Source organism: Callospermophilus lateralis, chromosome 9 (genome assembly GCF_048772815.1).
Source record: "Callospermophilus lateralis isolate mCalLat2 chromosome 9, mCalLat2.hap1, whole genome shotgun sequence".
Lineage (NCBI taxonomy): Eukaryota > Metazoa > Chordata > Mammalia > Rodentia > Sciuridae > Callospermophilus > Callospermophilus lateralis.
In genome coordinates this window covers 103,218,878-103,507,235 of record NC_135313.1, presented here as the reverse complement: position 1 = coordinate 103,507,235, position 288,358 = coordinate 103,218,878, and the positions used below count along the sequence as shown (strand labels likewise).

The window sequence follows — 288,358 nt, the reverse complement described above, 5'->3', positions numbered from 1 at the left end:
GCCCCCTGGTTGTCCGTCCCTCACACTCTGAGATGATCGTGTGCTTCTCTCCATCATGGAAACAAACATAATGGCCATTGTCTTTCTGACCCACTATCATCTTATCAGGAAAAACAATGTTTGTCATGCATGGTTTCCCTGAGTTTCTTGAAAAGAAAGTAGGGATTTAATAAGTGCATAATTAATGTGATTGATAATCTGATAAAAGAATAAATAAATGGAAAGAAAGAAGAGAGTTGGAAAAGAAATGAAAGGAAGTCCAGAACAGAAGAGGAAAGGAGATCAGGGAAAGGAAGGAGAGGAGGGAAAGAAGAAATACTGGAATAAAATGAAGCAAATTATGTTATATGACTTCATGAATATGTAAAAATGAACCTTACTTATGTATAACTATAATACTCTCTCTCTCTCTCTCTCTCTCTCTCTCTCTCACACACACACACACACACACACACACACACACACACATGGGAATAGAGGTGAAATGACCCCAAACTACTATCTATATAATAACTACTACTGTTACGAGCCCAAAGTCAAGGAGTCCAGAATAGTCCAACTTTGCAGTATTCAATCACAAAGGGCAGGTCTCCAGCAATTTGCAAAAGGGAAAACTTGATTACTGCAGCTTGAAACTGCCCAAGGCACTAGTTCCTCACCAGCAGAGCCAGCATGGATCTCAAACAAGACTTTCCCCAGCCCAGGTGAAGACCAAGGCTTTCCTGGTGTTCTGTCCACCTAAATAACAGAGAAAGAGTTCTCTTAAGGAATCCTGGATTTCTTCAGGTAACAGAGGATTATAATCTGGAATATGTGTGCAACAGGGTCCATGGCATAGCCGAGGAGTTAAGGCAACAGGAATCTCTTCCAAGCAAAAGACAGAGACACGTGTCATTTGTTCTGAAACAGTGAACATAGATTATGGGGCTTATTGAAAGAGTTGATGTCAGTGCACTAGTAGCAACAGAGGGTCAGGCAAGTGTTCTCATGCACCTGGCCAGCTATCTTTGTAACTCACATAGCAAGCTAGTTTGCAAAGTCCTTGATAAAAGCTTCTGTTGCAGGTTTAAGTGTGTAAGAAAAAGTCTTCAGAGAGTTTTTGTAATAGATATTATCATAGGTGTGTGTGCATGAAGGCCCTCCCTTCCTAACGTCCTGCCTCTGTTTTGTTTGGGTTTAATACAAGTGATTGCATCTAGTAGACATTGACAATTTTCCTTTCTTTCTTTTCATACACACACACACACACACACACACAATTTTTCTAGTTGCCAGCAGCTTCCTGGAAACTTTTTCTTTATCCTTGAGGACATGGACACTCAAACTTTAAATCTGCCACTGAGACTGAGCTCTCCTGGAACTAATTCTCAATTATCCATGACAAGAGGCAGTCCAAAAAAACTCAGTCAAAGACGTAAACACTTTGTTTTAGCCAATGCTTTCTACTTCATCACTATCAGTGATTTTCAATGAGACCAGCAGTATGTGTCCCAGGTCTTAGAAAAGCATACAATCACATAAGGGAAATATGTATTTTATAATTATGACAGTCAGGAGGTTGATATACTTAATATTTATTTGGGATTTTTTTATTTAAGAAAAAAACAATAAGACCTTGTTTATGTAAAGGAAGCAGACACTTCCATTTCTGGGAAGATGGGTTACATGCACTGTTCCTAATCCTCCTGCTAAGAACAATGTGCCAGAATTTGGATCAAGAATGCCCCCTAATGCTCATGTGCTAAAGACTTGGTTCCCAGGTTGGTGTTATGGGAGGTAATGACAACTTTAAGAGGTGGGGACTATGGGGAGTTCTTTAGATCATTGGGGGCATGCCCTCAAGGGGATTGTAGGACTCCAGTTGCTTCCTCCCTCTCTTTTGCTTCCTGGCCATGTAGGGCTTTGTCCTGCCATGTGCTCCCACCATGATGTACTGCCTCACTACAGGTTCAAACTAATCCAGAGCCAACTAATCATAGAATGAAACCTCCAATACGCTGAACGAAAATAAACCTTAGTTGTATCAGGTTTTTTTATTACTGGGACTGGAAACTAACAAACACACAAGTAAAAATCCTGGAACTTATGTACAAAATAAGCAAAACTAGGAAGACTCTGAAAGGTGAAGAGAAGGCAGACAAACTAGGGAACTCAGGGTCCAAGGTGTGACATTGTGTTGAGAGGTGCCTGGGTTTTCATTCTGCTTCTTGTATCCCAGACATGGTGCTGAAGAAGCAGGCAACCTGAAATGTCAATGAGGGTGGACCAAACACAAAAGCCACCTCCAAATCCTCCCTTCCTTAGTAAAGGGACAGGGGCAGCCTGACGGAAGACTAGTAACTTTCAGACAAGAAATCATTCAGCTCCAGTCAAACACAAGAGGGGGAAAAAAATGTGATCCCTCCCACACTAACAAAGACCAGTGGGAGCTTTGATCTCCTCCATCCTCAGACTGTTAACAGGGTTCCTGGCTCACCCATGGCGATGGTGTCAGAGACGCCTGAGTTGGAAGCCAGACTTTCACCCCATCTGAGCAGTAACAAATACCTCCACACCAACATTGTGATTGGGGACCAATTGGGAAGCCTGGAAATAGAATCAGTGACAAGTCACCCCACTCAGGAATGACAAAGTTCCCAGACCCTCCATGCCAGGAGGGGTCATAGGAGGCCTAGGGAAGAGTCAGCACTTTCACCACCCCCCAGGGGTAATGAGAACACGCCTACCCCTGTGGGGCCAGTGAAGGCCATGTATGAGCAGAAAGCACCCCATCTCCCTGCAAGGCATGCAGCGAAGGCCTCATGGGGAGCCAGAACTCCCAACCCCACCCAGCAGTAACAAGCAGCCTTGTTACTCAGGTGTCAATAAGGGGAAAGTGAGAAATAGGGATTCCTACCTTACCTAGTGAAAAGAAGTGATGGGCCCCTTTCCTAGTTAGGACAATGTTACAAAAGACTGCTAAATGGAAGACCTAGATAAGATCCAGAATACCATAACACCAAATGTGTCATATAAAATAATACAAATACAGTATGCAAAGAACTGGAAAATCTCAACTGAAACGGGGGGAGGGTGGGGGAGAATAGACACCAAGGCAGTACTATATCAGGATTGTATAAACCATTGCTTAGTTCTTCAATGAGCAATAAGAATGCATTTAAAACAAATAAAAATGTAGAAAGATTCAGCAATGAAAGAGCACCCCAGTAACAAAAAAAGAAGATATAAAGGAAAAACAAGCTTCATTTAAAAAGCAGAGAGCGAGAGAAGTCTTGAATGACAACTCATCAAAGAGTAAATGAGCACAGCAAATAAAGTTGAAAGAAAACATTTAACGAATGTTACGAATCAAGGTAGTCAAGACAGATTTTTTTTTTAAGCAAGAAATAAATTTCTAGCAGTTTCTCCAAAAGATGGAGAAACATCCATTTTGTGGTAATAGGACTTTGCAGTTTTATATAACATTAAATGTTTGTGCCCAATTCTTTGAGTATCTTTGGACCAAGAACTATAACATACAATATGCTTCCCATGCATTATTTAATTGAATCTTCACCAGAACCCTATCACAAGACACTAGCATACCCTCTTTTCTACATAAGGAAATTGGGATCTAAAAAGATTAAGCAAATCACCCAAGATGACCCGGTTGAGAAATAGATTAAAGATCAAGGAGAAAATCAGGCAGTCTGAGCCAGGAACACAAACCTACCCCTAATACCTTAACAAAGGCTTCTTCTCCCTGTAGGCACATCACCCTGGAAGGGACGGATCTGTTAACATGTGGAGCTCCTGGTCCTTTTTGGGCTCTCAGATTCTAAATGGGTATCTTGGCTGGACCAGGTGTTCCTGACCTTAAATCTGCTGAGAGAAAAGAAAATCCAGGACCAGAAAGACCTCACCAGGAGGGAGAAGGTATCTCATGGCCCAAGCACAGCCAGGAGCCCCAAGTTCACAGGCTAGATCTGAAGTGCTATGGATGATGCTACGATCATGCTCCTTACCCTTCACTCAACCATCCTGGCACAACTGCTGAATTTGAAAACAAAGGTGCACATGTGTGGGGGCCAGAGATAAGGAGTCACACTGCACAACTGCAAGTTCTAGCACAGTCTCTGGCAGAAAGTGTTGCCCAGTCTCTCCGATATCCCATTCCCAAACACTGGAAGTCAGACCCACTCCATCTCATGGATTCTCTGATGAGGCAGAGATGGGGTGTGTCTGGGAGACCTCAAGAGAAACATATAGAAATTACTGAAAATAGTGACTATAAATGCTTAAATAATCCTTTGGGGAAATCAGAGCAATATGATCACGTTGGTACCATGAGTAAATAAAGCAAGCCCTGTAAACGGATTTTATAGTCAAAGAAATGCATATTAAAATAGCAATAAAATGCCGTATTTTAAGTTTCAAAGATAGGAATCCCAACTTCTGCAGGACCAGCGAAGACCTCTGGGGGAAGATGCTCATGCGACATTATCTGTGCCAGAGAAAAATTAGAAATATCCATAAAGTCGGAGGTGATGAATTAGTAAAGATGTCAAGAACATGTTTATTAGCATAAGGAAATGCATATGACGTCACACAAAATAAAACAAGGCAAAAATAAATACATAGTATGCCTTCAACTATGTGCGTACCTGTGTACGAATGCTTGTGTCCAAAATAAAAATCAAGATGGAAATATAAGAAACATAAGTAATATCTCCCAGAGGCGGGATTTCAGAATAGCATGTTATTTTACTTGTTTTCCAGTTTGTCAAAATACCAAATTTCTAAAATTGGCGTATTACTTTCTTAATAAGGATAACAATGAAAAGAAAAGGAGATAAATCCTGTGATCTCTGAGAGGTTAGTGATGAAGGAGAGAAACAGAGCGAGTAGAATAAAAGCTGAAGCAGATAGATGAGCGAGGAGAAAGGTGATTCAGGTATTTAAGTGCACACATATGCCTTTCTGGCTGTTCGAAAGCTGCTGGCCAGAGGAAAATGGATGGTTTACATTTACTATTTATCATTGTCACTGTCTGAGAAATAACACCCAAAGGGAAAAGCCAGATGGCACCCTGGCTGGGGAAGGACAGAGAAAAGAGAAGAGTCTACTAATCTGTAAACCAGAGAGCACCTGGATAGGCAAAACCCATGTACAGGGCTGTGTTGCTGGCATTTGTGTTTTCGCTCTTCTTTTACCTCTACCCTCCTCCTACAGAACCCAGACCAAAATAGCAGAATCCCCAAGAGGAGAAGAAATACAAGCAAACAAGCAACTGCTTCCTTTTAGTAACTCCAGCTCCTCCCCATGCAAACCACCAGCCCTGAGGATGCTCAGAGCTCTCAGCCTGTCCCTGAATTGCAGCCAATTCGAAGCCAGTTCCAAAGAATGTCCAATTATGCAAGTAACAGCCACAGATATAAACCTAAGATCAGTGTGTTCAGTAGAGAATAAGCTGCAGTTGGATCCTTTTGGAACTTTGCAGTCTTCCCGTTAGGGTAATATAAACACTGAACCTCTCTGCAAGGAGTTATCCCCACTTATCTTTGCATGCAAGTGAGAGATTTGTAAATGTATCTCCATATCTAGAAACAGGTATCTATATGGAGCAATGAGTTCATGTTCAGAGAAGTGGTCCCGTGCCTTTTTCAGGTAACTCAAATACAGCTCAAGTACCAACAGCACAGAGTCTCAGGGTCTATCAGCAAAGTCATGGGGGAACAGTATCCTCTGCATGAGCCAAGCAGACCACGAAGAACAAAGACCTGTGCACATTCTGCTGACTCTTAATGCACGAAGCATTTTGCATATATTGTTTCAGAAGGAATGATTAACTAAATAATTAACTCTTTCCTAAATTTTAAAGGGCAATATCAAGCCTGTGATGGTTACAAAACTATTTGAAGAGGAGGGGAAAAAACTGAGTGTTTTGAGACTGCAACGTATTTCCACTTTAGCACAAAAATAATTGCAGAGATTTTACATTGTTTCATCATTGTCTCTTCACAGCCAATTATCATTTTTTTATTTATAGAATATTAATTTCTGTTATCAAATCCACATAGATAAGTCCTTACATATTTAACACAGTGCGAAACCCCATACAAATAAAAAAACATAAGTTTAATATTTCTAGACCAATATGGCCATTAATTTCTGTACAATGCCAACTCAACACAGTAAACTGAGATGCTTTTCCAATTATCATTTTATCCTTTTAATGACATCTGTTCTTTTATCCTTCTGGTTGGTATCATTGCATCATCCTTCTAAAATTACTCTGCTTATTTTATTGGTCTCTGGTCTCATTTACCTGGCACTGTGTTCATGCTTTATACACATTATTACATTTAACCTTCAGAGTAGCCATTGGCAGGCAAGGATAAGATTATTATTAGGCAGAAGCAAGCCAAACTTTAAGTAAGCTAAGCGACTGGCCTGAGATTGAATTTATTAGGTAGAGAGTAGGGCTTGTGTTGGGGCTGTCATCCCCAAAGCCCCTACCTCTGCCCTGCATCGAGTGCCACCTCCCACTGGTTTGCACTAAAGAGCAGACGACATACCGAGATCCTCAGAAAATTCATCACCAAGAACACTTAACCCAGTATGATGACCTCAGATAATAACACTACCCGTTGACTCCAACCACGCAAACCTTCCAGACCCTACCGTGTCCGTAATTATGGAGCTTATCGCTGCTCTATTTGCTGCTCTTACCCGAAACAGTAGATAAGGCAAAACATTTTAGAGGTGGATAAAACACAACCATCTAAAAAAGGCAAAGGCAGGAAGTGCAGTTGATAAAAATGTAATTACCTGTTTCTTCGTGGAACATGTTTGCAGAGTAAATTCTCTAGTTTTGCTGTTTGTATTGCTTCTGACGATAAAAAGCATTTAGGAAACTTATTGTTGAATTTTTCTCTGCGCTCTATAATGCAATTTTACATTACAATTAATTGATTTCTTAGAGAATGTTTTAAGTGTACAGAAGGCTCATGAGCCTGTGGCTCAGTATCTTATTCTATATCAATTAGGAGAAAGAATATGTTACTCTCAGTTTCATATTCTGTGACACAGTTGAAGAAAAGGTGTCTTCACTAAAAATTTCAGGTTACAGTTCTGTGTTGTGTGTTTTGTTATTAATGCAACCAATAGTATGATTATGGAATGTTTGTAAATCGTTATTTTTGAGAGAGGGAATGCCTGGGGAAAAAAAAACACACACACACATCATTTTCTGGCCTTTTAAATCTGCTTGTTGTTTTTGTTTGTTTATTTATGTTTCATCATACAGTATTTTTTGAAGTTTTTGCATTTTTCTCTTCACTCCAGTCATTTAAAAAATAAAAAATAAACCTCTACTTTTAGATTTCAGATCTTTTTTTTCCCCAGACCTGTTTTCCTAATAAAACTGTTCAGTCTGAAGCTAGCATCTAAATTTTCAAATGCATTTAAAATTTAATAGAAGGAGGCTGGGGTTGTGGCTCAATGGTAGAGCGCTCGCCTAGCACGGGCAAGGCCCTGGGTTTAATCCTTAGTACCACATAAAAATAAAATAAATAAAATAAAGGTATTGTGTCCAACTACAGCTAAATATAAATAAATAAAAATTTTAAAAAAATTTAGTAGAAGAACTTCTCCCTCATGCAGGGGAGGAGTCAAGGCCACGTTCTCCATTTGTCCACCTAGTGCATCTGTCTCTTTCCACAACTCAGGAAGATGCCTCTACCTTCTCCGGAAGTTGAGGGCAAGAAAGGAATGCATATGGGCGGCTCTTTCTCTCTGGGGCCCTTTCTTTCACAGGTTTTGCAGAGGCCAATCATAGGTGCTGCTCTTCCAACAGGCTGGCGTTGATTCCTCCTGAACCCTGACTCTCAGCCCACCAGGCACAGCTGGCACTGTGGAGTCCTAAAGTCCCTACAAATGGCTGTCTTAGACAGGTTGCCCCCAAGGCACCTCCTGATCAGCTCTCTTCCTCTTGTTGGGGGCCTTATCTCATCCATTCTAGTCCCCCAAGTCTAGAAGCAGAAGTACAGCTATTCCCAAAGCAGCTGGTCCTTCAGCCAGCCACAGTCCCTCATCTTTGGCCTTGCACTCTGTGTCCCATAGCATCTGTTCCTCTGTTCCTCATGGTCCCCAGATGAACAGGTCAAGCTCTCACACTTTCTCTCTTTCCTAAAGTCCAATTCAATGCCCCAAAAATGTACTCTTGTGGGGTGGCCCACCAATCCACTGCAGGAAATGTAGACATGATTGCATTTAAGTGACTTGCTCTTCTACTCCGGACTTGTGAGTTCTTTACTGAACTGGATCTTCGTGGCTACCCCAATCGAAATGACTTTCTCATTGAATTCAGAATCCAGGCATTTGCTTCATTCAGCAGGCCCATTTTGAACACCAGTCATCTGCCAGGATGTGTGTTAGCTACCAGAAACAAAAATGAATGTGACACTGTCTTTAACTTAAAGACTACCCTGTACTATGGGAGGCAGAAGAGACAAAACGAGGAAACACGTGGCAGGGAGTTATTTCTTAATCCTTTAGAACTACCAGTCTGGAGAGGATTTTGACCTCTAGAAGAAAACAAAGGTCACCGTGTGGGCAGTGGATTAGGAACCTGGGGAGGAGGCAAGTGGGCAAAGAATCTGGAGAGAAGAATGTGGGAAGAAGGACAGACATAGCACACCATCAACCCCCAGGCCTTCCTCCATCTTCCTGCTAAATTTGCAGAGACTCCTTTACAGAGAAGGAAATAAGAATTCCACCTCCAGGGCAGGAACTATGATCGTGATAAGTCAATGAGGAAACCATTCCTCTTAGCCAGAGGCTGGTGATGGTGCAGGCACAGTTCTGGCCAATGACCCATAAGGAAAAGTCCATGGGAAGCCTTCATGTGTAGAATGAAAATTCAGTCTTTCCAAGAAAGCTCTTTGGCATCACCCTTCTGTGGCAACCCTGGATCCGGGCAGCCATCTTGTAACCATGGGTAAAGCTGAGGCTACGGAGTCTGCACAAGATACCAAAGCGGAAGGGTACAGAGTCTGGGCCCCAGGGGAAATAGCTGATCCACTGAAGAAGCCTGGAACTGCTTACCTCTTAACTGCTTTGCAAGTTAACAGTGAACATCTTCATACATCAGGCCGAGGTTCATTGAGGGTTCTGTCACCTACAGCCAAAAGCATCCTGATGCAGGTAGGGTAGAAAAAGTCAAGCAGCTCCCATGATGGACCAAGGATTCCACTCGTGGCCTGAGATGCTAAGATTATTATGTCCCCAGATGTGTTCTCATGAACATGAGATGTGAGTTCAGGGCCCGGGGACAGGGCATCATGATGAGGACTTGCAGGGGAAGGGCTGAGCAGAGGCTGAAGGCTGAGGGAATTGGGCGAGGTGGATAAAGAGTGGAGCAAAATACTACACCCTGCCCCCCCACCTGCTTTCGGCCTGGGTCAGGGCACTCGCCACTGCCACCAACCCCTCCAAAGCCTCCAGAAAGCCCAATCCTGGAAATTTAACTCACGAGGTCTCGCCATCAGGGTCTTCTCTCCAGGGATTGTGGACTTGATAGATAGCCAAAAAGCCAAAAGTGACACTCTAAGAAACTCACCTTTAAGATGCAAAAATCCTCCCTGGGGTATAAAAGGAGACACTCAGAGAAGCCCCTTTAGCCAGCAGATGACACTGCTGCATTCTGCCCTTCCAGAGGCTTCTCTCTCTGACTCATCTTCCTGCATTCTGAACAAGAACAGCTGCCATAGAGAGCCCCAACCAGAGGAAAAAGAAAATTATACAGGACAATCCATTATATCTGAGCCCTGGATATGACTCCCCTGGATCAATCAGTGTCTCCCCTAGAGCGTAAGTCATCCTCCCAACTAGTTGATAAGGTAAGAATATTATTCCCATTTTACAGATGAGTCAACTGAGACTCGGGTCATTTAAATAATTGTCTTAAGACCGTAAAGCTTGTAAATAACTGCCCAAGTGGAGATTGATCATGATCCAAGTCCAAAGCTTGTGCTCTTACCACTATGAAATCTTGTTCTCTCTCAAAATACAAAAAATAAAATAAAATAAAAAATTCATTAGCATGATGATATTGTGCATCCAGGAGCCAAGAAAATGAGTGTGAAATTGTTAAGAAGCAGCTTGAATCTATTACCTTTTAAATTCAACAGAAATGTACCAAGAGTCTACTCTGGGAAAGGCACTGAGTTACAGGAATGCGCTCTACCAGGCTCAAGGTTTCAAAGAGCAAACAACCTCACGTTCCAAAACAGCCTGACCTGAACCAATGTGATGTCAGATGTGGGCTGACAACCAAGTGAGTCACAGTCATTCATCCAGAGGGAAAACATAGGGAAAATGGGAAACGGATTCTTCCTGAGTGATGCTGGACTGACGGGAGTGGGAGGAAGTCGATGTGTCACTCAGGTGGTGGGTGCTCCACATTCATGAGCCCAGCACTGGAGCAAGCCGCGACGTCCGTCCTTTGCCTCCTTTCAGCTGCTGTTGAGGTGACTGTCATGCTGTTACATGATGGGGCCTCCCGGGAACCTGAGGCAGTGTGGAGACTCCCCCCTCCCCCCGTCAAGCCCCCATTCTTGTGATGGAGTCAGAAAGAACTCAGACATGTCAAAGTGACAGGCAGGAGTGTATTATAGGAGGGAGAGGAGACACTCTCAAGGGAGAGAGTGGGTTCTCTCAGAAAGGAGAGGGATGTGCACCTCTCCTGCCTTCAAGTTTTATTGGGAGTCCCAGGAAATTTCGAGAGTCCCGCCCCAGTCCACCTTCTGACTTTTGACTGACAGCAGAGGGACTGCGTGGATAGCCTCCAAGAGAGGACGGGGTGGCCCTCCTAGAGTAGAAGTTTGGGAGGGAAAAAAAAAAAAATGTCACAAGTATGTCACTCTGTTTTTACCTCAATTTCCTGTCCCCTTAATTGGTTCATTACTCTTTGAATAGCGCCCATCAAGTTTTGTAAGTCTTGCCTATCGGGGTCATTAGGTGTTTGACGTATAGTTAGGTGGTGAAGGAAGACCCTGGAGACATGGTTGCAAGAGATGATTTTTTTAAATGAAGGCCAGGTGAGGTTTTATTATACCAAGCCCCCATCTTCCAGGTGCTGATTGTCAGATAAGGCTCACTGTGGTTTTCTGTCACCCTTCCTGGTCTTTTCCCTGCTCACCATTCATGGCTGGCTCCTACCCAGCACTACCTGATCACTCCTTCCCAGGAAGAAGCACTGTGATAAACTCATCCTCAGCTTCTCCACTCCCCACCCTCTGCAGCCCTTCTCCCGGCTGCTTAAACTGCTCCAAGGACTTCTGGAGGCGTTTGTGCTGCTTCCAGCCTCTCTTGTAGTCAAGGTGCCGGGGAAATGGATGCTGCCTTGATTACAGGCTTGCAATCTAGCTAAGCCACCAGGGATTCAGCTCTTTAATCTCATCATCAGGGGAACAGATTTTCCAGTATGAAACAGCAAGAGCCCTGTGCATAGCTCCAGGTGTAGTCTAGGAGAGATGCTAAAAATATGTAGAATAACGCTAGCATTTACAGATATTTGGTCTTATGTTAATTGTACATTTTTTTCAAGATATCAGTCTTCAGAAAAAGCGTCTGTCTTATGTCATTCCCCAAAGCACGGCTTTGTCTTTTTTTTTAAATATGGATTTTATTTTTTTTTGTCATTTATTTACAAAATATTTGCTGAGCATCTATTATGTGCAAATATACCAAGTAGGTTTGATCTTCTTCATCCTCTCCTTTCCCCCTTCTCCTCCTCTCCCCCTTCTCCTCCTCTCCCTTCTGTTCCTCTCATGTGAATAAAAATATTGATTTGGTTTCAGAGTAGAGGAGAACTTTAGTAGAACTTCAGCAACTGGCCTGAGGCCTGGCCTGTTCAACATGTTTATTATTGACTTAAACATTAACCTCGAACTTATGTTAACCAAATGTTCAATAGAAGCAAAGCATTTTTAAAAACACGTTTTGATAGTGATGCCTGAGTTTCAAAAAGTGTTGTTCAAAATAGTCTAATGGCAATAAGATTTTGCTGCCAGCTTTAAATATCTGTTTCCCAAAGGTAAAATGGGAATCTGACTAAATGGATAGATTTTATTGTTGTTTTATGTGTCTTTGGCTTTTTTTTTTTATTTCATGAGTTAAAAGAGAACTTCAATGTCATCAACTCTTTACAGAATATCCATAAGGTTCTGCTCACTGCCCTTCTGTGGTAGGCGGAAAATTAACACCCCCAAGAGGTCGACATCCTAATCCCAGAGCCTGTGGTGTGTTAAAAGGCACGGAGTCATCAAGGCATTTGGAATTAAGTTTGCCAGTGAACCAACCTGAAAATGAGAAGCGTGCCCTGGATTCTCTGGATAAGCGTAAGGTATCCTTTAACGGTGGAAGAAGAACATAGAGGCTCAGAATCTGAAAGAGATTCAAAGCTGTTACACTGCTGATTTGAAGTTGGAGGAAAGGAAGATGCCATTGGTCAAGTAATGCAGGTGGCCTCTTGTGGGGGGAGAAAAGGCAAGGGAACATTCTCCCCCCGTGGCTCTGAAAGGAGGACAGTCCTGCTGATACCTTGATCTTAGCCCAGCAAGACTCACTTTGGGCTACTGACGACCAGAACTGTAAGATAACAAGTCTATGTTGCTTTAAGCCTCAATTCTGTGGTAATTTGTTACAGCAGCAAGACAAACAACCAGTTTCATCTACAGGCATTCACCTTCTTATTTGATCTTTACTATGATCCAGGCCTTATCTTCATTTAACAAATATGACACTTGGTTTTCTAACAGGTTCAGTGACTTGCCAGGGCCACTTGTGTCAATGCCAGAGTAGAATCCAAACCCAAGTCTGCCTGACCACAAATTTCAAGATCTTTACAACACACTGAGCTCAACCTCAGACATTTCCACACTGCAGGCTGCAACCCACTCTTTTTAAAATGAATATAGGAAGAGGAGATCTTTTTTTTTTTCCCATGGAAGGAAAAGAGGAGGAGGGAAGAGGAGGGCCAAGGAGGAGAAAGAACAGATAAAAGAGCACTAAAAATACTACAGGTGAGCATTTTATAAAAATTTTGTTTCAGGCATATTTTAGATGTTATATGTTTGCATTATATAAAGTTTGTTTCTGTGAATTAAAGTTAAAAAAAATTTTTTTGAAACACTGCTGTACAATATACCCACTGGGAAAAATAAGGGATGATATAATTCAGTTATTTTCTTCAAAAATGCCCACAGAACAGGAGGTGCAGCTCAGTGGTAGAGCCCTTGCCTAGCATGTGCAAGCACCTGGGTTCCATTCCCAGCACCACAACAAAATTAAAGTAATAAAGAATATCCATAGTGTAAAGGGAGATTCACAAACAAACCACTGAATGCAATGCGTCAAGGACTGGTCAGTTACCATGCACCACAGAACAATGGACAAATGGGCTCACGTCATCTTGGTGGCCCCCAGAGGTCCATGGAAGCCCCTTAGGATCAAGCACAATACACACAAAGCAGGATTCATGGCTTCACCACAATTCTGACTCATCTGGAGCCTGCAGTTGTAGTTAACTACTAGTGTCACTACTAGTTCTTCGCTCAATATAGAAGCATCATAATCTCCTGTCCTTCCCATCTCTTCTGTCACTATGACCAGCGTGTTCTGCCTCCTAAATCCCTACATCCCCCTGATCTCTTCATCCCTAAAGCTGAGGTCTTAGAAGACTCATTCATTCACGTGGACAACTGCAGCATCCTCCCGGAGCCCACTCCTGCCCCTGGTCCTTCTCGTCCCAGGCCACACTGCACTCTGTGGCCACAGATCCAATGGTGTCTCTCCTCTCCTCACAGCCTTTCCTGGCTACTCTCTTGCCATACATGCAAGTTTAATGTCCTGATTCCAAAGGTCCCTGTTTCCAACCTATGATACACAGTCTCTGCCATCTCCCCATACCAAACTACCTGAGAGTCTCTGCATGGACCAATTGTTTTCAAACCTTATGAAGTTCATGTACTGCTTTCCCTCCCAAGGATGGTGGTCTTCCTACTTTTCCTCTAGGAAAGAGCAAAGCTGGACTTTTCTGACTCCCTAACACAAAAGAAAACATGTTCCACTGAGCCCCATGGCTGTGTGATCCTATTTCTTTTACAACACTAATCCAGATGTCTCTTACTCCCTACGTCAATGCTCCTAGTTAAGGGGTCACATTCCAGATAGATTTTTGCCCAACTCCAAGCTTAGGGGTAACAGCATGTTGAGCCTTTCCTAAGAACAAGTAACCAATGGTTACTCCAGGCCTGGATCTCGCTGCCTCCTTGACATTTTCTTCTGGATGTTTCCCTGTACCATCTAATTTGTCCAGAAGTGGATTGTGCTTTCTCTTCCTACACCCGATCTTCCTGTAGATCCATGAATGCAGTTGCTTTAGTCCCAAACTTGGTGTGTCTCCCTGACACTGTCAACTCAGCCCGCCACACACTGGCATTCATTTGCCTCCAGCACAACCTGCAAGGCATTTGCTTGTCTATTTTCACCTGCACCTCCTTGACCTAGCCTCCTTACCCGGCCCACACTGCCGAAGCAACTTTTCCACCACCGGTTCCCTCCACATCCGAAATTGCCCACCCACAAATGTGCTACATTCATTCTGCATTCAGCAGATGGTCAGAGAAAGAGAGTGGATTCCATCATGCCTCTCCCTTACTCAAAACCTTTCTGTAGTTTCAACTCTTGAGATGAAGTCTAAATGAGTTTTTTGTTGTTGTTGTTATTGTTCTTTGTTTGTTGGTTTTTGTTTTTGTTTTTGTTTTTGTTTTTGTTTTTTATGGCACACATAAATTGGCCCTGTTTCATCTAACCGCTGACCACATTTCCAGGACCTCCTTGTTGTCCAGCCACATGTGTTTCTCATGGTTCTTCCCAGGCGTCTTCCACCTCAGGGCTTTCTGGAAGTTTCCCTCAACTTGGAAATGAGTGACAAGTAGCATTTGCCTCAAAAAATGACACCAAGCTCGCCTCAGTTTTGCCAACTCTATCTCCTGAAACACCATGGAATTTCCCTACTGGATGCAAGGCAAAGCTTTGATTTTTATGTATTTTAGTCATCCCTCAGTCTCTGTGGAGATTGATGGAGGTTGGTTCCAGCACCCCCACAGATACCAACGTCCCTGGATGTTCAAGTCCCTTAAATAAAATGGCATACTATGTGCAGATAAGCTATTAACATCTTCCTGCATCATCTATATTACTTATAATACCTACTGGGACAAGGTAAATGCTATGTTCATAATCATTAGACTACAACTACATTTAGGGAATAATGACCGGAAAAAGTCTGTACATATTCAGTACAGATATTAGTCAGGATTCTCTAGAGGAACAGAACCAACAGGATGTATATATGTATGACTACAAAAGGGGATTTATTAGATTGGTTTATAGGATCAGAAGTCCCACAATGGCTGTCAGTAGGCAGGAGAGGCAAAGGAACCAGCAGTTACTCAGTCTAAGAAGCTGGAGCCTCAGAAAAAGAGGGACCAATGATGCAGCCAGAGTCTGCAACTAAGGGTCTGGGAATGCCCTAGAGAATCACTGGTGAGAGTCCAGGTTGGAAGAGTCAAGAAGCTGGAGTGGAATGTCCACAGGTGCTGGCAGCAGCAATAGACACACCTGCTCAGGAAAGATCAAGCTTGCATCTACTCTAGCTTCCTCCTGCTTCAGCTTTGTGCTCCATCCAGGACCCCAGCCTAATAGACAATACCATCCACATTCAGGGTGCTGTCCCACATGCCAGTGCTCCCTGGAAACACTCTTATAGACACACCTGGAAGTGTCCTAAGCCTAGGCACCTCTCAGTCCAATCAAGTTCTAAATATTTCCCATCTGACAGAAGTAATATTGTCAAAATGGCCATATCACCAAAAGCACTGTACAAATTCAACACAATACCCATCAAAATACCAATGACATGCTTCACAGAACTAGAAAAAAAGTCACAAGATTTATTTGGAAATATAGGTGACCCAGAATAGTCAAAGCAATCCTGAACAAGAAGAACCATGTAGGAAGCATCACAATACCCATCTCAGATTATACTACAGAGCTATAGCAATAAAAACAGCATGATATTGGCATCAAAATAGTCATGAAGACCAAGGACATATAATAGAAGAAACAGAGACAAAGAGACTCACACTTACAGCCATCTGATATTTGACAAAAGTGCCAAAAATCGATGTTAAAGGAAAGATAGACTTTTTAACAAATAGTGCTGGGGGGAAAATGGATATCCTTATGTAAAAGAATGAGACTAGATCCCTATCTCTGATCCTGAACAAAAATTATTCTAAAGTGAATCAGAGACTTAGAATTTAGACCAGAAACCTTGTACCTGCCAAAAGAAGACAGAGGGTCAACACTCCATCAAATAGGTGCAGGCACTATCTACTTTAACAAGATTCCCAAAGCTCAAGATATAAAACCAATAAGTGGAATTCCGTCAAGTTAAAAGGCTTCTACACAGTAAAGGAAATGATTGAGATATTAATAGAGAACCTGCAGAATGGGAGAGAATCTTTGCCAACACTCTTCTGACAGGGGATTAATATCCAGAATATATAAAGAACTCAAAAAGCTCAACACCAAAAAACAAAAAAAAAGAAACTAATTAATAAATGGGCAAAATACACAGACGTTTCTCAAAAGAAACACATATGGCCAACAAATACACAAAAAAAAAATTAAACATTTTTAGCAAGCAGGGAAATGCATATCAAAACCACACTAAGATTTCATCTCTCTCTAGTCAGAATGGCAATTATCAAGAATTCAAGAGACTGGGGTTATGGCTCAGAGGTAAAGTGCTTGCCTAGCACATTCAAAGACCTGGGTTTGATCCTCAGCATCACATGAGAATAAATAAAATAAAGGTATTGTGTCCAACTGCAACTAAAAAATAAATATTTTTTAAAAAAGAATTCAAACAATAAATGCTGGTGATAATGTGGGGGGCGGGGGAAATACCTCAAACATTGTTGGTAAGATAGCAAATTAGTACAACCACTTTGGAAAGCAACATAAAATCCTCAAAAGACTAGAAATGGATCCACTATGTGATCCATTCTTTAGTATTCGTCCAAAAGAATGAAAATTAGTATACTATAGCAATACAGCCAGTTCAATGTTTACAGCAGCACAATTCACAATAGCCAAGTTATGGAACCAGTCCCGATGCCTATCAATACATGAACAGATTAAGAAATTGTGGTATATATGCACAATGGAGTTTTATTCAGTCATAAAGAAGTAGGAAATTATGGCTTTTGCAGCAAAATAGATGAACCTGGAGAACATCCTGCTAAGTGAAATAAGCCACACTCAGAAAATTAAGGCTCAAATGTTTTCTCTCATATGTGAAAGCTAGAGTAAAATAAGGGGAAAGAGGGAGGAAATAGAATATCATAAAAATATAGGGAAAATAAGTGGAATAGAAGAAGGAGATCTAGAGGGAGGGAGGAGGGACAGGAAAGGGGAAGAAATGCAGAATAAATTTTTAAAAAATTATACTATGTGCATGTATAAATATACCATAGTGAATTCTACTTTTATGTGTATGTATAAAGCACCAATCAAAATTAAATAAATAATTGAGTGAGAGGAAGATGAGCAGAAAATAGAGAATAGTGAATAAAGGAAGGGAGGGAAAGTAGGCACATGAAGGACTGAAGTGGAGTACATCAAATTCCATGCATGTATGATGTCAAAGTGAACCCAACTATTATGTACAACTATAAGGCACTAATAAAAGAGAAAAATAATGAGCTGGACACAGTGGTGCACACCTATAATCCCAGCAGCTCAGGAGGCTGAGGCAGAAGGATTGTGAGTTCAAAGCCAGACTTAGCAACTTAGGGAGGCCCTAAGCAATTTCGTGAGACCCTCTCTGTAAATAAGATTTAAAAGGGAGGGAAGCTGAGGATGTGGCTCAGTGGTTAAGCACCGCTGGGTTCAATCCCTGAGACCAAAAAACAAAAATGGAAAAGAAAATTTCCATCTGAGGTTGATTGAACTTGTAGATGTAGGACCTATGGATACAGGAGACCAACAGAGTTTGTACACACATTGGATTCATGTCTGTACCAGTCTCAAAGCTCAACAAAGTCAGGAGCCATGTCTACCTAGTTCGTTTCTCTCTCCACAACTACTAGCTTTGCCAACTCACCAAACATGGAATGCACTGTGGCATTGAATCAACAGTGTTGCCTGTTCTACAGGTCCCCCCAGAATCCCCAAGGCCCTGACTGGAGTTAGCAGGAGGCAGAACAGATGGACTTGGGACTCTATGCCCCACTTTGTCCAGAGAAGCTCTAAGTGAGTCCACTTTAGATGCTGGGTCTCTACAAAAGAATTTACTTTAAAAATAAACATTCTACAAAAAAAGAAACTTTTTGTTTTAAAATTTAATTAGTAAATGGGCAAAATACACAGACGTTTCTCAAAAGAGGTCAGTTGTACAGAAACCACAATTAAAACTGTAAAATGTGTAAAGATTACATTTAAAAAAACAGAGACATGGAGGAAAGGAGTTGATTACAAAGGAGCAGTAGAGAGAATTTGGGGGAAAGAGCAAGCATGTTTTTGATCTTGATGAGGTGGTGGTGTATGTATTTGTCAAAACCTACAAGATACACTGAATTTTACAATTTGCTATTTGTGTAAACAAATAAAAGTATGAAGTTGGAAGTTTCCTTTGGAAGTGGTTTCCAGATCCATAAGATAGAAGGAATTTCATATCATAAACAAGAAATTTATATGATGACCAAATACAGACACAAAGATTTTCAAACCCTATAATTAGAATTTTTCCATAAAAGTCCAAGTAAAAGCTAACCAGAATGTAAGGCACATGGTCATTTTCTAAATGAGAATATCAGAAAGTTGCTTATGGGGCTGGGGGTGCAGCTCAATGGTAGACTGCTTGCCTAGCATGTGTGAGGCTCTGGATTTCACCCCCAGCACCAGGGGGAAAAGTTTCTAACCCACCTCAGCATATCAACTTTTAGAGTAGCTACCATTGCCAAATGGCTTTATTCGATTTATTTATTAGTTATGAACACTTAACATCATGTTTCATATACAATGACATATTGATTCACAAACACTGGTTTTCTCCCTCACTCGTTTTACGAAACAACATTCTTGGAACTCTCTGCGTTGCTGACAGAATGTCTGTTTCCACCAAAGCCATTTTTTGAGCCACATAAAACAAAACTTTCTTCTTCAAAACACATCATCCCCACTCCCTTAACAGTTACTTGAGGTCTGGCATTTTTACAAATCCATGCTATGTTGTCATTGGGACAATTTTTATTAGTCTTGCGATTACATTCATGATCTCCATAAAGAAAGGCTTTTAAACTCTGGCCCTATCAATATTTGGATTCAAGCGTTCTTTGTTGCGGTGCTCTCCTGTGTGTCCTAGAATGTTTAGCAACATCCCTGGCCTCTACCCACTGGATGCCAGGAGCAACCCCACCTCCCTCAGTCAGCACAAACAAAAAGTATCTCCAGAAACTTCCAAATGACCTCTACGGAGCAAAATTACCCCCCCTATAAAAACCACTGCCATAAAGCAACCACTTATTATATTGACTAAACTTAAAATTATTTATTTATAACAACATTAATATCTTGAATTGGGAGGTCAGTGGCACAGAAACCACGATTAAAACTGTGAAATCCCTTCCTCTCAATTTTATGGATGCTATTATCTGAATCTACAATGCATTTCGAATAGCATCAGTTGAAGTATTTTCAAGCTTGTGAATGTTCCCTAAATAGAGATTTGTGATTTATCTGTGTAAGAATTCAAATACCAGAAAATCTCTGATCTTTTCAGGTCTAAATCTGGGAGAAACCTCACCTAAGATGTAAACACACAGGGCCACCCAAGCTAATCTGACCTACAACGTTCTTACAGGTGAGCATCCTGCCTTTGTTTGAATACTACAAGAAACAGAGGGCCCACTTCTTCACCAGGCAGTTCCCATGGAAGGCTCTCCCTAAAATAAATTCAGCTCTCCCCACCCAGAACTCCTAAACATTAGGCCAAGATCTACATCAACACAGCAATGTCCTAAACGCTTCAAGACAGACAACAGGCAGATTCTCACTTCATCATTCCCTTTCCAGGCTGCAGATCCCCTCTTCCTTCAGCTTCTGCTCACAAGAAATGTTTCTTCAACATACTTTGTCCTAGACCTTCCCAATGGCTAACCCTAGGAGTCTGTTCTTGAGACAAGGTGAAAGGAACCCCTTATCATGGAAACTCTGGACACTCTTCAGGCTAGAACTGGTCAGCTTCTTGAATAGATAGATGGGTTCTACCATTTAAAATATTTAACATAGGAATTTATTTATTTATTTATTTATTTATTTATTTATTGTGCTGGGGATTGAACCCAGGCCCTTGTGTATGCGAGGCAGGCACTCTACCAGCTGAGCTATATCCCCAGCCTGAGGGGTTTTTTTTTTTAAGTCACATAAACTGCACATAAATGACAGCTTTAGCTTTCATTAACGAAGTTATGGAAGTGGTAAATACTGCTCTGAACTTAATTTTGCCCCAAAAAGAGAGATACTTTAAGTGAAATGAAAGGGTCATGTCTGAAGGTGGCCGTGTGTTATGACTTGGATATGAGGTGCCCCCAAAAGCTCCTGTGTTAATATTCAAGGTGAAATTATTACATTGTGAGAGTTATAACCTACCTAATCAGTGGATTAATTTACATGATGGATTAAGATTTTGTAAGAACTACTATACTGGATGGTAGGGTGTGGCTAGAGGTAGTAGATCACTGGGGATGTGCCTCTGAGGGTTATGTTTTGTCCCTGGTTCTCTATCCATCTCTCTACCTCCATCTCTATCTCTGTCTCTATGTCTATCTCTATCTCTCTCTCCTCTGTCTCTCTGCTGCCAAGAGCTGAGCAGCTCACCTCCACCATGTCCTTCTGCCATGATTTCCTGCCTCATCTCAGAACAATGTAGTTGACTAACCATGAACTGAAACCTCTGAGATAGTGAGCCCAAGATTAAACTTTTCCTCCTCTAAGCTGTTTTTGTTGGTATTTTTGTCACTGCAGAAGAAGAAGAAGAAGAAGAAGAAGAAGAAGAAGAAGAAGAAGAAGAAGAAGAAAGAAGAAGAAGCAGCAGCAGCTAACTAAAACACCACACAGTATCTAGGAAGCCTCTTCCTTCTATAAACAAAGGAGAGGTAGAAGACAGAGACAGAGAAAGATATTATGAAAGAGCTAGAGATTAGTAAATGGAGAAAAACACTAGCATCTTATTATTATTGTTTTTACAGTCTTATTTCGGTTTTATCTAGTGTTCCTCTGTGACTCTCAGATTCTGTGCAATTGCACAAAACCAGTCCTGCTCCAATCATTTTTTAAGAAGTCACACTGTTATGAGAATTAGATGCAATAATACTAAGTATTTTTCAACCAATAAATAAATAATAATAATAAAGCTTGATTTTCAGTAAGTCTTAGGGGAAGGAATAGGTTCATCTATTTTCCCTAATACTTTGTCCTAAACTGTGCAGAACTATATGATTTGAGGTTAACAGTCACCCCATAAGAGGATTAGCGACCCAGAGGAGCAGGTATAGGAAAAGTGCATTTTATAATGATGCCCTACTCTAAAGCAAATGAAGTCAGAAGACTCAAGTTTTCTATCTGATCTTCCAATTCTCATTCCCCCAAAACATTAAAGTATCCAGAAATTGAAGGTTAATTAATAACCTTTTATAAGGATGCTTAGGAGGGGTCGTTGCTGGCTAACCTGGGCAACACTGAGAAGTAAGATGACTGTGTTTTTGAGGATCTTTTCCTCCTAATCATAGATTTCTCTTTTGGGGGAAATCAGCCAATGCTCTCATTTTTTTCCCACAATTAGGTCAGAGAAAACAGAGCTTCAGCAACATCTCTTGACCTCTGGACCTGGCCAGCCACCTTTCTCCTTGAAGATTTACCTAGACTGTGGTCCAGCAGCTCCAGCCCAGCCTGATGAAAGTTATGTTAATTCAAGCCAACAGCAGAGGGCCACTGGTTGGCCTGTAGCTCCCTGTGAGGTGACAGCTCACAGGCATGACTAGGTTAGCAGCAGTTCAGAGGAAGGCAGGCCCTATGGAACAGATAATTTTGATACCGTCCTCGGCTTGATTCCCTAGGTGACCCTTTGCTCTGTGAAATGTTTGGCTTTTGTTTGTGTTATGGTTGTGGATCGATTTCTCTCTCTCTCTCTCTCTCTCTCTCTCACACACACACACACACACACACATACACACACACATACACACACATACACACACTCACACATTACAAGCCCTTTAGTTTAAGGATCTCATTACCTCAGCTATTTCTTCGAGTGTTCAAATTATTGACCTCCTCACCTGAACCGGTAGATAAGCCTAATTCCCACATCTGCAGCAGCAGGCGAGGGACAGAGGCTTGGAACCACCTAATCTGACCATCAGAGTTTTAATTTCTTCCATTGAGCAGAAGAAAATGAAGCAGTGAGCAAGCATGCAGCCCGTAAGTGGCCACCCTCCCTGCTCCCAAGCTGAGATCCAATACCAATTTAGTCTTATCTGTCTGGAAAATCATTATTTGAAGACTTGAAAAGGTCAAGAGAGTTCCAGTTTTCACTTCTTATACTTTCATCTGCAGCACAAAGAGAGGGAGGAAGCTGACAAGCATGGGGCTAATTTGGTTCACTCAAGCACCCACAGGGAAAATATTCAGATTGTCTCGACGAGGATCAGATGGAATCCATAATTCATGGCACACTCTGTCCCTGGTAAAACATCAGCCTTCAAGCTAAAATAGGGTTGGAGAGGGCTGGATGGAGAACAGAAAATGTAAAAAAAAAAAAAAAAAAAAAGCCAACTGGGCCTCTTTTTTTTATTCAATTAGACTCAAAACAGCTCTTGAGCACCTGCTGTATACCAAATACTGCAAGTCACTGGCTCAAGGGGCTTACAGCCTAGGGAGAGTCAGGTAAGTCATAAGGCTTGTAGAATTGACTGAGCCTCGAAGCAGTAAGAGGCAGACAAGACAATCATGGAGATGGAAGGGGTGTGCCAATATAGGGGATGTATGGGTAAAAGAATTGAATTGTGAAGCAGTAAGTCATGCAGAAAAACTCCTTCTCGGTTTGTACAGGAGGAAAAGAAGCACACCGTTAAGAGACTTATGGCAGAAATGAACCATGGGCACATGGCATAAGCAGTTACACCAAGAAGTGATCCCCACCCAAAACATGAGATCCAGTTCTAAAAGTTAATACACATATAACAACTAGGATTAGATTACTGATCTAAGCCCGAAAGTAGAGTCAATGCAGGCCAGTAAAATCAGAGAAGGGAATACAAAAACAGGGCTTTGAGGGTTAAGCATAAAAGGAAAGACAAAGGAGTGAGGATCAGCAAGGCAGAGAGGATAGCAAGAAAACAGTTATAGAGAAGGAAATTAACAAGACAATTAACAAAGACTTGTTGTTCTGCTTTGGGTGACTCTACTGAGAAATATCAAGCATTAATATTATGTATACCCACCATGAATGACCACAGGGACTAATAAACAAGTTGTCTATCCCTTCTCCAAAATACTTGGCACTAGAGGGAGTTCAGATTTCTGATTGTCTTTTCAAACTCTGCAATGTACATAATGAGATATCCTGGGGATGGGACCTAAGACTCAACAGAAAATTCATTTATGTTTCATGTATACCTTATACACATAGCCTGAAGCTGATATTTTACCATAGTCTAATATATTTGTGTTTTGACTGCTACCTGTCACATGAGGTCATATATGGAATTTTCCTCTTGTGGCATCTTGTTGACACTCAAAAAGTAGCACATTTTGGAGGATTTCGGGTTTGGGAATTTCATATTGTGGCACGGCACGGAGAGTAGAGCTGAGTTCTTTGTCTCATGAATTTGAAGAATAAAATCCACAGACACAGGGTGAGAATAAAGTGACAGTATTTATTAGAGTAATAGAAAGAAATCAGACCTCCCAAAGAGGGAGGGGTCCCAAGAGAGGAATATTGAAGAGTGGCTATAATATATATATATATATATATGGAAGTTAGCCCCCTGCCCAATCCTGAGTAAGGCACAAAATGTCCACAAGGTATTCTTGCAGATTTTTGTCCAATCAAAATATCAATCAAAGCCAGGCATGGTGGTGCATGCCTGTAATCCCAGAGGCTTGGAAGCCTGAGGCAGGAGGATGAGGAGTTCAAAGCCAGCCTCAGCAATGGTGAGGCACTAAGCAACTCAATGAGACTCTGTCTCTAAATAAAATACAAAATAGGGCTGGGGATGTGGCTTAGTGACTAGAAAGTTACCCAGAGGCACATCTCCCTATGTCCACCACCTCATTTCTTCCTCTTGATGTCAGTGCTCAGCCTGGGTGGGCAGAATTAGGGTGCTATGTACTCAACTGGATAGCAATGAGTTGTGAAACCTGTTCTCTCCCCTTCCTTCTCTGTCTGACACAGAGATGTTCCATTTTCCCTCCTCTGTTCTCCAAGGAAAACACTTTCATGATGGAGATTATCCTCCATTCCTTGTCTTAGGAAGAGGTCCCTTTGCAAGGGCTGATTATAGACTCTGAGAAGAAAGGTATAAACTAGAGGGAAGAGGAAGCCCCCATCCCACTTTGTAGTCAAGAAAGCAGAGGTCCAGAGAGAAACACCAGCTCAGCCCAGTCCATATGCCTATCCTTGGTGGTAAGGGACTCTAATTAAAACCCCGAGAGTGCACATGGTCAGCACTAGAATGGACAGCTGTAAAGAAGAGAAGCAGTCGGCTTACACCTGAACTTTAGGAGAAAGCACAAACTGACAGCAAGAGCAACTGACAGCAGATGGAGTCATAAAGAGAGTTAGAAAGAGAACCAAGAACACCATGCGGGGCTGTATGAATCATGTTTTCTGTTTTCTCTACCTTATGATGTTGTGACATCTTAAAAACCTTGCTGGCCAGAGAGATTGCCCCTCCCAGGGCTTGTTATCTCTAGCCAATTCTTCGAGATAACAAAGGACTCAGCCAGGAACCTGTTTTGTATATGCAAACTAAACAAACCAGGGTCCTTAGTCCAAAGCACTTCTCCATCTGGCTCCTCATGCATTTCAATCAGCAATGTATCTCTCTGTGCCTTAATCATGCCACAGCACCAGGTACTAGACAGCTAGGAACAGCTCTAGGGCTATCTTGTCCTAAACTCTTTGCCCTGATTTCTTGTAGCTTTCACAGAGAAGTCACAATAGGCCATGCCTTCCTGCAACAGTGGTCCACTTTTTTTTTTTTTTTTTTTTTTGCGTGGGGGTGGGAGGTGTTCTGCTAGGGATTGAACCCAGGGCCTTGTGCACAGGAGGTAAGCACTCTACCAACTGAGCTATATTTTTTTAAAAGAGGGTTTTTTTCTCTCTCTTCTTCCCTCTCCTCCTCCCTAACAAGATTAGAGAGACAGTGTTATCTTTTCTTCCCCCAGTTAATTGTCTTTGAATACACCCATCACAGGAAGGAGACGCCTGCCAGAGGATCTAAGAAGTGAATATCTAACACACCATCAGGGTGCCCTGAGACCCCCAACCAGAGCACACCTGGAATGCTACCCTTGAAGAGTTCCTTTAAAATCCCTGTGTTCCTCCTGATGAGCAGAATCACAGCCTTGGGGACAGGAGTCCCCTGTCTTTCTCCTTTGCTAGCAAAGCAATAAAACTTTTTTCCTTTTTCTGAAAACAGTGTCCTCATTACTAAATTGGCATAAATTGGCATTGGGGACAAGGACCGAGCTATCGGTGGTAACATTCCCTTCACTCCCCACATAACCCTGCAAGGTATGGCAAGGCCCCTTTTCTTGGGAAACCTCTAAGTAATAAAAGTTCTTTCAATGGCATTGGCCTCTCTACATCTTAAGTTTGTTATCTTTATAAATTAAGACCCAAGCACAGATCATAACCCCAGCTAATTTTTCATCTTGAAATGGAAATGTACCTGCAAAGCATTCCTTCTGGTTTGAGATTACCAGTAATCTCTTAGATCTGAATAGCTCAGCCAAATTGAAACAGAACAGGCTTTCTGTTTCCTGAGACCAATAATGTATTCCTAATCAATATACAGACTTTTAAATAACAACATTAATGGAGCATCTAAAAAGATTATACGCAGTTACTTTTTTTTAATTAAGTCAAGTTCAAAGGATTCAAAAGAGTAAGAGGTAGGCAGAAGAGTAATTTTCTGTTATTTATTAGACACAATCAATAACTTCAGTGGGATAACTTCAGCTTCAAAGGAATCAAGTGTGATAAATGATGGAGGCAGGGGAACTATTTGTTGACAGAAATACAAAGAAAAATGAGCACATCTAACTTAATACCAAAAAACAAGAATGCAGTTTGGCAGTGGGGGAGAAGTTTCAGCCTTGGAAAGGAGGAGGGATCTGGTTTCCTTGACTAGAAGTATAAAGGCAGAGAGCGCCTGGCTGCACACAGGTATCATGAAGTGGTATGGTGGACCACCAGTTGTTCTTGCCTTCTTGCTTAGAAATATAAGCCTTGATATTTTAGTTGGACACATGGCAGTCCAGAGCAGATTGCATTGGACATGGGACTAACTCCTGGGTGAAGCATCAGGTGATGTGTTGTATGTGCCCCAGGAGTGTGTCCTTAGAAGGATATGCCCCTTTTCTCCTTTTTTTGCATCCTACTTCCTGGGATGTAAATGTGATAGCTAGATCTGAAGCAGTCACTGTAGATCATTAGGACAGAGACCACACTCAATGTTCAGGAGGGTATCTATGCTCCTGAACATGTGAGCAGGAGCCAACATAGAGCTCTGAACCTCCCACTTCCTGACTAGCCATGGGAGAAAATTAATTTTATCCTGCTTGAGCTATTGCCATCTTGAAGGATATTTCCCAGCCAACTAAGGACCAAGCAAGTTATTTGGTTATTTGAAAAAGCTCTACCTAAGCAAATAAGAAGGTAAGAATGTTACAGAGCTGGGACCTTCTGAGAAACTGAAGCAGTGCAAAGACCCCCCTCTTCAAACACTGATTCTTGCAACCAAGTCAGAAAGATTTCAGACATGTCACTCAGAGCAACAGGAATGAGTTTATTGAGGGGATAAGAAAAGGGAAAGGGGACACTCTCGAGGGATAGGGTGGCTCCTCCCAGAAAGGAGAGGGACAGTGTGCTTTTCCTGCACTTCAGTTTTTTATTTATTTATTTTTATATATGTATTTTTATTTGTTTTAATCCGTTATACTTGACAGTAGGATGCACTTATATACTTTGATGTATCATACATAGATGGGATGTAATTTCTCATATTTCTGAGTATACGCACTTCAGTTTTATTGGGGATCCCAGAGAAGTTTCCAGAGAGTCCCACCCAGTTCTATCTCTTAACTTTTGACTGATGGCAAGATGACATCAGACTTTTAAGTCCCCATCACCATGGCAACTCTAGGTCACTTTGGCCCATATTGACCACAGTTCTAATTGTGTTCATAATCATACATTCTTACAGATTTTATGGTTAGAAGGAACTATCCTTATCTCCCAGAATTTCAGGATCTGGCCACAAGAGTCTCCTGGGTTTCTCCCATCAAAATTTATCTTGGGCCTGCATTTCTCCTGTAGTCAACAGGTAGTTTGCTGAGGAATGTGAAACATCCTGTCAACTTAGACCAGGCAGGGCTACAGGTAAATTGCTTCTGGGAAAAGAAAGCATGTGGGGGTCAGCACAGTAGGCCCATTTTATAAAATTATTTTAACTTTGTATTCCCACCATCCTCATCTGTCTGTCCCCCAACAAGATTACAAAATTAGAGGAAATTTCTTTTTTTTTTTAAGTTTATATTCCTTTATTCATCGACATGTTTTATTTTTCCATAGAATCTATTTTTTTCATTTTTTAAAAAATTTTTATTGTTGGTTGTTCAAAACATTACATAGTTCTTGATATATCATATTTCACACTTTGATTCAAGTGGGTTATGAACTCCCATTTTTACCCCGTATACAGATTGCAGAATCACATCAGTTGCACATCCATTGATTTACATATTGCCATACTAGTGTCTGTTGTATTCTGCTGCCTTTCCTATCCTCTACTATCCCCCCTCCCCTCCCCTCCCCTCCCCTCTTCTCTCTCTACCCCCTCTACTTAATTCATTTCTCCCCTTTGTATTATTTTACCCTTTCCCCTCACTTCCTCTTGTATGTAATTTTGTATACCCCTGAGGGTCTCCTTCCATTTCCATGCAATTTCCCTTCTCTCTCCCTTTCCCTCCCACCTCTCATCCCTGTTTAATGTTAATCTTCTTCTCATGCTCTTCGTCCCTACTCTGTTCTTAGTTACTCTCCTTATATCAAAGAAGACATTTGGCATTTGTTTTTTAGGGATTGGCTAGCTTCACTTAGCATAATCTGCTCTAATGCCATCCATTTCCCTGCAAATTCTATGATTTTGTCATTTTTTAATGCAGAGTAATACTCCATTGTGTATAAATGCCACATTTTTTTATCCATTTGTCTATTGAAGGGCATCTAGGTTGGTTCCATAGTCTTGTTATTGTGAATTGTGCTGCTATGAGCATCGATGTAGCAGTGTCCCTGTAGCATGCTCTTTTTAGGTCTTTAGGGAATAGACTGAGAAGGGGAATAGCGGGGTCAAATGGTGGTTCCGTTCCCAGCTTTCCAAGAAATCTCCATACTGCTTTCCAAATTGGCCGCACCAATTTGCAGTCCCACCAGCAATGTACAAGTGTACCCTTTTCCCACATCCTCGCCAGCACTTGTTGTTGTTTGACTTCCTAATGGCTGCCAATCTTACTGGAGTGAGATGGTATCATAGGGTGGTTTTGATTTGCATTTCTCTGACTGCTAGAGATGGGTGAGCATTTTTTCATGTACTTGTTGATTGATTGTATGTCCTCTGAGAAGTGTCTGTTCAGGTCCTTGGCCCATTTGTTGATTGGGTTATTTGTTATCTTATTGTCTAATTTTTTGAGTTCTTTGTATACTCTGGATATTAGGGCTCTTGCTGGGAGCCATCAGCCAAGTAGGTATGACAATTTTCTTGCCAGCGTACCCCCATGTTTCTTTAGTGGAAGGACTCATGGAAATAGGACATTTTGCAGGACATTGCATGTAAGGTGACCTTGCTCAAGGACCAGGGCGGATCCGTGTTTAGGGTGTTCCTGGTTTAGCATAATAGGAGATTAGGGTGTTCCCCCTTTAGAATAGGGCGGTTTAGCATAATAGTTAGGGTGTTCCCCCTTTAGAATAGGGCGTATCCTGCTGCTGAGTTCCTCTTGAGTTCTTAGGGTCAGACAGTATATTTTGGGAGACAGAAGCCCAGTGGAGTGGATTTGGGCAGAGTGTGGATTTGGGCAGAGAATGTGGATTCCCCCAGAACGTGTTTGTAGACTGCCGGTGTGAGATCGGGAATAAAGAATTGCTGTTTGAATCTACAAGCTGTGTGGAGGCTCATGATTTGTGCCCAGCCAGAGACTGCGGCAGGCTCTATCTGAAGTGTGAGGAGTAAAGATTTGTTCCCAGGATGTAGGCTCCCTATTTACCTCTCTTATTGTTTCTTTTGCTGAGAAATAACTTTTTAGTTTGAGTAAGTCCCATTTGTTGATTCTAGTTATTAACTCTTGTGCTATGGGTGTCCTATTGAGGAATTTGGAGCCCGACCCCACAGTATGTAGATCATAGCCAACTTTTTCTTCTATCAGACGCCATGTCTCTGATTTGATATCAAGCTCCTTGATCCATTTTGAGTTAACTTTTGTGCATGGCGAGAGAAAGGGATTCAGTTTCATTTTGTTGCATATGGATTTCCAGTTTTCCCAGCACCATTTGTTGAAGATACTATCCTTCCTCCATTGCATGCTTTTAGCCCCTTTATCAAATATAAGATAGTTGTAGTTTTGTGTATTGGTTTCTGTGTCCTCTATTCTGTACCATTGGTCCACCCGCCTGTTTTGGTACCAGTACCATGCTGTTTTTGTTACTATTGCTCTGTAGTATAGTTTGAAGTCTGGTATAGCTATACCGCCTGATTCACACTTCCTGCTTAGCATTGTTTTTGCTATTCTGGGTCTTTTATTTTTCTATATGAATTTCATGATTGCTTTCTCTAGTTCTACAAGAAATGCCGTTGGGATTTTGATTGGCATTGCATTAAACCTATAGAGAACTTTTGGTAATATCGCCATTTTGATGATGTTAATTCTGCCTATCCATGAACAGGGTATATTTTTCCATCTTCTAAGATCTTCTTCATTTCTCTCTTTAGGGTTCTGTAGTTTTCATTGTATAAGTCTTTCACCTCTTTTGTTAGGTTGATTCCCAAGTATTTTTTTTTTTTTTTTGAGGATATTGTGAATGGAGTGGTCGTCCTCATTTCCATTTCAGAGGATTTGTCACTGATATACAGGAATGCCTTTGATTTATGCATGTTGATTTTATATCCTGCCACTTTGCTGAATTCATTTATTAGCTCTAATAGTTTCCTTGTAGAATACATGACAGTGGAATGCATTATAAATCTTATTGCACATATAGAGCACAATTTTTCATATCTCTGTTTATATATAAAGTATGTTCACACCAATTCGTGTCTTCATACATGTACTTTGGATAATAATGTCCATCACATTCCACCATCATTGCCCCCTCACTTCCCCTCCAACACCTCTGCCCTATCTAGAGTTTGTCTCTTCCTCCCATGCTCCCCCCCCTACCCCATTATGGGTCAGTCACCTTATATCAGAGAAAACATTCGGCATTTTTTGGGGGGATTAGCTAACTTCACTTAGCATTATTTTCTCCAAAGCCATCCATTTACCTGCAAATGCCATGATTTTATTCCATTGTGTATATAAGACACATTTTTTAATCCACTCATCTCCTGAGGGGCATCTAGGTTGGTGTGGAGGAAATTTGAATATGATCAAATGAATAAAAGGGGACTTAACAGAAAATCAACAGACAGAATGTAAGTCAAAAGATTGTCCTGCAGAAGTGAGGGGGAAGTTGAGAAAGTTAAATTCAGTCTTATCCGATTTTCCTATAACAATGCATAGCTAAAAATTAATGCTGGAAGTAAATATTGAAACTAGAACACAGACATTAGGGTGTTGTGAATGGTTAGGAATTGCCAAGACTGGCAAAATTCAAAGAGTTAAAATAAGAAAACTTTTTTTTTTTTTTTTTGGTACTGAGGTTTGACTCAGGTACACTTGACCGCTGAACCACATCCCCAGCCCTATTTTGTATTTTATTTAGAGATAGGGTCTCACTCAGTTGCTTAGTGCCTCAATTTTTGCTGAGGCTGGCTTTGAACTCACGATTCTGTCTCAGCCTCCCAAGCCACTGGGATTACAGACATAACGCGGCCATGCCCAGCTAGAATAAGAAAACTTTGGGTGCTGGTAACAGTATAATGACATAAACAATTGTGGATTCCTGCATAAAAGAATCCAAACAGCAATAGAAAGAGAATAGAAAAAAGCTAAGGTTCCAACTCAGGATGAAGCTAAAATCAATTTCAAAATAAAGAAGATGAGAAAACCAGGGGTGCTGTTAAGGCATGAACTTCCATAATCAGGCAGATGTAAATCTGAGCCCCAAATTGTTCATTTGCTAATTGGATTCCCTTGGGGAAATCGTTTAGTTTTTCTGAGCTTCCATTTCTCCACTCATAAAATAGGAATAAAAATAACTACATTGTAAGATTAGCACTGAACTATAGCATAGTGCCTGGTGCATAATAATTTTCACAGCTATTGCAATCAAGTGAAGGGTTTGTGTTTAGGGGACAGAAGCTCAGAGTTTGAGCTCTGAGGTGGTGGATAACAAGGAAGAGTAGAGGACAGAGGAGGAAGAAATCACATCATCAGCCATATCTGGAAAGTGCATCCTCTTCCTCTCCAGCATTGAGAACATACTGAAGTATCGACTTTCAAACTAGGTTCCACATAACTTTTGACTGTTCAGAAGAGCCCCCAAAAGATTCACATAGAAAAAACATAGAAACCATATGGATATACTCCGGTACTCCTCACCCACTTTAAGCTGAGTAGATTTCTTTATTGTTTTTATGCATACTTTATATTTGGGGGATCAGCATAAAATTGCACTCAGAAATAATTTTCTAGTCCTAAAATAAGGAGAAAATGGAAAATAAAGAAGTAGTAATTATAGTAATAATATACAACCTTCAAAACCAAAGTAATGCTCTCCACTTGGGCATACATGTACCAGAGAACACCAAAGAAAAACCAGATGGAACTGACTGTCAAGGTTCCAGCAAAAACCAGCTAGCACAGTCATAAGAAGAGACTAAGGACCATTTTCAGTGGTATAAACAGAATTGGGAGAAACTCAAGAAAAGATGGCAAAGTGGTCCAAGACTAGCCACAGCAGGGAGGCTTTGCCATTCCTACACACAAGGAGGCGATTAGGAGAAGATGGCCAACAGGATCTCTGGCCATCAAGGAATGGATTCAGTCACTTATAGTCCCTTGTTAGTCAGCTTCCTGTGGCTGTGACAAAATACCTGATAAAATCAACTTAAAGGAAGAAAGGTTAATTGCGGTTCATGGTCTCAGAGATTTCAGCCCATGGCCAGTAAGCTCCACTCTTATGACCTGTAATGAAGCATAACAACATGGCAGAGAGGCCAGTGGAGCAAAGCTGCTTACTTCATGGCATCTAGGAAGCAGAAATGAGAGAGAATTGGACAGGAGACAAGATATAGTCCCCAAGAGCAGGCCCTGAGGACCTACTCCTTTCAATAAGGTCCCAACTCCTATAGTTTCTACTACCTCCCAATAATCCACTCAGCTATGAGTCCATCAATGGATTAATCCATTGATGAGATCAGAGCCATCCTGATCCAATCACTTCCCCAAAGCCCCACCAATGAATATTGCTGCACTGTGGGGGGGGGGGGACCAGCCTTCAACACATGAGCCTTTGTGAGACATTCCACATACCAAACACATCACCCATTGACAGCAGGGAAGGATCCAGAGGATTAAATTCCCTGGTCCCTTCCCCAACTTCTTTATCTCCTGCTGGTATTACCTGCAGGCCAAATCCGGCAGAAACCAGAGAACAGGAGAGCCCAGCTGAGGCAGTCCATAGAGAACTGGTCTTCTGGGTATGTACATAGTGCAAGGTGGAAAGAGCAGAAAGAGAAGCAAATGGAGGTCATCCAGCTCAGTGGATTTTCATTCCCTCCGACAGGAATGCACTCTCCTTCATGCCCCATGAAGGATTCTCTGTATCTGAAGGCTGAATGGGTAAACAGGAACACAAACCCTCAATGCGTGTTCTAATTTCCTGAACGCCCTCTGTGTTGGTGATCTATTGCTGTGTGAAAACTAACCCCCTGCCACAAACTTAGTGGCTGAAAACAGCATCCAGTTTAACAAAATACTATTTAACTGATTTTAACAGTAGCATGTATTATCTCAGAGTTTCTATGCATCAGGAATGTGGGAGCAGTTTAGCAGGACAGCTCTGGCTCAGAGTCTCTTTCATGAGGTGGTCATCCAGATATCAGCAGGCTCTGGTCATCTGATGGTGAATCCAACTTCCAAAATGGATCATCCACATGGCCATTGGCAGAAGGCAGAGTTTCTTGCTTCACGGTCTCTTCTCCACAGAGCGGCTTGAGTACACTCATGACATATGTCAACTGTCATGTCCCAGAGTGAACAATCTGAGAGGAAAAGAGCAAGTGAGAAAAGCCACAGTACTTTTTAATGACCTTGTCTTTTCAGTCATGCAGTGACCCTATCATTTCTGCTTCATTCGGGTCTTTAATCAGCAAGTTGCCCGAACTAGCCCACACTGGGAGGGAAAGGGGAGAGATAGAGGTATGTTTCCACCTCTTCAAGGGAAGAAGATGAAAAAATCCGTAGACATAAGTTTAAATCACCACACCCGCATCTACCTGTATCCATTAGCTTTAATGCATTACTTCCTGTAGATCCTACCAGGGATCATACTGAAACAGACCTGCAGTACTGAGCAGCAAGAAAAACCAGTATTACTATAGCAAGTACCCTAGAGTTCACCCAATAAAACTCCACAAAGGAAGAGGAATCCAAGGGCCACAGAAAAATATAAAGCCAATTATACATCTGTGTTCTCTTAGTGAAAAAAAAAATTATTATAATAAAAGGTAGATTTGAATTCTGCTGCTCCTCCTTTCTTAAAAAGTAACATGAGGTATGAGTGTGCATGCCTGTAATCCCAGCAACTTGGGAGGCTGAGGCAGGAGGATGGCAAGTTCTAGGCCAACCTGGGCAACTTAGCAAGATCCTGTCTCCAAATAAAAAAATTTAGAAAAGGGTGGGGGATGCAGCTCAGTGGTTAAGCGCCCTGGGATCATCCCCAGTACAGAAACAACAACCACAACAAGAGAGCCAAACAGTGAAACATGACACATTGAAAATGAGTCTACGGAGAAATCCAGATAACTTTGAAGTTGGAGCCAAAACAGCCTACAGAATTCTGAAGCTTGGGGGTGACATTTATTTGCTCATTTGTGCAAGTGTTTATTACAGAAAAGATGATGGAGCAGGCGAGTTGTATGCCAGAAGGAAAAAAATAATAATATTTGGGGAGTAAAATGTCAGAACTTTTTGTGGAGTAAGAATATTTAGAGTTTTATCGATAAAGACCAAAGTCTAAAACATTTCCAAACACAAACATATTTGGTATTTGTTTTTAAATCTCACATTATTTGCAGTTACAACTGAAATGTTGATAACATTCTCAAGCACTAAGAAAATGATTCTCACACATTTACTTACAGCTTCTGGTGGTTTATGAGCTTCTGGTAAATACACTGTCTGCCTTTTTCTCAACTTTTACACATTCATTTGCCAGTCTGAGATAAAGATAATCACAGGCTTTATTCTTCCTTTGTGACAGATGTATAAAACAGAAGTCACACAAACATCACGATGAGATCTATACATTTGTCAACATCCATGTGTTCCTTCCATATGTTCCTGGATTGCTCGCAGTGGTACATAAACAGTTATGATCACACTTGGGTGGAATCTCAATTTTGTTGCAGTGTGATCAAAACTGAGTGACCTTGAAAGGTCATGTCTTTCACATTCCATTTAGGGTGAGAAACCTATGACCCTTCCCCCATATAAGTACTGTAAAAAAAAATCTAAAAAGTGGGGAAGGGGAAAACTTCTGTCTTCTTTCAATAAACCTTGTGTTTTAACCACCTGCACAGTATTATTATTTTTGACATCTTGGACCCTGTGTCCTGAAAAGCCTGTATTTGCCTTTATAGATTCAATAAATGCTTTAGAAACGCGAGCAGGCATGCCATTTAGATTTCTGCATGTCAGATTTTATTAATTAAAGCCACTTATGGTTTGGAAGAGTCAGCTCTCATGCCAAGAACATTCAGAAGCCGGTGGACACTTCTCCGACACCCGACTCGGAAGTCGTAAGTACTAAAGCCATCGTTCATCCTGACTGGCTTCCTGATGACAGGACAGTCCTTCTGCACCTCAGTGTGCCTTGTCTCTCATTGTTACAAAGAAATGGAGAGGCCAATCTTTCATTTCTCCTTGACAGATATCTAAGCAAAGAGAGTTTAAAATGAGGCTAAAGCTAAGAAATGGCACAAGATTAACTATTTCTGCACATCCCTTCCCTGATATTGCCCCCCTTGATTCATGCTTTCAACAGCCAGTGACTGAGTTTCATTTTGGAACAATGCACTTGGTCCTACCAGATAGTCAGTTCTTAGGAGTTTATATTATGCCAGATTCGTGGGACCCCAATAGACCTACAGGAGCCAAATCCGATGCAATCACACAAGAGTCTTTATTGCAAGCTCGAGCCTGGACTCACAACCGTTCCCGACCGTTCCCTGGTCCCAGGGAGTGAGTCCAGGTCCTTTGTTCAATGAGATTTTATAGGTTTGGGGGGGGGATACTCTATGCGTCACAACATCATACAGCAAATCATTCCATACCGTGGGAAAATCAAACAACAACTCTTAACATTGATTAGCACATTCAGTGGCGGGAACAAATTGGATAGGGGTGATTGGCTAGTACAAGAGGGGGATTCGTTTGAACTGATTGGTTTAGGCCATGAGGGGTGTTCGTGCTAAACTACATGGGGTTTCCCAACATGTTATCAACCACCATAAACTACTTGAGGGTCATCTGGCATCCCAGGTATTTTCCCTGTCTCATGCTGATTGGAGGTGGCTAGGGGGTTGCTATGGGTCCTCACCTAGCCTGACTGAGTCAGGGACACCTGGCGCCACAGATCTCTCCTGTTATTTACAGACAAACAACTCAGCAGGGTGCGTATGTGCTTAGGAGTGCTCTGAGGGTTTTTCCAAGGACAAGGGTCACGCCCGCTTCCTTGGGACAGGCCTTGAGGTAGAAGCTGCTGTTATATTTATTTATTTTTAAAAATGGAGTCACATTAGTTTCTCATTTACATCTCCTAAGGAGTTGTCAAGTGAAGGAGCAGAGGGACTAACACCCTCACCTCCAGATGGAAAACCACTGAAATACAGCTCACTTTTCAGAGTTCCCTGAAGGATCCTGCTGAAGACTTAGACAGTCTGAGACCACACCCTGGCTTGGCTTCCTCCCCTTCCCTGTCCAGCTCCTCAACTCCATGCTGGTTCTTCCCTGGAAGCCCTTCTTTAATAAAGCATTTGCACAAAAATCTTCATCTCCAGGACTATTTCTAGAGAGCCTGACCAAACATATACCTAAATCCATTGTTAAAACTCTCTCAGAAGGAGTTATGTCACAGAGTATCATAGTGCATTATCATGGTGCATACCTGTAATCCCAGTGACTCAGGATGCTGAGGCAGGAGGATCTCAAGTTTGAGACCAGGCTCAGCAACTTAGTGATATCCTAAGTAATTTAACAATATACTATCTCAAAATGAAAATTAACAAGAGCTGAGAATGTAGCTCAGTGGTAGAGTGCCCCGGGTTCAATCCCAGTGTCAAAGGGGAAAAAAAGAAGTGACGACATTGTGTCTAATAGGGTCCATCAAGTTTCTAAGTGAAGACATGAACTTTGTCTTTGAAATCTAAAAGAGTGTGGTAGGAAAAAATAATTTAGTACCTGCTGAAGCACCAAGCATCTTCTGAAGACTCATACCTTCACCCCTCACCACTGCCAGTGATTTCCAAATGTTTTCATTAAAAAGAACAATCATTTGATATTTGTACCCATGAAAAGGGTGAGGTTATGCTACATTAGATGTGATGAGCAACCTCTAATGTCAATGATTTGCAATCAAAAATAAACAAAAAAAGGTTTATTTCTGCTGGTTTATTTCTAGGTGGCCCTAGAATCACCCACTAGAATCATCTCACTCTTCTTGCTTATATTTCTCAATAATAACGGGATATGAAGGGAATGCAGCCTCTTGAGATAAGGGGGAGCTGGACAGAAGAGACTGGACTCTGTTCTGGTCCCCCTTAGCAACAGGATGGCCTTTGACCATTTAGGTGAGTGATTCCTAGGGGTCTTTGATGTAAAACCCAGGCAGGGCTGGGTTCTGGGTTCCCCATCAGCAGAGCAAGTGGAGCATGAGCAGATGAGATTCTATCTACTCTGGGAAGCTTTCCCAAGCTTTGAGCAACTAGTTCAGCCTGAATCATAGTCCACTGCTCTTTTGCTGTGCATGTATGAGTAATAATTCTGCTTCACATAAACTTCTTGTATGTGTGGGTGTTCTGTCTTAACAGACCCAAATAAGCTAGTAGTCAGCACACAGTGAACCTGCTTCACAATTTCTCCCTCATGCTACACAGATCACGTGAGTGATTTTGGAGCCCAGTTGCTGAGGTCACACACAGACCCAGGCTGACAAAGACACCATCTTGGCATTTATGTTCACATTCACCATCTCAGGGGTAAGAGAATATTGTGAGAAACACATCATCCCTCAAAGATCCTTCCTGGCAGTGACGTCTATCACTTGGCTCATATTTCATTAGGTGAAGGCAAGTCACATGACCATGAGTTACAGAAAACAATTGGGAAGTGAATTCTCCTACGTGCCTGGAAGCAGGAGAACCCAAATACGTGTGAACATCTCTCACGTTTGCCACATCAACCAGCGTAACCCTGAGAAATTAACTCTTGATCACTTCTAAAACTCAAGCAGCACATATTCAGTGACTTTGAGCTACAAGAATTTCTATGAGATTTATTCATTTAGCAAACATCTGCTAATAGCTTTTCTAAACAAGGTACTATGCTTGGACCTGGGAGGCAGTATGGCATCATGGTTCTGGCTACCTGCTCTGAATCTAGGTTCAAATCCCAGATCTACCACTTCCTGGAAGCACAAACGCATGTAAATCATCATTCTGACTTAGTTTCACTGTGTGAAAAAAAGATGGGAACAGTAATAGAATTTACCTTATGGAATTGAAACAAGCATTCAAAGTGGAACAGATACAAATGATTTAAGAGTATTTGCTATTGTTTCCATTCCAAACATATATGGTACTTGAACTTGAGGAGCTTATTTCAAGTACCAGGTTGTCTTTTCGATTCATATCCATTCGGTTTGAAAGGCACTTGGTTGAAGAACTACTATGGGCTAGAAGTTGGACTGGACATTGTCATACAAGAATAGATAAGAAAGAGTCGCTGCCTTTAGAGAGTGAATAATTTGGTGGGTGAGACAAAAACATAAACAGAGAACTTCAGTATTCCTTCAGTGATAAAATAGAGTCTACAGAAATGCCAAAGAGGGACGTTTATGTAAATGCGAGGGTAAATAGGAAGCATGGTACAGGTGGCCATTTTTTCCTGAGTTGCATTTGCTTTCCTGGGGTGCGTTTGTTTTTCAAGTGTGCAAAGTCCAGTGAAGGAAACTATTAAGAGTGTGAAGAGAGTTTACAGAACGGAGAAAATCTTTACCAGTGATGAGAATCAGGGCCGAGTCCCATTGAACATTTGAGAAACGCTGAGGCAAGAGCAAAAAGTTTCACTTAAAGGATAGAACAGAGGACAGACGGATTCCTCTTCAGAGGCAGAATAGGGCGTCCAAGTTGGAAGTTGGTGCCAGAGGAAGTGGAGGTGTCCTCCTTCTCCTATACACTGTAGGTTTCCTCTGTCTCGTGCCTCCTTTCCCTCTTATCTTGCCTATGTGGCCAGAAGGTGGGAAAGGAGATTTTCAGGGGTACAGACAGGAAGGGAATGGTCCAGAGGGCATCCATTCACTAACAACTCTTTGTAGGGAAGAACAACTCTCTGAAGGCAGGTAACCTAGGCAATGGATTAGAGGAGAGAAAGGGCTCTGGGGGTATTAGCATTTTATTTCCCTTCCTTTGGAACCAGCCCCCATCTTCCTGATCTGACCTGATCGTCCATTACCTACACTGACTGTCCTTTTGCCCCCACCCCCGCCGAGTTCCTCTTCAAACAGAGGATTAACATTCAGAACATAGAAAGAACTGGAAAAACTAAGCACCAAAAAAAAAAAAAAAAAAAGATTAATAATAATAACCCATTCAGAAACAAGAATGCAAATGGACAAAAAATACATGAAAAAATGTCCAGCATCGTTGGTTATGAGGAAAATGCAAATCAAAACCACACTGAGATTTCACCTCACTCTAGTTATAATGGCAATCATCAAGAATACAAATAAATAAATGCTGGTGAGGATGTGGGGGCAAAGAAACACTTTTCCACTGTTGGTGGGATTGTAAATTAGTATAATCACTATGAAAATTAGTATGTAGTTTTCTCAAAAGGAATGGAACCACCAAATAACCCAGTTATATCACTCCTTGGTATTTGTCATAAAGAATAAAAGTCAGCAATATAGCGATATCTGCATACTAGTGTTTTTAGCAGAGCATTTCACAATCACAATAGCCAAGTTATGGAAGCAGGCTAGGTGCCTGTCGACAGAATGAATAAAGAAAACGTGGTATATGAAAGAGAAAGAAAAAGAAACAGAGACAGACCTCAATGGATCAGCGATGCTTAATTAAGCAGCAGAGGGGCGTGTTCCCAACAGGAAAATGGCAACCAGATGCAATAGGTGTCTGAGTTTTATAGGGTTCAGTGAGACTGGTCCTAGCAGAATGTGACGGTTGAGCAGTCAGGGGAACAGTTGTAGATTCGGGGACAAATTGTGAAAGTCCAGAGCCCATAGTTTTCCTTGTCTCCCTGGGACCCATTGTTCTCTCTGGGGGGTTGTGTTTTTCCATTCCCTTCAGGACATGCACACAATGGAGTTTTACTAGGCCATAAAGAAGAACAATAATATACCATTTGCAGGAAAATGGATGAAATTTGAGAGCGTCCTATGAAGCAAAATGAGCCAGATTCAGAAATTCAAGGGTCATATGTTTTCCCGCAGGTGTGAGCACTAGAGAGAAAAGGGGAAAGAAGATGGATTCCATGAAAATAGAAAGGAAACCAGTGAGAAGAGGAGGAGGTTGGGGGGAGAGGGGAAGTTCAGGGAAAGTGAAGGTCCTGGGCAATGATATAGATCAAATTATATTATGTGTACGTGTGAGTGTGTCACACTCAATCTGTGATCATCATGCACCAATAAAAATATTTTAAAATTAAATGAAATAAATGTGTAGAATCAATTATGCTTTATCTCAGCGTTAGTAAAGAAATCTTTCATGTCCTTGAAGTCGCAGAATGCCTCACCGCTACTGTTGGTGTTGGACGGGTGTCTGCTGACAGCAGGAGCCAAGTGCCACGGTCCTGCTGTCCCAGTACTCTGCTCCCTATTGATTCAGGCTCTCTCCCACGTACTAGTCAGCAAAAACTGCCAGTCAAAAATCAAGACTGATAGGCAAAGGGCAGACCACACCTGAAGGCAACTTCTTCTGCTCAGATGAAATATTTGATTCTCCTCTCATTGCAAATTTTGATAGAAAAGAAGTCCCCAAACAGCCATGGCCTTGGTGTCACCGAAGATCTGCAAGAAACCCCACAAAAATCTGTGGCACTGCTGTAGCCAGGAGAAAGAAAGAGGAATTTTTTTTTAAATTTTCTTTCTATGATTCATTTGCTCTTAGGAGCATGAATACTGTGATTCACATGAAAATGAATCTTGGCAGCTTCAAGTTCTTTCCTTTAACCCAGAAAGACTGACTTAGGTTTTCCCAATGACTACAATCAGACATAGAAATTGGAATAAGATCAAAAGACCAGATACCTCAGCATACTTATCCTATTTTCATATTGAAAAGAGAATACACATATAACCTAAACATGAAGCCGGAGGGCCCTGGGTTTTTATTTACAATCCACTTGAAAGAGACGGTTTCTATGGCAGCAGAAAATGGGTGGATCTTTTTTCAAAGGAGGTATTGAATTGGCCAAGACTCACTCACCCCATTAAAAGCCTTTCTCCTTCTTCGATGGTTTGCCAAAACTGATGAATTGGGGGGTGACTTTGCCACCGTGCTTATTGTACAGTGTTTGAGAAGATCCACGGAGAGTGTTTTCGCTTTCTTCGAAGCAGTGTTACTTCCCAAACCCTGTGCCTATGGATTTGTAGGTTTTCATACAGAAGGGAAGGGACAACAGTTAATTACTTCCATTAGATGAAGAAACAGTGGGCGTGTGAGCGACAGAGGGAGGCGGAATCTGCTATTGATGCTTTGAAAGGACACAGTTGAAGAATCCTAGTCAGGAGATCTGCTGATATGCTGATAAAATAAACAGCTACCTAGTTTTTAATTATTCCTTCGATCAAAGGAGGAAACGTTTAATCTATCTCTTCATTCCATGTGGTTTTAGCCTTTAGAGGCTAGAAATGCAAGCTTCTTACTTTTATATGTCAGGAGCCAGCTTCTGTTTCAGCAGACAGGTAGCAATAGTCATTAAGGACTATTACTGGGTGAGGAATGGCAGCTTGGCTCGCCCAATCTCCATTCTAGAATAAAAGCAGCTTTTAAAGAGTGCAAGGAAAAAAAAATAGACATAAAGAAAAGAAGAATCCCAGAAAAATAAATGCAATGGCCAAAAAAAAAAAAAAAAAAAAGTAGAGACTGTGTTTTTTCATTGCCAGTCCTAATTTCTCTCTCCAGAAAAACTCACATGTCACACAATCTAGTGGACGTCTCTGGATTTATCTAGGGCAACTCAAGTTCATGGTCAGACTGGACTCTTCAGCCTTCATGGTGCACCCACTTCTCTTCCTGTACCTACAACTTAAGAAACACTACCATCCACATGCCCATCAAGCCGGAAAGGAAGAAGTCACTTCAGACCTTTCCCTCCTCATCACCAATTCCTACACTCCATCCCCTCTAACACGTCAAAATCTCCATGCCCAAAGTCCCTGCCTCGCTCTATTTCCACCCTCGCAGCATGCTCTTTCTAGGTGAAAATGCAGACATGTTTCAAATCTGCATCAACTTAAAATCCTCAGTGGAGCCCCATAGCTTTTGGAATTGTTTACAACCTAAAGCTGAACAATCATGACCCGCCATGGCCTGGTTGCCATCTCTTCAAACTCACTCCTTGGGCATTCCCTCTGCCCCCCTCTGCATTCTGCATCTCTTCCTTCCACAGTAACAGGTTAACATTTCTCGACTGCTCTGCTCTTTCCCAGCCCCTGCATCCCTAGGAAGCAGCCTGACAGCTGGTACCTGACTAGTCTGTGCTCACCTGTAGTGGAGGGGGCCATTGTCCCAGCATCAAGCATGTTTACATGGCACCAACTGAGAGAGCTGAAAAGTGGAGTCCTGGGGCCTCTGAGATCACAAAAACTATGAACAATGACCATACACACATGGCTTGTTCAGCGGCTGCTCCTCTGACACCTGTCATATTTCATTTTGTAATAGTGAGCTGAATTGAGTGAGGAGCCATCAAATATCCTTGCTAGCAGAATGGCCGTGTGTCTAATGTTTATGGAGCACCTATGTGCTAAGAACTCAGTTCCAATCTCATTTCAGCCTCACAACAACTCCATGGGCCAGTGTTGTAATTCCTATGCCTTGGATGAGAAAAGTGCACTAAAGTATGAGAAGGAAGTAATATTAGTTTTCTCCCTAGAGATCAGCTCACCAGGCCCCAGAGAGAAATTCAACTCTAGACCAATCTTCTTGCCTTCTCTGTCCTCAAATTCTAAAAGTTACAAAACATTGGTTTTTGGAGCGCGCGCGTGTACACACACACACACACACACACACACAGTGCTTCTTGGCAGCCTTATTTGAGAACAAAACTATTAGAAATGACCTAAATATATGTCCATCAAGGACTTATTAATCAACCATTACAAAAAGAAAAAATGAGTCGTATAGTGAAATGTGAAAGCATATTCAAAATACATTTTTTTAAGTTGAAGAAAAGAAAAACAAGTTGCAGTGGAATAAATATATAGTATGTGTTATGGTTTGGGCCTTCAGTGTTCCTCAAAAGTTGATGTGTTGAAGGCTTGGTCCCAGCTGATAATGCTATTGGGGTGGGGGAGGTTGGAACATTTAGGAGGCAAACTTAGTAGAAGGAAAGTTAGGTAATTGAGGTTATGTCCTGTTAGAGTCTGTAAACAAGTCAGGAGGGTGCCTGGCAAAATGCCAGAGGGAGTGGTTTGTGAAGTAACTCCAGCGAGCCATTAAGTGTGGAGATTCCTTATTGGTTGACTGCTGTATCTATTTTATGCTAATTAAGATAAAGCTGTGTGAAATGTATAAATACGGCTCCTGTCCTACAATAAACGGCTCCCACTCCTGCTGTATCAATCTACACAAGTTGTTAGTCACCCCCCGGTTATTTTGCTGCAGTCAGACTGTGGCAATGTCCTTCAAGGGGATACTAGAACCCTGGCCCCTTTCTCTCTCTCTCTCTCTTTTTGCTTCTGCTCACCATGAAGTGAGCAGCTTTGCCATGCCACATGCTCACCACAGATCCATAAACAATGGAACCAGGTGACCATGGACTAAACTTTAAAACCATGAGCCAAAATAAATCTTTTCCCTTTATAAGCTGATTATCTCAGGCATTTTGTCACAGCAACAGAAAGCTAACATTGTATTCTGTCTTTGAGTAAAAGGAGAGAAAAAAAAAAACATGTTGTATTTGCTTGTATATATATTTTAAAAAACTAATAACAATGCATACTTGTAGGACACTGATGAGAACTGGGTGCTTAGGAGACAAGAGTAATGGGAACTTATATTTATGAGTATTTTAAAGTATTTTAAAATGTAAATGTATTATCTATTCAAAAGTTAAATTTTAAAAAAAATCCCCATTTGTCCACTTCTTTACAAAAGTTTAAAGCGCTAATTCACATGTGTCATTTCATTAAATTCTCATAATTCTATAAGCTTGTATTGTTTCCATTTTACAGGTTTAAAAAAAACCTAGATTTTGGAATCATTATGTGATCTGGAATGAGGTTGTATGGTCTGATTGTATCCCCTCAAAATTCGTATGTTGAAATTCCAACCCCCAAGGTGATGATATAAAGGAGGAGGGCCTTTTTGAGGTGATTAGGTCATAAAAGGGAAGTTCTCAGGCATAGGAAGAGTACCCTGACAAAGAGGTCCAAGAGAGACCCTCACCTTTTCATCATGTGAGGACACAGTGGGAAGGCACCATCTATAAACAAGAATACCAAAAGTCCCTCACCAGACATAAAATCTGCTCGTACTTTGATTGGGGGCTTCCCAGCCTCTAGAAATATGAACAAGAGCTTTCCGTTGTTTAGAAGCACTCAGTTTGTGGTATTTTGTTCCAGAAGCCCAAACAAACTACCACAAGAATTACGTGTACCAGGTATGAAGAAGGCCACAACTGGCTGGGGTGTTGGGTCTTCCCATCAGTTCCTTTATCTTCATAGCCCTGGACAATGGCATCAGGCCCAAAGCACAGGAGGGATTTAGTGTATTTCTTTTTGTGAAAGAGCATAAACATTCGTCTCTATAAAGACTCTCCTATTCTTATGTTCTACCATGTAAAGAATGCCAGAAAAGTTATTGTGGAACGTGATGGTCATTATTATCCAGAGTACATGTATGAAGACATGAATTGGTGTGAATATACTGTGTATACAACCAGAGATATGAACAATTGTGCTCTGTATGTGTCATAAGAATTGTAATGCATTCCACTGTCACATATAAATTTAAAAGATCAATTAAAAAAAAGAATGCCAGAAAAATTGAACCTTGATTTTTTAAAAAGTTATTTTGCGTTGTAACGCAAATACTTCCAAGAAACATATACAAGTGTATTGTGTACAGCACTTTGGTTCCAAGTGCCAAAAGTGAACTCTGGTAACTATAGGTAACTGAGGTGGAAGCAGCTTAATAATTGGCAGGATTCAATCAAGAAAAAAAATTTATTCTTTCACTGCTACCCACAAACATCCTCTGTCAAGGCCCCTTCCTGCCCCTGCCCCTGCCCCCTGCAACAATTGGGGACGATCATATAGATTTTCCGTTTTTTTCAGGCACTAGTGAGCAGTGGCATTTTAGACATAAACAGTGTAATCCTATTTGCTGTCATCAAGATTTTCATCTGTCATCCCTACTTGATCTCCTGACCCTACCTGCTGCTCAGCACAGACCCTCAGCTGGTAGACAATGGTAAGGGTCCAGTGAGGTGGGCGTGCTCTGTTCTTCCAGCTTTCTCCATCTTACTTCTGCATACTTCCTCCAGGTCAGCACCGTGAAGAAGGGCAAAAGATAAAGAAGACTTCTAATGATCTCCTACAAGTATCTCTACACAGGCAGATAATGCCCTCTGGCCTGAGCTCTTGGGGCTGCCCCTCAGCAACTGTTTCAACCAGACTTCCCTTAACTCCTGATTTTGCTGACCCAAGCAGACAGCCCTCTTAGGTAGGGCTACCCCAGGATGACCCTAGGCTAGCTTCCCTCCACAAGGTCCAAATGGCCCATTGAAATCATGGTGTGCTGCTTCACACAGCCTGTTCTCCTGACCCTGCTATTAGACACAGCTCCAACCAGCCTCTGTATTTATCTCTTAAACCTAAATTCTGAAAGACATTTGAGGCTCTCCTGATGGCTCTTCTGTGCCTTCAACTCTAGCAGCAGCAAACAGAGGACTTGTGAGGTCCTAGACTTGGACACAGTGAGAGGGGTTTTCTTGTAGTTCACACCCAACTCAGAAAGCAGCAGGTAGAATAAGCACCATATCCACAAAAGCATGTGATCCACAGATCCTTCCCTCCTTCATACCAATATTTTTTTTAAAATGACACCATTAAAAGAATATCACCATCACAACCCCCAATGAGTTGAGGATTCTAGCATTTGAGCAACAACAATGCTGATGTTAAAAAACAGCAAAACAGGCATGATGTGACTCTTGGTGAAAGAACACACCACTCCTCTAGTCTTGTCAAAGGGATCAGAGCTGAATCTGATGGAGCCTCTGCAATTTGCAGGAAGTATAGAGATAAAGGGCATGTTGCATGGTGCCTTCCACATGCAATCCACAGAATCTAGATTGTTGGAAGCTCTACAGGTCCAAGAGTCGAACAGATGAATTTATAAGAAAAATAAAATGATGGAGAGGAACTTGTAAATCAGGCGATTCCAAAGGGCTTTCAAGTTTTTGTATGGGCAAGAGTAAACTATAGTGTCTAGATGCACACTCACTTGGGTGATATAGCCGTAAGAAAACAGTGCAATGGGAGTTCATAACCCACTTGAATCAAATGTATGAAATATGATATGTCAAGAATTATGTAATGTTTTGAACAACCAATAATAAAAGTTAAAAATTAAAAAAAAAAGAAAACAGTGCAAATTCATGGTTACTATAAAGCAAGGCTGTATTTCAAGGAAGGAAGGGATTTGTGTCTGGGACAGCATGCGGAGAGAACTTCCGATGTGGTTTATAAAGTTTTATTTACCTGAGTGGAATTTAAAAAGTATTTGCTTAGCATATTATCCAACTGCATCCATTTACCAGCAAATAGCATAATTTCATTCTTCTTTAAACCTGGGTAATCTTCTATCATATCTATGTGATAGAAGATAAAAAGTTATATATATAACTTTTTCTTTTGGGGGCTCTAGGGAAGAATAGAGTTACCTTATGCCGCAGTCTCTGGCTGGGCACAAATCACGAGTCTCCACACAGCTTGTAGATTCAAATAGCAATTCTTAATTCCCGAACTCACACCGGCCGTCTATAAACACGTTCTGGGGGAATCCACGTTCTCTGCCCAAATCCACACTCTGCCCAAATCCACTACATGGGCTTCTGTCTCCCCAAATATACTGTCTGACCCTAAGAACTCAAGAGGAACTCAGCAGCAGGATACGCCCTATTCTAAAGGGGGAACACCCTAAACACGGATCCGCCCTGGTCCTTGAGCAAGGTCACCTTACTTGCAATGTCCTGCAAAATGTCCTATTTCCATGAGTCCTTCCACTAAAGAAACATGGGGGTACGCTGGCAAGGAAATTGTCATACCTACTTGGCTGATGGCTCCCAGCAACCTTAGATTAGGTAGAGGAGAGTGAATAGAAGGTAGGAGATATGGGTATAAGAAGGATGGTAGAATGAACAGACATCATTACCTTATATACATACATGACTGCATTACCCATGTGATTTTACAACTTGTACAATCAGAAAAATGAGAAATTATACTCCATTTATGTATGCTATATCAAAGTGCATAAATGTATTCAACTGTGATGTTTAACTAATTAGAACAAATAAAAAATATTTAAAAAGTATTTTCTATGTAATAATTCACTAGACTAAAAATTTTAATCTTCTGGAACTTGGTTTTATTTAATAATAAAAATATACCAAAGAAACAGTAGGAAAAAAAGAAAAATTACATAGGAAACAAATCTTTAAAAAAAAAAAAAAAAAAAGTCATCTTCTTATTGTGGTAGACAAAATAACGATCTCCCAAAAGAAGCCCACCTCCTAAATCTCAGGACCTGTGAATACATCAACTTAACATGACAAAAGAAATTTTGCAAGTACAGTTAAGTGAAGGATCTTGCCATGGAGAGATGATGCTGGTTTATCTAGGAGGGAGACGGGAAAGTCAGTGTCAGAGAAGCAGCTGTGATGACAAAAGCAGATGATACAGGCTGCTGGTGTGGAGTCTGGAAGCAGGTGGGAGCTAAGGACAGTAGGTGCCTTCAGACGCTGGAAAGGCATGGATTCTCTCTAGGGCCTCCAGAAGCACCCAGTGAGATTCATGTCAAGCCTCTGACCTCTAGAACTATAAGATCAAAAAAAATCTCTGTTATTTTAAGCCATAAAATTTTTGATCATTGGTTATAGCAGCAACAGGAAACCAAGACAGGCATCTTAATAAAGAAAAGAAGAAACAGAAGGGCTCTACTCACAACACTAGTCGAGTTCTGTGGAAGGTTGGCAAATATCATCTCAACTTTTGTCTTCAAACAAAACTCTTAGATAACAGCAATATTTTGTTTTACCAGGGAAAAGAAAGTCCTTGAAGGGCAGCATCGAAATCTCCAGAGAATCATAGACCAGTTATACAACCAGGCTTGGTTACAGAGAGAATTATAAAATGGCAAAGCTCAAAAAAGCAAGATTCTGCCCTAGTGAGTCCACTAAGTGTCATCGGCTGGAAGAGACAGATGCATGTCTATGTCACCCATGGCCTGAGCCAGATACCTCGAGTCAATAGAAAGAAGACCTAATGGAAGGATATCAAAAACTGAAAAACATTTACTTCCATGTCCATATTAACATCATGTACAAATTTGTTCATGAATTCATCTTAGTCCCTTTCAGGCTGTTGTAGCAATTTAGGGATACCTATAAACAATCAAAATTTATTTCTCACAGTTCAGGAATCTGGGAAATCCAGGATCAAGGCACCAGCAGGCTGGATGTCAAACAAGAGGCTCTTCCTCATAAGATGGCACCATCTCATGTCTTCATGTGGCAGAAATAAGGGCGCTATCCCTCTTTGGGGGCACCCATGAGGTCTCCGGCTTCATGTTCCAATGACCTCTTGGAGGGCCCGTCTCCTAGTTACATTCCCTTGCATGTTAAGATTTCAACATGGGAATTTTAGGGAGACACAAACATTCAGACCACAGCAAAGCTCCTTCCCAAAGCGACCATGGTGGAGACCAACTCCCCCTGCAGACAACGAGGTGCACAGCACCAGGGAGAGGTAGAAAGATTGAGTGAAGGCTTTTCCCAGGAAAGGAGGCCGGAAGTGACCAGAGGGAATGGAGACCAAGAAGGGACACAGGGAAGAGAAGGACAGGTGAGTGGAGGTAGAAGAGGGACAGAAGGTATCTTAGAAGGCACCCCCCCACACACAAACTGCCCTATTCACTGGGGATTAGTAGCTCAGCTTCTGTAGTTTAACTTTTGCAATAATTCAATCCAACAAGGTAGGTTTACATCCATGAAAACAAACAAACAAACAAAAAAGGTGGGTCCTTAATTTATTAATTATATTAATGCAACAAAAATATATGTGACTTCTTCTGTGTCCTCAGCTTAGCTATTAGCTTCCCACTAACTCCTGCAAGTCTCTACTCGAGTCCTAACCCTTCCCATTACCATCTAGAGAAACGAAATGCTGTATTTTAATATTGCTGTAGGCGCAGTTTGACCTTTAAATCGCATTATTTAAATATTAATGACCTAGCAGGGAAGCAGCCTACTGACAGGTGTTATGCAAGTCAGACCAAATAGGATACTAAATCTGTGAGAGGCTTTGAAAGTCCCATTAGAAATAATGAGGAATAGGCAGGTATTTCCACACGTTGTCCAGTACCAGGTTGCTCCACATTCAGTCAGAGTAAATTAACTGAACGTGGTGTTTGAAGGGAAAGAAATCATCATTCTTCCTTCAAACTGCTATTTAATGACTTCCGCAGTGCGCCCCCGCGATGATAGCAGGAAATGGCCTGTTTGCATCTCTGACTTCAAAGTGAATACCGTTGCTTGCAAGGGCTGGATTCCACCCTGACGGACAAGAACCGAAACCTCGCCTCACAAAGGGCCTCAAACTGACCAACTTACCGGCCCACATCTGCCACCTGGCTGACTTGACAGCACCAGGTGCTCCCAAACCACCATATGTAAGGGACACCTCAGGCTGCAGTAGCTTAGAGGGAGGGCATCATCACAGCTCTGCACCCATATGCCCTAGGGTTTCCTCAACCTCAGCACAATTAACATTTGGGGCTGGACAGTTCTTTGTTGTATGGGCTATTCTGTACATTTTAAGCGGTTTTGCAGCATTCTTAGACTCTGTCCATGAGATGCCAGTTCCCAACTGAAATACCCAAAAATGTTTCCAGACATTGTCACTGACTCCTGAAGGCAGAAAAAACAGAGGATCACTGACCCTGGCAAATTTATTTATTATATGCTGCAGTGTCCAAAGGGAGCCAAAATTTCACCTTGATGTTTTTAGGACTTTCCATCTAGGCCTGAGAATAAAATTGACAGAAGACAGATTAACAGAAGTAAAGCATGCGAACTGATTGAACTCCTGCGAGTCTCTCCTCGAGTTTTTATATGGCACAGTGCCTTCCAAAGGAAATGAGGACCCAACAATTAAGTCAGAGATAAATATATATATATACTGAGTAGTAAGTTGTAGAAATGTGACAAGACAGAGGGGCTTGGGTTAGGATAGTTAACTGAGTGGAGAAGAGGCTAGGAGGATAAGGGTTTATCTAACAAGATTTGTTTTACAGATTTCCATCAGTCTCAACTCCCTGATCTTTTTGTCGTTGTTGTTGTTCTAATTAATTATACATGACAGTAGAATGCATTTTGACACATCATACATAATTGGAGTATCACTTCTCATTCTTCTGGTTGCACGTGATGTAGAAGTTACCCAGATCCTGTAATCATATATTCACATAGGGTAATAATGTCCCATTCATTCTACTATTATTCCTACCCTCTTACCACCTCCCCTCCCTTCACTCTCTTCTGTCTAATCCAAAGTACCTCTATTCTTCCCTAGTGCCCACTTATTGTGAATTAGCATCTGCATATCAGAGAAAACATTCAACCTTTGGTTCTTTGTCATTGGTTTATTTCACTTCACATGATATTATCCACTTCTGTCCTTTTCCCAGCAAATGCCATAATTTCATTCTTCATTGAGGCTGAGTAATATTTCATTGTGTGTGTGTGTGTATGTGTATCACAATTTCTTTATCCATTCATGTGTTGAAGGGCACCTAAGTTGGTTCCATACTTTAGCTATTATGAGTTGAGTTGCTACAAACATTGATGTGGTTGTGTCACTGTAATATGCTGATTTTAATTCCTTTGGGTATAAACCTAGGAGTGGGATAACTGGGTCAAATGGTGCTTCCTTTCCAAATTTCCTGAGGAATCTCCATACTGTTTTCCACAGTGGTTGCACCAATTTTCAGTCCCACCAGCAATGTATGAGTATACCTTTTTCTCCACATTTTCACCAACATTTATTGCTGCTTGTATTCTTATAATTGCCATTCTTACCGGAGTGAGATGGAAGCTCAGTGTAGTTTCGATTTGCATTTCTCTTATTGCTAGAGATGTTGAACATTTTTTCATATATTTGTTGATCAATTGTATTTCTTCTTCTTTGAAGTGTCTGTTCAGTTCCTTAGCCCATTTATTGATTGGCAATTCCCCATTCTTGACACTAACATTATTTACTCTTTTCCTGGAGAAGGAGGACATCTTTCACACGAGAATTTGGTCACCTGCTTTTTAGAAACATAATAAAGGTGAAAATGATCTTCTTACAACTGGTATTTTTCAATTCCCTTTAACTCAAAATAGTCACTATGCCAGAGTGGCATATCTTGTAATTATTTTTTTTAATTTTTCATTATAGGGCTGGGGATGTGGCTCAAGCGGTAGCGTGCTCGCCTGGCATGCGCGTGTCACTGGGTTCGATCCTCAGCACCACATACAAATAGAGATGTCGTGTCCGCCGAAAACTAAAAAATAAATATTAAAAAAATCTCTCTCTCTCTCTCTCTCTCTCTCTCTCTCTCTCTCAAAAAATAAAAAATTAAAATTAAAATAAAAAATTTTTTCATTATAATTACACATAATAGAGGGATTCATTGTGACATATTCATACATGCACACAACATAACTTGACCAGTTTCACTCCCTAATACCTTCCCTTTCCTTCTACTACTCCCTCCCTCTGATCCCCTTCCTCTACTCTTCTGGTCTCACTTCTAATTTCATGAGATCCCAGACTGCCATTTTTTTTCCTATTTTTCTGTCTAGTTTTCACATATGAGGGAAAATATATGACTCTTGACTTTCTGAATCTGACTTATTTCACTTAACACGATGATCTCAAGTTTCATCCATTTTCTTGCAGAGTATGATAGTTTTAATTTCTTCTGTATCCTCATGTAGCTTTACAGCTGCTCAAAGCCCTTACTTCAAAATCCAACAGCCTGGACAACTCACCTGCTGATTAAGGTTGACATATTCTTCGTGGTAATGTGGGCCAGAAAAGCAAAATAAAGTTGTGGTATAATGTAAGAGGCCAGGAAATAATTCTGGTTCAGTCCCCTGTGAGTGAACTAAGGGAAGGACTCCATAAATCCTCAGGGCATGTTTTCTCTAGCCATGCTGGATCTTATGTACCATAGTTTTAACACCCAGTCTAGAAATAATATTTATTGATCATAGGGCACCACTCTATGAGCCATGGTACAGACCGTTGAACTGTCATATTCTTATGTTTGAAGTGCTTTGAGTTATTTTGTAATCTTTGTAATTGTGACAGGGTGCTAATAATATGACTTAAAATTAAAAGCTATGCAATGGTCCTATCCTTCAGAAGTGTTTTTCTGAGAAATAACAATAAGCCCAAGAGGAGCTAAAGAGTTGCTGTGAAAAGTGGCAAGCGGAGATTGACTTCAACCTACAAACCAATCAGCAACTGAGGATGTGAGTATCTGCATTGGCACTGGGGTACCCCACAGGACATTATGGCATTGATACTGCCTCCTCATGCAAAATAATTATAATAATATTAACAGCAACAACTTCTTAAGAGTTTACAATCAAGATCCAGTTTACAATTGTTGGATAACTTCAAGCTGATTTTATGTGAGTTTCATCAAACCTCTGGTACCCTTGATGAATGAAAATTTATGTGACTCTCTTGTAACATGTTAGAATGCAGCATATCACAGTGGGACCTCCAGTCAACGGATATCTTTATGTGCTATTTGGCATAATCCAGGCCTTAAGATATCTCAGTGGTTCTCAAAGCGTAGCCCTCAGTCCAAAGCACCAGCCGTATCCAGAAGCTTATTAGAAACAAAGATTTTGAGGTCCTACCAGAGACTTCCTGAATCAGAGACTCTGGGAGGAAGCAAGCAATCTCTGTTTAACAAGCCCACTGGTTTGAAATTGAAGCCAACAAAACTCCAGTGTTTTATAGTGTTAATTTTCTTTCTATCACAGTTTGGATGTTGACTGTCTCTCAAAGGCCCCTGTGTTAAAATTTGGTCCTCAGGGTGGCACTACTGGGAGGTGGTAGAATCTTTTAAGAGGAGGGGCAGTGGGAGGTCATTGAGGGTGTGCTGTTGAATGGAATTGTGGGATCTTGGTCTCTTCCCTCTTTTTCTCTTTGCTTGGTGAGTCATTTTACTCCACCACATTCTCCTTCCATGATGTGCTGACTTGCCACAGGCCCAAAAGCAATGAAACCAACTGATCATAGACTGGAGTCTCCCAAACTATAAGACAAAAGAAACCTTTCCCTTAGCAAATTGATTATCTCAGGCATTTTGTTATAGTGATAAAAAACTGACTAACACAATTTCCTATTACCCAATTTAACTCAATGCTCTTTCCATGTCTATTGCTAACATTATTAACAATGTAGTTTGTAGCTAGATTTAGAAAAACAACAATGTGTAATCAGCAGAATCCTAGACTCCCTTTCTTTCTCAAAAACCCTGAAATACGTAAGATTCTGGCTGACGCCCACCCAACCTGAGAAATTCAGAATAATGAGCATCTTGGCACCTTTCTCTTTATCCCTCGTACATATGCAATTATTAGAGAACATATGTTGTTTAATCAAAAGATAACATTACACTGGGTGATGTTCATGAGCACTGGCAAATATTTTACTTACAAGCTGCCATAGTTAATTATCTGGAAAAATACAATATTCACATTTGGCCAAATTCCGTGTACTTCCTACCCCTGCACATCTCTTTCGCAAACAGCAGTTTCTGTTGGGTATCCCACTGCTCATCCAAACCAAGCTGCTGAAACATGAATCCCACAAGTTAAAACAAAAATGTCTATTTCTAGTCGACATCACATTGCCATGAACTAATAAAGACTATGAGGCCGCAGTATGTAAAGGGAGGCTGACAGATTCTAACAGACAGCCATATAGGAATGCTGGTTTGGCAGCAAAGGTAAACACCCCAGCAAGAACCTGAGGTTCAGTACAGGTGGGCTCTGCAGTCAAACTGCAGTGTCAAACTCTAGCTCTGCCCTCTAGTTCCCTCTTGTAAAATGTAGATAATGACTCCTCATTGAGTTGTTGAGGATTACATGAGATAATCCACAATAAAGCTCTTAGTTTAGAGCCTGGCATGTAAGAAGTGCTCAGTCCATTTTAGCTGTTTCATTTTATTTCTTTATTGTCACCAAACCTTGTCTGGAGTATCTACAATCTCATCATTAGAGATCTATATGACTGAGCATGGGAGGCTCCCTCCCTCTCTAAGAACATGTCTAAACCCTTATCAGGTCTCCTAACAATGATGCTGTTAAAATAAGGCACTGAACTTATTAAGGGTTAATACTTTAAGAGTTAATACTTTAAGGGTTATTAAGGGGATGCTGTTAAAATAAGGCACTGAACTTATTAAGGGTTAATACTTTAAGAGTTAATACTTTAAGGGTTATTAAGGGTTAATACTTTAAGGGTTATTAAGGGTTAAGAGAATCTCACTTCATGTGTAAATGTTGTGTAAGGTCATAAAAACATTGAGACTTCCTCAAAATATGAAGAGATGTCATTTTTATACAATTGCATTTGTGAAATTTCTTGAGATCTTGGCTGCTTGGGACACTGCATGTGTGATTGTGACCCATCACTGTTTTTGAGCAATCTTATCAAAAGAGTTTGTCTGTTTTTCAGATGCCTGAAGTTGTAAAGCCAGGGTTCACACAATTACCAACGATAGGGATATGGATGTATGTTCACACAATTTGCTTTATTAGTTCTTACGAGTAGAGTTTGTCTGCTCATTACCATTACACCCATGTAGTTATCACTAGCATACCTGGGTGTTTATGCTTGCAATAATATGCATATTATCATTGCCTATTTTACTGTGCAGAAATCTATGAAGGGTTCTGTCATGATTTTGAATGTTCAAATAAATCCCCTTTTTAAAGTATAAATAAGTGTCCTTGAAAGAATTTTAATTTTTATTTTCAGGATTTTGATCTTTAAAAATTTCAGACTTAAGGAATTTTGATTTTTTCAGGATTTCAATATTTGGCGTTCAATATTATATTTTTTGGAATTACAGCCTACAAACACCCAGATAATTTGCCACCATAGACTGGCACCCAATATCCATGCTATGCTGCTGGTCTACAAATATGAAAATATTAACTTGAGCAAAAAAAAAAATGGTACTGTGATTGAATGTAAGGGTGCTTAACCACTGAACAACAGCTCCATTCCTCTTTATTTTATTTTATTTTTTTTTTTATTTTGAGGCAAGGTCTCACTAAGTTTCTTGGGGCCTCACGAAATTGCTGAGACTGGCTTTGAACTGAAGATACTCCTGCCTCAGCCTCTCAAGCTGCTGGGATTACAGGCATGCACCACAGTGCCCAGCTTTAGCAAATATTTATTAATTAGGTGAATGTGAATGCCTAAAACACAACATACCTGGGAGAGGTAAAATGAGACATCAACACCTGAGCAGAAAATCTTAACACTAACATCTGAGAACCATGGACTTGGAAAAGAGGAAGCATGATTCAAAAATAAATGGACAGTGGTCTACACCAATTTTGTTGTGTTGTGCATGAAAAAATAGAGTTTTAGGGTATATTAGGAGAAGCAAAGGATTCCAAAGCATACTGAGTTGAACAAGTTAACTGAAATCTCTGAGCCTGAGTATCTTCATTTGTAAATCAAATTTAAGAAAACCTATCTCACAGGCTTGCTGTGAATATCTAATATAATGTACACACAGTAGCCACTCCACTGATGTTGCACACCCCCCAGGGGGGAAAAAATTCTTCCCAAAGAAGGTGACCTAGAATGTGGTGCCACATTGTTGATGAGGTGGACATGGAGTGTCTAATTCCAACATGAACATAACATCGGCTTGCAAAGAAGCAAAAGGAACCAAGACTGCATTTTCCTCAGGGCCAGGCTTCTGGAGCAATTCATTATCTGGATTAATGCGCCCCAAGGGCTAAATTCATGGAAAAAGTGTATCTCACTTTCTCAAACCCAACTGAAAGAAAGGATGTTTTTCTAGAAAAGTAAAGAACTGAATGATGTTATTTGGGGGGTGAATGACTGGAACGGGAAGAATTGTTCTCTAGCCTTCCATGGACATAAGACATAACTCTTCAGCAGTAAAGATTGTCAACAGGAACTTCTCCATAGAAGCCATGAAAATCTATGTCAAGATAGTGGTCTGTTTATGTGCTAGTATAATGGATAGTAGGCCCTGGCAGAAATACGTCTTGTTCTGTACTTTAGATACCAAAACCATGACTATTAAAAAAAAAAATCAGGTAAAAACCACCTAATCAAGGCACCTGAATGTAGTCAGATATAGAATGTCTAGATATCTTCATTGATAAAGATACTAAAAGGCTATAATAGAATTTATATAATGTATGGTCCAATATTTTGGCAAGACAAATACAATTTACTCTAACATGAATATCTAATGGATCACAAAGAAGAATGGCTTCTGAAATCCTTCTTCATTTCATTCAAATCAAGGAGCTAATAATAATATTATTGTTATATTCTAATCATTAACTATTTGCCAAATTATTTATAAAACCAGTATGTCTAATGGAAAAGTTCTGGTGTGGACTATATTTTTCTGGGTTCTGGGTCCTTTTGTGGACCCTAAATTGACCAGTCCACACATTCTGTGTAAAGGCTGACTTCTTGCTTTAGATTCTATGAGAGGAATCATGGGGCACTCTGAGAATTTGTTTTGACCTTTTCAAAATAACCAACTCACATTTCATACACCTGCAAATGTTTGGAAGCAAACTTCCCTTACTTATCTGAGGAGTTGTTGCATAATATTGCATCTTTCTGTCTCTACAAATGACCTGAACAAATTTCTCCTTAGAAGGTGTGTTATATTTGAGGAGTCAGCTTTTCTAAAGGCGGTGGTGATACCATGGGTACTTTCTGTTTGGAACCATCATATTGGTACTCCAGAGCAAGTACCACAATCATTCCAATGTTGTGTCATCTAACATCCCCTCCCTCCTATTCAGAACAGAATCTCAGCAGGTGTCTAAGTCATCACTTTATGCTCACTACTCTGTTTTACATACCCACCAAGGACCAGTGAGTTGTCAGACAGCTTTTACAAAGCCACTCTCACAACTAGAACAGTGTTGTTCCAGGAGAGGCAAACTAAAAAAAATGGAAGCCAACACTCCAGATCTTCATTTGGAAATAAATCCTTCATGCAAGTACTCACATACACATCAGTGAAAAAAAAACTATATAAAAGAACATGCATATATTATTATGTACCCCAAATACTATGCTAGGAGAGATCTGAGCAAAGAATTAACTAGATCAATAATGGAGGGTTCATGGCAAATGCAATCTATAAAAAGGAATTGAAGAACAGGCATTGGAAGAGAGGATTTAGAAGAAAAATAAAGACCAGAAAAAAATGTGGATGCTTGGAGCTGATAAGGTAGATGGTAACATGGTTCTCATTCCATCATTCAGCAAGTTGATAGGGAGACGCAATTACTCTCACTATATCAAAATAACTTCGGCCAAACAAATGCTTAGAGTTTAACCTTCCCCTTAAGAGGGCTCACCTGTTGCTATGAATCTCTCTGGTAAGCAGAAATGAACATTCAGCAATCTCCAAATGGTTGGTCCACCTGTTCCAAACTAACTGGACCTAATTCGTGTTTTATCTCATCCAGCTTCATGAGCAGAAGCTTCAGGATTATAGACCATGCCTTTGCATTATCACAGGCTTGCTCAACTTTTAATGTACATCAAGATATATGAGGTTTAGGAGTAACAACATGGAGTACTAGAAAAGTCAGAAGTTAGGGACTTTCTCTCAATTTGATCAGGGACTGAATAGTTCATTATTGGCAGGTCACTTGATTTCTATAGACCTAGATTTTCTCACTAGGGAGAGAAGAATTCAGTCAGATCAATATTGATAAACTACAGCCCATGGGTTAACCACCTATTTTATTAGAACATGACCATGCTCATTTTTTTGCATATTGTGTATAGCTGGTTTCTTCATATATGGTACAGTTGAATCATTACAATAATGACTATCTGGCACAAAAGGCCTAAAATATTTATGATCTATCCCTTTAAGAAATAGTTTGCTAATATCTGAACTAGATGATCTATTTGTTTCCTTCCAGGTAATAAACTATGATTCTGAAAAGCCAAAACGCATATTAATAAGTAAGGCCAGGATTCGTAATAGTTGCAAATTACAGATAACTTGATCCATCCAATTAAAGTTTAAAAAAAAGGATTTAAAGTCTATAGGTAAATTTTTATTAACTTGGGACCTGTTTCAGAGCCTAAACATTATTGCCAGGAATGATCTCTGAACTCTCCTTGCTCTTCTATAGCTTCATACTCAAGATTCAGTTTATATTCCCGTTGATATAATATTTAATACCCAAGAAGAGAGAGAATCCACTTCCCATAATACCACACCCATAATCCCTATGTAGGACTTTATTAACCTCAACAAACCTGACTTGGGTCCTGGGTCTATTCCTGAGTGAATCACCAAGCTAGGAATGGAACACATGGATAGACTAGCTCACATCATGTGACACACCCTGGAACATAGCTTAAAATGAGGATCACAGCAATTTTTTGAGGGGGTACTGAGTATTGAACTCAGGGGTACTTGTCAATGAGCCACATCCCCAGCCCTATTTTGTATTTTATTTAGAGACAGGGTCTCACTGAGTTGCTTAGTGCTTCATTTTTTGCTGAGGCTGGCTTTGAACTTGCGATTCTGCTGTCTCAACCTCCTTAGCCACCGTGCCTGGCCAATCAGGGCACTTTTGACATGTGAAAAAACATTTATGCTGAGCATAAAAGACACACATTTTTTATAATTGCATAATAATTTTTCAGGCTAGTAGAAAGTTTCTTTGAAACTTTGGGAATTACAAATAATGAACACTGAATGGTCATTGAGAAAAAAATATCTGAATCAGGATTGCTAAAGAAAGTAAAGAATATGGAAAGTTAAAATGATATTTGAGACCACATGCTAAAATTTAAAGTTCATAATGACTTTTCTATGAGAGCCAATGGTAGGCCAATGATATGGTAAATATTTCTTATTATTTTAAGTTCAGCAGAGATTTGCAAGCAAGTTTAGTGAAGGAACTAAAAACTGCATGGTAAATTCATCTCCTTCACACCTTTCTTCTCAACCTCATTTGATGCAACTTGAAAGACCGTGGGCTTCTATATAACTCTCTTCTGTAGGAAGAGCATAGTAGTTTGCACACTGTGATTAGTTACTGATTTGTTGGTGGTCAGTATTTTGTTCCCGAATGTCTGTTAAGCCCATCTGTTAGTTCAGTGGTTTTCAAACTTGAGGGTACTTCAAAATCCCCTTGGAGGTGTTAAATCACAAACTATTGGGCCTCACCCCACCCTAGAGTTTAATTCAATAGGTCAGGGGTACAATTTGAGAATTTGCATCTCTAGCAAGTACCTAGATAGCACTGTTAGTCCAAGAACAACACTTAGACAGCCACCATAATAGATGCATTTTAGAGCAAAAGAAGTCTACTTAGCTCAGTTGCATAAGACCTGGGGTGCAGGGAAACATGAGTAATCAAGACAGAACACCGACCAAACTAAAGTTGATTGTAGAGTTTCTGCCTTCTACAGAAGGGGCCAGATGGAGAGTCATAAACTACATCAGTGATGAACAAAATCTCTCTACTGCTCCTTTTCCCTTTCTGCAGACACCAGGGAGAGGGAGGAAGGCAGAGGCCATGGCTATGGCCCGATGAGCTGCGAACACCTTTGTGAGACTTGAGATGCACAGAGATGTGGCAGTGAGCAGAGTACTGTGGGCTTTTTATTGTTTTTATTATTCCCCAGTGGGAAGTGGATGGGAGCAGAGAGAGGATAAGAAAGAAACAAGATAAGAAGGAACCAGAAAAAGGAGTGAGAAATGCCAAGTGATAGGGTGGGAAGCTGGAGTATGAGGTGGTAAAAAGGGTGAAGAGGTTATAACTTACCTGCGTCTTCATATCAATCCCTTCTATCTTCCTAAATCTACACTAGAGTTAATACTATGGGTTGAATTGTGACCACTCACCCAACTAATGTAATCCCTCGTACTTTAGAATGTGGCTATAGTTGGAAACAGCATCTTTACAGAAGTAATTAAGGTCAAGTGAGGTTTTTCAGTGGTCCTTATGCAACATGACTGGTGACCTTATGATAACAAGACACAGACACACACAGAAGACCATGTGAAGGCACAGGGAAAAGATAAACCCTCTACAAGCCAAAGAGAGAGCTCTCAGGAGAAACCAACCCTGCTGACACATTCATCTTGGGCTTCCAGCCTCTGAAACTAAGAAAATAAATTCCTATTGTTCCTTTGGCATGGCAGGCTGAGCAGATTAATATAGTCAGTTATCACACGAGGGCCTTCGGATGAGGGTCCAGAGAAGAGGCTGTGGAGCAAGAAAAGGGCTGACGTGGCAGCCCCTCCGTAAACTGAATCACCCCAGGAGAACAGAGGCCTGGCACCAAAGGCAGCCAGCTGTTATATAACCTCCCCACTCCAACCAGGGTCAGGCCACGTTTCGATGTGGTTCTGATTTGTATTTCCCTGATGATTAGCAATGATTCACATTTTTTTTTATACACTTGGACATCTGGACATCTTCTTTTAAGCAATATCTATTCGGATTGTCTTGTATCCCATGGATATATGACATTATTATAGCTCGATTGTAAATAATCATAAAATAAAAATGAATTTAAAATTATTCTAATTAAATATTTTTAAATTAATTTATCTATTTATTTTAATTAGGTATATATGAGAGCAGAATGCGTTTTGATTCATTGTACACCACTGCAGCACAATTTTTCATTTCTCTGGTTGGACATGATTTAGCGTCACACCATATGTGCAGTCACATATGTGCAGTTCCATAAAAATGTAAGCCACCCTGCCCAGAATCCCTAGAGAGGCAAGTAGTGAGATGATAGTCCCTGTAACTTGTGGATGGGATCAGAACTAGTTTCATTTAAATCTTAGTGGTCAGGGAATCTCAGGTAAATACAGAAGTGCTCTGAGCACTTTGAAGGAGTGAGGAAAGCTCAGCTCTCTAGGTTAAGAACCTCCAAGCAGCTTTCAGTGTGGCCATGAGTTCCCCCTTCTGTAGCACAGATGGCCAGAGAAACAAGAGAGTGATTGGATGTGAACACTTCCAGCATCGTTCAGATTATGGCTCGTGACTAAGAGGCTGAGAGTGGCCATGCTTCAAGAAGGACTATCATTTAACACCTTCCCAGTATGACTCACGAGCTCTAGGGAGGGGATTGCAAAAGGACAGAGCAAAACACTGGGGAAAGAATATTAATTGATTGGCAGTGATTAAAAAGGAACACATAATTTGTATGGGTTTTCAGTTCCAACTTACACGATAACCTTTTTTCTCCTCCACAATAAAACTCACAAACAACAGAGACATCTGTTTATTGGTCTCCTGTCACCCATTCGCATTCATTAGGCATCTGAGTGGGGGTGGCAAGAACTTCTAATTATTCTGTAACTAAAACCCTCCCGATTCCAGTTCCCCTGTTCCACCCAGAGGGGGCCCCTTACTGAGCTGTAACCAAAACCAGTCTCCTTGGGTGGTGTTCGAGTACTAAGGATACACCCCATTTGCAGATAGAATCATCCTGGTGGTGAAAGAGAAGCCAAGACATCTGGAAAATATCCTCTGATGTCTATCCCTGTCCCCTGCCAAGTGTGCAAGTTAAGACGGCTGGAAAGGGAGCCCTAGGGGAAGGCTTTTATGCTTGGAACCTTAGGATGTCCCATCCCTAAGATGAGAGGGCAGAAAAAGGGATTTTTATAACATGCCACAAAGTACAATAAAGTCCTATCAGATACCCACTTAAAGAGAACATTACCTTTTCTTGGATGGTTGCTGTCATTTCTTCCCACTCCCGAGAGGCTGTTTCAGTGAAATTTCCTACTATCCTATCTTAATGTCAAATTACTGAGGCAATAAGTCCACAAGAGGACTACGGGGAGTCATGTGACTGAGCAGAAAACTTGAGAAGAAAAGCACTCAATTGTATATTAAAGGAGTAAGAGTCTGGGACTTCAGTACTCAACACTACTGCCACTTTATTTTCTTTCAAAAGTCTTAAAACATTTTTATTTAACTTCTGCCTAAGGACATAAGGTATTGGTAGCAGATTCCAGTAGCAAACATACTTAAAAACAGGGTTGCAATAGTCTCCTTGTCCCTTCCAGACTCTAGAGCTTTGTAGGGAACCCCCACCTCCTCCTAGTGACCCTTGGCCACTTTCTCTAACATAATCCCAGCTGAAATTGAAGAATAATGCTGATCCCCAGAATATACAGTTTCTACATGCACAGCTAGAGGCACTCCATTCAACTCAAGCAGGAGGTGTGACTTAGAAGATGCTAATGAAATCCCTTACCCAACTAGACAATGAGGAAATAGTGCAATAAAAAGATCATGGTATTCAGAACCACACCAGCACGGATCTCAGTTCTGACCCTCATGGATGACAGCTGGAGACCCTGGGTCAGTTCAATTTCCACCCCCTTAAAATGGAAATCATTACATGTAATTGATAGTGTCTATGCTTAGTAAGTACTCAGTAAATAGTAGATTTTTTTTTCCCTTATTTTTGTCATTGCTCCTACTGTTGCTATTAAAATAGAACAGAAGGAAGGACAGAATTCCACTGGAGAAATTGCATTCTTGGAAATAAAAAGAACACATTCATGCACAAAGGAAAGAAGCCCTGCCTGGTCTCTGTCAGGCTCAGTTATCCCACTCTGCCCTCAGGACTTAAAATACATCCTAAGATAATCCTGAAAAGGTAGAAAAGATTTTCAAAGTCAGCCTAGGCTGAAAATTCCCCAGTCAGATAAAAAAGGATAATGAACCAATTAAAGACTATGAAGACCAAACATACTCACAGACCAATCAGAAACTCCCTCTAATTGAATACTCACCAATCAGAGACTACCTCAAGACTTCCTCTTTTTTTATTCTAAAACCTTTCAAGGCCTTTCAAATCCCTGCTGAAAACAAAGTGACAGCGGATGGCTTCTTTCCAAGCTGCAGGCTTATAAATATACAGGCTTTGCTAATTTGGTCTCAGACTTGTTTTTTTGTCTTTGAAAGTAAGATAACCTATTAATTCACCATAAGTCATTAATGCATCACCTGGATTTGTAACCAGAATGCAGGTTGAGAAGGGATGTTGCTGGAATCATCCTTGGGTAGGGTTAGGAGTATGGCAGAGAAGAGAACACGAGGTTCCTCCTGTAAGAAGAGGAACCTGGGGCAGCCAGCATGCACCAGAGGGCTGCTGGACCCCAGTAGTAAAAATGTGGATGAAAAAGAATAATAAAGGGTGTTTTTGAAAGAAAATGAAAAGATGCTGAAGACAGATTTTTGTCCAAGTCACACTTGCTTCCAGTGACTGGCACAAGAGACCTGCTTTGGAAATATTGTGATTCTGAGCTAAACACATCATCTGTTCTCAGATATAGAGAAGATATACAGTTGCTCAGCTGGACGTGGATACAAGAAATCTCACATTGCTTTATTCATATGTCAGATGATGTGGTGAGACACTTAGGCACAGGTGTTTGTACAGAGTCCTAGGGAAGAGGGAATGGCTTCCAGGATCCAGGAACTTTGAGGATGCCCTGACATCCCTTTTGGTCCCTGCTAAGATGCTCAGTGTCAAAGTGGCAAGACCTGTTTAGAAAAAGGAATGTTCTCTGACATATGTCAACCTGGGTCTCTCAGAGATCTCCTGCCAAGGTTTCCAAGTAGGTTCCTTCTCCCTTGGCTCGGTGAAGCTACCATTCCACCTGGGTACTGGGGACAGTTCAGGCTTGGGTCTCATTCTCGCGGAGCTCACCCTGCCTCCCCTATCCCTTCCTGGTAATGGAGAAGGCCTCTCCAGTTTCTTGGGGGAGAAAGTAGCCAAGCCAGTGCTGCCTCCTCACCTCCCATTAGAAGCCCCTCTCTCTATAGTCTCCATGATCTTCCACCTCCTGATCACACCTGGGTAGGGCCCTATAAACACTTGCCAGCCTTCATCTATTCATGCAAGGAAAATGCTTCAGTCTCAAGCTTCCTAAAACAGTTTATCTGGGCCATCTGTGCAAATGAGAAAAAAAAAAAATGTACCCCTTCCTCAAGACACATCACTGCCCTCTGTCAGGAAATTTTCATGTTTTTTTAAAACATCCCGCCATCTCCCAGAATTGCTTTGAAAATAAGTGCGTAAAGCCAGAATGTATATAAGGGAGATGATTCCTGACTTTCGATGGAGCTGTGTCCCAATGTATCCATTGTGAGTTGAAAAATACCACAAGTCAAAGATGCCTGTAGTACATCTACCCTACCAAACATCCTAGCTCAGCAACACGGTACGTTGCAGAGTATCAGTTCACGCTCCTCATGATAGAAGGACTAACTGGAAGCTGAGGCTCATGGCTGTACCCAAAATAATTAAAAGGTGTCATTCTGTAAGGCAAGTGTGCTGGCACATACCTACGATGCCAGCTACTCAGGAGGCTGAGGCAGGATGATAGGAAGCTGGAAGCCAGCTAAGCAACGTAGTGAGACCCTGTTTCTAAGTAGGATGGAAATATAGCTCAGTGGTAGAGCACTTGCCTAGCATGTGCAAGGCCCTGGATGGAATCCTCAGTACCACCCCCCCCAAAAAAAAATCATTCTGCATAGTACTAGCTCAGGAAAAACTTCAAAATTCAAAATTTGAAGTACAGTGTTTCTACTGAGTGCATATTACTTTTGCACCATTGTAAAGTAGAAAACATGGTAAGTGAAACTATCATAACTTAGGGTCCACCTTTATAACACAGCCCTTTGAGAGGAGTCACCCTTTTTGCATTTGCACAACCTGAGCACCTTGTGTGCCTCGCTTTACACCTGCACACGGAGGCTCTGAAAACAGAGGGCAAACACCAAAAAGGAAGGTACAAAATAAAACCTAGTCCAACAGGTAAAGACACTCACTATTCTAATCTGTTCCCAAAATGCACGCACCCTCATGGCTTTCCCACATTGATGGTTCCAAATTTGAATTATACATCCAACAGTCTTCAATAAGACATATTTATGTAGAACACAGACCACAGGCCCACAGTGTGAAAATGAAAAATAATTAAAGCCCTCTTCTTTAATCTTTAAAAGTATCCAGGATCTTGCCTTATGGTAAAGGGGGAAAAAAAAAACCTGAAGCCAGTCATCAACCTACAAATGCCAACTTTCTACTGAAGCCAGGGACAAGCTGCCTTTATGGCCCAATGACAAGGAAAACACTCAATACATTGTGCTCAGACAATCGCTCCTACATTAGGAATCAACAGAGCTCGAAAGCCACCGCATTTGGCTTCATTCACTGAGTGATCTTTGGCAGAGGGTTAAGGAGACACACTCTGGACTGGGATGATAAAAAGATCATTTAAATGCCTAGAGGGGGTGGGAGTAAAGCCAAGGTACATGCAAAGGCACCAGCTTCTGCAGAGCTAGAAAAAGAAATCGAGGGAAACAGGAAAGAAGACAGGACAACACATCTGTGTGTGTCAATGAACTGAGACCAACTAGGAAACTCTTTCAGTAGATGTTCCGGGGTAACAATCTACCTGGATGAGGCAGAGTTTACAGTATTGGTGCCATCCTTACTGCAACATGCCTCTCCTGAGCCGGGGCACAGCTCACTCAACATAGCCCTCAAGGGCCCCTTCAGAACAGGACGGCCATGCACGGTTGCCACATGCTTTCTCCACCCCATAACTCTCTAGGTTTATTCTGCAGTGTGTCAACCTTGCTATTCTGCAGTGCCACTCTGTTCTTCAGCCTTGACCCGTGGCCTACTTCTTCAGGTATAGCTTTGCTTCCTCTAGACACTCACCCTCATAATCCATGACAACTTTACTGCCCCCTCCCCAATTCTAGGACCCTCGTTGTTCCCTAGGTCATACTCAAGTCCTGACCCAGCCCAACCTGGAATTGGGCAGCTCTAGGCACATGGCTGAAAACACACCCTTCCAAAATCCTTTTGATGCTTTAGTCTCAAAGACTTGTAGGTGGACCTCAACTTATGCTAAATTTTACTGTGTAGGAAGCAAAGTTTCTTTTTTTTTCTTTCTTTTTCTTTATTATTTTTTTTTAACAGGAAATTTTTATTTCATCTCACAGTTTCAGAGGTTCAGTCCACGATCAGCCAACTGCATAGCTCTGGGCTGAAGGTGAGACAGAAAATCATAACGGAAGGGCATGGCTCAGGAAAACTTCTCAGTTCATGACAGCAGGAAGCAGAGAGAGCGTGGGGAGGAAAGTTTCAATAGCATTTTAGCAAAAAAAAGATCGCAAATTCTGAAGCGGGCCCATTGAGACAGAAGAAATGGTTCTAATGGAAAAACAGTAATGCAGTCAGCACCCCATATGGAATGAGTCATCTTCTAGACCCTGGTCCCCACCTATTTTTAAATAATGTCAAAAAGTAACAACTCGTTTACCAAAATAACATCGCCCTGCCAGCTCAAGGCGCTTTAGCTTTTAGCATTTATACCTTCCCTAATGGAATTAGACAAAGGGTCAGGAGGCTGGATCAGTCAGGATACAGAGTGCACTACAGCGGAGTCAGGACTTGAATGGTCTCTATGACGCCAGACCTAGTGTCTTAGTCATTATGTCTACTGCCTCTACTTTACTTAAGGAAGTCAAGAAAGGGGGGTCCAGTGGGAGGGGAAGAATGTGTCAACATATCCAACTTTAAAGGATCTAAATCCAAGGGATAGCAAAGTTCAGAAGTGATGTTGTGCTGTTTACCACTGGTTAATTGAGATAGTGATGGTGGGGGGGCTTAACTCCGAAGCAAAGAGGGGGCCTGGCTTGAAAAAGACAGTGAACTTTTTGAGAAAAGAAAAAATAAAAGAAGGGGTGAGAAGGAGAGAGAGAAAGAAAGAAAGAAAAAGAGAGAAGGAAGGGAAGGGGACAGAAAAGAAGTTTGGTTTGCTGTGTAACGCCATTTGAAATTTTTTCCACGTAAGTAGCATAAATATCCACCGCTTGCTAGCAAACTCTGAAACAGCTTAGCCATTGTTCATAGCTGAACACAATTTTCTTAATGTTAATACGAATAATAAAAATGGTCATGTTGGGCCAGTTCTAAAAGGGGTCACATCATGAGGTTCCCTTCTTGCTGATCAATTAACATGGGCACACTAGACTTGCCTTTGGACACACAGAACACCCACTTCCTTTGGAGCAAACTCCAGGGCTTGCATCTTTTTTTTTTAATATTTTTTTTTAGTTGTAGTTGGACACAATACCTTTATTTTACTTATTTACTTTTATGTGGTGCTGTGGATCGAACCCAGGGCCTCACATGTGCTAGGCAAGTGCTCTACCACTGAGCTATAACCCCAGCCCCTTGCATCTTTCTTAATGCCTTGCTTTCCTTGTCCTAAACTCTCAGAAACTTCCTAGGGCAACTGAGGAAAAATAAAAATGAATTCCACTAGGTTGTTAGTAGGTGTCAACTAACAACCCAAAATATCCTAAGAAAACTCACTCCTCAAGACAACAAGAGAGTCTGCATGACAATCAAGTATCATGGACAGCACTAGGTTAAATAAGCATAAACAACTTACTCAAGAACATCTCCAACCTTCACTGTACAGATTTATAGTAAGCAATAGGGTACAGTTAATGTCATGTTCCCATGTCCGCTAGGCTTCCCCACCCAATAATAACTTTTTTTTTGGGGGGGGGGCAGTGTTACACAAAATATATTTGAGAATCCCTGACTTGAGCAGTTCTCCTTCCTAAACAGCTTGCATTTCCTGCAACACCCCCCACACACTGCAGGAGACTCCTATGGTAAAAATTTCAGACAATGGGGCAAGAAATAAGGAAGGAAATGATGCTTCCAAAGCCAAGAGGTCAGAATCTAGACTCTCACCCTTCAGCAGCTGCCTGAAGCACTCGTGGGTGTGGAGCTGATCCTTTTTCTGCCATCCCTGTAGACACCTCTTTGGAATAAGTGCTTATTACTCCAAGGACATATGATAAAAAGCCTTTATCTCCATCAACAATAGGAAGTCTACATTTCTAATATTATTAGCAAGAAATAAGGACAAGAAGAAACTGGGGTTTTAAATACCTTCTTTAAATCAACCAAATGCAACAAAACCACACTGTGGGTAGGAAACAAAAGGCATTTAGAAAGCAGTATGTCCCACCTTCCTGGAACACGCAACAGGGAAAGGATTAAGTTAAAAACCAAAATATGTATAAAGAACTAAATGTTTCTTGTCCCACACAGACCCTCATGGAACCACCGTGTACTACCTTGGGAGTGTCTTCCCTGGAGGACAGTGGTCCTGCTACCCCAGAAAAACCTGGCTGTTCTGCAAGAATCTGCGGTCACTGCCTGCCTTTCCCTTTACTGCTTGCTCTCAGGCAAAATTCCTATTGATTTACCAAAGAATCTTCCACACAAGGTGTTCTTCCACACGAAGAACAACTTCAGGAGGAGAACGGCCACAAGAGAATTAAGCCCCAGTATATTCCAGGAATTGAAAAAATTCCTCTTTGTGTTCATCAGGGATGAGATTACAAATGATACCAATGATGTGAGTTCCCCCACAATTTTCACCCCAGGGAAGGCATTAAGTGAACAGGAAGAATTCTGTAAGTAGCGGTGCACCAGAAAAGGGATTCTCTCAACCAAAGTCTCCCCTCTTCTCTCCTGGGCCTCCACTGTCCTCTAGTGTACTCTCAACTTCTATGAGATTAACTGCTTTAGACTCTACTTATGAGTGAATGTGTAAGTCAATTTTTTTCATCACGGTGACCAAAATATCCAACAGGAACAACTTAGAAAAGGGAAAGTTTATTTTGACTCATGTTTCCAGAAGTTTAGTCCATGGGGTTGAGTCCATTGTCTGGGCCCAAGTGAGGCAGAACATCATGGTGGAGGAGTGTGGTGGAGAAGCACAGCTCCATTCATGGAAGTCAGAAAGCAGAGAGAAAGGGAAAGGGAAGGGACCACAGGGAAGAAGAACCATTTTAGTGCACACCCCAGTGACACACTTCCTCCAGCCATGCCCCACCAGCCTACAGCTACCACTCAGTGCATTCAAAGTAGGATGGGTTGATTAGGTGACAGATCTCACAATCCAATCGTTTCACCTCTGACGATTCCTACATTCACAGGAGCTTTGGAGGAATATCTCATACCTGAGATATGAGATGAGACAATGAGATCATACAGTGTTTGTCTTTCTGAACTTATTTCCCTTAACATAATGTTCTCCAGGTCCATATGAGTCGATCAAAAAAATAAATTTAAAAAAAAATCTATCAATAAGACATTTCAAGTGGGTGTCTAACCATGACAAACCCAGGCTAATGCTGAAGCTGACCACAAAGGCAGGATCCCAATTATAAGAACATGAAGAAAGAGGGGTATTTGTTTGTTTATTTTTAGTGAAACCTGTCAATTCTTATCATAATTGAGTGTAACCCTCAAAAGAACTGGATTCAGGTGAGATGGGTGACTCCCCTAATTTAACACAGCCAAGAGGGCAGAGCCAGCCTTTGAGAAGGTTCATCCCCTGCCCCCATGACCTTTCTGCCATTGACCCCTGTTCTCCCAGACCCAGAATCATCACTTGGAGTAGTCACATCTACATGGACTCTCTTAGTACAATCTCCATATAAACAACAACAAAACAAAACAAAAAATTCTTAACTTTCACAGATGGGGACCAAGTCCCATTGGGCCATCGCCTACAATCCTGTCCTCTGCAGAGATAACCACTATTACATTTGTTACCTCTCTCTCCAGAACCTGTCCTTGCATTTACACTTATATATGTACTACCCATAAAGATACACAGTACTGCTTTATGGTAGTAACCTTCACATAAATGGTACTATATATTACTCCACAGCTCACTGTTTTGATTCAACAACACATCAAGAGACCTTTCTCTGATAGAATATCCAGAGCTACCTCATTCATTTTTACCACAGCAACATGTTCAATCGTGTGGCTGTGCTGTAACTTACGCAAACATCTCCCTATGGTCAAGTATTCAAGTTATGACCGTATTATTATTATTTTTTTCATGAATCAGCCTTACTGTGACATGTGGTATGACCCCGGCACACTTAAAGATCTGAGATAGGACAGACCTCAGAGAGTTATCCACAAAAGCATCCCAGACCAGAAATATGCTGAGGCCCTGAAATTTCTGTCTGAAGATGCTTGATCCTTCTTCCCCTGTGGTCACAAATCAAATATGTTGGAAACTGAGAAGTTACTGCTAAACAAAATGTTGACAGTCTTCCAGGGTGTAGAGGAGACTGCAAATGGAAATACACTTCATAGTGGAATCAGATCCCCCTGGTACAGCCAAAGCTATTAGTCCTTGAAGGATGAATACTTCATGCAAACAAAACAAAATCTAACTTGATAGGTTAATGTTGATAAAGGGTGGGAACTCCAGCTCTACAAATTATAGAAAGAGGATTTAAAACACAGTCAATGTTATACATGTCATATGTTTATATTTTTAAACAAAATAAGAAAACAGATTAGTTCTGTCTGATCCATAAAGGTACAAAGAGATGTTAGCTAAAGGAATCCTACTAATATGAACAAATGGAATACACCATACTAGGAAAGAAAATGAATTTTATACACAATCTTTACCAACTCAGTTAATACTGGATTGTGGAAAACTCCAAAGATTATTTTTTTTTAGTCTTGCCAGCTTTCCATCGGCTGTACCTGGGGGACTCCTATTCATTCTGCCCAGCATCAGCTCCTGCAGGACAACCCCTTTCCCCAAAACCAATTTCCTTCAATGCCAGCATATAGGTGCATACATAGCTTCCCATCATAGCATTTCTTGTTTGTTGTTCAAATTAACTATGTGTAAGTTCTTTCAGAGGAAATACTGTGGCTTATATATTTTGTTTTCCCCAACACATTATCTGGCATATAGCAGGTTTTCAGTAAACAGTTATTGACCTGAATATGTATAAGGAAAGAGAGAATCCTCCTCATTTAATAATCTTCAAAGGTCTACAGAACCAACAAGCAGAGAAAGCAGTGAGTCACTAATTCAGTTCCATTGGTGCATCCGGCAACTCCTGAATCCACTGACTCTATGAGAAAGAAAAGCTTTTCCTTTCCTCTTAAATTCATTTCCTAGAATCCCTAGTATCTAAAATTTTGTGTTAAGAATTTCCAGTTCAAAAAACAATTGATTTTAGAATCAAAAAATTCAACACAAAGGTTTATAATTAACTGGAGCAGTGAGATCTAATCCAGCACTCTTGCCTCTTCTCCTGTTTGCTTCCTTTTGACAAACAAAAGCCCTCAGGTCCACTCTTGGAGATTCTGTTGTGCCTACTGGGGGTGAGGAAGTGCCCTGTGCTTATTTCTTGGCCTTTTCCTGGGCTGTGCTGAAGGTCACGAGATTAGAAACCATTTTCGGGGTTTTCATTACAAAAGTTCAGACTGCAGTTGTCTTTATCAACTGTTTATTTATGTCTGTTTCTCCACCTAGAAAAATGAGAATAATAAACATATCCTCCCTATCTAATCCAAAATGTTAGATCCTATCCTTCCTCTAACTCCGCCCAAGCCACAGCTCCCCTGTGAGGTTTCTAGGCTGCTCCTGTGCACACTCTCCTTGAGGAAAGCATTGAGCCCTGCTGCTGCTGCAGCAAACTGCTTTCTAAAAAACGACCACAGCAGTATCTCTGGTCCCATTTGCTGTTACAGTGCCTTGCCATTGCCCTCACCAAGAGGTGGAAGAACCTTTTGATCTCAAGGAGCCTTTGTGACAGCTTCCCTGAGCATAGTGTGTGAAAGACACGCTGCACAAGGTCTGAGGCTCTGTTACAAAACGTGATAACTCAGCTGATGCTTTGTGCCCTCTTTAGAAATTCAGGCTTTAGAGTCCTGGGCCACCATGTGAGAACTCCACAGACCACGAAGCCACCAAGCACAAAAGATTCTGCGGGGAAACCAAATACGATATCCAAAGTTTCCCAAGTGCCCCAGCTGCTCCAGCACCCAACCATGGGCACTTTTTTCCAGCACAGGTACCAGGCATGAGTGAATGCACTTCACCGTGACCCTGGCCACCTCCTGAGGCTGACCTCAGAGGGACCTTGATCCAGGACTGCTCCTGAATTCTTGGCTCATAGGAACCATTAGAGACAATAGATGGCTATTGTCATTTGAAGCCATGAAGTTTGGGAATTAGATTAAACAATTAATGTCTGGAACTCCCTTCTCTGAAAAACCTCCAGATCTATCACTACTACCCAAACCTATAGCTTCATAATAATGGTGTGATTATCTGTTGCCATCTCACTTGATAAGAGAGCCCTCTACATCTAGAGCCACATATACCATGCTACCCAGTTCTAGTATGGAGCCTAGAGTCTACAAGATGTTATAGGATCACAAAAATCGGTGAATGTAAAAATATTTTAATAATATTTTAAGTAAAAATTTCTTTTTTATATATCTTTGTTTATTGATTTATTTTAGGATTGAACCAGTGCCTCACACATGCTAGGCAAGTGCTCTGCACTGAGCTACAGCCCAAGCTCCAGTAAGAATTTCCTTAGATGATATCTCCTATCTACCTTAAACTTGTGGTCTATTTAGAGGTGCTTACAATCACAGACATTTTCTTGATGATGAATTCAGTAACTTTCATTCATTCTACTCTGACCCAGTTAAATGAGGCTACATTTGCTTGATTACTTATCTCTATCCCCATTATTTATAAGTGCTGTGAGAGCTAAGGCTATACTTATTATGTTTAGCACTTATCCTCACAGTCTAGCACAGTCTAGCCTTACAAATTTATTTGTTAGAGGGGAAAAGAGAAGGAGAAAAGAAAAGTATATCAAAATTCAACACAGACCTACCTTCCAGAGTCTATTCATAATCTATCAGGCAGAGTGACGCAGTTGCATATCATTCAGAATTCATCATGCTTCTGCTCAGAACCTTCCAAAGACCCCCAACCCTGTCTACAGAGTAAAACTTAAAAGCCCTTCCTGGTTTGGCCTCCCCTTCCCTCCTCTCAGCTCCTACTGCACTCCCGCTCACTAGATGTTCTACAATTACCCTGACCACTTGTTTATTCTTATACGGGCCACCCTTCCACTGACTTAAACCAAAGGAGATCCTGCTAAGCTGGCTGCAAGATGTAGTCAGTCCCAGGTTTTCTCAGGAGGGTGATGATGTCAGTCAGCCAACTTCAATGCCTGTTAACAGTTTCCTCTTACAGAAAGCTGCCGCAGCTCCAAGTCTTCTCCCCTCCTGTAACAGTATCAGAAAAGAAAGCAAAGAAGATATTTACAAAAGAGGCCTCTTTCCAAGGACCTACTTCTTGTTATGGCGGGAAAACTTTTCCAAAGAGCACCAGCAAAACTCCCCTTATATATTATAGGACAGATCATATCTACTGGCAAAGAGCATAGCCATCACCATCAATCTCCTGCCACCAGGCACCTTATAGAAACAACGCAGCGGACGTTCTGGGAACAAGGAGGAATGGGGCAGCCAGGACCCTCCTAGACACATTGACAGGACACTAGCTTGAAGAAGGGGAGCCCAAAAACCAATGCAGATGGTTCCCCAACTTACAATGATTCAACTTCATGATTTTTCCAACTTTACAGTGGTGCAAAAGTGACATACATTCAGTAGAAACGTCACTTTGAATTTAGAATCTGGATCATTTTCCAAGATAGTGATGCGTGTTAAGAACCCCTGTCTTGATGCTGGGCAGCAGAAGCAAGCCACAGCTTCCACTCAGCCATGGGATCGAGAGGGGAAATAACCCACACGCCACAGCACTCCGTGTTGCTGAGGTCTGAAGTTCAGTAGGTGAGGTGCATTCAGTCTGTTTTCAACTTAGCTATTTCCAGCATACATTGGGTTCATCGGGTCATGCATGACCCCATTGTGTGTCAATGAGCACCTGTACTTTCTCTGTGATTACCCTCAAGACATTGTAAGTAACCCCCCAACCCTGTGCTGGAACACAGAAGCTTCATCTGCAAAATGAAGAGTTTGGGCTAGACACTGCCTTCCAGCTTGAACATGCCCTTACTCTGTGGATTTCTCTGTGTCATGGTAAAGATATGAGTCTTCCTACATGCCATTCCTTGTAAATGTATACATCTCCTCAAATGATGGCAACCCAGGATGTCCTTGATCATCTATTTTAAGAGGAGAAGGGGAATATTTTAACAAGAACATTTTGTACTATTCATTCCCTGCTGGTTCTTGAGAATAAAGGGTTTTTTCCTACCATTACTGACATTTAAAAAACAGCCATTCAGATTCAGTAATTAGGTCTCAAAATCGTTCCCGCATAAAACTTACTTCTCAACCCTTACTCTACTGAGGAAGTTCAAAGGACTCTCTCATATCTGTCTCGCTAACAGCAATTCCTAACTGTTGTTTTATTACTCAATTTAAAAAACAGAGAATGAAAATGATGCTATCTTTGACACCAGCACCTCTGGTATTACCAGAACATAGCACTGAAATTTTTACATGACCATATTAGTAAGGCTGGTTCCCTGCTCTTTGAAGGTCATTGCCGCTGAGAAGCTGGAAAACAAATCGTGAGCTCCAAAACATCTGTGGAAAGCAAAAAGAATATCAGTCTACCTGTGGAAGATGAGAATGAAAAAATAGTGACAATCAAACCATTTGTTTTTTTCTCTTGGCATACCTAGTATGGAGCACAGTGCTTACCACGTGCTAGTGCTCAAAGAATAGGTACCGCATGAATCAGCAGATGAATGGATCAATTGCTTTGTCAGAAAGCTCCATTTAGATGTATCTTAGAATCTGCACAAATCAGCCATCCTACTTTCTCACTCCCTCTGCCTTTAGCGATGACTCACCTTGACTATTATCATTCATCAGCCATCTTCTTTGATGCTCATGTTCCTGCAACAGTAATTGGAAAAATGCTCAGAGGTAGTAAGACATAATTCTAATTCGGTCCTCCGCTTCTACACACCTAGTATTCTCTCTCCTCACCTCCCTGCAGAAGTAGAATGGGTATCAGCTCAGCAAATCTCCCTTTCAGCACCTCAGTTTCCGTAAGCTGAGTCAACTTCACCCCCAGCCATGATCTGTTAAAGCCTTTTTTTCCAAACTTAATTGGAGATGTAACATACACACACTGTAATTATCTGCCAGGAAGTGTAACATTACACATCTTCTGATGTTTGTCAAAAACTCAGTTAGGGGGCTGGGGGTCATAGCTCAGTGGCAGAGTGCTTGCCTCACATATGTGAGGCACTGGGTTCGATCCTCAGCACCACATAAAAATAAATAGAATAAAGGCATTGTGTCCATCCTCAACTAAAAATACTTTTTTAAAAAAATCAATTAAGAGGAGAAAAAAAAGTTTGAATGGGTGCATAAATCTTTTCCTTCCTTTCATCCAGATACCTTAATGTCCATTCCCCGATTACACTATATCAACAGAAATTTGTCAGATAAGACTATCTTTTCACCCTTTCTCCCTTCTTCACTCTTCTTTCATGTAATATTTCACTGCTGTGGGCTGTTGGGGTCACACTTATCGGTCCACCCAGGAAGAAGAGACACCCTAATGGAACCCCATGTATCTGGGATGAGATGGGTGAAGACACTGCTATTATATAGTGTTCTCATCAGGAGACTCCCAAAAAGGAATGTTTAAAAATCAATTGGAATTGGGGGCTGGAGTTGTGGTTCAATGGTAGAGTGCTTGCCTGGCATGTGTGAGGCCCTGGGTTTGATTTTCAGCACCACATATAAATAAATAAAATAAAAGATCCATTGACAACTAAAAAATATGAATTGGAATTATACATCTCTTTAGAATGGATTATGTTTTATTTTAAATTTCCTGAACTCTGAGTAGTAAAATCAATCAAACATCCCTTTTTGTTCTGTTTCTAGAATACATACAAAGCAACTCAAGTCCTGCATATTATAAAAGTGACAGATTATATGTATGGTCTGCATTTTTGTATTGACTTTATTCCTGGCTCCTTTTTATATCTCTACCAGTAATTTTCTTTCATATCCTCTTTTACTTGTATTTATGATGTTTGGAAAAAAAATGAATGCATCATTATGCAGGATTTAAATCCTTTCTGGACAAAGGAAAGGCACAAATTCATTAATCTGTTCAGGCCAATTAAAATGAAAGTCAATCTTAATCAAATTTTAAAATGCATTTTTAATATGGTCCTCTTCCCCAAACCACAGTAACACAAACAAGAAGCTCTGATGATTTTTTCCCAAAAAGTAACAACCAGCAAATTCTCAACCCATGATGGTTTTAAGAACTGTGGGCAAGGCTGTGCTTTAAAACCAAGTAGAGGGACAGCCAATGGCAGAAAGCAATAAATGACTGATTATTGGCCCAGAACCGGGAGGATGAGAACAGAAGGTCACATTGTGTATTTAGTAGTCTTACCAAAGACCAGCCTCATAAAATAATGAGAAAGCTAGGAAAGACTCTGAAAGTGTGACTATAGGAATACTGGTAGCACAAAATTTCAGATAGGCAAGACTAACTGCATGGGACACCCATCACAGTACTATACAAACTTGACCTCCCCTTTGTTTGATTGGATCATGCAATTGTCACTGTGTAGGTTGTAAATCTTTGACTTTGCCCAGAGTGAAAAAAGTTTAAGGTTGAAAATGAAAAATCAAAAGAGTTAATATCATGTTAGTTGCCATAAACGCAAGGATATCCTATAATTTTTTTAAAGGCTAAAATTTCAAATTCTTGAGGCTGAATATTAGAGGTGGAGGGAAAATCTGCACAGACACAATTCAATTTTTGCATTACATGTTTCTAAAATAACATTGCCTGTTCTTATAAAGTGTTCCTATAAAATTTTATATATATATCCTCATGAACAGCATTGAAAATAAAAACCAAGTCCTGAAAAATTCCAATGGCACCTTCCATTCTGATCTCATTTCAAATCAAAATATGTATCTTCTTTATGCACAAAATGATACATATACCTATGAATAAAAGCCCCGAGCTGGGCATTTTAAAATGAGTTATCTAACCTCTGAAAGCAAATAAGATCATTTGTTTTCACATCTCTTCACTCCTAGCAATTATCTGACTGAATTTTAACCTGACTCTGAACAGGGAGGAGCATCTATTTGCCCTGAACGAATATTGCAACAATCCATATGCATGTTTTCTTCCTGTCTAAAAGCCCATCTCTGAATAAGATTTCTTATTAATTTTCTCAAGCAGATTTCCACCATCAGACATGCCGGTCGTGCATCACAAATGACCCACGTTTTAGTAGTTATTGGTCATTATGTAAGTAAAGAGAGGAACATCTCCTTCTGTGTGACTCGATGATTTAATAATTATTAATGAGACATTATGCCTTTGTACATTTCTGACAGATGATTAAGTGCACTATAAATGTTTAACATCACTCTCTGAGGTCTGGAAATGCGATGCCAGACGCCTACTCATGCTTCACACAATCAAAAAAAGACAAATTAGATTATGGCAATATGGCAGCATTATTGATTTTTTTTTAATATTTACAAACTGCAGGTATAATGTAATAAGAGAAAAAGCATGTATGATGATGGCAAGTCTATTTACCTAAAAGTTTTTCCTTTGTGCTCATTTGGAAGCAATTTATCTTGTAGGGTATAGTGTTGGAAAATTCCTGAATTGATTCAATTCCCAACCTAGTTTCCTTCCTACAGGTTCCAGATAGTAGGAGGAGCCTCATTTACTGCCTTAGACTAACGCCCATTTTTATCAACTTTTGGACACAGAAACTTTATCCCAGAGATTGTTTACGTGTCAGAATCACTTAGAATTAAAAAAAGAAGAAGAAGAAGAAAGAAAGAAAGAAAGAAATGCAGATTACTTGGCTTCTCCCAACCCAATTAAATCAGAATCTCTTGAGGTGGTCACAGACATTGATTTTTTTTATTTTTAACTTCAAAATTCTTCTAAAATAGAACCAAGGTTGAGGTACTTCTGGTTTATACCATCTACTGTGCCAGATTTAAAACATGGCCTCAAAGTTATACAGCATACCTCCCATTAGGAAATAGGGTATATTTATCCTGCATACCCTTTCCCTAGAATCTGGACTTCATGACAGCCTGGCCAGAAGACTAAGACAAAAATGAAGATGTGAAAATTTCTGAATCCAGACCTTAATAACTGGCAGCTTCCACTTCCTTACTGACTCTCAAGATCTCACTCTCAGAAAATAGCTACCATGTTGTGAGGAAGCCCAAACCACCTGTGGAGAGACCTGTATGGAGAGGAACTGAGGCCCACATTCTGGCTGAGCTCCCAGAATTGCCAGCCAAGTGAATGCATCCCTTTGGAAGTAGATTCTCCAGCCACCAATAAAGCTGATCTGCTGACATCGCATAGGACAGAAACATGCTGTACCTGCGAAATTCTGTCCGGACTGTAGATTCATGGGTGAAATAAATAATCACTGTTATTTAAAACCATTAAACTATGTGGCAGTTTGTCAAGCAATAAATAGTTGGAATATCTCCTCACCCAAATGGAGCAATGAAAGGGATTTACTCTTTTAAAACCTGAATTATAAGCATTTATAGGTTAGGTGCCTATTATGGTTTTTATGAGGGGTCCCCCAAAAACTCAAGTGTGAGACAATGTAAGAAAGTTCAGAGGTAAAATGGTTGGATTATGAGAGCCTTGATCTAACCAGTTAATCCACATAAATCAATTAACTGGGTGGTAACCATAAGCAGGTAGGCTGTGGCTAAAGAAGGGGGGTCCCCTGGGGTTGTGCCTTTGAGGCTTACATTTTGTCCTTGTTGAGCAGAGCCCTCTCTCTGCTTCCTAATTGTCATGTCCTAAGTTTCTTCCCTCCTCCATACCCTTCCTCCACGATGTGCTGTCTTTTCTTGGGTCTAGAGCAATGGAGCTAGCCATCCATGGACTGAGACTTCTGAAACCATGAGAGCCAAATAAACTTTTCCTCCTTTATTTTGTTCTTGTCAGTTCTTTTGGTCACAGTGACCAAAAAAAAAAAAAAAAAAAAAAAAAAAAAAAAAAAAAAAAAAAAACTGACTAAAACAGTGCCACAAAACAAACATATTTTCTATATTCTCTTTGTCCAAAACAATGAAACTCCTCTCTGTTCTTAACTTGCAATAGCTCCTCCTTGAAGCCTTTCCAATCTGTGTTAAATCTCTGTGATTTTTCTGATTGTCTAAGGCCTTATTTATAACATGAACTAGCCCCTCGAGCACATGGAATTATAAACTTAAAAAAGTTGAACACTAATTTATATTTGGAAGATAGTTGGATTAAAGGCAATCACAGTCTTTGAAGAGCCAAATTCTGGAAAAAGAGAATAAAGGCTCAGATGGCATTGATAGAAAATCAGAGAATGAGTAAGGAATGCAATGGTGGGTGGAGAAATTTTAGGGTGAATGTAGGTGGGGGAGAGTTGGTTACATTGTGTAGAACCAAGCATTGTCATTGGGACTTAAAATGTTTATTAGTATGATCAGGATACTTTGACAGAGGGTCTAGCAAGGGCTCTCCTCCTGGTTTGCAGATGTCCACCTTCTTGCTGAATCCTCACATGACCTTTCCTCTGTACAAGAGAGATTGAGAAAGAGAGGTGTGTCCAATGCTCTTTCTCTTCTAAAGACAACAGTTCTATTGGATTAGGCCCTCACCTTTATGACAGCCTTTAACTTAATTAATTATTCCACAGCATCTGTAGGTTCCTCACTGTGTACTCAACCAGCCACAGATGGAAAATATTTAGGGAAAAAAGAAAAGGTTGCCTCTGTACTGAGCACATACAGAGACTTTTTGCCTAGTAATTATTCCCTAACCCACAAAGTATAACATGTGCTTACCTGACAATTTCATGGTGTTCAGTAGTAAAAGTCCTCTAGAGTTGATTTAAAGTACACAGGAGGATAGGTGTAGGTTATAGGCAAACACCATTTTATATAAGGAACTTGAACATTCATGGACTTGGGTATCCATAGGGATCCTAGAACTGGCCCCCAGAAGATACCAAGGCAGGACTGTATTTCCTTGAAGTCTCTCTCCAGGTATAGTAACCTTGGAGGTTAGGGCTTCAACATACGAATTTTGGAGGAAGAAGTAAATTGGGGGGGGGGGTGCAGACAAGGGGTGGGGTGCATCTGATTAACAGAGAGATTCCAGAAGGAATTATACCTTTCTTACATGCCCCAAGGTAGGGGAATTTTGCCATTATTTTACTAAAGGTTGGGAAATAGGGATTTAGGATAAGGAGAGAGAGGTATGAAATCTTGAAACCTCAAGTGATTGAGATGCAGAAAATACAGTTGTAAACCTTGGGCCCATGCCCTTGTAAAATGAGGGAAACACCTAGCATAGAAAAACTGATGCCAAATTGTACAGCTCCACCCTGGATCCACCTCCAGTCTAGCCCGATACAACTCTTCTATAAACATTGGACCCTCAGCCCAAGTTAGGGCTGCTTCTCACTCTTAACACAGCCCACATTCTCCCTTGAATATGTATCTACCACCAGAAATAAACCTCTGCTTATGCCTTAGTCTGGCTCATGCTGAAATTCTTTTCCATCATGTGTACAAAGAACCCCACTGGTGAGTTGAATTTCCCCCTCTCCTCCTGGAAATCCCTTGGACACCTCTCTGGAGACATCTCTTTATTCATAACAATGATAACTATTTATTGATCAAATACCAAGGGCTTGACACCTTACATCCTTCCATCTGCTTCTCAAGACAACTTTATGGAACAAGCTACACATCGTCACCCTTCTTTACCTCTGAGAAAGTAGAACATAGAAAGATCGAGAGTTTATCTATGATCCCATAGCAGACAGGTTGCTGATCTGGGTCTGTGAGCTTCAAAACCCCTGCTTGCCATGCTCAACTAGGCTACCTATGTCTTTCAATCTTCTATTCCTTTCTCCCTTCAAGATTTATTAACTGAGAACCCACTATGATTCAGTCTCTTATAAGATCCCAAGAATGCAAACTGGAGCCGACCCTTGTCAAAGAACAAAATTATCTGACTATTGCTCCGACACCTATTTAGGCTTTGAAGATTTTATTTGAGGTACCACTGCAATGAGTTTTCCAGTGGGGAAGATAGATTTTGCTGAACTCTGGATACAATAAGGACAAGTGAGCATTTGTTACCAGGGAGGAGGGTAGGGGGGAGTCATTGGATAGACAATTACTAAAGGAAAACATCAAGGCCAGGGAGACTTGGATGCTAAGCCATTGAGAGTGGGCGGTGAGGAATTTGACCAGATATCAATAGTGAGAGTTTGGCTAAATTAATCCAACAGGATTCTTGCTAAAACCGGACTGAGTGGTCCAAGGACAGAGCCTAAGGTTGAGAAGAGGATTAAAAGAAGCCTGACTCAAATTTGGCAAAAGAGAGAATCTTTACAAGAGCATATGGTAAACGAAGTGAGAGATGCCCGCCAGCAGTTGCAAGTTCTATGGCATAAGCTATGGCTTCCTTGCCATGCAAATAAATAGACTCCCCCCAGTTCTCAAAAATAGGTCTTTGTGTGTGTGTGTGTACTCTGGTTTTGAAAGAAGCAAAGAAAAGTGAAAGAGTTGCTTTGGATGCTGTTGTTGAAGGGATGATGTGTTGTAAGGCTGTGTTGCATAGAGCACTGGGAACACCTGGAAACAGTCCAACCACGTGTGGGGTTCTGCTTCTATCAGGCACTCAATAACTTCAAAAAAGCAAATACGTCCTGACCCAGCCTTAGTTGAGCAGGTGCTCCCTATAGGCTTCCTGCATGGGTTCCCACAAAGCAAATCAAACAGGCATTTCTTCATGAGACGGGCTTTGTTTTTCTTTTCATCTGTTTCTTTGGTGCCACTAATCAAATTCCTGATTGTGCTCAGCCAAGCCTAAAACAGAATGCTTCAATTTTTGTTTTTAAAAGCTGTATTCCTTTGAAGTGCAAAAAAAAAATTCCGCATCTAAATTGATCGAAAAACTTCAAGAACTCAGGCAGAATTGATGGCCACAGTTTATCCCCAGTTCCCATTGCAGACCTGGAGATTCTGCTGAGTTGATTGTAAATGACTCAATGCATACTGAAATTGCTTCCAGAGAACAGAGGCATGTGGATATACTCTAGGATGGTTTAAGCATTGTCCTGTGTTTAAACAGAATTTTAAAGATTTTTAAAGCGGACTGTTCTATCCATCTGGAATAAAAGAAAGGGCAAGTCCATAATTACATAATAGAAATATGGCACCCTCTTGCTGTGGAGAGGCTGCTACTGACATCCTCAGGGAGGGAGTCCCCGGAGGTTCCTATTATTTATGCATCACCTTCCCCGTTTTCTCTTCAGTTCATTCTATACTCTCAGACTGTTGCTGATGTCCTAGGTCAGAGACTGTCCCTGCAGGTCCAACAAATCAGGTCCAGCCACTCACTCCAAAATACCAAACAGGCAAGAAAGGACCTTTAATCAGTGTAGCTATACCGAGAAGATAAGGGAACCTATGTCATTATCCCTGTGATCAGGGAGCTGACATGTCTTTGAGGTTTTATAGAAAGGGGGATAAGGACAAGGGTTCAGGGATTGCATAGGTGGAAGGTTTGCATAGCTGCCAAAGCAGGTGACCTTGGTTAGGTGGGGTCCGGTTCATCATGACCTCAGAATTGTCAACAATAAGAAAGTTGCTGTTAGGCAGTTGTGGTGGCACACACCTGTAATCCCAGAGGCTTGGGAGGCTGAGACAGGAGGATCACGAGTTCAAAGCCAGCCTCAGCAATGGTGAGGCATTAAGCAACTCAGTGAGACCCTGTCTCTAAATAAAATACAAAATAGGGCTGGGGATGTGGTTCAGTGGTTGAGTACCCCTGAATTCAACCCCCATATCCTGCCCCCCAAAAAAGAAAGAAAGTTGCTATTTGCTGGGGGCTAATTTCCACTCATCATAGGATGCTTATCAATCAGACCTTTCTTCTTGGAATCCAAGGTGACTCAGAGCAAAAGAGACAGATGCAAAATGAAGGTGAAGACACCATAGGTTTTTTTTTTTCTTTCTGCTTTTAGTTACTCATTGCACATTCACAGGCAAAAGTGAAGAATTTGAATTCTTATTACAAGAGCTCTCCAGGGTTACCCACCCCAGAGGCCACTCCACCACCTCCATCCTAACCCCTCCCCTGCCAGGCAGCAAGAGCACAAAACTGTTTTTTGTTTTTTTAACTTATCATTTTTAGTATTTCAGACTGCTGTTTGCCATATACCTTCCAAAGCACAGCACTGTTGGAAACATTTCAATGTGCCATATAGAAACAAGGAAGTTATAACAATTTGTCAGGAAGATTTTCAGAAAAGAATGTAAAACACTGATATAATTACATTGTCTTTAGCTTAGGGTGTTATATTTCTATTACATAGTTATGGCCCTGCCTTTTCTTTTATTTCTGTTGGATAGAAGAGTTTGTTTTAAAAAAGCTTTTAAGTTCTATTCAAACATCTCAACATCTATGTCTTGACAAACTTGTATTTTCAAACTCCAAATTGTTTTCTGAAGACAGTTTACATCCAGAGAGCCCAGTGGTGTGTGTCCTGGTTGATAAGGGATTTAACTGTCTGGGGATGTCAGGCAAAGTTCCAGCAGGAAAGAACACGAAGTGACCTAAAAAAAATAAAATAAAATAAAAATAAAAGAATCAGGATGAGGAGATGGTTAGTCAGGGAGAAAAACTCTTCCCTGATAAACAAGCAATCAAAACATTCTGAGGTTCACTCTGGCTAAAAGGATAAACCCTAGTTCCATGGATTAATCCACCAGGAAGTAAGTTTTCTTCCCAAAAATAGAGGACTCAGAAGAAACCCTGTAGCTGTGTAGTCAAACTCTGAATTCTTTAGCTGAGTAATATTGCCAATAGGAATTATAAACATATCTTCATTTTTTTCAGTGTTATATATAAATAATATTTAGCTCCACTTTATCAGAAGAGATGAAGAAAAAAGGTCGGGGGGTCATAAATTCAATGACTTGTGCCCAGCCATGACCCCTAAAAGTGGTCAGACAGGTAAAGTGCTGAGTGAAGTTCCCTGGATATAACATATTTGTGAGGGCGGGACACCAATGGCACATACTAAACTTGACCCTTGGGCATCCAGTTTAAGACTCTGTGAACCAGAAGTTCTGGAGTGATGGACATAAGGACTTCCATGGTGTAAAGATTAATTTTATGCCTCAACTTGACAAGATCACTGGTTACCCAGATATGTAGCGTTAAACGTTATTCTGAGCATGTCAAGGGAGGGAGTGGATGAGCTTGGCATTTGAATCAGCACTCAGATTGCCCTCCCCAATACAAGTGGGCCTCCTCCCAACGGTTAGGCCTCAATAGTCAAAAAGGACGAGTGTTGTGGTTTGGACCTGAGCATGTTCGGAAGTGAAATGATTGTGGATTGTAAGAGCCACAACCTGATCAGTCCATTACAATTTGAATGAACTAGTTGGGTGGTAACTATTGGCAGGTGGGGAGGGGCTACAGGATGTGGTTCACTGGGGTTGTGCTCTGGGAGGGTGCATCTTCCCTAGGGTCTTCCCTGCCTCTCCCCAGCTCCTTTCAAGTCCTGCCGTGAGCTGAGCAGCTTTCTTCCACTGGGCTCTTCCCCCCATGATGGGCTGCCTCTCCTTGGGCCAGAGCAACATTGTCTGAGGACTGAGACCTCTGAAACCATGAGCCCCAAATAAATTTTCCCTTATCTATGTTGCTCCTATCAGGTATTTTTGGTCAGAATAATGCAAAAGCTAACTAAAACAATGAGTCAGAAAGCATTCTGTATTCCTGCCTGTTTTTACACTGGGATGTCACTTGTCTGTAGACCCTGACCCAAGTCAGAACTTACACCATCAGCTCTCCTGCATGCCATCTGTGGACCTGGAATGTCTCAGTCTCCATAGTCACTTGAACCAATCCTTTATTTGTTATATTTATGTATACATGTTCCTGGATTTATGATGGGGTCACATCCTAACCTAACCAATAGAAAGTCCTAGCTTAGCCTAGCCTACCTTTAACACACTCTGAACACGGTTGGAAAAAATCATATAACGCAAGACCTATTTTATAAACACAGTGTTGAATACCTCATGTAGTTTACTGAATTCTCTACTAAAAGTGGAAAACAGGAGGTAGGATGAGTATGCTTTCACACTACCATAAAGTGAAAAACTCATTAGCAGAATCATCATAAGTAGGAGACTTGTATATTAAGTTTGTACATGCCCACATATATATACATACACATTTATATTTATATATGCACACATATACACATGCATATGTATACACATACAAACACACACACACACACACACACATAGTTGGTTCTGATTCTCTGGACAAACCTGAATAATACACAAGATTCCTCAGATACATAAATCAGGCCCCACCACGACAAAAGAGAGATTGGCAAATAGAAATAAAATAGATATACAGGAACAGAGCAGACAGGCACAGAGCAGGGGAATACATACACAGAGACAGGTGGAAAGAAACAGAACAGACAGAAACAAAGGTAGAAACAGCTAACACAGATAGAGCAGAGAGGCACACAGTCCTACCTACAAATAGAAGCAAAAACAAAGACAGAGAAAACTTGAGAAAAAAATGTAGAATTTCACTAAGCTCTCTATGATTTGCTCATGGGAATGTGTTTCTGAATTTCAGGAAGCATGTCTAAGAGGAAGAAATACCTTTCATACTTTAACCTCACCTCTGCCCAATCACAATCTGCTGCAAAGATATCTGTCAGCAGCATACCTGGACTGAATACATGCACTAGTGCCCAGGAGGAAATCATCAGCTCTGACATTTCACAGATACTCAAATATGAACCTGCAACCCCACCACAGGTCTGGGACCTGATCTCACCTCTGCAGATGACATCGTGTAAAGATGGCATACCACACACCAGCAGGCATCTCAACACAGCTAGAGTTACCTGGGGACATGGCCCATCCCAGACCAATTAGATACAGATCTTTGGGGCTGGAGCAGTGGCATGTTTTGAAATCTCCTCAGGGGACTTAGGAAGGAAAGATTCTTCTGTTGAAAGCCATATGACTGAATTTCAAGGTTCGAACTTGAAACCAAGGCAAATGGCCACGTTTAATGACATTCTTCACCTGGGCACACAATAGTTACCACTCGGGACTCACGCGGTCTGCTCTCTATGCTATTTTCAAAGCTCCAGAGAGCACAGAATAATCAATAGCACGTCATTACTCGTTGGCATCAGGCTTAGGAGTCTACATTGGCTGCCTCATTTAATCCTCATGACATCCTGTGATGTAGATATTACTTCCATTTTTTAGGTAACAAAATAGAGATTAGAGAGAAAAAATGGTTTACCAAGGCCAAATTGCTAGGATCAGGGTGTGGCAGAGGCAAGATTTGCAAACAGGCCTTGCAAATTATACTCTGGAAATACTTGGGCGCTCTGTCTCCCTTACAGATGACTCTTGACAGAGATAAGCCAGCATTTGCCTTCAGGCAGAGCACAGGGAGACAGCCAGGACACACCTGAGCTTCCATCTGGGCAATATATACATATATGTGTGTTTTGTAAGGTTTTTGGTTTTTGTTTTTTCTTCAGTACCGGGGTTGAAACCCAGGACTCCATACATGCAAGGCAATACTCTACCACTAAGTGACATCTCTGCTTGGGAAACTTTATTTTCGACTCGCCAGCTATACATTAACACTGTCATTTAGCTTAGCCTGGCCTGAGAAAAGACACCATCCGAGCAAGAGCCCACCAAAAGCAAGAGAGGGTGAAGGAGCTTAGGCTTCTTCATTGCCTTTAATTAAGCTCACCAGAGAAGTGGATCACAAGGGATTCTGCTGAACTTTTTTTTTCAGTTTTATTTATATTACTCTTAATCCCAATGTAACAAAAATGTTTTTCCTGAAACCTATTTCACCACCATAGGGATTTTCCTATCTATTGAGAAATAGTGCCATCTACTGATACATTTTTCACCCTGTTTTTTGTAAACCAGGAAAGAATTACCTACTGTTGTTTATGCCTTAATTATGAATGCTTTCCAAGACACGGCCCTCCTTTCCAAATATCTGTTCTGCACTTAAAGCCATATATATTACTTTCTTTTATAGCCACAAATGACAAATGGGTTTGAAATTAGACCAGAGCTTTCAAGCATCTGTCTTGATAAATGGAGCCTACAAATCAGGACTTGATGAGGTGGGGCAGTCAGGTGGCAGACACTGGATGTGCAGCCAAGAGACCAAGGTGCCCCGCATGGCCATGACCATATCTGTTCCCTTAAGCCCATTTGGGAGGTACACAGAAACCCAGAAGGGCATGAAGCCTACATTCTAAACTACCAATTGCCCAGGAATCAACTTAAAAAGAGATGCATGTGACTGCTACACAGAAAATTATTAAAAATACATTATTAAAAGCAATCAAAGGGCATCTAAATAGAGGGAAGGCTATACTAGGTATTGGGACATATATTCATCATGGGGTAGAATTGCCCAAAAGGGGGTAAAACAATGATTTTGTGGAGGATAAAAATATCATATTCTTTTTATATGCAAAGCACTGATACACAACACATCTATGGTATTAAATTTTACAAAGTCTCCTTAGGGAAAAGCATAAGGAAAAAAATTGAGAAGTACTGAATTATGAGATTCAATATTGTAAATGGCAATTCTTCCAACCAATCTATAGAGCCAATACACTTCCAATCAAAGCCCTGAGAGGGTGAATGTCTGCGTGTGCACATGGGGGTATGCAGTGTGGGGTGCGTGTATGTGTATGTGTTTTTGTGTGTGTGTGAATTGATATTCTGGTCATGAACATGTGGGAGGAGAATGAAAGATAGAATTTTTCTTGACCATATTACAAGATTCATGAAAATGTCATAGCTATTCCTACACTTGTCCATCAGTAGACAACAAACAAACAAAACAGAAAAAACTAGAGAGCCCAGAAACAGATTTATGCACATTTAAACACTTGGTTTATGGAATAGTGGGAAAAAAAAAGTCCAGTCAACACATAATGGGATTTCCCTATGATAGCAATAAAAACTGACCCTCACTACATCATTTCTGGTGGATTGAAGATAGAAATGTGAAAGGCTTCTGGGTCAGTGGTTCTTAAAATGTGACCCCAAAACAACAGTATCAGCATCACCTGGGAACCTGGTAGAAATGCAGATTAATTTAATGTTGGTAAGACTATAGAACAGGGGTTGGCCAACTTTCCCTGTAAAAGACAAGATGGTATATTATTTTTAGGCCTTGCACTCAATGACTAGACTCAGGGTATTTGAATTCAGTTGCTTATATAGTAAGAGAAAACTCTTGGCCTGCACGGCCACATTTTACTGGAGTGGACCATCCCAGGCAGTGCATGGGTTTTGCCTCAGTTGCTTTTGGTTGGAAACAAGAGCAACAGGGTCTGGGCAGGGTTGGGATGGAGAAGAGGGGAAGCCACTGTGATCAATTTCCCTGTCTGCCTCAGGGACACTGAGGTCTCAGCTTGCCCCTATGTCCTAGGGAGGTTGGCTGTCTCTGTTTGAGCAGCTGGCCAGAGGAGAGATGGATTTCACTTCTTGGTGCCCTGGCTATTGCCAATAACAGCATCCCCAAGGTGGTGACCCTCTAGGCCCTGGTAGCAGTGAGGTGTGGCTGCCAGCAAAGGATGAACAATGGTGGAAAAAGACAATCAGCCCAGTCTCCATGGTTCACGATGCTGGAGGGGTCATTGCTGTCCTTCCATATTTGGGTGTGGGCCATCGTTTGCTGATTCCTGCTGCAGAACAAAGGGAACACTTGAACACTGCAGGTAAATGCAAAGGTGATACACTGATTTGGAAAACTCTCCATATTATCTATTAAAATACAGATACAAAGCATGGTTGGCAATTCTACTGCTAAATGTAAGCCTAGCAGAAATACACACACACACACACACACGCACAGAAATTAGAACAAGAATGCTCATATCAGAATTATTCATAAAATCTGAAACATGAGAGCCATCAAAGGTCTAATAGCATCAGAATGGGAAAATAAATGTTAACATAGTCACATAGTGAGATTCTTTTCAGTAATGAAAATGGACAAATAACCACTTCATGCAACAGGGATGAATCTGATAAAGTTGTGCAAAAAAAGAATACAAACTATTGATTCCATTGATGAAACTGTGATTGGCTGATAAAAGTATAAATAAAAACAAAAAAATGTATTACCATAAAAGACAGGATTAGAGTTAGAATGTAGCCATGATAATTAGAAAGGTAGACTAAGATGCTTCCGAAATGATGGCGATATTGTATTTCTGGTCCTCCGTGGTAGTAATCCTGGGGTTTGAATTGTAATGAATCAGGGATTAGCAAACCACACCAATGACCTAAACCTAGTGCACCACCTGTTTTTGTAAAGGAAGTTTTATTGAAACAGACACACATCAGTTTTCATATTGTCTGTCTCTGTCATTGCATTAAAAATAGCAGAGTTGGATAGTTTTTACAGAGACCATGAAGCCCACAAAACCTAATGTATTTACCATCTGGCCTTTCATACAAAAAGTTTGATGATCCAAGTAATAAATCATTGACGTGTACACTTCTACTTATATACTTTTCTGTAGGTATGTTGTACTTTACTGTTTTAACAACATATATGTAAACAATTGGATTCCATATTTAGCTCTGCCTCATTTGGCAATAAACACTGTGTGCATAAAATAACAATTATCTTCAAGACAACAAATAACCTTGTCTTTAATTAGATACATTGATTATACAGACAAAACAAACTGGACTTGCCTCTAGAACTGATTTCATCTTCAAAATCAACACATGCAAGAGAATGAGTCACCAACTTTCCCTCCAAATACTTTGATATTTCTTAAAGATGTTATAAAGATTGCACAGTGATACTCGAAGGCACTTATGATAAGTACCTTACCAAATGTTGTCATGTCTCTAAGTTGTCTTTAAAAGGTTGCGCCGTCGTATCTGTAAGCACAATAGAACTCAACAAATGAGCCATGTTCAGCCATGCCTTGCTTATATAGTGATGTAAGGGAATACAACTTATCACAAAGTGTTAAGTCTCTTTCTTTGGATTGAATAAATACAAACAGAATTCACTTAGAATCTATAATGCCAAAGTTTTTATTTTAACCATCTTAATGCAAATATTTCTGAAATAGTTTATACTTTTCCATGCCTTTGCACAAAAAGTGGTGAGAATAATTTATTCTTCTCTTGATGACTTGGTATGATTTTGGAACCAAACTATAGACTAAAATGTTGGTTTTCAAATGTACGTGGTAGCTGAGAAGCCCACATAAAGAAGTCTAACATACGCCACGTATACAAAGAAGAATTGGAGAGATGGGGTGTAGCAAGTCCCGCCCATCTGATCTCCTGGAGAGAATAAAGAACCACTAGATTCCGAAAGCACTGCTGGAAACCACTGGTGGCACATAGTGACACTCATAAGAAGGGCTGAGAGATAAAAGACTGCTCTAGCCTCAAATATCCTAAAGCCCAATCTGAGGTCGCTACAGTCTTTAAAATTTGAGTATGTTTTTAGTGTCCTTCTTAGTGTCAGCAATCATTCTTGCTGCTGTCAGGGTCCTCCCTATCTCCTGGGACTTCTTCACTGGCCCACCTTTAATATCTGTGACTTCTCTAAATTGGGAAATCAGTCATCAGCCTCCCTAGAAGAGTGGATAAATCCATATTAACCGGGATCAAGAGGCTCTTTCTTGAATAAGGGACACAGGTTTTACATTATGAACCTTGAGTGATCCATTTTTGATGGTCAAATACCTATTTTTCTTTCTAATTTCCAATATCAAATATATATTAGGAGCTAAATGACTTCTGAATAAGTAAGGAAATTCTCTACTACCAAGATGAGAATAAATTTCATTGTAGATCATGAGCTTATTTTCTCAAGTGAGAGAAGTCTCTAGAATTTCTCAGTCGAAGGACAATGACCACTAGTGACACTCAGAAGCAAATATTTGGATTGACTCTTATGCATTTAGATTTACTAACATTAAACACATATTCATAACAGTGGTAAAGAAAATATTCCTCCTTTCTCCCCTTCCCTACACACTCGAAATCTTTGCTCCTCACTTAATCCAATAGTCATGGAATTCACTAAATTTCTTTTAAAAGTGAAATAAACTGTTACATTCTCTCTGAGACAATATGTTCACCCCAGGCAGTTTCAGGCCTATTAATGACAGTCATCTCAAAAAATTTTACATAATTTGTGAGATGAGAACATTGGGGAAAGGAATCCATTGAAGGCATTTAAAAGAAGAAAATCTAAAACATGCACACAGATAATGTTATTCAGCTTTCTGTTGCTATGACAAACATCTGAGATAATCAATTTATAAAGAGGAAAGGTTTACTTTGGCTCATGCAGTTTTCAGTCCATGGTAACTTGGTCCTGTAACTTTGGGCCCATGACATAACAGTATATCATGCCAGGAGTGTGTGGCAGGGGACTGTTCACCTTGTGGCAGTCAGAAAGCAAAGACCAGCCTGGTCGAGGGAGAGATCCCAATAGCTCCTTCAAGGCCATGCCCCCAATGACCTAACTTTCTTCCATCAGGCCCCACCTCCTAAGTTTCCTCATCTCCCATTAGTGCCACAGGCCCTGATAAAGCCCTCAACACATGAGCTTTGGGGAGACATCACAGGTCCCGATTTATACAGAGGTAGAGCAAGCAAACCACAAAGGCACAAGACTCAGTTACTTCCAATGGACAGTCATAGGAAACAAAGTCAGTTCAACAACTTAATCCTGATGAGATATTTCTCCAGGGGCCTTAAGCTTCCTGCCAATTAAACTCCAAGCTTATTTCACATCAGGGGGGATAGTGGAGGTACTGAGGAATGAAATTGAACAAATTATGTTATATTTAGGTATAAATATGTAACAACAAAATCCAAACATTGTGTATAATTAAAATGTACCGATAAAAAGAAATGTCTATAAAAATCTGTAGGATTTGAGGAACCAAATTTTTAATGCAACTGAATATAATTTCTGATTTTACATATGTGTAAAGTCTAAAAAGTGGACAATATCTTAAAGGAAATCTCTACGCACCAGATATGTGATACTCGTACTTCTCCTGCCAACTTGCCAAGTGATTATTCTGTTTGACCTTGAATACAAGATCAGGGAACTTTCTGTATTAGCTCAATATTTATCCAATCTTTAATAGAGTATCATCTATTTGTATTTAGTAAAAATTATAAAAATCTTTCCTAATATATGGAAATAATTATACTTCATATAAGAAATGTTAAATCTATAGGAGTCATGAACAGAAAATCTTTTGTTTGTTTTTATTATGAGAGCTTTGTAGTTAGTTACACATAGTAGCTGAGTTCATCCTGACAAACTCAGACATGGACATGCATGGAAATTGATTTCAGTTTAAGATTTCCCCTTTTCCCCTCCCTCTTTGCCTTCTCATCTCCCTTCCCTCTCCCCTTCTCCTTCCTCTACTAGACTTTCGTTCACTTGTCTATTAATTTGTATTTGATTGGTTCTTTATGTTATCTTACCCTTCCCGCCCCTTTCCTTTCTTTTACTCTAGCATCCAAATTCAGCCTTTGTGTTTCTGAGTTTGGCTAATTTCACTTAGCATAAGAGTTTTCATTTCGATCCATTACCAGCAAATTCTATGATTTCCTTCTTTTTATACGGCTGAGTAGAACTCCACTGTATATAAATGCAACAATTTCTTAATCCATTCATCTATTGACGGGCATCTAGATTGATTCCATAATTAAGCTATTGTAAATTGTGCTGCTATAAACACTGAGGTGGCTGTGGCATTATAGTAGGATGATTTTGAGACCTCCAGATAAGATACCAAGGAGTGGGATAGCTGGGTGGTATGGTGGCCATCCCTAATTTTTTGAGGAATCTCCGTAGTGCTTTCCAAAATGGTTGTACTAGTCTGTACTCGTCTGCAGTCCCACCAATAATGTACAAGTGTACCTTTTCCCTCGCAGCCTCACCAGCATTTGTTGTTGTTCATATTCTTGATCATTCCCATGACTGGTGTGAGATGAAATCTCAGTGTAGTTTTGATTTTTATTTCCCTGTTTGCTACACATGTGGAACGTTTCATATACTTATTGGCCATTTGTATTTCTTCTTTAGAGAACTTTCTGTTTCGTTCTTTTGCCCATTTACTAAATGGGTTATTTGGGGGTTTGGTGTTAACAGATAATCTTTTTTTCTCCAAAATAATAGCATCTTAGTACATGTATCTCATTTTAAAGTGTGTGAACTCCTCCTTAACAAAAGATATTATTTCAATGAAAATAAAAATAATCTTAATTAATGATCTATTATCTGACTACTAGCTGAGAAATAGATCTCTAAATATCTAAATGAATTACTCAGATTAATACAAATACCATTATGGCCTAAATGTTCATGGTCTCCCCTCCCAGATTCACATGTAGAAACCTGATCTTAATATTAATGATTTAATATTAAGAGCCAGAGTATTAATAGTTGGAAGATAATTAGGTCATGAGGTGGAGCCCTCATGAATGGGGTCAAATGCCTTGTAAAAGAGGCCCAAGGGAACTTGTGTGCCCCCTTCAATCACAGGAAGATGCTCAGAGAAAAAGCACCATTCATCCATGAACCAAAAAATGGGCCCTCAGCAGACACTGAGTGCCTTGACCTTGGACTTCTTTGTCCCCACAACAGTGAGAAATAATTTTTTTATAAGCCACCCTGTTTATAGAGTTTGCTCGAGCAGCCCAAATGAACCAAGTCACTTACTTTATAATAATACCCACCTTTGAGCAACTAACAGCTGCTGTGTAGGTACCTCGATCAATTATCAATTTGAAAATAATTCGGGATTCTTGAAACAGGATATCTAAAGAAAAATTCAGATTAAGTCTGGCATTAAGAATGAGGTGCTGAGAAAACCCACCACGCAGCACAGACCTCAAAAAATCCCCTGGCTCGGTAACAAGGATGAAAACCAAAGTTAACTTTTTCCTTTGTGCCTTAAAGAAGAAATAACCTTATTTTTCTTACCATAAGGAACAGCAAATTTATATAAAATTTTAACCCGTCAAAAAGAAGCCAAGGCATAAAAGATTATTCAACATGACAGTTTAAAAAAAAAATTGATAAAACTCAGAGCACATTGAAGCCCTTTCAGTAGCCGCTGTGACATTCTGGGTGAAAATGACCATGGAAGAAAAACAGACTTGATACAGGGGCCAGGCCACCCCTCCTGCTTACACTGGGGCTATTTTATCAGGTGTACTCTCCGAAAAGTCTGTGGTCCTTGAAATCACAGAGAAATGCTTCCAGGGCCCTCTGGTGGTGATTTATAGACCTTGGAAGTAAAATCGAAATGACCATGAATCAGAAGAGGGCAGCCAGGGCCAAGACCAAGTTCTATCTAGGAACTCCACCACATGACTCAACATTTTCAACGCACACAGTTTGTCTCTCTCAACCACAGTTGATTCGATCTCTCTTTACATGGTCTCCTACCCAAGAAAAGACTTGTTTTTCTTACTTCTCAATTTGCTGCAACTTTAAAAAGAAAAATATATATATATATATAGTATCCTGACACAAATCATTCTCTTTGTTTCCCTTTAGAAAAATTCAACCAAGAACTGGAGGGGCAGCCCAGTGGTAGACTGTTTGCTTAGTATGCATGAGACTCTGGGTTCAATTCCCAGCACAACAATAATTTTAACCAAAAACAAAGACCTTGTACAACGCTGGTTAGTGTTTCACAGCACAGACTCGTAAATCTGCAGAAATGTATTTATTTACATTTTCTGAGTACTGGCAAGTTACTATTGTAAATCTTTTGAGTGCCAATATTTTGCTAAAAGTAGTGGCTTTATCAAGATAAAAAGTATATAACTGATTTTCAACAGATATTGCAACACCAAAGTGGGAGCTACTCAATAACCTATTATAGTGGAAGCACTCTGCCCAGCCAGGTGAGATTCATCTAATAAACACTACCTTTATAAAAGAGAAATGCTGGAGAATGATATTGATCAAATTATATTGTTATATTCTGTGCATGTATGAATGTGTAACAAAAAATCCCACCATTATGTACAATTAAAATGTGCCAATGAAAAATGTGGGGGAAAAAAAATCCATCTAAATCTACCTTAAAGGTAGCCGGCCCAACTAGTAGAACCTTTATTCACACAAGAACCTGCTCAAGGGTGCTCAACCCTTGGCTGAACATTATAATCAACTGGGGAGTTTTAAAAAATGAGGAAGCCAGCCCACTTCTAGAGATCCTAGTGTAATTGGCTTAGGGCGAAGCCAGGACATCGGGACATAAGGACGCCAAGGTAAGAACCTCCTCATTGAAGATGCCCTTACACCCAGGGGATCCCAGCAAGGCAGGCCAGCCTGCTCCCCTCTCTGCTTGTGGCTGAATCCAGACTACAAACCATCACTTTTTCATCCACTCTCCCCTACCTTTTGCTCTTTCTCTTCTTTTCTGATTTCATGCAAGTTTGCAAGTTTGCCATTAAAAAAAAAAAAATTGACCCTACCCTAACCTGGCATATTTTGTAATATCGGGGTTACAGCCAGTGGCAAAAAATTGAAATCTCATTGCTCATAGAAATTATAAAAACCAAGCCGCACAGAAAACTTGGGAGTTGCTGAGTTATGGGGGTTTTATGTTGCCCAACTTTAAGGTACAGGAGTGAGGGGATACTTCTCAGCAGAATTTTCCTGTAGACTAATACCTTCTTGAGACACCTTTACCCCTGGCTTCTGTGACACCACGCGCTCTTCTTTCCCTGGCCTCCTCTCTGGCAATTCCTTCCCGTTGGTAATATCAACAATGCTTACACTCTAAGGAGATCAGGATCATTGGAAGTCGGACTAAGACAAAGATAGCTCACCCCATCCCCAGGGGCTCAAATTTCGTAGATCTGAGTTGTATTCAAGAACTTGCATTTCTAGCCAGTTCTCAGGTGATGGTGCTGTCACTGGTCTGGGTGCCACACTTACAGAACCACAGTCTTCAGGACATGTTAAAGTTCCTTGTTATGGTTTAGATGTGAGGTGTCCCACAGAAGTTCACATGAGAGACAGTGCAAGAAGGTTCAAGGAGAAATGATTGGGTTGTAAGAGTCTTAACCTGATCCGTGATTTAATCCCAATAAGGTTTAACTGAGTGGTAATTGAAGCAGTAGGGTGTGGCTGGAGGAGGTGGGGATTGGGGTGTGGCTTTGGGTACCTATTTGTTTCTGGAGAGTGGAGTTTCTCTTTCTGTTTTTTGATCACCCGATGTGAGCTCCTTCCCTCTGCCACCCTCTCCTACTATGATGGTCTGCCTCATCTCCAGCCCTGAAGAATAAAGCCGGCCTTCTACGGACTAAGACCTCTGAAACCATGAGCCCTCAAATAAACTTTTCCTCCTCTAAAATTCTGGTCAGGTTCTTTAGTCACAGCAGCAAAAAAAGCTGACTAAAACATTCCCCAAGGCTCAATCCTGGGCTGTCCTCTCATAACACTCCACATTCTCTTTCTATGAATTGCAGCTGAGACTGCCCCTTAAAGCACATGCCCCGTGTTTCTGTCTCTGGCCAGATGTCTTGTAAGTATCTTCTGAGTCCCAACGGCCTATTCAACCCCCTCCACTTCATGATCTCAACAGCAGCTCCAATCAACGTTCCAAGGCCAGACTCGCAATCTTGACCCTCCCTAAGCCTTATCCTCTTCCTTCTCTAGGGTCCCATGACAGTGTCTGCACCACCCAATTGCACAAGCCAAACCTCACGGGCACCGTCATCTCCCTTCTGCCCATGACCAACAAGCAATTCATTTCATCCCCAAATCTATTTACCTCCAAAATATTTTTCAGATAGGTTTTCTTTTGTCATAACGATTACCTCTGCCCTAATCTAGATCACAGTCATCCCTCACCTGGGCTAGATTTTCTTATATTCACCCTGCATCCACCCATCCTCCATTAATTTTTTTTTCTCCACACTATAGGCAGTTATGTTTCAAGATGAAAATTGGATTTTATCACTTTCTGTGCCCTTTATTGGATTTTCATTGATGTAGAATTAATATTAAAATTCAATTTAACTTGGTTTTTAAAGTCCTTGAAGGCACTGGCCTCTGCTTATCTTACCAGCCTCACCTGATCCTCCTTCCCACCTGGTTTTCTGAACACCAACCATAGGAGTCTTCTTTTAATTCCCTGACTCTCCTAGCTCCCTCCTTCGCAAGGATCTCATCTGTGTCGTCTAACACCATATCCCCCAACACACACACTTACCATTTGTCTTGGCCTAGTTATCCTCAGCATTCAGCCCTCAAGTAGAATGTTAACTTGTTCTGGGAAAATTTCAGATCATACACTTGTGCTCCACTGCCTAAGACTCAAGTCTTATAGAAATATTTTAATATTTTGTAATTTCAATTCTACTATCCTAAAATTAAATGTACAGATCCTATAACCTCCCTATATACATAATTTTAAAAACTCTCAATGTAGTATCCAAGTTATAATACAAAGCACAAATAATGGGAAAGCAATTAATGATTTTAAAAGATATATTTCAATATGTAAATGCCTAGTCACTTGAAAGATTTGATCGGGTAATCTTATGCTTGCAGAATCCGTCTACAGAATCACTGTGAATAAAAAAAGCCCCAAAGGCAGATCAATATAGGATTGTCATGTTGTTGACTCAAATGCCATCAGCAACTCTGCCACCAGTGACATGAGTTTCCAAAATGATGAACAACTCTCATTAAAGCTGCAAATAAAATGAGATACAATCTTCCCTTGATTTACACTGAATGAAAAAACTCCCAACAAAACTGTATCAGAAAGAATTAAGAGGATACTTGATTTAAGCCAGGTAAATGATAACATAAAGTCAAAAAGGCCCAAAATTTTAAATTAAGATATAATAATGTGTAAGTGACTTAGAAATATGATGGTAGCTACCAGAACAAAGAGTTTAGAAAGTAAAAGCAAGTTACCATGGAGATGAAGACAGGGGTGGGAGAATTATTTTCTATGTATATTAAAATCATGCCAAATACATGGTATTTATATGTAAAATATAATTGAGTTCCAAGCTCCAGTAATTAAATACATGACTCTTCAGAGAATATTTGGAAGTTATATGTGAAGTAGGACAATTCTTTCTGTCCAGGATTGTCCTAGAAGCTATAGGATGCTTAATACTCTGTTCCTCTCCCACTAAATACCTCCAATCATATGTAGGGGGTCAACCAAAAAATTTGTTCCTGCCAATTTCCAACGTTCCTGGTAAGTGGCAATACTGAATTAGCACTTAATCACCCCAAATGCTCTCACTGAACCCCGCTTTTCCTTTGTTACGATAAGTTCACTAGAAACTACTCCAAAGGTTCACAGATTGAAGACATCCAATATTGCATCTGTATTGGACATGTAAAATGTTTATTCTTGTCATTGGTTCCTAAACAATACAGCATATGACAACTATTTATGGTATTTATGTCATATTTGATATTATAAGTAATCTAGAGATGAGTTAAAGTGTACATGAGGATGTGCATAGGTTATTTTCAAATGCTATGCATTTTATCTAAGGGACTTGAGCATGCAGGGATTTTGGCTTAGCCTGGGACAAGTGACACACGGAAAAAAAAAACAAAAAAAAACACTCTTCAATATTGGATCTTAAAGTCTCCCTCATCACCAGTGATGTATGGTTCAGTCTCTCTCCTCTGTGCACTTCTTATGATTTAGATGGAGATATTTATCAAGCCATATAAATCTACCCCAGTCTACTGAATATTTTGGCATCAGATGCAGGCTCAAGGAGCAAACAGACAAGATCGAAGAGGTAGGACAGCAACTTCTAGAGTGACGGCTCAGAGGAGAAAAATACATCCATACTTAGGATACATCCAGGATACCGGGACATCTTTTAAAATTAAGAATAGGTGGATTATAAGTAATTTAAGAGAAGGATATAGCTGGGATATAGCTCAGTTGGAAGACTGCTTGCTTCGCATGCACAAGGTCCTGGGTTCAATCCTCAGCATCACACACACACACAAACCAAAAGCTACTTAAGAGAGAAAGCAAGACAATTAGAATGTTTGGGAAAGATTAAAAAGTCTGTCACGGGTGACATTTGCCTGAGTACAAGGAGGCAAGCGAGAGTTAGACATTACAAGCAGTAACACGGCTCTATCAAGAAGAATTGAGAGGACCTGTTTAAGAAAGGAAGTCTCTTATCACTGTAGAAAGAAAAACATCAAAACAATTTTTAACTAGCATATGATAATATATGAGCTCCTTTGACATAGGATATTTGTTAGAAGAACCTAGAAAGTTAAAGCTAGTAACCACTGGGATGAAGAGAGGACTGGAAATTTTTATTTTACATTGTAAGTATCACAATACTTATGCAATAGTATCTTTTTTCTCGATTTTTAAAATTTGTTCTAATTAGTTTCGTATGAGAGTAGAATGCATTTTGACACACTGTACACAGATGAAGCACAACTTCTCATTCCTCTCACTGTACATGGTGCAGTCACACGGGTAGTGCGGACATACGTGTATATAGGGCGATAATGTCCGTCTCATTCTACTGTCATTCCCATCTACTGTCTCCACCCCTCCCCTCACTTCCCTCTGCAATTTTATCTTGATAGCTTGTTAGTACTTCAGTTTTTGAGAAGGTCTATGGTCAAGGACAGTGATCTCTGTGAGCTTTTAAAGGATTCATTTATCCCACTCTGAGTTCTGTTAAAATAGTATAATTTAATATATTAAATTACAAAAAAAAATACCAATTCTCAAGACTCTAAATAGGGTGCTGAATGGAAAAGATGATGGATGTATTTTTCAAACAATGGTTTAGGGGCACAGAAACCTTAAACCCATTAATGGTTTAATGTCAAACTGCATATTTTCAGGCAATTTTTTTTGGCTGTAAGTTCCTTTACTGACTTAAAAGTGTGACCTAAGTCTGCAGTTTAGCCAATATTTCTCTTTGCTGTGTGTGTGTGTGAATCAATCCCTCATCGAGACTTCAAGAATTTTTTTTCTAGCTGAATAGTTGTAAGAATTGAGAAGCACTCTATTGAAGGAAAAGAGATTGTATCCCTCTTTTTAGAATCTTCATGCTACAAAAGAGAGTAGCTTATTAGAGAAAAGCCCTCTACCTTAGGGAAAATGATGATTTTAAGGATTATGAACCTGTCAGTCTATAAGTTATGAGCTGGAAGCAGCATCTGAAGTTTTGATTAATCTGCTCATTATTCAGTTGACCCTACTTGCTAGCCTTGACGGCAAGGAGAAGGATCTGCAGTGCTAATGTTACTTCAAGTAGAAAAACATGGAATTTGCTTCTCAAATGCAAGATGATGACGTTTTCTAAGTAGTGGTCAATTCTGTGGGAAAGCAAATCAGAAAAAAAGGTACTCTGTGGCTTGAACTTTGTGCTTCCAAGAAGCTTGGTGCTTCCCCTACCTTTTGGAGAATTCCAGGCCAACAGGTCTGATCTATACTTGTGGTTCACGTGTCTCTACCAAACAAAGAAAGCATGCTGATAACTAAGAATTAAAGTAAGACCAAAAGCATATTCATTCTTCCATTCCTTTCCTCTTGAGTACTCACATGCCAGATACCTTACTGCATGCTGGGAAGACAAAGGGGATAAAAATGCAACCAGATTGCAGATTGATCCTGCAATCTGTACACGTGGAAAAATAAGAATTCATACCCCATTTGAATCAAATGTATGATATGTCAAGATCATTGTAATGTTTTGAGCAACTAATAAAAAAAATTTTAAAAACTGCCTTCCCTGTGGCACCAAGCACTCTGAGTCCAAAATGCACATCTCTGTTGATCTCTCTGGCAACTTGAGCCTGCATAAGATTTTCTTTACAAACACAAAAGAGTGAACCAAAGAAAGACCTTAATGATATTAGGCAATATGTATTGATTGAGCTTTTTCTGTTTGACAGGATTGCCCTAAGCACTTGACATGTACTTGAGTCATTTCATTCTTTTAATGACCCTACAAAATAGAAACCGACATTATCCTCACTTTATACCTAAGCCAGCAAAACATTCAAATAACTGCCTCCACATTTGTACAACTCGGTTCCAGCTTATAGGTAATGAGGATGCCAGTTGATTATTCCTTGCTCAAAAACATCAGGTAAACCAAATGGAAAGGTTTTGGAGAATAAAGAGACATTCTTTCATAACCACAGAAATGAGTTCCCCAAGACAAAGGAGGTAAGTATCAACAACACAGATACCTGGACATGCTCTAGGCTAACACAGCTGCGTTCATAGTTCAGGCCTTGCTTTGTCTACACCTGAGCCCTGACTCCAGGAAGTCTCACACTTGTGAATTCAGATAGCTATTTGCAAAAATAAGCTTGCGAAAACGAAGCAAGAAGCAGAAGACTTGTTGAGATTAGACTGAATAAGGAAGGCTTAAAAAAAAAGCAAGAGAAATAAACACATTTTTCTAGTACCTTTTGCTCTATTGCAATGCCTTATCTAAGTAACTCAGAGGAAATTGAACCATTAGAGGGGTTAAAGGACCCAGAATTGTGCCTGAAATTGATGCTATTGGCATCCTTGGAATGGGACAATGAGGAGTGCATGACAGACAGATACACGGAGGTGACAGTGGGGCAGGGTGAACTAGAAGATACAGGTGGATCACAAAAATAACCATCAAGGCTTATGAGAGCTTCTTACATTTGCGTTCTTTGCAGGTATAAGCTTCTGGGGTCTCCACCTGTCCAGGTCTCTAGTCAAGGAGCTAGATGAGGAACGGACAATAAAAATAGGAAAACTAACTTCCCCACCAACAATATTTCATAAGGAGCTAGATGAGGACTAGAAATAATAAGTAGGTAAATTAACCTCCCCACCACAAAAACACGGTTGTCTGTAAAAGGAAGAAAGCCATTCCAACCAACAAAGAAAGGAGCTCCAACTTACCATGGAAGATCAAGAAAGGAAATGACTTTTTATATTTTTATGCCTAAGGAACAAGCACGGAAAAGAGAAAGGAAGAAGAAAGCAAGCAGATCACACTTCATTCCTCCCCTTGAAATATTTGGAGGGTCTTGCCTCCTTTGCAGAAGGATGGAGCTTGCAATTAAAGATGAGATGGACAAGTTCAACAGACCGGATGCTTTAATAATTAAAGATGGCAGAAGTTATGGAGTCAAACTGAAATATTGGTAAAGAATTCCACAGCACAGAGGGTGTAGCGGGATATAAGAGATAAAAGGCAAACACCCAGTGAGCCTCAAGCCATTTACCATAATTGAGATTAAAAAAAACTTTAATATAAAAATAATATCAACATCATCTTAAACTATACCAATTAAAAATTTGAAACTTTTTAAGAAAATTCATAAGCCAAATAATATAATTTGGAAGCCAACTCAATTGTGAATGTCCTATTAACTTAATAAATATTTGATATTAAAAAATTTCCAGTGTAGGAACTTAAAAAGTGCAACACAGATGAGCAATTAATTCTTCTGTAATCAGATGTCCATTGACAGATAAGATCAGCAATAAACAAATAAAAGAAGAAATAGTTTACACTTGGATTTGTGACTGGATCCTTGGCCAGACTTGCCAAGAGCCACCATCAGTATTGCTTTTGAAATATCTCAGTTTGTTTTTTTCCATGGATAGTGATTAAGAAATAACTTGTAAAGGACACATAATTTGCTATATAAAATTATATTTTTAAATGCATCTTTCTATTTTATTTTGCCTTAAAGATGATATTTTAAAGCTGAAGGTACAGGCTATCGTCAAGTTCAGTGTTGACAGGACAAGGCATGAGGATCCCACCTTATAGGACCTAATTCCCCCTTCACTATAATCAGAGTTCTCAGCTCCTTGTTTTGGTGTAATTCTTTTCCTTGTTCAAAACCAAGTATGTGAGCTGGGGATGTGGCTCAAGCGGTAGTGCGCTCGCCTGGCATGCGTGAGGCCCAGGTTCCATCCTCAGCACCACATACAAACAAAGATGTTGTGTCCGCAGAAAACTGAAAAATAAATATTAAAATTCTCTCTCTCTCTCTCTCTCTCTCTCTCTCTCTAAAAAAAAAAAAAAAAAGAGCAGATTGAAAAAAAAAAAACCTAAGTATGTGATTCCTATTTCATTGCTTTCTCCCAAATTTGGGGAACATGTGAGAATATGTAATATTTTTTTCTGGAATCAAAAAGCTTAATGTTCCTGATAGAGACTATTTTCCTGTATCCTTTCCACACCTCATGCCCAGAAGAAAAGACTTTATAGTCTGCACCCCTCTCCATATCTACTTTGTAAGGCTTATGTTCAATACCTCAAGGTTCCTCAGAGACACTCCATGAATCTTTCCAACAGTGCCTCTGCCTGTCCCAAACTAGATCATGCCCCTAGACCCTCCTGTTTGTGAATACAAGTCAGAGACTCTGTCAAACAGGATTGTTTCTCTTCATCTTTACATAAACTCAAGCAAAGTAATTTGGGGGAATTTGCAATGGGTCATTCTCAGACATAAGCTGGAGAGTCAAACTAATTATGCATGAATTTCATTTGCTTTATGTCATGTTCAACTAAGATACATGAAGATTCTCCTTTTGGCTTTTGATAAGCCTCTAGTCTTTACAAGTATCCTAGTTTCGGATAAACAGAAAAGAGTCTAAGACATTCCTTTGTTCTTCCTTCACTTAATTCCCACATACAATTGGTCATCCAGTTAAGTTCATTATTTTTTGGAAAATGTATCTAAACTCTGTTTTTTCTAGTCCTGTGACCTTCCTAATATTCCCAATGAATCGTTGCAAAACCCACCTATTTCTCACTAGGAAATCAAGTCATGTGAAGGAAGCAATGTCTTACTTGTGCGTGGTTATTGGGCACTTTTTAAGTTCCTACACAGTGTAGAGTGGTAAACCTTATAAAAACAGCATTTTAAAGTTCGTAGAAAATTACTCAACAGTCCTAAAGCAGTGATTGGAGAGGATGAGTCAGTGATTTCTGACTCACAATTTTAAGGTGTTGGGAAAACAAATTGATTCCTCTTGGAGCACTTTTTATTTGATGAAAAGAAACTACACAATCTGCTTTTTATTTTACAAACACTTGTCTTTAAACTTAAGGATTGGGGGTGGAAATTGAAAGAACCAGTGGATAAGGCATTGTCTGTTAAATTTAATATTTTTAATAGGGTGGCAAAAAATAGAATATTGAGGTCCAAGAAAGATTTTAAGAATGTCAAAGTGGTAGAAACTTTATTTTTTATTTATTTAATTTATTTGTTTTGATACTAGTAATTGAACCCAGGAGCACCTCACCATTAAGCCACATTTCCAGCCCATTTTTATTTTTTATTTTGAGACAGGGTAAATTGCTTAGGGCTTCGCAGTGTTGCTAAGGCTGCTTTTGAATTTGCGATGCTCCTGCCTTAGCCTCCCAAGTCACTGGGATTACAGGCGTGTGCCACGAAGTCTGGCTTCCTTCTTCTGTCTAAGGCTAGCTCGGTGCCTATGCATACATAACAGGCATTGGCATTACTTGCATGAAGACACCATCCCTGGCCCCATTCCCAGACCAGAATGTTGCTCCTTTTTTGTGCTTCCCTTGTCATGGGTCATAATGTCCATCATAGTTCTTATTTTTCGTCTCCATGGAAGTTCCGTAAGCTCCACTATTTTACCTCCACATCTACCACAAACTCTTAGCACAAATATGCTAAAATAAGAATAGCTAGACAGTGAATAACTGTAGGGTAACTGCAGTCCTAGGAAAGAGATCCCTGTGATAGGAAGTCTAAGTAAGAAGTTTTTATTAAAGAGTTAAACACATGCTGAACATGAGGGCAACAGGATTTTTATAGGCACGTGATTAATGGTGCCCTACCCTGGACCTTGTTTGTACATGCAGGGGAAACAAACTAAAGAAGCTCTCAAATCTTGGTCATGTGCCCCCAGATCTGGGACAAGGCGAGACCTCCGTCTCCCCAGGGGGCGCTGTACAGAATCGCCCACGGTACCGCGGTGCAAGCACTAGGACTCATTTCCGCCCGGGAAGCATTTCCGCCCTGCCGGGCTCGAGCGTTCCGTGACGTATTTCCAGTTAGCTGAGCTGAGCACTAGTGGCCTGAAAGGAAGTTACGTCCACTCTGAGGACGGAAAACCAGTGCAGTGGCAGCGAGGTGAAGGCGTTTCTCCGGCATCATGTCTCACCTGCCGATGAAACTTCTGCGCAAGAAGATCGAGAAGCGGAACCTCAAATTGCGGCAGAGAAACCTAAAGTTACAAAGTGAGCTGAGTGGTGGCGGAGGAGGGCCCCATGCGGGTGGGAAGTCCCGGCGGCTCCTAGATGCGCCGCAGTTTCCCGGGGCACGTGGGATCGCGGTTCGCTAGCAGGCAACCTGGGGCAGCACCCTATCGGGCCCGCGCCACTCTCCACCAGCCGGGTGGCCCAGGACCGCCTCTGACCCTTCTGAGCATCAGTTCCTCCCTTCAGAGTTAGAAGAGGAGGCCGCTGGGTTGACTTCTCGGGTTCCAGCAGGGCTTGCAACTAAACCTGCCTTTTGCACTTCACTTTAACCCATTTTGACTCTCAGCAGCTTCAGACTCCACTTCGTCCCCCTTCTCTCCCATTCCAGTCAGACACGTGAACTTTCTACGCACCTTTTCCATCTTCTATTTAATTTCTGTAATCTATTTAATTTTAGATTTTGCTCTCTTAGTAGAACTTTCCTGATACCATCACCAACCTGCTGGCTCTTCACTCCTTATTATCAGCTCAGAAAGTGTCTTCTGCACACGTGAAAATTCGCCTCTCCTGCCACTTATTATTGTCGCTCCCAACTTGAGGCTCAAAGAGTTTCTATATATGTGTGTACTGCCCTATGACTTAATTAGGATTTGAAGTTTATATTCCTGACAGTGGGCCACAGATAATGAAGTCATTGCGTTATCCATTTGGATTCCATATTAGGTATAACTTCCCCGCTATACACACACATCAGGGGAAATATTGGAGGCCTATTGTGTCACCCCAAGTGGTTTTCAATAGACATTGATTGATTGAAAGAAATTCTGGAGTGAGCAGTATTGAGCAGGGAAATTTTTGTAAACACATCCTTGGGTATTTGTACATAATATATATTGGGACAAATAGTGATTTCATTAACTGAAATTTCAATTTACTAAAGTCTAGGAGAGTTAGTGTTGAGTGTTGTAAAATTATGAGACATGGTACTTCTGTGAATAATATAATGCCTTTTTCAGTGTAACAATTAGTTATATTTGTCAGATACTTTAAATGTATATTTTGTAACTGCCATTGTCTGTGCCCATCATATTTAACCTCCTTGAAGTTTTCCTTTCCCAACTCCTTAAAGAGGGGTCTTTTGAAATTAAGAAATCATTGTAACTTTCTGTTTTCCAGCAGAATGTCTACTTTTCCTATAGTAGAACACCAACTTTATGTTCATTTTAACAATGAACATATAAGAAGTACCTAAATAATTTGAGTCTCGGAAACCTTGGAATTTTTTATGTGAAAATGTTTACGCATAAGCCCCCCTTCCTTCTGTTCTGTTTTTAAACAGGGGCCTCAGATGTGAACCTATCAGAAACTCAAAATGGTGATGTACCTGAAGAAACAATGAAAGTCAGAAAAGTTAAAAAATCCCTGAAGCGTTCTATAACTGTGGGCTTGTCAGAAGTGCAAAATGTAGATATGTCTGAAGAAAACGTGGAAAATATAAAAGTTAAAAAATCCCTGAAGCGTTCTGTGAATGTGGGCCTGTCAGAAGCACAAAATGGAGATAAGTCTGAAGAAATAGTGGAAAATATAAATGTTAAAGAATCCCCCCAGTCTACCATATTAACCAATGGAGAAGCAAAAACACAGTCTCCCAGTTCAGAAACAAAAAAGAAAAAGAAGAAGAAAAAGAGAAAAATGGCAAATGATGCTGGGCCTGGTAGGTACTTTGTTCTTTGAACTTCAGCCATCTTATTTAAATCGTTTCTCATAGTCATCCCACCTTCCTTCTGTTGTTGCTATTGTGTGTATGTGACATGTAAGAATTCCCCTGTGCTCCTCAGCATATCAGAGACTAGCTTTGTAGCTGAAGGAAACATTATAATACTAGAGATATGTTTTAACTTTCATCAAAATATTCAGCAGTGTGTCATGTTACATTCCTTAACCTTGAAGAAAGCCGCATACCTAGATAAGAACTTATTTAGAATTATAGGAATGTGCTTTTTGTGGGGGTTTTTTTGTTTGTTTGGTTGGTTGGTTGGTTTGGGGCGGTTGTCTGAACTTTTTGTGATAAATAGAATATACTATGGTATATAGTATTTTAGGTTTGCCTATTTCCAAACAGAATTGTAGAGTTATTAAAACTAAAGAAATCTGGGCTTGTGGTAAGGTCTCTCTCCCCTGGCCTTATCTGGCTTTCCACCAATTTTTTAAGTAAAACTACTAGATCTCCACATTGCCCATTTGTTTACATTGCTTTTATTGCAACAGAGACCATATGGCCTGCAAAGCCCAAAATATCTATTAGCCCTTTATAGAAAGTTTGCCAGCCCTAGAGTTAGAAAATCATGAGTGTATTTTGTCTGAAGATAAGGTTTCTTTTAGAAAGGAGCAAAAGAACTTTCCTAAAGTATGACTGTTTTCTTGTTGTCTACAAACTAATAAATTTCTGGATGACGAGAAATTGCTTAATAAATAGGGAAAACTGAAGATTAGGAATTAGTTTTTATGTAAAGTGATTGCAGTCCTAATGTAAAATTATTAGTGGCTTCAAGAGTCTTCTGAATATGCTCAAGGAAGTAACATTTCTAATCTAAATCATATTATTGGAATTTTTAACCTATGGGTAAACTTTAAAGAACCGTTCTGCAGAAAACATAGAGAGCAGCTGGTGATGTCCATGACTTTTGACCTTTGCTTACAGAGTTGACCAGTTCCCAGAAGAATTTCAGTAAGGGACAGGGAAAGAGGCCAGTGCTGGGCTACAGAGCCCAGAGTTTTGCGTTACGTCTTTTCTGTTCAAACTAGCATCAATGGGTGCCATAAATTTCTGTTAAAAGCCCAACATCGTAATAAACCCAGTTGAGCCAGAAGGGATGTTTTAAGAGAGTTATGGGAAGTATGACTGGAAACCCATTTTGGGACCATGTTATGCAAGTTGTGAATGTAAAGCCTCCTTCACCTTTTGAAACCTAGCATCAGTCTAGTTCTTACCCAGTTAAGTAAATCATTGCCTTTGCTTTATAGTCTATCTCTAGGAAAATGATATCTTCTGTTTTTTCTGTTCATCTTTCAAATTAAAGTGGCTATTACAGAAAATGAATGGTAAATGGCATGAGGGGCATATAAGCGCTTATAAGGAGTTTTTAGAAATTACATTCACCTCATATGCTCTTTTATTACCCAGTGAGGTGTGTGAAAATTGTAACTGGTATCTTTATATTATTTAAGTCAACTCATAAGAAGTTTTTAAATGATATGCTATAGTACATTTAGAAGCCTAAAATAGGGGGTTGGTGTAGCTCAGTGGTAGAGTGCTTTCCCAGCATGTGTGAGGAATTGGGTTCAGTACTAAGCAACACATAAAAATAAATAAAAATTTAAAAAGAAGCCTAAAATTATAGTTTCATTGGAAAATCTTATGTACCCTGAATTTTTAAATGACATTTCTTTTTATGAAAAGGAGATATTCTGACAATATCAAATATGTTAGGCTTTGGAAAATAAACCTCTTTGCATCACAAGTCTTTTGTTTATCTCACTTGATATTTTTGTTTTAAGAAAAAAAATTGTTTTCTCTTTTAAAACCAAAGATACAAAAAAAGTAAAAATTGAAGAAGGCTCTGAAGCTCCTGAAGAAACAGAAAACAGTGTGGAAAAGTCAGCTGGTGAGGAAGAGGACAGTGAAGTACCCAACCTTCCCCTGGGACTAACAGGTAATTTGCAGGAAATTTTCCAGATACACCTTCTCAAAAATATGTGTCTGGCCAGACATGGTAGTGCACACCTAGAGGCTGAGGCAGAAGAAGCACAAGTTCAAGGCCAGTCTCAGCAGTTTAGCAAAGGCTCTAAGCAACTTAACAAGACTCTATCTAAAATAATAAATAAAAAGGGGCTGAGGATGTGACTTAGTTGTAATGAGCCCCTGAGTTCAAACCCTGGTACCAAAAAAAAAAAAAAAAAGGTAGGTTATGAGATTGAAGGTTCAGTTGTGACTTTTAGTTTACCTGGAAAAAAGTAACTGAGAAATTCTGTATGTATCTTTCTGCTGCAGTTTTTCCTCTTCATCTTCTGCCTCATAGTGCCATAGTACTTTTGTTCCTTCCTTTGTTCTTTTCTCTGTTCCTAACATATTTTTGTACATGTGCAGCTTCTGGGATCCTATGTTTTGTTGATTTATCCTTTTATAAGGCTCTGTCCTTGTTGCAGTAGGGAAATCATGGCCTAGAAATTGACACCAGAGGTTTAGGCTCAGTTACTAGTAAGGAGGGAAAGATAAAATTGACTTTATTGAGGAGCAGACTTGCCAAGTTAATCTCCTTTGACTTTTATTCTTTTATAAAGTCAAGAATTTAGGTTAGAATTCACAGCTCTTAACCAGAATTATCTAAAAAGTACATGAGCTATTTTTGGCTGGGGCTTTTTTATTAAGAGGTTAAGATCCACCCCTAGACATGCTTGATCAGTTATAACGGTTGGCTGGTGGTGTAGCTCAGTGGTAGATTACTTCCTAGCATGTACAAAGTCCTGAGTTCAGTCTCTGGCACATTAAAAAAAAAGGATGTGCTAGTTATGGCAGTTTTTCAACAAGAAATAGGTAGAGTTCTCAACCCTATCAAATGGAGTTACTAAAGCTATCCTGGTTTGCCCAGAAATTTCCCAGATTTAGCACTGAAAGTTCTGTATCACAGGAAATCTCCTGTCCCAGGTATACCAGGAAGAGTAGTCACCCTGTTCCTAGGAGATGTTCTTGGTTGTCAGATCTAGGAGAAGTCTGTGTAGAGGGTAGAAGTCAGGAATGCTGTGTAACTTTATAATATATAGGCTAGCCTCCCACACCAAAGAGTTATTCTGTTTGAGGATGTGGCTCAGTGATTTAGCACCGACCTAGTATGAATGAGGCCCTGGATTCAGTCCTCAGCACTGAAAAGAAAGAGAATTATACAATACATAATGTCAGTTCAGCTGTTCCTTAGATGGGACTGTATCCCAATGAACTTACTTTAGGTTGAAATTCTAAATCAAAAATGCATTTAATATACCTAACATCATCACTTCACCCACATTACACATGCTCTGAACTCTTCACGTTATTAGTTCAGGTGTTACTTAGATAAAACTGTATCGTATCCCAGTAAACTTACTTTAAGTTGAAAACGTAAATCAAATATACATGTAATACACTTAACTTTATCACTTAGCCTACATTAAACATGCTCTGAACTCTTCTTACAAACCCTGTCTTGTAATTTATCTCACGTAATTTTGAAATACCTGAGAGTGAAAACTAGAATAGCTGTAAAGATGTGCTTTTACATTGTTATAAAGGTGAGTCATCTGTCATAAGTTAGGGATCATCAGAAGTGCCAAGGCTGAGAATCCCTGATTTACACTTGCGCAAGGCAGAGTGGGGAACTCCCCAGCATGTGTCTGATGCCACCCCTGCTAAGAACCACCACGCCACTTGATATGTGGGGTCATTCTAAATCAGACTTCTTAAATATTTCATTTCTTTCTGGACTCTCACCCTCACCACTATCTTGGCATTTCCATTTCATGTAAGTACCGTAATTCTTCCTCTCTGCCCCTTACTACAGTGTGGAATTAAATTTTAAAGCACACAGCCATCATCAGTAGAGAAAATTAAAAATATATTTAGGACTTTTTTTTTGTATTATCACATAGGAATGATTGAAGTTGAATTATTTTTTTCTATAAAAATATCTAAATAAAACTTTAGGCAACTATAAATGACAATATTAACTTTTAAAGAAATAAGTTTGCTAATGATAAATTGTCTTCTGCTTAGGAGCTTTTGAGGATACTTCATTTGCTTCTCTAACTAATCTTGTTAATGAAAACACTCTAAAGGCAATAAAAGAAATGGGCTTCACGAACATGACTGAAATTCAACATAAAAGTATTAGGCCACTTCTGGAAGGCAGGTATGATAACATTGATGCTTGGACATTAGTGTCTATTTTTAGGACTGTAAGATTGTAAATATGTTTTGTTGATTTTGATATATCCAACTTGTACTGAAACCTTTAAGTTATTTGCTAATTATTTGAAGAAAGATATTTATTTCTGTTCTATAACAATTCGTATTTCTGAGCTAAGTATATAACCAAGATGGTTGATTCACCAATAGGGAAGGCAGGAACTGGGTCTGTCTTCATGGTTGAGCTTAGTACCTAAAATGTGTGCTTAGTATGTGTTGGGTATTCAGTGAATATTTTTTTAATGAGTAGATTGAATATCTTCCTCTTTTCCTTTTTAATATTTAGGGATCTTTTAGCAGCAGCAAAAACGGGCAGTGGTAAAACCCTCGCGTTTCTCATCCCTGTGATTGAACTCATTGTTAAGTTAAAGTTCATGCCCAGGAATGGTAAGCTTTTGATCAGTTTCTGGCATTATTGCACTAAAAGTTTGCTATGGGTTTTAGAGACTCGTGGTGACTTCAAAGTCTTGCTTTTTTTGCTTTTTAGGAACAGGAGCTCTCATACTCTCACCTACTAGAGAACTGGCCATGCAGACTTTTGGTGTTCTTAAGGAGCTAATGACTCACCACGTTCACACATATGGGTTGATCATGGGTGGCAGTAACAGATCTGCTGAAGCACAGAAACTTGCTAATGGGATCAACATCATTGTGGCAACACCAGGCCGGCTCCTGGACCACATGCAGGTAGAGCACTGTTACGTAGTGCCTCTTATTATCTTGTATGAAACATACATTTGACAACTGACAGTTTTTCTTTTCCTTTTTATTAGAATACCCCAGGGTTTATGTATAAAAACCTACAGTGTCTGGTTATTGATGAGGCCGATCGTATCTTGGATGTTGGATTTGAAGAAGAATTAAAGCAAATTATTAAACTTCTGCCAAGTAAGTTGGTTGCATCTACATGTGACTTGCATAATAGCAATCAAAGATTAATTAATTAATACAATAATTAATAATTAATTGATGCAATAATTTTCCTATGGGAGCAACCATTGCTGAACAACCATATTGTATTAATATCAGAATTTTATTGTGGTTGTATGATGTACTTGTGCCAATCATTCTTAGAGGTAATTTGGAATGCATGCATCAAGCTTTGTTTTTGTTGTTGTTGTTTAGTTGTTGATGAACCTTTATTTTATTCATTTATTTATATGTGGTGCTGAGAATTGAACCCAGTGCCTCACACATGCTAGGCAAGTGTTCTACCACCGAGCCATAACCCCAGCCCCATGCATCAAGCCTATTACTGATTCATATAGTAGTTTTGCTGTTTCAGAAGTTATAAGGCAAATTATACAATGTCAACATAAGTCTCATACCCTCCCCTACCATCTTATGTCTTCTTACTTTGTCTGATGTCTCCCAGGTAACCATAGTCTTGTTGCCTTCTGTATTATATTTGATGTGTACTTACTTTGGTTGTAGTCTTGCAACATCTTATGTAAACTGTTTATATCCATAATACGACCATGATCCCATTTATTATATGATTTATGTGTTAATAAATCATATAAAGCATCGTCAAAATATGCTCTTGGCATAATAAGCAGTACCTATTTAAAATCCATAATGTTTTATACTCTTGCCATGTTTATTCTTGGAAACTCACTGTAATCAAAATGATGAACATATCTTTCACTCTCAAGTTTCCTTATGCCTCTTTGTAAGATGCCTTATGCCTTATGACTCTGTCCCTTTCCTCCTCATACATGTAACTTCTCACAGTGGTGACTGACAGTTTTATGAAGCAATTACAGAGATGCCCTGAAAGACTTGAGTTATCTCGCATGTGTCTATTTCAGCACGCAGACAGACAATGCTCTTTTCTGCCACACAAACGCGAAAAGTGGAAGACCTGGCAAGGATTTCTTTGAAAAAGGAACCATTGTATGTTGGTGTTGATGATGATAAAGCTAATGCAACAGTGGATGGTCTTGAGCAGGTACTTTTTTAAATAAATAACCTAATACTTCAAGGATCTTATTTGGTATTTCCTTGTATGTAGGATGTAGAAAAGCATCCAGAAAGCAAATGAATTAATGAGCTTTTAATTTAAATATAGTGATATTGTGTATTTGACCCTTCTGGTATACAATACCCTGAACTCTTAATAAGGAAATACTGACTCTGGGATGTATAGCTGTAAAGATGGAAAAGCGGTGACGTGAAAGTGGAAACTTTAAGATTGAGATTTTTGTGAATAAAATATTCCTTGTAATTAGATGAGGCTTAAAAACCTTTGCTTTGGTTGGTTTTGTTTTAAAATGCTGTCAGAAAGGCTAGGCAGCATATATGCTTTTTTCTCAGTGCTCACAATCAGTATTGGCTCATGATGCTGGAAGTTCACTTGGTTAATTTGTATCTTTATCTGAACCTCTTGTAGGGATATGTTGTTTGTCCCTCTGAAAAGAGATTCCTTCTGCTCTTTACCTTCCTAAAGAAGAACCGAAAAAAGAAACTCATGGTCTTCTTTTCGTCTTGTAAATCTGTAAAATACCACTATGAGTTGCTGAACTACATCGATTTACCTGTCTTGGCCATTCATGTAAGTGACTGTGATGGGCTTATTGAAAATTGATTAGACTTACTGAGGATGTAGCTTAGTTATAGAACACTTGCCTAGGGTGTGGGAGCCCTTGGGTTCCATCTGTAGCCCTGGAAAGGGGCAAAAAAAAAAGAATAGGTTACACTTAGGAAGTTCTGTAGATTATGGGATTGGATGTATTGCTCTCTCCTTGAAACATAGTTATAAGTAGTTGAATCATTCATAGTGATTGGTACTGTGTGGAGGGAGCTCTGCTGGTGTGGAAGGGCATGGGCTGCAAAGGAGTGAAGGACACGATCCTCCTCCTGTTGGGGAAATAGAACACAGTCCAGGGATGGCACTTGAAATAAAATAGAATGGCACCTCCAGTTTAGGGTTGCTGCATTTATGCTTCCCAGCAGCAACTCAGAATTCCAGCTCTGATGAATGTTTTTTGGTTTTTATCCATTCCAGGGAAAGCAGAAGCAAAATAAGCGTACCACCACATTCTTCCAGTTCTGCAATGCAGATTCAGGGATATTGTTGTGTACAGATGTGGCAGCAAGAGGGTTGGATATTCCTGAAGTTGACTGGATTGTTCAGTATGACCCTCCAGATGACCCCAAGGTAACTGAGTCTTTGGGATATCTTCAGAATGGCTCTATGAGGAGTACATTTATTCTCCATGTTCCCAAGAAGCACCTGATTCATATTTATAAGGGTTAGCCCTACTGTACTGACACTGCAATACTTCTCTAGTATTAATAAATGGTTAGGGCTTTGTGGGTCCCAAAGAGAATTTGAGAGGCATTTGTGGTCATAAATTAGGAACAGTAGATCCTTGGAGTAATGTTAAGAACAGAAGACCTAAAGGAAGTATCATAATTGAAAAATGTGGCCATGTGGTAACAGACACATGTGGAAGTCAGTGCCTTAACACAGCTTTTTTTCTCTACCCAAGGAATATATTCATCGTGTGGGTAGAACAGCCAGAGGGCTGAATGGAAGAGGGCATGCCTTGCTCATTTTGCGCCCAGAAGAATTGGGTTTCCTCCGTTATTTGAAGCAATCCAAGGTAAAGATCTTTGGTTAGGATAAAAAAATTTTATGGGGTGGTGTGGGATGGATCTTAAATTGGGAACAGAGTCCTCTTGGTGGGGATTGTTAGCAAGTACTAATATTTACATGCTTCCGACCCAGGAATTACAGACAGAAGGATCGACCACATGTTTCAGCCCTCTAACTGTTCAGCTATGCCTTTTATGTCTGTTTCTCCTCTGCCATTCCCTGAAGCCCTATTTAAAACTCTTCCACCACTGTAGGCTCCCTCGCACCTGGTCATCGCTCTCCTGCCTCCCTCCCTCTTGCAGTCTTCTCTACACCCCCTCATCTTGGTGTCTTTCCTTCTGGCCTCCTGTGAGGTAATAGAGATCCTCAGTCACTCCTACCTCTGCTGCCTCCTGCTTTCTGCCCCTTGTTCTCACCTCCTGGTCTTCGGTCTCCCTCATAGTTAGCACTTTACCACCAGAAGTCTCTCACTGTAAAGTATAATCTTAGCCCTCAACCCATTCTCTTATAACTGCCTCCAGGTGACTATTGCCTGTGGCCTTTCCTCCGTTTGCCTTATCTAGCCTCGTTCCATTCTACCAGAACAGAATCCATCAAAACCTTAAGTGGTAGTTGGGCGCAGTGGCACACACCTGTAATTCCAGCAACTTAGGAGGCTAAGGCAGGAAGAATTCACGTTCAGAGCCAGCTTCAGCAACTTAAAAGAACCTAGGCAACTCAGCAAGACCATGTCTCTAATAAAATATAAAAAGGGGTTGGGGATGTTGCTTAAATTAGTAGTTAGTGTCCCTGGGTTTAAACCCTTATACAGAAAAAAAAAAAACCTTTAAGTGGATTGTTTCTAGATGTTGTGGATGCATGTCAGATCTTCTCTTCCATGACATCTGTCTCCTTGTCAGCCTGCCTGGCACAGTTTTGCCTGGTGACTTTCCTCCCCACTGAAACTTGGTGTAGTTTCATGAAATTGCCCTGTAGCGTTTGTACACTTTCTCTAGAAGCTCTTCTCCTGGTTTTCTGGAATGCTGTGGTTTCAGTTACTGCTGTCTTTTATGGGAAGCTTTCTGGTTTCCTGCCCTCTGTGTTCCCACAGTACAAGTGTTCATTTATCTGTCTCCTCCACAGGACTGCAAAGCAAGCTCTCTGAGGTCAGAGTGTAGAACTTGGGCACCTGTTTCCCCTCAGTACCTAGCACAGGTCTTGTGCTTTTTATTTGCTTATGATAAATGATAACAAATCCCTCTTGTGGAAGTATGTCGTCATTATGACCTCTGGTGTCACCGGGTCACAGAGCAAGATAGTATTAGAGCCCCTCTTCTTACATAGAAAGAAAGGGCTGATGGTCCTGCTAACTTAAAATTTCAGACCCTTCCAATAATCAGGATGATAGAGATCCCTAGAGAAAAGAGCTTACTAGCTCATTATCTCCGTTCAACTCCTCACCTTCTCGATCTTTTAGGAAGAAAGAAATGAAGGCTCCTAGCATGGTTCGTGGAAACTCAGCACTGAGTAAATGTGGAACTTTCCATTGACATGGAAAGACTGGAGAAAACAGATTTTGCTACCTGTCCTGAGGGAATTCCACAGGGCATCCTTCTGTGTCTTCAGCTTATTAGCTACATTGAACCATGGCTGTCTGGTTCTATCACTTTCCTCACTGTTTATGGAACACTTTACACTTTCTTCATTCATCCAGAAATGTGAATATCGATCATTCTGGCTTAATAATTTTTGTACTTCTGTTGTTTTCTAGGTTCCATTAAACGAATTTGACTTTTCCTGGTCCAAAATTTCTGACATTCAATCTCAGGTATGCATCTCCTCCTCCCTTGTATTTCTGAGTAAACAGAAACCTTTTTTGTGTTGTCTCTGTGCTCTGAGGCTGCCCTTTTGTAAGATGGGCCCTGTTGTTAAGGTTTCCTGCTGTCCAGTTTCCCACTGCTATGCTCTTGCTCCTCTCAGTCCACCCCTGAGAGAATTGTTCTTCCCACAGTAAGAATTTACATGTAATCCAAAACCCGGAGCAATGGTATTAGAACAAGTATCTTCTGAAGATGACTTTGTTCTAATAGTTGAGAACTGCTTTTTTTTTTTTTAATTTATTAAAACCAGTGTTTTCTATTTCAGCTTGAAAAATTGATTGAAAAGAACTACTTTCTTCATAAGTCAGCCCAGGAAGCATACAAGTCCTACATTCGAGCATATGATTCTCATTCTCTGAAACAGATCTTTGATGTTAATAACTTAAATTTGCCTCAGGTTGCTTTGTCGTTTGGTTTCAAGGTGCCTCCTTTTGTTGATCTGAGTATCCTTTTTTTTAAATTAAGTCATCCTAGAACTAAGGGGTAAAAACTTTACTAAGGGACATTGGACTCCACAGGGTTAGTAGGTGCTCTGGCAACTGCCCCGAGGCTTGGGTGTTTGTCCTGGTCAGCATCCGCTTCTCTGTACTAGCAAAAGAGTGTAAAAGTACCGTGTATTGAACAGGGGTTAGCCATCAGGATGGGGGTCACGGGAACAAGGCAACTAGTGACTTAAGTGTTAGTAAGATAAAGGACTTTGAGTGACAGTGAGAGGTAGAAGTGGTTGTGCATTCCAGGAAGAAGCGCAGAGGTAGAAGAGCAGACATTAGGTGGTTGTCCAGGTCAAAGTTTTAATACTGTTAGAGCCATTGAATGGTCTTAAACAAGGATGAGGCAAATTTGTAAAAGAAAAAAAAAAGTGTTGTTCAGAATAAAACACAAAGGGAATAAGACCTCCAATTGATATTGCTGCATTTTATGACATGTGCTTTGTCCTCGCATTTCCATCAAAGAAACCAAGCCAGCTAAGGCAAGGCTTATTCTTTACTGTTAAGGCCGTAGTTCCTGGGGGACTAGATAGAAGACCCAGTTGGGTGGCTGTCCCCATTGTAGACACTGGGTAAATGTCTGCCTTAATGAGTACGTGCTGAATTGGGACAGGAAAAGCAGCTTCCTCACCTGGCCACACATTCCTGAATCAGCTTTGAACAGGAGTGAAAGTCATTTTGTTGTGATACAGGTTACTTTTTAGTATGTTCCTTTTGTCCTCATAACTCCGTATCTCTTCTTGTTTTGAATTTCGTTGTGGGAAGTCATTAACTGTTACATTTTGTTTTAAAAATCATATCTGCTAATTTTAGTCCACAGGTACTTTGGTGACACCTAGTTTTCTGCAGATTTGTCCCAGAGGCTCATGTCCATGTTTTCATTGTTGGGGGGTGATATAGTGCATGCTGGGTTTTCTCTCTGTAGGTGTTAGATTGCAGTTCATCACCTTTGTTGCTTGATTTCCTTAACATTTTCATCTGTAGATGTGAACAGCAGTGAGGGCAAGCGTAAAAAGAGAGGTGGTGGTGGTGGATTTGGCTACCAGAAAACCAAGAAAGTTGAGAAGTCCAAAATCTTCAAACATATTAGCAAGAAATCATCGGACAGCCGGCAGTTCTCTCACTAAAATAACTTCTTTTCATCTTGAGTAACTGTGCCCTGAAATTTTTTTTTTCTCTTCCAAAAGGAATTTTTGTAGCCTTAGATTCTTTTTGATCTCTACTGTGATGAAATTATATTTTGATTTTAAATACTATACCAAAAACATCAAATTATGTCATTGTTTTAATATTCTTGTACTTTATGGTATGTAAAGATTTTATGGTATGATTGCTATAATAACTTGCTATAGAGAGGGATGTTAATACACTGGACAGGTGGTGAATGTGGAAAATAGTCTTGGTTTATTTTTTAGTTTTGCATCTGAAAATGTTGGTGTATTTTTATCTAAAGAAACACTTTAGGTAAAAAAAATCACTTTTATATATTCCCAGTTTTAAAATGATGAGCCTTTCTCCAGTTGTTTGTTTTTTAAAGAGTAAGAAATAAAGGTTATTTACCATTGTTACTTGAATAGAGTGTCCCTAAGCAATCTTCGCATTATGGAGGGAGGGAGAGGATTGAAATTGTTGAACCTCACAGTAATAGAAATGTAATATTTTTTTTCTTTCATTTGGTAACTTAGCTAAGACCTTTTTTAAGAATAAAGAATGGTGAGTCTCACTTCAATTTATTGTAAGGTGATTTAGAATTTAATAAGCACTTCCAGCTCTTCAGAGTACTTAGAAGACAAGGCCAACTATCAGTAGACTCAAAACCAAGTCATGAGACAGTGCCCAGTGTACATTAATGTTAGTTTCTTTGTGAGGAAAAAATCTCCAGATCCATGAAAGATACATTTGTACTGAAAACTGAACATGAACCAAGGTCAGAAAAAATAGCAATCAGCTATTTAATCAGTTGGGATTTTTGTCACAGGAGCCCTTCATTTCTGGTGTTCTGTGTAGTACATAACTACAAAGTAGTTCTATTTTATAGCAATTCAAAACCAAAGTTGCTAGCAGCATTTTGCTGTTGTGCCAGTTAATATTCATAGTGTCATTAATGTAATTATACAGAGAATATCAAGTGGAGAAGAAACAGTTGGATCAACGTTGCAGTAGGAAAGGAAAGAACTATGTTCCACCTCTAGGCTTGGCTGCTGTCTCTTGAGTTTCGGACCTTGACTGCTGAGTGCCTGCCTTGGCTTCTTAGATTCCTAACTCCTGCCATTTAATAACTGTTTCACTCCTCAGTGCTATTTGTTTATTCATTTCAGAAATAATTATGTTTAAAAAATATATACAAAAGCAAAGGGAAGAATATTTAATCAGTGGTCAGAAGTAATAATGTTGATATTTTGGCATGTAACATTCCAGGTTTTGTATGTGTTTATACATTTTAATTTTTTATCAAAAATGAGGTCATCCTCTACCTACTACTTGTAACCAGCTTGTTTCATAATGTGTTGTTTTCCTGTGTCATTAAATAATTCCCCCCTATTCTTGTAATTCATTTGTGGCAGTGCTTTGTTAATCCTTGCTTGGTCCACCAGGATTTGGGTTCTTGGATTCCTGCTTGTCCCAGTCAGAGTCTCTTGACTCAGTGTCTAGTGCCCCTATTTGTCTTGCCTTTGTTAACCCCTAGTGTGAGTCAGCCTCCAAAGATTTTGTGAGAGAAGTAAACCTGTATTAACAGGGTTTGGTCCTACTATATAACTTGGTTTTAGCCATTTCAGAGTCCTACTTAGTATAAATGCTATTCTGGTGGCAGGATGATCCAGGCTAGGGACATTTAGACAACCAGACTTGAGCAGCCTGGCCAGGATGCAGATGTGAGGGAGTCTGTTGCCAGATCATGCAAGGCCAGAGCAACAGCATCCTCAGGGCTCATTAGCACAAGAAGTGTTTCTCAGGCTCTCAAGAGCACACCTGACAAATAGCATTAAGTGATGTCATGAAGGTTAGAAGGCAGCATGGGCAGGAAGCCAACTAGATCACTACATGTAATTAGAAGCCTTGGGGTCTAATAGTCTACAGTGATGGTCAGTCATTGCTGTATTGAGCAGTTTAATGTAAAGCTGGACTAAAGATATCCAAAAAATGGATCTTATTTTTCCATAAATTAATGTTTTTCATAAATTTAGTGCCTGGGTCAAATTCCAGCTATGCCACTTAGAACCTTCTTTGGACCTATTTCATGAGATAAATGAAAGTAATATTGCTTAATTCGTAAAAAGATAAGAATCAATAAGGTAACTGGCATGGTGCTCTGTATATGTGAGATGTTTCTGCATCCTCTGTAAATAGCTTGATACCAAACAGCAGGAGTAGCAAGGGCTAACCCAAAATCCTGAGCCCATGTGGGCTCTTTTGGAGTAGACAGGATTTCCAAACAGCAAACTCAGGCCTGGGGAAGTGGTCCAATTGCAACATCCCTCTAAGGAGGCTATCCAGTAGATGCTGTTTTAGCTTTTGCATCACTGTGACAAAAATACCTGACAAGAACCACTTAACAGGAGGAAGAGTTTATTTGGGGCTCATGGTTTTGAGTTTTCAATCTATAGACTCATTTCTCTGAGTCTAAGATGAGGCAGTACATTATGGTGAAGGGGAGTTGCTCCCCTCATGGTGCCAAGGAAGCACAGAAAGGTGAGAGCAGCCTCAGGGAAGATGCACCCTGCCAGGGCACACCCCAAGTACCACACCTTGTCTTCCTCCAGTTTCACCCATTCATACAAACTAGTTTGGACTGATTAGTTTACAACACTCAATCTAATCATTTTGTCTCTCAGTTCCTGCATTGACAGGAGGTTTTGGGGGATACTTCACTTTTTTAGAACCATAACAAATGCCATTTTCAAGGCTACTCTGATTTTACTGTTAGGTGGAGGCAACAACCATGTGCCTTTAAATACTCATGGCTCATCATGAATTAAAACTTGCGGAATTGGGATGTAGCTCAGTGGTAGAGTGCTTGCCTAGCATGTGCCAGGCCGTGGGTTTGAGCTCTAGCCCTGCAAAATAATAAATAAATCTGTTGGGTGTCAGAAACCACAGAAGATACAGACAAATGTGGCCAGGTTCTTCCCTCCTCCCTCCTCAGTAGTGGGGATCAAACTGGGTCTTTAGACTTGCTAAGCAAATACTCTCATTGAGCTACTCCCTCAGTTCGCCAGGTCCCTCTGACAAAGGAGGTGAGTTGTGCTGTAGAGGAGTATTGTCTTCCAAATAATATGAATATGCAGACATATTCTAGCTATTTCTCTTTTTTTTTTATACAGCCTCTTATTAAACTTCCATCTGCTCTGACCTCACAGTGAGAATATCCAACCCAGGAAACAGTGTTAATATGTATAGTCAGCCACAAACTAGGATAGCCCTGGGAGACACATACACTCTGGTGTGTGTTCCAGATGGAAAGAGCTGTGCTTTTGTTTGAATATCTAATGTGGGAAGAAGCATGCCAATAGCAACCTAGCACCCATGGCACCCTTAACCTCCCCAAGCAGATCACCACCTTGAGATCTCAACAGTCTGCATTCAGTCACTGTCAAAAGGTGTTGACACAGGAGATGAAACTGATTTACTTTGTCCAAAGTCCCTGAGAAGGAAGTCATTCTGTCTTTGGATTCATCATTTTCATCTATAATTTCTTGGGGAGAAAAAAAGTGGGCCTTACTGGTTTCATGGAGCAGCCCAGAATCTTGACTTCCTGTTTAGAAACCATACCATTCAATTCCTGGTGGATCGCTGAGATATCTTCCCATCAGAAAAGCAGAAATGCCTTCCCTGTAGCCAAGGCAGAGCTGTGACCTGGGTTAGATCAATTAGAAATAACTGACCAGACCCCGAATCAGATACGAATGAATAAAATGAAGGAGCAGAAATAGTGGAAGTGATGGCCTCCTTTCCAGACTCCAGAGGCAGACTCCACCTCAGAAGCAGGTGGTTTCTGGCTGTGGCACCCAGGCAGCAGCAGGACGGAAAACAGACCGTGTAGCATGACTTGGGTCCTGCCCATTGTGTACTCGCCCTCATCTCTGCCTATCTTTCAAGCTGGTTCTCTTCAACCATGTAATATCTTTTCAGTTAATTCCTTTTCAGTCTAGATCATTCTTAGTAGCTTTTTGTAGCTCATAACTGAGAGCCTAGTACATAGTTTCTCAAATTCATTTTGTCTTTGCCTCTGTGTGTAACTGCCCAGGTTGCTCTCTACCATTCCTGCACTCCATGCCCAGAGCCTCCCTCTCCTGGGTTCAGGGAAAGAGGTTGATTTCAAAGGAGCACAGGACTTCAAACATCTAGGGCAAGGACATTTCAAAGGAAGAACAAGGGGCTAACTGACCACCTCTGAGGACAGAGGAAGAAGCTGCTCTGAATCTGGAGGTTTGGGAGGCAGGAAAAATGGGGTCGTCAGCATTGCTCACAGCCTCGAGGGCAGTATCTATAGCTGGAAAAGGGTAGGTGGGATTGTCAGACCCTCAGGGACTGTATTTTCTGGAACCTGGCAGAATTTGCACTGAGGCTTTGACCAAACGACTGCTCTATGTACCTATTTTCTCATATGCAGAAAGGAAAGAACGATACCTGCAAGGCTGGTGTGCACAGAAGGCAGGCAGCCAGCTCTCAGAAACAAGAGCTGTTGAGAGTACCAAGAAAATCGGGGGGGAAAGACTGGAAGCCAGACTTCATCTGCTTCTCACACCCTCTCACCACCATCAAAAAGGCAAGTTTGGGGTGCTTAAGGCCAAGAGACTGCTAGGAGTTCTTTTTCGTGGTTTCCAATGTCCCCAGCAGAGGGCCTCTAAGACGTGCTGAAACCAAACAGGCCAAGTGCTCCATGGGGCCTGTTGCCCTCTCAGACCCTTCCTCCTGAAGGAGGAGTGATTCTTATTTTTTTTTTTTTTTTAATTGACAGATGAGTACTATAAGGGCTTCATTTTCTCCAAAGGAAAGAAAGGACAGGGCAGGGGAAGAGCAGCGACATAGACATGTCAGGCTCTCTCACACTCAGAGCATACATTTGGGACAACATGGAGAAATAAACCTGACTCCAGGCTGGTCTCCTAAAGTGTGCAAGTCCTCCAAGCCTCCCAGCAGCCCTGGGAAGGACGGTATCACCAAGGAGGAAGCAGAAGTCAGAAGAGAGCCCATGAGAGCCCCTAAGTAAATCACCTGGTCTGGATACGAGTGCTGTTCTGCCCGCCCCAAACCAGGGCATCTTCCCACTCTGACTCCACAGCAGGCTGAGGTGGGCTTTTGTCCCCCTGCTTCCCCTGATGGGATGCAGCTGGTGTCCTGAGATACAGGAGAAGCCTGCAAATGCCTGATAGCCTGAGCCCTGACACCACGGGTGGTGCTAGGACAAAGACACAAGGTCCCTTGTTTTCATAAGCTTTTTCATCACTGTGACCAAAAGACTTGAAAAGAATAATTTTAAAGGAGGAAAAGTTTATCTGAGGCTCACAGTTTCAAAGGTCTCAGTCCACAGACAGTCAACTGTTATTCTGGGCCCCAGGTGAGTCAGAACATCAGCTCAGGACATGACGGTCACAGAGAGCCTATGCTGGGCTCACCCCGGACAAATTATATGCCACAAAACCATGGCCCCAGTGACCCACCTTCTCCAACTACTTCCCATCCATGTACAGTTAACAACCAGTTACTCCATTCAGCTGGATTAATGCACTTATGAGGTTAAGGCTCTCATAACCAAATCATTTCACCTCTAAACTTTCTTGCATTGTCTAACATATGCGCATTTGGGGGATACCTAATTCTAAAACACAACTTTGGCCTCCAGCCCCGATGCTCCACTAGAGATGGTTAAGATGGTCAGAGAAGCAGCATCCTTGACTTCATTCTCATATCATGTACTTGACCATCTAAAAGGAAGAGCCTAGGAATGCAGGGTGATTTCTGTTCCACAAGCTCATTGTGAGAAGGAACGGAGGCAAATCCTGGAGGGTGGGGATGTATCATAAAGAAAAATAACCATCTCCAAGGGCTGAGCATTCGAGAAGAGCTTTGAGAACGTGTGAGGGAGTTGAGTCCTGAGGGATGTTTAACTGGCTGCAAATGGGGTGAAGGAAGCCAGACAGGTGTTCAGACAGTGATTTACATCAGCAAAGGCAACGAGGACGCAGCATTGACTGGTTTGGAGGATAAACCTGGACTCTGGGGTTTGCCCATATTTGAGTTCTAAGGGTGTCGCTAACTAGCAAGGAAGTTCCCTGCTCCTCATCACCATGATTTGTAAAATAAAAACAGTACCGTCACCTTTACTGGCTGCTGTGGGATGGTATGAACTGGCAGAGAGAGCCTGTGAGAAATGTTAGCTATTAGCAAAGCTTGTCATACATGCTAGGATGGCTGCGAGAAATGACAGGGAACTGGGGGGAAATCAGAAACAAGGCTAGAGCCAAGTGAGGTTGGAATTTGAATTTGGTTCACAGTGGGGAGAAAGGAGATGAAGTGATGCACTGGGATTCATCCTGGTTAATATTTAAAGTAGAGCACCTGAATGAAACCCAGACCAGAGATGGAGAAAAAGAACAAAAGGGGTGGGGGGGACACTGTGATACTGTCATCCTCCAGGCACGGGCAGTGATGCTAGGGTGAAGCCTCAGTGGTTCTGGAATAAGAAGAGGGTGTGGTGACCACAAAGATGTGGGGTGGAGAGAAAGGTGTTGGGTTTCTGTTCACGACTAAAAGGCTCAGGGGTTATTCCAGGTAAAGTGGGCTAACTGAGCTGTGCAAAATAACCACACAAGAGACACAAATACCTTTTTCTTTGGGGTCGCTGTGACGGCTCCTCTGACCTTAAGGGTCCACAGGAAGAGAGAGAGAGAGCACGTGCTGACCCCTTTTATTGAGGAGAAGCTATTCAAATGAGGCAAGGGGTCAGGTTTCAGGGGACTGAGTCTATCTTCATGGTATCCACTGTTAGCAGGCTGACTGACACCTGGGTAGGCCACACCCAAGGACACAGTAAGAGAAGGGGACACACACAAGGCACTTCCATGGAAGATTCTATCCTAAATAGGGCAAGGGGTTATATTACAAAGGAACAGGTGAGCGTAGTTTCACCCATGGGGCTGTAGCAAGACACACCCATGCACGAGACACCGACCCTCGGACTCAAGAAGGGTGAGGAAAGCTCTGCCACATTTCTGTGACTGAGCGCCTCAGCACTCAGCCCGGGAGTGTGACTCAGTCAGGTGCAAGGTTGGTCTCCCACAGAAAGGTGTTTCCATTAGCAAATGGGGAGAAGCCTTTAGTGCCTGACTGTCCCCTTAGCTCACTTCCCTCACCATGTGGGGAATTATGACTGTCAACAAATGCAAACCAGCTTTTGCATAACAAAGGCTAAACAAGCCTGAGTCCTTTTGTCTCCCGTGAAAATGCCATCTTCTGTTGCCTTTTCATTATTTCATCTGGATAAGATTTAGCTTTTGGGTGGAGGTAGACGTGTCTTCAGAGTCTTCAATTTCATTTCCTTTCAGAACACGTCTGTATTGTCGTACTTAACTATCTCATGTTGGAATTTTTTTCTTGCTGTATCTCTGTGCCTCTGTATTCCCACCAGTGGTTTACAACTGAGGTCAGTTTGGCCCTTCAGGGGACATTTGGCCATGTCTGGAGACATTTATAATTGTCACAACCAGGAAAAGGATTCTCCTTCCATCCTGTAGGTGGAGGCCAGGAATGCTGCTCAGTATCCTCCCCCAAGCAGAGTGGTCCCTCGACACACATTATTCAGCCCAAATGTCGACAGTGTCAAGGTTGGAAAACCCTGATCAAGAGAAGATCCTTGAGGGCATCTTTATTTCCGTTATGTCTAGCAAGCTGAGCACGAGTTCAATAAATAGAGACTGCACTGAAAGAAAGCAGGAGGAAGTGATGATTTTTGGAGAAGAAGGGGGACTTAGTTTGGAGTGAGTCAGTCTTGAGAAGTCAGCTGGATATCCAGGGGGCTGGCAGTCTGAGGAGAATCAGAACAAGACTTCTAGAGCCATTCGCTCATTCGTGGCAGTTTTCTTGAAGAACTATTTTGTGTGAGGTGCCCTGCCAGATGCTGTGGCAGCGGAGATGAGCAACTCAGTCCCCACACATAAAGAACCCCTGTTCTACGGGGAAAGGGAGATGCACAGAAGTAGATCTGTCATAGGCAAGTTTTGTGGGAGCCCAGAGGAGGCACAGCCAGGACAGTCTGAAGAACTTGAGGATGACCTGAGCATTGGCCAGGAAACAGGAAGGACCAGTAAAGGTCGCTGGGGTAAAGAAGAAGAACAAGGTCTGGAAGTGGGAAGGGCCTGTGTGAAGAAAGAATGGTGGAAATGCATGGCTGGGCTGCAATGAGAGGATCATGTGGCCAGGGAACAAGGTGGGAGCCAGAACAGTCAAAGGAACAGGAATCATTGTTCTTCATTTGGAGAATGATAGGAAGCAGTTAAAGGTTTGAGTTTTGTTGTTGTTTGTTTGTTTGTCTTTCCAGTTACCAGCATCCATTTTTCCTGTTGTGGCCAGCACAGTGGCACACACCCATAATCCCAGCAGTTTGGGAGGCTAAGACAGGAGGATCATGAGTTCAAAGCCAGCCTCAGCAAAAAGCAAAGTGCTAAGCAACTCAGTGAGACCCTGTCTCTAAATAAAATACAAAATAGGGCTGGGGATGTGGCTCAGTGGTTGAGTGCCCCTGAGTTCAATCCCCAGTACCCCCGCCCCTCAAAAAAAAAAAAAAAAAAAAATTCTCCTGTTGTTAATAGAAATCATTTTTCTTTTGAGAATTATCTCTACTTTCTCCACCCAATCCCCCGACTACCATTAAAGGGTCAAGCATGAGAAAAAGCTACAACAATAAGCCTTTCTCAAACAACTCAAAATTTCAAGAGCTATCATGCAATTGCTGGGAAGAAAACAAAGCTAAATTCATTAACTTCACTGTTTGCATCTCAAGTGCATTGTCAAATAATTTCTGTTTTCCAACCCCCCGACCCCCAAGTTGCCTGGTTCCCCCAAGCCTTCCCTTTGATTCTGTGAGTCTTTTCTAAGAGTTTCCTCTTAAGTTGAATAATCACTTTCTGTTACTTATAACTAGGGCACTTTGATAAAGTCAGAGAGAAAAAGAGAGAGAGATAATATATTGGTCAGATTTGTGCCACTATAACAATTACCTGAGATAATCAACTTATAAAGAGAAAAGTTTTGTTTTGGTCCACACTTTTGGAATTTCCAGTTCAGTTGACTCCTTTGCTTTGGGGCCTCTGGTGAGGTGGCACAACATGGCAGCATCACCATGACAGAGCAGACCCATTCACCGCATGACCAGGACAAAAATGAGAATGAGTTCAAGTCCAGGATCCCACGCTCCCTTTCAAGCCACTCCCTCAATAACCTAGAGACCTCCCACTAGGCCCCACCTCTTAAAGATTTTATCACTTCCAAAAAGCATCACCCTGGAGTCCAAGCCTCCAACACATGGGTGTTTGGGGGGACATACAAGTTCCAAGTTATAGCAGAGAATAAGATGGCTGGCCTAAGAGTAGGAAGAGAACCAAGACAATGACCTGACAAGAAGCCATAGTGAATGCTTATCAATTTTTTTTTCTGGGGGTGGGTATGCAGGGACTGAACTCAGGGGCACTCGGCCACTGATCCATATCCCCAGCTCTTTTTTGTATTTTATTTAGAGACAGAGTCTCACTGAGTTGCTTAGTGTCTCATTTTTGCTGAGGCTGGCTTTGAACTCACACTCCTCCTGTCTCAGCCTCCCAAGCCTCGGGGATTGTAGGCATGAGCCACCGCACCTGGCTCTTATCAATCTTCTAGGAAAGATAAAGAGAAGCAGATATTCAATCCCCCCTTTTATTTGTTGGTGTTGCAAGTAAAAATACCAGTTGTCCCCTAATATTCTTTCTCCCTCAGTTACACAATCCCTGGTTTTAACCAAGCACATGGTTGCTCAGAAAAAAATCTTGTCTGATTTCCCTACTAAATAAGTATAGCCATGCAATTAAGTTCTAGCCAATTAGAACTAAAGAAAAATTATGTGCAACTTCTGAAAAGTAGCCCAGAAAAATAGGGTCATATTATTTTGTTATTTTCTCCTTCCTCCTTTCTATGTGGAAAGCAAAAGTGGCATCTGGAGTGTGAGCAGCCGTTTTGGACCATGACGTTGCTAAACATGGTATCACAGCAGAGAGAAGTAGTTGGATGGAACACCTGATGATCATGGAGCCACCACATCAGCACTGAGCTCTTGACCCCTACACATTTAATTTAGGTAAGATAAAAGAAAAGTTGTATCTTGCTTAAGCATTACATGGCACACATGTGTGCATATATGTGTCTCACATGTAGTCAGACCTAATCTAACTGATATGGGAAGGCTGAGGGGTCTTCCATATAATATAGAGTTGTGGTAGATGACCAGATCCTGTTTCCATTCAGAATCCCAAATGTAATATTCTCCTCCTTCTTCTTTTCTGTCTACCAAGCCATGTGCCTGTGATCCAGGCTCCATCATACAGATGCTCCCAGGACTCTTGATATATAATAATTGATGCAAAGACAAAGGAGAGTGAATATCCCCATCAGGCAGTCACAAGTCGTCCATGTGGGATGAGCATGAATTTTCTGAGTCCATTTCCTGTTTAAAAAAATTTAAAAAAAAATGGTTGTTGAACTGGTCAAGGTTTGCTGGAGTACTCTGGAAACATAATGTTTGGTCTGGTTTTTTTTGTTTTGTTTTGTTTTTTTAGAAGGAAAGAGTCTTTGGTATATTCTTGGTCCAAAAGTAAGAGAAATTCAGAAGGGAGAGAGATTGAAGATGAAATATAGAAAATATCATGCTTTCCTATCAGACTTTCCCTGTCCCCTTAAATTAGACTTCATAAAGGTTTCTTTCATTCGAGACATTCAGAGCACCTTTGGTTTTTAAGGGATAGAGTAAAATCCAGCTCCCCTGGCACCAGAGCATGAGGCTTTCTAGCGCCCCAGGAACCATCTTCTGGTTAGGACAGACAGACATGAAGCTGTTAGGGTCTCTGGTGGACTGAATCGTAGCTCCCAATGTCCGTATCCTAATCCCCAGAAACTGAATATATTACTTTGTGTGGTAAAAGGGACTTTGAAAATGTGATTACATCAATGGCTATCAAATGGGGAGATTATCCTGAATTATCCAGATGGGCCCACTGTGATCACAAGGATCCTCCCCGGAGGGAGACTAGAAGGTCAGAGTGAGAGAAGGTGATGGGACAACAGGAACAGAGGTCAGAGAGTCAGAGATTTAAGGACATTACGCAGCTGGCTTTAAAAATGGAGCCAGAGCTTGAGGCACTGAGTTCGATCCTCAGTACCACATAAATGTAAATAAAGATATTGTGTCTACTTAAAAAAAAAAAATGGAGCCAGAGGCCACAAGCCAAGGAATGCAGGCTCTGGAAGTTGAAGAAGACTAGAAAATATTCTTCCCTAGAGCCTCCGGGAGGAGATTAGCTCTGCTGACATCTTGAGTTTTGCTCGGGAAGACCCAGTTTGGACTTCTGAGCATTAAAATATAATACATTTGCATTATTTTATACAACTAAGTTTGTGGAAATTTGTTAGAGCATCAACAGGAAACTAATACAGCCTTTTTGCTTCATTTCCACTTAAAGATCGTATCAGCACCTGTGCGTCAGTAAGGATCCTTGTCAGTCATTTGGAAGAGAAAAGCTATAAATGCCTGGACTTCTGCATTCAACTTTGGAACTGGGTTTCACAGCAATGGCAACTTGGGTTTAAATATTAAGAGATGCCATAGGACTTGAAGAAACCTTAAAACAAGTTATATTTTGACCCCACAACAGACTCCTGGCAATCTCGTGACAGACTTTTCTGCAAACCCCAGTGTGGCACGGATTTGGATTCACCAACATTCCCTGCCTTCTGCTAAGGCCAGCCGTAATGGAGGGAGCACAGCACTGTACCTACCTTTGTTTTCCTTAATTCTTTCAAGTGTGTTTGGTAATAAGTGGTTAGAGTGCTGAGGTTTTTAGTCCAGCTTCTTTTTCTTCAACTCCAACCACTTTACATGGAAGAACAGGTTACCATAGTAATATTTTCTGAGCAATAGGTGAGCTACAGGGCACTATTGAAGGTACCCAGGAGAAAATACTAATAACTTCCTGAGAAAGTCTAATCATTTTCTAGAACCTCAGGACTACTAAAACAGAAAGATTGATGAGTTCACTGGATGATCTGAAAGCAGGTCATCTGCAGCTCATAGAAAATATAGTGTAGGAAGCTACCATCATCCCCCAAAGACCCCCAATCTCCTCATCTTCAACCCGCCCCTCCAAGCTGCTCAAATGACAAGCGATAAATCTAAACTGGGGGGAAATATCTGATCAAACTTGTATCAAAAATGGCTATATCTCAAAGCTCTCCTTGTAGGAATCTTGGGAAGATCATGGCAACTATGCTAAAATCATGTTTGAATTTTTCTGAATTCCAACAGAAAAACAGATAGAACACCTGGAAAGGAAAACCAAGAAGCCTTGAACAACATTTACTACAAACATAGGAGACAAAGTATCACCTTGAATCCCAAAATACAAGTGGGTGAGACAGATCACCAAAGAGCCACAAGCCCTTCTTGTCATGGGTTATGTGTGGAAGGAAGCCAAGGTGGGTGACCTCAGCTGAAGGGCCTAAGAACAGGAGAAACCGAAAATAACCCAACTCAAGAACAGAAGCTGAAACCAAGAGATTTCTCCTGCTTAGTAGTGAGGGAGGGAAAGGGGTCTCACATAAAGTCTGAAGGGCCTGGAGGGTCTAGTCCCTATGAATTTTTAAAAATTTATTTCTTTTTATTTCTTGTTTCCTTGTTTTGAAGCAGGATGACTTTTCTGCATTGCTTTGTTGAGATATAATTCACATACTACACAATTCACCTGTTTGAAGTGTATAATTGGGTGATTTTTCACATATTCACAGTTATGAAATCATCATCACAGTTTTAGAACACTCTTGCTGCCTCAAATAAACAGCAAAAAAAGAACCCTATACCCATTTGCCATCAGTCCCCATTTCCCGCCTGCCCCCAGCCATTGGCAACCACTAATCTCCTTTCTGTCTTTATAACTTTACCTGGTCTGGACATTTTCTATAGATGGAATCACACAATGTAGCCTTTGAGGTCTGCTTCTTTTAGTTATCACAATGTTGTTAACATTCATCCACATGTAGCAGTGTTCCCTTTTTATAGCTGAGTTGTATGTATGGGGATACCAGCTCTTGTTTATTCATCTGATGGATGAATGGTTGCTTCTACCTTTTGGTTACTTTGAATAGAGTTTCTGTGAACACTTGAGTACAGTTTTTCTTTGAAAACCTGTTTTCAATTCTTTGGGATATTTTGTTAGGTGTAAAATCCTGGGCCATATGGTAATAATTCTATGGTTAGCTTATTGAGAAACTTTCAAACATTTTTCCATAGCTGTTGTCATATATAACAAACATTTAGTTTGTTATATATGACAACAGAATGCATTACAATTCATATTACACATATATAGCACAATTTTTCATATCTCTGGTTGTACACAAAGTAGAGTCACATCCTTTGTGTCTTCAAAGATGTACCTAGGGTAATGATGACCATCACATTCCACTGTCTTTCCTACCTTTATGCCATTGCACTGTTTTACATTCTATTATCTGAGGTTCCAGTTTCTCCACATCCTTGCCAACATATCTTATTTTTCATATATGTGTGTGTGTGTGTGCGCGCACGCGTGCGTGTGTATGATTATATTAAGCTGTCCTAGTGGGTATAAAATGGTGTCTCATTGTGGTTTTGATTTGCATTTTTTAATTACTAATATCATTTAGAATCTTTTCGTGGGTTTGTGCGCCATTTGTATATCTTCTTTGGAGAAATATCTGTTCTGATCCTTTGCATTTTTAAAAATTGGGATTTGTTATTTAATGAAAAGAGTTTTTTATATATTTTTGGATTCTAGATTTAACAAATAATGATTTTCAAATAGTTTTTTCCACTATATGGGTTGTCTTTTCACTCTCTTAGAAGTATTACAAATGTTCATTTTTTAAGGGGGACCAGGGATTGAACTCAGGGGAACTTAACCACTGAGCCACATCCCAGCCCTATTTTGTATTTTATTTAGAGACAGGATCTTGCTGAGTTGCTTAGCACCTGACTGTTGCTGAGGCTGGCTTTGAACTCATGATTCTCCTGCCTCAGCCTCCCGAGCTTCTGGGATTACAGGCGTGCACCACTGCACCCAGTTTTTACAAGTATTCTTTGATACACAAAAGTTTCAATTTTGACCAAGCTCAATTCATCTATTTTTTTATTTTCTTGTGCCATTCATCTCATATTTAAGAACCCATTGCCAATGTCACAAGGATTTTCCTCTATTGTTTTCTAAGAGTTTTATAGTTTTTACTCTTCATTTCAGTCTTTGATCCATTTGAGTTAAATTTTTTTAGGATGTTAGGTAGGGATTCAACTTCATTCTTTTACATGTGGATATTCAGTTGTTCCAGAACCATTTGTTGAAGAAGATATTCCTTTCCCCCTTTGAACAGTATTGGCACGACTGTCAAAAATCAATTGACTATAGATATATGGGAGTTTTTCTGGATTTTCAACTCTTTCCCATTGGTCTATATGTCCATCCTTATGTCAATACCACACTGTTTGGATTATTGTAGCTTTATATAAATTTTGAACCTTCAACTTTATTCTTTGTTTTTAAAATTGTTTCAGCTATTCAAGGTCTCCTGTGATTCCATATGCATTTTAGAATTGGGTTTTCTATTTCTGCAAAAAAGGATATTGTGATTTTAATAGGGATTTTTTGAATCTGTAGATCTCTTTGAGGAGTATTACAATTTTAACAATATTGTCTCCTACTGCGTGAACATAAGCTGTCACTTCATTTATTTAGATCCCTTTAAATTTCTTTCAGCAATTTCTCACTTAGAAGTTCTCACTTAGAAGTCTTACGTCTCTGTATTTAAATTTAGCCCTACATATTTCATTCCTTTTGATGCTGTTATAAGTGGAATTGTTTCATTTCCTCTTCAGAGTACTCTGGCTTTATATGAAAATACAACCCATTTTTGCATTCCAATCTTGCATCCTTCAACTTTGCTTAATTCATTAACTACCTCTTAACACTTTTCTTTTTAATTCTTTGGGTTTTCTATATATAAGATTATGCCATCTTCATTTCTTCTTCATAAGAAAGAAGTTTTACTTCTTTCTTTTCAACTTTGATGCCTTTTATTTCTTTTTCCTTGCCTAATTGCTCTAGCTGGTACTCTACTGAACAAAGATGGACAAAGGGGTATCCTTATCTTAACATTAGATAGAAAGTTTCCTTCCTTCACCATTGAATACGATGTTAACTGTGGGATTTTCATATACACCTTCTATTGTAATGAAAAACTTCCCTTCCAAAGAGTGTTTCTCTTAAAAGAATGTCGAATTTGTTAAGTACTTGCCATATATGCAAGTAATTTTTTTTAAAGATTTGGAAACAACTAAATGTCATCTTGTCCCTCTATTTCATATTCAATTAACACAAGAAAGAATACCAAGTTTTATTTTCCACTGTGATTGACTTCCATTAGTCCTTTTTGAAGTCATTAATGGAAATAATGACTAATATTTTTTGAGTAAGTTTCTAAAGAAAGAATTTCCAGACTGAAATACATAGCATCTGGGATACTTTCGTCAGCTATATTATTGTATCCTCAATAAAGAACACCAGGATACTGTGAGTTCTGTGTCTTACCAAGAGAATATAAATGTTAACTCAAAAACACAATAAGAACTAGCATCTCTTTTGACTAGATGAGCTCAACTGTCAAATGGCTCAGGAAACAGAGAAATCTTCATTGGACTGTACAGCCACAATACAAGAAACTCAAAAAAAAAAAAAAAAAAAGAGAGAGAGAGAGAAACACAGACAGCCAGAAAATCCTCCATGACAAGATTATCTGAGAGGTAAAAAGAAATGAGGTTGTAAAGCTTCAAAACACAAGGTGTGAGCAGTAGCTTAAGCCCATGAAAATCTTTTGGTTGTTAAGTTTTTCATTCCTTCATGTGTGATTTGAAGTCCATCTATTTCCAAAAAGATTTACAGGGGAAAAAAAAGAAAAGATACATAACAGAAATAGGGAGATAACTTATAAAATTATAGCAAAGGAAGGGAAAGCATATGCAAAAATAATTTCTGCAATTAAGAATTAAATTTGAGGCCCAATGAGAAAACAGGTAACATGAAGAAACGGTAAACTTTATACTCTGCTGGTGGAACATACAATAGGGCAGCCAAGGTGGAAAATAATTTGGCAGTTTCTCAATAAATTAAACATAGAACTACCCTCTGATCCAGCAATTCTACTCCCAAGGAAATGACAACAAGGACACAGACTTATTTATGTACCCCTGTTTATGACAGCATTATTCATAATAGCCAGAACTTGTAAACAACCCCAATAGATGAATGGACAAGCAAAATGTGGTTTCTACATTCCCAGTTGAAGGCTATTTAGCCTTAAAAAGGAATCAAATTCTGAAACATGCTAAAAAAAAATAGTAGAACCTTGAAAACATATGCTAAGTGAAAGTAACCAGACACGAACAGATAAATGTTGTACAATTTCACTTATATGAAATATCTAGCATAGGTAAAACTCAGAGAAAGAAAGGCTGAGGAAGAAGAAAATGGGGAATTGGTTAATGGTGAGAGTTTCTGTTTGGAGTAATGAAAAAGTTTGGAAAGTTGAGCACATTGTAAATTCAATTTATGCTACTGAATCGTACACTTAAAAATGTTTAAATGAAAACTTTTGTATTGTATATGTGAGTGTATGTGTATAAAACCACCTTAATAAATCAGAGAACAAAACTTAAGTATGATTCTAAGCATCCTGATGCCCAAGGCAAGAGTGAAATGAGATTAACATGCTAACAAGTTCAAGGTTGCTGGCTCTTGTCCCAGAAGAGCTATTCTTGGTCACATACTAGATGCCCACTCCATTCTCACCCTTTAGTCATAACAAGTTGGATTGTGAACAGCTCAGTGAAAGCCATGGGCCTTAGAAAGAAACTCAGAGTGGAGTGGTGTGGTCCCTCAGGAAGGGAAGTTCATTTTTTCCTTGAATATGGAATTTAGAAAGTTGGATTATCCGGGTAAGCAACAGAGACAGGAAGAGTGATTCTTGGACTTCCCAGATGGCAGCACTTTAGATGCACTCAGGGGGTGTGTCCTGGAACCCTATAGACTAAGGTTCTGACCCCCTCACCCCTACCGCCATTTTCCCTGACTCCAAATCAGGCAGAGTTGAAATCATCTTGGCAGTTCCGATTATTGAGGCCAGTTCCCTCCTAATGTTTGTTCCTCTTCCCAGAGTTTCTCCACCTGATTTCAAGTTCCTGCCCTCCTCATTGGATCAGTATAACTTCAACTGCTTTGGTTTGGATTTCAAATGTCCTCCAGAGGACCATGGAGCCATGGATGTCTTAAGACCATTGGGGAGATACTGTTGAAGGATATAGTGAGACCCTCTTTCTCTTGTTTTGCTTTCCGGCCATGAAGTGAGCAGCTTTGCTCTGTCCCATAAAGTGCTGCCTTGCCTCAGACCTCAGAGCAACAGGGTCAATCAATCACAGATGAACCTCCAAAACTGTGAGCCCAACAAACCTTTTCTCTTTATGAACTGATTATGTCAGTTATATGTTACAGTAATGGAAAGCTAACTAATATACCACCCATGAGATTTTCTTCCTCTAATTCAGTCCTAACACTAGCCCATCATATAAACTGCTGGGTAAAGTGATGCTCCCAAGCACACTAACCCATAAAGGCAGAAGGAAGGGAGGTGACATGTCCTGGGTACACTCTCTCAAAGTCCTGTCATTTTCACCAACATACCAATGGGTAACAGCAATGGAGCTGCCATATGTTCTTAAAATGGCAACCCCCATTGTAGAATCTGAGTCACCATTCTACTTTACAACAAAGTAAAAAATAGTTGATTTTTGTTAAGACAAGTAAAATGAGGAGTGATTTTATGTATTGTCTTCAGTATTATGATAACATGCCTGTCCACCCAACCCCAGCAATCATGTGGTATTACCTATGTCTAAATAAGGTTCATTGTGTCCCTCTTTTGTTCAATATGCCTAATTGTCCTTCTCCTCTTGTGGGTGTTCAAACACCTCAGCCAGGCTCTCAGAATTCTTCCAAATCTCTCTTAGCCACAAGTTAGTTTATCCAAACCACAAGCCACATATGTGCCTCTACTTTGCCCAAATAAAACTCACTATTTCACAAACTTGAGAGGTTCATTCTCAAATCACGTAGGCAATTGCCTTCACCTGCAGTGCCCTATGTTGTTCCTCCTCCTTTCCAAATCCTACCCCTGGACAAGTACCAGCTCCTCCTCCTCCAGGAAACCTCCTCTAACTACTCTTCCTCCATTGATGTTTTCCTGTGAATATGATCTTTGAATTGCCAATTATGACTCCCCTTTGACCACCATCTTGTATCACCGCTAACCTACTGAATGCATTTCCTTTGTCTATTAAATTGTGTCTTCTGCATCTATCTCATCTTGGCTATGGAAGGTCAGGTTCCCTAGAATACAGACCCTAAGATGAGGAGATTTCCCTGAGGTATCCTTAGAGGGGAAATCACCTACAGGGGGAGTGAAGGAAGCTGGGGTCCAAGGGAGAAGGGGAGCTATTATACAGTATCAGTAAATGTCCCAGACTACTTCATTGGGGTATTCTGAAGCTGAGATGGCCCTATAGACTGGTCTCAATTTGGAGTAAGGTGCCTGGGTCTCTTACACTTGGTCTTGATGGCAGCCGGGGACTGCTCCTAGAAGCGACTGTGAGCATGCGGGAGGTGATCCCAGAAGGGGCCAGGACTGAGAACTGTTTATTACAGCTTCCTCTGCAGCCAGGGAGCAAATCCTTCCATCCCAACAGGGATTTGGGTGTCAACTCTGGTGGACTAACAAGAGAAGAGGACAGAGAAGGAGGAAGAGTGGAAGGAAATGAAGAAAGAAGGGAAGGAAGTATCATTTGGAGTAAAGTGATACAAAGTGGAAAACTCCCTTGCAGAGAGGAAGGCAGTAGGAAGGCCAGGGGAGCAGTGTTCAGAGGAGAGAAGCTTCCCCATCCCAGGGCCTCCCACTGGCTTCTGACTGATGGCTGAGCTTGGATTTGCACCCAAGCCTATGGGCTCAAGAGTTCCCCTTCTTCCTGCCCTTGGCAAACCAAGTCTCAGATCCGGGCATAAGTAGCTGGAGGTGCTTAAAGAAAAGTGGTGATTAGAGAACTCTGCAAGTCTTCTGCTTCTCTGTAACCCTTACAGACCAAAAGAAAAACTTCATAGTAGAAAACTAACAGAGCACACAAATCTTATTTTTCTATTAAAGGTAGAAGTTTGCGGGCTGGGGATGTGGCTCAAGCGGTAGCACGCTCGCCTGGCATGCGTGCGGCCCGGGTTCGATCCTCAGCACCACATACAAACAAAGATGTTGTGTCCGCCGATAACTAAAATAAAAAATAAATATTAAAAAATTCTCTCTCTCTCTCTCTCTCTCTCTCTCTCTCTCTCTCTCTCTCTCTCTCTTCTCACTCTCACTCTCACTCTCTCTTTAAAAAAAAAAAAAAAAGGTAGAAGTTTGCCTAAAAGAAGAGCATCAGATACCCCCCCCAAAAAATGTTCAGACTTTGTAAGATAACAAGTGTATCTGTACTCTTTAGAAATCAGAAGCTATAAACAAAAGAAACTCTGATGGATCTGAAATGTCTCCCAGTTTCATGTGTTGAAGGCTTGATACCTAGTGCAGCAATGTTCAGAGGTGAGGTTTGGGGGAAGTGACTACATTGTGAGGATCCTAATCGCATCAATGGATTAATCCATTTGGTGGGCTTATAATTGAATAGAATATTGGAGGGTGGAAACTATAGGCAGTGGCGCATAGTTGAAGGAGTGTTTACTAGGGACATGTCCTCAAAGACTATATTTTATCACTGACCAGCTCCCCCCGCCCCGCCTTCTTTCTAGCTGTAGTGAGGTGAGAAACCTCCTCTACCATACACTCCTAGTGCCCTGGTATCCAGATGTTTGCTTCACCTCAGTCCCAGAAGCAATGGAGCTGGCCAACCTTGAACAGAAATTTCTGCAACTATGAGCCAAAATAAATCTTTTCTCTGCTAAGTTGTTTTTTTTTAAAGTTATTTTGTCACAGTAACAGAAAGCTGACTAACATACATGGTAATAGCCCTCTCCTATTACCCTCAGGAAATCAGATTCCAAGAAAGAGAAAGATTAGAGCTGTAGAACAGAGATATAGAAGGAAAAAGCCAGGGTTCAAAGACAGAGTCAAGTGGGTTGGTGGAATCTACCTGACTTGCAAGTGTTATTCCCTTCTTCCAACTTAGAGCTGCCAGTCAGAACACCTAGGAAATAGGAAATGCCAAGGTTTTTCTTTGCATCTCTAGAATTTGAATTAATTTCAGTAACATTCTGGGGAGATATGAAAGTCTAGGGCTTCCAGAAACCAGAATATCTTCTGCCCCAGGGATCTTGGGCAGAATTGGGGTTTTTCACCTTGGAATATGAAACATAATAGCAAGTGAGGTGTTTTTCTAAGAATCTATATTAGACCCATGCTTTTTTCAAAATATTTTATGCCTTTCTTTAAAATCTTTCAACCACATTTCAGCAACAAGCAACACATTGGAAAGATATTTTTTTATGGCTCTTTGTATACATTCTATAAATCTGTGCATGAAACTAACCAAGTATCATCTTGCCTTATTCTGTTTTTCTCATCTATACTTCCCTCAGTGATGAATTTCCTAATTGCCATTTCCAAATGGCGTGTCTCCAGTTTGGAAATGTTTCGGAGTTTTTTGATTCATGTTGTTTTTAAGCACTTTCTCTTTGCTTCTCTGGAGTTAGAAATTGCATCTATTGGTCTTCCTATGGCGGGTGGTTCCATTACAAGATCTGAGACTAAAGTCCCTGGTCCTTGTTACCCTGAACTATGAGCCAGGTCTAAGCAGGGTGCAAGATTTAAAGCCTTCAGGGGAAACATAGGTCATGCCCACACCTCATTGCAGCCCTCCTTCCCAACTTTGCCTTCTGTGAATTGCTTAAAATGCAGAAAAGCCAGGATGAGACACTTGCTCTCTCCATGCACTTCTTCTCCATCCCCCATCTTATTCTGCTTCTGATGGGGATGCACCCCAGTTGACAAAGATGAGCCAGAGAGAACAAGAACATGGGACATCAAACTGGGAAGAACACTCAACTCTCATGGATCCACCTAGCAGCAAGTGGGTGTGGTCTTTATTATCATCATTGATTCTGGAAAACTTAGCGCTCTTGGCCAAGGGTCTTTGCTATGGAGATCTCTTAATGAGAAAAGTGGTATGTTTCAGAGCTGGAGTTTGAATGCAAGATTTTTAAAAGTACCTTTGGTCATATAAAAGAAAGCAGCTGGGGAAGTGAAGGGGAAGGAACTCATCTGCTAATTAAAACTCCAAGAGTAGTAGGAGGAACAATTACCCTAAGGCACTGTCTCTCCCCACATTCCCGCAAACAAATTAGTTTCCACCCCCACACAGTAGGAACAACAAATGCCAATTATGCCTAGATGTTTCCTTGAACATGTTTTCTCTTCCCATCTCCATCTGATCCTTAACATCACTTTGATAAAGGGTTGGAGGTAGGCCACTGCTTATCTGAAGAAATTATTTCCACCCACTCTTATTCTACAGCAGATCCGCCACAGTGAGGAGGCTGGGACCAGCACCAAGCCCAGATAGAGCAGAACTCTCTGGATGGTTGAATACCAATAAGCACTTTTTCCAGCAGAGGAAAGGAGGGGTTTGCTTTTGATTGTTAGATTTCAGTGGAAAACATGAAGGAATATGGTTAACGATGGTTGCACAAAGGCAGAAGATGCTATGGTGTAGGTTAATGTATAAGCAGATAATAATGTCTAAATCTAGACTTATCTCCAGCTGTAGAAATAATGGGTAACTGGATGAGGCTAGATGGCATGATTCTTTTTTTCTTGGTTGCTTGGGAGTTTGGGCGCTGATGCAATCATGAGTAAAGTTTCTATAAACAGCCATGTGCAGGTTTTCATGTGGACATCAATTTTCTTTTCTTTTGTTTCCACGGGAGTTTTGAAAATGCCGATGGCATGCACCAAGGAGTAGGTGGGAAAGAGACAGTTATTTTAAAGTCAGAGGCAGCCTTTCAGTTTCTCCGGAGGTGGAGGTCTGACTTTCATCTTTGGTGGCAGGCATCCTTTGAGCCTTTTGGTTATGCCAAGGTAAAGCAGCAATTCTTTTTGAAACACAAAGGATAAAAACTGCCCTGTAAGAAGCGTTTCACTGCATAGGGTGCGTCTCTGCTGATTGTGTTCTCTCTGGGAGAAAAAGTTCCTGTAAATGAGGGTTCTGCTCTCCCTAAAACATTTTTATTTGTTTTCAAGGTGATGTGTGTGTGTGTGTGGCGGGTGTGTAGGTTTGTGTGTTTGTGCGTACACAAGCATTCTTGTTCAAGAGTTAACTACCTGTGGGTGAGAGCCGACGGAGCAAGGCAGAGCAGGAAGGGTGCAGTAGCACATCTTCATTTCATGTTCTCTCTTTAAAGCTTCACACTGTTAAAGAGCTGGGGACTTTTAGGAAACCGAGGCAGCATGAAGACCCTCTTTCAAACACTGATTCTTGCGATCAAGCCAGGAAGATTTCAGACATGTCACTCAGAGCAACAGGCATGAGTTTATTCAAGGAATAGGAAAAGGGACAGGGGATACTCTCAAGGGAGAGAGTGGGTCCTCTCAGAGGGGAGAGGAACAGTGTGCCTCTCCTGCACTTCAGTTTTATTGTGGATCCCAGAGAGTCCCACCCAGGTCCACCTCTTGACCTTTCTCTGACTGCAGGATGACATCAGACTTTCAAGTCCCCAGTGCTGTGACAACTCTAGGTCAACTTAGCCCATGCTGACAGGTTCTCATTAGATTCTTGACCATGAATTCTTACAGATTTTATGACTCGGAGGAATTATCCTCATCTCCCCGAGTTTGGGGATCAGGTCTGTGAAAAGGCACATAAAGTCTCTCCCTTCAGGGTAACTTGGGTTCCTCCTATTGACATTATTTCAGGGCTGCATTCCTCCTGCAGTTAACAGGTAGTTTGGAAAGGAATGCAACATATCCTGTCTAGTTAAGCCATGCAGGGATGCAGGTAAATTGCTTTTTTAGGAAAGAAAGTATGTGAAGGGGAGCACAGTGTCCCTTAATCTCATATTCCACTCACATCAACACAAGCTGTGGGGTCAAGGCTGATTAATTAACTGTGACTTGGGAAATAAGAGGATGCATCTCTTTGGAAGTTGTGGTTTTGTCTAGGTAAGGGGAGAGACCAAGGCAAGACCTCAGAATCCTTTGTTTCTGATGGGAGTGGACAGTAGGGTGGCAGACACCTTGGAAATGACTAGGATGTGAGGCGTGAGGGACTGAGGCTCAAACTGCAGGAAGATGACATCCTCAAGAGCCTTTGAGCGAAAGGAGATGGCTAACCTTTTCAATATGGTTATACAGAACAGGCATATCCAAGTGGTTTTCTGCACGTGGCTCCGTGAAAAGGAAATGTTTTCTCTTGGGAAACCAAGAGAAGGAGCCAAGCCAATGCTACAGAACATTTTGTGGAAGGCTGGAGGAGGGGAATCTGGTTGGACTAAGACTTCCTGGAGTCTCGGACAGTTGAGACAAGACATGCAGCTGGAGACATCCAAATTACCAGATCTATTGTTCTCAACAGAGGCAATTCTGTCCCACAGGGTATACTTGGCATGACTGGAGACATTTTCAGTTGTCACAATTTTGAGGTTGCTACTGGCATCTAATGGGTAGAGGCCAAACATGCTGCTAAACATCCTAGAGTGCATAGGACAGCTCCCCAAACAGAGAATTATCCAGTCCAAAATGTCAGTAATGCTTACGTTGAGAACTCCTGATCAAATTGTGGAATTGTAAATACATTTATTTGCAAACGCATATAAAACTGAATCTCAACATTGTTAGTAATGTTAGTAATGTTGATCTAAAAAGAAAATGTCACATAACACATGACAACATAACAAGGTATATTTATTCAGGGTCTAGTTTTCACAGGACAAACTTCTGGTCCTTATGGAACATATGTTGTAGCAGAGAGGGAAGACCCCTGGTAATCATCTGCATTTCATACTGTAATTATAATATCCTTTGTGAATTAATTCATTTGATCCTCCCAACAAGCCTATATATGCTATTATAATCCCTAGAGGCAGAATGGGTTCAGTAACTTGTATAGGTCCCATAACTGACAGACCCAGTGTGGCTTCTTTATAGCATTTAAAGTTCCTCTTATTTGTTAACAGATTTTAGAAGTAGTTATGTGATTTTGGTAGCATGATTGAATATTTCATGCTTCTTCATGTGTACAATGGAGGGAATAAAATCTCATGAAATAGGTTGTTGTAAAAAAAAAAATGTATCAATTTACAGGGAGTCCTTAAAACAGTGTTTGGCCTACAGTGAGGGTTAAAAAGTTACATGAAGGAAATGAAAAGTAGATAAGGGTTGTGAATCCCACTGAGAACCTACAGTGGTTCTCAAAATGTGCACCAGGGCCATCAGCATCCTCTGGGTACTTGTTAGAAATGTGAACCCTTGGCCCCAAACCCAGACCTAACTCTGGAAGTGTCTCAGCAATCTGGGTTTTAACCAGCTCTCCAGATGACTCTGGTACATGCTGAAGTTGGAGAGCCAGTGAATGACCAGTTCTGAGGTCCAGCTGTGTCACAGGAGTGACACTTGGTCTTATCCTAACACCTTCCCTGATCATAAACGTTAAAAACAATACAACTAAATAAAATAAAGATAAATGTTCTATATTTTCTCTCTTTTGCTGCTTATTTATTTTTACTTCACTTCACATTCAGCAGATCCTTCTCCTCACCTCCTAGGACTTGATGATATCTTCCCTGATACAGTGAAACGCCAAATTACTGTTCTTCATCTTTAGGGAGCTGGTTCTTAGTTTCTTCCCTTCCTTCCTCCTTGCCTTCCATCCTTCCTTCTTTTATTTCAATTTTCTGAGCCCATCCCAGGCCTTGAGTGGGTAGGATCTTAGGAGAGCCCTGGCCAGACACAAGTTCCTGCCCAGTGAGGCTTCTGGGTCCAGCCAGATCTGAGGCTGGAGCAAATGAGGGCATCAAGACCAGCTTCTCCAAGGAGATAACACTTGGTCTGAGATTTGATGAAACCAGGAAAGGAATTGATAAAAAATAATATTAAAAATCATTTGGAAGAACATTACAAGAACAAGGAATGCTTTTTAATAACTGCACAAAAAGATAATCATGGGAGATACATGAAAATACTGAAGAGAAATGAAAGGACCAGCTGAATAAAGATGACAGAAATGTTCTTCTTAGGTTTTCTTTAAAATCAAAAATTGACAAGTCAGAAGTAAATGAACTATCACTTAGTCAGTTCTGGACACTACCTAGTTGTTCTCTGTGGGTGGTTTGATATTGCTTTGCCTCCAGGGCTTTGTTCATCTTCTTCCTCCTGCCAGATATCCCTCCATTCTCCTCTCTCCCCACTTATTAATGAAAATTATCCCCTTCTTTAAGGCCCAGGTCAAAAGCTGCCTCCCCCAGAAGCCTGCACTCTTCCTCCCCATCAGACATTTATTCTCTGCAGTAAGGCCACCAACCCTTATTGACATTTCTAACCTTCTGTTAGCACTTTTTTGATGCATTATGGTTATTACACAATTATTACACATAATTATTACAATTATTACTACTAAATCTCATCTCTAGTAGATGAAATTCCTCTGGAGTCAACACTATCATACCGATTTTAAAAGTCACAGTGTCTTGCACTCAGGAATCAGGGCTGAACCCCATAGACAGGAATACACACAGCAAGCAGGAGAGATGGCTGCACCCACATCTCCTTCCAGGCATAGCCATAGCTCCAGGGGATCAAAGAATCACATCTGTAAATTATTCATAAGCTTCAATAATGGATATAGGACACAGGAAAGCAATTGGTGAATACCAAGCAAATTGAAGATACTGATGGAGACAAGATTGATGTGTTCTATCATATAAAACTAGAAGTCATTCAACAAAATATAATCAAATAAATGCAAAGAAATTGATGAAAGTATGATAATGGCAAGTATATCAATTTACAAAATTGTCAAATATCCATAAAGTCACTACCTAGAGTCCTTTTAAAAAGAATGAAATATTTCTACAAAAGAATATATAGATAATAAATCACTATGTGGGGAAAGTGCTGCCCTTTTAGCCATTAAAGAACTAAAATTTAAACATGAAAATACACCATAGCATACCAATTAAACATTTTTTAATGATAAAAAATTGATTTGGGGCAAAGCTGTCAATTTCTCTCATTTCTCCAAAACCAGAGCTAAGAGAACAGTGAATCCATTAAATATCTCTGAGGTACAATTTGAGAATATACAAAAAGAATAATCATTCCTAAATTCTAACTCAGCTAATAAATTTCAGAGAAAATGTATCAAGGAACTATTCCCCAAAGGGAAAAAAAATTCTGCCAATTATAATTTTAAAAATAAATAAACTGAATGTTCATCAAGTACTGTGCAGATTCTTGAGATTTTACCCTACTTTTAATCTAATGAGCAACCTTGTTACCATTTCATAGAAGCTGGGAGAGAACAGGAGATCACTGGGTCAGAGACAAATGACTTTATTACTCTGGGCAAAAGCTTTAGCCAAGGCTGCCCTGAGTTCAATCCTTAGTACTGGCGGGAGTGGGGGTGAGGGAGTTGTAGTCAAAGTTTTGAGTTTGTGTGCACTAGTTTCCCGTGTTTTCCCAAATTCCTGTGGGGTGGCAGAAAGAGCCCTGAGCTTGGGACTCATCACTTTAATAATAGGTGGCAGGAAGCCTGCCCTTTGCCCAGGGAAGAGGTTACAAGCACAGCTGTGAGAAATGGCCTAGGTAATAAGCAGTCAGGGACTCCCCTTCTAAGCATGCCCAACAAAAATGTTCAAGGATGCTCAAGCCTGTGGATCACCTCTGCCAATAATCCTTGTTGAGAGCCACAGCCGAAGGGGCTCCAGCAAACTTTCAGACTGCCAGCTGATGATTGGCTCACAGCGGCCCCAGCAACACCTAGCTGATTGGCTCCTCTGTGGAGATGCTCATTGAGCTGTTTCCCTGCCCTTTCAGACTACCAGCTGATGATTGGCTCACAGCAGCCCCAGCAACATCTAGCAACATCTAGCTGATTGGCTCCTCTGCGGTGATGCTCATTGGGCTGTTTCCCTGCCCTTTCAGACCACGGAGCTGCTCATTGGGGGACTTTTTTGGCTTCGCCCATGCGACCCAGCCAATCGGCCTCAAGAGCAGGAGGATTGTGGGAGGAAGAGGTTGTTGGGGTGTGTGGCTTGTGGGAAGCCGGTGGTGGCAGTTGGGCTCTGAGGGTTTTTTCCTGAGGAGCTGTTTTGTTTATCTTGTGTGGTTCTAAAAATAAAGTTAGTTTCTTTTGACAAGTGGCTCCTGAATTGTGCCCAGCCAGACTGCGGCATTTGGTGGCCCGCACGGGGAGCGACTGAGGGTAAGTAAACCGCTCGCCCCTGAGGGCAGGGTGAGAGGATGGGGAGCCATTTTAAGATTCCTCTTTTGTTTTGCTTCATTTTTGTTTTAAGTTGCCTGTCCCTGGAGATGAGTGAGACGGAAGAAAAACCGCTCACTTCTGAGGAAAAACTATTTACGTCTGAGGAACAGATAGGGAGAAAGGACGGATGCACATATAAGGAGGATAGAAAGGCTATAATGAATTTTTGTTGTTCCATTTTTATTTCATTCTGTCTCGGTTTTGTTTGGTGTCATCTTGTTGGGGTGTGTGGCTTGTGGGAAGCCGGTGGTGGCAGTTGGGCTCTGAGGGTTTTTTCCTGAGGAGCTGTTTTGTTTATCTTGTGTGGTTCTAAAAATAAAGTTAGTTTCTTTTGACAAGTGGCTCCTGAATTGTGCCCAGCCAGACTGCGGCAAATCCTTTCTTCATTCAAATGTATTGAGTTACCTACTATGTGCCTGGCATGGAGCCAGAGTCTGAGGATACTGCAAGTTACAAATTTCCTACAGACAAACAGCTTACATTTCAATAGGGAAGGCAGATAATGGGAAAGGAAATAAAATAAATAGTATGATGTCATTTCCGTGATGTGCCATGAAGAAAAGGAAAATAGAGTGCGGGGTTAGAGAACACCTTCTAGTAGAGTGATCAATCATAGATCCAGTGGTGAGGGATGGCCTGAGATGACCGTAATAAAGCAGAGACTCAAGTGGAGTCAGAAAATGATGCCTTAAGCATTATTATTGAAGATGGTACAACAGCCATGAAGCCCCGAGAGAGAAGGTGCACATCATGTTCAGGTTTGCAGAAGGTCAGTGTGGCTGGACTGCAATCAGTTGGGCAGGGGAGTGGTTAGAGATAAAGGGAACCCCAAGGAGATTTGTAATTGGGATACAAAAGAGTTTTCTAAAGGAAGAGCACAAGGCCTTTTTTTGTTATGGTTTAGATATGAGATGTCTCCCCAAGGCTCCTGTGTTAAGCCAGGATGTGTATTCCATTTGATGATTAATTATTTGAAAGTCAATTGTAGACATCTGGTGGGGGGAGGGGTCGCTGGGACTATGCCCTAACTCTTCCTTTCTCTCTGCTTCCTAGCTCCATGAGGTGAGCAGCTTTCCTCTACCACTGCCCTTCCATGGTGTTTTGCCCCCATTCAGGCCCAAAGTGATGGAGTTGGCTGACCATGGACTGAACCTCTGAGATCATGAACCCAGAATAAAACTTTTCCTCTTCTAAGTTGGTTTCTTTGGGTATTATGATCATGGTGATGTAAAACTGACTAACAGAGTTAAATGAAAACAATTATTGAACTACAAAGTCCAGTAAATGGAGGGTACATTGGTGTCATGGACAAAGGAGGAATAGGGAATCAGAAAGTTAAATTCCAGCTGGGAGCCTCAAGGCAAGTGTATTAGTTAGCTCAGGCTGTTATAATAAATGCCATACACCAGCTGAATTAAACAATAGAAATTTATTTCTCATTTATGAAAGCTGGAAATCCAAGATCAAGGTGCTGGCTAATTCAGTTCCTGATACGGACCCTCTTTCTGGCTTGTGGGCAGAGGCCTTACACTGTGTATTAGTCAGGGTTCTCTGGAGAAACAGAACCAACAGGAGATATATTTATGATTATAAAAAGGGGATTTATTAGATTGGGCTTACCCAACCAGAGCTGGATAGTCCACAATGGCTGTCTGCAGGCTGGAGAAAACAGTAGCTGTGTGGTCCAAGATGCTGAAACCTCAGAACAAGATGGATCAACAATACTACCCTAGACCAAAGGCTTCTGGAAACTCTCTAGAGAATCACCAGCAGAGTCCACTTCGGAAGAGTGAAGGAGCTGGAGCCTGGTGGCTTCAGGCAATTACAGCAGCAATCAAGAAGAATCCAGTTTCTATCTGCTGCTGCTTCCTTGTTCTTTCAACATTTAGTTCATCCAAGCCTCCAACCTATTGGATGGTGCTGCCCACACTTAGGGGCATCTCTGCTTCAGTTCACTGTTCCATATGCCAATCATTCCTAGACACACCCCCATTGACACACCCAGAAACCTCTTAATCATTGGCATCTTTTAATCCAATCAAATTGACCATTCAAATTAACCATTATACTCTGTGTCTTCACATGGGGGAGAGAGAGCATGAGCTCTCTCCTGTCTCTTTTTAAAAGGACATTAATCCTATCAGATAAAGGCTCTTACCCTTCTGATCGCATTGGATCATATTATCTCTTTATAGGTCCTGCCTCCAGATGTAGTCACATTGGAGGTTACAGCTTTATCATATGACTTTGGGGGTGGAGGATACAATTTAGTCCATTGCAGCAAGTTGGCGAATCTCAATTTTTTTTTTTAAATCTGTAAATGGGAATGGTGCCTACAAAGGTTGTAAGTTCTATTGAAATTAAGTGTTTTGTTGTTACAAATATTTGTGAGATTAAAACTACATAAAAATAAACACAAAACAATCTTATATGAAGATTAGAAGAGAACTGAAGCTAAAGTTTGGTTAAAAAGAGCAGGAGTGGTCATCATTTACTGAATACTTACCTTGTACTACTGGTCTTTAGTTTTATAACAATCTCATAACATGGATATTTATCCCCACTTTTAAGATGAGAAGACTGTGTTAGAAAGCCCAACTGGTAAAATGGCACAACATAAAAAGTGTTAACTCGGAAGAGAATATATTGGAGCATGAAAAGTGTTAAGAGAAATTGGCAAAATAAAAAATTGATTTTAAGCATGAAAAATGTATGTGGAGTAGAGCAAAGACTGAGAATCAAAGCATGTCATATATCTGACTGGTGCAATATGAATATTTATACATTTATAGTATTCATTGCTTTTGTTATGCTTATTTGAAAAATGAGGGAGGATATCATTGCAAAAGTATTTTGAAGGCTAGTCTCCATTATATTATAAAGGATGTTTCTCTTCTTTAGGTTAATTTTCCCAAATTCTGCCTTCTTCTGGACCCTTAATATCTACCTGCATATACACCCCATGTGCATGTAGCTTCCACCCAGCCATTCACAGTAGAGCTGGCCTGCTCTCCTCCACTCCCAATCTGAACTCCTTCCTTACACTTCTGTAAAATCTCAACAGCCCCCTCCTCCAAGAAGCCTCCCCGACCCCCACTTCCCCATCTCTGTGCTCTCTGAAGAATTCACCACTTCTGATGTTTTTACAACTACCTGAAGCTTAAGCCTAAACATAAGCCCAAGTACTTTTACTTTGACTCCTTTAATGTTACTTTTTAGGTCCTGTGAGTATGCTGTCCTATGTGAGTGAGAACTGTCATGCACAGTACCAAGAATGTAGACAGTGCCTACTTGTGAAGGAACAAATGAGGGTAAAGGAGAGGACATTCTTAAGGGTGTCCAACCAGCATGAGAAGATGGTTCAGGTTCTAGGGGGTAGGGCTGCTGGGTGAACCAGGGAAGAAAATCCCTCCACCTGCCTTCATCATGGGTGGCCTTTCCAGAGTCCTCTCTGGGAGTTCACTCTCAGGGTGCAGGGCCCATTGGGCTCTCCTGAGCGCCCAGATTAGCCTGCTGCTCTGTTCTCAGAGGGTTAGCAACAAACCAATTATGCTGCTATGAAGGGGGGGTGTCAGTTATATTTCTCTTCTACTCCCACCAACAGAAGTGATGCAGCTTTAGGTTGATTTCATTACAAATGAGGTTTTTTTTTTTTTTTTTTTTTGTTTTTTTTTTTTTTTAAGTATGAGACTGAAAAGGAGGAGTTGGAGTCGGTGGAGAATGAGAGAGTGAGAGGAATCTCATGTTTTTAAGTGTTTTCTACCTTTGCCCAAGGGTCAATAAAAATAACTCCTGGAACTAGGGGTGTAGTTCAGTGGTAAAGCACTTGCTTAGCACGCATGAGGCCCCTGGGTTCCATCCCTAGCATGGCAAAAACAAACAAAAAAGAAAACCCTACAGTACGAATTTGGAAGACAGGGATATTAGAAAGTGAAAAGGGAGGGCGCTGGAAGTTCGGGTGATTTGGGGATGGGGATAAATTCCTCTTCCAGGTCTTTGCCAAACTGCTCAGAAGCCTTTTTTTTTTTTTTTTTTTTTTTTTTTTTTTTTTTTTTTTTGCATATAACCAGGGAGTGAACTTCTCAAGGTACTTAGTAGCCCTCTCCTGGCAGAAGGGCTGCGAATGAAGGGGCAGTACAAGGGCAGGGGGCTGCCTAGGAACTTTATCTTTTTCTTTCTTTCTTTGAAAAAAAAAAAAAAAAATCTCCAATAGGCACCGGTAGACTCCTGGATTCCAAGAAATCAAAACCCCTCTGGCCGGTATGCGGCGGCACCCTACGTTTTCAGTGTCAATCAGTGCCACCAGACAGGTCCGAGGATTCACGGAGGTGGCGGCCACGGAATTCCTATAGGATTCTAAACCTTTGTGGGAGACTACCGCAGTCCGGGTGCTTTCCGTGCCCCCAGAAGCCGCGAGACGGGTGGGGACGACGTTGCAGGTCTGGCTCTTATTGGTGGGTTCTCCAAACCACTCCTGCCCAACTCCAGGAGCAGCTCAGCTTCAGCCTCCGAGGGGAGGGTGGGGGCAACGCTCCAAGCCCGCCCCGGCGCGCGGACCCAGAGCAGCGCTCTCGGATTCCGGATCTTCAGACAGCGGGTTGCCCCGGGGACCGCGGTGAGGTGGGAGGGAGCAGGCCTCTGAACGGAGCTGGAGAGAGTGGAGAGGTCCAGTCTCTCATTTTCCTCCACTGGAAAAGAGGGTCCAAGGTCCACGAGGGCTCCAGGCAGAAGCAACAAAGAAAAACTGCAGCCCAGGAGAGAGATCAGGATAGGGCGACCTAAATCCACTTGGGTCCTCTCCTGAGTACGCAGTGCCCTCTCTCTGTGCCTGCACCCGCCCTATCCAGGTACAGCTTCGGGACAAAGCGAACGTCCCCTGCCCTGCAGCCCCAAGCCAGAGCACCATGGAAGCCGCTAACCTCTTGGCGACCACCAACGGAGCCGCCCTTCTCGGAGGACCTGAGACTTGCACCAGTACCCCAACCCCGAGCGAGATCCTCGGGACCACCCCAGGAGGCACCGACCTGCCTGGCCGGGAGACGCCCTTCTCGGTCTTCACGGTGCTGGTGGTGACGCTTCTAGTACTGCTGATCGCGGCCACTTTTCTGTGGAATCTGCTGGTTCTGGTCACCATCCTGCGTGTCCGCGCCTTTCATCGCGTGCCGCATAACTTGGTGGCCTCGACGGCCGTATCGGACGTACTAGTGGCCGCGCTGGTGATGCCCCTGAGCCTAGTGAGCGAGCTGTCGGCCGGGCGACGTTGGCAGCTGGGTAGGAGCCTGTGTCATGTGTGGATCTCCTTCGACGTGCTGTGCTGTACCGCCAGTATCTGGAACGTGGCGGCCATCGCTCTGGACCGATACTGGACCATCACGCGTCACCTGCAATACACGCTACGCACCCGCCGCCGTGCCTCAGCTGTCATGATCGCGCTCACCTGGGCACTATCTGCGCTCATTGCCCTGGCCCCTCTGCTCTTTGGTTGGGGCGAGGCGTACAACGCTCAGCTCCAGCGCTGCCAGGTGAGCCAGGAACCCTCCTACGCCGTCTTCTCCACCTGCGGCGCTTTTTACCTGCCGCTTGGCGTGGTACTGTTTGTCTACTGGAAGATCTACAAGGCGGCCAAGTTTCGCTTCGGGCGCCGCCGCCGGGCTGTGCAGCCCTTGCCCTCCACCACGCAGGTGAGGGGACAGGCTGTGGCGTTGGGGAGGTGGAACTCTGGGGGAGGAGCAAGTTCAGCCTAAGATAGAGCGGGTGGAAGCTTGCACCCTTGTGCGCGCTCAAAAACGGGAGTTCTTTGGAAGACCAAGTGGAAGGTTTTATTACTCAGGTAATAAGTATGAGCTGATGTTGCAGCAGTGTGGGGTTAAAGGGGGCTTGCAGGTACGGCTGGCTTGTCTAGACAGTGGCGAGGTCGTGTCTAATTAGCTACACGCTCCGTGTTCCTCGGCTTAGTTATGTCTGTTAGTCCTGGAGCTGCCAACTTCTTGATCTCGGCTAGATAATGTGGGATTGTGGTGTGCTGGAATCCATCCTGCTGTAGAAGACGAAATTCTTGTGGCTGTTCACCCTTTATTTTCTGTCTCCATCAGATTCCAGTCAATCTTTTGCAGTCCAAAGACCATATTCCCAGCTCTTTTGGCTAGCTCCCTGCCAAAGGTAACTGTGGGTAACATAATTCAAGTGTCACTTTCCTTGGGCATCCCAACCCCAGTGCTATCCTTCTAGCGGTCTTAGAAACGGAATCATTGAATCTAGCCCTAAGTACTAGCTTAGGGCATTAGAGTGGTTGCTTAATTTCTGTATGCTTTGTTTCCTCATCTTTAAACAATTTAATTCCTACCTTATATGGCTCTTGGCAAGGATCACATGAGATGAAGAAGGTCAAGTACCTAGCATAGTGCCTGGCACAGGATGGGTGGCAGAACTGAGTAGAGAAAAATCAACAGGGTGTTTGTTGCCTGTCAATATGTAAGGGGAGGGAAGATTCTATGGGAAATGTAATGAGATGAAGAAAAGTACATTTGGTAGCTCTTCCAAATGAATTTTATCATTCTGCATGCAGATTTTTCCTTTCAGCCAGAGCCCTCCTCACCCATGCTCAACTCCCTCCTCACCCTGGAAACCCAAACTTTCTTATTTGGGGGTCAACTATTTCAAGTAACAAGCTCCCAGTCCTAGAGAATAATGGGATTTATTTACTTACCCTTTCCAAATACAATATGTGGACTGGGAAGGGAGTGCACAAGGGTGGGGGGAAGGGAAAGTTACTCGTCCTTGTTAGCTTTGTTTGAATGTTAGAAAATTAACCCAGATATTTAGGTTAGTAAGTACATGTTTTTAAAAGTAGACTCTTTTTCATTAAATGGCAGAAGAACTTTGTATCATAAAATAGGAACGTCATGGCCATAATTGCAAAGTGTTGAAAGGGAGAACTTTATTCAGAACTAATGATGTTATTTGAGAGGGCGCTTTGGAAAAGCCTGAGTGATTATAGCTTTTCTGTCAGAGGTAGGGGCTGACTTTTAATAGCTCTGTCAATCCAATGTGCGCCCAGAGAAATCACAATGAAATGAACTCCGGAAAGGCTTGCCAAGCAGCATTTTAGCGTTCCTTTTTGATGGACTCTATTCAGGCAGGTGGCCTAAGGAAGAGGTGACCAGACAGGAGGCTGTCCAATCCTGGAGTGGCCTGTGTTGGGGAGAAAGAGCTCCAGGTGATAGGGGCAGTGTTGTGATTTAGCCACTTGCTGGCAGTGGGAGGTAAGGCAAGCCCTTATTTTGGACCTGCACTTCTGTAATACACAATACTGGTCTGTCATATTTACAAGTCTTGAATCACAGAGGCTGAGACTGTAGATGAGGTAATGTCTTAGAGCATCCTGCTTCTAGGGACTCCAGCAAGTCCTTGATCAAAATCCTGAGTAATTTTCCTGAGTCAGCATTTGCAAATCTCTAGTTACAAAACACAACCACAGATATTTAAAATAATGCCAGAAATGCTATCTCTGTACTTTCCCCCACCTACTTCTTTTTACACTTCCAGGATAGTTAGTTGAGTTGAATTTAGGTGCTGCAAAGTGTTCGTACTGTTTTCTGTGGGCGACAGGAGTCCTGTTGAGGAGGCTGTGTACATCCTTCATTTTTTCGTTTTTCTTTTTTTCACAATTCTGTGGCTAGGTCCCAATACTAAAATATTATCAGAAAGCAGTCTGCAATAGCTGCTAAACAGTGATTAATCCTTTAGGACAAAATGCCATTTTCAAAAATAGACAAGGAAAAATGTGAATTTACTATTTTTGATGCTTTACATTCATCTTCTTGAATCCTCATGATGCGCCAAAGTTGGCATTTACAATCTCTCTTAAGTCAAGAAAAGCTAAGTTGTGCTGCAGAAACATATAACTTTCAAATCAATAGAAGTTTATTTTACTTTCACTCAAAGTTTTATATGGGTCTGGGGGCCCTCTTGCATAGCTTTCTTGCAGACAGTAACTCATGGATTTGGGTCACTTGTCCTTTCTTTGAACATGCAGCTTCTAAAGTTGCTGTGGGAGGAGGAGAGATGTGGAATATATCAGATTGTAACTGCATTCTTCTTCTGTTCACATTCTCCTGGTCAGCTACTAGGATGTTTTTAATTTCTTTTTCTTGTCTAATTGCTCTAGCTAGGACATCCAGTACTATGTTAACTCAAGGTGGTGAAAATGGACATCCCTGTCTTGTTCCTTATCTTCAAGGGAAAGCTTTCAGCTGTTCACCATTCAGTATGATGTTAGCTGTGAGTTTACTACATATGGTCTTCCTTGTATTAAGGTTCATTCCTTCTATACCTAATTTGTTGAGAGTGTTTTTTTTTTTTTGCTTGGTTTTTAACTTAAAAAAATATTTAACTGAAATATAAAAGTTGTAGATACTGGGCTGAGGTTGTGGCTCAGCGGTAGAGCACTTGCCTAGCAAATGGGATGCCCTGGGTTTGATCCTCAGCACCACATAAAAATAAATAAAATAAACATATTGTGTCCAACTACAACTAAAAAATAAATATAAAACAGTTGTACATCCTAACAGGGGTACCTTGTAATGTTCTATACTTGTGTACGTTGTGTAATGTTTAAATCATGTTAAACGTATTTACCATCTTAAAATTTATTTTTTCATTATGGTGAAAACTTTGAAAAGCCTTTCTTTTATTTTTGAAATGTACAGTATGTCATTGTTATCTGTAGTCACCATGCTGTGCAATGCCACATCAGAGCTTCTTGCTATTATCTTACTGTAACTTAGTACCCTTTGATAACCTCTCCCCACCTCTCCTCAATGCCTCCCCACCTCTGGGACCATCAGTCCACTCCTAACTTATATAAGATCAACTCATTTAGATTCAACATATGAGATCGTGCAGTCCTTGTCTTTCTGTGCCTAGCCCTTTATCATTATATAATGACATTCTCATTTTCCTGCTTTTGATTTAAAGTCGATTTTATTTCATATTAGTATGGCTATCTGTTGTTTCTCTTCTCGTGAAGTCTCGAGACTATCTTTCACCTGGAAAGCTTGATTATAAGATGTCTTGAGGTAGACTTGCTTGAGCTGCATTTGACCAGTTACCTTTCATCTTTCTGTGTCTGGATATTTGTTTTCTCATCTGGGTTTGTGAAGTTTTTGCTTTGTTTTGTTTTGAGTAAAGTTTCTACCACTTTGGCATTCTTAAATCTTTCTTGGACCTCAATATTCTCAATGTTTGCTCCCTTAATACTATCCCAAAGTTCTCATAAACTTTTCATTCTTTTTTCTCTTCCAGTTGTGTGTTTTCAAATAGCCTTTTTGAGCTCACTGATTCTTCTGTTTGATCTATCTGGCTTTAGCTGCTTTCCATAGCATTTTTAATTTCAGGGAGTGTATTTTTCAGCCCAAGAATGTTTTAGGGTGTATCAAGGCCCCCCACTGGAGGCAGTGGTGATGCAGGCCACAACATGAGCCCATCTTACTGGAGCACAGTTCCCTGGTTCCAGGGCCCCAGGGTTCTAGTGTCCTCTGTGCACTGGCCTGATGATAGCTGTGCTGCCTGAGGTTGGTGGATGAGTAGTGGAGACAGACCCTTGGCCACCAGGGCTGGCACTAGGCTGGGTTAGACCTAGTGAGTCTCAAGCCACATGGGCCTAAACAATCCTGGAGGAGGGGAGGTATATCCTAGGCCCACTCCAAAGCTGTAACTCATGCAGCCTGAAACTCAGGTCTGTCCTACCACTGCACAAGTCTCTCTCTCTTTTATGGTGGAACTGGTCTAAAGGCTCTGTGAGCTCTAGCCTGCAATATGGGGCCTTCAATTTCTACCAGGTGCTGGGTCTCACCTCAGCAGGCCTGGCACTGGGCTCTGAGATAAAGGCCTGTGCAGTTTTCATGCCTTTCTCCTTAGTAGGTGGATTCCTACCTGGCCTAATGAAGTTCCAGTGGCTCAGTTGGAGTGTATTGGCCTGGTGGTAGGGGTCACAGGAGTCTGCCTAGCACTGGGTTTCACCCTAGTACACCTGGAACTGGGTTTCAAGTCTAAGGCCAGTATTTAATTCCCTCCTCCTCCTCTAAGCAGAGGCATCTGTCTCCTTGCTGGGTTGCTTGGAGTTGGGTTGATACAGGCAACTCCTTCCTTCCTGCCTTCTTCAATGTGCCTCTATCATTTTGTTATACAAAATGCTGATACTAGGGTCTCTTGCCTGATTTCCTTAAAACTCTCGTGAAGGTGGTTTGGTGTGTGACGAGCTGTTCCACTTGGTGTGTCTGTGGGGAGAGATCACCAGATCATTTTCCTCATCTTGTTCTGTCTCCTTTGAGTTTTTATCATGAAGCAGTGTTGCATTTTGTCAAGTGCTTTTTCTTGATCTATGGGGATGATCATGGTTTTGTCCTTCATTCTGTTAATCTGACAAAAATATCATATATCGCATTTATTGATTTGTTCTTAATGAACCATTCCTTGTATTCCAGAGATAAATTCTGTTTCATCATGGTAAATAATCCTTTTAAGGTGCTGTTGAATTTGATCTGCTAGTGTTTTTGTTGAGGATTTTTACACCAATGTTCCTCAGGGCTATTGGCATGTAATTTTATTTTCTTGGAGTATCCTTATCTGAACCTGTGATGTTTTTGATGCCTGTCTAATGCTTACTTCCCATACCAACCATCCCAAAGACTAAGCAGCCAGTGGACTTATAGATAGAACCACACATGCAAGCAGTGGTGTTTGGCCTGAGCTCACATATGGGAAGAGAACAGTAGGTAGTCATCACTTTTTGTTCTGATATCTGCTAAAAATACTGTGGGCTCAAACACATTCCCATGGCAGGGCTATATTAACTAGAAAATTAAATTTTACAGATCAAATTGCATTAGTGGCAACAAAACACTGGCTTAAGTTTAGATACTTGTAAGATTGGCACCTACTTGAGAATTAAAAACAACCAACCCACCAACCAACCAACCAACCAACAAAAAATAGTTGGGCTTACCAAGGAGTCTTTTCCTTCTACCCTTCAGAAATATCTCTGACTCTCCCTTCCCTACAAAAGTCTTTTTTGCTCCCCCTACATCATTGTGTTTGTCCTGACTCTTTACCACTATTTCCATTTCTCTTTTCTCTCTTACTGGATTGTTGGGGGAAGTTAAAAGCAGGTAGGAGAGAAACAAAGAGAGTGTAAACAGGTATGATCCACTTTGACCTTGCAGTTAGCTAGTTGTTAAATCTGTGTAGTTCTTAGAGAAGGCTGGGCCTCCCAGAAGGATGTAAACTCAAACTCCACGGCTCTAAAGTTTTTTTGATAGATTACAGAATTTCTTGAATAGTAAAGTAAGTTTTGAACTTGCTGCCCAGTAAAGTATGTAGCTCCTAGCTTGCCCAATTTGCATTTGTTTCCTGAAACCCTTCCCTGTAGGGTGTTGCTCTCTCAGCCTTCTTCCTGCTGGCTCACCTCAAGGGTTGGAACCCACAGTGCAGGAGTAAGTAGGACTCTTTGAGAGGGTGACCTTTATTCCTGGATTCAGGGCCCCATAAGGTGGCATATCAGAACACTGAGTCTGGACAATGCAAGATCTAAAAGACAAAACCTCCTCTTTCTCTATTGCACCCTTCCCCTGCACTGAGAATCACTAGTCAAGGAGTCCAGAGACCCAAAGGTAAGAGCTCAGGCCTCCACAAAGGACCTTCCATTGTCACCGACATGTGAAGAGGGATGATTTTGGATTAGATGGAGTTAGAGATGAAAACACAAATGTGATCTAACCTACTTGACACTCTTGCTTTCATTTTCCCCTTTTCAGCCTTAACTCCAGTGAATTCTTTGCCTTGCCAGAGTGATTAAACTCCCAATTAAAAAATCCACGTTTTCCAAATCTAAACATTATAACAATTATGCCTTCAGTGACGATCATACCTATGTAACATAGATATGATCTATATCAACTCTATTCTGTTGTGTATTTTATTACACTGAATGAGCAGATTATTTTCATCAACCCTCGCAGTCCTCTGCTTTTCTTTTCTTTTCTTTTTTTTTTTACAAGAAAGTTTCCTTAAATTATTTGCTTGGTTTCTTTTGCACAAGAAAAGCAGCTGAGAAAATTCCCTGTTCTAGGTTGTCAGACAAGCTAGACAGCTTCTGTTTACGTTAGGTGATATTTTAGTTATCTCCTTAAAGTACCTTGGATTTAGAACTTGATTATCTCAGAGAAAAGGAAGCCACAGTTGTTTTGAGACCTGACCTAAGGGCTCTGGTTAGAAATGGGCATTCCCATTATAATTCAGGTTGCCTTCAACCATAATTGTGCAGCTGTCAGTGTGTCCCACAGATGTTGTAAGGCATTAAAGGATTACTGTGGTCGCCTGATGCCTGCCTTGTAGAGTCTTGCCATAATGGGTTTCTGACCTGTGTGGTCACGGTGTAAACTGGTAGGTTCCATAAGTGGTGAGGGACCATTCTCTCCCTTAGTGCTTTGCTTTTCTAGTTCTTCTTATTAAGATGTTCATCTTATATTTGCGTTAGGGCATTGCAAATGTTGTAGGTTCTTTCTGTGCAAGCTGGAGTTTTTCCTAGAGAAGCAAGGAATGGGGACAGGAAGCCGACATTCACTGAGGTCCTACTCTATAATACCATTTCACAGAAACACTGAAATAAGCCTCTGTTATAGATAAGCTTTTCTTGGTTCTGGCTATAGAAATAAGGACTCAAATTGGAATCATAGTTAGTCCCTAACTTGCTCTGAGCCTTGGGTTTCCTCATTTGTTCCTCACACAGTTGCTGTCGTAACTGAGTATGATCGTGTATGGAACACCTAGCCAGGCACTAGACAAATGTGCAGAACTGTGAAGGGCCTGTGATTTTACCTGATTTACACGCCAACAAGTCAGCCTGCCATCACTAACTGGCTGCTGGCAGAAGACACTAGACTCTTGGGGTGGAGTTGAAGGATATTATTACACAATGTGAGCTCTATGTTTATATCTGAGACTCACTAATTTACAATGAACAGAAACTTACTGGCCCACAGCTCTGGAGCTGGGAAAGTCCAACATCTTGTGAGGGCCTCATCTCTCCATCATTATGTATCAAAAGATAGAAGGGCCAAGACAGAGGGCACGAAGCCCTTTCATTCAGGCATTAAGCCCACCCATGATGATGGAGTATTCATGGCCTAAACACCTTCTAAAAGCCACACCTCCTAAGACTGTTCATAGCCAATTAATTTTCAACATGAGTTTCGAAGAGGACATATATTCAAACCATACCATTATATTAGATGTATTTTATATTATTATAAAAGAAACTCACATATTTTTGTAGTGGGTTGCTAACAAACCTACCTCTTTTCCACAGGGAGATACCATTTTTATTTTCCAACGCTGTTTGCTGTACAAACATCCTTGAAATGGTAGTCTAGTACAAAGGCTGTCAGGGTCTGTGCTAGCAAAACCTGCAGGAATGCAAGAGTCTTGCCCCTTCCAAACATTCATTCTTTTAACAAGTATTTATTGAAACTATATGTCTTATGCCAAGTACTAGGGAGTCTCCAGTGGATGGGACTCAAGGTCCCTGCCTTCTTGGAGTATGGGTCACGACGCGTGTTCTGAACGATAACTCAGAATCCATGCCGTGACAGCAGAGTACTTATGGGCATGGTGGGATAGGATATTTGAAGTGGAGACTTGATGGGAAATTCCAGTACGAGGCCCCCAAACACACACTGGGTAATCAATAAGTGTTTGTACATTTGTCATCTGTCAGTCTTGGTCTTTGATTAATCTGGGGTGGAAAAATCTCAGACCATATAGAGACATTTAGCTACACTCATATTTTAGGTCCTGTCTCAGCGTGGCAGAAAGAAACCCTACAGGTCAGGGACCAGAAAGACTGGGTAGGTGTCTTGGCTCCACCTTCCCTGTTTGTGTGGGCCTTGCTCTTCCATCTCACTAACCTGTGTTCCTCCTTGTACCGCAGGACTGGAAAGTGCCAGGTACTGCTGATGGTGTGCATCCCACAGTCATATTCTTGCCTTCTGGATTAGCAGATTCTAAACCCTAGGTAAGAGGTCTCTTGAGCCTGAGTGGTCATCAGACAGGTATGCAGGGACATCAAGGGCACAGACTGAAATTGCAGAAAAGAAGGAGACTTAGGAATGATCCCAGCACAGGTTGCCAGAGGCCCTAGATATTGCCTAGGGAGCCATAGATATCCACTCTGAAAGCATCCCAAGCTTTAAATAGGATCTGAAAATAATTCCAAGAGAAGGTACTGAGATCAATTACTTAAGGATGAAAAATAATATGTAAGAGTGTGGACTTTGGTTCAAAATACCCAAGTTGGACTTCCAGCTCTATCAATAAGCAGGAGTGTGACCCTGGACAAAGGTATTTAATCTCTCAGGATACTTTCTCAACTGTGAAATGGGAATAATAACAACACAGGTTGAGTATCCCTTTTCTGAAATGCTTGGACTAGAAGTGTTTAGTATTTTGGGGAGTGTGTATGTGTGTGTGTGTGTGTGTGTGTGTCTCTCTCCATACATATTTATATATATATATATATATATATATATATATATATATATATATATAACATTATTAATGAATATACAATATATTATATAGCATATATTTATTATACAATAATAATATATAATATGTATTTATCATATATATTTTCCAATTTATTAATGTGTCTGTGTTTTGACTGTGACCCATTACATGAGGTCAGATGTGGAATCATCCACTTGTGGTGTCATGTTGATGCTCAAAGAGTTTTGGATTTTGGAGAATTTTTTTATTTCATATTTTTTGATTAGGGCTTCTTAACCGTAATGCCTCAAGGACTTGATGTGTAGATGAATTAGTGCCATTCATTGCAAGTATTTAGCACAATGTCTGTTGCTAGGAGTTTCTCGGAGATAGTTCTTCTTATCTTTCAGTTTCTGTTCCATTTTGAACAGAAAAAGCCAAACTGGTCAGTCTCCTATTGAACCAGGATTACCCACACGTGGCTTATTTTTTTTGAGGCTGTTTCTGGAAAGATCCCATAGCCTTCCAGCATTACTCTACACATGAATACTTTGGGAAAATTATGAAATCAGCCTGAAATTAGATCGGGTACCAGACTCAGGCTGACAAGCTGTGATCACAGGGATTCTGGCAAACGGACATCCTGATGGAGCCAAGGTGGGCTCTGATCAGCACTCCCGGGATGGAGCCAGGGGTTTCAAATGCACATATTTAAACAGCAGGCTTACCTTTTTTTTTCCCTCTCTTTCTATGGAATTTTTTTCAACTTAACTTACTTCATCCATTTTTTTTTTTCCTTTTTACTATTGTTGTTGCTGAGCTGGAGATGAATCCTAGGACCTCATGTGTGCCAGGCAAGTGCTCTACCACCGAGTTACATCCCCAGCCCCAACTTGTTACTTCATTAAGGATTTAGAATTTGCATTACATACAGGAGAAACTCAAGTGTCTGGGAGGTCATTTAGATCAGCTGAGAAATGGAAGGAAAAGTGCCCACTAATGAGCTCAGTGGGAAGAAAACCATTTTCTACTTCTTCTCATGCTCTGTCAGGACCTCTGCCTCCTGATAAGAGATGGAGAAGTATTCATGGAATGATTTCAGGATACCTGTTTTCTCACTCAGACTTCTTCGGATGACCTGGTGGTCTTCTGAGATGTGGGGCGGGTCAGACTTTTTCCTCTAAAGAGGAGGGTAACCTGCAGCCCTTGCCTGTGCACTGAGGAACTCTGGAGGTTTATTAAAGAGGGTGCTCTGGCAGGTTGGCAGTCCTCCACTGCCCTCTTAGAGAGCATGTTTGCCCACAGGGGATGGAGATGCTATGTGTTCAAATGCTGGAAAACTCACCTTTTCATTCTCTTCCCAAGTGGCAGGTGAGAGGATGCTGGGTGTGCATCGGTACAGGAAAAGTCTACTTTTGCTCAAATTTTCACAATTAATTCTAGACTGATTTAGTGATTTTCCAAATAAATAAACGTGGGGGTCTAGGGAAGAGGGAGCAGACACAGCATCTGAAGGTAGTGCCAAGAGCAGGCCTGACCTTGCATTAGTCAGGCCATGTGGAAACTTAGTTAGAATCACCATCTTGATCCCGGTGAGAAAAGAAGAGTCAAAGTGCTTTGAACAATGCCAAGTGCCCCATGGTCCTGTGACCATCCTGACAGGTACTTCCAATTGTGTCTTGAAGAAGAGCTGGACACCATGGTTGCCTGGGAGACTCTTACCTCTGTACATTGAGCGACATCTGTGGTCGTGACGGGCAGCATTCTGAGAAGGAAGAGAGATGCAGATGCAGACCACTCTGTTTCAGGGATAAACCATTAATTAAGCAGATATTTCCTGGGCACCTACCAGGCAGCAAGTGCTGTTGCCAGGTAGCTATTGTGCTAAGAAAGCAGTTCTTTGCTTTTGCTCAGCTTGGCTCAGGAGGAGCTAGACATCACATGTGATACTCAATCACACAAATGACCACAAAAGAGGAAAACTGTGTTACCTAAATAGGGAGCCGCACATGAGTTCAGAGGATCAGGGAGGCTCCTCTGAGAGGGTTGGCAGGCTTTAAGTTGAGGTCAGGCAGGTAAATAGGAGTTAACCAGGGAATGGGGGTGAGAGGTGTGGATGGTAGCTAATTATTGTCACAAAGGCATTTTTGTTTCTTTTAATCTATTTGCCATTCTACCCGTTTTTGCAGTATCAATGTTTACCACGTGTCTGTATAGCTGCAGACTTTGTGAGGGGCCAGTGATCCTGGTCTCAGCCTCTAGTTCTAGCCTTAAGTATAGAACATGTGGACTCAGGTGCCAGGGGCCATGGTGAGAATGGAAATTCATTTGTAATTCATCTCTGTGACATCCCTGGTGGGGAGGGGACTTTCATTACCTGTTTTAGTCAGCTTTTTCTCCACTATGACTGAAACACCTCATCAGAACACTGTAGAGGAGGAGCAGTTTATTTGGGGGCTCACAGTTTTGGTGGTCTCCATCCATAGACATCGGACTCCATTCCTCAGGGCTCAAGGTGAGGCTAAATATCATAGAGGAAGAGTGTGCAGAAGGAAGCAGCTCACATGATGATCAGAAAGCAGAGAGAGACTCCACTTACCAGATACAAATGTATACCCCCAAACTATGCCCCGCCAATGCCCTATCTCCTTCAGTTCTCACTCGGTTAATCCCATCAATGGATTGATTCACTGATTGGGTTAAGGCTCTCACAGCCCAATCATTTCTTCTCTGAACCTTCGTGCATTATCTCACACATGAGCTTTTGGGGGACATCTCACATCCAAACCACAACATTATCCCAACTTACAAAAGGGGAAATGGACTTGGAGAGGCAGAGGAGCTTACAGGGACTTACGCCTGCATCTGACACCAAGACTCCTGACCTTATTATTTGGTCTTGTGGGTTTGGACCATTATTCTGTCTCCCTGAAGAATCTTTCAATCTTATCTTAACATATATTTTCTGTAACTTTTTCACCTAATGTTTTTTGATGGATTATGGAATTAATGCTTCTTGCATGAGGCTAAAGAAGTGTCAAGCAGGAGTGGAACAGCCTCATGTTGCTTTAACCATTCAGTAGTATGTTTTATTGGTTAAATAAATGAGAGAAGTTTTAGTTTCATAGCATAATTGGGTAAAAAAGTATAGTGTCACTGTATATCCCCTGTCCCCCTCCCCAACATAAAGCCTCCCTATCAACATTCTTGTACCATAGTGGCACATTTACTAAAATCAACCTACATTGACAATCATTAGCAAAGTCTATAGTTTACATTAGGGTTTACTGGGCCACATTGGATGAATTTATAATGACAAGTACTAATCATTGTAGTATAATACAGAATAGTTTTACTGTCCCCAAAATCTTCAGTTCTCTTTCTGCTGTTATTGTAGTATAATACAGAATAGTTTTACTGTCCCCAAAATCTTCAGTTCTCTTTCTGCTGTTTTGTGCCAATGTCTGGTATTCAATGATTTCTTACTGTACAGAATGTCAAATACTCGGAATCATTTGGTATATAGTTTTTCAGATTGGCTCCTTTCACTTAGTAACATGCAGCTGAGCTTCCTCCATGTCTTTTCATGGCTTGATAGCTTTTTAGTGCTGCATAATAGTCCATTGTTTGGATATGAAGCAGTTTATCCTTTCCCTCCCTTGCTGAATTTCATCTTGGTTGCTTTCAAGTTTGGGCAATTATGAATGATGCTGCCATAAACATCCCTGTGTAAGCTTTTGATTGGACATATGTTTTCAACTCCTGTGGCTAAATACCAAGATGTCTTTTATGGTAAGAGTGTGTTTGGCTTTGTTAAAAAAAACCCACTAGTCTTCCAAAGTGGTTGTACCATTTTGTATTCTCATCAGCAGTGAATAAGCTCCCCATCGTCACAAAATTTAGGTGTCAGTGTTCTAGATTTTGGCCATTCTAATAGGCATGCAGTGGTATCTCATTGTTTTGATATTTTTTTCCCAGATAACAAGAAATGAAGCACTTTTTCTTAACATTATATGGTATCTCTATTTTATTTGGTGAGGTGACTGTAAAAGTTTTTTGGCTCATTTCTAAAACAGATTGTTCACATTTTTACTGTTGTGTTTTGAGAGTTCTCTGTATATTTTGGATAACTGTCCTTTTTTGTGGCTTTTGCAAATATTTTCTCACAGAGTGTGGTTTGTCTCTTAATTGACTTGACAGTCTTTCTTGCAGATAAGATTTTTTTTTTAGTTGTAGATAGACCCAATACCTTTATTTTGTTTATTTGTTTTTATGTGGTGCTGAGTATCGAACCTAGTGCCTCACACATGCAAGGCAAGTGCTCTACCGCTGAGCCACAACCCCATCCCCTAGATGTATATACACTTTTAATACAGCTATTTTTAAAAGGTGAAGTAAAGATAGACACAAAATTCTTAATAGTTCCATTCTCTCCTTTGGTGGAGGATGGAGAAATGAGATGAGATAGAGCAGGAATATACACATGCATCTTGTTCATGATGTGTCCATGGGATTATAGATTCTTGGGAATTTAATATATTATCATGTTTCAAAACACAACATGTTACTAAATTTTTGTATGTGCCAAACACAATATCTAAAATGTGGGAAATGATTTGTGTTCTAAATTCCTCAGCTTAAGAGTAAGAGCTATCATTTTTTTTTCAATTTTTAAAAAATTTTTGAGGTTCAAAAAATAAATCATGATATTAAACAAAACCTGTTTCAATCTAGCATCTCCCTATATCATACATGTGGCCACACAAATACTGAAAGTATTAATTTTGCCCAATGAGAGAATGGCTCACTGTCCACCAAAACACAAAACACTGTAGTGAAAGTAAATAAACTCTCTGGTTCATTAAACTGGAGGAAATGTAATGCAAGGAAAAGCAAGTGGGGATTTTGTGTGCAAATATCCAGCAGGGGAAATAAACCTGTGAAAATGACAAAGTAGAGTCAGGATCAATCACTATGGGTTTTTGGTTTTCTTTTGAAATCTTCGTACATTTCACAGTTGGAGATAGTGGGGAGAAAAAGCGAAAGGAAACAAAAGAAGAAATCGTTGTTTCTCTTTTTAATTCTCCATTATCTCCCGATTACTTTTTCACAAGGTTTTGATACCTTCGCTTTGCACATGGGTCTTTCCTGGTGGGGTCTCCAGTTTTTCTGCCTGTCCAGCCTCATCTCCTGGTCTATTCCTGACCTCCATCTGCTCACACCCTTCTCATAAGCTAAATCAACTTCCTGTGACCCCCTGAGCAGGCCAGGCTGTTTCATGCTCTGTGCTTTGCTCAGGCTCTTTCCTCTCCCTGTAAATCTCATCCTCTCTGTCTTCCCCTCGATGACCTCTAACAGGCAAGCACTACCTGACCCTGTAATCTGAGGCTCTCTTAGTCCCTTATACATAAAGATTTTTTTTCCTGCTTGTATACATAGTATATTCACACCAATTCATGTCTTCATACATGTACTTTGGATAGTAATGATCATCACATTCCACCATCATTAATTACCCCATGTCCCCCACCCTTCCCCTCCCACCCCTCTGCCCTATCTAGAGTTCGTCCATTCCTCCCATGCTCCTGCTCCCTACCCCACTATGAATCAGCCTCCTTATATCAAAGAAAACATTCAGCATTTGGTTTCTTGGGATTGGCTAACTTCACTTAGCATGATATTCTCTACTCCATCCATTTACCTGCAAATGCCATGATTTTATTATCTTTTATTGCTGAATAATATTCCATTGTGTATATATGCCACATTTTTTTTATCCATTCATCTATTGAAGGGTATCTAGGTTGGTTCCACAGTTTAACTATTATGAATTGTGCTGCTATAAACATTGATGTGGCTATGTCCCTGTAGTGTGCTGTTTTTAAGTCCTTTGGGTATAGACCGAGGAGAGGGACAGCTGGGTCAAATGGTGGTTCCATTTCCAATTTTCCAAGAAATCTCCATACTGCTTTCCATATTGGCTGCATCAATTTGCAGTCCTATCGGCAATGTATGAGTGTACCTTTTTCCCCACATCCTTGCCAACACTTGTTGTTGTTTGTATGCATAATAGCTACCATTCTGACTGGAGTGAGATGAAATCTTAGAGTGGTTCAGATAAGAAATTTTTAATGAAGTTGGTTTATCAGTTCTTTGATGGATTGTGCCTTTGGTACTACATCTAAAAAGTCAACACTAAATCCAAGGTGATCTAAATCTTTTCCAGTTATCTACTAGTTTTCTAGTTTTATGGTTGATATTTAGCATACAATCCATTTTCAGTTAATTTTTGTAAAGGATATAAGGCTTAGGTCTAGGTTCATTCTACCCCGCCCCCCATGGATGCCTAGTTGTTTCCACATCATTTGTTGAAAAGGCTCCTTTAATCCATTGCATTACTCATGCTCTTGTCAATGACCAGTTGATTATGCAGGTTTATTTTTGGGGTCTCTATTTTATCCACCCATCTCCTGTGTCTGTCTAAGCTTTCACCAGTCCAGTACAACACTGTTTTGATGACAGCAGCTTTATGGTGTATCTTGGAGTTGTTCTTCTTCAACATTGTGTTGATTATTCTGGGTGTTTTGCTTCTCTATGGAAACTTTAGAATCAGTTTGGTAATCTTCACAAAATAACTTTCTGAGGTTTTGGGCTTTCATTGTTGGGATTGGGCTTTCACTGACTCTATAGGTCATGTTGGGAAGAGCTGACGTCTTTGACAATATTGAGGCTTCCGACCCACAAACATTTATTTACTTCTTTGATTTCTTTCATTGGTGTCTTACAGTTTTCTTCATACATATTCTATGGTTATTTTGTTAATTTATATCTAAGTTAAGGTCTCTGCTGAGAAATCTGATGCAAGCATAATGGATCTTCATATATGACTTGTTGATTTCTTTTATCATTTTTAGAATTCTGTCTTGTACTTTTGACATTTTTACTATAATATATTTTGGTGAAATCTGTTTTGGTTGAATCTAGGTAAGGTACTTTGAGATTATCAATTCTGGATATCCATATTTCTTGGAAGACTTAAGAAGTTTTAAGCTATTATTTTGTGAAATAGGTTTTTCCCTCCTCAACCCCCCTTTTGACATATCAGGCCAGATTAATTCAAAAGACATCAAGTTTAGAAATTCTTTCTTGTGCTTGTTCTAGTCATTGGGGGGAAGCTCTCTATTGTATTTTTATTTCATTGACTGGAGATTCTAGTTCCCCACACTGACTGGCTCTTCAGTGGTTTCTATTTCTTTGGTGAACTTTTCATTCATACCCTGAGTTTCCTCATTAGAATTATCATCCTCCTTGAGAGGTGTCATGTTTCCTTTCACGTTTCTTGTGTCTTTACATGGATGTCTGCACATCTGATGTAATGTTCATTGCTCCCAATTTTATGCAGTTTTTGTAAGAAAAGATTTCTAAAAAATTTACATACGACAGTTGGATAGGTGCTTTGTCTCTGGTTATAGGGGAGCTCAAAAACATAGCTTTTGTGTGACTTCTTCATCTTTGATTGATGTCAGCAGTGTCTCTGGGTTCCTTAATAGTCTAAACAGAAGCAACAGATGAAGGTAGTTAAATTGTACAGGTTTGCAATGGATGTAGGCTTTCAAAGAGTTTTGAGCCCTGATGACACTGGGCTTGTGGGGGCAGCCACCACAGTCTTGGTGGTATAGGACATGAAAAGGAATCTCTCCAGGTCCCTCAGAGCAAGTACAGGGGATGCCCAAGGATTGTGGCACTAGCAGGCATTTTCCCTGAGCTACAGAATGTAAGGAAAACCCTTCCCAGACTCTCAGGGTGCATGTGTGAGATGCCCAAGCCGGTGGCACCAAAAGCCACAGTTCTGGAGGTCCTGCTGGATGAGCACAGGTGGGGATGGGATCTACGACACTACGACACTTGTAATCATGGAATCAATGTTTTGGGACACAAAAGGAACTTTCTGTAGGTCCCATGGGGTGATTCCAGTTGGTGCTGGGGCTTCTGGTACTGTTAGCTGCTTTTTTTTTTTTTTTTTTTTTTTTTTAAGAGAGAGAGAATTTTAATATTTATTTTTTAGTTTTCGGCGGACACAACATCTTTCTTTGTATGTGGTGCTGAGGATCGAACCCGGGCTGCAAGCATGCCAGGCGAGTGCGCTATCGCTTGAGCCACATCCCCAGCCCCCTGTTGGCTGCTTTCATGGAGCAATGAAACTTGGATGATACCTTCTTCAGGTCCCAGAGGACGAGTGATGACAGGGCTGTTGACACCAGCATTGGTAGTCTAGTCCGTGGGCTCCAGAGGTGTTCCCTAGTTTACACTGGGCATGTGCAGGTCATGTTTGGGCATGTGACACTGGTATCCACATTTCTTGAGATGTGGGACATGAATGAAACGTTCCCTACACCCTGCAAGCTGAGTATTGGTGATGCTAGGGTTTGTGGCTTTGGTCTTGGAGCTGCAGGGAATGGGTGAGACTATCCTTAGGTCATGTGAGGAAAGTTTTTGGGGATGAGGTTTGTGGCGTTAGTAGTTATAGCGAACACAGATGTGCCTTTCTGTTGGTCCCTACGGATAAGCATGAGTAATGCGGAGGCCTTTTGCACCAACAACTGCAGTCTCACGGTTGTGGACTAGGAAGGAGACCTTCTCTAGATCCTTCCAAGGTGAGTCAGACGTTAGCAGGGTTGGGGTCACTGGTTGCCATCTTCCTGCAATTGCGGGGCTTGGCTGGGAACTTTCCCAACTCCCAGTGGACAGGAGTGGGTAAAGTAGGGCTTTGCGATAGCGGCTACAGTCCCTAGGTTGTGGACTGAAGAGGAGACCTTCCCTGATACCCACGGAGCAAACCCTGGTGGGACTCAGGTTTCTGGCTATGGTAGTCTCTAGTTGGGAAGCTGCAGGACGCTTGAAGGGCTCACTGGCCCAAAGCTCCTGGCAGAGGCAAGTGTTCAGCTGCCAGTCTATAAGCCAAGACGGCATTTAGTAGTGGCTGCTTTTGGAGTTTGAGTTCAGAGTGTTGGGGGGAGTCCAAAGTAAGTACATTTTTGGAGTGGAGGAATCAGTTTTAGACTAACCAGATCCCCAACTGGATCCCCAACTTAAGTACTGTGGAACTAGGTCTCCTGCAGTTTGGAACTTTTCTGCTTACCTTTTTTCAGCAGTGTTGGAACCCTACCCCATGCTGAGAAGCTCCAGCTGAGGTTGCAAACTGCTTTGTTCTTTTCTCTAGGCTGTTTTCTGACTCTCTGCAATGTTTTAGGGTTTCTATCACTTCTATGCTAATTTCCAGAATTCTCCCTCATTCTCAAAATATTTTACCGCCCTGACTTTTCTCTGGGGCAGAGTTGCACCAAGGGTATCTCGCCATCTATCCAGCCATCTTGGTTCCCTCCCCAGACTGTCTATTTCTTATTGGGTGACTTTTGGTAGCTCATGGCTTTTAAAGGATTGGTATATTTCATCCAGGTTATCAAGTTTGTGGGCATGGAGTTGTTCACAGTATTCTCTTGTTGTCCCTTTAATGTGCATGGGGACTGTAGTGATATCCCTGCTTTCATTTCTGATATGAGTAATGTGTGTCCTCCTTTTTTCTCGTCTAGAAGCAAATTGATGTCATCTTTTCAAAGAACCAGAGTTTGGCTTCATTGATTTGTCTCCATTGATATCCTATCTCCAATGATTGGTTTCTCCTCTAATTTTTATTTCTTCTTACTTTGGATTCAATGTTCTCTCTTTCCATTTAGTTTCCTAAGAAATTTAGATGAATAATTTTGGATATTTTTTTCTTTCTAAATGTATGCATTCGATGCTCTAAATTTCCAAGCATCACTTTTACTGCATCACATGAATTTTGTTAAATTTTCTTTTCATTTAGCTTAAAATATTTTTAAAGATCTCTTTGATTTGTATGTTGTGTGCTTCTTCATGTATTTGAGGATTTGCCTATCTTTGTATTGATTCTAATTTAATTCATTTGTGGTCTGAGACCAGACATTGTACAGTTTTTACTCTTGAATTTTTAAGGTGTTTTAAGGCCTATGTGGTCTATCTTGAATATTCCATGTAAGCTGGAGGGGGGATGTGTAATCTGCTGTTGTTGAAAGAGTCTATAGATGTTAATTATACCCACTGATTGGTACAGTTGAATCCAACTATCCTGACTGATTCTTCTCCCTGTTGGATCTGTCCATTTCTGATAGAGGTTTTGAAGTCTTCCAAATAGAACTGAAAAGAGAAATGGATGAACTATATCACAATTATATCAGTTTTTGCCTTATGTATTTTGATGTTCCATTGTTAAGCACATACACATTAAGGGTTATAATAAATTCTTGGAGTATAGATCCTGTTATTATGCAGTGTTCATCTCACTCACCATAATTTTGTTTTAAAGTATGTTCTGTCTGAAATATACCCACTCCTACTATATTTCTGGGTGTATTGGAAAATAAACCTAGGGGTGCTTTACTGCAAAATAACATCCCCAGCCCTTTATATTTTTTGAGACAAAGTTGCTGAGGCTGGTCTCAAACTTGTAACTCCTCCTACTTTCTTTTGGTTATTGGTAGTATGGTATATCCGTCTCCATCCCTTTAAATCCATATATGTGCTAAAGTTCTTTTCTTCTAGACAATTTATAGTTTGGTCTTATTTTTTTGTCTACTCAACAATTTTTTTTTTATTTTATTTTTTTTTAGTGGTGCTGGGGATTGAACCTAGGGCCTTGTGCATGTGAGGTAAGCACTTTACCAACTGAGCTATAGCCCCAGCCCAACGAGCTCTTTTAATTGATGTATTCAGAATGATAATACTTAGTGATCACTGATGTAGTGGGATTAGTATCTATATTTGCTATGGCTTTCTGTTTGTTACTCTTGTTCTTTGTTCCTTTTTGACTTGTGCTTTTTCTGTCTTTTGCAGTTTAAATGAAATTTTTGTGACGTTATTTCCGCTCTCTTAGCACACCAGGTATATTTTATTTATTTTTTAGTGATTGCTCTTTAGTTTGCAGTGTACAGTTACATCCAAACCTAGTCCAATGTCAAATAACTTATACCATTTCATGGTATATAATACTTTATAATAACATATAATTCTAATTCCTCTTTCTCCTCTCTTGCATCATATTGTCATTCATTTGACTTATACATAAGCATAAATAGCATGAGTTATTGAAAACATTATTGCTGTTTTTATTGTGAACAAACTTACCTGTTAGCTCAAATAAGAAAAATAAGATTTTTATTTTGCCTTCATGTATTCATTCTCTGATGCGCTTTATGTAAATCCAGGTGTCTGACCTATATGATTTCCTTTCTAAGAACTTTTAAAAACACTTCTTGTAAGGCATTTGTATTGGAACTAAAACTCTTCAAAGTCTTTTTCACTTTTAATGGGTAATTTTTTAAATTCTAGATTTTTCTTTCCCTTTCTTCTTTTAACACATTTAAATATTTCACTTCACTTTTTTTGCTTATATGGTTTCTCAGAGGTCAGATGTACTTTCTATCTTTGCTCCTCTGTAGGTAAGGTATTTTGTTTCCTTGGGCTTCTTTAAAGATTTTATCTTTGTTTATCTGCAGGTTAAAATGACAGCCTCATGTATGTATGTACCTGGCATTTTTCTTGTTTGATGCTCTTTGACCTTCCTGGAACTGTGGTTTTGTGTCTGACATTAATTAAGGGAAATGCTCAGTAATTATTGCTTCAAATATTTCTTCTGTTCCTCTTTCTGGTATCTCATTACAAATATATTATACCTTTTGTAATTGTTCCAGTTTTTTGATAGTCTGTTTTTTTTTCTCTCTCTCTTCCAGTCTTTTTTTTTTTTTCCTGTTCTGGAAGCTGCAATTGTCCTAGCTCAAGTTTAGAGATCCTTTCCTTGGCTATGTCTAGTCTACTAATGAGCCCAACAAAGCCATTCATTCTTCATTTCTGATATAGTTTTTTGAACTCTATCATTTCTTGTTTTTCTTTTTTCCATGTTTTGTATTGGTGCACCATAGTTGTACATAGTAGTAGGATTTGTTGTTACATAGTTGTACATGCACACAACTTAACAATATAATTTGGCCAGTATCATTCCTCATTAATTCCCCCTTTCTTCTCCCTGGGTCCTTTCCTTTCTTTTACTAATCTCTTTTCAATTTTCATAAGATTCCCTACCCTGGCCCTCTTTCTTTTTCTTTTTCCTCTTTAGCTTGCACATTAGAGAAAATATATGACCCTTGACATTCTGAATTTGGCTTATTTGACTTAACACAACGGTCTCAGGCTCCATCCATTTCCCTGTAAATGACATAATTTCATTTTTTATGGATGAGTAAAACTCCATTGTATATACATAACACATTTTATTTTATCCATTCATTGATGGACACCTAAGCTGGTTTCATAGTTTGGTGATTTTGAATGGTGTTGCTATAAACATGGGTATGCATGTGTCATTATAATATGTGGATAAATACCAAGGAGTAGGATAGCTGGGCCATATGATGGTTCCATTCTATAGTGGTTGTACTGATTTACAATCCCACCAATAGTGTTAAAGTGTTCCTTTTTTTCCATGTCCTCTCCAACATTTATTATTGTTTGTATTCTTTTTTTTGGGGGGGGGGTGGAATACCATGGATTGAACTCAGGGGCACTCGACCACCGAGTCACGTCCCCAGCCCTATTTTGTATTTAATTTAGAAACAGGGTCTGAGTTGCTTAGCACATCACTTTTGCTGAGGCTGGATTTGAACTTGGGATCCTCCTGCCTCAACCTCCCAAGTTGCTGGGATTATAGGCATGCCCCACAGTGTCCGGTTATTGTTTATATTCTTGATGGCTACCATTCTGACTGAAGAGAAAGTAAATCTCAGTGTAATTTGATTTGTATTTTCGTAATTGCTAATGATGACATTTTTTTATATATTTGTTGGCCATTATATTTCCTCTGAGAAGTGTCTATTTAGTTCATTTTCCCATTTATTAATTTGGGTGTTTTGAGTTCTTTATATATTCTAGACAATAATCCTCTGTTAGAGGGTAACTAGCAAAGACTTTTCTTGCATTCAGTAGGTTCTGTTTTTACATTCTTGTTTCTTCATTGTGCAGAAGCTTTTTAATTTAATGCCATCCATTTATTAATTCTTGATATTATTTCCTGAGCTTCTGGGGTCCTATTGAGAAAGTTGTTGTCTGTGCCTATATGCTAGAGTATTCCCCTATGTTTTCTTCTATGAGTTCTAGCTTTTTTTTTTTTATTATTTCTTACAATTTCTCTTTGCCTAGATTATCCAAAAGTTCTTACATGTTGTTTATTTTTCTATTAAAGTCCTTAGTATATTATATTTTAAAAAGTTCTAGTCTGATAATTCCAACAATATGGCCACATATGATTCTGGTTCTGATCTTGCCAAGTCTCATCAAACTTCTTTTTGCCTTGTAGTTTTGTAATTGCTTGTGGAAAGGTAAGCACGATATATTGGGTAAGGAAAAACAGTAAGGTTTGGAGGGACAGGGAGCATTTTAAACCTGTGATTAGGCATTATAGTATTTTTTTCGGGGGGAGGCTGTGCCCCTGGACTGTGAACTTCACAGGGCTTCCCAGTCCCACCTTCCCCTCAGTTGGGGCTGGAAGGTTGGAGGGTGCTGGAGTTGGATATTTCCCTTCTATAGGTAGATTAGCTCTGATAAACCCCAACAGGTTAGGCTCTTATAAACAAGCTTCTCATGAGGGCAGGGTTTGTTAAGGGAATGATCCAATGTATTTCGAAAGGGATCCACTTCCACTTCACTCCATTTGCGGGATTTTTCTCCAGTACTCACTGAGAGGACCTTGTGTAGTAATACAACTTACAAAAGCACTCTCCCTGCACCCCTGCTAGCCACTCAAGGAGTCTAACTCCTAGGATTGTCCACACTGAGCCTCTATCAATTGGTCAATTAGAGTTTCTTTTATTACTCTGCACTGGTCCCTGCAGTAGCTTCGGCTCGTAGATTTCTGCTCAAGTAAGCTGTGATTTTGTTTTCACTTCTCTTTCCCACTTTTGGAGCAGTATTTAGCCCTGTGAACCTACTTCTCTGAAAAATCTAAGAATTTTTTTCAGTTTGTTCATCATTTTTCCGTGTTCTTTTTTTTTTTTTTTTTTAATTCCACACTTACTTTCTTTTAAGGTGAAGGAGGCACCTCCTGAGGCTGAGATGGTGTTCACAGCCCGTTGCAGAGCCACTGTGACCTTCCAGACCAGTGGAGACTCCTGGCGGGAGCAGAAGGAGAAGCGAGCAGCCCTGATGGTGGGCATCCTGATTGGTGTGTTCGTCCTGTGCTGGATCCCCTTCTTCCTGGCGGAGCTCATCAGCCCCCTTTGTGCCTGCAGCTTACCCCCGATCTGGAAGAGCATTTTCCTGTGGCTTGGCTACTCCAATTCTTTTTTCAACCCCTTGATTTACACAGCTTTTAACAAGAACTACAACAATGCTTTTAAGAGCCTCTTTACCAAGCAGAGATAAAAGGGGTTGGAGAGAAATGGGGAGACAGGGGAAAAGGAACTCATCTCTCTCCTTTTCACCAGTGATCTGGGAGCTGTCTCTCCCTAGCTGAATACTAATGACATTTTGAGAGTCATATCATTGAGCTGGGACTATAGAAGTAGCAGTGCCAAAGGCTCGTCTCACAAAACACAGTAAGCAAAAAGCATGCTTTCTTCCCATATAGATGTAGACATTGCTAACAGATCATGTACCTTTCCCCATTGAGCAGGAATTTCACTCAGAATCCTTCAGGACAGCACTTTAGTTATTGGTAATTGGTTACAACTGACACACAAGTCAAAGACAATTTTCCTTTGTTCAATACTCTGTTCCTCAGTGAGCATCTCAAGCCTCTTGGAAGACTCTCCCTTGTGAAAGAGTGCTTCCCCCACCCTTTGAACTCAGCTTACCTTTCTCAAGACTCTCACACAATCCCCAATGGTCGTGTATTCCAATTTACAAGAAAATGAGGATCACCTACCTACTGAATCAGACTCTCAAAGTGTAGACTGGTGATATATGTATTACATTCTCTCAGTTTTCTTTTTTTTTTTAAATCAGTGAGATTGTTTTCATCACCTTTTTTGCTACTCTGACCAAAAAATTCATTTTGGGGCTCAAGGTTTCAGAGGTCTCAGTTCATAGCCAGCCAGCTCTGTTCCTTGAGGCAAGGCAAAACATTGTGGCAGAAGAACTTGGTGCAGGAAAATAGCTGGGGACACAGCTCCAGGAAGCAGAGAGCAAGCTCCCTCAAGGAGAAAAAAATATATACCTGCCTGTAGTTACCACTGTTAATCCCTATGGGGGATTAATGCATTAATTAAATCAAGACTCTCCTAATCCAATCACTTTACCTCTAAGCCTTCTTGCTTTGTCTCACACAGGAGCTTTTGGGGGACATATCACATCTAAACTACAACAGATGCTGCTGGATTTTTAGTTTGCTCTTAGACTGATTTTAAACTAGAATTTCTGGGGGATGACCCAACGCAGCAGCAATTCTTAAAACTTGCCACATGATTCCAGTGTGTGAAACCCTGCTGAGGTCTTTTCTCTGCTTCTTTACCACAAGGGATGAAAGTTACGATAAAAGTTTCCATATTACTTAACCATACTGACTTGTATGTGTAATAAAAAGACCTCAGAGGCATTCCTGTCTAGGCTCGGATCATTTCTGTGATGCACACAGAGGGAAAATGATACCTGTTATAGTACTACCAAACACCAACAAAAGCCAGGCGTGGTGGTGCATGCTTATAAGCCCAGCAGTTTGGGAGACTGAGACTGAAGGATTGCAAGTTCAAAGCCAATCTCAGCAAAAGCGAGGCACTAAGCAACTCAGTGAGACCTTATCTGTAAATAAAATAAAAAATTGGGCTGGGGATGTGACTCAGTGGTCAAGTACCCTTCAGTTCAATCCCTAGTACCCATCCCCCAATAAAAAAAAAAAAAGAAACCAAACAATACCAATAAAACCTGAAGGCTGAATTAATTATCCTGACTGAAAGACACCAAGAGTAACCTTCAACCATGTTCTTAGTAACTGTAGCAACTATAAAATCTCAGTGGGACATAGCAACTGTAGCAACTATAAAATTCCAGTGGGACATAGCAACGAGCCTTTATTTCTTGCTCCTTCATTTGTCAGTGGCTGGTCTGCAGTTTCAGTCATCTCAGCTGGACTCCTCTGGTCTTGAAAGCTGCAGATCAGGTTTAGGCCTGCACCATGTGTCCCTCATACTTTTTGCAACAATAAAAATCTTCTCAAGAGAGAAGGGCAAGATGATAGGCCACACAAACACCTTTTCAAAACTCTATCAATGGTTTTAGTCAGCTTTTTGGTCACTGTGACCAAAAGACCCAACAAAAATAACTTAGAGGAAGAAAAGGTTATTTTATTTTCGCTCATGATTTCAGAGGTTCCATCCATCGTTGGCCAACTCCATAGCTCTGGGCCTGAGGTGGGGCAGAACATCATGGCAGAAGAGCATGGTGGAGAAAGGCAGCTCAGGACAAGACAACTAGGAAGTAAAGAGCAAGTTCTGCTCACTAAGGACAAAATATAAGCCCCAAAGGGGGAGAGAAGGGAAATTGCATGGAAACGGAAGGAAACCCTCAACGTTATACGAAATCACACATAAGAGGTTGTGAGGGGAAAGGGGGGCGGGGAACAAGGGAGAGAACTGAACAACAACAGATGATGTAGAGAGGGAAGATGGGAGGGGAGGGGAGGGGGGATAATAGGGGATAGGAAAGGCAGCAGAATACAACAGTCACTAATATGGCATGTAAAAATCGTGAATGTGTAACTGATGTGATTCTGCAATTTGTATTTGGGGTAAAAATGGAAGTTCATAACTCACTTGAATCAAATGTATGAAAGATGATATGTCATGAGCTTTGTAATGTTTTGAATAACCAATAAAAAAAAAAAGAAAAAAAAAAGTCATGCCTCCAGGGGACTCCAGCCCCACCCCACTTGCCTACAGTTTACCACCCAGTTAATATCTCAGTGGATTAACCTACGGATTAGGTTAAGGCTCTCATAAACCAATCATCTCACCTCTGAATATTCTTGCTTTGTCTCACACATAAGCTTTTGGAGGACACCTCATAAATAAACTACAATCCTAAAGTGAAGGGATGGGGAAGTATATATTTCAGAGACATAACAAAGGAATCTACTATGAGGGAACTGATGAATATCAACCAATAATTCAATGCTCAGTACTTAAAAAAAAAAAAGCAAAACAGGAAAAAAATCAGCCTTATGTGACAGCACAAACCTGCAATACCAGTAACTCAGAAGGCTGAGGCAGGAGGATTGCAAATCAAGGACATCCTAGGCAAGTGAGACCCTGTCTCAAAAAAGAGCTGGGGACTATTGCTTGGTGATAAAGCATCCCTGTGTTCAATTCCCAGCACCAGAAAAAAAAAATGTAAATAGAAAGCATAACTCCTGTGAGACATTTGTTTCAGTTGTATTTTCATCTGGATTTTTTTTTTTTTTTTTTGGTACCAGGAGATTAAACCCAGGGGTGCTTAACCACTGAGTCATATCCCAACCTTTTTTATTTTGAGACAGAATCTCACTTAGATTTGCTTAGAGCCTTGCTAAGTTGAGGCTAGCTTTGAGCTGGTAATCCTCCTGCCTCAGCCTCCCCAGCCACTGAGATTATAGGTATGTGCCACCATGCCTAGCTCATCTGGATTATGAGTAATCTCTAACTGGGTTCCCTGTAGCCTGTAGGCGACACAGCCCCAGAGGGATCCCTATTAAAACGAGGCCAGAACATATCACTTTTCTACTCAAAATTCTCTTGTAGCTTCCCACACAGATAGTCACCAAACTCATCTGGGTATGCTTCTACCCAGGGCTTTTACACTTGATATTCCCTATACTTGGAATTTCCTCACCCAGGTCTCTATGACTTACTCCTTCACTAATCATTGACTGAGGTCCTCCCTAGCTTCTCAATATAAATTGCCACCACCACCAAAACAGACATTCCTGACCCTCCTTCACTGATTTAATCAGTATGTTGAAGAAACATGACTTACATATTTCTTTCTTATGTGTCTTCCCCATTGGATGAAGCTTCTAGGAAGGCAGGTTCTCTTTTCTGTTTTTCATTTCTGTATTTTGTGTTTGACAGAGTAGAAACTCAAAATATTTGTTGGTTGAATGCACCAGTTAACAGGGATTTTTCTCACTGAACAAGAACATGGAAGCAAGTGGCACCCAGGTTGGCTCAGAAGCTCATCATGCCTTCAGGGAGCCTGATTCTTTCCATCTTTTCAGTTGATCAAGCTCAGTGTCTAGATGGTGAAGTTGCTCAAATCTTGTCATTTCCTTGACAAATAAACAGAAAGGGCAAGCAGAAGCTCTCCTGATACAATTCTGGCTGGTTATCAGCAGGAAAGTCTTTCTGGGACTCCTCAGCAGTCTTCTCATTGTTGGTCATGACCGGGTTAGACATCTATTTATAAATCAACTTTGGAAAGTAGAAATGGGATTCTCATGCCTTTTAGAACAGCTGTTATGACGTTCTCCTGGAGCTGAAGGAAACCAGAGTTCTGTTGGTAAAGAAAGAGGGGTGGCGCACACTTGAATCCCAATGAATTGGGAGGCTGAAGCAGAAGGATCACAAGTTCAAGGCCACCCTTAGCAACTTGGTGATGCTGTTTCAAAGTAAAATACAAAAAGAGCTGGGGATTTAGGTCAGTGATAAAGTACTCCTGGGTTCAATACCCAGTGCCCTCCCACACCAAAAAATAAACAAGGGTGGGAAGGATCACTCACAGTAGGTTTCCATTCAAGATTGGAGTAGCTTCTGGAAGATGTTAACAGTTCCCATTGGGCCATGCTCAGAGGTACCATCCCCATGTTTTATACCCCAAAAGTCAGGAAGCACAATTGCACAGTGATTCTCATGACATGCAGGCAACCCTACAACGGGGTTTAGGGTTCTATCGTCTTCACAGTCCATTTTCTATCCCTGCCAGGCCAACACACTCACACAGTAGATAGGAATGTTAGTCAATTTTCTGTTGCTGTGACAAAATACCTGTGAAAATCAACTTAAAGGAGAAAAGACTTAATTTGGCTCAGAGTTTCATAGGTTTCAGCCCATAATGGGCTCCTTTGTTTCCAGGCTTGTGGTAAGGTAGAAGAGCATCATGGCAGAAGGGTGTGGCAGAGCACAGCTACTCATCTCATGGTGGCCAGGAACTGGGGGTGGGGGGAAGGGGTCAGAGACAAGATATAACCTTCAAAGGCAAATCCCCAGTAACCTACTTCCTCCAGGGGGGCCCCACCTCCTAGTGGTCCATTCAGTTACAGACTCATCAATGGCTTAACACTTTGATGAGTGAGTGCCCTCAGGACCCAACCACTTCCCCAAAGCCCCACCTCTGAACATTGTTGCACTGAGGACCAAGCCTTCAACACATGAGTCTTGGGGGGACTCTTCATATCAAACCATAATAGTGCCGAACCTGCCTCAGTGTCTCAGCTCCTCAAAGCTATTACATCAGAGGACAGCCCCTTCCACACTGGCCTATTACCACCAAGACCCAAGCAAGAGACAGTTTTACTGCTTCTGACTCATGGGCTTTATTTTGCTTAAGAAAGTACATTTATGGAACTAGAATCCTTTATTTTTTTGAAAACTAAACCAAATTAAAATTTAAAAACTATTTATTTTTGAAAAGATAATACATGTACATGGTACAAAATTCAAAAGGTACAAAAGTTATACAGTGAAGTTATTCCCACCCCTCTTCCCAGGGGCAACCGAGACTGCCAGGTTGCTGTATAACTTTCCAGAGATATTATATGCATATGCAAGCAGACACGTCTCATAGACATGAGTGTATGTGCTCACATACACAATCTATAAACACATTTTTTTTCCATTCCAAATACTAGTATACCATGTGTCTTTTCCCCCCACTTAACCATGCATATTGAAGATCATTTCATGGCAGAACACATACAGCAGCTCTGCTCTTTTAAATTTCTGCCCCACTATAGGGACTGGCCATAACTTCTTTCACCATTGCTATATATTGATTGACAGTTTCCAACTTCTGCTATCACAAACAATGCTTTAATAAAAATCCTTGTCAAAGGAAACATTCTTAGGTGTAGCACTACTGGTTCGAAAGGCTGTGCATTTGCACTTGTGACAGGTATTGTCCAACAGTCCTCCAGAAGGCTGTATAATTCATACTTCTGCCAATGCTGCATCTGAATGCTGCTTCCCATAACCTGGCAGCATCATCCCATTTCTGGCTTTCATGTGGCTGAGACATTTTCTACCAACTGACCTTTAGATTTCATGAACTTTTTGGAGTAAAAACATACTCACGATCTTAGATGACATTAGTGTGTACCCTTTCTCTTTTCCTTGCCTATTCTGGGAGAAAAAAATATATCTCTGAAAGACCCTCTGAAAGTTTGAAAACTGACACCTTTTTTCATTCCAACTTTCCAGGTTAGAGAAGAACACAGTCTGAGAGAGATCGTCCTAGGCTGATGAATAGAACTGTTGGCCTGTTTCAAACTAAGCATAAATTAGAGGAAAGGTTAAGTCTAAATTTTGTTAATACAGGGATGCAAAGCTGTAATTTGGAGAGGCACATTTATCCTAGCATTTCCTGGCTTTGAGCCAGATGCCAGAGAGACCAAAAAAAGACAGACAAGGTCCCTGTTTTTATTGCCTTAACATTCCAGAATGTATGGTGGGCAATAGAACTCACAAAGGACTGACATTCAAACAGTAACATGTGCCATCAAGACAGATAGCAAGGGATGGACAGAATATGATCAGGGCCAGAGACCAAAATTAAATGGGTTTGTATGTGTATTAGGTGGTCATGGAAAACCACAGCCCAAGATCTTGGAGGGAGGGGACAGAGCTCTATGTAGAGGACACAGCAGAGTAACAGCCATTTTAAGGGCATGAACTTGGTCCATCTGAGGAATTGAGACAGGCTGATATGGAAGAACCAGAGTATTCCCTGGGTTGTTAACTATGCTGCAGACCAGGTACTAAATCCCCCCAAGGATCTTACACAATATATTTATTATGAGAAGAGAGGAGACTTCTATAAAATACTTTTCATGTAACATTTCAGCCTGTTTCCATGTGATATAAAAAAGTATGCTCTAAACTGAGTATAAAAGACCAGGCGACTGCATGGAGGATTCTGAAGATGCATCAAGCAAGGCACTTCCCTGGCAATGCCCAGCCACAGGGACAGATAAAGGCACCCATCTCACTGGGATCTTTAGTGTACTGTTCTGTATTAAGATGTTCTACCTCATGGCCAACATGGGCCACAAGGAAGTCATAGAGCACCTCCTTAAAGTGTTCTTCCTCAAAGCATGCTGCAAGCCAACTACCTGTGCTTCCCACAAAGGACTCAGGCTCAAACTGTTAAAAATTATTGCTAGAATGCCCAATTCCCTCTTAAACTGACCATCTGTAACCTGCAGAGTCAGCAATACAAGACCACATTGAGGCAGCAGAAATCCATGCAGCACAGACCTCAGGTCACAGCTGACTGTTCCAAGTGCCCTTTCAGACAGGTCTACTCTGTTCACCACAGATATGATCAGAGCTTGTCAATATGATAACCACACGGCTATAGCGTCTTGCAAGGTAGTGAGAAGGCTTCCTGAAAGCCTTCCCCAGCCTCTGCTCAAGGTTTTTAGGAGGTCCCAAGGGTTTCAGTATCATGAGGCAGTGTTTCTTCAGTCTGGTGAGGTGGCAAGGCTCAGCTTTTCTCAAAACAGGGACTATGAACCAGAACCAGTTAAAACATGAATGCCAGGCTCTAACAAAAGCTTAAGGCTAAAAAACTTTGATTGTGCTCTCCATTAAAAGAATACATACCCTCTTGTGTGACTTGACAAGTGTTCTCTAACATACAGCACCTCCCTCTAGTGGCGTCAGCTCACCTGTTATCCCCAGACACTGAACACAGCCCAAGGACAAAAACAAAATGTCCCAGGTATCGCCTCATGAGATCTAGTCCCACTCTGCTAGTAGCAACTGAGTTTTGTTTAAAGCAGCCTCATGTACTCCATGAGAAGCATGTAAGAGTGAGGGGAGTCCCTGACCTAGAGGCTTGACAACCAGCTCTGGGCAGCCAGCTCCAAGAGTAAGCTCACTGCTCTGAGCAGGGAAAACTGCTTACTTCCTGGGGAAACCTGGTTCCTCCGGAAGCATGCATTTTATAAAAAGTAACTTAAGGTTGTTTCTACTCTTGCTTATAATTCTGGAAAAGTCTGCAGGTTGTGCAAAACACAACATTGTTCTATGTATATCTGGGCACAGGGAAAGACATGGCTCTGGGAGGACCTTTGCTGTCATCTCCAAGTGGTTTCTGATGTGATCAGGACCTCAGGGCATTTCCTGAGCCTAGAAAGCCTGACTGCACTATGTAGCTAATGTCCTAATTACTCACAATGGTGCTGTCCCTGATGAAGGTTGTCTGTAGAAAACAAAGAATTCTCCAGATTGCCTTTTGTGTCTAATCCAAAGTGTTTAAGCAATGGAGACTAATTTATCATTTGTATTAGGCCTTGTGGTTTAAAAAAAGAAAAAGAGCATCTACCAATGCCTCGCTATACTAAAACCAAACAAAACTCCTGAGAAACACAGCTTAAATAAAATACAGGTCTCCATTTAAGGCTTATTGGTTACTTTTGAATCACTTACGCCCTACTTTCCAACCAACACAAGACAGGTGAACTCCACTACCCCCAAACATCACCTGCCCCTGCCTCCCTAATACAAATAATCACATCATCTCCTACAGCTCACAAAGTTCAGAAAACAGGGGCAGAGGTGGGGGCCTACAAGCTTGTTGACAAGGTTTCTCTGAACTTGAAACAATTTTCAAACATAATCAGACTGCTGTCTCCTCCTTTCTTTAAAGTCCCACCTGTTGTTTTACAATTACTTGCTTCAACTAAACTGAGCCCTTTTAAAACCCCACATAAACACCACTCCAGGAAGTGCCTGGCATAGAGAAGTGCCAGTGCAGATGCTGCTGTTCTCACCCAGCTCATCTGGAAGGCTTTGCTAGCACCAGCACAGACACTGATGGTGGTGTTAAGCCAGTGTTTCTGTGACTGTGCTGAATCCCCCACTTGCCTGACATGTTCAAGCTTTTATGTTTTATGGTTCAAACCTGCTGAACAGTGTACATGTGCAAGGTTCATGAAGAAAGGAATATAAACCTCACACTGAGGTTTCCTGACCCTGACTAGTCATCAGACTTGAGAGACAGGGCAGGAGCTTTCAACTGCTCACTTCCAAAAGAAAGCCAACCTCTCAGCTGCCCTCCACCATCCTCCAAAGTCTGTTCCCAGCCCATCTCTCCAGCTGTTCTTTAAAGCCTCCTGCAGAGACTGGCTCATCCCCTTTCCCACCCCCTTCTGAGATTTTAATCATAGTGCAGCTGCATTTGAAACCACATTCCTATCTTTGCCCAGCATTCTAACATCATATCCCCCGCCTTCAGATCTAGCCCAGATGCTGCCTCCTCCTCCTCCAGATGCTGTCTCCCTGCCTTTCTGCACAGCCTCCTGCTCTTTCCTTCCCAGTGGTACCTGCTTATGGTCTTTCCCTCGGCCTGCCCCAACAGCACTGCAGTGTAGTCTCCTTGCTTTGGCCACAGTGTAGAAGGATAAGACGAGGGGGATGAAAACGCCCATTCTTGTGTTGCCCGTGGCTCAAATGAAAATCAGGACATGGAAAGGTGTAATTCTTATTGAATCATCCTCAATATGAGGCCCATTGTCAATTTTTTTGACATGATCTCAAATACATAAGAATTAAACTCACAACATTGAGCTTTCAATCCAGTTGCTAAGTATATCATCCAAGCCTTCTGGCTGGTACTGATATCTTGAGAACCCAGGAACAAGGCACCATGCAGGTGAAAGGCCCAAGTGACGAACACTCACATGGGCTGATCATTCATCCAGCAGCCTCTGTTTATTGAAATAAATCTCAGATGAACCACGATCCAGGGTCCTGTGAGCTATATCTGCTCCCTGGGCCACTTGCTGGATGCCTGGCAGTAGGGGAAAGAGACTGGGTTTTATACTTTGCTGAATCTCCCTCAGTGTTTATTTCTCAATGGTCACTTAATTAATATTTGCTGAATGAAAGAATTCTTCTTTATTCAGAGAGTCCAGACAAATACAGGTACCTTCATAAGTGCAATGTTACTAGAGAAATAAGTTGAATGGACAGAGAACACAGACAGCCCAGTTTCTTCATAGGTGATGGGTTGTATCCAAGCTAATGCTTACACTGTCTGATTCCATCAACAACAGCCAACAGAGATGAAATGGAAGCAGATAGGAGAAAGAAAACATCCAGGGAGTTGAAATCAATACACCTGCATCTCTCTAGTGTTGCTTTCAGAACCATTTCATGATCTTGTAGTGGGTAGATGTGGCATTAAAAATCAATCAGTGACATACAAAAATGGCTGGGAATGTTCAGGAGGCCTTGGCTTTCATCTTGGACAGCAGCATCTCGTTCTTGCGGCCCTCCTAGAGGAGAAGCAGAGGGAGAGTACAGAGAGAGGTGGTGACTATATTACCATCCACATGGGGCACAGTCTGTCCTTCCCTCCAATCCCACAGGAGACACCTGACTAACTAAACTAGACTTCTAGCACATGTCTACCAGCAAGGTGAAATCTGGTGACTTACTGACCTTCAATGAAGATATATTGATGCTCAGTTTCTGGACTGTCAGACTAAAGATGTGAGAGTTAGGCATTATTATTCCAAAAGACCTCTTGAAGGTTCTAAACTCTTCAAGGAACAGAAGCCTATTATGGTGAGAAGTGGGAGAGGCCTTGAGAAGGAAGCCCTAGAAAATGTGGTAGGCAAAACACTATAAATTCTTACCCTAGCAACAATGAAGGCAAGGGGTATTCTTGATTTTAAGAAATAAATTTATAGAAAACAAGATGAGATATATTTATCAAGGGACATTCCTTCCATAGCACTGAAAATGAGTGGTACAAAATCTGTGCTTACAGAGGGATAACACTTGTCCTGTGGCACAAGTCACCTCATTATTTTATATTCTCTTCTTTGAACATCTTCAAAAGCTCCCCACTGTGCCTTTCCTGTCCCCCTATTCCTACTGGTCCTGACAGCTCAAGACAACTTCATCTTCTAGCAAACGTCCAACACAGCCCACCCTTTCCTGGGCTGGGACACAACAATCCCTGTGTACAGCTCACAGGGCCCAAGTGTGGCAGTGGTTAGGCCACTATGGCTATCCTCTGCTGGAGAACCATTTATTATGAAAGAAAACTTTCTCTCATCCCTGAACTCTCTGCAGCCAAGATCCCCAAAGTCAATTTTTCCTGGGTTCAGGTGCTCCAAGTGCCCTGCTCTTCTATGTTGTCACAGCACAGCTTCAGTGACCTCAGTTTTCTTATGAGTACTGGTTTATCTACAGGGTTTAGACTCATCTTCCACTTGGAAAGCTGGGGCATAGCTGGGCTCCTGGGCTGAATGGAGGTAAACATGGCTTCTTCTGTCAGAAGCAAGGCACTCTGATACTTTTAAACACAGTTTTGGGAAAGGGAGAAATAAGATGATGTTGGGTCCCATTAGAAAAGTTAAGAAAATTTTTCTTTTTAAAATAAATTTTTGACACCTTCTTGAGGGGGGTGGGGAGTAGAGAGGGGAAGAGATGAAACCAGAACAAGCATATAGTTATACTGTTATATTGTGTATTGTACACTCAATTTTTGTAAAATTTTAAAGATTTCCATAATAAAAATATAAACAATAAGTTTCAACTTTCATCTTACCTTTTAAATGAGGCCAAACTACTCAGCAGCATCAAAATACTTCTGCTGTAAAGAGCCCCCACTATGGATAATTCTGTATATCACCTCACACTGAGATAATGTTTGAATTTTTCAATAAAGATATTCCAGCTGTCATCGGCTATATGTGAGCACTGACTAAATTTCATGCAATCTACTGAAGCCTTTTGGGAGACTACAGAATGATATTGTCTGTCTCTTCAAAGCAAATACAAAAGGGCCCTTTAGGTATTTACTCCTGGATGGAAAGAGAAAATGTCTCATTACCTCTCTCTTTCCTGCTGAAGACTATATCCAGCCCACTGTGCACCACAGACAGCATCCAGCAGTGAGCTCAGCTCACTCAAGGTTATGTCTCCAAAGCTAGCTTCATGAAAACATAGGGTTTTTTATTTACCAGTGCTGTGGCAGAACATTTAAATTTTAGTTTCCTTGTGAGAAACTGTGGTTTAGAAATATACATCATAATGTGATTTAGTTGATGAGTTGTTTCCTGATTTTCCTGGCAGACTTGTAATTATCAACCTCACAGGATGAGTTAATGATTTTAGAGAAAACCCAACGTCTCTAATCAGAAAGGTATTCATACTATAAGAGGCTGGGTGTCACCTTGAGCATCTGACTTGGTGCCTAAATAGTATCCATGGGCTCTCACTGGTGCTTAATTAATTTGATGTAAACCAAATCCAATAAAGGAAACTGCTAAGGTAGCAAAGGACCATGCTCTGGACAACAATACTGTGCCTTACTGGGGAATGATTATTATTGGCCAGTACAAGTGCTGGGGACCAAGAAGTGGGCAGAATTCAGAACAGAGGAACAGAAGGCCAACCAGGTGGGAAGAGGCAAGGAAAGTGTGTTACAGAGAGGATTCTGGGAGACTCAACCTTGAGATGAAAGTTTGAATATTCAAACCTTTCCTATTACAAATGAGATCTTATCTGGGACTGCAATGAAACAGAAAATCAGAAAAGCTGAAAAACAGCAGAAAAAAGCTGAAAAACAGACATATCTATGTCTTCAGTGACTCTGAAGACACAGGGTAGAAACTGGCAGTAGGCAGTGAGCCGCACTGTTACCTGTGGTGGCCACAATTATCTCAGGAGAGCTAGTGGGAGAAAGTTTAAGACTTGGAATGCTGACTCGATTGCCAATTTAAAATTTTTGCTATGTTCAACATTAAAAATGATGAAGCTTAATGCTTTGGAAGGAGCTGCAGTCCACGAATGAGTTTTTCCATTTTATTTTCATTTGCTTTGATTTTGACAGCTTTATATTTATTCTGTGTATCTTACTTGTTTTTTGTTTCTATACTGTTAAATGGGCAGTGCTGGAATGTCCAAGCAACATTTGAAATTTATTCTCTGAGTCTTTTCTCTTTGTGAGCTATTTGGATTAAAAGGAGAAAAGAGCTCTGGAGGGAGCAGCAGAGTCCTATATGTTCCTTGTCAGCTCACTCACTGGCCCTTTTGAAACTTCATCTCTAAACTCTGCCAATCACAGAGGGTCTCAGACCACAGGACAGCACCCTCTCTTTGAGCCTCAGGGCCTTTACACAAGTGCTGCTTCCCAGCTGAGTCCTACTGCTCCCAAGGCCGAATCCTGCTGTCTACACAGCTATCCTGTGACCATGCAATTAACTGGTCCCCTCAAATGGCAAAGTTTATCATTGTTATTACTTATTCACCAGAGTTTCCATTTGTTTCTGTTTCTTACCTTCATATCGATCTCTTCCACCACAAGGTAAGTGCCTTAAGAACAGGCACCAGGTCTGATTTACAACCTGGTGTATAGCCAGAGGCAAAGTAGGAACTGGGGAACATTTAAAAGGATGAGAGTTTGAAATGCTTGGAGACTGTGGCTCCTAAAAGTTAAATATCCCTGTTTTTTGTCTCTCTCTCTCTCTCTCTCTCTCTCTCACACACACACACACACACACACACACACACACACACACAAGTATAGATAAAGAAGGAAAGATGTGGATAAGGAAGAAAGGACTTAAAAAATTAACAGGAATAGGCTGAGGATGTGATTGGGTGCTTCTCTAGTATGTGCATGGCTCTGGGTTTGAGCCCCAGCACCAAAAAACCAAAAACTAAACCCCACAAAACACACACAAAAAAATACAAACAGAACAACAACAACAAAAAAACTGGAATAAAATTACTGACATGTAAGATTATATTTCTTATTTTGTAGACCAAACAAAAGCTAGGATACAGCATACCTTTAACTCCTCTGTATTTTTATCAGTTTCTGAACTCACCAAAACCACATGGATTCAGATTAGGAAGGGTGAAGGAATCCCTGGAAATAAAGCTACTGAGATTCCTGGTAAGTGACAAAATTGCAGTCTCCTTTTTTGGAAAATATCTTAAGAAAAAGGAAGACATGCAGGTGAGGTGGCACACACCTGTAACTCCAGTGATCCAGAGGCTGAGGCAGGAGGATCACAACTTAGTGAGACGCTGCCTCAAAATAAAAAACAAAAAGGATGGGATGTCAGATGTAGCTCAGTTGTGACCTGTAATTGGTTCAATCCCCAGGACCAAAAAAAAAAAAAAAAAAAAAGAAAGAAAAAGTCAAACACTTGTCCTTCTGGAACAATGAAGAGCAACCCTGCCCAAATGCAGGGAGGAAAACAGAAACAAACGCAGCTAAGTGTTGTTGTTGGGTATTGGTGCCAGAGAGGAAACTACAGCCTAGTGGCACAGGTCACTGTCAAGGTGCACAGCTGCTAAGTGGCAAAGGAAGATGGGAACCCAAGCCTGCCAATGTTTTCTCTCTTCCCGTGTGGATTCTCAAGGTCCCTCCCATACTAAGACTGGCAGGAGAAAAGACTGTATATATTAATCCACAATGCTGTTTACAGGTGGACCTTGCTGCAGATGTATGGAGTCATTTCACCTTTGAGTTTAATGCACTATCTAAATTTAAGAAAAAGAAAACAAAGATGTGATGTTTCTTATAACATTTAATTAGACCCTCAAGACTGGCCAGAGAACAATGCAACCTTCACCTACCTAAATGCCACAAGGTACTGCTAGAACACACCACCAATTTGTCATTTCCCCTCACAGACAAGAAGAAAACAAAAAATCCTGCTCTGATTTTTCAAGGCTCATCCTGAGGTGAACATATATTTCATGTTTAGCCTTAGCATGTCTTGCCCAGCTCTCCTCTTACCTCTTTGAACTCTTTCACAGTCTTAAAGTACAGCCTCTGCTTTTCTAACAGCTCCAAGTACTGGTCATTCAACTGGTCTCTTCTCATCTTGTTCTCTTGTTTCTTCTTTTCCATCTGTTGAAAACATTTGGGGACATGGTGGGTGATGAAAAGGTATTCTGACAAAGATACTGCTGCTGGCAATATCTGAAGGGCAACGATTATTAACATTTTTCATGGATTTCCTTCCAGTACTTTCCTTCTACATGTAGTTTTTGAGGTTAGTTTATTAATTTGTATATTACATGAAGTCTCTATAATTTATTCAGTAATTTTCTGATCACTGAATGCTAACTGGTTTCATTTTTTAATATATATATATATATATATATATATATATATATATATATATATATATATATTTAGTTTTTTTTTAGGTGGACACAATATCTTTATTTTATTTTTATGTGGTGCTGAGGATTGAACCCAGCATCCCGTGCATGCCAGGCGACCGTGCTACCACTTGAACCACATCCCCAGCCATTTATTTATTTATTTATTAGTTTTCGGTGGACACAATATCTTTATTTTGTTTTTATATGGTGCTGAGAATCGAACCCAGTGCCTCATGCATGCTAGGCAAGCTCGCTACCACTTGAGCCACATCCCCAGCCCCTCATTTTTTTGTTACTACAAACTACTTCACAATAAATGGTGATTCTCAGCTGGGGGCTGTTTTGTCTGCAGTGGACATTAGGCAGTGTCTGGAACAGTCATGATTGTCATGACTGTGAGGTGGGAGTGTTGCTGGTACCACAGGTTGGGGGCCAGAGGCTACCAAGCATCACCAGACAGCTTCACAGCTAAGAACTGTCCTGCCCAGAATATTATTGTGTGAGGTTGAGAAACCTTGATTTAAATAACTGTCTGTTGCCAGGCATGGTAGTGCATGCGGGGTAATCCCAGCAACTCAGGAGGCTGAAGCAGAAGAATCTTTGAAGCCAGCCTCAGCAATTTAGCAAGGGCCTAAGCAACTTGGTGAAACCCTGTCTCAAGAACAGAAACCAAACAGTAACAACAACAAAACACAAAACAAAGGAAGAAAAAAAAAGGCTGGGAATGTGGCTCAGTGGCAAAAGCCCCCCAGGGTTCAATATCCAGCACCAAAATAAACACACACACACACACACAATAAAATTGTGTATCTTCTTTTCTCTTGATGTAATTATTTCCATGCTACAATTGTAATTTTAGAAAGTACACAATATTCCTGATCATTGTTCACTTACTGGTATACCATGGAGTGTTTCCAAAATTTTGATCCTATACATTCAGGCTAGACTCTGATTTAAGGAGACCTTTCTAAGGGACCTAAAAGCTTATTCATTCAATAAGTGCTTATTCATTCAATAAATGTCAACACCTACAGAACACCCAAATGTAGTGGTGAATGAGGCAAAGTCCCTGCTCTTAGACTGCACATTTTATAGACATCAAACAAGCACCCTAATAGATAAGTGTAAAATTCCTAGGAGTCCAGCAGTACTATGAAGAAAATGAAATAGGCTGGTGATGGAGTGGGTTGGGCACAGGACCTCTTCAGATTGGAATGTCAGAGGGCTGAGGATTTGATGGCATTGGAGCAGAACTGGCAGTGGTATGTGCTGCATTTTCTGAAGATAAACTTGGAGCACCAGTCAGTCAGGAAGTGAGGGCAGAGTTAGGGTACAGGGCCAGTGCTTTTTGAATGAAATCATGAGTGATGCTTTGCCTGGGCTTCACTGATGTGTGACCATGATTTTGGAAGAAATGTATAGTTATTAAACCCAAGTTACAGGTGACCTTTATACAGCACTTCTTTCTCCTCTTTCCACATCAACAGCCTCTGTTGACATTAAAGGTAAAATGTAAGTGGTGTTCCCAATACCTATCCCAATGCTGTTCAGGAGGCCCAGACAACATGCAGATTTGTTTTCCCCAGTTCAATCCTGACCCTGAATCAGCTTCGGAGTTCCAAGGCTCTTTGCCCACCTGATGTTACCTGCCCAGCTGGCTGCAATTCCCACTGCTTCTCCTCCTTGCAGCCCATTTCCCCAAGCCGCCAGACACTTGCCCTGCAGGGCTGAGTATAGCCTCATGGTCAGGTCCCTTCCTCAGCACTGTAGGCAGCTAGCTCTAGCCTGGGCCTCTCCTGTTGGCTCAGTACTTGGGCAAAAAATTTGGTTATGACCAATTGTGTTTGAGTGATGGAGACATAGCAGTTGAGTTCAATTATGAATTTATCCAGGACCTACTATGGAAAGTAGTGTGGCAAACCAGAAAGGGAATGAGACTAAGGCCAGAAAAGCCTGGGTTCAAAGCCTAGCTTTGTCATTCACTGTGAATCAGGGCAGGCTACTTAACATTTCTGAATGACAGGTCCCCCTTAGCTGTAAAATGAGGATGTCACCCTGGTTGCAGGTTTTGTTATGAGGAATGTTTGGTGTTAAATGTTAAGTCAGTGATACATCTTTTGGTTCATGGAAGCTGCTCAACGAAGGCAGCTTTTCCTAACATTTAACTAGGATGCATGCGTCAGCAGGAAGAGTCCCCCCACTCTCACCATCAGGAGCTGACTTCTACTTTTGAGTTTCATTTTCACACTGTCCTCAGCACCTTCTTATTCAAACCATTTCTACTCCTTACTCATCAATTCTTCACACCCAGGCCAGGAACTCTGGAGTGCTTCTGCTGAACACCTGAAGTATTCCAGAGACCCAGAAATCTGACTTCCTCTGGGTAAGGTCAAAATGGCTGCCAACACGTGACTTTGTCTTTACTCAGAAGCCCTTAGATGGAACATAAACATCAGTTGCATCACACATACCCAGTGCTCGTCTATCTCAGTAATGCCTGGACCCAGCCAGGTCTGGGGAATCTTTCTCCAGAGACTCAACTGCCACATGATGAAAGCAAGACCCACCATGGGACATTACAGGGAGTGCTTCTTGTTGAGTTTATAAACAAATACAACAAACACGTCCATTCAAATGAGCAAAACACACAAAAGCTTTCACTTGGGGTGCCAATCAGTGTTCAAACCCCACCTGGAACCCTTTCTGAGTACTGTTTTTAGAGTCCACTGAATGAATTCACTTGTTCAGCAAATAGTTCCTGAGCACCCACCATGGGTCAGGTGCTTCAATAGCCCCTGAGGATACAGACATACAGCTTGCCCTGCCCTGGGTTCCCTTCACCTGCAAGCCCCACCAACTAGCAGCTTCCTTCACTGGCTAACACTGAGCTGGGGGAGAATGCAGAGAACTAAGGGGTCAAGCCCATTTCCTCCCCCAAGGATGAGGTTCCCAGTACACAGAAAGGGAAGCAAAAGGAAGAAAGAGCCCAATGCACTCCTGTTGTCCTTTACTGTAAGTGAGGGCAGCTCCATGAGAAGCAGCAGCGGGCTAGAAATGACCATCTCACTGAGATATGGGTTGCCACCAGTTTGGGGTGACCAGGCTCCATTCACTTTACACCCCAGATGGAGAAGGCATCTCATGCGCACTTGCTACCTTGGTGAGGGCATGTGCACATGGCAAGTGCAAATGACATGTTTGCTGTTATTTCTGTGGCTGAATAGTGGGAGAAACCACCTCTCCTCAAAGTAATACCTTTTCCCCCTCGTTTGACGATATTTTGTTGACATTACTAAAGGGGAGATCAATGATGTTTTTCTACAGGGAAAGAGATATGGAGCACTTTTACCTTTAGCTCTTCCTGATGAGATAGGATTTCAGGCAGCTTCAATGTTTGCCATTTGAAAGTGGTTCCTTTATGATGACAGGACCCATAGACAATTCCTTCTTTCATTTTACATTCTGGCACCACTCTCTGGAGCACTGTAACCCAGGATCCTGAGTGGAGATGAAGTCCCCACTAGATTCTACTACTGAATCTGAGGACCACTAGGATATCTTTTTTTTTACATAGTATTGAGAGCAAGAGGTACTAGTTAGGGTTCAATTGGGAATGTGATCAAAACTGCAGCTATAAGTCTGCCCCCAGCTCAAGCAGTCAGCAAGTCCACTGTATTCCCAAAGTGGGGCCCTGCACATGGGACAAAAGGAGGGACACCTCTTGTTGCCCATGTACTGCAGGATTCTCTGAAAAGCTTTCTGGGGCTCTTGTGTCCCTTCTCAGTTATTTTGTTCTCTTCTGACTTTTGAGGTTCAATTTCTTCTTGTTTTAGCAGAAACAAATTTAGAAATTATTTCCCTATTTTTCTTAGGGGGTTCTTATGCCCTTATGATCTGAGACTCCTAAGGAATAAATGTCTAGTGAAGCAAAGATCCAGTGAAGGGATCACTGAGCAAGAGGGGAAGTCTGTTGGGAAAAGGCAGGTTCCTCACCTCACAGTGGGCTAACTACGAGGGTTCTCAGGAGGATTAGTATAGTACTTGGCACACAGTAGGTGCTCAATAACTTGGAGATACTGCTTATAGCAGCACTTGGACCCCAGAGTGCAAGCACCCTGGGGGCAGGCCCTGCCTGCTGCACAATCAGACGCCCGCTGGGATCCCCTTGTGGAAGGAACGCCATCAGGATAGACAAAATACTTCCAGGACCTCCCCACGACCACCATGGAACTGCTGTGTGACAGTAAAGAAACCACTGACCTTCATTCTACTTTGCTTAATTCCTTCTACAATCTGTTCCATCTGACGTAAAAACTGGTCCCGGGCCGCAGGGAAGGCCATGGCTCTGAAAGAGAAACCAGGAGAGGTATGATCAGCATACAGAACTCTTGAGAAATTGTGGAGGTGACCATGGACTCAGCCCTGTACCCATATCATGCCCTAAGAGGCAACCTGGCCTTTTCAAGGCAGTTACAATTCTACACCTCAGAGGAATTCAGGACAATCATTCTGGTCTAAGAACTGAATGTTAATCTTTCATTTCCCACAACATTTTTAATACATGTTTTGTTAAAGTAAAACATGAGAGGAAGTCTGCTTGGGAAAGGCAGTTTGTTTGTTTTTTACCTTGAATTGTGGCATGTACCATTTAATTTGATTTGGCTTATAAAAATCTAAGAATTGGGAGACAATTGGGATGGGGAGACATATCCAGGTGATCCTAAAACCAGGGCTGAGAAACCTGGTCCTGTTGCTAGAAGCAGCAGCTAAATGGTTGGACTCCTGCTGTGCTAAGATATTTTTTCTCATCTTTAGCTCTACAGAAGGAAGAATACTAGGGGCATCAGAACACATCCAAGGACTGAGAATTATTCCAAAGGGTGGGCCTGACAGAGCAGAACTCTTCACAGACACCCTCAAACTGCAGGTTCTCTTAATTATCAGGAAAGAAAGATAAAGCATCATTTTTAGAAATGTCTTAAGACTGTGAGGTACTAACTGAATCTGAATCTTATGAGGGATTTGTCATAGTTTTTGTTTTTCTTTCTCTCTCTCTCTCTCTTTCTCTAATTAGAAAAGAAGCATAAAATCTACAGTCTGTAATTTATTAAGATCTCAGTATGGGCCCAGATAAGGGGGGCAGTAGAGTTTATTCTAGAGAGAAAGGAAGCCTGCTAAGTGGGGAGCAAGCTCTAGGCTGCCAGGACTGTCCACCCACTATCCTGGCAGGACTCGCTCCCAGATTGTAGGCTTCCTTTCTCTCTAGCACAAACCTCTGCTGTCCCCCTCTTCTGTTTCAGGGTTGCTGTGGCCTAGGTATAGGTGGGCTTTGCATCTAATTTTTAGAGGAAAAAAATTCATATGTGAACAAAATGGTTTAGAGGATACACATTAACTTAAAAGAAAAAAATTACAAGATTTTAAAAATATTTAAAAATTATAGTTTTGTTACCTAAACTTTAAGGCATTTCTATGTGCTTAAGAATAAGTGGTATTAATCTCATCTTACCAAGATGAAACTAATATTCAAAAGATTATAGCAGCTAGGCCAAGTCAAATGATTTGAGAGTTAATTTTTTCCTAAGCTACTCTTTGGTGTTTTTAAAATGCACTCTAACATCATTATATTTTTGCAGGAACTCAAGGATAGTGTGACCAATTATATCTGCTCTTAGCAGAAGAGGTGATAGAGTGAGAATCACATACCCAGCTTTAAGGCCTGCATGTACCGTTCTCAATCATACCATGACAATACAAGGTGAAAGCAATACAAACAGGAGGGCAGCCAGGGATTTATAGGAGGGAGGATGGACTGTACTTACTGGGAGAAGTTCTCATGAATTGAGTTCAGCAGGCTAATCTGGGAAGTTAAAAAACAAGCTGTAAGTAGAAGACGAACAGATCCCTAAACTACCTTGATTACTGAAAGCTCTCCTCCTCTCCAAATGCTGCTTCTGAAAGGAACATATATCTTGTTTAAGTAGATTAAAGCAACAGATGAAAGAAAAAACAGAGTAATATGTTCTTAGTCCTACAGTTTTTCTCAGGGAATCCACCTCTGTCTACTCATAGAAAACTTTTCTTCATGTGATACATTCCCATGGAAATGTAGGATGAGGGCTCTTTGAAGGGCCCTAAATACCAGCTGAGAAAGCATATAACTAATATGAGGGCTCTTTAGGCAAGATGCTACCACACCTGCTTCAATCTTGCTAGAGACCGCACTTTCTCTTCAGGGCTATCAGTGCAGGGGTGTCAGCTGGAATCCTGAGTGAAAGCACAGGACACACCTTACTGCCCTTCCCTGAATCTTCTTGCCTACATGCCCAGTTGGTGGTTGGCTCTAAGGACCTCTAAAGGAATGCTTCCTTAATGGTTCCATTCCCATGGAAACTGCCTAAGTCTCTACAACAGCACCCTTGACTTGCCTCAGGGATACTACAGTCCTGGGAATAGGCAAGTCTGGAGTCTAACAACCTATGTTCTCTTTTTGGCTGTATGCTCACTCAAACTATGGGCTTGGGACTAAGCAACGAACATATTTGGACTTCCAGTTCATAATATGAAATGCGGAAATGATATTCTTGTCTTTAATGCTCCAAAGAGAAGTTTTCTAAAATATCACAGGCATAAGTCCATTTGGAATAAAACATAATTATTCAAATGCAAAATTTTAACTGTGTTAATTTGGCTTTGAATTAGAAAGTCTAGCCTCTCCCAGCAAGTCTAATATCCAAGTTCAAAAAAGAAATGCAACAACTTTAAACACTGAGGGTTCATGGCCTTCTGAGAACGGGTTGAACTATTCCTCCGTTAGAGTTGGCAAGTCTTCCCCTATAGTCATGGCCTGGGCAGAGCTCTGCCCGATGTCTGACTCAAATCTCACCAAATACACTCATTTATTTAAAAATGTTAGATTCCTGTCACTATGTAAAGGTGTGGATACAGAGAAATAAATTTCAACCCCTTATCAAGTAGTGAGTTTGTCTGATTTGACTGAAAATATGCAACAAAAATAACAAAAATTAGATGCCTTGATTTGACTTTAGATGACACATCATATTACTCTTATTAAAGTTCTTATAAAAGTTCTAATTAGTTGCAGGTCAAAAGGTGATAATAAAAACAAATTCTGTAAGCCCCATCGTGAGGGTGGGTAGAAACTAGTATGTACTAAGAATCCACTGTATGAAAGGAGCTTATACTTTCTCATACTTTATTGATCATAATCATCATCAGAATCAGATGTGAGGTGAGGTGAATGAGGACAAACTAAAGCTCAAATATGACTTGAAATCCTGTGCTCTCTTCACTACACTGTGCTGTTGTCAAGACTGGGGCTGTTCTTTTATCTAAATTCAGGTGCACATCCTACCCCAATCATCTGATGTACAGGGTATGTATGTGTGTGCGTGCGTGCATACGTGCATGCAGGGGGTGGGGGCGGGAGCTGAATCACAGTAGGAGAGTCAGAGAGTAAGATGGTGATGGAGGCATGCCTATTGTTAACTTTTTGCTCCTGTTTCAAATTTTCATTTCTCTTAATTCAGAGGAATGCCTGCGGTGATGAATAAAGAGCTACTTTCTGAGCTACTTTCTCCACGTAAGCTTGAACAAGGCCACCTACTATCCCCAGTCACTTAGCTGATGCCTCCCTTCCTCAACACTTTTTCCCCAGCTTCAGAGCTTGCACTTTACTTCTTTTCATGATGGTGTTTCTCATGGGGCACTACAGAATGGTTGTCCACCAGCCTCAATTCATGGCAGATGATGAACTAACTCCCAAGGAATCCTACCCTTTCTGGAGATGAATCCCAGCACTGAACATACAGTAGGTGCTCTTTCTACTTAAATTGAATGAACCCATCCCAGGCATCAAATTCATTTTAACTTCCTGGAGTAAACTGCATAGTTAGCTGCTTACTAGATTAAGTTATTTTCTTTTTAAAGGTTCTTACCTCCTTTTCCAAGTAAACCTTTTTATCATCCAGGGTATTATACAAAGTGAAGAACTGCTTCGTTTCTTTGTGCACTGCTGAAACTATAAATACAAAGAAATTAGCACATGAGTAGTAACACATATCAAGTTGAACTAAACATTCATTCCCAGAGGAAGCACACTGCCAGGACTCAGGCCTTCCAGGGCTGGGAGCTCACTCTCTAATGAAGCCCCAAAAATGTACAACCTCAATCACCTTGGAAATGTTAAAAAAAAAAAAAAAAAAAGTCACAGAAATGAGAATGTCTGTAGGTGGGACCCAGGTCATCCAATAACACATTATAGCTGCCACAAATAAACAAGGCCTCCTTCTCCCATCTTGCTCAAGAACAGGTGTAGGTTGAAAATATCTGATGACTAAAAGTAGATATAGATTTTTTTTGGTACTGCTTAAAAAATGGCTTTGGTGTAAACATGCCTTTAACAAATTACTTTAGGGTGAAAAATTTACTCTGAAATATACAGATGCAAGGCATTATTGTTAAAAGCTTTTGAGCAGACAAAGGAAAAGATTTAAAGATAAACCCATTTTCTGTTAAAAACTGTCATTGATGATATCCACCTCTGATCATCTGAGTCAATCTGAGGACTGGCTGAAAGCTCAGATTGGTGGGCTGGGATGTGGAGAGGAGCATGACCTGGACTTCTCAAGCAAAGACAGTGGGCTCAAGCTTGAACCAGGGAGGTGCTGAAAAACCCTGGCCTTGAGGCAAACTCTTAGATGGACTTTGAAATGCCAAGTGGAAAATCCAGGAAAGTGACATTATGGATTTAGGGAATGGTTTACAGGCCAAGATGCAGATGTGCTAGAAAGGTAGGGCATGGGTGACTGTAGGAGGAAGCCCAGAAGATGTGGCACTTTAACAGTCTATCAAGGATTTTGAAAATTATCCAGTAAGTTATGGAAATTATTAAATATTAAAGTTTTTGAGCAAGGGTACATGACCAACTTTCTGTTTGAGAAAGATTACTCAGGCAAGAGTTTAGTGAGGGGATTCGACTCTGGGCAGAGATGCCAGGAGGCTGCAGCACCAATCTGGAAGAAACGAACTTGAAAGTTAATAAGCAATAGAACTGATGAGCAGCAGGAGTTAGAACTGAGTGGACCCAGTTCAGCTTAAGGAAACAGGATAAGGAGGCTGAATTCAGTTTTCTACCTTTTGGGTTTTGGGTATAAGGGACACATGGAAAGAGGGAAGGCTAGAGAAATAGTTAGATCTTGCCTAGGGTGGGGGAGTGGGGGACTGGGGACAGGCTTATAGGGACTGACTTGGATCCTGAAGGATTTTCCCTAACAGAAGAGAAGGGATCCTGGTCCATGTAATTGGAGGAGCCAGAGATAAGATACCAAAACTCTGGGTATGCACAGAGGCAGTGTGTGGGCTAGTGAGGGTTCAGATCAAGAAATGCCTCCAGGTAGGTCACTCATACTGTGGAGGACCTATCCCAGGTACAAGAAGGAAATCTGCTTTATTCAGAAGGCCTGGGGGAGGCTCCTGAATATTTGTCAGCAGAGAGAAAAGCAATTTTATTAGATGAGACCTAAGAGACTTGGAAAAGCCACTACAGTACAGCTAATGGTCATTTATGTAAGATATTATGCAAGCAAGAATGTAAGGCAAGAGAGGTGGGCACAAAAAGACAACGGCAACTTTAAGGCCATTCTGAGCCTAACAAGATGGAGACACTCATTCAGGCTCAGGAGAATGCTCTGGGATTACTGGGTGAAGATGATGGTATTAAAGTGAAGACCACATCAACAAGAGAGTCTGCAGAGAATAATGAGTAAGGACCCATCCAGACATCTGGGTCATAATGTTCCACGTGAAATTGGAAAGTGGGAGTGCAGGGGAAGATCACATGGCTGACCAGAATGAGGGCTAGTTTAAAGCATTACTCTAAGAGCTCAATTGGTAAAGAATCTGTCTACAGAGAGCACCACAGTGTTCCTCCTGGAATCGTGAGTGCCTGATGACAAAGTGAAGCCCTTCCTGGAGTGACATTTGTAGACTGTGCTCTGGAGTCCCCTCTGCCATGCTAAAGTCAGACACAGCCTCTTGCCTATTGGCCCTCCCCAACCTTGGGAGCTTGTAAATGGCTGATGCACCTACTTTGGCGGTAGAGTTCAATAAATCTCTTCTGATACTGTATTAGCTCAGCTCGGCTGGGCACTTCATCAATCTTGCGATGCAAAATTGCTATTTCACGATTTCGTCGAGCCTAAATATAAAAGGGAGGGGAAAATAACAATATTTGAATAAAGGCATTATATATTCTCTAGGGGCCAAAATATTGTCTCCATTCTGGAAAGAAAGAGGACTGGTACACAGCAGCCTTATAACTTGGTCTCTCTAGTTCTTACACATTGAGCCTTTAGATTCTGCAGTAGGACATTCATACCTATTTAGACCTATCTGTGTATTGTTAGTTCTTGATTTTACTTACCTGTAGTAAACGGATCTTGTAAAGTTTCTCTTTCTCCATATTATATCGTCTGTCTAGGTCTTCCTAAAAATTGAAAAAGGCTACAATTATGTAGGAATAGAAAACTTTTTTTTTTTTTTTTTGGTACCAGGGATTATTTATTAGGCATCCTTAACCACTGAGCTATATCCCAGTTCTTTTTATTTTGAAACAGGGTCTTGCTAAGTTGCTGAGGTTGGCTTTGAATTTGAAATCCTACTACCTCAGTCTCCCAAGTCACTGAGATTACAGATATGTGCCACTGTGCCTAACAAAACTTTCATTCTTTGAGTCTTTGTAGGCTGAATATGTATCTCCTCCATCTTGAACCCTCAAATTTTTCTCAAAAGTGGAGTGTAAGGTACAAGTCCTACTGCATGTGAGATTCTAGAGCTTTTTATACTGTCTCTTCCTTCACTAAGGATCCAGTATTTTTAGTGAAGTCCTTCCCCCATACCTCAAAAAATACTATGAGGAGAAGGTGAATCCTTATAGATATGGCGTGTGTTTGGAGATAGTGGTAGTTTTCTGTTTTTACTTACAACTAAGATGTCCAATATGATAGCCACTAGCCACATGTGACTGTTTATATTAACATGAATTAAAACTTAAAAATTCAGTTTCCCTGTTGTAATAGTCATATTTCAAGCATTCAGCAGCCACAGGTGGCTACTATATTGGAGGGCAGATACAGAACATTTCTATGATTATGGAAAGTTATTTTGGATAACTCTGAGAACAGGGAGATACTAGCACTGCATGGAACTGAGGCAGACAAGGTTGGATGGTTTATTACATCAAAGTTACAAAAGGGGTCAAAGGTATCCCCTCCCCTAGCACATGTGCATCAGTGTGTACAAGCATGAATGGAGACATGCACACAACCCCCTCTCTCCTCCACAGGGCTCATTTTTAGGCAACTTTCAACAGTTTCCCTAGAGTTCTAAGCCCATTCTCCTCGCAGGTTATAAAGAGAAGCTCTTAAAGAAGAACATGAAGAGTTTCCCCACTTTTCCTTTCCTCTTTCTCCTGTATTTGCACTGAAGTGCTGGGAGCTCTGGTTTAACTCAGAATAGAGGTAAGCAAACTATAGCCTGTGAGCTAAATCCAATAACTTTTGGGCCAAATATGCCTTTCTACCTATTTTTTGTAAATGCAGTTTTACTGGAATACAGTCATGTCCATTCATTGACATAGTGACTAGGGCTATTATAGCACAGTTGGCCCACAAGGCTGAAAATGTCTATTATTTGGCCCTTTATAGAAATAATCTACAGACCTTGCTATGTAGTCCAATAGAGAAAGCTTTTCCCCTCCCGGTAGAGCCCCCAAGCTGTGACAAGCATAAGCCTCCCTACTTCTCAAATGAGATGCCAGTGTGAAGACAAAATGCTTGCACACTGGCCTGGGACAAAACTCTCTGGAATGGTAACCTTCAGGGCTGTCCCTTAGGAATCAGGTGTGTGAAACAGTACAATGCCCTGAAGGCCCAAGAGACAAGAAGTTGGCTCTAGAGACCATTAAAGCAGGCATGAGAAACTGCTGAGAGAGAAGGGAAAGCTGGGTCACTACACCTTGTGAGGCAGTATCAGTCCTGAGAATGGGCAGGTACTTACATCATGAGTCATCCCAGAGGTCAGGGCTTCATGTGGCTCTCCACTGGAGAGGTTCTGAAAGGATGAAAACACAATAACTACTTTTTTAAGTAGGGAGAATGGGAGAGCTGAGGGTCTAAAAGGAGGAAGCGGGTGAGAGATGTGGAATGCCCATCCAGCTGAGAAGTGTGTTGATGTACATTGAGCATCATTTGGAGAAAGAGTAGAAAGCGAACAGCCTGTATGTGAGCCCCAGATTTTAAATTATTCTTAAATGTCTATCAGTTACACCCTAACATGCAAAACAGTAACTGCTTTTGAATGTAAGAATCTCTTTAACAAGATTATTGCAAATGGAAATGTGACCTTGAGGGTCTGTCATCTGGGAAGCTCAGATACTGGCAGAGGTGGTGATTTATATCTCAGAGGCTCAAAGTTTGAGAAGCAATTGGCAAGGCAGGCTAGGTGGTGATGGTCCCAGGACATGGATGAATCCTTGGCTCTGTTGTTCACCCATATCAGTCCCTTGCAGATGTGAAGTCATGTGGCCTAGCTGAAATGAATGAGGAGGCACCTCGAAGACCAGGGGCCCTGTGGGTGGGGACTGTGGGGCCCAGGTGGAGCACATGGACCCTGGTACTGGCTTGAAGAATTCTCTTCCCCTACCTAAGCCTCATGTTCTCCTTTATATAAGGGTGAGAGAAGGTATAGTTGATGGGCTCTATGACCCATTTAGTTCTTACTTCCTAGGCACAGGGTCCCTCAGAAATGAACTCTGAATGAAGTGTGACAAAGGAAAACAAAATTGAAGGGATCCCTACAATCTTATTTGGTGGAAGAAATGACTTCATTTTCTTTTGTGCTTTGCCTTTTTATTATTCTTTATTTATTTACAATGTAACTCTCTACCCAGGCCTGCTGTTCTATGCATGCTGGCTTTGTAGACATTCATGTCACTCATCTGTCTAGACAGAGACTTCATTTTCTTTTCTCTGTTTTTTAACTTAACATTTAATGGACATCCACGCTAGGTCCCTGGAAGAGCAAGTCTCCTGTCCAGAGATGCAACTGATGTTCCTAAAGCCAAAATGTTCCTGTAGTCCTGGGGATCTAACACAAAACCCAGCACTGCTCTCCTCTTTCATGTTTGTGGCAACATATCCCCAGCAGGACTAGAGAAGGGTAAATGGGTAAACTAAAAGACATTTTGAAGAGTAAGTGGAGTAGGAAACAGAGCTTGAACGCTTCCTAACCTAAGGCAAAGGACATAATTCTGTGATCTGGTAATTCATGCCTATTGCTCCTTTCACAGAAGGAAGAGAAGAAAGAAGGATAGAAGTCTAAAACTGTAGGAGGAAAGCAGTTGAGAAACATGTATTTATTGGTCTAAGTGAAATAACCCAGCAGTCCTTTTTAGCGCCAGACTATCTGGTGGGCTGGTCCTCTAGAGACACTCCCCACAGAGGCCATACCAGCAGCTGACTGTCTTGCGAACTAACCAAGTCCTTACCTTTCCGCTTCCACCTGGTGTTCTCTCAACTTTCAGGTTTTCGATTTCCTGCTGAAGCCGCATCAGTTCTTCCTTTAAAAGTAACATATTTACAAAACTCAGACAAGCTAACAACTGGATGCAATTATTTAACTACTACTTGATCCAGAAGACTTACTTTCATAATTGAGAACTACCGGCTCTGATCTCCAAATTTCAGCCTGGGAAAGTCCCCCCATTTCCCCTAGCAGCTGTGTGGAAGCTGTCCTTCAGTCTAAAGGGGCCTGTCATTGCAAAGGACAGGTTAGATTTATTGGGAAATGAAATCAATGAGTGGCTCAGAACTTGGTTCCAATCAGGCTGCTCTGCTTTCTTTCTCCAGCAGGCCTCAGTTTCACTCACCAGTCTATTACCTAGGACCCTGTTTCACCAAATCCTTCTTCTATTTGCTCATCTTGCCTGGCCGTTAAGATCCAGCTTCCTGATGATTCCTGGATGGGCTTGCCTCTCCTTCCCTGGTGCTCACAGAACTTGCCGGGCCTTATTTCCTGTTTCCTGCTGAAGTCACCTGTGTACACATCACCCCCACTACTAGACTGGAAGTACCCAGATGGCAGAAACTCGCTTCTACATATGCTATATAGACATCCAGGTTTGAAAGGATAGCCTTGGCTTTGTATGATGCTATTACCTTCACAAAAGCCATCTGTCAACAAAATATATTTTTTAAAAACCATTTTAAGATTTTTCTTTCCAAGACACTAGATAACATTGTTTGTTGGATACCCTCACTTGGAGGTCTCACTCTGGTACCCTCAGGTGACTGTTATATAACTGCTTGATGAATCTGCTTTTGTACTCTGCACTGGATAGAATGCCACATGGCACAGGGGAGGTAAGTCAAGAGCCTTTACAAGAGTCCTGGTTTGTTTGCAATGGCAAACAACTTACTCGGCAATGTGCTTTAAACTCCTGTTCTTGACTTTTCAGATTTTCATTCATGGCTACAAGTGCTCTCAAGTTCTGCAGAATACTGAAAAGAAAAGACCAAAAAATGACATATGGTAGCCCATTATGATTTTATAAATCATAGCTAAAACAAGAGCCCCACTAGAAAGGACTCTATTTTTAATTTCCCTTTGTGTCTTCCAAGAGAGTCTAATGGGTTCTCCACAAATGGTAATGACATTCATTTAAGTGACATTATTATTCATTTATATGCCCAAGACTATAGGCTGATCCAAATAAACATTACATATTCTAGAACTAAAATGTCAACTGTACAAACATCAGTAAGTTTCAATAGTACTAGATATATTAATGATACCAATTATTCAGCTACACTCAGGGCATAAACAGTATTGAAAACCATTTTTAATAACCATTCTGGAAAGGAAACAAGCTGCTTAGGGCCATTAAAAAAAGGGACTAATTTGAAAATAAAAATGTTAAATGCCTAATAGCACTTTGCTCCTTATCATGAAAGAAAGGTTTCTAATTACAGAACCAAGTGGGCTGTGGGTACTTTTTGTTAAAAATGTCCATCACACTAGAACATCTCATCCTGTGCCTGAAACTTTTTATGATTTCACAATTTCACTGGAATGGGCAACACCTAGTAGATTTTACACCCAAAGAGTCTGGAGCTAAATCAAATGTTAAGTGCTTCCTTCTTTCTAAACTATAATTAATTTTACACGGAGAAAAAATAAAATTATAGCATCTTGGTTGTTGCAAAAAGATCTCATCTTTTCTCCCAAGGACACATGGCTAAAATGTGTGCTGTTAAAAATATGGTAACAATAGATGGCTCTAAGGAGAACTGCGCTGGGGACAGAAGCCAAAGAAAGAATTTTCCCTATAGGCTTTTTTATACTATGAAAATATATTGTTTTTAGCTTGGAGAATCCCAAGTTTGAGGACAGCCTCAGCAACTTAGCAAGATCCTGTCTTGGGGGAAAAAAAGGGATGGGGTGAGGTGGGGTGGGGATAAAGTACCCCTGTGGTCAATTAAAAAAAAATACTGTTTTAAAAACAAACAAAAAACAAAACAAAAATACCTTTGCTGCTTCTGACTATAAGGGGAACTGCGAGAAAGGTGGGTAACTCAGTGCAGTCCGAGCATATGGCAGCAAGTGCCCAGAAGCAGTCACCTGGTTTTGGATGGGCACCCTTTCTATGATGATATTAACTGACCGGCATTGGGCTAGAAGTCATGACCTGTGGCTATTTTGTCTTGTGTGCAAACAAATTAAGCCTCCAGGTACTGGCAGTTATTTCTTCAAAGAAAAAATAAATGTATGCTGAGAGCTCTCACCTTGGATCAGCTTTGGATTCTATCTTCTCAAGGGCTGCTTGCTCTTTGTCCAGTTTCTCACTGTGACTTTTCAGCTGCAAGAAAAAATGGAGGCAACATTGCTAGGGACTTGGTAGTAGAGGGAAAAGTGTTTCTGTTTTCCTTCCCCTGGCTCACACTTGAACCCCACTTCTGACAGGTAGCCTGAGCCCACTGGATTTGGTTGCTCATTTAGAAGCAAGGTGGACCAGAGAAAGGGGATAGGGGTGAAGAAAAGCATGGAAAGGCCAAATCAGATTTTTATCTTCTGGCAAAAGAAACTTTGGCCATCGCTTCAAAGCAGCATCAAATGGATGGAAAGTTGAAGTAATGCTGAGAGAAGATGCCTTATGGTAGCAAGGAGGAAAGAAAAAGAGTGGCTAAAATAGGGAGACCTGGATTTAAATCTCAGAATGCCAGTCTTGCTAGAGTTTTAACAACCTAGTCTATTGAACAGTTTTACTTCCTTTTTCTGAATCAGATGAGGAAAATTTTAAAGCAACTCATATTTGAATGAATAAAGTGTTCAGTAATATCATACAACAGAACACATCACAGATATTTAAATAGAAAGTAAAGTAGCTTCCAGTGATTTCTAATATCTAGTGTGAGATAGCTAACAGGTACAAAATTATGAGTATGGCAAGCTTCTAGTACATACAAAGGGATAAATACCTTAAATGTGTGCATATATGAAGAATATACACATGACTGCTTTTATAGTCATAACATTTCCTAAAAGATTCAATAGAAATTGGTTATATGGATTGTCAGGAGGGGGTAAATAGATGGCCTGGTTACAGAAATACATTCTGTGCTTTTTGGATTTTGAACCAGGTGAATTATTATTATTATTATTTTTTTTTAAAGAAAGGTTCCAAGAGTTCTAGCAGAAAATGGCAAAAGTTGTAGCAACTCCTTCTTGCCCCAATTTCCACACCCCCAAAATCCAGACTCTTATGTTAGAATAAATGGACTAATCTTAATGGACAAGAAATGGCAAGCGGAATGAATGAAGAGGTCAGTTGTGTGGAGTCAACAGACACAGAAAGGACCAACTTGCAGGATTGGGTTTCTGTGTTGCAATAGCTAGGTGGGCAAAGCAATGAAGCCTGTCTTCCATAAATATAAGAGGGGGTACATGAGTCTCAGATGCAGAACAGGGTTTCAGAGTTGGGACAGTCAGTAGAAATTTCAGGATTTCTCTGATCCTGAATATTAGTTACCACTGGCTGATCCCACCAAAAAGAAGGCATCACTCTTCAGAATAACACATGAAGTATGCTTCATAAAACAGATACTGCATCCACAGAAATGGTGAAAGGAAATTTGAACATTAAATATGAGAACATAGCCCATAGTCATCAAACATTAGAAGATAAACCCATAAAAAATGTACAGATTCAATATGTGAATTCTGAATAGAGAAAAAGTTTCAAGACAACCAATGCCCTTAGCGATACAAGAGGATATTGCATGTGTTGAAAAGAATCAACCTTACACATAGAAAATTAAAGTTGCACTAGTGAATGGACAGGTAGACCCAGGCCCATGCTGCAGACAAGAGCAAGCAGGCTCCTGGCCTCTCTGAGGCAGCCATGCACCTCCCAATAGGTGTCACTTGCTGCTGCCACCCCTCTTCTGCCTTTTGTGCCTGCTTCACCATTCCTAAGTATCACAGAAAGACAAGTCTTCTTGGTTTTCAGTGCCATTAGGTTATCAGGGAAGGGAAGGTTTTGTTGAAAAGGTAAAAACCAGGAACCCTGGCATGAAAGGGTTCAGAGTGCTCACTCTGCCCAGCCAGACTTGAACGGAAGATAACCAGGCACAGAGATGAAGGTCATTATTTATTCACAGGACAACAAATTAAATTTCCTTATTAAGTTGTTAAGCACTAGATTTTGCCTGGTTTCCCATTTTTCTAGATGGGATTTAATTTTGTCCTACTAGATAGTAAGCTTTCTGAAAGGGTTTTGATTCCAGACAACCATCATTTGAATGCTGGCATCCTACTGTATCGCCTTTGGCAAGTGATTTAGCCTCTCTATCCTAGTTTCCCCATCTGCAAAACAGGGAAAAGAAGAGTATGCTGTTAGGGTCACTGTGAAGATTTAATGGACAAATACAAGTGATGGGCCCAGCACAAGGTGATGCTGGCTATTATTCTTTGAGGGAAGTAAGACTTCCCCTTATTATTGACTTGGGTCAACTCTTTCCATATTTCTTGCCGAGGAAAAAAGCTCAACCAAAGCTTGATTTAGTATTTAGTACAAAAAGGCAGTTTATAACCACTTAGAATTTATATTCTAAGACATGTCTTAAAAACTGATATCAAAATGTTTTGCCTTCAGTTTTTTTTTTTCAGATTGTTATACAAAGATTGATCCATGACTTGGCGAACTTCAGGCCAGGGATTCTGCAACATTAAAAAGTAACAGAGCAGCAGGGATTCCACCCCCAGGCACTTTGTATCTTATCTGTTAGGAATGCAGTCACAGAACTGTGTAAAGGAAGCTCAGTTGTCCAAATGCAACACAGCCTCTTTAGAGAAAAGGAAAAAAAAAAATTATTCTAATGGCCATCTTCACCCCTGTCCTTTTCAAACATTCAGACAATAACCAAAGAGACCAGTCCTGGTCACAAATGAAAAGCTCTATCAGATTTACAGCAGGATGGTGAAAAACTGCTGCATATTGCCACAAAAATAAGAATTTTAAATCAGCAGATTTCATGTGAAACTTTAGGAACTGTCTTGATTTCAGAGATGTTGTACATGGTCCCAGCTTCCAAGTGACCCAGACAGCAATAGGTAGAGACATTACAGTGAGGCCTTCTCAGGGGACAACCACAGTCGCAGCACCAAAGTCACCACAAAGAAAGCTTTTCAGATTCAGATGAAGACAGTCTTCTGTGGAAATATGAGGGACAGAAATATCTAAATGCTCCTCATGACAGAGGTGGCGGCAGAGGCATCTGTTCCTTGCCTGGTTTCCTAGGCAATCACCAGTGGGAGGAGAGTAGCACTGGGATGCTGATGTGAGATGGCGCACTCCCAGCCTGAACTGGAAACTGAATCCCACAGCTCAAAGACACCCACACACCTCCTCCCTGACCTGCAGCCCCTCTCCTTCCCCATTACACCTGGGAGACAACTGGTATTCCTGAACAGCAGCTTATATCACTTTGAGGTTCTCTCTTTTAAAAGAGATCTTCTTGCTCTTAAGGATTTCAGTCCTCTGGAGCTGCTTTGTAACTTGTTGCTTGAGGAAAAGGGGCCACTCGCTGTGAGAGACCCTGTAAGTTCTTCTATGTGCCCTCTTGCCTATCTAACCAGCCCTCCTCAAGGAATCTCTATTGACTCTCAGTTCAGACACCTCTCCTACCAAGACCACTGATGGTTTAGAACACGGCAGTGTGGACAAACTGATGGCATGGGTCACATACACCATGTGTCCTGAGGTGGACTGAACCATAAGGACAGGACTGTACTCCCATTAGGCTGATGAAACACAAGTTTCCCCAGAAGTGCTGGATAAAGGTGACTCTTGACAGAGGCCCAAGGAGGAAGAAGGACCTGCTTACCTCTGTTAGGGTTTTCTTTGTTTCATTATATCTGGCTTGTAAGTTGGTATGACTTGATTGAAGCTATAAAGGAAAGATAAAAGATGTTTACTTTCATTTGATCCTTACAGAAATACACATGTGGATACTATCCCCCATTTCATAGATGAGAAAATGGAAGTTCAGAAATATTTAAACTGAGAAAATATAGAGTTGCCAGGAACGCATGAAAAAATATCCTTATATTTAATTAGCACCAGGTATGTGTCAGACCCTCTACTAGGTACTCTGCATAAATCCTATCACTGAATCCTTACATTCAATGGATAAGACATTATGCTTATTTTATAGGCAAGGAAATAAAAACAGAGAGGTTAAGTCACTTAACTAAAGTTCTCAGAGCTGACAAATGATAAAGCCAAGTTTCAAATTCAAGTCTATTTGACTTGTCTATGGCTATAATCAATTCCGATAACCAACCTGCCTACTTATAGACTACAAACTATGTTTCAGCACACAGGATTCCAGAAGAGAGTGTAACCAGTTGGCAAATAATGCCAGATAAAAGAAAGGATTCAGGACTTTAATACTTCGAGAAATAAAATTAATTATCTTTACTGTTATAAACTCGTATCTTGAAAACGTTAATTCTTTTTTCCTGATTCCTCACTCAGCAGACCAATTACATGGTCAGGGTTATTGCACACACCAGTCTTCTTTAATATCAACTGGAGAATACTAATTTTTGTTCTTTATTAAAAAGTCTGTTATATGTTAGGTAGTATGTCTGAAAAACAATAGGTTCTTGGTAAACACAGGATCTGAACCAAACTGTAAAACTGACACAAAAGTCAGGGAGGATTGGCCTCTCAGCTGAACTGAGAATGAGTCCAGACTGCCATTTGGAACAAGTTTAGCATTCTTTCTCAAGTTCTGGCAAGAAGGAGAAGTAAGTGTTCACCTCTGTGGAGATGTTCCTGTGGGTCTAGAATAACCTTTAAACAATCCTCTTTCAATAATAAAGAAGTTCCATCCTTCATTCCTGTTCATCCAGATTCTGTGACAAGTTCCTTTTGAACCAATCACTTTTATGTTCTTATCAATGGCAAGGATCAGGAGTACAGATGACAGTCTTTACTAAGAACTATTGCAATGTCTAAATAAATGACTGAACACAAACCAAATAACAGCAAACCTATGCATCCTTCTTTCCTTATGATCCAGAGAGTGGGTAAAATCAACACCTTATTTTAAAAAAAATGAGTGGGCAAGACCAATGAATATGCGAAATTTGCAAGAATAAAAACGAGCAAGCTCAAAATGCCAACTGGTATCCATTTTTGAAAAATCAACTGTTATAGGAATTTCTCATCAACTGTTTTACAAAAAGCCATATCCATGCCTATAATCTTCTACTACATGTTATTTGTCTAGTAAAGTGTTATTCCCCATGTAACTGAAGCATGTAACAACTTTTTAACATCATATGACTGTTCCCTAGTCAAACTCCCCAGTTTCCTCTTGAAAATATATAAAGGTCTTTCCAAACAGTCACATCTATCACTAAGTATTGCAGAATGCCATCTGTAACAGCTTTCTTAAAAGTGATTCAAATTCTTCCGATTCCCCTGTCATCACAGGCCACCTGGAAAAAACTGCATCAGCCTCCTGATGGTTGGTTTTTCATGAATCCTTTATCACCCCAGTTCAATTAATCTCACAGCAAACCGAATGCTTTTGTAACATTCAAATCAGATCACACTACTGTGCTGCTTCAACCCTTCTGCAGCTCCTTTGATTTTAATATGACCTGGAAGGTCCTGTTTAATCAGACTCTGCTGACCAAGCAGACTCTCCAACCACAAAATCAAAATTGACCAACACTTCCTCCCCCTGGTCTTTGTTCATGTTGCTTTCTAAATCCTCTCCTAAATCCTCCACACACCTCATGCCAAATTTCTGCCCAGTCAATGCCTAGTTATCTTTCCAGACTCAGTCTTCAGTGACCTGGGGCTACGTCAGGTCTTCCTATCAGTCACTCCCTCAGCTCCTTAGCCACCATCTCCTTCAAGCATTCACTGCAGCTGTACCTGTATGATGATGAGTGTGATGGAGGTTTTGTGTCTTGTGTAACTCCCCACTGGATCTTTGAGAGCAGAGATCATAATGTGCTCTTCATCCCCAGGGCTTGGTTCTGTGCTTAGCATACAATTGAGCTCAGTATTTGTGAATGAATGCAGCTCTTGCCCTGGGATCTTGTATAACGGAGCCTGGCAGCCTTTTCCTATAAAGGGCCACACAGTAAATATTTTAGGCTTTGTAAGTCATTTAGACTCTGCTAGAACTACTCAACTCTGACATGGTAGCTTGAAAGCAGCTACAGAAAATATGTAAGCAAGGGGATGTTCATATATTCTAATTAAACTTTGTTTACAAATGTGTATGTGGCTGGATTGGCCTGAGGGCCACTGTATATCAAACCCTGTTCTAGAATTTCCTTTGATCAACCTGCTGTGAAGATCTTCACTCTTTCTCCAATTTCTCCTTTGAAAAACAGCTTCATTTATCTGAATGAAATTATAAAGAGAAAACACTAACCTCTTCTAGATGCTTGGTCTTCTGCTGAATCTGTTTATTCAAGGAGATAACTTTCCGACGATGTAGCTGGGAGGTTCCTAATTTTTCTGGACTTTCTTCAGCTGAGAGCTCAGACTGCTGTGGGAAAATATAAACAATTTAATTAGCTTACCTTGGTCCATAATATTCATCCCTGCTCAGTCTGTGTAAGGCACTACTTGGCAGTCAGTCACACCACGCCCATACAGTTACAGGGCCCTCTTCAGAACCTTAGTCCAGAGAGAAGGTCCTGACACAATGCCCCAAATACCTATCAACAGACTGGCAGAGAAGCATGGACAAAAACACAGGACCACAGAACTGGCTTTGTTAGTGTAATATAAGCAATAGGGCACCATCAAATCATCTTTTGTAGGAGAATAACATGGTCACAGCAGCATCTTCATGGAATCATGAAGAATAATGAATTGGCCAGGCATGGTGGCACATGCCTGTAATCCCAGTGGCTTGGGAGGCTGAGACAGGAGGATCACAAGTTCAAAGCCAGCCTCAGCAATGGTGAGGTGCTAAGCAACTCAGTGAGACTCTGTCTCTACATAAAATACAAAATAGGGCTGGGGATGTGGCTTAGTGGTTGAGTGCCCCTGAAATCAATTCCTAGTACCAAAATAATAATAATAATAATAATAATAATAATAATAATAATAATAATAATAATAAAAAGAATTGATTCACTTTCATCAAAGCAATACAAGCATACAATTAAAAATCCTAATCATTTAGAAACAAACCTCTCAACTCATTTTGCCCAACCATGGGCCCACTCACTTAACTATGCTTTATTCTGTTCCAGTGTTAACAGAGAACAGATCTGAGCGCGGCCAAGTAGGAACTTATGAAATTGTGATAGGGAGGAGATGGAGAAAAGAGACTGAATAAGATACAGAGAATTTTAAGACCGAAGTGGGTAAAGGAGACATTTCTGGATAAAGTGTTGAGGTGAACGTGGTGGCATTTTCCAGGAGAGCAAATGTCTGTCACTGAGAAACCATGCCAAAGAAGGGGGTAGAGTCAGCAAATTCAAACACTTGCCTCAAACCCCTGAGAGTCACCAGGAAAAAGAAATAAAAAGCAGGGTAAAAATGGGAGTTCATAACCCACTTGAATCAAATGTATAAAATATGATATGTCAAGAACTATGTAATGTTTTGAATAACCAATAATAAAAATTTAAAAAAAAAAAGAAATAAAAAGCTCTATTGCAACAGCTGCCCTTAAAATACTTTTTGGATTATTATAAAAGCTTTATTAAACAGGAAAATGCCTCTTATAACCTTATTCCCTTTTTATGTAAAGTACCCTAATTTCAAGTTAAGCACTGACTTGTAGTCCAAGTGCAACAAAACTATTTGGGTACATAATTTTCCCTGCATGTTTTAACAGTAATCATGGGTTCAAATTTGGAAGCTGTACCCCTGGGAAAAACAGAGGGAAAGGGAGGAGGAGAAATGGCATGGTCATAACTGCCATTTGTTTTGGTTAAGAATTTCTCTAAATAATTCAGAAGCATTATTCACAGATGATGAGTTTGGGGGGCTTAACAACTCTGGAAGTGGGAAACAACCAGTGGGATGTGGCAACATCAAAGAATAAGGAACAACATTTTCTACAAAAGACAGAATACCTAAGTACTTGACATCACAACGCAGTTACCCTGGAAACCTAGGACTTTGAAAAAATGCCAACTAGCACATTTCAGTGTGTCATGTTGGAAACTGGAGTTTACTTTTTAAAATTAATTTTGGATATATCAAGATATTCACAATGTATATTCTGGGGAAGGAGAAAGTGTTTCTGAAAATGATTTAAGAGCATAAGAAAAGTAGGGAAGAAAGACCATCCCTTTCCTATTCCCAAATCATTTATTAGAAACAGACTTGCAATTAACTAATTGTATCTTCACTTTGATTAGATCACCCTGAACTATGTTATTAATTTGGCTACTTTTGTTTTCTATGTATTTAATATCTTTTTTCTTACAATTAATTTTGGCATTTGGGTTTAACAGCAATTTAGATTCTCAGACAATGACCTCCAAAGTGTCACTGGCATATACTGAAAGTATTTTACATTACCAGCAGAGTTAGATAAGCCTTCTATTTTGTTTGAAACAATTAATTGCAATGCTCTGGAACTAGCCTGCATGGTATGGCTGTATGTTTGAAGTCAGGTTATTCTAGGGCATCCTGACCTCCTCCACTATCTGAGTAATTTTCAGGCGTTATTAAAGGGATCCTGAAAAACAAAACAAACAAGAAAACAGTGCTGAGAACCTGACTACCTGGGCAACCACCCCATTGATTGGAACTACCAATGGAGTGGGCCCACCAAGAGGTCGGCTGCTATTTCGTAACATTGAGAGGGGGAAGGTCTCCCTGATTCCACTCTTACAGAACCATAGGAATGGAGAGAAAACTCTGGCAGTACACAGAAAGAATCCTGAAGACTCTACAAAAATCTCTACATAGCACTTCTATGATACAGTATGTTCCAAGCACACACAGACTTTCAAATACTTTCTCATGGTGCTAAGTAGCAATTCTCATTCTATGGAGTCTCTTAAATTTGCACTTATAAACAATTAATGCACATACCAGGATACCGAATACCATTTCCATATTTGACATTTCTCTAATTCAAGTAAACTAATATGTACATATATTGGCCCACTGCACATAAAAATTTATGAATTCCTCTATTTGCCTTTGAATCTAGACATTCTACTATACAAAATTGCTTTTTCTAATGGGAAACTTTGAGATAGATAAAATAACAGTTAAAATGAAGAAAGTTCTTAAGCTAGTTAATGAAAAACTGATTACTCTATTTTTCAAAGATACCTTTTATTAAGCAATCTAAATTATTTCTTTCTTTCAAATACCATCCTAAAGCCAAAAGAACTCAGTGTGAAAACAGATACAGGCCCTTCTAGCAGTAGTGCTCATACAACAGTGCATTCATTGAGATTTACAATGAAGAAGAGAACTGAAGACAACCAACCTGAATCTTGAATGACAGCACAGAGTTAGATGGAGAAGGGGGATTTTATATTAAATTCTTGACAGAAAAAATTTAAATACTGGGTTATTTTAACTGACTGCTACTTGCAAAATGCAGCATCTGTCAAGGAATGCCAACCAGCTACAAATACATCCTTTGTGTTTAAAATGGAGTGAGGGCTCAAGTGCTAATCTGATTTTGTTCAACAATTTCAGATTAAGAATGCATTTTCAAAAGCACAATGTGGATTAAGATGACTTCTGGTGTAGATTCAACATTTGCTAATACTTGACAGATTCACAACCTCTATTCTTTGAGGAAAAATTTAAATGCCATTCATTAGTATTAGTACAGTTCAAAATGGCAAATACCCAAGAAAAACAAAAAATGATTACTCTACCTAAAACTATACATTTTTGTAACTGAAAGAGACTCAAAATGTTATTTCCACATTAACCACCTATTTCTTTGCATTATTATTATTTTTATTTTTTATTTTTGGTGGGACTGGGCCTTGTACATGCTAGGCTAGTGCTCTAAAACTGACCTACATTCCCAGCCCTAACTTTCTTCCTAATACAGGGAACTTTCCTATATCATTCCCCTCCCTCACCAAAATATGTTCTTTAAGCTGAACCAAAAAGGATCTCTATTTCAAAGGGTTCCAGAAGTTCTCTATACCAATAGAGGAACTTCAGAAGTTCCTGGTACCTTGGTTGACCCTTTAATTGAGAACAAGTAAATATACTACATAAAATATTATTTTTTTAAAATTAAAAACAAATTTTAAACCTAAGAGGTAACAAGAATTTTAAGAAATTACTGAAGTTCAAAAAGTGAGGGACAGTTGGGGATTCGGGAGGGTATTTGTATCTACTTTTTTTAAACTGAAGGTATTTGCCAAAACTGTGATCTTGAGCTTTGATCTGTACAATTCAGTAACAAATGCCATGCATAAACATTGACATAGGTATGAGATTTTGTAACAACAGATTGTCCCACATTCAGTTCTGCAATCTGAATCCATATACTACCTGAATGGTCTAATAAACTTGCAAGTCCAATAATGCCATAAATCAGAACTATGTATAAAACAAACCTGAGATGATGTGTTCCCATGTGCTTTGAAGGAGCAAAAAGAGATTCTCCCTGGAATAAAGCTTCAACTCCAGGTTTCAATTTCTACCCATACATTTTCAAGGAATATAACTGGTTCAAATGGTGGTTCCATTCCAAGTTTTCTAAGGAATCTCCATACTGCTTTCCAGATTGGTTGCACCAATTTGCAATTCCACAAGAAATGTAAGAGTGTGTCTTTTCCCCCAATCCGCCAACACTTATTGTTGCATGTATTCTTAATAACTGCCATTCTGATTGGAGTGAGAGAAAATCTTAGTTTTGATTTACACTTTTCTAATTGCTAGAGATGAACATTTTTTTTTTATATATTTGTTACTTGATTGTATATCATCTTCTGAGAAGTATTGGTTCAGTTCCTTAGCCTATTTATCAATTGGGTTATTTGTACTTCTTGGATTATACCCAAAGGACTCAATAGCTAAATTGTGGAACCAATGTTTACAGCATCATAATTCACAATAGCTAAATTGTGAACCAACCCTTCAATAGATGAATGGATAAAGAAACTGTGGTATATGTACACAATGGAATATTATTCAGCATTAAAAGAATAATATCATGGCATTTGCAGGTGAATGGATGGAGTTGGAGAAATATCATGCTAAGTGAAGTTAGCTAACTCCCCCAAATCAAAGGCCAAATGTTCTGATAAGTGGATGCTGATCCATAATGAAGGTGTGGAGCGGGGAGCATGGGATGAATAGAGGAACTCTGGATAGGGCAAAGGGAGGGAGGAGAACGAAGGAGGCATGGGGGTAGAAAAGATGGCAGAGTGAGATGGACACCATTTCCCTAGGTACGTGTATGAAGACACGAATGGTTTGACAGTACTTTGCATACAACCAGAGAAATAAAAAATTGTGTTCCATATGTATACTATGAATGGAAATGCGTTCTGTCATGTATATAAACAATCAAATAAATAAAATGAACAACAGAATCAGATCTGCAAAGTCTTGATTACATATAAGCAGATATACCCTTTCTTCTCAGAAGCAACAGAGATTAAATCTAATTTTTTAATGTGACAATTCAACTTAAGTATTCATAGCTCTTCCACCCATCCTTTCTATTACAGACTTTTGGTAACTTTGGCTATCTTGGCTGCTATCCTCTGGACATATCCTTATTTGTAATTAACCTGACAGAGTCTGACCACAGAAGATAGACAGGATGTGACCATCGACTTTCCCTGATCTACACTTTGCTCCCGTTAATGAAACTAAATACATAAATGTTCTTTTCAATGTTCTTAACTCCCACTATCGAAATTCAGTGAATTTGAAAACTCATATTTATGTCCAAGGCTTTGCTCTGGGTTCCACGGTAATACAAAATGCTCAGAATGCATTTCACATTTAGAAGGCAGGAACATAATTCAAAATCTCCTGCTTTCATCCCTATCAATGACTGTGTGCTCAGATCAGCAAATCATGAGTTAGTACAACTGTTTTTTTCTGAGATTAAACAGTTCACAATTATCTTCTTATGTGATGTTTTGAGTGATGTTCAAATCTGACAAGGTCAACACCTACGTCTTTATATGAGCTGATAAAGACCCTGAAACGGTATAGCTTGTGCTTTGTGGGTTGAAATAATCCCACCAGGTTGATAGTTCCTTAGCTGATATTCTCTTTGCTGTTAGTTAATGTAAGTTACATAATCAGTCTTGGAGAATTTAGAAAACACTGCAGCAGTGTGGAAATAGCAACACATTCAGCATTGTTCTCTCCAGACTTATAACTTCTTCCCTCTTAGTTCTGATTAACTTTGAATCTCTAACTCCGGCTTTCCATGGCTCAGTTCAGCTAACCTTTTCTCAGACATGTGACACTGTGGTATATGTATACAATGGAATATTATTCAGCATTAAAAGAATAAAATCTTGGCATTTGCAGGTAAATGGATGGAGTTGGAGAAATATCATGCTAAGTGAAGTTAGCCAATATATGTACACAACGGAATATTATTCAGCATTAAAAGTGGTAGGTACTGGGGAAGCAGAAGATGACAAAGGCCTTCCTTTGGACCCTCAGTCTAGATAGGCAAAACCAATTCATTCAGAAAAAAAGGTGGTGCATCCTCCACATTCCCAAGGCTTAAACTGTGCCACAAATTTAAAAAGAGTTTTTAAAGCTCTTCTTGTTTCTTCTCTTTCCCTTCCTTCAACAAATGTGAAAATTCCATTATGTAGGCACTGAAGATTAACAGTGCTTCTAGTCCTCCTGTGTAGCAAACAATCTGATCCTGGGGGACAGGTGAAGAGATAAATGAAACAGGGCATTGTTGAGTGTTACTATGGAGGAGGCAGCAGGGAGTGGTCTCCACAAGGTCACAGAAGAGCCTACATTCTGTTAGGAAGGTGACTCTCCCATCACTACTGGGTAAGTCTCCACAGCATCTCTGAGTCATCCAGGAGCCTCTACTAAGTATTTATTATGCTTTAGGCAACCTGGACTCAAAGATGAAAGATGCTTGTGGCCCTCCAAGAGGGATCGAGGACATGAATTGTATTAACACCTTCGACAAAAGCCAAAGAGATAGAATTCTACTGAAAGAATAAATCAAACCTACCTAATGTGCTAATTCTGTCAGTTCTCCAGCAAAAGGAAATCAAGCTGAAGATTTATTTAAAATGTCTTCAAAATTATACTGCTTTATATGTTTTAAGATTCTTTCACTCACTATATGGAAAGAGTAAAAATATTATAAAATTAGGGAAAAGAAATAGCAGCATAAGCTGGGTACAGTGGTACACACCTATAATCTCAGTGACTTCGGAAGCTGAGGCAGCAGGATCCCAAGTTGAAGCCAGTCTCAACCTCAGCAATTTAGTGAGGTCCTTAGCAATTTAGAGAGACCCTGCCTCAAAAAAAAAAAAAAAAGTCTGGGGGAGGGCTGGGCTGGGGAATAAAGAAGTCCCACTGGGTTCAATTCCTAGCACCAAAAAAAAGAAAAAGAAAAAGAAAAAAAAAAGGCAACATAAAGGCAGGTAGCTCAAGAGTACAGATGATATAATTGATTCTTCTGAGTTGATTCCATCCAATTCAGTAAATAGCATCCTATGTCTAATAAGAACAAGGCCCATGGAAGTGCTAGCCTCCCTTCCTACTTTAATAGCACCTATGCTTTTCTTTGGGGAATCAGTCTCCCACTCTCCTAGTTCGGAGGGGCTTTCAATCATAGAACCCAACTCCAGGACACAAACTGTTGAGGGCCACAGCCAAGTGGGGATGCATGGCATTTTGCCAGAGGGAGTGGTTGAGAGATGATGATGGTTAAGTTAAGCTGTGTATTCAATTGTATATAGACCCCTGCTGTCCAGCTCAGGTGCTAGCTACTTTGGAGTTCTTGTGGGGATTCCTGGGGCTTTCAGGTGGAAGGAGTTCCAGTTGGTGTGTGGTGGTGTGTCCCTGAGAGCCGCTGCATGGGTGGCGTTCGGGGGGAGTTCAGAAATAAAGTTTGTTCCTGCTTGAGTGGCTCGTGATTTGTGCCCAGCCAGACTGCGGCAACAAACAACTGGCTGAGAGAGAAATATATGATCTGAGCTATGCCAAACAGCAGAGAATCCTTCTTTAGGATTTTAGATACAAATACGGGGAGTGTGTATAAGACTGGAACAGGGTGTGCAAAACTTAACAGTGGCTATGCCTCCAAGGTGATGACAGAGAGAGAACAATGAAGTCAAAAGCAAGGGTGAAGAGAGAGCCATATGGTTGTTGAGTCCCCAGGATTCACAGTTCTGAGAGCTGACAAGGGCTCTCTTTTGCATATACCATCAGCAGAGTTCCATCACCTGCAATTCAAAAGCTTACAAGGCACACTGGCGGAGTTAGTAGTGACAGACCTGAAGAGGCAGTCTTCTCTGCTGCTGCATCACAAACTGGAATAAAATTTATCATGGTGGAGGGGGACACAATCTGCTCTGATCAAATATTGCTTTGTACATTCTCTAGGAGACGTTCTTCCTTTGTGTTTCTACATGTGCATCCTTGGACCATACCTGGCATTTATTACCCAAGCTGCTCTTAAAAGATGCAACTTCAAGACAAAGTAGAGGACTGCCAGGCAACAATCCTCAGAATCAAAAGATCAGAAGCAATATTGACATGATTTAATTGGTAGACAGGAAAATTTACAAAACTTACTAAGAAAAAAATATTGCTCCCACAAATAATTCTCCTGATGACGTAACATACACCTAACTATAGAAATAAGATCAAGATGTTGACAGTAGTCTGAATGAGTACATTATAATGTGGTACTCTGTAGTGATATAAAGAGCCACTTCAGTCTGGGATACCCCAAGAAACTTCCACAGCTTTCAGCAGCTTAGGTGTGATTCTGTATGAATGCACCATTTTCAATTTTACTTGTTTTGGGGGTCAGTTCAGTATACCCAGCCTCTTTCCTCCGCATTACCCACAGCAGGCAGTCAGAAGGAAGAAGATTCTAGGAAGACACAGTCACTGCAAAGCCTGGAAGCAGATACTAAGGAAAGGAAAGGAGATCAAACCTGCTCTCACTAAAGAAGCTACATCTACCTGAGGAGGCAAGTTTCAAAGTTAGACAGTGTGTACTCTAAGTTGCAACTTACCAGCTACATAGTACTGGGGGATTACTTAACTTCTTTAACCTACAGTTTCTTCATCTGCAGTATGGTTATAATACTGCACATTCATTTGCTGAGCAACAATACTGTGGGCACTCAGTGAGACTCCAAGGTTACAAAGAAGAATGAAATGTGGTCTATATCCACAATGACAGGAAGTTTAAATTATACATAAATAAATATAAAGATGGAAGAAGACAGAAGACTATAAGCAAGAAGGAGCTTATAAGAATTAAATGAGATAATTTTTTAAATTAAAGAAGAAATTTTTAAGAATTAAATGAGATACTGGTTTATAAAGTACCTGCAGAGAGAAGGTACTCATAGTAGATCCTGTTTCTGCAAAACAAATCTGTGCCTCTAGTCCTAAAAAATGTTCTAAGAGCAACTCTTATGGAGATACTAGCTAAGGATGTCCTAGTTGGTAGACTAAGTACTAAGGTGGACAAGATGGCAGGTGGTCAGCTAGTATATTTGCCATTAAGGGCAGACCCATCTAGCCCCTTTGGAGACCTCACACATTCCCCAGCCCAGCTTCCTTCCTTTTCTTCTGGTTCCTAAGAGGTTTATGGGATAGTAGTAATTTTTTGTATAGTCAGGCTTTTCAGTTTTCTGCAAATCATAGTAACAGGCACTTCTTTCCTGTTAAAATGCTATGATGTAGTGAAAATATTAGACAATACCACCAAAAAGCACAGTGGAGCTGCATCTAGCACATTTTGGAAAGGGTATTGTACTTTGAAAACAAAGGGAGATGGAGCTACTTGGCCAAGAGCCTTGGGATACTCATGAACTATATAAATCTGGAGGCTTCTTCACATTCCTCTTCCCTGCTGCTTCACAGGAACCATATTAAATTGAGTTACATATCTCAGAGCCTGGCTTTGAAAACACATATATTATTTATGATGTTATGCTATTAGAAGAACTTGTGAACTTTACAAATGAAAGAGAAGTCTGCACATGCTTTTTACCTCATTTTTACATACTGATGCCTGTCAACTTTCCAAACACTTGCTCCAGGTAGGTTGTCCAATTTATTCCTCGGTCACAAAATCTTTTCCACACTTTATCCTCTGAGAATTCATCTTGTCCTTTTTCTTCACTAAGCAAAAATACATCCTGGTCACTGTCTAACCTGTGTGTTTCTCAAGCACCACCAATGAATTCCCTCTTGAGCATTCCTCAATCTCATCTCTACTTCCAAAGGTCTTCTTACTGAGATCTGAAGGCAGCAGTATATATTTCAGATGAAACTTCAGTGCCGATTTTCAGCCCAATCTATGGCAGTAAGACTAAAAAGACAAACAAGTAGTATGAACAAGCCTAAGATGGTCCCATGATCCCTGCCTCCTACTGTTCACACCTGCCTTTGTGTAATCCCTTCCTCTTCAGCAAAGGTGGGAGCTGCGATTTGTTTCTAGCTAATATGCTATAGCAAAGGATATAGGAAGTAGGGGACTACATTACTGTACATGAGGCTACAATGTCTATCCTGCAAGGAGATGCCCTCCCTCACTGCCTTTGATGAAGAAAATGGGAGGCCCATGTGGTAAGGAGACAAATGCTACTCACATATCCCGGAAGCAGATCCTTCCTCAGTAGAGCCTCAGATGAGACTGCAGTCTATGAGTGTAAAATAGAGGACCCTAGCAAGCTGTGGCCAAGTGTTGACCCACTGAAACTGTGAGATGATAAATGTGAGAGATGTTTTAATTACTACATTTGTGGTTATACCGGTATGCAGCAATAGAAAATCTACCTGGGAATGATAAAGTAGCTCTGACATCTGAGAGCTAGCCTGGTACCATGAGCAGGCCTCATGCTGGCCTGCTGGCCTGCACTTGCACTCAGGCTCTGATATTAAATATAATTAATTTCAAAGAACACCAACACCAAACCAGGTCACTTCATGACTGCCAGCAAGAATCAGGCAGAAACAAGACCTTCTGTAATCACATCTAAACATGGACAAAAACACAAAAATGGTCCAAATGACAAAAACATCCTTTATATATATTATTATAAATTATACCTGCACAGAGAAGGTACTCATGGTAGATTCTGTTTCTGCAAAACAGATCTGTGCCTCTAGATCTAAAAAATGTTGTAAGATCCACTCTTATGGAGATACTTGCTAAGGATGTCCTAGGTGGCAGACTAGTACTAAGGTGGATTCATTCCTCTCATGTCTTACAGGTAAGATTAAGATGCATACTCACAAATGCAACTGTATAGAATCCAACACAGAACAAAGCTCCATTTCCTTGAAGCCTCCCCAAACCAACCAACACAAATCCAAATCCTACACTAAAGCTTTTAAAATACCGTCTTACTGAGGAGCCCCCACAATACCATTAGTATATGCACTACCTTACCATATTCGGCAATAAACCCACCTGTTCAACCCCAGGTGTGTTCCTAATTGAAGGCAACTGGTCTTTGGATAGAGGCACTAACAAAACAGTAACAAGCAAAAAAATGAGTTAAGCAACAAGAAAAATGCCAAACGTGACTTTATCACAGAACTTGAATGAAAACAGAAGCATAAGCCAATAAAACAATAAAGAGTCCATCTACAAAAATGGAATAAAGTTAAGTGTTTCAAAATGAGTACAAGGATATTATTTGACAAACTGTATAAGTGGATAGGAATAACAAAACTGAGATGGATCCACACTTCAGACTAAACAAACTCTACAAATTAAAGAATTAAATAACTTAATAAATGATTAGCTGAAAGGTAATGGACTATTTTATCACATCTATGGAAAAGCAATGAATTTCTCATTTGGGAACAATAACAAAAGAAAAGATTACCTAGTTTATATACAAATTTCTTGAATGTAATGAAAAACAACAAAAAAGATAAAAATTAAGGGCTGAGGCTATAGCTCAGTGGCAGAATACTTTCCACTGAGGCACTGGGTTTGATCCTTGGCACCACATAAAAACAAATAAAGGTATGCTGTCTATCTACAACTACAAAAAATTTCTTCCATCTTCAGTGGTCCAAAGAGTCCCTGCGTAGCAAGTTAGATAGACATCAAAGCTGGGAATGCTGTGGGGTATGCTGTAAAGCCCCTTTAGGACTTTACAAACTTTTAATGCAGCAGAGGAGGAGCCATAACCCAACCATCTAAGTCCCAGAAAATCTTTCAGCAAAAATTTTTGGCTCAGACTTTATAATATTACCTAAAGGCAAACAACTAGAAACAAATTTCAAAATCTAATGATAGTGCTGAGAATGTGATGATCATTATTATCCAAAGTACATGATTGAAGACATGAATTGATGTGAATATACAACCAGAAATATGAAAAATTGTGCTCTACATGTATAATAAGAATTGTAATGTATTCCGCTATCACATATAAATAAAAATAATTAAATCAAAAAAGAATTATACCAACTAGATATCATAGAAATAAAACTAATGGGTCAATACCCTTATGCATATTCATAATTTTTCTAAATAACCAAACTCTACTACTTGTTTATTTGGTGATATGTGCCTTTGGTCCCAAACTGATTTTTAAAATTTACTTTGCTGAAATCACTTATGAACTTGCCAGCATGTACGTCTTTTTGTTATTCATATGTGATGTGTGATTTGATGTGTCTGATATGCATTGCATATGCATCTTTAAATAAATGGGACTGGCTCAAGAATATAAAAATAATCTAATGTTAGGAAAATGTTTAGTGAATTGTGTTGTATGATCATATGAGTATCAAAATAAACATGACAGAAAGATGTGAAATGTTTCAGAAGTGATGCAAAACCAGCCAGCCAACCAATCAACCAACCCACCCACCCAGACTATAAAAGGCCAACAGCTAAAGAGCTATAATGTGCCAGGTACTGTTTGAGGTATTCTGGTCACAGCTCATTTAATCTGCACAATACCAGGCAGAAAAATAATATTTCTATTTTGCAGAAATTTTATAGGGCAAAGAGTAGTTAAATAATTGGCTAAGACTACATAATGAAAAGTGGAAGACATAGATAGGAACTAAGATATGATTCCACATGCTACTTCTAACCACAGGCCTCTCCTACCTCTTTCAGAAATAAATGTAGCTTGCAATCATGCACAGCTATGAATATCTGGGGGCAAAAACTACTAGATAACATGCAAATGTAATATTGCTGTGACATGGGAATAGTATTAAAGGCAATTTAACTTTTAAAACTGTCAACTTTAGTACTACATGATCCACTCAATGAAAACAGAGACAATCAAACCATGAGTGCTTGACTTTCTTCAAAGCCCATGTCCTTGGAAAAAGAGATGTGGCATTTCCTTCTGTTCCAAAGTTCACTTTGTTCTAGGAGAATGAAGTGGTGGAAGGGAATAGTACAGGACTGATACCAGAATGCAGCACAGATCTGCACAGGAGTGAGAAAGAGAAAGCTCAAGAGGTGACAGCTGCCTGGGGAATGTAGGTAAGCTTCCGCCTCCTACTGGGGACAGTGCTAGGGAGGAGATTCGGACCTCCTTTGGTTGAAGGTACGCCTGACTACTCTCCTGTTATTATAAATGCAGCTCCTATCTGTGCAGTGAACAAGTCTGGAGACACAATCAGAGTCCCTGAAGAAACAGCCATGGGTGCCTGGTCCAGTTGTCCTTTTTCCCTAAAGAAACTGAATTCACAACATCCTGTGTACAGACTCATGTAGCCAGTGGCACAGACTCTGGTCTTGCCATTTCACGTATGTATGCTGACAGTAGACTAAGGCACTTTCTTCATGGGGCAGTGATTTAATCACTCTTTCTGTAACTACATCTTCAAGTCTTTTGAGTTTACTTGTATTTTTAGAACAACCAAAATCCTTTTCTGATCAACTCTCAGATGACACTGATCAATTTCATCCTTTCTAGATGGAACATGGAAAGAAAGGAGACTGGAGTCTCTTGAGAGTTCAATTAAAAAGCCCATGTTAAAAGCATTTATCTGGGGGATGGGGAATGAAACTCCAGCCCCTGAGTTCAAACCAGTCCTATTCAGTCTTGCTCAGAAGCTCCCTCTCTTGGTGGGACATGACTGCTTGCTATGTTTAAGGCAGATCATACCCCTAGGTCATAGGTGACTATACAACTTGTGCAATAATTTAGCAAGGTCACCACTGCACAGAAGGCAGAGGTAGAACTACTTTGTTGTTTAAGCTTTGAACAAGGAGAACAAAGCTAAACACTTCAACAGACATCAACATTTGAAGACAGCAGACTGAGTGTGGCTGAGGAAGAAAGGATGTGAAACAATGCCCTGTAAATCTGACCATACGATACTACATCTCAGTCAGGCCAGAATCAGTTATGTGCAAAATGATTAATCACCACCTCCCTGAAATATTCAAGGTTCTCCTGCCTTTTCTTAAGGAAAAAAAAAGCTAATGCTGAAATATGACTTTCAGGCTTTTGTTCATTCTATACTCTTTTAATAAAGCAGAACAAAAAATTTTGCCTTGGGCTTGGTTGAGTTATGGAGCTTATCTCCTAAGTAGTAAAAAGCTTCATTCCTCAGCCCAATCGCCAAATCCAGCTCAAGTTATAAGAGGCCTGATGAGGAAGGAAAAATGTGTGTGCCTTACCTCAGGCAACGATGTATCAAATGTGATAACTGCTGTAAGTGACATATTTTCTCTTAATACTTACAGAAAAACGGACACTGCAGAACAAAATTAATTTAGCTGATGGGCAAATGCTGATGGTTATGTGTGATAAAGCATGGTGTCTATATTTTTGACAAACCTGTGAGGAATTACAACCAGACCCCCATCACTGTAGGGAGAAGGAGATAGGGAAGTGAGGAACAAACCCCTGGGGCATTACCTGAGGCACAGAATGGTGTGGGGGGGGAACCCACCTACCTTCTCTGCATACTCAGACACAATCTGCTTGATCTCTGCGGAACAGAGGCCCACGATCTGACCCACGGAGCTTGCAGTGAGACGACTCTGCAATCACATATGGCATGTTCTGAAGGCTGAGCCTTGTTTTTCCACTGAACTGGAAAACCTGAACACTGAGTACTATTGCAAAACAGATAACATTCCCAGGAGAAAACATAATTTGGCTTTTGTTCACTTATACATTGACAGGAAGCAAGAAAGCAGCCTCAGAAAAAATGTCAAAGTAACCTCTTCCCATCCTAAGTCACTTAGCTGGCTGGGCTAGCTATTCCTTCAGTCCCAGATACCACTGGAAAACCACTCCTCATCCTCCATGCCCCATGCTCCAAAGTCACTAAACTGAGCCTGCAAGGGACTTAGTGGGTCTAGAACTCAAGGAAAAGAGAAAAACAAATGGGGGAAGAAAGGAATTTATAATCTCTCTTTATTGTCATAGGCCTTTTCTGGCCTCACAAGAAATGAACCCTCAGGCACTTGGCTGAACCTTCTGGATGGGCCTTGGACTCTGGGAAGACCAACTATAAACTCAGGATTCCATCTTCTATCTAGATGGTAGTGAAATGAAACAGAAGACAGGGGCCCCTTCACATGTGGTAGAACCCATAGTTAGGGGAGGCAGGGTTAAGGCTAACTCTTCTACAGAAGATCTGTCCACCAGGGATGTTCCACTCTCACTCAGGCCTTCAAATCTCCTTCCTAGAGGTCCCCGGGAAAGACAACACTATGCATTATTAAAAGGTTCCCAAAGGAAGGACCTGAGGAACAGGAAAGACTCTGAAGAAAGTCCTCTAGGGAGGAGGTCCCCTAGAGCAGTGAGGGGTAGTGCCAAGTCCCAGCCTCCATGTCCACCCCCATGGCCACTGGCCTCACCTCCTCATTTGCCATGGCGGTCATCTTGTTCATCAGTGACTGAATACGCTGCTGAAAGAGGAATGGAAGGAGCAGCAGTGAGTGGTTATAATCTCGTAAAACTGAAGTGAATGTCTACACAGGTCTCTGTGGTGAAATTCCACAAGTTGATTCCTTGACTGGGTGGTGAGGTGAGCCACATGATGGGCGATGACAGGGAACTGGCAGGTGAGGGTGGTGGCTCCTAACAGCTGGCTATGGAAGGCACTAGCCACTTGGGAAAGCTGGGGATGGGACTATAATCTCTCCTCAGGAAACTCAGAAGACTGACTTGAGCCCCACACCTCTTCAGCCACTTGAAGCTCCTCTTCCTCGTGGGCATCTGCCTTTTCTGTAGCTGACAGCCCTGCAGGAAGTGTTGTTTTCTTGTCCTCAGCCTAAAAAGGAAGTTGTGACAACAGCTGAACATCAGAGTTGGAGATTCAGAAAGGACAACATTGTAAAGAGGCATGTGGAAAACAAACAAACACACACACACACACACACACACACACACACCCCTGCTGAGCTGAACCAGCCTCTAAAAGCAAATGGATAATCCAGAAGCCTAAGCTTGCATTTGATCTACGGAGCAGGCAAGTCATGATTCAGGGCCTGGCTGATATCTGTCTCCATTTCTGAACTGCTTAAATGAGCATTAGGCCACACGCTTGTCAGACTTGTCCTTAGGCTCTGATGGGATTTTATCCTGTTGTAGATTCAAGGGCAGATCACTGCTCATGCAGTGTTTTTTCAAACTGCCAGTTGAGATCCATTGATAGGACATGAAGTCATTTAATAGGTATGACTATCATCCATATAAATTATATAAAAATTATATAAAAATTACCTAAAAAGTAAAGTTACATAAAATAATATTAAAATTAGTTAACAAATTATATAAAATTATATTTAAAAATTTTAATATTACATAAAAATTATACAAAAGAAAAGTGATGTTTCACTAAGCAGTAGTTTGGGGGGAGGTATGTATAATGAATCACAATGAAAAAAAATTTTGAAATTGGGGTTATATCTAAGTGTTAGAGCACTTGCCCAGCATATGCCAGGCCCTTGGTTTGATCCCCTTCTGCAAAGAAAGAAAAAAATTGCTGAGGGTAATCAAAAAAGTTTGAAAATCACTGGACTGACTGAAGGACAAAATTCCAAACTACTTCATCTCTTGATCACACTGAATGCTCTGGGACCAATCTCAGCTCTTTATGTGCCACACACACTCAAGACAGCCTGGATTACCTGTCCTCCTCTACCACCTGGATGACCTCAGGTTTACTGCTGATCTTTGGGTATCAGTATCAACCGGGGTTGAAAATGGGGATTGGTCTCAGATGCCCTTCTCACACTATTCTAACTCCAGATGCTTTGCTAAAACAACAACTCTACCATGTATTCTCACTGTGTGTTCCTACTTGGACACAACTACAGGGACATGACCTCAAATTTAAATGTGCTATATGGTATAAGAATAACAAGACAAGCACAATGTGAATACTAATTCATGGGTACCTTGTGATTTTCCCAGTTTTAACCAAATTGCCCTATTTCATAAGACATTCATATACCCAGAATTCTTTTCAAACTTAAAATTACACAACAAATTAAATGTACACATCAAACCCTTATTACATATCAGATGATAAATGATACACAACTCAAGCCCAGAAAATACCCTGCTCTGCAAGAAATGATTATTTATTTGAGTGAAAATACAAACATGGAAAAAAATAATGAGAATAGCAAAATGAAGATAGCAATCAGTGTATAACTAATTGCCAACGAACTGCTACTAAAAGTAATTATAGCTAATACGTTTAAATGTTTACTGTGTGTTGGATCATTCTAGGTACTTTAGATTTTAATCTTCATGACAACGCTGTGAGGTAGGTTCACCGATAGCCCTGTTTTATAGATACTATGAATGAAGGTAAGGTACAATGATTGTGTAAATTATCCAAAGTCACACAGTGAAGTGAAGGAGCTAGTCAGCCAGTCCGACTTTAGAACATATGATCCTGGTCACATAAATGCACCAATGATGAGACAATCAGCCCCGGAAGTAGAGGGAGGTGGGTAAGGCTTGGGGAGCTGGACAAGTGGAATGGTGGCAGGATGCAGCATGCCCCAGTCAAGAAAATCTGAGGTTGGTTGAAAAATGAGGAAAGAGTTCATTAATCTCAAGCTGCAAGATCACCACCAAACATTTTAGTGGGTACTTTATTATTCACAAGGCAGTAGTTACAAGTACAGGCTTTGATGTCTAAAGGTATCAACCTACAGATCTGGTTTCAGATTCTTATCATGGCACTTTAGGGCTGTGTGACTGTGAACAAATCACAGAGTCTCGCTGAGCATCAACTTTCAAACCTAAGAAACAGAAGTAAGTACCCTCCTCATAGAGCTGTTCAGGAGAATAGATTAAAAAACATATGCATAGCCCTAAACAGAGGGCCTGGAACACAGTAAGGGTTTGTAACTATGAGATTTATGTGCCTGTCCTGCTGCTGACAATTAAGGATCATTAAACACACACACAAAAATTAATTTGACTCCTTTGTGAAGTTTAAGACCCCATGCTGACTTACTGGCTCTTTCACACTTGGCTGTCTTGGTGGAAGGCAGGCCTGTAATTTACAGTTGTACGCCATCGCACCACTATGCCCTGTTCAGACCTGTCTAGAGGCCCTCAGATGAAGACTGCTCTGGGTGCCCTGGAAGAGGATTTCATCTTCACACATTTAGAGCCCACTTGATAGACCCTGGGGCCATGATTTTGATCACCCTTCACCTGCAGATCCAAGGTGAGACTGCTAACTCGGCTCCCAGGTCTGCAGAGCCTACAGAATAGAAACGCCAGGACAGAAATGGAGAGGCCAAAGGCAGCTGGCACATCCTTGATGCCCCAGCTTGCCCAGGGATCAGTGCCTGGTCAGCTGCGGCCCTGCCATCCCCCACTCTTCCTGGGCCTCCCAGGGAGTTGCTACCCAGTCTATGAAGTGTCAGAGTGTCACAGAGAGGCCAAGGGGTGGGGGTGGGGGTTTGCTTCCATCTCTCAAGTATGCTCTCCCATTATCTTTTCTTACCTTCTCTGTTTTGCTCTGGCGGCTAAATCCATATCTCCTGCAGGCCACAAAAAAGAGGGAGTTTCAATTACTATTTAAAAAAAAATCACAATAAATTCCAACAAATGCATCTTGGTTGGATTTTTATATTGAAAGCACCAAAGAGTGTTTAGGCCAAGTGGTGACTGGAGAAAATACTTGAAGTGCCTTATCCAGAAACATATTCCACAACTTCTTTAATTAAGGACCAGCTCTTCATTTACTACACAAATAGTATAAATGGGAACTCTCTGATGGAAGAGAGTACAATATTTCCTTAAGTGCAGTCATTACATTTTGAATCAGGAACTGCATTTCAGGAGTCACAGTGTAAGTTAAAAGCCTTAAAAATATCTGTTAGGCCTACAAATATGAATGTGTGTCCAAGTCAAATATGCTCTCTAATTGCTTTAATAACTGAGTCCAGCACATTTTTTATTCTCAAACATAACCTAAGCATGATGTCAATAATGTGTATTCATACCATGCAAACTTAAATTTAAAAAGAGACAAGAGACAAACACACTTCAGTATAAATTAGTTCATATTTTTGGTTCAAATTAATCTGTGCTCTAAAAAATAAAAGCAACAATGCAAAAGCTATTCTACCTTAAACAAAAAGCATAATGCAAAACACTCCACCTCACATATTTCAAATAATTTGTAAGGAAATTATTACAAGCAATTGTTTAAGAAAAACAGAGTAAGGCCTTTTCTCTGCCCCTGCTCATGCCATGCATCACCTGTTGGGTCAGTGCGCTGTCTCTACTGGTTTGGGGACTGCAGGCTCACCACCTCCTACTTTTCCGGTCCATTCCTTATCCAACCCTATTCCTTATCTGATCCACATTTGTTAAGGGAAGGCCTCTTCCCTCTGGAGGAAATGGGACCTCCTTAGCAGCCTTATTGCACCTCTTCCTCCACGACCCCGCCTAACAACTGCTTAGCCTCATGTCTAGAAGCATGTCTGACATGTTCATGCTTCATCTACTGCTTGAACAGAGGGTTCTACACACACTGAGATATTCTCTTCTCTCCCATTTCCCTATCTACCCTTGCCCTTCAGCTCTAAAGCCACTTCCTCTCCAAAGTGCCCATCATGCCATAAATATCATCTAGCCTTATAATATATTGTCCTTACAACCAAAGGCCAAAGAGTCACTTCTATCCATTAGGTATATATCTATAGGCCTAAAGTAGAGCAGATAACACCTAAGGTTAAACTTTGGGTCTCCACATAAATTCTGTAAAGGGCTCTGTAGCAAACTTTTTAAATTGGCTTATCAATATCAATTGCATCTTCCTGTATAGGAAAGGCTGGAAAACAAAACACTATTTTCAATACTCCCTGATACCTAGGGTTCTAAGTGCTATGCAGGTCACACCAAGCAGAAGAATGTGGAAGAGTTAAATGAGAAGGAAGACGAAGAGAACCCACTGTGCTGGCATGGATCACACTAGAAGCAACCTGGTTCTGGGGCCAGCATCTGTCAAAATAGCTTCCTAGTTTTGCAGAGTTTCTTGATTCTGGCAGAAGCAGCTGGAGCACCAGCCTCCTAGTTCCCCAGACTGCTAGTTAGCTTCCTAATCATGGAGGTAGAGGGAGCATCCTTGGCCCAGCTCTAATGTGAGGCTTGGGAACTGATCTTGGCTGAGTCTCCATCACTCCCTGTGATTAATGAAGCACTTCTGCTGAAACTAGCGTCAGCACACTGTTCTCAGTTGGGGACAATTGAGAACAACACTGGGTCTTACCAAGGTTCCCCACTCCTAAAAGGGTCCTGGCATCTAGAACATTTCATGTTTTCCAGGGCTATAGTTTGTGGAGAACCTCAGGACAGAAGACATGCTCAAAGGCAGACAGCCCTTATCCAAGGCTCAGGGACTTTAGGGATTTCCCAAAGAAAAAATAAACAACTAAATCGCATTGACTCCTCCTTCAACATTGGCTGCAAGAAAGTTCCTCTGACCACATAAACTAGGTTAGACTCCTAGCTGCATGATCCTGAATTTAGACCCAGAATTCACTCATCATGCAATGTACAATAATTATTTATTATGTATAATCCTCCAGGCCTGCCTGCTGAGTTCCTAGAGGACAGGGAATTTATTTCATTCACTATATTGTTTACATTGAAAAAACTGAAGAATAATCATAAAATAGAAAATCTGCCATTTTAAAGTATATACTTAGTGGGGTTTTTTTTTTTTTTTGGTGTGTGTGTGTATGTGTGTGTATGTGCTATTGTGTAATCATCACCACCATCTAAATCCAAAACAATTCCTTCATTCCAAAAAGAAACCCTGTACCTATTAGCAGTTAGTCCCAATTCCCACCTCTCCTCAGGCCCTTGCTACCACTAATCCACTCCTCTGTCTCTACAGATTTGAACATTTTACTATGCTAGTCACATTTTATTGCTAACATATGGCTAGTGACTATTATATTGGACATTACATTTTCAGAAAACAAACTAATCTTTCAGAATAACTACCCAAGGTCAAATTAAGATAAACATCTAATTATTTGATACAAAACAGAGGCATAAAATAAGCCATACATACTAAGGGTTATGAACTGTTCTTTATTTATTTAACAGTAACTTACTTAATACCTTCTAGGAGCATGTCATAGGCTCTGTCATAATAGAGAACAGACACATTTTGGGAGACAAGCTTCATATTTCATTTCTTGAGTAAATAATAACTTTAAGGCAACTCAAAATTAAGACTCTGATACAATAGAATCAGTTAACTCCAGCATTGTAATAGTTGTGCTACAAAATTCACTTGAATGTCAAATATTCAGCACATAAAACAACATGGCTAGGTGTTAGCCCTTCAAAGTTGATTGGACCAATAATAAAACTGAAATATTATAGGGTTGCAATATGAGTCTAAAACTGAAACCATAAGTTTTGTTATTCTAACACCATAACATTTAGAGAAACATGCCCAAACACATATAGACAGTCCTTAAGGCATTTAACATGGTTGACCAGGTTCAAAGTCCAGCTTCACTTGAATAAATGAGAGTCAGGAAAGAGGGAAGAAGCTAAATACTGACTTTAGAGCCAAGAGCCCTATGAGCCTGAGGCTAGGATCAGTGACCTGTGACACTGTTTTCAGATTTTTTGGTTCTAGGAATCAAAATATGTTTTCCCTTGTCAAGACATGAGATGAGGCGGAAAACAGAAACACTGGCCACAGACGAGGGAATTGGCTTCCTCAAATCTGGTACCATGCCGTGGACATGCAGAGTTCAGGAGTGAGGGCAGAGGGGGCTGGAGCTGCCAGCAGACAGCCAGCCAGCTTGAGTGGGGAAGCAGAGAGGGGTGACACTTCACCCTACACAGGGATCCTGTTGGGGTAAGGAAAGTACAGGACAAGGGGACCTGGAGCTCAGGACAGAACCTCATTTGAACCTGAAGGTCATATTTAAGGGCATTTGAGAATTGAAAACTAGCTGCTGCTGCTGACAGTGAAAAGGAAAACGATGGCTGCGACTAGCAGCTAACACTGACTGATTTTTACAAAGAAGAACGTGCTCAGAATTCTTGACATATATATTGCTGTATGATCCTCATTTCATGAGCAAGAGCTCGGAGCAGTAGAGAGGATAGAACAGAAGCCCTGGAGTCTGAAGGCCAGGAAGCAGAGGAGAGTCTTCCCAGGGAGGGCTCACTGAAGTTTCATCCAATGTCTGCCAGTTTTCAGAACCACTGTCTTCTTGTTCAGTCTCAGACCAAACAACAAAGAAGGCCTATCTTTCTAAAACCATGAGCTTAACAGTATTCTTTTCCTGGAGCCGCAAACAATCCTTATACACTATGAAAATGATATGCTTTTAGAGTTGAAGACACCTGAGTTTGAGTCCCAGGTTCAGCCTCTTAATAGTTCTGTGACTTTGGGAAAGTTATTTATTTATTTATTTTTAGCTTTTTTTGAATGCTGTCAAAGCAGCAAATGGGCTAAAAACTCTCAGAATATCTGAAGTATTCACTACCCCGCTTACCACAAACTCATTCTCTCCTTGTCAGAAAAGCCAAAAACAATAAAATAACCAATCTCCTAAAACAATACTAAAAACCAAGCCCCTGAACCCTTCACCAAACATCTATCCTAGGCTCCGAAATGAACTTAAGTCAGCACAACTCTGCCAACAGGAACAAAGACTAGGATGAAGACACTTTGCTCTTTTTCACACTCAGAACTTGGAAGTCATAAAGAACCCTTGTGCCTTGTCCCCTTCCCTACAGGGAGCCAAGCCACATTCTGAGCTCAGACTGCACCATCCAGTGCAGGAAGGGTGAAACCTTCTGAATTCACATGGTAACAATGACAACAGTTACATTGTATCAAAAAGGTCCCATTTGAAATTCAGAATTTCAGAGCAAGATACAAAAATACCATCAACATGGTCTAAGTGTGCAATTTACTCTGATATCGTTTCATTCCCAGAAAAATCTCACTTTCCATAAAAGTAGAAAAAAATGAAGGCATAAATAATATAAACTAACAAAGCTTAATACATTCTTCCAGGTCTTCCTTGGCTCTGGGGTATGTGACACCCACAGATAGAGAATCTCCAGTTTAGGCTCTCCTTGAGCTATGAAGTCCTTGCCCACTCTAGGGCTGGGCCTTGGCCACTGAGATTCCACCATGGGGCCCAGGGTAGTCTTCGTCAGCATGCAACCCATCCATTTGCATGGAACCCTATGCTTAGAAGGGTCCTAAATATGTTTATTGTTGCTATGTTAAAATTATTAATAATTGATCATCGTTAATAGTTCTTAAGAAGGAGCCTAGCAATTTTCTCTTGTACTGGGACTCCTAAGTTATGTATGTGATATAGGTGGTGCCTGACTCAAAATAGGCACTTAATTCACAGCACCAACTGGTCAGGTGAGGGCAGCCATCACACCTGGCTTAAGGCCAAAACTAAATCCGCCTTTTTTTGAAACAGACCAGTTTTTATCCTTCAGAGGGAAAGACTTGGCCTTATACTACAAAAAGCAGGGCAGGGCGTGGGGGATTGCCTTTCTTTGGAAAGCTTGAATAATTAAAACCAATTTCCTTCCTACTTATTCTGCCATAGAGGAGGAGGCCATTGGATGTCTGCTCAGAGTTGCTAGTGACAGTGCAGTTAGTTCCAGCCACCCAACAAGGGCTGGGTTGTGAGGCAGAGCAGCAAACAACGACCTCTCCCAGCACAAGGAAGGGAACGGAAGGAGACATACTCACATCAATGGATCAGTTACCCTAAGTAGAGAATACAGGATATAAATGAAAGTTAAGACCCAGTGTCAACCAAAACATTCAATGGAGAGAAGCACGTCCACATTTTTTTTTTTTTAGTAAGAACTGAGCATATAAAACAGTATTTTTAAATTTAATTTTTATTGGTGCATGATTATACATAAAAATGGATTCATCATGCCACATTATTAGTATATGTACATAACAATTCGCTCAATTTTCTTCCCCAGTACCTTCCCTTTCCCTCCCCTCCCCCTCCCCATTCACTTGCTCTACTCAACTGATCTTGCAGATGTTATTATTTTAATTAGTACATTATAATTTTATTTATCTAAGCAGGATTCATTGTGGTATACATGGACATAGCATAACTTGGTAGATTTCATTTCTCAGTTCTTCTCCTTGTCCTTCCCACCACCTTCCCTCTCAATCCTTTCTCCTCTATTGGCCTCCCTTCTATTTTAAGAACGATTTTTAAAAACTAGAACTATTTTTAGGAAGAAACAAAACCACTTCTGAAGTTTTCATTTTCCTAGTCAGAACAATCTTCACAGGAAAACAAATTTATTTATTTTTATGCAAACAGTATACAACTATTGAAAGTGCTTCTATTTCTTTTGTTTGATGTTAAGAATTTAATACGTGGAAGGGCACGCAGGGCATACTAGCACCAGACTCTGCAAACTCATCAACTCTCCAAAGAAGGCAGAGCCCAGTACACAGTCTCACACACACATTTCCACAGAGAACCAAAAGGTTACCTCTAGAAACTTAGGTAATTTAACACTAGAAAGAAAAGATCCTGATGTTGGAGATCTCATGGTTGAAAACAGCAAATTCAGTCAGGTAGAAGGCAATCCAGTTAATCCAAATGAAGAATTTAAATTAGCTTTTATCTTAAACAGCTTTACAAAACAGACATCTAGACTGGGTTCTGTTCATTACCTGCCATATTCCAAAAGTGTAGCATGGATTCGAGACTCTTCATCGAGCAGCTCCTCTGCTCCCTGTTGGCGTTTGTATTTCCGACGTGGCTTGTAAACATCCTAAGTGAATGAGACAGAAAAACAACGGGGAGGGGAGTGAGAAGGATTTCCTGGCTGCTAGATGCCTCCAGTCAGTCAGGAGGAACTGTCTTTCCCCATCATGGCAGAAGTGTCCGAGGCTCCGCTGCAGGGCACTCAGGACAGCTGTCCTCAGGGAATCTGCTATCCTCAGGGAATCTGCTCTACTGAAGACAGAGAGGCAAGGCTCCTGTGAGCTGGGGTGAGAGGCCATGGATGGACCTCTGTCTACATGAGATGACTTATTTATGCTGAATGCCTCATTGCTGAGAAACAGAAAAGACTACCATGAAGTACAAAGGCTCATTAACAGAAGGGGATCCTTTGCTTTTAACGTTTTGAGTTACCACTGTTAGTGTTCACAGCGTACTCTTCTATATTATTTACAGACATAAAAACAGCCATGGTCTTTTCCCTGCAGCATGAGTAAAAAAAAGGACATATTTAATATGACAAAAACTTCAGAAAATAGTCCAGCATTGTTTCATTTTGCATTTATTTGAGTTGCATAAGTTTATAACATAGATCTATTCCTGAAACAAGTTTCAAACAGTATGAAGGATGAAACTTCTAAAAAGTCCTTCATCACCTTCTCTTTTCCCTACAGTATCCAGCCTCTCTCCAGAGGTACTACTATCAGTTTGATAGGTACACATTCTTCTGCACCTTTAGAATATAAGATATTGTTTTAACATTTTTTACTGTTTTGCTTAACAGAGATAGTGCCATGAAAATAAACTCAATGTATAAATCTATTTATTTTAAACTACATGTACTATTCCTTAATAGAGACGCCCCCTATTTTATTTAACCCTTTACTTAGGTACAGGCAGATAATTTCCAAGTTCTTATAAATAATGCTTACACAGATGTGGAAGTATATCGGTAGGATAGAAATTTAGAAATGAACTCACAGATTTGAACAGTGTTTACACTATCAAACTAAGCCAAAAAAAAAAGGGATGGGAGAAGACTGTACTGATTTATATGCCCACCAATACATAAATGATATACTTTTGGCAACAGCAAATATTTAAGCTTTCAATTTTCACTCGTCCTATGGGTAAAATATATTTTATTGTGTTCACTTGCCTTACTCAAATCATTAGTGAGGCTGGGAATTTTATCTGCCTTTTATCCTGTTCAAATCCTTGTTTCCCTAGTGATTAACTTGTCATTTTCTTACTGATATGTAAGCATATTATATAATCTGAGTATTAATCCTTTGACTTTTCTTTAGGTAGCATATATTTTCATTTAAATATTGAGTAGTATCAACTTTCAATTTGGTGGTTCTTGGTCCTATGACATTTTAGATTTTTAATAGTTAGTTTTAGTTATCATTTCCTTCATAGTTCTCAGATTTTATATCTTACTTCTTATTCTAGGGACTTTTAAAAGGAAAAGAAAAACAATAACAAAACTTTATATATTACTTTTTAAATTTATAGTTTACATTTACATTTAACCTTTGAATCTATTCAAAAACATTTTGATATATAGAAAGTTATAAATCTAATGACTTTTTTCTGAATAAAAATTAAAAATCCCAACATTATTAATTTAATATTATGATTTGAAATGGCACCTACATACACAGTGAACTTCTTTAGTTCTTTTTGCTTTATGATTCTCTATTGTATCTCCACTATTCATTTATCAAATTTCCTGGCTATTCTTAACATTCTCTTCCAAGAGAATTCCAGTATCAGATTGTCAACACATTATAAAAAACACTGTTGGTTTTTAATTAGAATCACACCAAACTTAGATTACATTGAGAAGAACTGACACCTTTATAATATGGAGTCTTGCATTGAGAAGCAAGGTTTGTCTCTGTTGAAGTCTTTTATTCTTGAAGACAAGCCTTCAAGTGAACAGGAAATCAGTTCATGTATCACAGGCACATATGTTAACCCAAAGTCCTATGAAAAATTTGAAATGGCAAAGGAGATTTCAATTCTTTTAGACTCTAATACCAGAAAAGGAGAGTACTCACAAACCTTCAGAGATACCTATCTTTAAACAAATATTTTGAGGTTTATCCTCAAAAAATTTTATAGGAACATTAAAATTATTATACCCTTTCACTGACTTTATTAGATTGTGTATTTTTGTTTAATTTTGCAACAGAGGCTCATTATGTTGCCCAGGTTGGCCCAAACTCCAGGACTTGGCAATCCCTTTGCCTCAGCCTCCCAGGTAGATGGGATTATAGGTGCATGCCACCACAGCTGTCTAGAGTATGCCTTAGTTATAAATACAGAAGTAAATATAGACATGTTTTGTGTGGTATACATTCTGAAGTTTTATACACATACAAGTACATATGTGTACATGTATATATGTGTGTACATATACATATGTATCTATCTTAAACAAAGTTCATGGCATATAATAGTTGACAATAAATGTAGGTCTTTACCCCCAAATGGATGTCCTTCTTGACTGCTAAGCTGTAAGTCAAATAATACCTCATTAAAATCAGCTCAGGGCACTGGGTGTGAGCTAGCAGCCATTGTGCCAGCAAGATATCTAGTTGCTCATCCATGAAAAACTCACAAGCATTACTATCAGGTTTCTTCAGATAATGACATTTTTATTCCATTTAGAATTTGTCCCCCTTGATAATTCTGGTTAACTCTACCATTGTTTTACTTTCCATTATGAAAAATTTTAAGCAATCTATGACACACACTATATAATCTCAACTATTTAATGGAAAAGGGAAAGAATCAGAGCCTGGTATGATGCTGGAGGGCTGTTCTCATAAACTGCTGCCACAAATATTCCCTAGTGTGTTCCTGGTGTCTACATGAATAGGAAGCTATAAATAACATAAAAGAGACATAGTGAAATGAAAAATATAATGAACCCACATGACATAGTTACTGTGTATAATTTAATTTCCCCTGAGCTCTACTATTATACCAGTGCTATATAATTGAGCTTAACTCCTATCTTCCTTAGTTACCATTGAAAAAGTCAATGACCCAAGGCAGGAAATAGGATTCTTCCAAAAAAGAACTGACTCCAAAACAATAGCATACTGAAACCAACAGCTAAAAGGACCTTTTAGTCTGCCAAATAATGACTATGTTGGCTTCTGAATGGACTTCACACTTTAAAATATATACCATCATATACATATTTTGTATTTTATAGCCACATCATGAGAGAGAGGCAGAACACAAACTATTATTTTCACTTTAGTATTAAGGAAGCAGAGAGGAAATGATTTGTCCAAGATATGTACGATAGTGTTCAGCCTAGGATATTATTAGGCCTTAGGCACACTGGCTTCTAATTTCTTTTCTTTCTTTCTTTCTTCTTCTTCTTCTTTTTTTTTTTTTTTTTGTATAAGAGATTGAACCCAGGGGCACTTAACCACTGAGCTACATCCCTAAGCCCTGTTTTAAATTTGAGACAGGGCTCACTGTTGCTGAGGCTGGCTTTGAACTTGTGATCCTTCTGCCTCAGCCTCCTGTGCCACTGGGATTATAGGCGTGAGTGCAAAGTTTTTTTTTTTTTTGCTGCGCTAACTTGCCCTTGGTAGAGGTTCAAGGCACCCACCAGCCATTGCAGGTGGCCCTCTCATAAGACTCATTATACAATCCGAAGCTGCTATGTGGATCATACAAGGGTTTACTTTGAAAACCTAACTTTCAGGTTTCCAGGCCAACTATAAAGAACTACTGCTAAATTACCCTTTAAAACAACAGGATTCAGGAATGCTGATGTTGAATCCCATCTCTGTCAGTAACCAGCCCTATGATGTCGGGGAAAGCAGCTCCCCTCAAAAGACCCGTTTTCTTATCCATAAAATGAAGGTAGACCTAAAGTTCTTGAAGGATACTCTTAGACTCTCACTTTTTATGATTTCTTAATCCTATAAAGATACTAACTTGTTAACATAATTCTGTCAATTTACAGTCTTGAGATTAATTTTTTAAATACTATACACATGATTATTCTTTTTTAACAAAGCTATATAGAATCAACTTATTTTTGTTTTGCTATTAATTGTTAATGGCAATCATTTATTAATGATAGGCCAGTGCCATGTGGGCAGACTGCTATAAATGTCCTGCCCACTTGATCCTCACACCTATGGGGTAGTTATCCTTGAGTTCTGTCTACAGATGATAAAATTTAGGCAGAGAGGTTAAATATCTTCTCCATGGTTTCCAAGGCAATAAGTGATAGAAACAGGATAAAACTAGAATTGGGACTAGACATATTCTATGAAATGTTTTATAATCCAACTCTGATCATCCTTAATGGGTTCTGATATTTTGCCTTGGCAGATAAAGGACACACAAACAGGGGTAAAAAATTAAGGTGACCCTTTTGTAAAGAGTTCTCTAACTTTTGCACTGAGAGTCAGATCTACTTGCAGATCTGGTTATGAGTCAGTCTCACCTGTCATTAGTGATGCCTCTGAGCCCACTGCTCAGAATGGCAGGGCAGAGAAGTAGAACAGCACAGCACCACAGCAGCGCCTGCAGCAAATCCCTCATCGCTGCCCTCGCAATTATGGCAGACAACTTCTTTACTGAAATAACAGAGCAGGCTGTGAAGCAGCCACTACCAATCTGGCATTCTACATTCAAAAGCTCCAGTGGATCAGACCATAACCGACTCAGCAGGAAATGGCATTTCCCTGAGTCACCTCCATGGACCTAACCACTCATTCTCACAGCCCAAGCTCAACTCCAGCAGACATTCTTCAGCCCCAGAGCCTGTGAATAAACCCTACCTCCCCACCTGCTTTCAACACCAGGTGCAAAGTCTTAAAGATTCTATAAGGAAAAAGCTGTAACTGGGACAAATGAAATGTTTCTTGCTGCACATTAATAAAATAACAAACGAAACAAGCCTCAGGTATGGAGTGAAGGAAAGGAGAGATGGATAGATGGCAATCTTTGTGTCCCCAACCTTATTCCTATCTATTTGTTCCCTTTTACATAAGCAAAGTGGACACAGGAATGCATCTTCTACTCTTTAGGATCCAGTATAAATCCCACCTCAAGGCTCCTTGAGTCTATAACAATAGTGTAACTAGGCAGGTAAGAATAAGGTGTGCTTTATAAGAAAATTAAAAATGGCTACTATTTTGTCCCCTAGCTTCTATCCATTTTTTTTTCTTTTATTTTTTTCCATACTGGGGATTGAATCCAGGAGTGATCACTTACTGAACAACATCCCCAGTTCTTATAATTTTCAGATGGCTTCTCACCAAATTGCCTAGCCTGGCCTCAACTTGCAATCTTCCTGTCTCAGTCTCCCAAACTGCTGGGATTACAGGCATGTGCTATCAGGTCTGGCTTTTTATTTCTTTACTGTGAACTGAAATCCCTTAATTCAAAAGCTGGCCAGCAACAAACTCAAATTCTTACATGACAAATTGTTTTTAAAATATCACAAATAAGCAGAATTTTAGCTACTTAAAGCCTACCTACTTTGTATATCCTTCGGAAATATACCCCCCGAAATTGCTAGCATTTGCTAACCATAGATAAAAGGCGCAGGCTATAAAAATTCCATGCTGCTGCTGCCCTTCAGAGATCCCTAATCCAGAGACACTCTGCGTTCTGCTGAGCATCATCACAGGCCACTTGAGCCTTCTTGAGGATTCCCCATAGGAGTTCTCTTATCTTATTCCCTTTCTGGATCACTGGCTCCTGTGCCAAAAGCCCCTGGATAGTATCTTGGACTGCCTTCTGTAGAAGCAAACCTACAGAATTGTGCAAATAAAGCTGGAATATGCTACTGCCACCTAGTGGTCAGATTTTTCTCTTTGAAGCGCTAGAATGTGTTCTAGCATTCAGTAGTGCTCAATTAACATTACTGAATGAATACAGAGAGTAACACCAGTGCTTTAGTCCTTACCTATTACTAACTCCCCAATTTGGGGCACATTATTTAACATCTGTGGTCTTCCATCTGCAAAACTGTTGTAAGGAGGGTTGTGAGGATTAACTAATCAATACTTTGAATAGTACCTGAAACACAGTAAGGGCTAAGACATATATTCTCACCTATATATGGATGTATATTATTATCATCATCATTATTATTATCAATAATAAAAATTACTATATCAGTTTACTTGTGTTACATTCACATTTTACATGCCAGATGAAAAGGGGTTCTTTATAGCATTCCCTCTGGAAAAAAACACTGGAGTAGGAATTGAAAATGACTTTTTAAATGGTCTTTCAGGTGATCCAGTAAGTTCAAAAAAACGAAAGCTCTATAAAGTCTTTTTCCCCCCATCCCTTCTATTCTCACACAAATTTTTAAACATTACCAAAATACACATTTTGGGTAAAAATCTTAGGGCGTGCTTTACTTTAAGAGCAAGTAAAAGACCTCACTCACTGCAAGACAAGATACTTTCAGGACAGGAGGAAGTGAGCTGTGTAACAGCACACTGAGACACATAAATATGATAATTATGATCATGATGAAAAAGTGGAAGGTGGTAAGCAGAGGCCTATTCTGGGGAAGCCAGAGTTTCCATTTCTTCGGTCCTCTGAAAATACCATCTCCAGGAGGACAGGAATTCTATAAAGCAGCTAGCTATTTTGTAAACAGGAAATAGGAAAAAAAAAAAAAAGAGTATCGGAGATATTCCCCATGATAATGCAAAATGAAGCCAAGACAAAAAGAGTACCTCAAGAGGGGTAAATAAAAGATAGAAGCAAAACTAGATAAATTGGTTCTACACAATGAATAATCTGCCCCCAATAACAATGCTACAGAGTTATGTATATTGGCATGGAAAGAAATCCTCAACATATTATTGTGCAAAATCAGCAAGCAACAAAGCAGAACACAAAGTGAAATGTCATATTTTCATAATCTCTAATTCTCTACAGTGATATCCGTAATTCTAGTTCCTACCTACTTAGAATATCAGAGGTTATCCCTGACAATGACATCACAATACCATGGATAATTTCACCTTTGTATTTTTCTTTATTTCCTCATTTCATTATTATTACAGCATTAGTATTAAAGAAAAGCAACCTTTTAAAACAAAAACTAATGTGTCAAAAAAATTGAATGGGTTACATAATTAAGGACAAAAATAAAAGATTAGAAAAATTTTCCAAGGATAACTAAAGGCAAGAATAAGCTACATTCTCAATATTAAACGTTTAATACTTATTTTTCCAAAGGAGTTATGTTGAAGCCAGATTAAGTAAAAAGCCTGCTGGTAGAGGCACAATGGTATCATGTTGATAGACGAAAAAAAAAAAAAAAAAAAGCTGGTTGCAGTGGTGCACACCTGTAATCCCAGTGGCTTGGGAGGTTGAGGCAGGAGAATCATGAGTTCAAAGCCAGCCTCAGCAACAGCGAGGCTCTAAGCAACTCAGTGAGACTCTGTCTCTGAATAAAATACAAAAAAGGGCTGGCGATGTGGCTCAGTGGCTGAGTGTCCCTGAGTTCAATCCCTGGTACCCGCCAAAACAAAAACAAAATTAGGACAACTTAGCATCCATTCTCCCATCTGCAAATGGGAAAAGTAATAGAAAAAGTCCCCAAGGACTGAAGAGGTAGAGGGAACGTTAGCCACTCTGGATATGCCTAAGTCTCTGGGACCCAGAAATAAGTCAGCAACCTTACTGCAAAATTAGTGCCAGGAATGTGTTGGAAAAGAGAGAAACACCAGCAACCTGTTGTGTAGGAGTCAGATATAAAATCAAAATCTGACTGCCTGTTCCTAACTCTGAAGCTACTCAGGGAATTTGTTTGCCTTTCTAACTTTCAATTTCCTGATTTATAAAATGGAATTCACAATAATAAAATTCTGTGCATGCTGATGAATGGTAAGGGCCTAATTAGATGCCAGACATATTAGACACTCAATAAATACATTGCAGCTAGACACTGCTTTGTAAAAGGCTGGGTGTGGAAACTAGGTATCTGTGTGGCTGGCCAAATTTTAATCCTTAATTTCTCACAATTTAAGCCTGGGATTCTAGATTCATCAGTAATTCATCACCTTACCCACTGATAAGGTATCTGAAAGGCAGAATTGGGAAACAGCTGGGAGAAGTAAACACCCTTCAGAACCAGAGCTTGCAAAGAGCCACATCTGTCACTTAGGGCATGTTTCCTTTCTTAAACAGAGGAAGAGATTATCTTGGGGATAATGATAACAAACTGAAAGCTATTCAGTGCTTTATTCTGGCCCACAAGATTAGGCCAGGATATGCACAACAGCCCTGGAGTATCCTGCAAAGTCCTGGAACTCTAATTTCAAGCCAGCCAAGGAAGTGGTTGCAGAAATGTGAAACTGCGCAGTGGCAAATGCCTGTAGTTCCACAGACTCAGGATACCAAGGCAGGAGGATATCAAGTTTGGGGCCAGCCTGGGCAACTTAGCAAGGTCCTAAGCAACTTAGTAACTTAGTGAAACCCTGTCTCAAAATAAAAAAAAGGACTGGGGATGTGGCTTATTGGTAAAGTACCCCTGGGTTCCATCTCTAGTACCAAAAAAAGAAGAAGAAAAAAAGAAAGAAATCTAAGAAGAGAGCTTCTGAAGTGAGAAGTATTTTCAGTAGATGGGGGGGAGGGGAATGCAACCTCTGACCAATCCATAAACCTCTTTACCATTTGTGCTAAAAATGTACTACCATTCAACTGAGGATTAAGTTTACACATAAGAAAGGAAATAAACTAAGCAATACAAATTATACTCCAAGAAACTCTTAACAGTTTTCTATCTTCTTTTATTCTAATACTGTTTTCTAATCAGCTGCAATAGCATTTTATCTAGAAGCTCATAGCAGAATGGTTTTGAGACTGGGTTTTGGTCCTAGCTCCATGGTCAACCATGTGACCTTAGGCAATTTACACAACCTCTTTGTGCTTCAGTTTCATTATTAAAAAACAAAAACAACAGCAACAACAAAAAAAACCCTATAATTTTATAGGGTTATTGTGAGAATTAGATGAGTTACAGACATTCAGAATAATGTTTGGGCACTAATTATTTGTCATTATCATTATCTCCTTAAATTCTATGTAGTGGCATTACTAAACAGAAATAAGGGGAGGAAGGTCTCCATTACAATGAAAATCTATAGCTAGAACTGGCCTTTTTCATTCTGGGTTAGATAACTGATTACTATATTCCTTTCTAAAAATTTACAATCTTAAAGTATGATTCTAATTCAGTTAAAAAGTACAAATTAAAAACAGAAAAAATACATCTAAGCATTTAAAGTGGCTGTTTCTGTATTATAAGATTAAGGCTGATCTCTTCCCTCCCTGCACCTATCAATCTTCTTAAAAAGAACTTCCAGAGTGTTCTAAACTGTACACTGATTTCATAACCAGGAAAGAAAATTACTCTTGACACTGTATCATTTTTTCTTAATATTTATGTTTCCTTTTTAATATTTATTTATTTATCTACTTTTTTTTTTTTTTTTATGTTTTGAGCTGTGGTGTGTTGCCCAGGTGTCCTGGAATTCCCAGACCTAAGTCCTTCCACCTCAGCCTCCTGAGTTGTTGGGACTATAGGAACATGCCACCACACTTGGCTTCTTATTTAATACTGCCTCCAAATATGAAAACAGCATCTGGCTTCCCAATGTCACCATCTTATAGGTTTTCAACTTCTTCCAATTCCAAAATTGAGAAAAAGATACAAATTATAAACATAAAATAAAATAAGAAGGACAATTTTGTTTTACCTAAACACTTCACATCTTTCGCCAGCAAATGAATATTTATTTTCTTTTCAGAGTAATCACATTGTAAGACCACAAATTTTATTAAGATAAGCCAGTATGGCAGTCTTTTTCTGAAAACTTCACAAAGTCACATAAATCAGACCACCTTAATCTTTATACTTTAATGCAACTCAAGTCAACCACATAAAATGTGCACCTGAGCCAGGCACAATGGTGCACATCTGTAATCCCAACAACTGGGGAGACTGAGACAGAAGGATTGCAAATTAGAAGCCAGCCTCAGCAACTTGGTGAAGCCCTAGCAACTTAGCAAGACACTGTCTCAAAATAAAAGTAAAAAGGGTTGGGGATGTGGCTCAATGGTAAAGCACCCCTGAGTTCAATCCCTAGTTAAAAAAAAAAAAAAAGTATACCTGACATTTAAGCTAGGCCTACAAATAGACTATACAAGCGTATTTTTAAAAAACTACATATATAAGCAAGGCTGAATCCTAAGGTTGAATAAAACGATAGGTAAAACACAATTTAGATGAAGTAAACAAGATGCAAATAACACTGTATTATTTCTAGAGAAAGATACTGTACATACAGGCACTGAGGCTTCATTCCCATCAGTTTAGGTAAGAAGGCTGTGCGAATGGACAGTGCTAACAATGTTCCCAGGACTCTGGCTCAGTGTTTTGAAAAGGAATAGCTTTCCACTTTCCCCTAGCTGGGGAATATGGTTGTATGAGTACAGATTTCCAGTGCATTTTGGTGACAAAAACTATCCCAGAGCTTTCTGCACAAAGCTCAGAAGCTTTTCTGCCTCTCCTAAGCCATCACAGGGGTGGGCATGTGGCAGGAACTTTAATTTGGCATCTCCAGCTCATCATTTGCTCTTGAAGTTATGCCAAACTTATCCCTGCCATGGGATAAAAGAAGAAAGGCTTCACATTTGGACATTTCTCCTTTAAAACTGCAACTGAGAATGCAGGGCACTAGTTGGGGCAATTCTACCTGAAGGTGCTAATGTCTTGGCACTGAGCACATGATGTAGGTGGGGCTACCTTCACACTGCCATTATAGGCCAGCTCCTGGGGGATCCCAGTAGGCAATCTGTGATTCAAACAAAGGATTCTTTGAAGGTGACGCAGTGCCAGGACAGAACATACGCAAGGGACTTACGGAGAGTTCAACAACTGTCCTGATGGCCTTGTCTTTTCTCTTTATGAAGTCATCATCCTGCAAGACAAAACAGGCATAAACAAACCCGAGGTTACTACAGATTACTCAACTGGACTCCTTAAAAATCTGCCTTATAAACTGGCTTCTCATTACTATTTTACCAGAAGCCATCTCAATTATCCTAAGATGGGATATATTCTTTAAGGAAAAACATGAGGATCTATGCAGATGGCCCTAACACAGATCCCTACAAACAGGAAGAAAAAGGAATGCCGCAGAGTGTAGTGGTTTAGACAAGTGTTGTTCTCATTTCAGATCTCATCAATGCCAAAGTGTCAGGTAAGATGCCTAACCTCAAAACCTCAGTTTTTCTATCTGTAAAACAGAGACGATCATTAGGATTAAAGAAGTAAAATGCGGGCTGGGGTTGTGGCTCAGTGGTAAAGCACTTGCCTAGCATGTGTGAAAAACTGGGCTTGATTCTCAGCACCGAATATAAATTAATGAAACAAAGGTCCATCAACAACTACAAAAAAATTAAAAAATAGAAATCAAATGCTGTGCTAGGATTATTATTGTTACTGCAACTACTATAAATTATTACTACAGAAATGCTCTAGACAAGTAAGTGGTCTCTCAAAAAGCTTTATACAAAAATACACTTTTACTCTTGTATTTAAAAAAGTTCTGGATCAAGTACTAAAATTCAAAGAAAATGATAAAACTATAGGACTTCAGACTCAGTGGCCATCTAAAGAGGCAGTTCTAATGAACCACAAGGCCCTGTTTCATTGCTGCCTGAGGAGGGGTGGAGATGCCAAGCAAGGAGTTGGGAATGGGGGCTTGAGCTTGCTCCACCCCCTCCTCGGTGGTCTCTATAAGTGTACACTCGTGGTCTCAGTGAAGAAGAGAGAAAAAGCACGATACTAACCTCAGGGAGACTGTAGGTTTTCTGGAACTGTGATATGGAGTAAGAGCGAATGTAGTCACCCATTTCTTCTTTTGTTTCTATAGCTCGTTTCACTAGCCACTGGGGAAGGAAGTGAGGAAACATGAGTTGATAGGGATGTTATCCCATGGCAGTAAAGGCCCACTTAGAGATAGCACATCTTGTGAACTGAAATCAGTATGGTTGAACTGACCAGGTGTTAAGAAACTGTCAACACACGCTACATGTAGGAAAAGCACTGGCTGGGCATCCAAGCTGCTGATACAGTGAGGACCCGTGCTTTTACACAGTGGTCACAGTGCTGAGTGGCTACATTGAAGCATAGAGCCATTTCCCACATTCTCAGGTCTCAGACTGTCTCTTCAAAGGGAAGAAGATTAGTTGCTTGATATTCTTGACAACACAATGCTACTACAGAAGCAAATGAAATCATAGCACCCAAGTGCTTTGTAAATATCTGAAGCACAAGGCAAACAGAGGTATTTCCCCAACCACTATTCCCAGTGGCAGATCATAACATAAACCTCTCTTTCCTATGCTTACACCACAGCACAGGGAAAGGGGAGAGTGCCATAGCAAACACCTAGTAAATCCCCTTGCTTGATAGAGGAAGAATATCCCTACAATATTCTAATTTGCAAACAATGTGTACTGAGTATAGAGCCCAAGGAGGTATATGGTTCAGCTGATATAACATCCTCTCTTTTGATCCTCATGATGTTATAAGGTAAAAGGTACTGGCTCGGTTTTACAGAACCTGAGGTACAGAGACACTACGTAAGTTTCTCATGATCTGTAGCTGCAAAGCTGGGAGTCACACAACTCAGAGGCTCTTGCACCAGATGACTGGACAAGTGGATTTTATTACCTATCTGAGCGTTTTCCTAGCTGTTACCTAGAAGCTGTTGCTCTTTCTACTCTTCAACTTAAAACTCCAGTTAATTAAACACACACACACATACACACACACAGACACACCCATATCCTGCAGAAGAGCCAGGTACTGAGGGTTAAGAGTGGTGTAAGGTACAGAAGGAGCCTTCACTTCTCCCCCATGTTCTTCATGCATTCCCTTCATTACTGAAGGATAAAAAAACAGGGAAGCCATTTGTCAGGGCTGCAGCTTACTATCTGGAAAGACCACTACGTTGCCAAAACGGATTTTGATTAGTAGTTGTGTTTTACCACAGCATACTTGGTGAAGTATAGCTGCCTAGGAAAGTAGACATATGACCCACAGCAAGGTACTCCTGCAGGAATGAGAAGAAATACTGTCAGAGGGCAGCCAGCTTACATAAAGTGAAGAACATATTTAGGAAGTGGCTGACCAAGACTGGGGTGTCTGCAGGTAGCTTTATGTGGAATATTTCTTTGTTGTTAGTATCTTCCATTTATTTCCACTACTTTACCCACCCCACCTCTATCCAATAACCTCAGGCACTGACTGAAATATAAAGCAGAGGCAGAACAGACGGCACGCAACACTACTACAGTCCCTTACCCACATTCTAACCCCAGAACCATGGTCCAGGATCACTAGGAATGAAACTACTATATGATCCAGCTATACCACTCCTCAGTATTCCAAATGAATTAAAGTCAGTATACTAGTGATATACACATACCCATGTATCATGCTGGTGATATACGGAACCAGTATAGGTGTGTCAACAGATGAATGAACAAAGAAAATGTGGCATAGTAGTGTTTTATTCAGCCACAAAGGAAAATGCAAAATAAGTCAGACACAGAAGGTCAAGGGTCATATGTGGAAGCTAGAGAAAAAAGGGAAAAGGGACCTCGATAAAATGGAAAGGAGACTAATTAGGCAGAAGTATGGTATCAGAGAGGAAAGGAGAAGAGAAAGAGGATGTATTGTTGAATCAAACTGATCCAATTAGGTTATATGCATATATAAATATCTCATAATGATACCCTTTATTTTGCATAATTACTATGCTCCAATAAAAAAGTAAAAAAAATGTTTTTGCTTGGCCAACTACAAATGCCAGTCCTACACCAATCTCTCTTTATGCTTCAAAATTGTAAAGGTTCATGAAATTAAGAAATCTGTTAACCACCAGTCAAGGCTCTTCTATCTAGACAAGAACTTCTCTAGCACTGCACTCCCAATGTGGAACATTCACAGACCCCTGAAATGTTAAACTGACTGGAGATGACTTGACATTCATTTTCTTATATCAGGATTGGATTTTTTTTTTTTTTTAAACCTCCAAAGTTCTACTATAGGATAGAGTAAGGTCTAATTCCTAGAGAGTCATGCTTTGGGGAAAGGAAACCTCTTTACAGTAGGACAGTATTGGAGGTTTCAGCAATCATCAACACCAAGGTCTGACTTTCTATTATCACAAAAAGAATAGAGTAAAATCTTCCTGAGTCAGAGATAGAAAGTCAAACAAACATACAGATTAATTTCTGAATTAGACTCTCAACCTCATATTTATAAATTTCATTGAGAAATCTATAAAATTTGTAGATTTGATTTGAAGTCTAGCGCTCAGGAAGATTCAAACAATAAGACAGACTGCTATTTGACACTTATAAAGCACTAAGACATGCCAGTCCTTCACCCAAGTACTTATACATATTGACTTCTCAGTTATTACTTCTATTTAAGATATAAGAAATTAAGTCATTTGCCCATGGTCACACAGCTAGAAGTGGCAAAGCTGAGATTTGAACCTAGGAGGTCTCCTACATGAAGAAAAGCTTTGCAGCTTCCTTCTCAGTGCCTACATGAATGACAGAGTGGAAAGGCACAAGACTTATAGATAGGAGTATAGGCTGGAATCTATGCTTGTCCGCTCACTAGTTCTCTAGCCTTACGAAAACTAATTACCTTCTGAGTCTCACTTTCCTCAAAGGTAGGACTGGAATTGCATTAGATGCTTCAAACAACTGTATTAGGATCAGATGTAAAATACTGTTCACACAGCAGGGAATGAACATAAGTGCCTCTGCTCCTCCTCTTTTTCAGGTGCTTGGAGAAGATGCCCAGAAATAAGAACCACAAAAAATATCAGCTTTTAAGCACAGGCCACTTAATCTAAGTGGCTTGAGAAAAAAAACACATAGGGAGAAGTCTCCCAAGAGATACTCAGTGTTCATATGAGAACTAAGTACCTGTAACTTGTCAGACATACTGATAGGTATGAAAGACAAAAAAGAGTAGCAAGACAATCATAATCCTTGCCCTCATGAAGCTTACAGTCTGATGGGAGAAACAGATAACCATATATATCAGTATATGTTGTTAAAAAAACTATAGGAAGGAAGATTTCTGTGAAGGAAGGGAATGTGGCTGTAGGAGGGGACATAGCAAAGGAACCTGTGTATTAGGGGGTCAAGGAAGGTTTTGAAGAGGTTTGGTAGAACTGAGATCTGAAAGATGAACATGAATAAAGAACATAAGGAGAAGAGGGAAGAGCACTCCAGCTCAAGGAACTCGCATATGCAAAGGCTCTGCAGCAGAAGAAAGCATAATAAGTATAGGGGAATCTGAGTCAGAGAGGCTAGAAAAACAAAAACAAAGAAATCAAGGAATAAAATGAAGCTTAATAGTAGAGTAGAAGAAATCAGAACATACAAGGTTACAGAGTTCCATGTTCACCCAAATCAATGAAAAGCCACTGATGGGACCATTCAAACAGGTGTAATGGGTAATATGGAATACAGCAACCCTTTAAGAATGACAACAAGAAATTTCATCATGTTCTTCTTTACCAAATCCATACCACATCCATTAGATTTATATCCAGGCTAGAAAGCCCAAGTCCCAGATCTACTTATTATAGGAATTCTGACGTTCAGAGGACAAGAAACCAAACAGATCTCACCTGCACAACAGGAAATATGTGAATAAAATCCATTCCCTGGATCTGATGGGGCTCCAGCTGGTGTGGACATTTCATCCTCGGAAGGACAGAGACAATCTTTTCTGATAGAGCTCTGTTCAGAAAAAACAAGCACAGAATGAGAATATCCTGAGAAGACTTTAGACATTTCTAAAGTCTGGGTCGCATCCCAGAAGAACCTGAGTTTCTCAGTGCCAGGCCAAAGCCAGAGCCAGACCATGACCAAGTTGCTCCTAGATGACTGAAAAATGAGAAAAAGCTGCACATCTATATGCATCTAAGGTTGCAAAACTTTCTTTACCATTTATTTTAAGATTTTGTAGTTTCTTAATTTTTTAAGTTAAAATATTTTGTTTCTTTATATGATGGTGATGTCAGAGGTGGCAGTTATTATTTGTTATCTTATGTGGTAAAATAAAATTATCGGTGTCCCATATTCTATTATATTTCATTTTACTGACTTTTTTTCCCAAAAGCCTGGGAACCATCAGGTTATATATAAAAAAATTGTTCTAAATACCCTTTCAACAAAAATAATTACTAGACACTGTAACAGGTGCCCAGGATATTAAGACAAAACATGGGCCTCATTTCTTAAAGAAATTTGTAGTTCTTAACTCTGACACAAAAATATTTTTTAAATAAATAGTAGCCTTTTTTATAAATATTTTAAAACCAGTTCTAAATTTGGGATGACTCTTATTTCATTAAGAAAGGAGAAAATTTCAACTTCTCATGAGGGAGACCCTGATCTCTCTCTAATACCTTGCCTTGGTCTCTTCCTATGGAATGGCTGGGGTTGGGAGGGGTGGAACCAGAGTCCCTGAGGTCCCTGAGCATCTTCCATCCTGGCCAGGAGGTAAGCATCTGCTTCCTACTGGGGAGGGTTCTCAGTTCAGTCTGGGAAGAATGGTTTTATCACAGGAGGAACAGAGGAGGATCTTGTGTGTAAGTATGTTCTGTCTCACTGTAGCTTTATCCTTCTTTCTCTAACCAACTGGTATTTCATCTCTAATTGTGTGATTCTGTTTTGTATATCTTAATCGAAATAGTTTAAGAGGAGAAAAAAGAGGTAATTTTGTGGGTCTGATAAAACCAAAAGCCATCGTATGAAGAGAGAGAACCTTTGGAAACAATTACCAGGCATGGCCTTGTGGAACCATACGGAGAAATAGAAACTTTGGCTCAGTTTCAGTCATATTCCCACTCAAGAGTCTTTTTAAAAAAATTTTATCACTAACAGCAGCAACTGTGGCCTTGTTTACAAGTGCAGGATTATGCTTTCACAGACGAAGGTCCGGGTGAATTCAGGGTCATTCAGAGTGAACATGAGGTCACTAGGATCTTAGTAGATGCTTCAAATTCACCAAGTTTTGGGTCTACCCAGAGTGTTCCTTATTCAAAAATCTTTCTATCTTTGTTCTGCTGCAGTTTAATAGTCCTTCCCAGATAGCTTCCTTAATTAAGATCAACATTTAACTCAAGCCTGAGTGAGAGCAATGATTTTCTTGCCAGTGTTCCCTAGGACGTTTCATACTCTTAGTCTTAACAGGAACAAAGTGACCCAGAGGCAAAAGCTAAGCAACCCTCCAGGAAATGGCCTCCAGAGAACACCAAGACACAGAGTTTGGTGTCTGGAAAGTAGCTTAAGGAGGTGGATCTAGGGTTAAAACTGATGAATATGACAGACATATCCCATTAATCATCAGATCAAATATCAATTCCAATATGTTATGAGAAAAAGGATGGGGAGGGGGTGACAAATGCTCCACAGCACTTTCACAAAGGGAAGGAGCATCCATCTTCTAGGGGAACCTTTTGAGGTAATGTTTTGCCTCCTCCTCACTCCACTTCATTAACAGAAGAGGGGCGGAGAGGAATTGATCTAGAAGGCCTGGAGGAAGGAGGACATCATCTTGTGGCTCTCAGCCACTCCTGTGGTCTTATTTTCTCAGTATCTATCTTCAGGACACGCATATCATGATATGTGTGGCCAGCTCCAGTGCAAAAGTCTATGGCTGACCAGGTCTGCCTGAGGCTTGAATGGGATGGTTTAGTAAGAAAGGATTAACAAACCCACTTGGCAACATATCTAAGGCTTTCTCTTTGATAAGCTTTATTGTTCATTTTGATCTCCATCAGATTTCCACACCTGTTTCCTGATTTCTTTGTGACAGGAGACAAGAGTGGTTAGCTGCTACACACTATCCAAGCTTAGCAAATACATATGGGCAGCAATGCTGGCTCTGAGTCTTTGCTCACCCAAGTCAGGCACCAGGGGGTAATACCAACACAACCTTGCCTTAGTTACGTTTTAGTTCAGCAGGAGGAGCACTCCCTCTAGTGGCTGCAGACCCAGCACAAGGTCAGCAATCATTGGGAATCCATTCAGTAGCTTAAAATCCCAACACCAGCACCTTAACCCTCTGCCTTCAGGTAGGGTTGCCTCTGGCTGTTCCTCACAGCCAGACTGCTTGCCTGGTTCATAAAGGATTACCTCTTTTACAACCCTCTTAAACTCACTTCCCAGAAATTACTGCCAAATCTGGACAGTCCCAGTGCAGGTGAAAGCAGCTGAAGGCATTTACATTGCCAGGAGGTGGGGCATGGAAGAAAACATAGGCAGGCAAGGCAAGGGAGGATAGGAAGCCTTCTCACAGAAAGCCACTGGCCCCCACTCCTCCCTGGACTCAGGATGGATCCTTCAAATTCCTAAAAATTAAGAAAAGGGACAACTGCAGAGGTCACCAGGCAGGTTTACTAGCCTAAGGGTTTAACCTACCCACTTGTCATTATAGGCAATTAATCTGACTCCTTTTATTAAGAGTACTCAGAATTTTATCCTCCACTGCAGCTTGAAAGAGTGAATTAAACCTAGATCTAAATTCCAGTTCCACTACCCACTCTGGAACTTACTGAAAGTCATGTGATTCCTCAGTTTCCATAAAACCAGGGATAATTCTTGTCCTGCCTATTCAAAGGCTGTTGGGAAGGTTAAATAATAAAATGCACGTGCAAGTGCCTGGAACATGGGTGCCCTTGCCTGGAAGCCTCTTCCCTCAAGTCCTAGCTCCCATGTCCTCCTATAGTGCCTGCCCTACATAAAACCGCTTCCTACCCAGCATTTCTCCATACTCCTCACTGGCTTTGTCTTTCTCTACTAGATTATAAAGAGGGCAGTACATTTTTCATTAATGTATCCAAAGCACCCAGAATAGGTAGTAGCCTGACCAATAGTAAGGACTCAATAAACATTTGAATAAATAAGAGAGACTCAATTCAACTGTAATATTTTGAATTTTCTCCTTTAAGCAGTATCATTATGGCCCAGATAATATTTTCCTCTCTCTGATCCCATCACAGTCCTTAGTTACTATAAAAAATTATTATAGATTTACTTTTAGAACCTACTTGTAGATAAAGTATGAACAACTTAATTATTATAAATATCATGCCCTTACCATTTTTATTTGTTTTTGTGATGCTGGGGATAGAACCCAGGGTCTAGCATGCTAGGCAAGTGCTCCATCACTGAGCTACAGGCACAGCCCTTATGCTCTTACCATTTTAAAGGTAATGTTGATAGATGGTAGCCAAAGGTAGAAGGAAAAACAGAGACACAAAAATGTACACTGCAAATAGTTAGAATCCAGGAGAAACTATCTTATGTTAGTGGATTAAGAAACAGAAGTCTAAGTAGTACAAAATTGTACAGACAACCACAAATAGGTAGTAATTAAAAGACTGGAAGATAGAAGATGAAGGGGATGCAGCGAGGAACGTAAGTGAGCTAATTTCCTATTTTTATCAGACTTTAATGAAAGAGACACAATTGTAGTTAAGAGCTGTAAAGCGACACTGCGAAGAATTTAAATAGTTCAAGATGGTTATTTCTAGGGAATAAAACTGGAATGTATAATGGGAAAGGAAAGAGATATAGCTTTTGTTTTGCTCCCTTTTATAGTATTTGAATCTTTTTTACTTCAGGGATATAACACCTACATAATAAAAACAAAAAAGAATAAAAATCTACCTCTGGAATTTGCCCAACAGGGGAGAGCATAGTCACATGCCTGAACTTATGCATTACCTCCTGGGAAGGACCTTTCACTACGGGTGGCTTGATGAGACACCAGTGTTCTAGAAGGGCAGATGTTAGGGATGCAAAGCCCAGTTATTTATGGTTAGATACTAATGAGCATGTATGCTGTGCTAATCAATGCTCTTTTTAATAAGGATCCTTGAGAGATGTCCTTTGGACTTAGCACTACAAATTTTTCCAAATCTCAAGGACTGATTTTCCTTCTATTATGTCTACTATGAACAGGTAATTTATCATGTTTTTCTTTTCATTGGTTACCAAAGATTTAAGGCCAAACCTTTAATGATCCTAGGAAAACAAAGCATTTTGTGGATCATCCTTCATGTGGGATTGTGCCTTTTGTCCAATTTTCCCCCCTTTACCTTTGCTTCACTTTTCCACTATTACCAATTCATATGCATGTTTATAAGCCATCTTCAATCCTTTTTTTTTTTTTTTTTTTTTGTGTGTGTGTGTGTGTATGTGTGTGTGTCAGGTGCTGGGGATTGAACCCAAAGCCTTGTGCATGTGAGGCAAGCACTCTACCAACTGAGCTATACCCCAACCATCTTCAATCCTTTTAAAAATGTTTTTTCTTGGGGAATGAAAGGCTTAAAAAATTAATGACTATGTATATGAGCTCATACACTTCTTATATTTAAGTGAACTGAGGAGTAGCCTGCACAAGGTCATAGCTGCTCCGTGGCAGCTGTAGAAGTAGAACTAGGTATCTAATGAAATAGTCAAGCCCCTGGTGGGATATGAAAGACAGCATGAAGCCCACCGGTAAAATCTCCAGCAAGGTGCCCATGTTGTCTTCTCTCAATGGAGGGTAGAATGTGGCTCTGCCTTACACATCAGAGGCAATGGGAAGGGAAACAATCTCCTCCTCCTAGTCAAATTTCACCCAATCAGTGTATTTGGGAAGAGATAAATTAAGTAGTCACTAGAAACTCTAATATATAAAATAAATTAGAAATAACTTGAACTTTAAATGACTCTCACATATGAGCTGGGTGACCTTGGCTTCTTTTAGCCTCAGTTTCATCTGTAGAACAGGAATAATATCTGCTATAATGAAAATTAAAATGACATATATGAAGCACAAGCTTCTGGCATGTAGGGGACCCTCAAAAGTTAGTTCATTCATGTATGTCTATGGCTACTTTCACACTAAACCAGAGCTGAGCCTCTGTGACAGAAACCAGAGATGAAGCTTAAAATATGTGCTATCTAGACCTTCATGGAAAAGATTTACTGACCCCTGATCTAAAGTAAAAATAGTAATAATGTACTGTGAAGTTTACAACACTGAAAATGATCATGATACACAAAGGATAAGAAGGATTTAGAAGTATAGTGCTGTAAGGTTCTTACCTTATATGGGAAGTAATACGATATTTTTAGAAGATTGGTAGATATATTAAAAATTTATGTTATGAATATTAAGGCAGTCATTGAATTTTGAAAATGAAATACAATTAGCAAGCCAAAAGAGTAGAACAGAGTCATAGAAAATCACCAAGTCAATGCGGATGAAGGTAGAAGAAAAAGATGAGGAAGAAAACAAACAATGGAATACAAAACAACTAGCAGTAGATTTAAACTCCACCATATCATAAATATATTAAATGTAAGTAGTTTAAACTTCCCAATTGAAACACACAGATTATCGAATGGATAGAATAGAAAGGGTGAAATACATGAGGCCTAAAAGAAAGCAACTTTAAAAATAAAACCAAAAATTACAATAAATAATGTAAACAGTAAGCCAGCAAATGCTAATCAAAAGAAAGCTGGACTAGCTATATTAATATCAGACTTAGTAGACTTCAGAATAAGAAACATTATCAAGGACAAATAAGATGACTATAGAACCCAAGAAGGGTCAGTTTACCAAGAGAGAGAAGAAACAAGGTTTACTGCCTGCTCTTAATTATTTCTTACAAAGATGCAAATGGCAAGAACAATTTGTTCTGAAAAATCACATATGGCTTTGGACAACTCACTTTGAATATCTTCTATACGATTTATCTGACCCAGTTGCTATTTTCCTTAGTTTAATGCCATTAGTTTGTATTATCTAACTAACTAAACAATAACAGAAATGAAAAAAACAAAAACAGAGAGGCTGGATGGTGAAGAGTAACCAATCTACAATCTACAGCTAAAAATATTAAGAGATGACCCACAGGTAAACATTTAAAGTTTATGTTAAGAATAAATGCAAACACTATAACATGAGAAATGAAAAGGAATGTGAATATATATACACACAGTTACTACATAATTACCCTCAAGAAAGTCCCTTCTTCCCTGCTTTAGGCCATTCCATGGCAAACCCTAATAACTTACATTTTTTGACCTATTGTAGAGTTTTCCTGAAAGAGCAAATCCACGTCTACATCAAAGTTGCAAGTAGTGATACACCAAGTCATTCCGCCTACTACCTGTACAAAAAAGAAAATACTTGTTTTCTCTTTCTAGCTCAGGTAATAAGCAGAAAGTAAATAAATTATAAATAATTATTACAGATCCATTAACACAGAAAATTATATATCTTTAAAGAGAGAAGGTGCCCTGCTTACTACAATTCACCTAAAATAGCACTGTTAAATAAAACTTTCTGCAATGTTGGAAAGGTTCTCTGTCTGCAATGCCCAGTAAGTAGCTACTGGCCACTTTAAGTGCTGTTAATGTGAATGAGAAGTTGACTTTTATTATTACATGGGCATACTATACATAGATCCTCTTTATAGTGAAGGTGTCAGACATTGATTTTCAGCTAAGAGATTTCTCAACCCGTTTTAGGCAAGTGCTAGATCCAGAGGAATCATGTGTTTTATAGACCAGGCATATAGGCATCAAGGCTGAGATTTTATGGCTCATTACACAATTTCTATATATCTTGTCACACTCATCTACTTAATGAAGATAAGAATCCCTACTCTGTTTACAGAGTTTCTGAGATGCAACTGAATCTACGCTAAAAACCCATTTTGAAACAAAATCCTTTTCAGATATAACTTGATATTAGAAAAAAAAATGGCGATTTTTTAGTTCTGCTTTACATTCATGTGAGATATTCAATAAAATACAAATTCCAGGGCCTCAGCCCAGACCTAGACTGGATAAGGCCTACTAGATATGTGCATTGTAAAACAACCCAGGGTGGTTTAAGTACAGGCTGGAGTGATTGTTTCATCTCTGTGTCCTCAACACCAATTACTGTTTTAAGTGTAATCACTATGCATGATTCTGCTAATTTTAAAGACTATCTTATAGTGACATCTTGCTCCTCCAAATTCAGAACATTTGCCATCTGTAGTGTATCTGTCAACTATCTGTGAGCAGGCTGATTTAGGATAAGTAATTATTAACTCAGATTATTTTCTTACGTAAACTTTATAATCCCCAAACTGTAAATTCCTTTAACAGAAAAACAATTTCTTTTGCCTGTCTGTATTTCCTAAAACTGTGCACAGAAAAGGAATTCAAGTATATCTACTGACTCATCATTAATTTCTTTGAAAAGGAAGCTTGAAAACTTCCACAATAAATTTGTATCAGGGAGAATGGAAACAGAGGAAGTAAAAGCATAGTTTGTTGCTTCTTTTTTTTTTTTTTTTTTTGCCATGGTTAATTATGCCACCCTTAATGGTTAGAAAGGTTTCCTCTTACCTTGTCAAAAGGTGACAAGCCTTTAATTCTTGCTCTGAAATACCCAGCTGCAACTAAGAGTTCCAAAATTTCGGTCAACTTCACATTTTGTTCTTCATCTTCTCTAGTTTCCACCTAGAACAAAAAGTATAAGTGTTGCTGGTAAAGGCTACCTTAAATAAACGAGAGCCAATCATATCCCCAGTGCCACAATCTCGTTGCTCAGTGACGCTGGCTAAATTGCTGCACTGGATTTGCTCTGAAAATTCCAGAAGTATAATAGAGAACTATGTAGAAGTGCTGCCAGAGTCTCCAAGAAGAGGGTTCCCTCAATGAGCTGTTAGTCATCAGAAATAGAGGGAGAAATGACAGTGCATCACCCCCCTTTTCTCTAAATGCAATTTTCTTTCTTTTTTGAGACAGTGGTTTTTCTATGTTGCCCAGGGTGGCCTTGAACTCCTAAAGTACCTGGGATCATAGGTTTATGTCACCACACCTGGTTTCAACACATAGCTATCTTGATGGGTTTCTCAACTAGATTATAAACTCCATGCACATAATAACAAGGTATTTTGTTTTTGTTTTAAACTTTATATTCATTCAGGCCTGGGAAGTTACTGATAAAGTAGGAAGAAAGGAGAAAATTAAAACATATATCCCTTTCTGCACTTCCCTTTTTCATCTTTAACACAAATACAAGGAAAGCTTTCAGCCCAGATATATTAAAGGGTTAAATGTTACTACAGTTACATTATATTATATAATACATTATTACCACCAAATAGAATTACTTAAAAATAATTAATTAATCTTATGTATAAATTGAGATTTTACTTAAAAATTTCAATTTCTAAGCCTCCTCACCCAAGTATTTATTAATATTTATTAAATTTGCCTAAATATTCTAGCACTTTTACTTTTATGAACTGTCTTTCCTCTCTTTTATTATTGTAGAAAATCAAAAACCACCTTTCTATTTAACACGTTCAAATTCTCATTCTCATCTCTTACTAGTCCCTTATGAAACAATGCCTGTCAAATCTTTCTTTAGTATGCATCTCACATTTATTTTCCCCTTTAATTCATATTTGATGCCATCGTTATTGCCACTTCCTCTCAATCTTTCTTCCCTGTTATTTTGTCTAGCTCAGCCCTTCTTAAGGCTTTCATATTACCCCTCTTTTAGCACTTCTCACAGTCCTCATTACAATGCCTATTATGTACTACATCTATAAGATAAACTTCAAATTTCTTGATTTGGCACTTAGATCTTTGGCTGTAACTTATCTTTCCAGTTTCATTCTTTATCTGCACTCCTTCCAAAAAAAAAAAAAAAAAAAAAAACGAATAAATAAAACAACCTGAACATGGCTACGGCCAACTGACACAAGCATGCACATTCTAGTTTCTTTACTATTCACACCATCCACCTTCCCTTGATATTCTCTAACCATTCAGAAATCACCTTCAAATTCTAGCTCCTACTAGAAGCCACCCCTTACAAATCCAGCCAGAAATGGTCATTTCTACACCTGCATCTTGTGTATAGTTCATGTCATTCATACAATTAAGTATCAGCCTTTCTTGAGTGACCTGTCTGATGTTATGTACATGTCTGTCTTTCCCACTGGAATATAATCTGGTTCAGGAGAGGAGCTATATATTACACATGTGTGTTTACTCCACTATATCAAAATGACATTCAGTTCAAAGGACATACTTATTTAATAAGTAATGACAAACTCAATCATTACATAAAGTGCATGACCTAAACCAATCATGTATTAAAATGTTTTCATAGTCAGGATGCTGAAAATAGAAAGTCAAGTTTACACTTAAGTACAAACTGAAGTACAAACTGCCAGGAAAGGGAGAATAGATATTAATGTGAAGTTGAACACACAATTATTAAAATGACTGATAATCCTTTGAGATGGCATAGGATTGGATTGGGAGAGGTGACAACTTTGGACCACAGCTCATTTCATCCATCCTCACTTCTCCAATGGCCCTCTATTCAGCCTGTTAAAGTTTCTAAAGATTAGCATTCACTAGTTCCTAGTGCATTTATAAAAATGAAGTAGTATTATTTATTCACAACTTCTCTCTGTTAGCATAATTGCAGCCATCTTCCTTTTCTCCACTCCCACTTTATGAATAGTGTTCTTATTCCCAAGAAATGGAAAGTAGCCTGAGATAAAACCTACCAGCCTAGAGACATGTTGGTCTCTCTCTGTTCTCTCATTGAGAGATAGGAGACAACTTACTGGCCCCTGAGATGGGGACGTACTGGTTACCCTGTTCTCTCCTTGAGAAGATAAAGTGACATGCCGGTTTTCCTGTTCCCCCTCTGAGATAGGAAAATTGCCTGTTTCTGTTCCCAAGAAACAAATTTGCATTCCACAAGATCAGGGGATGCTTACTATGTCAGTCAAGACCAAACCCTCCCCTGGTGTGCGGTCATGATTCTAGCCTATAAAAGGTAACATTCAAGGGGGAGTTGCTGGTGTTCTCTCTCCTTGCTGCCGTAGTCCCTCTTTTTGAAGAGCAGCCTTGTCAGGCTCCTGACAATAAACCCGCTGCCTATCCCAGGTCTGTGTGTAAGATTAGTCCTGCGCCACTTTTCTTTCCCTCTCTTATGCAGAAAGATCTGTGATGGCTGAGAAACATCAAATAAAGAGATCAAAGAAAAGATAAAAAGAACTACTCTCAGGAAGACAGAGCAGAAAACAAAAATAAATATATAAATAAATAAATGATGATATAAATAAATATTTTCTTAAAACTCCTAGGGTGTAAAATAGAGACCCTTTATCCAATCATTTTTAATCATGAAACAATTCCAAAAGAGGACATTAGATAAGGGTGAGTAATCTCTGCCTCAAATTTTATCTAAACACCCACAGAGCACCCCAATGAAAACACAGGGTCCATACCCAGATGGAGATGTGCACTTTTGCACTAAGACCTGTGAAAGAACTTCTTGGCAGAAGACACTGGAACTAGGATGTCTGACTCCAAATTTTCTTTGCAGATTAACACTGAAACAAAATGGAAGAGGACCACTAGCTAAATACACAAGGAATACAATTACCCTTCTTGAAGTCATAAAAAGTCACCAAGATGATTAATATACCCAGCAGTTAAAACTAAAATTCTGCTAAAGTTGAATGAATGCTAGCTCTTAAAACAGGCCCAATAAAGTTTGAATTGCTTTGCCTGGAAAGCAGGGCCAAGTGTGGTTATCTTTGTATCTTTCACATACATACAGTAAAGCGTTAAAAATTTAATATATCAACTGGACTAGTAACTGCTTGATAAAAGACTGGTTTTTCAGTACTAAGTTGTTATATTCACCCTGACTTCTTCCTAATTGTGGGGAACTGTCTTAGGCTCTTGGAAATGAATGACAAATCAGACCTAGTCTCCTAGCAGTCACTGAAGGGATAACAAAGGACACATAGGAACAGACTGGGAATTATTTTAGAAAGACACACACTGGTAATATTGTGGGAAGTTGGAAGGTTTAAGGAAGATGCTACAACAAAGCCAACATAAAAACTTGATAAAGGCCTAGAATTTAAAAATGGCAAAGAAGAAAACTTGAACTATCACAGTACAAATCCTATTCTTTACAATTTCGGGTGAAATCAAAGCAACATGGGTGTAAGGATTTACCTAATACAGGAATTCTGACAATATTACACTTGCTAGATTCTCTTAAGATAACAATATGGATTTGCATTCTGGGAACACACACTGATGACTATGTTAGTCCTTCCATCACTTCCATCCCCAGCTGGACACAGAAAATGGTGATTCTTTAATTAGTGGGATGGAAGAACTAGGGGCACAGAGAAGCCAGATGGGTCAAAGGAGGGTAAATGTGAAGGGAACACTCACCATGTTAAGAAATCAGTCCCCCTGCCAAGTGCCTACTTTAGAAGCTTAGGAAGAGGGTAAAGATGCAGCGTGGGTGGATTCCATTTCTCTCTGGAATCTAGTAAACTATACTAGCTTTTGAGTAAATCAACTGGAAGGGAAAACAAATGCAAACCATCTAGTTAAATATACGCAACCAGAAGACAAAACACACTCTCCTTACTCCCAAACTGGAAGTACATAGAGAAACCACTGTCCCTAGGACTGAGCACTTAATTACAAACACCTTTGAAAAAGCACCTGCTATTTTCTGGAGGAGCAGCAACATTTCCGGACAGCTGGGGCTTGGTCCCTGGCCACACAGCACCATCAGGAAAGTGCGTTCTCATCCCGACACAACCCCAGTGAGCTTGAGTGCTCCCAAACTTCCTCTCGCCGCCCGGAATGGGGTTAAATGCAAGGAGAGGGTCCTTCGCTCCCGACCTCAGGATGGGTGGGGTAGGCCGCCGGGACCCGGCATACCTGGAGTGAGTGGGTGGGCCCCCCAAGGTCACCGCCCTTTGCACAGCCCAAGCCCGGACAGTCCAGGCGCCCAAGTCTCGTGACTCCTGAGCTTAGCAGTCTAAGGCGAGCCCTGCAGCACACAGGGTGGGCGAGACTGTCGGGGAGACCCAGAGTGGTGGGGAGACCCAGAGTGGTGGAATCCCCGGCACTGCGGAACGTGCAGCTGCGTTAGATCAGGTGTGCGGCCAGGAAGGCCCCCTCCATCCCAGGTGACCGAGGAGCCGTTTAACTTTGGCGCCCCACGGACCCGTAGCCCCCTCGACACGCAAAGGAACCTGCTCTCCCTCCTCCGAGGTCAGGGCCAGTGCTTCCCCAGAGTGGACACACCCGGGAAGGGGTTGGGGGCGCCCCCAACCCACCCCAGGCCCCCTGGCCCCTCTCCACCCTCCGCCCCCCGGCTCGGCCCTCTCCTCAGGAACCCGGCGTGACATAGAGAGGTCCTTACCTCTGGAAGACCCTGGCTCTCCGGACCCTTGGGCAACCCCATGACCCGGGGGGTGACGTGGGGCGGCAGCTAAGCCAGCCGCGCGTAGGGAGGAAGTTGTCCCCACAGCTAAGCTGCTACCGGGGTGGAGCGCAAAGCGGAAACTTCCTCCACAGCCGCTACCGCCGCCGACGCCGCCCGCCCGGGGCGCCGAGGCCGGGCGGAGCATGCGCGTTGGGGCCGCAGCGCGGCGAGACTGGGCCTGCGCGAAGGCAGCTGGGCGAGGCTGGGCGGAGCCTGGACTTCTAGTACCTGCTTGGTGCAGAGCTTATCGCTGAGGCTCTGATTTTTGTCCCGAGAAGTTTAATGAAAGTGAAAGTTTAATGAAGTCTTCTTGCATCGTAAGGATATTTTGCATCTCGGTTCCCTTTCCGTCCTTTTCTAAGCATCGGATGTCTCAGTTGGGTCCGGTTCTCTCCACAAGCCGGACTTCGGAAGCTCCCTAGCTTCAGAGTCAGAGTTCCAGCACCAGTGAGTTTAGGAATACCAGATCCCGGCCGGGTTCCAGCTCTGACTGAGGCGCACTTGGGCAAGTTTCTCGGCAACTGAAACAGGGGACGGGGGCCCCCGAAGAAGGGATTCTTCATGCCCACTGCCCTCCACAGCGTCCCATCCAGTGGCATCTAGTTCCCGGGAAACCCGCTGGGAAAATGCCCTCCGCCTTTCCGGGCTTCAGCTCTTCCCCAGCCCGGGTTTCTGGGTCTTCCTAGGAGGAGGACGTCTCAGAGAATGTGAATCCTGGTTTGAAGTCATTTTAACTGCAACATATGATATACTCTTTGTCTACCCCAGAGGATGGCAACTATATAAAGGGTTGTCCCTTTGAGGAGCGTGCTACCCAGCTCTATAAGGGTTTCCCCAGCATTTTTTCTTTCTCTTTTTAAGAGATGAAGACAGAGTGAGTCTTACTCTGAGAAGTGGGAAGAGTGAGACTATAAACTGATTGAAATCAAAAAGGTTTTGTGTTTGCTTTTTTTCCTCTTTGCATCCCTACCATCTTTAAAAAAAAAAAAATTACTCAATAAATGTTTCCCCTTGAAAAATTCTCTGCGCTTTTTGCATTCCTCCTTGGAGTTTGTCCTGACAACAGAGACTTGTCTGGAACCAAAGCACAAAAGTCAACGGGCCCTAAAGACATAATTTTGTTCTTAAATGTAGGTAGCAAATAATTCATAAAACTGTGTGCCATCCTCCAATCCCCAGGTTACTTGAGAAATTACTTGACAAATCTAAATATTCAAACTCTAAATATTCAAATCTAAATATGGAAACTCTCCTGTCTGGGTTGTAGAACATCTCACTCTCACCTACCAATGAAACTCAATTTCCAGGGTTCCTATACTCAAAACTCTCCAAATATATTTTTTTTTTAACCTTAAAACTGTCCTTCACTAAAATGGTATAGGTTGAGAGGGAATGGAGAGTGATGATCATTTGTGGCCATTCAGGGTAAACAGAGCCTTAAGGCAAATAGCCAAATCTTATAAAGCAGATGAACCTAACTAGCTGTATATAAAGTAGCCCAGTGAAAAGGGCCTAGAGAATAACAGGACTCAGAGAGGCTACACCACAGGTCCTCTGTTATAAATGCCTTTGCAAAGTTTTAAATAATGACGAGCAACTGACTTTCCCAGGGGAAAAAAAAAAAAAAAAGCCTGTCCCAGTATTTTTTTTTTTTTTGAAGATGTCAGATAGCAGTCAAGAAAGCTGAGGGGAAACTCTGCAAAGTCTTAGAGGAGATCTTGAATGGTGACAGAGGAGATTTGTAAGGAACATCTCAAATAAATGCACTGTACTCCCTTTCCTCTGGCTGCAGGTGTCCCAACACACTTTCTGTCTCCCTTGTGGGCTATCTGGGGGATTAGGAATCAGTCATTCTATCCTTTTCTCATACATTCAGTACAAATCATGTGATGTTCTTTCAATATCAAGATTCTCCAGATCTTTACAAATACAGGGTGTCATAATAAAAAACCCTCTGTTAGGATCACCTTTACCCTGGATGAAGATTTCTATAAAATCTCAATCATTTGTGCTTCTAGGCCTTTGCCAATCCTAGTACTCTAGGCTATTGCTATGACCAAGAAGAGGAATCATCAAATCCTAAAAAAGGAAGACCTTAGAAGGTATCTAGTACAACAATGGGTATTCAGAAAAGTAGAGTGACACTTCTAAGTCCCACAGCATGTAGGTGACTATGCTATGATTTGAAGCAAGATTTTCTGATTTGCAGTGTACTTTTAGTCACCAATCTATCCATCCATCCATCCATCCATCCATCCATTAATATTACTGAGTTCCTTCTGTGTCAGTGGTTCAAGTTGTTCAGTCCATTGAAATCACTTATTTCTATTCTCAGAGTGTCTGATTTCAGTAGTCTGGGGAGAGACATGAACATTGGATATTTTTTCCCTTGGAATATATGCATTTTATATAATACAATAGTGAATGGTGACTTCCTGAGTACAGTATGTTTCTTTATAGATCAAAGTGGCACAGAAAATTCAGAATCCTTAAGTAGATTAAGTCTTTAGGTTAAATGAGTTCTTCCTAAAAATTCTTAATTGTGTCCTTATCTATTGTTAAGGTTGTAAAATATTACCGTGTATCATCCTATATTTAGCATTTCTACAGGAAAATAATAGAGGCCAGGTGTTGGAAACTGACTTAAATACCCTCTACTTCTAGACAGAAGATAAAACAGCCTAGCATGAATACACATCACACACACACACACACACACACACACACACACACACATTTGGATGATTTCTTCCAGTACATTTTCTAAAAAAATGATAGTCTAATTAACAAGATTCAATCATTTTCATAATTTTCACAACCACACTCTACATTAAAAGGAATTTGACAAGGAATCACTACACAGCAGTGAGTATACATGCTTGAGAATATTTGCTACATTCTTACTTTCAGAGAAAACAATAACATTCTTGCTCAAGAGATTTAATAATTAAGCATTGCTTATAAGGGAAGGACAAGTGTATTATTAAGCCAACACAGGGGATTCCAGTGAGCAGCCAATTTGACAAGAGTTTGTGCCAGAAACTGTTCTTGGTGTTGGAGATATTGCAGCCAACCAATTGGACAATTAGTGAAAGAAATTAAGTATCTAAATTAATAAGATAACATTGGGTAAAAATAAGTGTATTAAGGGAGGAAAACTATATAGCAGGATAGAGCATAGCTGGAGTCAGAATCTCTTTTAGAGGAAGGGGCCAGGATAGGACTGTCCCTTGTCATTCCCAAGCAGATACAATGAAGAGATCCCAGGGAAAAGAATTCTCAGCAGAAGAAGCATCTGAGGTGTTCTGGACAGCTTCCCTGTCCAGACAATCGGCCTTCAGCCTTCTCTCCTTATTTCCTGCTATAGAAAGCTGACCTGCAAGGGCTTCAGCAGCAGGGCCTGGGATGTGAGGATCTAGGGTGGGTCATGATGTAAGGGGATCTACAATGTGATTTCTGTGGGTTGAGGATCTGAGTCATGGCACCTGGGGAGTAGGATTTGAATAGTAATTTAGCAAATATACAAGAACTTAAATATCCTTGAATATGATACTTCTACTCAAGATTTATGTACAGAGATCTTCGTCAGAATATTACTGCAAGAAAAACCTGTGTTATGGTTTGGATATGAAGTGTCCTCCCAAAAACTCTGGTGCTAATACAGGAACATTCAGATGATGGGACTGTGAGAGCTGCTTCCATCCTACTTTGAATAAACTGGCTGATGGTAACTGTAGGCACATGGGTCATGGTCAGAGAAGGCGGGTCACTGGGGCCATGCTCTGGAAAGTTTCATCTTCCCTAGAGCGGAGCAGTACTCCTCCACCACCATGCTATTCTGTCCATCTTGGGGCAAGAACAATGGAGTTGGCCAACCATGGATTGAACCTCTGGAACCATAATTCAAAATAATTTTTCCTCCTCTAAGTTGTTCTTGTCAGGTATTTTGGTCAGAGCAATGAAAAGATGATTAATACAACCTGAAAACCATGTAAACAGACCACAATAAGGGCATAATTAAATATATTACAGTATATTCATTTGGTGCAACATGTTGCCTGTGAAAATATTTTAGCAGTCCACAAAAAGAAAAGGGTGAGAGATGAGGCTATATAAATATTAACAATGTATGCCTGTCAAAACATCATTAAAACATTTAAAAGGCAAACTGGAAAAAAAAATGTTCATTACCTGTGACAAGAAACCTTACAAATGAGAAAGAGAAAATTCAATAGAAAAATGAGCGTGAGAGTTGAATAGAGAATTCCTGAAGGAAATTGTCACTAAACACATGGAAAAAAATGCTCAGCCTCATTTTAAAAATGAAAATGAATGATCTTTTTTGCATGGAAGAAATAATTAATATTTTGAGGACATTAAATAAATGCCAGTAACACTCCCTAGTCATTGAGTTCTAGAAGGCAATTTGGCAAAGTTTATTTTTCATCAAATATCCATTCCTTTAGTGCTTACTGTGTGCCAGGCATCAAGAAGAGTTCTAAATAGGGGTGAGGAGTGACTGGGAACCCAAGGGGCATTTGGAGTTCTACAGTGATTGGGAAGTTGTCTTAGTCTGTTGGGGATACTGTAACAAAATTCCGTAAGGTGGGTGGCTTCTAAACTACAGAACTTAATTTTTCACAGTTCTGGAGGTGGGGAAATCCAAGATCATGACAGTATCAGATTTAGTGTCTGGTGGGAGACTGTTTCTCATAGGTGGGTTGCTTCTCACTGTGACCTTAAATGACCATGACAGATGGGGTGAGAGACTTCTCTGGGACCTCTTTTATAAGGCCCTGAATCCCATTCATGAAGGCAGAGCCCTGATCCCTTCCAAAGGTCCCACTTCCTAATACCATCAACTCAAGGGCTAGAATTTTAACCTATGAATTTTAGCAGAATACAAACATTTATACCTTAGCAGCGTGGGGGGGGGGTATTACCAACATTTAGCACTCAGCTGTTACAGATGGCAAACTTCCTGCATTGACATTGAGTCATAAGAATTTCTTTGACTAGAGGAATGTGGGCAGATATATGATCGTGCTATGTTCCTTCATTCTCACATGCTAGTGCCATCTACCGCAAGAACATACCCAGGCCACCACAGCTTCTTCTGCTTGGGCCCTTGAAGGGAATCAGACAGGAGAGAATGGAGCAGACCTGAGAGCCAAGCTCAGCTAAGCCTCTGTCCTGTGACTGTCAGTGTTTGTTGGGAGCATATTTGGAGGTGATTAAGCACCAGGGGCACACCATAGCCTAATATAAGGCACACAGAAGAATTATCCCTCCAAATGCCGGAAACACCTTAAATCCTCTGCCTGAAGAGCGCTGAGTACAGTGTTATGGTTCAGGTGTGAGGTATCCCCCCAAAGCTCATGTGTGAGACAATGCAAGAGACTTCAAAGGGGTTGTGAGAGTCTTAACCCAATCAGTGATTAATTCCCTGATGAGATTAATTGGGTGGTAACTGGAGGCAGGTAAGGTATGACTGGAGGAGGAAGGTCACTGGAGATGTGGCTATGAGGTACATGTTTATATCTGGTGAGTGGAGTCTCTGTTTTTGCTTCCTGATCATATGAGCTGCTTCCCCCTGCCACACTCTTCTGCTATGATGTTCAGCCTCACCTGGAGCCCCGAGGAGTGGAGCCAACTGTCTATGCACCAAGACCTCTGAAACTGTGAACCCCCAAATAAACTTTTCTTCTCTATAATTGTTCTGGTTGGGTCTCCTAGTTGCAGCAGTGAAAAAGCTGGCTCAAACATACAGGAACAAAACGGAACTTGGGATGAACAAATAATCACATCAAAAAATGACGCGAGAGCCTATTTGAAGTACCACCCTTGGACTCTCTAGAAATTAAAGGACGTAATTGACTCATTCAGGAAATCCACTTCGGAATACCTTATATTTATACAAAATCATCTTTGGAATTGCAGTTTTATCAAGCTTCCATATTAAACTAAATGAGAAAAAAATTCAAATCACCTTAGGAGACCAGTAAATGCTGTATTCTAGATTAATATGAAAGACTTCTTAAATAGCAATAAAAATACATTATACTTTTACCATCTCAAAATCAAATAAGATAGAAACAACGTGCTAATAAGTTTCAAGCTTATGTTTTTGTGTGGATATACATAGGGAAAAAAAAAAAAAACCAAAGTGTGTTTTTCTACTCACTGCTCACACAGACATTCCACACTTCAGACACCAGAAGCATGGTGACATTTCTTCTTACTCATCCAAGCCACTCTGCAGCAGACTCAGAACCAGCTGAGTGTCTTCCTATACAATTCAGTTCTGACATCGCCTACTTGGAGAGACAATCGGATCCCACAGGTTGAAGCTCAGTGCCATAAGACTGCCCCTATTCCATAGGCCATTCTCAAGCACAGGTTAGAACCTGTGCGTCTGATGGACCTGTTTTAAATTAGTGTTCCAGGATGCCCTACTTGGGTTCAATTAATTTGCTAGAATGGCTCACAGAACTCAGGGAACACTTACTTACACTTACTGGTTTATTATAAAAGGTATTACAACGCATATATGTAAACGCCAGATGAAAAGACTGATAGGTAATGGCACATGGGAAGGGGCACAGACCCCTCTCTGGGTACTCCACTGACTAGGAACCTCCACGTATTCAGCTATCCAGAAGCCCTGGACCTTATCTTTTGTTATTTTATGGTGGCTTCATTATACAGGCATGCTTGATACAGCATTGGCTTTTGGTGATCAGTTCAACCTCAATCCCTTTCACTCCTCAGAGTTTTGTGGGGTGGAGCTAAAATTCCTAGGCTTCTAATCATGCCTGGGTCTCTCAAGTGAGGAGCCCAACTTAAAGCTGCCTGTGGCTGACAGTTCCACCGTCTCATTAGTATTTGAAAGATCACTCCAAGGTCCAAGGATTTTAGGATAAATGTCTGGATGAAGGCCAAGTATCTACTTCACAACATTATAATATTACAGATTTATGAACATCATTCTAAGAACTTTTGCATTTCTTGACAAAAAACATTACTGCAGTATCTGTGGATTTTTTAATTGGGCGTTCTAACAACAAAATACTTTGCCTACAAATAGAACAACATGGAAGTCATTAATTTGTGATTGAAAAATAATCTAAAGTTATAAATCATCACTCTATAATACTAACAAGCCTCTATGTGAACCATTGTATCACCACTTAATAACAACAAAACTAACAGTGAAAGAAATCTGAATTATTTTGGTAGAGAGAGGAAAAAATGGTCTTGCTGTGGTGGAGTCATTCAAATATACTCGTTATAAGGGGAAATCAACCTGGTAGATGAGTCACTTCTGTTACCAGACTGAGTAGATGTAGGTGGAATCCAGGGCTTGGGGAAGACGCTTTTTTTTTGTTGTCAATGGAGGATGCCGTGGGCCAGCCAAATCCCTGGGTAGAGAGGATTCCTGGGAGAAGGACAGAGGGTCCTCTGCTCAAAAACTGCACATGTGGATGAGGTGTCCATGAGACTGTTCACAACAAACATTGCTTGTAATAGAAAAGAACTGAACATGACCTAAATATTCATCAAAAGAGTGGACATATCATTTGGGATATCTTTGTACAGTGGTGAAGATGAACTCGAGTTCCACGTTGGAACGGCTATAAATAAGAAAACCACAAGTGTAAAGTTGAGTCTTTAAAAAAGCCACGCTTATATTTGTTTGCTAAGTTTGCAAACATGGAAAATAATAGGTGTGAAGCCTCTTAGGAAGAATCCAGTAGAGAATAAAAAAGTTTGAATACATAGACATGGATCTTAGAGCCTTAATACTCACAAACCTCCCTTAAATATAAAAAAGGCATGTTTCCTTCTACATTAGAATGCCAATTCATGAGGAAGGACAGAGCTGTGTGTGTTCTGTTTATCTGTGTCTAGAGTCTGTGCCCAAGTGCCCCCAAGTGTCCCCAAGTGCATCAGTGGTGGATGATGCATGGAAAGGTGGTTAAGCATGGTCATGTTAGCATAGCGTGTGTATCCAAGTGGCCACCAGGTGGCAGACATGTCGGTCAGTGATTATTCTCTCAGTTGAGGAAAGTTGAGGTTGTAGCTACAAGGTAATAAACCACAGTTGTAACTTTCTACAAAGTCCGTTTATGAAGTGGAATATGCCCAATATTTAAGTGAAAATTTAGGACTGTCCTAGTGCCTACTGATTTCTCATTCCAAATATCAGTATACACAACTTAATCTTTCCTGGAAAAGGAGTGTTTGGTGAAAGAAAAAAGAAAACAGGCAGTTGTATGGAGTGATGATTTAAAAAAGAACTTACTATAGTTTGGATCTAGAATATCGTCCAAAGGCCCATGTATTCAAGACTTGGTCCTAGGGTGGTGCTATCGGGAACTGGTGGAAACTGTTAAGAGGCAGGGTCCAGTGGGAAATTTCAGGTAACCGGAGTGTACCCTCAAAGTGGATGGTGGGACAGTAGAGTACCCATCCACCCCCCCCCCCCCCCCCCCCCCCCCCGCGCGCGCTCTTTCTGGCACGAGTTGAACAGTTTTTCTCCAACACACACCCCACCATGATGTGCTGTCTTGTCACATAGACCTAAAAGTGATGGGGCCAACTGACCATGGACCCAAACCACTGTTTTAGTCAGCTTTTTCACTGCTGTGACTAAAAGAACCAATCAGAACAATTATAGAGGAGGAAAAGTTTATTTGAGGGCTCTTGGTTTCAGAGGTCTCAATCCATAAACAGCTGGCTTCATTCCTCAGGTGAGGCAGAACATCCCACAGAAGTGTGTGGCAGAGGGAAGCAGCTCACATAATGATCAGAAAACAGAGAGAGAGACTACACTCTCCAGATACAAAAGTATACCCCAAAGCCACGCCCCAATTCCCACCTCCTCTAGCCACACCCTACCACTTCAGTTAACTCAGTTAATCCCTATTAAGGGATTAAATCACTGATTTGGTTAAGATTCTTACAACTCAATCATTTCTCCTCTGAACCTTCTCACATCCAAACCATAGCAAACACTAAAACTGTGAACTGAAATAAACCTTTTCTCTTTTTAAGTTGATTATCTCAAGTATTTGTTACAGTAACAAAAAGCTGACTATGTCTATCTTTTCTTTCTCCTGAAACCCTACTAAAATTCCACAAGGAAAAATCAGAAGAGAAAACTAAAATATTTTAACATTGGTTATATTTGACACGGTACAAGCAAGAAAAAGAAATCTATATTCCCCCCATTCATCGTTTTAAAGTTGCTATGTCAGATCAATTTTCCCCACACCCACACCTGGATGATATCTTGTGTAGATCCTAAATCTCTTGTGGAAATTTTGCAGATTAGGATAATCTCATTTTCAGGCATGGGAAATTCCAGTCTAATCTAACCTTCACTCTCATGCAGTCCACACCTTCATCCACTTCCTAGCTTAGGACTCAAATTCTTCTAGATGGAAATGGAGGTATACAGTCTATCCTTCTTTCCTTCTCTCATGCTATGTCTCCCATTCACTAACTGATCCTTCTATGCCACCCTTGATGCCATACCAAGGGCAGCAGGAATGAGAAGAGAAGAGGGAAACTCCTCTTTGGTCAGTTCTTGTTTCCAACATTAGACCCTGTGTGTGGCAGGTGCCCCAGAGTTGACCCCTTTGGATGCAGAGGCATTTATAGGGCTTTTTTTTCCTTCTCTCGAATGGGACTTTTGCCTTGAACTCTTCTTCTCACACTTCCCTGGGCAAAACACCATGCAGCAGGCCTATCACGATGTTCTCCTCATTCTCCTTCCAGGAACTCTGGTTGTAAGCTTATTCTGTTTACTGGAACTCTTAGGTGGGGGTTCTTTCAAGATCACTCATACTTTGCATATTTCTCACTTAGAGAAAATGAGACTCTGTCAACTCCCTACTATGGAAATTCAGACCAATCCCAAGGTATTTCTTTCTTTGTTTCCTAGGGGCATTCTAAGCAGCCTCAGGGGTTTGGAAAGCACAAATCTCTCTGCCCTACCTGAACTCCTAAGTCCAGAAGACGCGGGTCCAATTCTCTCAAGAACAATCTCCCTACACTCTGTCCGGGTGGCAGTGCGGAGCAGGACCCACAGTTTCTGCAGCTCAGCAGCAGCTGGTTGGGGTTCAAGCTGTTGGTCTTCCCTCCTGGCCCATAACCCTGATGTTTTGTGCCATGAAGTCTCATCTTACTTAACCCAAGGTGTAGAAAGAAGCATTGACTTTATTTTTTAATATTTCTTTTTGCTTTTTAAATTTTATTTGAATTAGTTATACATGACAATAGAATGCATTTTGATACATTGTACACAAATGGAGGATAACTTCTCATTCCTCTGGCTGTGCATGGTGCTGAGTCACACCAATGGTGTAATCAGACATGTATGTGGGGTAAGAAGCACTCACTTTATATGTTCACTCTTAAATATAACTTTCTTTCAAAAAACACTGATTCACTTAAAACAGTGTAAACTATTTATGTATTTATGTACTTTTCTTCATATATGGGTGAGAAGTAAGCTAAGGGCACAAGGTTTGTTTTACTATACATGCATGGTATGCAAGCCCTACATGAACGTCTAGCATCTTCCTTTGGAATATGGGGGTACATTAAATTCTAGACTTTGAGCCTCAACCCAAGCTTCAAATTAAAAAAAAAAAAAAAACTCACTTAAAAACCTATAATTACACTATCATCACATAATAGTAGATAACTGCTATTTACAGATTGCAAATTAGATTATAAAAGGGTACTCTTAGAAAATGAAAAATGATAGTTGAAAATACAAAATTCAATGGGAGAATTGAAAGACAGGGCCAAGGAAATGTCCAAGAGAGGTCAGATGTCCTGATAGAAGACACCAAGTCCTTCAAAATGATGATGAAGCAGTGTCCTGTTTGAAAATACCCTTCAAATGCCATGCATAAAAAAATGGAAAAATAATTACACAAAAGCACATTAATATGACATTTCAGGACTTGAGAGATAAGGAGAAGATACTAAGATTTTGCAGAGAGAAAGACCAGGTCATAAAACAAAGAAATAAAGTAACATTGGAAGCTAGAACACAATGGAACATGTTCAAAATTCTAAAGTACTACATGTGGAATTCTACACTCCAGTAAGATTTTAATCAATCAAGAGGGTAAAATAAAAAATTATTTAAATATGCAAAGCATAGTTGCTAGTTGTCTAGATAATGTCCATTCTTTCTTGTCTTCCTTGTAGAAGAACTTGATGGGTGTAAAAATGTGTCCAGTTCTGCTTTTCCCAGGATCCTGTACAGATTAGGAGTAGACATGTGACCCACGTTTGAGCAATGAGATGTCAATGGATGATTGCCAGGAAAACTCCTTCAAAGGGGCTAAGATTCACCATATACATTGCTCTCTTTCACTCTTATCTTCCTGCCTGGACATGAAACTTAAGTTGGAACATCTTTTTTTTTTTTTTTCTCCATTTCTTTACTCATTGACTGGTGTGAAGGTACCACTAGAAGTTATTGTAATTATGGTCATAGGCAATACAAAATTATGGGAGAGGAAATAAGAATGCGAGATGTAGCAGAACTTCAGAATTACTCTGAATTCCATGACTCTCCCTCTTATAATTCTGTTAACTAACCTTGAAACCACTCCTGGCCTGAAGGTAATCAATGTCCCCTTTGATCAAGGCTGCCAGTTTATTGGGTCTCATTTGTGTCTCTGTCCCATGCCCAGTAGGTTCTTGATGACATGAACCAGGGAGTGAATGAACACCATCCTCATTTATAACTTTCCAGAATACTCTCATTCTCTTTTAAGGGTTCTGCATTTCACTTGTCTTTGGTCAAAACCTCCATGACTAGCACCCACAAGATCCTTCCAAGTCCTTGCACTCACTGTGCTTGGACTTCTCTTAAGGGAAACAGTTTTGGGGGTTTTGTTTGTTTGTTTATTTGTTTGGTACTGGAGATTGAACCCAGGGGCACTTTACCACTGAGCTACATCCCCAGTCCTTTTTATTTTTCTATTTTAAAACAGGGTCTCACTAAGTTGCTCAGAGCCTTGCTAAGTTGCCCAGACTGTCAACTGCACCAGCCTCAGCCTCCCCAGTCACTGGGATTGTAGGTGTGCACCACCGTGCCTGGCTGAACTAAACAACTCTCAAGTTCTGCTTCATCTTGAATTCTTATTTCCTCTCCTACAATTTTTGGTTGCCTCTCACCATAATTACAATAACTTCCAGTCGTTCCTTCATACCATTATGAGATTGCCAGCAGACTTATCTGAACAACACGGCTTCTTGGCTTAAACCCCCATTTATTAAAAATTGTGGACTTGAAGTTTTTCCCTTCATAATCTGGCTTCAGTGTACCTTCCTCTCCTAAACTCTCACAGACACCATGGACTTCTCACATCTTCTTAAACCCACTTGGAGTTTTCTTAGTTTATACTGTTTCTTCTGCTTAGAATTGCATGATTCCTTCCAGATCACAGCCCTTGAATCAACCAAATAACATTGAATCCATCATTCTAGAACCAATTGTAGTGCATTGGTTCCCTATAAAGCATTCCCCAGACATTCAAGTAGAATCAGTCCCTGGACCCTTGGTGGCTGCAAAACACCTTGCAGTTATGTCTATTATAGCATATGTTAGGACAGTTAGTACATTACCTGCCCGTGTACCTTATTGAGGATGCTCTATTTGTGCAGCCCTCACTGACCCAGTACACAGTAGTACGTGCTCAAAAATTGTCAGAGGAACTGAATTGAGATTCAAGGAGGTATCCTGACTGCAGTTTCAGTCTAACATCTTGTGAAAATAGGAAAGGCAATGCAATGCATACCTACTCCCTTAGGAATGCTGCCTCATAATTATTTTAAAAGTTTTCCATTTTATCAAAGAGCCTTAGAAATGGCTCTCTTTCAAAGCTCCCCCGAAGTATTATTTTCCTAATTAATTATTGTAGAGGGATAACTATTGCATAAATCAATTTCCAACTTAGTTTGATCGTGATCACTAATGAAATAGATTGGAGATCTGGAGCCCCGAAGAGAATGTTTTCAGATGAATAATATATTTTATTTGTCAGCAGTCCTCAGGCTCAATTTATGGTGAAATTAACTGAAAGTGGATTGCAAATAATTGTTAGCTCATTGTCAGTCTGCATTTCCAAGGCCCTGAATAGGTATAATGACGAAAGGTAATTTAGTTTTTCTTCGTAATTGCTTCTGGATAATACCAGAAGCTTTGAAAGAGAGTGTGAGGCTGTGCATTTTGAAAATTGCAAAGAAAATGCAAAGCTGGGGTTGAATACCAAAAATTCTCCATATGTCAGATGTAGCAGAATTTTAACATTTCTCGGGCTCTTTGCAATCTGTTTTACTAAAGTTGTCTACAACAGATAACATGATTTTAGACTTGAGATATGAAAAACACTATTTTACGTGTTAACGGTGATAGTTAGGAAGGGGATCTGAGTCCAATTAGCTTTACGGTAATTTTGGAAAGAGTTTAAAAAGACAATAAAAAAATCTTTCATGTAACATAAAGAGACAATAAAAGTTTTTTAAGCTACTAAATATTACTAGAGAAGAGAATTTTAAAATGTTATACCATTTTTCTATTGCAGATGCCTCAGAGATTTTTCCTGTTAGTGTGTTCTCTGATTTTCAAAGTAGGGTGGGGTACTATGCAGCATTCCTAAACTTATCTGAGACAAGGAGCCTTTTTGGGGTACGAAAGTATTAACAAATCATCATTCAGTGATACACACTTTGAGAAATTTTGATCTATAGTCTGACAGCAGTGTGTGGGTACTTTCTAGTAGGTAGCGGCATTATGACAAGCAGCTACACCTCCTTTATCTTCATTCAGTTTTGAAATAAATGTCATTTATTCTGTTAATTTATTTTTGGAATGGATATAAATAAATGACAGCTGAGGTTGTTATTTTTGTCTTTTGCAAAGTGTTATTTTTTTTCTGTCACTGCTACCTGCTCACCTTCTCCATTTGATCTTTGAAAACTCACTCATTTTTCCCTGGGTATATATAGGTTATTCTCCTCTATGACAGTGGCCAGCAAACCACCAGAAGCAAGGAAGAGAGGCAGGGAAGAATTCTTTGACCACGAGTGTTCAAAGAAGCCTGGCTTGGTTCAGACTTGGACTTCAGACGTCTGGCTTCCAGATCGGTAACCTAACAAACCCCTGCTGTTTTAAGTCACCCCGTTTGTGGTATTGTTTGAGGCGTTCTTACCACCACAGTCTCAGTGACGAAGGTGACCTGCCAAGGAAGACTGGGTCATCTTCCTGCAGGACTGCATAGATGGCTGACCCAGACCACGGGGAAGCTGAGGGAGATCTGTGGTGGCCAGTGGAGCAGGGGGCCTGGCAGCTATCTTCCATGCCCAGGGAACAGCCAGCAGCCAGGATGGTGACACCTGCAGTGGCACCTACTACCCTACACCCAGGATCAGAGCACAATGGAGGCTGCTTCCCTTCCACACTTGCCAAACTTCAAGCAGATTCCTTTGCCACCCGAACCCAGACCGCACAAGGAAGGGGATTCTGCTAAGTGTATCTCTTGTTTAGCTGAATTGTCACAGTGCAAACTGCCATGGGGCATTGTTTCCACAGAGAGCTTGTTCAGTGTCATGTTGGGTTTTACACCTTGCCCTGATAAAGGGCAGGGACAGGCTGGGGGCTCTGGCCACTAGTGTGTGACCTTCTCTAATCCTTTGGTTTGGGCCACAGACCTAATCCATTACCCTGACTCTAACAGTTTTTCTGGAGCCAGGATTCTGGTCCTTTCAATGTTTCCACAGAAAAATGTTCTGGTTTCTAGAGAGAATCAGAGGGAAAGTGACCCAACTGAGCAGGACAGATTAGGGATGGGTCCCGTGGCTCTAATAGGTGCTTTCAGCCTTGAGCCTTGCAGTTGCTCTCCAAGCTGCCTGTGCCTCAGGCCTAAGGTTGTCAGGGTTCTGCTCAGGAGGTCACTCCCCAACACAACCCCAAGTGGGCCTTGAGGTGTCTGCTTCCTCCCTTTGCAGAGTCAGATACGGGTCCTCCATCTGTTTGCCCACTTCCTTTTTCATTTGCTGTTGCCAGTTTTACAAACTGTGGTCTCCTCTCTTGTTCTTATCGTTCTTGCAGGTTAAAAAAAAAATTAGAAGTTATTTTCCTCAGGTTTCAATTGTGTCACAAGAGGAAGTCGTTTAAAACAACCTATTGTTTTAAACACAAGATTTGCTTTTGCATTTGCTCTTTAACTCAGAGTGTGGCTTGCTTTCCCACACCCAATAACCTCCTGATGCAAGTATCCACCGATCTCCTAACCTCTAGTTCAGTACACTTTTGTCAATCCTCTTAAACTTTCTGTGTATCAACCCCTGCTTCCCACTTCTGCCTGGAGGGTACTCTCTCTTGTGCTAGGTTTCCCCGGAACCCCCTGACTGCATCCTCAGTACCCTGCTTGGTTTCTCTTCCTTTAACTTTCTCCTTAAATGAAGTTCCCCAGAGCTTTATCTTTGGATTTCTTTCACTCTCACCATGGTTTAAATTATTGTTTATTGAATGATTCCCAAAGCCATATCTCCATTTATATTAGTTAGGGCTCTCGAGTAACAGAAACCTGATTTAAGTTGACTTAAGAAACAAAAGGGAGCTCATTTATTGGAACTGAGGACTCAACCAGATGCTCAAAACTGTACTGGATCAAGGATTAGTTTCTCTATGTATCTACCTCTCCACTCTGCTTTCCTCCACGCTGACCTTGTTCTCAGAAATTGCCTCTCTACCTGGTGACAAGTCAGAAGCTCAGAGATTTCATGGTCTGCATGGTGCAACATCCCAGAGAAGGAAGGCATCTCTTTCCTCACAGCTATAGTGAGGTTCCCGTGGAGGATGTGGCTTCACCAGGTCTGCCTGCATGCTGTTCTCTGGGCCCTGGTGGAGAGTGTGGGAATCCACCTCATCTAACACACAGGGATTAAATGGGATTGATGTGGGTTAGCAAAGGAGAATTAGGTCACCAGAAGGAGGGGTACAGAGGGGAAAGAGATGTTGCATTCATTTTGACAATGTGAAAAGAATTCTAGATCCCGGACACCAGGTCTGTCATCTGGGTTCTTTAGACTTTTTATCTCTTACATATAAAATGAGAAGATTGAAATTCTAAGGGCCCTTCACCACAATCTTTATGTAATAACGGACATACAGGGTAGAACCTTTGGAAGGTGCCTCTGGACACAGTCTGATGCAGATCAAAGCAGGATGATTAAGAGCAGGGATCTGAATTCAGGTGGCTGAAGTTCAAAGTTGCCTTTCTGTGCCTTGTCCATCATACACTGTGGGTGTATGATCTGTGCAGTCTCACAACACCCCTCAGCTCAGAGGGCCTCACACTTGGTATTAAGTTCTGCTATCACTGTCTTCAACGCCTTGGTAGGTTTTCTCTCTGAATGTTTTGTAAGTGAATTCTGATGGGACCCTGAAGCATGCAGGTGAGTGAAGAAGATAAGCATGACATGGGCATCTGCTGTGCCTCCCATCTGGTTCCCTCACTGAGTTGGCGACACCTCATGAACGCAAAATCCTGGTAAACCCACAATATGTGGGAGTTCTGTCAGTGACACTCCAAATGAGCACTCTGTGAGCACGTTACACTTCACACTGACTTTGTGCCTGAACCAGAACTTGATTTAAATGCAGGATGAAGACAGTGTATTCTAAGAAATGCAAGACAGGGAGCCCCAGCACGTCCTTTCATATATGGTTTCTCTGTGTTAGCCAAGCACTTAACGTTGAAAATGGTGACACCGAAGAAAAGAGAATTCAATTCCCTTTCCTGTAAGTCCTTCCTGATTCACCAATAAGCCAAAAGTGAGCAATGTTGGTAGAATGTGCTCATATCATTGAAATAAAAATAGTTGAGTTCTATTTGTCCAACATCTTCACTGTCTATATGTTTGAGCTACAAAATAGTAATTGTGCAATTCTGATTATTCTAAATACCAGTTACATGCTCTTATATTTGCATTTAGAATGGGCATTATACAATATAAAATGAATGGTAATATTCATATTAATAACAAAATTTTTCTTTACTTTTTTTAATTAAAAATTTTTTTTTTTAGGGTACCAGGGATTGAATTCAGGGGCACTCAACCACTGAGCCACATCCCCATTCCAAGGTGTTGCTTAGCACCTTGCTGTTGCTAGGCTAGCTTTGAACTCATGATCCTCCTGCCTCAGCCTCCCAAACATCTGGGGCGATAGGTAGCGTGGGCCTGGCCAAAAAATTCTCTCTACTTTTAATGACATTAAATGACAAATGAGAAAATTATAATAAATTGAGAGAGAGAAAAAAAGAGAGAATGTAGGAAGAGAGGAAAAATATTTTACATTTTAGTACCTTTAATGGTAACTTTTTCCTGCTTTTGGAACAAAAGGCCCTACATTTTCATTTTGCACTGAGCCCCACAAATCATGTAGACTTCCCTGCATCAGAAATTTACTTTACCTTTCGGTGATTCTATTTCTTTATTTGTTGAATGTGCATAATTACAGCGACCTCATTATCAGGTGGTTGCAAGAATGAACAGTGCTTAGTACCCTACAGTCACTCAAGGCCTATGGGCTTTTGTTATGCAGATGAGTGTGTAGACAGTAAATCTACAGGTGATTTGAATCATTCCATCTTCAATTTCCCTCAATTATGATTTTATGTTAACCAAGCTAGTTAGCTAATTAATTCCCCTACACTTCCTACATTGGAGTAGTTGTATACAGTTGGTCTCCATGTTCATGATTCCACATCTGTGGATTCAACCAACCTGAGTTTGAACAAATTTGGATGAAGAAGAATAATTGAATCGACACTGAACATACACAGATGTTATTATTGTGATTTCCTAAACAATAGTAGAATATAACATTTATATTGTGTAAGGTATTATAAGTAATCTAGAGATGATTTAAAGCATCTGAGAGGATGTGTGTAGCTTCCATATAAATAAGGCAACTTTTTATGTAAGGGACTTGAGAATCTGTAGATTTGGTTATTCTTGCAGGAAGAGAGGGGAAGGTGTCTGAGAACCGATCTCCCATAGTCAAGAGATGACGATTTCTATGTCGTTTCATTAAAGGGCTGACTTAATTTACTATTTAGAAGATGCCATTGAAATTAGCAGAATAATTCATGTAGTAAGTACTAGAACAAAAAAAGTGAAGGGGCTGGGGATATGGCTCAGTTGGTACAGTGCTTGCCTATCATGCACTAAGGCCCTGGGTTCAATTCCCAGTACTACTAAAATAAATAAATAAATAAATAAATACATAAATAAATAAATAAATAAAAAAGGATCAAAGAGCAAGGGGTGTATAGCTCAGTGGTAGAGCACCCCTGGGTTCAATTCCCAGTTCTGCCAAATTAAAAAAAAAAAGCGAAGGAAAATCTTGCAAGATGAGAGCCCTGTAGATCAAACTTTTTCAGTTCCAGTAAAAGCTGAGTTGCCAGGATTATTTTTTATGTGATAAAAGCAAAGGACGTTTTCTACTTCCCAACAACAGATGGCGCTGTAGCAAAGGAAATGGAAAAGGGTCTATGGTAGAGAAATTTCCTCAAGTTCAAGGGAGGAAGCCAAGCTATAAACAACATATGGGAAACAATGAATGTTTTAATTAGGTGTTAATAACTGAATATTGAATCTTTGTCTTCCACCTAACTCACAACAGTGTTATGACAGCTAATTAATAAGTGATTGTAAAGGAAATGATTAATTATTTGCAGTAATAATTAGAATAGCTAACATGCTTGTAATCATAAAATGATTTTCAAAAGTAGATGGATGCAAAGAAAGTTATTATGCTGCTGTTACAGAAAAACTGTGGTGCCTCTTTTGGGATGATTTCTATCATCATTCCACCATTCATTTCTGAGTTTACTACACAGGAATTATCAGTCATGGAATATTCCATCAAATTTCATTTTAGCCATGGAATCAATCTATGTGTAATATCTTAAAGGCTGCCCTGTCATACTCACTTGAAATTATGTACATAAGAGTAAAATTGAAAGCCTGCATGTGTGTGGGGGAACTTTTTGGAAAGAAATCAACCATAGAACAAACCAAAACAAAACCCTGGACCAAAAGAATAAAGTCTCCCCCTAGAGCCCCTGTCTCTAGTGTCTGATTCCCATATATAAGAACCAAACTAAAAAGCAAGTGCACAATCCCAAACTTCTTCTCTGCCTCCTTCTCATTCCATATTTCAAATCTCTTTGAACTACCTCATGTTTTCAGGATATAATGAAATCCCTTGCTCTGGAAGGAAGCCACGACAGATATATTTCAGAACCTCTCCCTTTCCTCTCTGCTAGTAGCAGAGCTAATGCAGTTTACTTATTAGATGAGTCACCATGGATACTGATACACTCAAGCCAAGTCTACCCCAGTGAGGGGAATTGGAGAATTGAGGCAATTATCCTCATAATTTAAATAAACAAAGTTCCTCTCGTTTTTGTTTCGGTTACCTGAATTTTTCAAGGGACTATCTCTTGAAATTATTAGAGGTGGTTCTTGCTCTGAGTGTCTTATTAAATTAGCTGACAGAGACCTGGACTCCTTTATGTCAGGCAAATGTATTCCTGCACTATTTTATCAACCCCCCCCCCCGCCCAAGCATTTCTACCTGACATTTGGGAAAGCAACATGAATAACTCAAGTCTAGGATGAAACATTTCTGGAAGGCAGACGGCATTCAGATCTGGAAACAGTTGTTTGCAGAGACCAGATATTTTCAATCTGACAAAGACATTCACAATACCATGCCCTTCCTGACAATATGGCCCCCATCGTGTCCTGCATGGCCCACGTGTTTCTCTGCTGGTCCCAGGCCAAGCCATAACTTGCACCAGTATTTCCAAATGGAATTTTAGGGCTGGGCCTAAATGTTATCTCCTAATCCCATCTTTCTTCTCATGTCCCAATCTTGCCAGTATGAACTCCCTCATTTTATTACCCCTTACTTAATGCAGAGGTAAAAGAGCTTTGCAAGTGGCTAGCATGACTACCATTTTAAAGGAATGAGGCATCATATTCTGTTTTTTGATAACCATATTTAACATCTTAGTTATTTAGCACCTGTTGTCTTTAAGCCACCATTGTGCAGCTTCAGCAAGAACCCTGGTGATAGTACTTGTTATGATGTGAGTATCCAATGACTATGATCTGCATTTCTTTTCATCCTGAGGCATTTTTTAAGACTGGCTCTTGACTTTTAGCTTTGGCCACTGTCTTGCTCTAGTGACTCAGCCTTAAGGGTCTCTGACTACCTCATCTCTAATTTCTTACCCTTCTCCAGCAGGAGATATCTAGGTCACCTGTACACAGGCTGAGCCTCAGTCTGATTGGACAGCATGCTAAGGGTAGAAGACTGACTGTATGACAGAAATGGTCATTGGCAGCTGATGGTCATGGGGTTGAATCCCACTCTTTCACTTGGATGATGTGAAATATTTCTTCCCTTCCAGGAACTTCAGTTTTTCTTTCTGTAAAATAGGGATAATAATATATGTCTAGCAGAGTGGTGATTAGAAATAATTTATGTAACGTTCCACGTAAGAGGTGAATGTTTAATACCGGTAGCCATGGTCAGAACTGCTCTTTATGCAATGGGGGGTGGGGAGGGGTGGGGAGGTAGGGCAGAGAACTTTATCTTATTGTCATTATGCTTCATTCTCCTTTCTCCACCTTCACAGGACTTTACCCCTCAATACTTATTTTCTAAAAATCATAATGTGAGTGCAACACCGCAGAAATCACACATGACATGTTCTGTTGAAACTCTGCCTGCAGTGAATTACACTCTTGCAACAAGAAGACAAAGTGGGTATATATATAAAAAACAAAGCAATAATAATACCTAAATATATATATTGAGAATTTTCCTCTGTTACAGTTTGTTAAACGCTTTACAGTCACCATCTAACCCTCATGAGAATCCAGTAAACAAATATAATTATTGTCACCCTTGTTTTACAGAAGAGAAAAAGTGAGGCTATGAGAAGTTGGAAGACTTGCCCAAGGTCACCCAGCTAATAACAGCGGAATTAGGTCTTAAAATCAGCCATCTGACTCTAGAATCGGTGCCATTAACCCCTCTTCTTAATTCATACAGTTGTATTAAGTGGTCCAAACAGCTACCGATTTTCAGAGAATGGAGAAGTCATTGTAGGATACAATTCACTCAGAAGGATTCTTAGAGGGAAGGTACCTATATCGGACTCTCACAAGGCCACCTTTAAAACGGAATAGTTAACAGTAAAATACAACAGTCCTGAGAAGGTGAACTGAAAGTTCTCCAGGAGTCTACAGGTTTGTCATTTTTCTGTTTGGGCTTATGCCAGATTCTGAATCTTCTCAAGTTATTCACTGCTGGTTGAGGTGTCCCCTGCATCCTGTGATCTCATTTCTCTTACATCAATCATCTGGACCCCATTGTTTAAGAACCGAGGGGATTTCTGCACTAGAAAGGATGTCAGGAGTCTCACTGTGAGCTCCAGAGAGAGGGTGTAAGTTGCCCAAGGTGACTTAGTTGGTCCAGCTAGACCTCAGGTCTCCTGGCTGCCACCTGGTCCTCCTGCCTCACCACTTACAATATCAGAGATGGAGGCATCGGTTTTCCAAAATTTCTTCCAGCCCTATGTCAAGTACTTAGTGTGTGGTACTGTTCAATACTTCTTTCTTTGCTGGTACTTTGCTCCTCTTTCTCAGGGCAGTAAGTATTTACTAAAAGACAGCCAGTCTGCATCTCCCTCATCAAAATGCTACTCTATTGTCTTGCTTACAACCAAACACAATATGCTAGGGGGCCCCCTTTCTCCTACTGAGAAGCCATGCTTACCCCCAAACTGGAAGTAAAACGTGTTCACACTCCAAATCCTGAGG

At 40.6% G+C, this 288,358-nt stretch overlaps 3 protein-coding genes across 4 annotated transcripts; 2 read left to right on the top strand and 1 right to left on the bottom strand.

Moving 5' to 3' along the window:
- The first annotated feature begins 106,037 nt into the window (after window positions 1–106,037).
- On the top strand, window positions 106,038–120,661 carry Ddx18 (DEAD-box helicase 18). The gene is made up of 14 exons (XM_076865625.2): window positions 106,038–106,204; window positions 107,505–107,879; window positions 109,756–109,878; window positions 111,972–112,107; window positions 112,450–112,550; window positions 112,651–112,850; window positions 112,937–113,051; window positions 113,975–114,114; window positions 114,556–114,717; window positions 115,171–115,323; window positions 115,658–115,771; window positions 117,515–117,571; window positions 117,889–118,066; window positions 119,096–120,661. The coding sequence occupies exons 1-14, from the start codon at window positions 106,120–106,122 to the stop codon at window positions 119,236–119,238; spliced, it is 2,082 nt and encodes a 693-aa protein (XP_076721740.2). The 5' UTR covers window positions 106,038–106,119; the 3' UTR covers window positions 119,239–120,661.
- Window positions 120,662–148,586: 27,925 nt separating this feature from the next.
- LOC143407581 (5-hydroxytryptamine receptor 5B) lies at window positions 148,587–175,976 on the top strand. Its single transcript, XM_077110320.1, has 5 exons — window positions 148,587–148,731; window positions 150,162–150,253; window positions 151,431–151,562; window positions 151,790–152,623; window positions 175,641–175,976. Exons 1-5 carry the CDS (start codon window positions 148,587–148,589, stop codon window positions 175,974–175,976), a joined length of 1,539 nt encoding a protein of 512 aa, XP_076966435.1.
- A 5,112-nt stretch (window positions 175,977–181,088) lies between these two features.
- Window positions 181,089–266,543, bottom strand: Ccdc93 (CCC complex scaffolding subunit CCDC93). 2 transcript variants are annotated; one of them, XM_076865612.2, is made up of 24 exons: window positions 266,357–266,543; window positions 261,487–261,600; window positions 260,161–260,255; window positions 253,707–253,818; window positions 249,832–249,930; window positions 248,901–248,957; window positions 237,903–238,003; window positions 231,681–231,717; window positions 228,885–228,977; window positions 228,562–228,612; window positions 227,650–227,736; window positions 212,983–213,099; window positions 210,406–210,468; window positions 206,806–206,879; window positions 205,440–205,521; window positions 204,510–204,581; window positions 203,021–203,074; window positions 201,387–201,449; window positions 201,053–201,161; window positions 198,901–198,983; window positions 196,765–196,802; window positions 195,203–195,287; window positions 190,569–190,682; window positions 181,089–186,078 (listed from the first exon to the last, which is right to left on the bottom strand). In XM_076865612.2, the coding sequence occupies exons 1-24, from the start codon at window positions 266,396–266,398 to the stop codon at window positions 186,025–186,027; spliced, it is 1,896 nt and encodes a 631-aa protein (XP_076721727.1). In that variant the 5' UTR covers window positions 266,399–266,543; the 3' UTR covers window positions 181,089–186,024. The 2 variants fall into 2 exon arrangements, with proteins under 2 accessions (XP_076721727.1, XP_076721728.1); XM_076865613.2 differs by having other exon boundaries at window positions 228,562–228,609.
- Between the last annotated feature and the right edge of the window lie 21,815 nt (window positions 266,544–288,358).

Bases quoted from the DNA above. Each gene is read 5' to 3' on its own strand.
- Ddx18 (XM_076865625.2), top strand. From the start codon at position 106,120: ATGTCTCACCTGCCGATGAAACTTCTGCGCAAGAAGATCGAGAAGCGG. The intron at 109,879-111,971 runs GTAATTTGCAGG...TCTTCTGCTTAG, and splicing joins CCTTCCCCTGGGACTAACAG to GAGCTTTTGAGGATACTTCA. The intron at 115,324-115,657 runs GTAACTGAGTCT...TCTCTACCCAAG, and splicing joins ACCCTCCAGATGACCCCAAG to GAATATATTCATCGTGTGGG.
- LOC143407581 (XM_077110320.1), top strand. From the start codon at position 148,587: ATGGCTGTCTGCAGGCTGGAGAAAACAGTAGCTGTGTGGTCCAAGATG. The intron at 150,254-151,430 runs GTAAAGGAGAGG...GCCCAACTCCAG, and splicing joins TTGTGAAGGAACAAATGAGG to GAGCAGCTCAGCTTCAGCCT. The intron at 151,563-151,789 runs GTGGGAGGGAGC...CGCCCTATCCAG, and splicing joins GCCCCGGGGACCGCGGTGAG to GTACAGCTTCGGGACAAAGC.
- Ccdc93 (XM_076865612.2), bottom strand. From the start codon at position 266,398: ATGGGGTTGCCCAAGGGTCCGGAGAGCCAGGGTCTTCCAGAG. The intron at 249,931-253,706 runs GTGAGATCTGTT...TTCCTTCCCCAG, and splicing joins ACATATTTCCTGTTGTGCAG to TGGCTAGTGAAACGAGCTAT. The intron at 210,469-212,982 runs GTTAGTGTTTTC...TTTCCTTTATAG, and splicing joins AGACCAAGCATCTAGAAGAG to CTTCAATCAAGTCATACCAA.